Source organism: Canis lupus, chromosome 10 (genome assembly GCF_011100685.1).
Source record: "Canis lupus familiaris isolate Mischka breed German Shepherd chromosome 10, alternate assembly UU_Cfam_GSD_1.0, whole genome shotgun sequence".
Taxonomy (NCBI): Eukaryota; Metazoa; Chordata; class Mammalia; order Carnivora; family Canidae; genus Canis; species Canis lupus.
In genome coordinates this window covers 43,092,176-43,298,357 of record NC_049231.1, presented here as the reverse complement: position 1 = coordinate 43,298,357, position 206,182 = coordinate 43,092,176, and the positions used below count along the sequence as shown (strand labels likewise).

Genomic DNA, 206,182 nt, shown 5'->3' with positions numbered 1-206,182 from the left:
CCGAGCTCATCCTCACTCACTTTAAACCCATTCCACTTACACTTCTCTTCCCTTGGACAGCCTCTTCTCTCAAATTTCCACACCTTCCCTGTCTCTGAAAACTCAGCTCCAGTTCATTGATTTCCTTCTACTTTAAACCCACAGGGCAAGTTTTCACTCTGAGAACCGTAACAGTCCCTTTGCGCCATTATTTATCACTCACTGTTTGATTTTTCCTTCAGTGAAATCTCCCAGGGTAGGGACACACCTTCTGAAACTTCTGTATCCCCCATTGCACAAGCCCATTGTGGAGAGTGCTCCCTAACTTGCTTGTTGATTATCCAAAAACTTGTCTCTGGGAGCTCAGGATTAGGATGTGATGTGGATTTGATGAGCACACCTAGCTTCTCTCTATTCCTTTGATTTCTGATGTATAAATATCTGTCTTAACATCATGCAGTTTTAGTGAAAACTGCTGTCATTTATTTGTATCAACTATGCACTAGAATCATGCCAGGCACTCTACATTTATTGACTCTTGAGGACACACTGCTATTAAGCAGCTGAATCTGACCTGAACCCAGATGTACTTGCCCCGAAATCCATGATTTTAACTGTGAGGTGTAGTTGTAGTCATTATCACAGTGTGAAGAGATGAGTCTCTGTGATGCATCCTTTCTCCAAGCGTAGCTTTTGGGGTCCTAATAGATTTTTATGTGAAATCAAGTCTCCATGGCTAAATCAGTTTGGTATGCGCTGCACAGAACAAGAGTAGTTTCTTTTATTAAAGAAGGGCTTGGCCCCTTTAAAGGACTGAAATACATTATGAATAGTCAGAAAAGGAATTGGTCTACAGGGTTCTAAATGTATTTGACTTGGGATTTTTTTTTTTAACACAGCACCTCAAGCGACCAGTGCATTCTGGAATATGCTTTGAAAATGTGGCTTGACAATATGCTTATATTGTCAGCTTGTTTCCTACTTCTGCATTCACTTCATTTCTATGATGTTTCTCTGAAGGGGAATATCAGCACCCCATTAAGAATTTCTATTATTAAAGTTTCGGATCAAGGTAGGACGACAGTTATCTCTGATTTTTAATATCATTCTGGATGATAGACATAGTGTCAATTATTGGCCTGTTGGGAAAAATTGCACAGTTGGGATCAAGGTCATTGAACAACATGAATCTCCAGCTATTACTCCCAGTCATCCCTGGTGCCCTATACTTATTTGTTTCCTGAGTTCTATGTATTTAAGGGAGCTGGGGGCCAGGATGTGCAAGGGGACACAATGTCTGCTGCAGAGCAGCAGAAGACAACAGGTCAATCTGCCTGTGTTGCTTCCTTCCTGATTGACATTTTTGAATGAGCTTTGATGATTAGCTTTGGAATAGACTTACTCATGTATTTAGTCAATTATTCAAAATATTTACTGAACACCTATTCCATGCCAAGCTCTATGTTTTGTGTTTGAAGAATAAACAGAAGCCCAGTCTTGTCCCAAATTAATTCCCATTTCAGTGTGGGAGATAGATACATACTATATTACAATGATGCAGAAATGATGTGCACTCAAAGAGAACCACAGTATCAATTTCAGTAGAAGCTTCTGGAAGAGTGGACCAGTTGGATAGGAATTGGCCAACCAAAGGTGGGGAAGGTGAGTAGCAGGGGGTATGGGAGCTGAGGAAGGGATTCCTGATAGAAGTCAAACTGAGCCCAGTGTGGAGATGAAAAATAGAACAGAGTGCATACAGAATCATTCAGCTCTGATAAATCATTTACAGCTCCCACACACATAACACATTTTTAAGGAAAGGCTGGAAGTAGAGAGATAGTGCCCCAGCATTGCATTATCTTTTATTGCCCCTATCTTTTTTCTGGGTCGTAACTATCAAGAAATAATCACAGGGTCCCCGGTGATTTTGCAGTTTTCTTGGGTCCCATGATAGATTTTTCCCCTCCTCCACTCACAGATTAATGCAGCCTCAGAGCTGAGTTCAGACCACTTCTGTGGTTAACGCTGGGGAGAAGGTCTCATTTCAGCGGTTAGGAACAAGAGTATCATTTTTCAGGGCCATGTACTTGAGTTGAATCAAGGTGCCTCCATTAATAAAGTAAGTCCCAGCAGGATAAAAAGTGCTTCTACAACTTCAGGAAATGCTGAGCAATGAAATATGCCTGCTGGGGTAGTCAAGGCAGAGTTAATACATTTATTTCATCTTTTCTGATGTTAAATGGTAATCACTGGCCCTGTGTTTTTACCAGTCTTCTTAAGAAGGAGAAACTCTTCCACAGAAAGGCCAAGTCGCTTCTTGAAAAATCATATTCTTTCTGTGTGATGCTAATAGAATTACAGTTCTTACCGCAATCTGAGAAGTTGCTAGACACAATGTAGATCTGAGTATATGTGCTGCAAAAACAGAAATAAAACATAGACAATCATGGCCCCAGATCCTGTAATCTATCATTTTAAATGTATTAGAGGTGATGAGAAGTACTTTATGACAAATATGAATTAAATTAACATATTTCTGGACTCCTAGAATGTTTAGGTACTGAAGTAAAGGTAAGATGGTAGGATGTCAAGGGCCCATATTTTTTGTTTTATATTCCCAGCTTTATTGAGATATAATTGACATACAACACTGTGTAAGTTTAAGGTGTTCGATGTGATAATTTCATACAGGTATATATTGTGAAATGTTTACCACAATAAGGTTAAGTAGTAACATCCTTCACCTGATAGGATTGTTATTTTGTTTTTATTATAGTGAGAACATTAAAACAACTTTAAAAGCAACTTTAAGACATACAACACCATATTGTTAACTATAGTCACCATGCAGTACATTAGGTCCCTGGGACATACTCATTTTAAAGCTAAAAGTTTATACCCTTTGACCAGCATCTCCCTTTTCTTCCCACCCCAAAGCCCCCAGCAACCACCATTCTACTCTGCTTCTATCAGTATGCTTTTAGATTCCACATATAAGTGACATCATATAGTATTTGTCTTTCCTTATCAGACTTATTACACTTAGCATAATGCCCTCAAAGTCCATCCATATTGTTGCCAATGGCAGGATTCTGAATAATATTCCATTATATGTATCACATTTCCTTTAGCCATTCATTTGTTGATGGGCACGTAGGTTGTTTCCATGTCTTGGCAATTGTGAATAATGCTGCAATGAATATGAGGGGACAGATATCTCTTTCAGATAGTGATTTCATTAAGTGGGATTAATGAAGTGGGAGAAATGAACCCCTGTTTTAGCCACAGAAAACATTGACAGGAACACAGATCTGCTCAGCCATGGTGTGACCTAGGGTGTTTTTTTGACCTCTCTGTGCCTCAGTTTCTTCATAGGCAAAGGAAGGATAAGATCATCTGTTTTTGTACAATAACTTTGATGGTTTAAAGATATTTGTAAAACGTATAGAATGATACTTGCAGATATTCATTCTTAAATAAGGAGCAGCTCATTCCTAAATTAGGATTGCATCCCGAAGTATGTAACATATTTAATTCCTTGTGAAATAGCTCTGCCTCCTGCTCACTCCTGTGTTTTTAAGATATGAGCTCCGAATTTTTATTTTACCCGTAGCTGCATCTAATTCCCTATGGTGTCTTCAACAATAAATAAGTTGCTTTATATTAATTCCTAGAAGGTTTATACCCAGGTTCTGTGTACATTAAGACAAAATGAATCTTCATCCCTCATTCATTTTAGAGAATAAAATGACTTAATAAGTCTGTAGGATGGGAGGAAGATGAAAATAAGTGACATGTGAATTAGACCAGTCATTGAGCAACTTGCAGAAGCTGTCTCTCCAAGCATAATGCTGAGCAGCCCTTTCCAAGTTATGTCATGCTCTTTTGAGTTCATGAGTTTTATTTCTCTGGAGAAGGAGCAGAAGGAGCTCAACCATTGCTCCTTTAACATGATTTTCTAACTCCAGTTTATGTATCCCTGGGGCACCTCAGGCAGAGTTCTCCATGTGCCTCTTGGTGGATGGATATTTCTATGGTCTAATTTCTTCTAGAGATGGATGATATCTCAATCCCATTCCTAGGCTTGCTGGGGGCAGAGGGGCTCTTGGATTAAAGCTTTGCCCCTAAAAATGTAAATGCCTTTGGAAGATAATTAGCCTTATCCTCCACATACAATTTAGTAAGAGGGATTTTATTTGGGGCAGGTGTGCAAATATGAAAACATGAAGGCCCTGGGAGAAAGGTCATCATGAAGGGACTGAAAGGACATTCCAAAGTACCAGAATTAGAGGAAGTAAACTCATCCCACTGCAAATAATTACATGGCTGGAGAAAACATAATTATGTCTGATTCCCTGGTCTTCCAGCCAGCCATTACCGTAAAGAAGATTCTGAGTTAACTAGCTTAAGGAGGGTCCTGCCTTGCTCAACTTATTCTCTTGGTTTTTGAGATACAGAATTAGAATGAAATCAGAATGAAAATGATAAAAAGCTTAAAAGTGAGGTTGGGTGGGGGTGTTTCCCATGCTACTTTGAAAAAGAGTCTGTATGGGCAGCTACAAAAGTATAGCAGTTCATGGAGTAGAAAATGGGGTTGTTATAAGTCTTCCTGTGGTCAACAAGTTCCTGTCTAGTATGTGAGAAATACAAGAAAGGGCAAAGTCATTTTGGATTTTCTTTTCGGTATATGGACCCTGTTTCTTGAATTTTAACACTCCTCCAACAATGGACCATTTGGGTGATGACTTTATAAAAATTGCAATGAAATCATGTGACTAAGACCAAATGATTTTACTATTGAAGTAGTGGGATGCAGGACAGAAAGCTAGTCTTGACAGTGTCGCTCTTAGTTACATGAAGGAGGAAAGAATCTTCTCTCTCCACTCAGTCACTTTTGCAGCAGTGGCAGCCACCTCCTCTCTTTGTTCTACTGTTGGCTGAGAAACCAGCTAATCAATCAGTTGCCTCCTAGATCAAATTCAGAAAGTCTGGACTTTTGGTAAACATAGCAATGTGAGCATGTGTGCTTAGTGCCACTTCCACTAAGTACTGTGCTGGTAAGGGACTAATAAATGGGAATAAACTACAAGGAAAGAGGAAAGATTGAGCATCATATGTAGAGAAATAGAGTGACCTAGAAGGGATAAAAAGACTGAAGTCAAATTTCTGGAGATTCAATATCTAAGAAGAAAAATGCAGTGAATGAGGTTAATAGTAGATCAGCATGGCAGAATAAAAGATTAGAACTCTAAAGACATAGGGAGGGAAACTATCCAAATTGAAACAGGATTTTCCAAAAATTAATGACAGATCTCAGAGGCTCAGAGAACAGTATGCAGTTTACACACACACACACACACACACACACACACACGTACACACAGGTCTGATTATGTTGCAAAAAGCTGTGGTTTTCTCTAGCACAGTGAATAGATTTGTCAAATCACTATGTTGTACTCCTGAAACTAATGTAATACTGTGTGTCAACTATACTTCAATTAAAAAATAAAATTAAAAAACCTCTTGTGGTTTTCCCACAAAATGATCATCTCTACAAAGGGCATCATATATCTGTCATCATCAGCACCAAGAAAGTCAAGGATAAAGTCAGTACCTTACAAGATAGTAGTCAAGGTGTAACCTATTTGGGGGATTGGTGCTCGCACAGTAACATGGGTAGTTTATTTTAGGGCTCAGAGCCCTTTCTCTGTGTGACGCAGTTGTGTGAGCTGATGATGGGGATAGGTGACAGCTGCTTCCTCACCTACCTGGAGACCCCTTGCACAAAGACTCAGGCGCTTTCGTGGCCAGGGTCAGCCCCCAAAGCAGACAAGAGAAAAAGCAGGGAACCGTCCAAGAACTCTAGACATTGTTCTGCTGGTCCTCTCTCCTCACACCTATGACACTTGAACTAGTCCAGGGTAGACATCTGAGCCCTCTCTCAAGGGCATAGAGCAGTCTACAAAACCTTTCTTTCTTTTCCAAGTGCAGGTATGAGGAGGTGCCTTGAGAAAGGGGAGAAGGTGATCTGAGTCTGGGACACTACATCTTCCTCATTACTAGCACCCAACTACTTCTGGCATTGGGGTTTGGGAATGATAATGGGGGAAGGGTAAACATCTTTTTACCTAACAACCAGCAGTTGGTGTCCTCTGCTGCTTTTCCTGCCGATTTCTCTGGCACCCACAAGAGCTCCTTAGAGGTCTATGGTGAGCAGCCTTTCTGAACAACTGGCTGAGAGCTGGTTCAAATTCTATCCCTACTGGACTCTTGACCCCAGCAGAAGCCTCAGCACCTCATAAGTTCCAGAGATTCCTCACCATACACGCAGCCCTCTTTGACTGCATCAAGCACGGGGATTTAAGTACAGCTATTTCCATACTCCCAGAAACTTCTGTTTCCTTGGCAACAAGGGCTTCTCTAATTCCTTGCTCAGAATGGCACAGGGGCAAACATGCTTGTCCACAGTTTCAGGAGACATCTAGCTGGTTAATAAAATGCAAAGGCAGGTAACCAACACCTTAAAAAGTACAAGGGAGGTATCTGGATCCAACTGATCAGCTCTTTATTTTATTTTATTTTTTTTAAATTTATTTATGATAGTCACATAGAGAGAGAGAGAGAGAGAGAGAGAGAGAGAGGCACAGACACAGGCAGAGGGAGAAGCAGGCTCCATGCACCGGGAGCCTGACGTGGGATTTGATCCCGGATCTCCAGGATCGCGCCCTGGGCCAAAGGCAGGCGCCAAACCGCTGTGCCACCCAGGGATCCCCTGATCAGCTCTTTAAACCAAGAGGAGTTTATTTCCCTCTGGCCTTTGTCTGGACTTCAAGCACCAATCTCTAGATACCAGGAAAAGTCCCACTCCACTTCTCCTTGCACTGAAACCATCACTTCCAGGGGAAAAGTCAGAATCTAGCATGGCTTATCCTTGCTCTGAGGAAGTCTTCTGGGGAGTCTAGAGAAGTGGTTAACAAGGATCAGTGCTGGGGATGAGTTCAATATGGTAAGATCTGAACTATATTTTAAGACTGACTTACAGTAATAATCTCTGATTCTCTGCCTTCCTTCCGTCTATCCTGCCATGACTCATCTTGATATTTTAAGTTACAACAAAGCCTTTACACTCAATTCCCAGGGCTCAGTAATGGAATACTAAGCACTTGTGAGGCTTTGAGAATCATTTGACACAACAAAGGAGCTTGTGTTCATTATTATAAAATGGATTCTAGATTCTCAAAAAAGAAAAAAAAAAAAAAAACAGACAAGTCCTGCCACTGTTCTCATATAAATTTGAGCCAATAACAAATTTCACAGGGAACTTTAGTGACAGAATCACATGGTGAGAATATCCCTGGATTTAGTTTTGGAAGACCTTGATATTATGTGTCTCTCCCCTCTCCCTATCTTTTGTCCTCAGCTGAGAGACATTGACCAGTAACCCAATAAAATGACAATACCTACTATTTTACATGGTTCTATGATGATATTTCAGATCATATTTACAATTTTTTTCATATTTACAATTTATTGAAAAAGCTTTAAAAGCCAAATTCCATACAAAACTGAAAAATGGTCATACATCCTGTATCAGACAATTGTCAATGACCCAGAGATATCTGGCCTTCTGAGGCTTACAAAGTCCTTAAATTATCATATAATTTTTACCATGAAGCAGCTTGAATCCAGAAAGTGGGAAAGATCTCTTGTCTTCCAGTTCTGCCTGTTTTCCATCACACCACACATCCAGGTATGCACAAGCAATTATTCGGTTCATCACAGTGACTACACCAAAATGACATCTTCCTTGTTTTTATTTCACATAATAGTAATATATTTTCCTTTATGCTTTGCTACTCCATTGCTGATCTACCTGAAAGAAGGCCAGCATTCCAGAAATAGGTTCCTGTGCCTTTTGGCATGAGTCTTTTCAAGCAGCATGATTGCAGAAGAGAATCCTGTTATGCTATAGGAGGATGATGGGATCTGAGACAGTGGCTTCCAATCCTGGCTGCATATTAATCCCTCCTGTCACCAAAGCTTTAAAAATAATGCCAGTCTCTGTCACTACCCCCTCCCTGTCCTTGTCTAAGCCAATTAAAAGAATCCTTTGGGGTAGATGCCAGCCATTGCATATGTTCAATCTTTCCAGGTTCTTCTCACGGGCAGCCAATGTTGAGAAGTACTGACCTTGCCACTCCAAGTGTGATCTGGAGGCCAGAAGCATATCTCATCCGAGAGCTGGTTGGAAATGCAGTTTTAAGCTCCACCCCTGACCTGTTAATCAAAATCTGTCTCTGAACATGATCCCCAGTGGTTTACATGCACTTTAAAGCTTGAGAAGCCCTGCTAAAGAGAATAGAACTTGGCCTTAGAAGACAGAGGGTGAGGAAGAAGGGCAGTTTAACTCTGATGAGATACTTGGAGGTGCTTGGATTTAGAGGCATGTGCACCATGAGGCATGAGACCCTTACTTCCCTGTTCCTCCCATCTAGTCTCCCAGACCCCTCCTACATACCCTTCATTCCCAAACAGTCCCTTCCTGAAGTCAGAGGTGGGTCTGAAGGATGTAATGGATGATCTGATTCAGTACCAAGAAACCACAGAAATGTATTAAACAGGTGAAAAGCTGAGGCCATAATTTTATTTTTATTTTTGTTTTATTTTATTTTTTACATTTATTTTTAAGTTAGATTTGCTGACATATAGTATAACACCCAGTGCTCATCCCATCAAGTGCCCTCCTCAGTGCCCATCACCCAGTTACCCCAACTCCCCAACCACCTCCCCTTCCACAACCCTTTGTTTGTTTCCCAGAGTTAGCAGTCTCTCATGGTTTGTCTTCCTCTCTAATTTTTCCTACTCAATTCCCTTCCTTTCCCTTATAATCCCTTTCACTATTTCTTATATTCCACATATGAGCAAAACCATATGATGATTGCTCTTCTCGGATTGACTTACTTCACTCAGCATAATACCCTCCAGTTCCATCCACATCGAAGCAAATGGTGGGTATTTGTCCTTTCTGATGGCTGAGTAATATTCCATTGTTTATATAGACCACACCTTCTTTATCCATTCATCTGTCGAAGGACATTGTGGCTCATATTTTTATTCTAAATGTCAATGTGATCCCAAACTCTGAGCAGGTCTCAAAATTTAAATGAATCAGATTTTGGTTTTTTAAAACCTGAACTAAAAACAAAAAACCCTGAACTAATAGTATTACATATTTACAAGTAGTGGTATTTTGATGTAACCTATACAACACCTGATTAAACTTGTTCATGTACATGACTGCCAATTCAATAGTGAGTACCTTGAAAGTAGGGGTTGTGTTTTATTCATCTTTGGATTTTTAGCATCTGCCACTGGTTGTAGCACATGGTAGGTAGAAGCTTGATAAATGTTGAGTTCAGTAAAATATTCATTATGTTCCTAAATGAAGGAACATATATTCTAATCAATTAGCTATTGATGAGGGGATTTATTATACAAAGATGAAAGACAGCAGTTACTGCTTACTTTCTTTTTCCTAAATTTCCAGGTTTTGATTTCTACAAAAGAACTCAGAATTTGAAAGAGAATGGCCCCCAGTGAGTTTGGTTATATCTATCTATTCTGTTCAGCCACCCTTGTTCCTTGTCATTGGCCAGGGACATCACAGAAAAATCTGCAGCAGTCATTGGTGCATTTGACTCAGGAAGAACATTCCTCCATTTCTTCCAGATCTCTGGATCTTTCCTAGTATCAGCTTCCTTCAGTTCGCAAGTTCTTTGACCTTGGCTCAGACTCCACCATCCCATAGAGCGCTGCTGCAGTCCATTGTGCCACAGGGTAGATTTGATGCAACAATTTTCAAAACCCGTTCAAGGCCCTGCCATGCCTCTATTAGGCCTTCTGCTGCTCAATCCAGTAGTCAGATAGGAAAATTAACATCTTGGTTCTGACTCCCCTGATTTCACTCAAATAAAGAGAAGTCAGAAGTGACAAACTCCTGTTCTGAAAATGAACAAAATTTATTTTGTTGGAATAACTTTATTTTGAGTAGTATGGAAATTTGCTTTAAGAATATTGAGAAAAGCTTCAAATTTTGATGTGATTAGCTCAAGCAGTTTTATTCCTTCACAAAGGCAACTAAATACACTTCCTTATTGAGTTTGCACAAACGCTACAACAAATGAATAGGAAACATTTAAGTAATTTCCCCAGTAAAATGGAATTGCAAAGCAAAGCAGTGAACATAGCTTATTGTAAATTTTTGCAATAAGTATGAATTTCCATTGATTTAAAAGCCTTGTCTGAGACAACTGACACAACCTTCACTGATGCTGCTGGAGGTACTGCTGCCATCACTGAGTGGGAAACAGTGCCTCCAACACTGACAGAGAGGCACTACCAGAAGCAGAAGAGCTTCTCTGTGCCTCCCATTTTAGATTGGGAGTATCTCCTTAGAACCTAGCTAGCAAGGGAGTTTGGGATTTGTGAAATGTCCCAGTGGTATAGGTAAGATCATAAAAGGATCAATGGACAATCTGAGTATGAATACATAATATTTAGCACATCTGTGTTGTGTAATTTTACTACAGTATCTCTGTGTGTAGATTTATCTTCATTTTTCCTGCTCAGGACTCCCTGTGTTTCTGAAATCCAAGGATTCTTATCTTTAATTTGGACAAATTGCCAGTCTTACCTCTTGAACATTTCTTATCCCCTATAATAAAGAATCTGACTCCATTTCTTTATGTTTGACTGCTAAAAGACTTAAGCCACATCCATTCTTCTTCCACTTCTGCCTCTCACCTTTGCAAGTTGATGAGAAAACCTGAGTGTTCTCTTCTTAGGTACCAGCAGGCAGCTCAAACTACATAAGCCTTAGCCTGTTCACTGGAACACTCACTCCATCCCCTAGCCACCACAAAAAATAAAAATAAAAAAAAATAAAGTCAGCCAGATACACAGCCTTGATGTGAAAGGAAAGAAAGGATTTCATTGTTAAAACCAAGCTTGATAAAAAACAAAACCAAAAAAACCAAGCTTGAAAGCCACTGTCACTTTGAATCCCCATCTACCAACAGAGTGTGATGTGCCAACTATTGTTTTAGGCTGCAGAGACATGGTAAACAAGACAGACATGTGACACAGATAATCATTAGATCAATTACTCTAAATCATAGTGACCAGTAAGTTCTATGAAGTTGAGTAAAAGAGAGTCAGGCATGATGGGGAGAGAGGAGGCTGCAATTGTAGAAAGACTCCTACAGAAGTCTTCTCTACGTTGATATCTAAGCAGAGAACCAAAGCAAATGAGGAAGTGACCCACAGAGATCTGGAGCCAGGTTTTCAGGAAGAAGAAATGGCAAATACAAAAGTCCAGACAGAATCATGCTTGGCATGTACACAGACCAGTAAGAGGCCAGTGTGGCTGGAGCGTAAAGATGGGGGGAGTGGCAGGGAAGTCAGGGAGGGCCAGAGGCCTGAGCATATTGAGGCTCTGGACTTCATTCTAACTATGATATAGAGAAGGTTGACAAAAGTGATATGATCTGACCTTATAAGAGGACAGGTCCTTTTCTTCTCCAGGGACAATGGCCATGGACTAGGAAGTAGAGTGAAGGGAGGAGGAGGGAGATCCATTGGGACATTGCAGTGTCCAGTAGAGCATGAAAATGTCTTGGTAAGAGAGGTGTGATGGCAGAACTTAAGGCTGGATTACACGTGGGCTATGAGAGAAATTGAAGCACTGGGGCTGAGCCTAATGCTACCAGGATATGAACAGTGGAGGGAGAAAGTTGGGGGTTGGGTATCCCAAATTCTGGGGTTGACTTGTTAAATTTGAGACACCCAACAGACATCCAGGTAGGCCATGGGTCTATGAACGTGGGGTTCAGGGGAGAGACCAAGGGGGGAGTTTATTTCGGAAGCCTTCAGCATATAGATGGCATTTATATTCATAACCATTAACCAGTTGAGATCCCCCATCTCTTTAGATAGAGAAGAGAGCTGAGGACAGAGTCCTTGTAAAAATCTCAGCTTAGAGTTTAGGAAGAAAAGAGGACCCAGCAAGCCGAATAGTCAGTGAGGTAGGACACTCAAGAGAGCAGAGAGTTGGAGTAGCCAAGCAAAGAATAGGATTCATGAAGAAGAGAGTGAGCAACAGAGTCAAATCTACTGAGACCTGAGGAAGAAGTGCACAGAGAATGAGCTATTGGATTTTCCAACGTGGAGGTCAAGGGTGACCTCAACAAAAGCCTATTTAATGGCTGAACAAAAGCCTGACAGAAGTGAGCTGAATAGAATTGGAGGGAGGGGATGGACACAATGAACATAGTCTTTAAGGAGCTTTGCTGGGAGGCTCTGTAGCTGGAGGGGAATGTGGGGTCGAGGAAGGGTTTTTTGTTTTTAACATTAGAAATATTTCAGCACGTTCATGTGTTCATGTAATGAGACACTAGAGAGGATAAAATCCACTGTAGGCACAGGAGTGGGAGGGGGAATACTTGCTGGAACAAAGTCTAGCTGTGGACAAAAGATGGCAGGGGCTCCACCGCCCAAAGGGGTAGGTGTGGGGGGCTTCCCCTTTTCAATAGCACAGACAAGACAATCACAAGGAAGGATAGTAGAGTCCATGAATTCAAGTATTTGTAGATGGTAGAGCTGCCAATGGGAGCATGGGAGATTTCTTTTTTGATCTAGGTGTAATAGATTCAAGATCATCTTTTGAGACTCAGGAAAGGAACAAGGCAATGGGATTTTGAAAAAAAGGGAAGGTATAAAATAGTTCTCTAGGACAGGGCTTTTATTTTATTTTTTATTTTTTATTTTTTATTTTTTTTTGGACAGGGCCTTTAAAAAACAAAATTCAGGGCAGCCCCAGTGGCTCAGCGATTTAGCGCCACCTTCAGTCTGGGGCCTGATCCTGGAGTCCTGGGATAGAGTCCCATATGTCGGGCTCCCTGTGTGGAGCCTGCTTCTCCCTCTGCCTGTGTCTCTGCCTCTCTCTGTGTCTCTCATGAATAAATAAATACAATCTTTGAAAAACAAAACAGAAAAAAAAAAAAACAAACTCAACCAAGTAAACTTGAAGATCTAATCGGCTTTATTAAATGATTTATAAATTGGGCAGCATCCCAACTAGCAAGTGGAGCGGAGTTCCTCTGAGTCCAATAAAAGAAGGATTTTTGAAGGCAGACAGAGGGCACAAAAAAAAGGAAGAAAGGAATTTCTTAGCAAGGAATGCATTATTTTGTCAAGGTTGTTCTCCAAAGGAGAGCAGAAGGGGGTCCATCAGTAAGTTTCCTAGTATTGATCAGGAAATTCCAACTTAACTGGCTAAAGGTTACATTTTTGGGAGGTGGAGACTGCTGTGTGGTTATAAATCTAAAGCAAAGCAGGGGATCCCTGGGTGGCTCAGCAGTTTAGTGCCTGCCTTTGGCCCAGGGCACGATCCTGGAGGCCCCGGGATCGAGTCCCATGTCAGGCTCCCGGCATGGAGCCTGCTTCTCCCTCTGCCTGTGTCTCTGCCTCTCTCTCTCTCTCTCTCTCTGTCTCTGTGTCTATCATGAATAAATAAATAAAATCTTTAAAAAAAATAAAGCAAATTGGATTAGTGGTGTGTGTTTCTACAGCTATGTTTGGGCCCCAAGTGGACAAGAGGTGGGATGTAACTAGTACTAAGGGATGATATGCAAGTTTGATAAAAGAGCAAGGGAGTCTAGAGTGATCAGAATGAAGGGTGATAAAATATGAATCTTCACTTCCCTCCCTACAGCAAAAAGACCTGAGAAACAGCAAAAAGGTGACAAGTTAATGGACCCAAATGGCTGGAGTATAGATATCACAGTATTAAAAAGAAAACCACAGTCCCAAAATAGTGTCACTTAGGCTGAGTCCCCAAACTGGGGCTTAGTACATAATCTAATTGCAGTTTCAACCTCCCCACAAATGTAGTGTTAATAGCCCAATCAGGAATCTTTTGACAGGCCCTCTACATCCTCCAAAGAAAGATAAGCTAATCAGCCTGATAAGATCTATTCTTTCCCTTAAGAAAAGTGACTTTGCCAGGAATAATTCTTCTGCTAATAACTTTCTTGCTCCATCCTTCTTCTTGAAAGACCTTCCATTTTGTATGCCTCCTCAGAGCTCCCCTCTACTTGCCAGATGGGATGCTATTAATACACGAATTGGTTTTTGTTGTTGTTGTTTTGTTTTTTGTTTAGATTTTATTTATTTATTTGAGAGAGAGAGACAGCAAGGATGAGTGGAGGTAAGGAGGGGCTGAGGGAGAGGGAGTAGCGACTCCTTGCTGAGCAGGGAGCCCCGATGCGGGCTCAATCCCAGGACTCTGAGATCATGATCTGAGATCAGACACTTAACCAACGGAGTCATCCAGGTGCCCCACATGAATTGTTTAATAAAGCCAATTAGATTGTCAAATTTACTTGGTTGAATTTTATTATTTAACAAAGGGGAAAGATAAGTATTGATATTCAAGGAATAGAGCTCTGTGGGCCAGTTTAGGTCCTGCCTGAGATTGGGGTGAGGTATGGGTGAAGGGGGCCATCTTATAAGGAGCAGGTGAAGCTCTAAATGTGTCCTTCAATCCTGTCAGGCAATATAAAGCCAAGAGCATTCCACGAGATATTCCACTTCATGTTTAAGAAGATTCAATCTATTTTATTTTAAGTCTTGTAGCAAGGCTACAACTGTCTTACTATAATCAGTTAACACTGAGCACCTACCACATGCTGGGCATTTGTGTGAACCTGTCTGATGCCATCTTGGACAGATGCCATGGTGACCACTCTGTGAACTGAAGTGTTCTTGAACACACATCCCTCCCATCATTCTTTCTTTTTGTTTAATCACACCCTCAAGTACACTCTGGGAAGATAATGTCCCTGATCTGCTCTGGAGATATGTCTATGATTTTTTTCTTTTCTTTTCTTTTCTTTTCTTTTCTTTTCTTTTCTTTTCTTTTCTTTTCTTTTTTTTTTAAATATTTATTTATTTATTTATGATAGACATAGAGAGAAAGAGAGGCAGAGATACAGGAGGAGGGAGAAGCAGGCTCCATGCCAGGAGCCCGACACGGGACTCGATCCCGGGACCCCAGGATAGCGCCCTGGGCCAAAGGCAGGCACTAAACCGCTGAGCCACCCAGGGATCCCCCCTCTTTTCTCTTTTTCTTTTCTTTTCCTTTCTTTTCTTTTCTTTCCTTTCTTTTCTTTTCTTTATTTCTTTTCTTTCTTTTCTTCTTTCTTTCTTTTCTTTTCTTTCTTTCTTTCTTTCTTTCTTTCTTTCTTTCTTTCTTTCTTTCTTTCTTTCTTTCTTTCTTCTTTCTTTCTTTTTCATGAGACACAGAGAGAGAGAGAGGCAGAGACACAGGCAGAAGGAGAAGCAGGTTCCATGCAGGGAGCCTGATGTGGGACTTGATCCCGGAACACCAGGATCACCCCCTGAGCCAAAGGCAAACACTCAAATGACCACCCAGGCACCCCATGTCTATGATTTTCGAACATTTCTTCCCGGAAGTCTTTCATGACTATTTCCCAGCTTCTAGGGCTATAAAAGCAGGTGTTACAGGTGGTGATGTTATAGAGATCTACTAGTCTTCCAGCTGCCCAAGACATACTTCTCTTCATTGGTCCCCTTAAGAAACCTTTCTCATCAAACTGGGTGTGTCTTTTTCCTTCAGTTTTATGGCTCTTTTGGCCTTTGGAGGTCATTTTGCACATCCTTTCCAAGCAACACCTGTTCTCAGTATTTACATGTACTAAATCATTGGATCTTTAAAACAACCCCATAAGGTTGTTGTTTTTATTTTGCAGCTGAGAAAACTGATAAAAGAGATTAACTGGCTTTTTCCATTTGTGAATTCTTACATACAAGCCATGATCATTGCTTCCTGGATGTAGTTTCATAGTGTTGAGACTACACAAAACTATTTCCTTGTGTATAGTAGAAAAGGACTTATGGAAGGGGTAGGCTGTTCATTTTGGGGAAAATTATACCAATGAGATAAAGATCCTGAGCTCTGGAAAATACCATATCCTTCTTAGCATTTGGTTACATTTTAAGAAATTTAAGCCAGTACAAGGACATTCAGACCCTCCTCTGTCCCCCTGAAGGCAGGAAATAAAATTCCCATATGAAAAATACCCTCCCTATACTAAAAAGTAAAATGACATTTACATTTGGTTACTCTTTGTTGACCTTAGGATTAGTGAACTTGATTTGAAATACGTCAGCCTGACAAGTTTGGGTCTGGCAATGATTTTCAAGGAGGGCAGAGACAGCCCCTAAGGGACATCTCAGCAAATACTGAGAATTTTTTGGCCACTTCAATGACTGAATAGGGAGAAGGATACTGCTGACATCTCTAGGGTTCAGGAAAGCTAGATGTTCTACGAGGCATGGGACTTTCACGTAGCTGTGAAACTACTTAAATTTAAGCATATATTTTTGTCCAGTTTTAGCTGAATTTTTCTAGGAATACACCAAATTTACTAGGACAGCAATTCTTTTTTAAAACGAGGGAAGATTGTACTTTGTTTTCATTGGAATTTTACCAAGTTGTTCACTATTTTAGAAAATCCTCACTCTGCCTGTAGTATTTCAGTCACCAAGGCAACATACGGTATCAGTGTACATATGCACCAGTTGTATTCACAATGACATCTCTTTGTCAGACAGTTTAGAGCAGTCACACATATTTTTGGAATCTGGCTAAGGAAAAGTTGAACAGGGGATATAGTTACTGATATACATTTATGTGCCTGCAGTTATTTCCACCCATAGTTACAGCTGTCCATCCAGGGGACAAATAACTTGGAAGACTACTGGCTTCTCAACCAGTAACATGACATGAAGTTGCACGGCCAGTGAACATAATGTGATATAAAAGTAATCCATGGAGTCTATCTTTGAATGAGATATTTAGGTAGTTTTGGAAGAAACAGGATCTTATATTCCAGGAGCCATGGGCAGGCTACCCCAAAATGTGCCCTCTTGGCACATTGAGTATTTTAAGTAAAAGTTACTTAGGAGACAGCCAGTACAAGGACATTCAGACCCTCCTCTGTCCCCCTGAAAACAGGAAATAAAATTCCCATATGAAAAATACCCTCCCTATGCTAAGAAGTAAAATGACATCCTTATCATCAGATATGGGCACTTTAAAGCTAAGAAAACTGTGGAAATAAATCTTGTTGCTTTTTAAAATAAGATTATTTATTCATTTATTTATTTGAGAAAGAGAGCTCACTAAGCAGGTAGATAGGCAGAGGAGAGAATCTCAAGTAGACTCTGTGCTGAGCCTGTTGCTGGACTCCATGTGGGGCTCAATCTTATGACCCTGAGATCATGACCTGAGCTGAAATTAAGAGTCAGACACTTAACTGACTGAGCCACCCTGACACCCCAACCTTGCTACTTTTCATTTTAACTATCTCAGCCCAAATTCTGTTTAGAATTCCTTACGCTGTATTTTCTTTATCCTGTCAATTTCTTGCAAATTTATTTTTTGTTGGTCCAAAATATATAAAAACTGCCTGTTTGGGTCATCTCTTTAGGTCTCAATTTCAATATTGGGCCTCCAAGTACACTTAATACAACTTTGGTCTTTTTTCCTGTTGATCTGTCTCATGTCAGTTTAATTCTTAAACCAGGGAGAATAACACTGGGAAATGGGGTACAGAGGAAATGTCTCCCTCTCTAACAATATGCACAAGTCAGAAGTTAATCTATGTATCATTTAGATGGGTTAGAGAATAAATTAATAGAAATATTATGTTATTTCTCTGGATTTTGTGATGTTTATGGTATTCATCAGCTTTTAAAATTGGTAATTTGTTACTATTTCTCCATTCTAAATAAATTTCTACTTTCATGCCCACTTTTATATGCATAATTTTGTATTTTTTAAACTTTCTATTTTTATTTGGTCAAATGTCATCATAATGTTTATATAGGCCAATCTCTACTCAACACAGAGTATACTTATTTTTTTGTATGTTTATATTGTATCATTTAAATTATAAGGACAGGAAAGATAGCATAAAAAACTTACTGTTCTTGGGATGCCTGGGTGGCTCAGTCAGTTAAGCATCTGCCTTCAGCTCAGGTCATGATCCCAGGTTCCTGGGATGGAGCCCTACCTACATCGGGGGTGGGGAGGGGTCCCCTGCTCAGCAGGAAGTCTGCTTCTCCCTCTCCCTCTGACTACTTCCCCTGCTTGTGCTCTCTCTCTCTTTTCCTCTCTGTCAAATGAATAAATAAAATCCTTAGAAAAAAATAATAAACTTACTGTTCTTGCAATATCATAGTCAATGTCATTTTAAAAAACATTTGTTGAATGCCTATTCTGTGCAGGCATTATTCTAGGAGATATCTCATTTAATCACTAAACAAAAATTTTCAAAATCTCTCAAATAGGGTCTCAGGGCCCCTTTACACTCTTGTAAAGAGTGTAATATTTTTGTAGTCTTATTGAAAAATAATTTACATACTTTTCTGTATAAGTTTAAGGCATACAACATGTACCACAATAGATTCAGCTAACACCCTTCTTCTCATACAACAAAAAGAAAAAAGAAGAAAATACTTTTTTCCTTGTAAGAAAGATCATAATCTCTTTTTCTATGAATTTTAGTTTTCGTTTTTTTAGATTCCACTTATAAGTGACAGATTCTTAAAGAGATCCTCCAAGACTGAATGTGTTTCAGGCCCCACAAAACTTGCTTTCCCCTAAAATAAAGTTTACCAGAGGATTCTCATTCCTACTTTTCTGTTGCTACTACCTCATCTCCACCCCCACCCTGCCTCACTGCCACAGTTAACCATTTCATTCATTTCTGATTTCCTCTTTCTGTGATTCTTTTTGTAAAATAAGGCAAATTGGAATATATACACATATGTATTCCTTCTTTTTTTTCAAGAGAGAGCACGAGCAAGGGGCAAGGACAGAGGGAGAGAGAATCAAGCAGACTCCATATTCAGTGTGCAGCCCAACATGGGGCTCTATCTTACAACTCTGAGATGATGACTTGAGGCAAAATCAAGAGTCAGATGCTTAACTGACTAAACCACTAAGGCGCCCCCATATGTATTTTTACTTAACCTTTTATTTTACACCGAAGGTGGCATGCTGGTGTTCATTTTCTTATGCAGACATTTTTTTTTAAGTTATCAAATCTATCATTATTTTCATCTGATTTTCTGGATTTTAGTAATAGTCATCAAAGACTTTTTCTATTTTGGAGTTATAAAAATTATTTTCTTCTAGCACTTTTAGTTTTCAATTTTTAACCTGATATACACCATGAGGTATACATCCACTTTCATCTGTTTTCAAATGGCTGTCCAATTGCCCAAACACCACTTATTAAAAACTTCACCCTGTCCCCCAGCATATTGAGATGTTATCCTAAGTATACAGTAACGTTTGTATGTACTTGGCTCTATTTGTAGATTAATTCTGAACATGCTGCTCCATTGATCTATTTGTCTGTTCATCTACCATTGCCACATTGTTTTAATATTTGGTAGAGGCTGGCTGCCCCCGTAGTCTGCAATTCTTACTGTTTATTTCATCATAAAAACTTGAGAATCAACCTGCCTAGCCTCAGGAAATACTTGGGTTTTAAAATTAAGATTGTGTTAAATTTTACACGTAAACTTGGAGAAAACTGACATCTCTGTGATATCGAGTCATTCTATCCAAAAAGGAGGGATTTCTTTGTATTTGTTCAAATCTACTTCTATATCTTCAGAAATGTCTTATAATTTTCCTCATGTAGGTTTTTGTACACTTTTTGAGTTTATTCCTAAGTGCTTTTTTCTTTTCTGTTATTGCAATTAACATCTGTATCTTCTAGTTTGTCATTGTAAATTCAAAGGCTATTTTTTGTATGTTAATTTTATATCTTGCTCCTATATAGAATTCTCATATTGCATGGATTTAAGACTTGATTCTTTGGGTTTTCCAAGTATGCTACTATGTCATATGACCTACAAACAAATTTATTTTCCAATTATTTTCTTTTACAATTCCTTTGGCTCTGATTTTTTTTTCTCCTGAGCCCTAATTATTTTTTCCAGACCCAAGAGTGCTGAATGGAATGATGGACAGGGGTCTTTAGGGAGGTGGGAGAGACTGTGACTTAGAGCAAGGTAAGAGTCTTCGACAAAAGTGGGAGACACACATTTCCACAGAGGAGGTTGTGCAGTTTGAGCCTTTGGCTTGTCAATCTCTGGAGAGAGGAATCACCAGGTGGGGATGAGTCCTGTTCTGAGGAAATAGGGCTGGGAGTGAAGAAAGGCTATAACAGCACCCACTTTATTGCTGTGGAAGGTTGCAAAGCTTAGCATAGGGCCAAACTCACCCCAAACTAGTCTGGTTCCTGATTTTGGTAGTAAGACAAGGGACAATGCATTCACAGTTTGCTGCAGATAAATAAATAAACAAATATTTCAGGAGACCTGTAATTCTGCGGTAAGGAGTTAGGTAAATATTAAGAATCCTTATAAATTATAAAAACCAAAGCTCCTTGCCTTCAAGGAATCATTTTATTTTCACTCTGTATCCCTGGTTTTGCATGTTAGCAGCAAAGACCTGAGGATCTTCAAGAAAATACCAGTTCCAGTCAACTCTTTTGACTGGGGATGGTGCCCCAGCATAACTGCAGTGTTTGAAAGCTCCCAGGGGGTCGACGTTGGGAGTCGTGAGCCCACTCCCAGATGTGCGGATGTGTATCTTCTGTGTTTGCTTCATTGCTGAGGCCGCACGTCAGCCCAGCTGTCCCAGGAGTGAGATTACTTTCTTAACTCAAATTCGGAGCGCTGTGTAGCCAGAAGCCTGGAGCCCAGCACCTGCATTTTTACAATTTAGATTCTTCTGGTTTACTCGGTGCCTCCTGTGTGCCTGGGCAGGGCCGAACACTTGCAAAGATGGGCCGCCTGAGGCTTAACCAGGTGAAATGACTTTCACCTTTTTGTCTGTCGTAATCACCGCCGTATCCGCAGAGCCTAGACTAGTGCCTGGTGCACATAGGCTCCTGGTAAGTATGTGTCTGAATTAACTGCCTTATCTGACGCTGAAACGATAAGCGAGTGAATTCCGGACGACCCTGCATCATTTTCAATTGTAACACTGGCGCACTGAAACACCTTTCTACTTCTGACTTCGGGAGCCGAGCCCTCCTTACAACGGTAGGGTCTGAGGCAGCAGACGACACCTCGCAACGAGCACCTCCTCCATCTGGCCCCACCTTTCCAAGGACCGAGGCCTGCCCTAATAAGGTAGCAAAGAGAAGGGGCTCCGGGTCACGTGACGCCAGCGGACCGCCCCCCCGCACTGACAGGACCCCATGCGCATGCGCACAGCTTCCGCGCCGGTTTCTAGAGCAGCGGGCGCAGGCGCAGACGTCTCGCTGACTCCCTGGCTCCGCCCTGCTCTCTGCTAGGGGGCGGGGCCAAGGCCGGGCTGGAAGGGGGGGGTGGCGGCTGGGCGCATGCGCAGAGAGCTGAGGGGCGGGGACACGGCTTCCGCCTGGCGTGACCAACTTTGGGCACCATGCAGGTAAAGAACCTGGGGGGCCGAGGCCTGGGGGGGCCGCAGCGCGTCTGCCCCGCTGGGTCCGTGGCAGCGGCAGACCGTCTGGGCTGGGACCGTGGGGAGCGCCGGGCGCCACCGGCGCAAGAAAGGTCACGCGAGCCTAGGCGGAGCGCAGGCGCAGGCGCAGTGCGGGAGGGCGGGCGTGGTCCCGCCGGGCGCCGCGGGCTGGCTACCCGCACCCCGTGGGCCTCGCCCCTAAATCTCAGGCTTTTGGGGCCGTCCCGTGGCGTGTGTGAACAGCTCGCCCATCCCACCTGACAGGGTTACTTCCTGTTTGTTAATTCTCTTCGCACCTGAGCAAGTGTGTCAGGGGCCCGTTGTGTGGATGTGGAAGCTGAGGCGGATGAGGGAACGGTCCCGCCTGGAGATCCCATGACGTAATCGGTGTCGCAGCCCGTGTCCCCGACCCCACCCGGAGCGGGAGCCGGAGCCGGAGCCGGGTGAGGGATCTGTCCCATCCTCTCCCTCCCTCGCGCTGGTGTGCAGGTTGAGGTGCGCTCCCCTCTCCGATTCCCCGGTTCCCAGCTCAGCCCTAGGTCCTTCTCAGTTACTGTCTGAAAATAGATAAAACCAAACCCCCTAGTTTTGTCCTCTTTTTTTTTTTTTTTTTCGTATCAGAAATTTTCTAATGGAATTGGACAAACTTACAGCGAAAGAAAATGAAGACATCATGGAAATTAGCAAAAGTTTCGGACTAAATGCTGCCCCTTGTCGAAGGACCCTTTGCCAGAGGTCATCCTGCTGCTTCCTAGACCTCACTGTAGTTAGGGATTCTGATGAAATCCTCGCTGGCTAAGTGGCACATGACAAATGGAGTTAGTGTGGGTTTGCTTGGGAGCTGGGCAGGATAAGCGTCTACAAATAGAGTGTGTCTACCAGAAGCCAGACACTCGGGAGTGGGGAAGAGAGAGCTCCAGGGCTGCCCTGGCCTCCTTGGCGTTCTCTGTCCCTTAGAACCCTGCGTTGAAATGTCATTTCTTGAGCGCCTTCCCTGACCACCCCGTTGAAAGGATTCTGTTCATTTTCTTTTGATAGATCTCAGCAAGACAGTGACGTGGAGTTGGGGCTGCAGCCTGGCTGTTTTAGTGCTCTCTCCACAGTGCTCTTGGAGTTCCTATGCCAGACCAGGTCCATTAGCAGTGTTCTAGCCAAGCCAGGCAAAACCAGTGTTTGACTCGCTAGTTTGGGGAGCTAGAGCCCACTTTGACATGTATCCTTCTGACATTTGATCCTGGTAAATTTGACTCGTCCCAGTATGACAGTGTCTTCCTAAATGTCACATCTTTTCCTAGGCTTGTGAGGATTTACTAAGTAGGTCCAGGTAAAGGGCTTCAGAGAGTGCCCAGCACCTGGTACTCAGTAGGCGTTAGCCATTGTGAGCTATTCCAAGGGGTCTCCGTTCTTCCTCTCAGGTTGAGCTGTTTGAGAATTTGTCAGCCTAGGATCAGGCTCTCCTCCTCCTGACTCTACTGGAGCCACTTAGAACTTTACGATACTCCTATCTCCATTCTTGGGCCCTTTGCACATGCTGGTTCCTCTGCCTGGAAAGTAATTTCTTAAGTTATCATTCCTCACGTCTGCTTCCTTCTCACTTTTCAGTGATGGTTAAATATCTACTTCTGAGACAATATCCCTACCCATTCTGTGGAATGCAGACCTCTTACAACTCTCTAGATCGACAGCTTGTTGATCATTACACTTGCCACAAGCATTTAGTATATGTTGAATGAATCACTCTGAAGCATTAATAAAAATATCAAATAGAAGCCAGGTTAGAGTCCTGGTGTGAGAATTGATACTGATTTGCACATCATATCCTGATTTTTACCAAAGGCTATTTACTGGGTGTGTGTCTTGCATGGTGAGGGTGAAATTGAATGAACAGGAAAAGAACAGGGCTGGTGGATCTTTTGACACTTTCTCAGAAATAGGCCACAGAATAATTTGGTTTGAATTCCTCTTCCCGCCACCTTTCCCATTCAACCCTTTCCCCAACATGGCACCCTTTGTAGTGTACTTTGCACTCATAGTATTTTTGGTCCACTTCCCCCAGGACCCTAATGCAGACACTGAGTGGAATGACATCTTACGCAAAAAGGGCATCTTGCCCTCAAAGGAAAGTTTGAAAGATTTGGAAAAGGAGGCAGAAGAAGAAGAACAGCGAGTCCTTCAGCAGTCAGTTGGTGAGATTGCTTATATTCTTTATTTGTTCTGTCTGTGGATTAAGAAACAACTTTTTAAGCCTCTAACTGCTTTGGTAGAAGGATGTTCTGAGCAGGAATTGGGAACCAGGGATTGGAGTGCTGGGATAGACACTATTTCTGGGACCTTAAGTGTGTCACAGGCTGTCCTCTAACCTTCAACTTCCTGAGCTGTAGAATTTCCACATTTCCACAGCTTCTTGTCTGTATCAGATGAGCACCTGATAATCCTGAAGAAAATATTTCTGAGTCTTGACTTAATGCCCCATTGATCACAGGGGCCAATACTTTTGTCTTCTTCCATGTTAGAGCTAATTTAGAGATGAATTCACTAGAAAGCATTTATCCAGTGAATGTTTATTGAATAATGACTGTCTACCAGGTGTTATTCTAAGCACTGGGGCTCTTGCTGTATACAGACCAGACAAAACATCCCTGTTCTTATGGGGCTTACATTCTAGTGAGAGAGACAGACAATAAACAAGACATAAGTAAATATGGGAAAATAAGGCAGGGAAAGGGCCTGGAAAGGGTTGGAAGAAGGGTGAGTATAAATCTAGATAGGGTCAGAGAGAGCCTTACTGAGAGTGACATTTAAGTAGATGGGAGGGAGTTGAACTGAGCTACTTAAGTGAGTGAAGAGCATGTTGGAGAACCAGCCAGGAAGCCAGTATGACTAGGAAAGGGTTGTAAGTTCAGAGAGTCAAGTGGGGTCAAACCGCTGAGGACCTTGTATCTGTTATAACCAAGACTTTGGCTTTTATATCTAGTTGGGTGGAAGTTACTGGAGGTGTGAACAGAGGATTGACATGTTGACAGCACCCTCCTGTTGCTGCCCTTCCAAGTATGGAAGATGGGGAGCAAGTCAGGAAGTAGAGAGATGAGTCTGGAAACTACAGTAATTCAGGCAAGAGGCACCATTGGCTTAGACCAGTCCACTTAGTGTTGGTGGAAGTGGTGAGATGTGGTCAGATCTGGAAATAGTTTGAAGGTAGGGCCAATAGGATTTGCTGGTGGATCCTGTGAGAGCTGTGAGAAAAATGAAGTGAAGGATGCCTGTAAGGCTTTGGGCTTGAGCAGCCTGAAGGATGGCATATCCTCCAACCGAGATGAGGAAGGCTTGGTGAATAGCAGTTTGGAGCTAGGATCAGGCGCTCTGTTTGGAACATAGAAACATTGAGATTTTTATTAGTCAAATAGAGATGGCAAGTAGGCAGTTGTCTGTTTTTCTCCAAATCAGAGAAATATGGGCTGGAGGCATAAAGCCATGAGATGCAATCACCAAGGGAGTGGGTATAGATGTAAAAGGAGTCAAATCAGCCAAGGTCCAAAGGATGGGCAGTCATAGAAGTAGGAGAGAAAGCATCCTGGAGGCCAGAGGAGGACCAGCTTCAAAGAGGAAGCGGTGGTGGGTTGGATCAGTGCTATTACCCATCAGTCAGGAAGGTGAGGTCATTGTTGACCCTGGTAAGAACAGTATGTAGTGATAGAATTGGAATGGGGGAACAAAAATCTGATTTGATGTCAAGAAGCAAGAATGCTTATGGCAATAAAAATGAAATAAAGATTTTATAGCAGTTGGTTAAAAGAAAAGGGAGCTGCCTATCACTCTGGAGACCAAGACGTCCTGTGATGACCCCTTTAACTCTAGGAAGGGTGTGTGGGGGACACCCACTGTATCGTTCCATGTCCTCAAAGATAGAATTGTTAATACACTGGTCCATGGGTGTATGTACTTGAAGAGCAGACCAGGTGAGTTCAGGCAAATACAACTCTCTGGTTTTATGAACTTGGGAAACTTCTCATTCATATACTTACTATTGTGTGGAGGTAGGAGAGTTAGTCCTGCTGCATTTGTCAACATGGTTATATCTTTTTAAAACAATCTCAGGTTCTGATTTACTAGTGTAATACCTTCAGTATTTTTTATTTTAGCTTTGGTGAATGAGTTTTATTTTCGCTTGATGTTGCATGCACATCTTTAGGAGAAAAATAAAGGAGGAAAAACAAAATGCAGGTTTGTTCATCTTTTACATTTTTTGGTTTTTGCTAACTTAACTACGTTCAGTGAAAACGTATGAAGATATGACTTTGGAAGAGCTGGAGGATAATGAAGACGAATTTAATGAGGAAGATGAACGTGCTATTGAAATGTACAGGTTAGTGCCACCGAGAGGGACTGTTTGGTTTTTTGTGTGGCACTAAAATGTGTGTCTTTTGAAAAGTTAGATTTCTGCCTGAGATAGCTTTTGGGAAGGACTATAATTAAGTAGTAATATTGTGGACCTCAGTGAACTGGTCTTAGACTTTTGCCACATGGCAAATAAAGGATCTTTATAAAGGATCTGGATCTTTATAAAGGTCACTGTCTGAAAGGTGTGTGTATATGTGTAAGATGTCGCTCTTTCTCCTTGTGCTGTGCAGGCAGCAAAGGCTGGCTGAGTGGAAAGCAACACAACTGAAGAATAAATTTGGAGAAGTTTTAGAGATCTCAGGAAAGGATTATGTTCAAGAAGTTACCAAAGCCGGTGAGGGCTTGTGGGTAATCTTGCACCTTTACAAACAAGGGTGAGCTGATCTTACACACTGTCCTTAATGTTAATTTGAATTTATGTCTTGGACATCTCAGGCTTAATCCACATTGGAGGTTTGTTGTTTTTGTTTTATCATTTTTTTTTACTAGTGTGTTTTGTTGCTGATTTGCCCACACCTAATGTCTAAGTCTTCAGACTTTATTTATTTATTTTTTTAAAGATTTTTTTATTCATGAGAGACACACAGAGAGAGAGAGAGAGAGAGAGAGAGAGGCAGAGACACAGGCAGAGGGAGAAGCAGGCTCCATGCAGAGAGCCCAATGTGGGACTCGATCCCAGGTCTCCAGGATCACACCCTGGGCAGAAGGCAGACACTCAACCGCTGAGCCACCCAGGTGTCCCGTCTTCAGACTTTAAAATTAATATTTGTGACTAAAAATAATGCTTTTGTTACATTGTAGCAATGAAGATTGCTTTTATTGAAAAAGAATTCCGATTTACTCTTCTAGAGAAACTCTGGCATTTCAGAATCCCATGTAGTGAATCATTCTCATAGATGTCAGAGTTGACCTTTATAATAATTGTTCCAGGCCAAGTGTTGCAGTGGCCCTCCACTATTTCTCACCTCCAGCCGTATTCTCCTACTGTGCACTTGTGTGGAAGTTTTTTTTTTAAAAGCAGGAAATGCTTTCTGACCCTTTCACACCTTCTAAATCTTGAATGTTCTCTCATACAGATGGGCAAAACAATTATCTTTAACATTGAAGCCCTTTTTCTCACTTATTATTGAGTCAAATTAAATTGGATTTTGGATTTTGAGTTCTTCATTTTCCCCGAACATACTAGAAAGTTTTTTAAAAAGATGTTAATTCATCTAGGCTGGAGTACCAGAATCACTTATGAAGCTATGATGAGAGTTTACATAGGTAGAAAGGTAGTTGAGCTTTGCCCTATAGAAATGCAGAATTACAGTTGCTTCTGTTTCTTTTTTATAGAGTTCCTCTCTCATCATTGTTTCCCATTTCTCTTTTACAGGATTCCCCTCTGTGCCCTCATAAATCAACACTTCAGCAGACTTGCCAGGAAGTTTCCTGATGTCAAATTTATCAAAGCCATTTCAACAACCTGCATACCCAATTATCCTGATAGGAATCTGCCTACAATATTTGTTTACCTTGAAGGTGATATCAAGGCTCAATTTATTGGACCTCTAGTGTTTGGTGGCATGAATCTGACAATAGATGGTAAGAGTCTCTTTGTGAGATGGTCCAGGGCATATGAGGGATGACCAGTGCATGTTATAAATGATGAGAGGATGTTTCTGTTGAAGAGACATGTGTTATGATGATTTGTCAAAGTTACCTTTGACCCTGTGAGTGAGTGATAAAAAGGAGGAAGCAGATTTACTCTCTCATTAGATAAGTCATTGAGGGGATGCCTGGGTGGCTTAGCGGTTGAGCATCTGCCTTTGGCTCAGGGCGTGATCCTCTGGTCCGGGGATCAAGTCCCGCATCAGGCTCCCTGTGAGGAGCCTGCTTCTCCTTCGCCTGTGCCTCTGCCTCTCTCTCTGTGTCTCTCATAAATAAATAAATAAAATCTTTGGGGGAAAAAAAAAGATGATGAGTCATTGGGGGCAGTTATAACAGCTCTCTAAGAATTCTGTTAAAAGAGCACACTGGGTTTTAAAGTATGTATATTTAATATTAATGTCTAATATCTTTTGTTTGTCCCTATAGTTGCATATGTTTTAAGTTATAGATCAAGATCTCAACATTCATTTTTTGTTTAATTCACATGAATATATTATTAACAGATGCTTAAATATGTATATACGTAAGTTGTATACATATATTGGTTATGTACGTGTATAGGTTATATGTATATGTGTGTGAATACACACACATATACACACACACCCCATTCATATTTTCTCAGTTGAATATCTTAGTGATTATTAAGTTAAAATTTTATTGAGTTCTACCTCTTAACTCCTGAAGGGTGTATCCTTTTATTCCTGAAGGATGTATCTTTTTTATTCCTTTCTACCTGTTATACGAGGTGTCAAAATACGTATAGATTCAGGATGTCTGGGTGGCTCAGTGGTTGAGTGGCTTCCTTCGGCTCAAAGTGTGATCCTGGGGTCCTGGGATCAAGTCCTGCATCAGGCTCCCCTTAGGGAGCCTGCTTTTCCCTCTGCCTATGTCTCTGCCTCTCTCTCTGTCTCTCATGAATATATAAATAAAATCTTTAACCAAAAAAAAAAAATGTATATACTCATAACATGAAAGATAGAACTTAAGGCCTGAGGGCTTTCTCCTAAGTCACTCATTATTGAAATAACATGTCTACCTGTGCTTAAAAACATGTTACGGTATGACTCTATATACCATTTTATATAAATATATAAGGCGCTCAACTGGGATAAGTTTTAACATCTGTGCACATGTATATACAATGCGTGTTACAACAATTATGCATTATTCTAATGTTCAAAGGCATACTGCATTTCAAACTAAGTATATGTTTGCATCTTAGTCTGGTCTTTTGATATACCATGAGGGGAAAAGAGATGGGAATATAATAGTAGGTCAGTGTATTTCTAGAAAAAGTCTTACCTGAAGATTAGTGAACTTACACTGATTACTGTGTGTAAATGAACAGTAACATTAATACATACACCAATATATATGTATGTTTAGGTGGATCTAAATATATTCTTGAGTCAAGAATTGGAATCAAGGTTTTTCTTTTTTTTTTTTTTTTTTTTCTAAAGAAATTTTCTGAATTTTCATAACACTCAACTCAGGTACTGAGGACTTTTTTTTTTTTTCTTCTTTTTCTTTCTTTTTTTTTTTTTTCTGAGGACTTTAAATACTGGTATTATTGATCTCCATGGAGCATTTTAATTAATAGAACTTAAATAAAATTGATTGTCACATTTTAATAGAGGTGTCTAATTAACAGAGCATCACTGAAACCAGGCAGTTTGCTGTAGAGTGTCTCATGTAGTTCCTAACTCATGTAGTGTCTGGGGTCTTTTCTGCAGTGGAAAATATATCACTTGATTTCACTTCACAAGGTCTCACACCCATATGGAGTTTCATTGGATCCTAAGAGAGTGAAATAGGAATTGAGGCTTTGGTTGCTGGTTCTTTATTTTCTTGGTATTGTTTTTATTACTTGGAGCAAATTATAAGTTCTAGGATGTCATCATACATTTATCCTTTGACTCTAATAGATTGAGATACTGGAATGAGGCCTAAGAATTTCCTTTTGTTAACTAAAATTAGATGTAATGATTAGATTGCCAGCAGGACTGTGAAAAGTATTTCCTTTAAATGCTTCTTGCTGACTTCTTTCCTGGAAAATTGTGTGAGTTGAGAAACTAGTCATTAGAAGACAGGTTTAGTCTTTTTTCTTTTAATTACCGTAGATTCAAATATATATAGTATCTCATTTGATCTCCTTTTCTAAAAAAAGTACAACTGTTTTGTTTTCCTTCTTAAAGGTCTGATTTTTTTCTTTTCTAGGTGCCTTATAATTACAGCACTAAAATTATCATCAAATGTTGCTGCATAGTTCTGCTTAGATAAAAACTGGCTTGATGGGCTTGAGGGTGAGGGTCCTGTGCCGACTGTCTTAGGTAATTTGGTTTTTCTTTATCATGTAGAGTTGGAGTGGAAACTGTCAGAGTCTGGAGCCATCAAGACAGACTTGGAGGAAAACCCTAAGAAACCAATTGAAGACACTTTGCTATCCTCAGTGCGGTGCTCCATTCCCACAAGAAGGGACAGCGATTCTGAGGATGACTAAGACTGTGGCCTTGGTAATGTGCCAGACTTCCTTGATGTGACAAATCATTTGGATTTTTTTAAAAAGGAAAAAATAGAAATTCTTTTCAGCTTTTAATTTTTTTACAATTATATTTCAAATCTCACAGATCTCAAGAATCATTATTGCTGAGAATTGTGTTACATTTCTTAGAACTCTCTTTTTAAATGAATAACCTTTCCATAAATAAATAAACAAACAAAACCCCAGCTATTGGTATGGCAGATGTCTAAGTTTTCCTTACTTATATTTTAAGCTATGAAACTGTCTGTTCACCATTTATCCACATACAGCTACATAAGAGTGAATGTGAAGTGTTTTTTAATAATGTGACTAAATTATACAGTGGAAAAATTGCAAACTAAGCTTTATAGTTACATTATCATTTATTTTTGCTTTATAAGGATAGCAACAAAATTACTAAAAAAAAGATTGATAGGAAAAATTTTAGTGTTTGTCTTATTTAGAAGAAATAGGCAATCATTTTTATAAAACATTGTCTTAAAAAAATAAAAAAATAAAACATTGTCTTTTCAAAAGAGTAACTGAAAGATTCCAGTTTCTTGCCATTTTTGGTTAAATGTTTTTTTCTAGTTAAAATAATTTTTGTCTCAGCCTGAGATGTCAGTTAATCCCAATTACTGTAAAAGACCACCTTAAATTTTTTTGTAGACAGATAATAGCACATAAAATGATAAATTATATCTCCATCAGTAAAAAGCATCAAGTATTTTCTGAAGTAGAATCCTCTTAGCACTTAACACTTCTTGCCAAAATAACATTAATAGAAAAATTAGGGGAAGTGTTCTCTAATGTTTATGTTGAATGATGTAGTATTTAATCTGGGTTTGAATCTTAAAACTAAGAATTATGGAAGGCCTAGAGTTCCTTCAGATTACATTACAAAATTTATTTTTGCTGTAATTCAGAGTAACAAACAGCTGTGACCCATTTTTATCTGTCAGAAGTGTTTGTATTAGTGAATATTTGTTTTCCTACATATGAGAGCCAGTGCTGGTTTTAAAAATGTACTCATCTAACAAATTTACTTTGAAGGATCTTTCATGAAATTTTAATTGCAGGTTGATACAAGTGTGGTCAGTTCTTTCACTTGCCTGGTAGTACCATGGGTTTTGTGGGAGAGCTGCCTCCTCTGATTTTCTATTGTTAGCTGACATTAAAGTGAAATGTTGTGGGAAGAATAAAGGTGAAAATCTAGAGTGCTGCATTTGACTGAGAGCTGCAATGCATACAGCTCTTGAGAGAACACTGCTTGAGCGTGGTGGGGGGCAGTGTCCACCGTGATGGAAAACAGCAGGCTTTATTCCACTGTGGAGCTCATGCAGGATGTACTTCTAAATGTTCACTGTGCGAATTTGATCTCTGTAAGTTTGAGAACTGCCTCATCATCCTGCCTCTCTGCTGGGCTAAGGCTTATAGTGTGAGCTCAACACCAGCTCTGGGACCTCTGGATGTGGCTGGTGAGCCCTTTCTGGCCACATGGCACCTAGGCCCCAGGCAGCTATTTAATCATGCTGGCTGAACTTGATTTAAATAGAAACATCTCTCTTCTAAAATCAGTATTGTGATTTAGAACCTGAGCGGCAAATTTCTGTAAGTTAATTTTGGGAGACTTTGCTATTAGAACCTGAGCGGCAAATTTCTGTAAGTTAATTTTGGGAGACTTTGCTATTTACGACTAACTTTCTATTTCATGTGGAGCATTTGTGATGTGACAGTTGATACAATTTGATGCTTAAACATTGGGTTTATCTAATTCCACAGCAGAAACACACAGTGATTAGGGAAGGCAAACAAAAAGGATACCTAGAGTCTGTCTTCCAGTGTTCGGAGGAAAGGTTTATAGGAAGTACTAGGTAGCCCTTTTTTTTAAAAAAAAAAAGACTGTATTTACTTATTCATGAGAGAGAGAGAGGCAGAGACACAGGCAGAGGGAGAAGCAGGCTCCATGCAGGGAGCCCAATGTGGGACTTGATCCCTGGACTCCAGGATCACGCCCTGGGCTGAAGGCAGGTGCTAAACTGCTGAGCCACCCAGGGTTCCCCAGGTAGTCCTTTCTTAAGTGATTGGTAAGAAATGGTTCAGGAAAATTGGGATAATAATTGGGAGAAGTGAAATAGAACAAGAATAATCAAATAAAATTGATTCTTCCTTATTTGTAGAGGAAGGAAAGGCTGTAGATGAGTTGTATACTCCTATCTTATTGCAAACCTCAATTTATATCCTCACTCCCCAAGGTTGCTGACCATGGCTTCAGCAGATATCTACCACAGAGCTTCCAAGGTGGGTGGCTCAGAAATACTTCAGAAGAGTTCTACTGCATATGAAAGGCACTTTAGGAGAGTTATGAAAAGAATGTTAAGGGTGTTCTTTATCACCGATGTCTAAATTTTTTTTTTTTTTTTTTTGCCATTTGTTACCTCCAACTTTAGATTCAGTTTTCTTATGTAACGAGACCAGATTTTGACAAAGTGCTTTTCAAGTGTGACAGGCCAAATGTGTTGTGACGGTGTTGCCTACTTTAGAATCATGTTTCTATGAAATGATTTTCTCCTGCTTATGGAAACCAGTTTTTACTCATAAGTATAACCTTTTTGACAGGTGGCTTTCAACATGCATTTTTGGTACTGTTTACATTCACACAGCAGATGGTCTGTCTTCTGCACGCTGACCCCCTCCCACCACAACTCTGTGACCTCCATAGCAGACCTTGTCATGTGCACCCTATGAGGAAGCCCCTTGGCTTCCAGTCTTACCATCCCATACCGACAGAGTGGCCTGTCTTCTCCTTCTGTTCCATTTGGTCTCAAATGAGGATGTGTCTATTCTCCCAAGTTGAAACTCTCCTTCTATGCTTTTGACCTTACTCTCTCCCACATTCTTCAGGACTTTGTTCCAGCAAATTATCCTCTTGATTTCAGTCTCTCCCTTGATGGGGAACCTCAGACAAGTGAGAATGTTTAGGTTCTGTGGCAGAGACTACTACTTGCCTATCATGTATCCAGGATTCTCCAATTCTACCCCAAGAGCAATAGGATCAGCTAAAAGATTAAACTTCCAGCCTTCCTGGAGCTATGGATTGCCAGATGGACGGAGGTGGGCAGAAGTTGGCTACAACAGATGCTTCTTCAGAGGGACAGACAAATGGCATATGCCCTTTCTGGACTTAACCCCCTTCTGCTGTCTGACAGAAGTGTAGTTGTGGATGCAGCCTTCTTGGGCCAAGGGCTATCTTTATAGAGGCAAAGCTATAAGGATAATATTCCTGATGACACCGTGGAGCCACTGTAAGCCAGTTCTGGACTGCCTTCTCCAGATTTCTGTGACTGGGAAAGAAGTGACTTCCATCCTGGTCTCTCTTAGTAGCCACTGACACATTTCCTGATAGAGTCACTCACCTACCCATCACCAAAGGGAACCTCAGCCATTCTAGCTTTCTGCTCACCACTTCCACATGGCTTGAGAAAACTGAAGAGCAGTCTAGATTACCTACCTCTACTTCATCAGCATTGTCTTTCAGTAATGTCAGGAATTAGACTTTAGAGCTTTGCATTTCCAGTGTGTGAAGGACTAGATATTCTGAACAACTCATGTGATAATAACTCAAAATATTGGATAAAAGTATTTTTTAGTGTTCTAAATTGTTGCTGACAAGAAAGGAAGGCATTCTCAGAGGTCAAAAGCAGTTTAAATTCTCATGGTACATGCGGTTTCAAAACCTCTCCAACCAAGTTCTTAAAGTGGTCCTAAGATGGTAATGCCTCTGAGCTCATTGCTAAAGCAACTGCATGGAAGTTCTTCCTGAAAGAACACAACTTGAACTTAGTCCTTAAACACACTACAGATAAACCTTCAAAGGAACGTGAGTTCATAGTCCTAAATCACAAATCCACAAATAAGGTATCCTGAATGAAAGCCAGCAGAACACAGATAATACAGTCAGACCTGCAAAGACTTAGTGGAATTTTCAGATATACAATATAAGATGAATACATTTAATATGTAATAAGTAAAGAATAAGAGTTTCTGGGGTGCTGGGATGGCTCAGTCAGTTAAGCCTCTGACTCTTCGTTTAGCTCCGGTCACAATCTCAGGGTTGTGGGATGAGCCCCCTTGCATTGGGCTCTGCTAATGGGGAGTCTCCTTCCCCCCTCTCTTTCCCTTTGCCCCTCTTCTAAAACACACACACACACACACACACACACAACATTCTCAAATCTTAAATAGGAGTTGCTCATATGAAAATTAATCCCTTGTCAAATAACCAGTATTTATTGAGAAATAAACTGGAAGAGAAAATGAACTGGAAAGTAAAGCCAAATAATTACCCAGTAGGTAACACACAGAGAAAATTGGTAGAAATGTAAAACTTAGGAAAGATGTGGAGGAGAGACAGAAGATCTAACATATGTCTTAGAGTTTTGGAAGGAGGGAATTGGAAATTGACAATATTTGAAAAGATAAAGACAGGTTTTATAGACAAATGAAAGATACCAACCTTCAGAAAGCTATACAAATCCCAAACGAGTTACATATATCAACACCTCTGTGTGTGTGTGTGTGTGTCTGTGTGTATAAAACTGCAGAATGTCAGATTTGTACAAGCAGTCATTGAGAACAGTCCTGTTACCCACAATAGAGTAGTAGTAGGACTTAACTGACTTAGCAGCAAGGAAAGCCAGAAAGAAAAAACACAAACTATTAACCAAGAATTAATACCCAGCAATGCTGTATTTTAGGAATGAATATGAAATTTCCTACAGAATGAGTTTGTCACCAATAGACCCATCACTAAAGAAAGTTTAGAAGATGTACAGTGAAAGATAATGATCTGATGAAAGTTCAGAGAGGTTTCACCAAGAAAGGATGGTGACCAAAATGTAGGTAAATCTGAACAAACACTCAGTACAAATAATGCCTTATTTGTGATGTTAAGAGCAAGATGGAACTAAAAAACAGGACAAAATAGGGTACAAGTAGAGGGCTCAATTGTAGTTTAAATGTTCTTAGGCCCTTAAAAAGTATTGGGGAGGTTGGTGAAGATATGCACATAAAAATATTTCTGGGTAATAGTAAAAGAAAATGAGGATGTAAATTTTAAAGTAGTGGGGGCTTGGGGTGGGGAGGGGCCTCAGTTAATTTAAAAGACCAAAATAAAGAATAAAAAGGAAAGGGCAGAACCATAGGAAGTCCAAAATGCTGGAAATAAATCTTAACACAGTAGTCACAATACATTTAAGTGGATAATACTCTTACTAGTCTTACCATCTGATCCACAAGTCATGCATGTAGCTGTTTAACCAACTGATGGGAAACATACCCACACAAACATCTGCACACAAATGTTGCAGCAGCTTTATTTATAATCACCAAAACAACCAAAATGTCTGTGAATAGATGAATGGATAAACAAATTGTGATACATTAACAGAATGGAATGTTGTACAACGATAACAAGAAATGAGCTACCAAGCCGCAAAAAACATGGATGCTAGGTGAAATAAGACAGTCTGAAAAAGCTGTATACTCTACTATTCCCATTATATGGCATTCTGAAGAAAGTGAAATTATGGAAGGACTAAAAAGATCAGAGATTGCCAGAGGATTGGGGGAGGGTGGAAGGGTTGAACATGGAATTTTTAGGACAGGGAAACTATTCTGAATGATATGATAATAGTGGAGATATGACATGCATTTACCAAAGCCCATAAACCTTTATAGCACAAAGAGTGAGTCTTAATATATGCATAAAAATTAATTCATTTAGAGAGGAGGTTCCTGGATGGAATGCAGGATGTGACAAAACAATCTAACTATTACAAATGTGTGAAACCACCTAATGGAATGGGTTTTGGGGAAGGATTCTGACCTAACCTTGGAAATGAGTCTGTAAGATGAAAGGCAAAAGTATCTGTGTATAAGCACCATGTTCCAGTTGATAGTTATTTGTCATAGCAGTATGGGTTAACAATTCTGACACTGCTAGAATATGTAAAATTGAACAATTAAATACATGGATTGCAGATGGTGAGAACCAGGTTTCACTGTTAGCCTATGAGGTTATAAATAGCAAGAAGAGGACGTTAAAATGATCCATGGAGTAAAGGATTAGAGTTGGAGATGTCAGTATAAACTCCTGTTTAGCTTAATATAGATACAGATGATTATATATTTAGGTAGTGAACATACACAGGCTAGTAAATACACTTTTTACATTGTTCATCAGTTGAAGAGGCATAAAAGCAATGGCATCCCAGTAGCAAAGACCACATATGACGCTCAGATTACTGGTTTCTAATACCTTTCTCCAAAAAGGAACTAGGGCTCTTCAGAGAATGGCTGATTCTAAAACTGTAGCAGAAAATATGTAAGATTAGCCTGGAGCATCTTGTAGCACCAAAAAAGTAAAGTGTAAGTGTTAAAAGGGCCATCTGGGTGGCTCAGTCAGTTAAGTAGCTTGGGTTTGGATCATGATCCCAGAGGGTCCTGGGATAGAGCCCTGAGTTGGGTTCCCTACTCAGTGGGAAGTCTGCTTCTCCCTCTCCCTCTGACCTTCCCCCCTGTTTGTGCTTATGTTATCTTTCTTTCTCAAATGAATAAATAAAAAAAATTTCTTTTGGTAAATTTATTTTTTATTGGTGTTCAATTTGCCAACATCTAGAATATCACCCAGTGCTTAAAAAATCTTTAAAAAAAAACAAACAAACAAAAAACAAGCACTGCAATGAGAGGAATATGTCAAAAGAATGAAGGAGCCAATTAAAAGATCTGATGGCTAAAGCTGGAACCCTTTGAACAACAAAATAAACATTGGATTATAACCCAAAGTATAAAGTAATCCATGAGTCCATGCTGATAAATGATTGAATACATAAATGGGGAAGAAGAGACCATTTCTCATACAGAATACTAAGTAATTTACATAGATACTCTGGACTTAAGATATTCTACCTTTAAGCATGGGTTGCACATAGCGATTTCCTTCCAAAGTTTATAATATGGAAAGGCAGGTGGGAAGAGCAACCTTATAGAGACAAACACTATCTCGGGCAGGTGATCATGGTCAAAGTCAACAGTGATAAGTCATTTATTATTATGGACTCTGGATAGGATACCATGAAAATAATACTTCACTTCTTTGGTCTTCTTTACAAATAATCTGGCAAATCCCAACTGAGGAACATTCTACAAAATAGCTGACCAGAATTCTTCAAAACTATTAAGGTCATTACAGACAAAAATCTGAAAAACTGACAGCCAAGAGGAGCCTGAGAAGACAGAACTCCTAGATGTAATGTGGTGTCCCGGATTGGATTGTAAAACAGAAATAGAGTAGTAGCTAAAAACAAAAGAATTCTGAATAAAATACAGGCTTTATGAATGATTGTAAATGATTATCAGTATTGATTTGGTAATTGTAACAGATGTACCATACACACATAATATGGGGAAACTGGGTATGGGTTATTTGGGAAATCTGTACCATATTCTTAATTTCTCTGTAAATCTAAAACTGTACCCAAAAAATAAAGTTTATTTTAAAAATATGGTGGCAAATGAATTACAGCAAAATGGAAATTGAAACTACTGGAAGGAAGGTCGTGTTCAGTTCTTGACTGTCATATGTCTGTAATAAAAAGCACAAGTTTCTTAGTTTGGATCCACCCAAATGCAGAACCTGAGCCAAGGACTTGAGTGCAGAATTTGAGAGGAGATCCCAGGGTTCAGGAGGCAGGGACCTGGGAGAGAGAGAGAGAGGCAGGGAAGGGGAAAGACCAGTAAAATACTGAGTATCAGTTCAGTGCTGCAGGTAGGCAGTAGAAACTCAATCCCTTTAGGACCTCAAAGAAGCATCCAGTTGTCTACCCACTGACAGGAGCCTGAGTTGTTTATTTCCCAAGCCTGCTTGCCCTTGAAGGCTGCTTCCAGGAGTTAACTCCCCTGCACTTCTTGAGTGTGCACGCACAAGGACTGAGCAAGTGTCTGTGCCTGGGAGGCAAGCTGGGGCAGACAGACACAGTGGTGTGCCTTTTAGGAGGGATGTTGGTGGTCCAAGATGAATCAGATCTTGCATGGAAGTTGGTCCTATTTCATATATTTGGAAGAGCTTCCTTCAACATTCAGACATAGAGTCTTGGCACATAATAGTCTTGTACATAGATGAATAGGGAAATAGAAGCAAAATGCATTTAGGTGAAGGCATTCCTAAAATGGCCTGAGTCCAGCTCTGACATTCCGCCAGGTTTGAGTTGGCATTTCTTGATCCAGCCAGAAGGTGGCGAGCAATAATAGCGTGATCACTGAGGCCACTTGCCTGGCCAAGAGCACCTGCAAGATGCACCCTGACCCCAGAGATGTTAAAAATGAGGGGGAACATGTGCTTGGCATTGGTGAGATGAAGGTCGTTATATCTCACAGCAGATTATTTTAACTTGACCTTTCTAGCTTTTAGGTTTGAGAGCAGATTATTAACTCATTTTCTTTATTGACATTTATCATTTTTCTCTTTTTAAAAATTTTATTTGTTTGAGAGGAAGAGAGAGAGCATGAGCCAGGGGACAGAAGGAGAGGTAAGAGCAGGTTCCCCACTGAGCAGGGAGCCCAACACGGGGCTCGGTCCCAGGACCCAGGGACCATGACCTGAGCTGAAAGCAGTTGCTTAACTGAGTCACCCAGGTGCCTCTGACTTTTAAAATACTGAAAATATGAACTTCCTAATAGGAAAAATGTTGCTACTATTCCTTACACACTGATTAAAGCAAATACTGTTTTTCTTAATTAAAAACTAGTACTGTTTTTGAAAGTATCTTTCTTTTAGAGAATTCTTTCTCTAAGAATTCCCTTAGATGAAAAATTTTTAAAGAAACATTTAAAAATACATATATATTTCATTAGGCTTCTGGGTGGACTCAGTCAGTTAAATGTCCAACTCTTGATTTTGACTCAGGTCATGATCCCAGTGTCATGAGATAGAGCCCCAGTGCACAGCACAGTCAGTCCCCCTGCCTTTGCCCCTCCCCCTGCTCATGCTTTCTCTCTCTCTCTCTCTCTCTCTCTCTCAAATAAAATCTTAAAAAAATACATATGTATTTCATAAAAAGTTGTAGTTAGTTAACAAATCAAGCCTTTGCCTTTTAGCAGATGTTATATGAAAGAAAAAATAACTTGTGAGTTTTTGTTTGATCCTGGGATTTGAGTATTCAGGTGAAATAGTATAGTATGTGTGCGCGTGCACACACACACACACACACACACACTAACACAAGCTATACTGTTCTAGACTATACTATAACTGCAGTAACCAAATCAAAGATTGGTCAACCCCAGGTCATCCTCCATATCGACTCTCAGTCCCAAAGGTTTTCTGATTCTGTGTTGGTTTCCCAATGCTACTGGGGAAAATATGTGAGAAGTACAGTACGCTTGACAGTTATTTTTCATAGTGTAAATTAATGCAGTTACCCAACTGCACTGAGGCGCCTGGTTTCCCACAGCAAGTTCACAGGAATGGGATATTCTGTTTTCAAGGGAAGCACAGCAGTGCTGCAATTTATTGAACATCGCAGGAAATGCTAGCTCCAGGTAGTACACATGAAGCATTAGCTTGTACTGCATTCCTTTTGATGATGTCAGATCTTTGCAAAGCAGGGTTTTAGCAGTTGCTGTGATAAAAGCAGGTACAGCTCAAAAACCAACATGGAGCAGGGGATGAGGGTGACAGCATCTGATCAAATTTCAAGGTTGGAGAAAGTGCAGAGCCCAACAGTCACTCACATCACATTAATAAGAAAGTATATTATTTTTCATTCAATGCTCATATTTTTCTAAACAGCTAAAGTGTTTAGAACATAAATGCTTATTAAGTTGTTTGGCCTTAGATACTGAATAAAAGAAATGATTAGATATTTCCTTTATTAGGGGTGCAGTGAAAAAATGACTGAACCATGAACCAATGGAAATTTAGGAATCTCAATTAATAAATTGGTACTCTGGTTTGTAATTAAGTCTGAAATCATGTTGGTTGATTCAGCTCCATCCTTGACACTTGATTACCTTTGGGTCAACTCAACAAAGGATATTCTTGACTGTATCAGGATGAGTACCATACCCTGAAACTTGGGGTGACTCCAAATTACCCCAGAAGATCTGATCTTCATGGAGCAGATAGCTTTTTCTTTACTATCACCTGCAGCAGAGCTGGTGGCTTGTCATGGTGCTTTGGGTTTTCTCGTGTGTAGAAAGGATCCAAGTAATATGGTTACCATCTTACCATTAAGCCAAGATTTGTAAAGTACCTAGAACAGTTTGCTGATGTTTTCTTGTTGTTGATGTAGCAATAATAGTAGCCATGATTGACATCAATATGGTCATCCTCACCAACATCCTGTTGGGTTTTTTTAAGCGTTGAGGGTTTGGCATCCTGACAAGTTTGCTCACTTGAGATTGGTTGCTGGGTCCTAATACTTGCAATTATTTAAACGACCTAGAAACTCTTAAGGTAAAGCTTGTCAGTACAGTTTGAGAAGAATCTGAAATTATTATCTTTTAACTTTCTTATTTGGGGAATTTTGGTATTTTCTTTCCTTTTATATTTCCACCATTGAATAATACTCCTTCTATAATCTACTTATTTTTTCCTTTTTTCCTGTGCTCTTTTACATTTTCTTATCATGTTAGGAAATACCCATCTCTCTCTCTCTCTCTCTGTTATCCTTTATGTTTTTGGAGTCCTAGCAAGTAAGTCTTAGTATAAAGCATTGGAGAATTTTATATTCTTACTTACATTGTGGTATTTATCACTTTCCAAGACAGTCTCCTCCATGTGGATTAAATGCTGTGTCTTGGCATTGACTTTTGTCTCTCCTAAGTCTCTACTACATATTGGTCAGTGGGGCTATCTCAGACAATTTCTCAGCCTTCTTAATGGATATACCCTCTAAATTACATGAATGGTATTAAAATGGAAAGAGGGAGTTTAAACCACATCAGGCCATGTATTGGGCTGTGTAGCATTTGGGCCATACCTCTTCTCTCTTAGGATTCTAAAATGTGAGTTCTTTTAGAATAATGTATAGCTTGTAGCAGCACGTGATCACCTTCAGAGACAGTAGGACGATTGCTGCTGGGGTTCAAGGCACATTTTCCGTTTTTCATTGTGTTAGAATGAGTATGAGAGAGAAAATAGAATCAAACAGGAGCAGGACATGAAGCAGAATGAAAGCTCTGTGAACTTGAGAACTCCCTCCCAGGCTTCTTGTTTCATCTCTCCAGGCTTGCCATGGCAGATCTTGCTGCTAATATTCATGGCAGCAAGAGGTCTTGGGAGAATGAACTTACAGTGTTAGTGGACACGTTTGTATGCTTGTCAGTGAATAGTGGAGGGGGAGGGGTGGGGTCTCTTCAAAATGAATTGTAAATTGTATAGGATCTGCCTCTAATGAGTTTGTAACATGTGGCTTATGTCACGTAGGTGCTATTCCCACCTTTTCCCAGTGTCCACCTATATCTGTGACCTCCCGTAGTACTTACCCTAAACCCAGTAGGCATATAGTTTAAGGAAAGAAAAAAGGAAGAGAGAAGGTAAAGAGGGAGAGATTGAAGGAGGGAAGGAAAGATGGAAAAGGAGAGGGGTGGAATAGGAGGGAGGGGAGAGGAGGGAAGAGCCTGAGAAGTTGGTTGGCAATTACTTTTAAGTTTGCAAATAGGTGGGTAAGGGAAGCTATGCCCCTTTTATCCAGGGCTTTTATTTGTTTGAAAAGGTTCAACCAAAGGGAATGTTTTGTTCATTTTTGATTGATACCTAGAGCAGAGGAGACATCTGCACAGAATTTTTGCATGAGTTAATGGCACCACAATCAGTTTGACCCCATGGTCTTAGGAAAAACTCTTAAATGGCAGTAGAGTTTAGGAAAAGAGTTTCTGTTAAAACTACCACAAAGCATTATCCTTTATTGATCAGAATTTGCTAGCGGGTGGGTATAAATGTTTACAGAAGCAAAGAAATCCACTGCCTAAAAGCTCCAAAGGGCTCTTGAAGGCCATTGTCATGCAGTGTCCTCTTTTTGAGACAGCAGGCCTGCTGAGTAAGCACACAAGAATTCAAGGAACTCAATGTGTACCCAAATAAAATGACTGCTGAGCAAAGGCTTGCAGCCGGAGAAGTGATCTCTGGCTGCATGTGTGGCTGCAGCAATGTAAATTAGCCCCTGCCTGGAGCCTGAGAAAAATCAGGTCAGGACCAGGAGTCACCGTGAGGTCGGTCTGAAAGATGCATAATGAACTTCTCCTTTCCTCAAGACAAAGCATCGATTAGTGCTTTCTTGAGGTGTACAAAATAGATGGGTTTCCCTGGAGCAAAATAAGTGGGCTTCCCTGGAGCATCTGATGGTATCTTAGCAAGGTAAGGCATAAAGGAAGAAAGGATACTCAGTGGATGCTGGGGCCTATAGTGTAGGTAGAGTTGATGCATCAAGTCTCCAAAGATTTGTGCAGAACCTAAGCACCTACTAGGTAGTTTAAGAATACACATTCTGAGCTAGATCACCTCAGTTTGAATGGTACGTGGTAGCTGTGCAACTTTGGGTAGGGTTACTTAACTTTTCTGAGCTTTAGTTTCCTTAACTGTAAAATACAGACAATAATAGCATAGGCCTCCCAGGACTGCTATAAAGGTTAATATGATAATACAAATTAATATTTGTATCTTGCTTAGGACAGGGCCTCACATACAGTAGGCACTAGGTAAGTGTTTATTATATGAACTCATACCTCAGATAATGGAGTTCCAATTGCTGCTGCTTCCCACCAACCTACCACAAATCTAGTGACATAAACAACCACTCTTTTATTATGCTCACAAATTCTGTGAATCAATACCACGGTGGTGGTCACAGCTTGCCTTTGCTCCACGATGTTAGTCAATGAGGAAGACTCAAGATGCTGGGAGGGACTCAGGTGGCTGGAGCGTCTTTGCTCACATGTCTGGGGCCAGACAGGGATAGCTTGAAGTTTGGGCTCAGCTGGAGCACCTACACACATGTCTTGGTCATAGCCCAGCTTTGTACATCCTGATAGCTGGGTTCTGGTTCTGTGGGTTCCAGCATGTGAAGACAGCTAGAAGGAAGGGAGGTAGCTTTTTGTAACCTAACCCCAGACATCACAGGGATTCACTCTCATTACATTGTACTGGTTGAAACTAGCCAGCTAAGAATTAGGGGCAGGTGAGATAGACTCCACCTTTTCATGGTACATAATTGGACCATGGATGGAGAGCCCCAACAGCCCCATTAGCTTTGGTAGACCCAAGTGCATTGCTCAAGTGGGCAGAACTGTCACCTGGGATTCTTCCAGAAGAGCAAAAGCCCCGGGTTGACTTTCATCACTCCCACTGGGTGGGCCTCACTGAACGGAATCTAAGAATCAGTGCCCCTTTCTGTAGGGATTGTGGTGCAGGACTTTCAAGTGACTTTCAAAGCCACAAAGACAGGATCAGAAACTTGTTCTCCATTTCCTACCTTCTAGCACAGTGGCTGGCATATCCCATCACCTGGATTTAGTGCTGAGTTGCGATTCTTATTTCACTGAGGTTGCCTCTGCTCCGTTGTTTTAATTACAGGCTGTTATTTCATTTAAAAAATCAGCGATAGGATTAAGGGTACTGTCATTTTAAAAGCCAGACTCCTGGCCTGAAAACTCGTCAGTGAATCAGAGGACAAATGTTCCCATTGTGCTGGTTAAAAATAGGAGCTATGGAAAAAGTGACAGAATGAGATGAATGCCATTAAAGTGTAATTACATTTACTGTAAATGTGAGCCTTGGGAAGAGTCTATTCTAGTCAGAGAAGCTGTACCAGATCCTGGAACGTGGAAAACCCAAGGCCTCTGCTGATAACTGCTTTTATGTTTTGAATTTTTATAGTGTGTATAGTTACAGATTGATCTTACTGTCCGTTAGCCTTGTTAGGGGTATTAGAAAGAACTACGTCACTTCAAAGGAAAGTAAGAACCATATAGTTCACCTTGAATCTCAGAATGTGGGTTTCCCATTGTTCTCACAGGTGATGTTTCTATGTATCTATATTTCATATATCTATCAATCTGTATGCCTATGTGTTTCTGTATGTCTATCTCCTGCCTCAGCAGTCAAGTGTAGTAGCTGGATTTGACATATTTGAAACATAGGGTTTAATTGTTTGTTTGCTTATGAAGATAGCTCCTGTTTTTCTGATTTTAAAACAATGTATTCTTGCCATGTAAAAATATTAAAAATATACAAAAAAGTAAACTATCATAAACACGTAGGTAAGTTTTAATGAACATCCTTTCTAGTCACAGTGTTTGGATTTAGAGCTGGTTCTGACATTTTTGTTGCTGTTGTTAAAGCTTACTCGGGACATATTTTAGTGATAAGATAGCATTACATCTTGATGTCTGGTGGCTAACTGGTATTCCATAGGGTCAGTATACCATAGCTGATGTATTTAGTGATGACACTAGGTGTCATAATGAGCCAAGTATTATTTTGGTCCATAGCTAAAAATTATTCCTTCACGTAATTGAAAGACAAATGGTATCAAGTTTATATAAGCTTGATTGGAGAAGTAGAAGGGAAAAAATGGCTGAAGGAAACAGAGACTAAAAAGCAGGACTGGGTTCTCTTTCTCAGTCTCCTTCCCTAGCATCCTTCCTCCAGTAGGAGGAGGCATAAAGGAAGCCAGAGTGGCTTTAGGTACAGTGAACATTCCTTTCCAGGAATGTTGGCTGAAGCCAGAAATAATATTGGGACAATACCCTGAAACTTGGAACCCAAGTTAGCTTTAAAGAGAATGATAAACAGGATGATGTTACAACGTAGCTCAGGTAATAGGGTTTCCATTTCTCTCAGAAGCTGCTCTTCTTCACACTGGGTCCATGGCCATTGGAGCTTCAGTGTCCTTCATTTCTCCCTAGGATGGTGTAACGTTAATGACAATACTGACTCTCTGTGGTGGTGAGCAGCACTTGATGCCTCTGGCCTAAAACCCCTCAAGAGTAGGTACTGACCAGCTTCTAAATGTCCCCTGCACTCACATGGTCCCTGGCACATAGCTGGCACTCAGAAGGCCTTTGCTGGAACAAAAGGAAATGCATTTAGGGTAATTATGCAGATTCTGTTGGGTCTGCAATGGAGACTAGTCACCACTAGGTGTCATAATGAGTCAAGCAAATTTGGGCTCAAAGCTAAAAATTACGCTTTTCCTGTATTCATTCTTATGCATGCATGCATTTACTTTTTCAGCAACCATGTGTTGAGTGTTTACTGCATGCCATGCACTTTGTGGTATTGGAAATCATGCCATCACTGAGCTCCTGGACCTGGTTGGCAAGAAAACCACAGTAGGTGCTGAGACAGGGGTAGAAACCAAACCCTGTGAAGACACACAGCCTGATTTTGCTTGAGTAAGGTGAGTGGCTTCTGAGAGAGATGGCTTTGAAAATGAGTTTTGAAGGATAAGGACAGATAAGAAGTTCAATTCATTATTTCAAAAATACTTTCTTTTGGGGAATTCAGGGCAGAAGGGTGACCTCAAAGCTGGTCCAGGTTTTATTCTTGTTGAGGACTGAGCTTTTGAGCTTATCAGAAATTTTTGGCAGAGGTATGCTTTTAGTTCCTTTTTTACTGTCTAGATGTATGTTGCAGTTCAAAGTTAAGATTTCTAAGTTTTCACACTATCAGTAAGACTACATTGGGCCCTAATCATTATCAGGAAACAGTGAAAGTTGGTTGGTTTGGAGAGAGTTGTGTGGTCAGCCGGCTCAGGCTGGGACCTGGTGTCAGTACTGGGCTAGGCCAGGATCCCGGCCAGGGACCCGGTAACCTGCGGTGGGACTTATCTAAGGGCTTGGTCCTGCCAAAGATTGACACTGTGTTGGATGAAAACAGAAGGTGCTTGGTAACACTGAGGGCCTGGGGCTTAGGCCTAAACCCCAAAGCAGTTAAGTTCATTCCTGGGGACCCTGTGTCAGTGAGAGAGAGAAGTCTCCAGACCATCCCACCTTCCTTCAGGTGTATCTCAAGCCTGAGTGTCTGTGACAGGATATAGCTCAGTCTGCTGGTGAGACCCATCTACCTTTCCTAGATACAGGCTGACTCCTTTGTGATGTAGGGAGCCTGCTTATATTCCATTCCCAGCTCCTGAACCCCACACTGGGTTCCTGCAAGCAGAGCTTTTGGCCAGAGCCATGAGAGCTCCCAATCTAGATTGTTCCCAACAAGATGGTTGCCCAGGCTGTGTGTGAACCTTTTTGGTAACAAGGAACTTGCCAAGACAGCCCATTCTATTCAGTACACATGGTTCTTTTTTTAAGTTGTGGTAAGATACACATAACATAACATTTACTATTTTTTAAGTATACAGATCTGTGGATTAAGTACATTCACATTGTTGTGTAATCATCACCACCGGTCCATCTCCAGAACTTTTGTCTTCCTAAATTGGAATTCCATGTTCATTAAACACTGCCTCCCATACCCCCTCCACCTAGCCCCTGGCAACCACCATTCTGCTTTGTGTCTTTATGGCGTGACTATTCTAGTATCTCAGGTAAGTAGAATCATACATGTTCTTTTGTACCTGGCTTATTTCACCTAGCATAAGTTTCATCCATATTGTAGTACGGGTCAGAATTTCTTGCTTTCTAAGACTGAATAATATTCCATGGTATATATAGACCACATTTTCTTTATCCATTCCTTTGTCAGTAGATACTTGGGTTGCTTTCACTTTTGGCTACTGGGAATAATGCTGTTATGAACATTGGTGTACAGATATCTGTTTGAGTCTCTGTTTTCAGTTCTTTTTTTTTTAAGATTTTATTCATTTATTCATGAGAGACACAGAGAGGCAGAGATACAGGCAGAGGGAGAAGCAGACCCCTCGTGGGGAGCCTGACACAGGACTTGATCCAGGGACTCCAAGACCATGTGCTAAGCCTATGGCAGGTGCTCAACCACTGAGCCACCCAGGCATCCCTCTTTTCAGTTCTTTTGAATATATACCCAAAAGTGGAACTGCTGGGTTATATCATAATTATATATTTAATTTTAGGAGTAAATGCCATCCCATTTTCCACAGCGGCTGTACCATTTCACATTTCCCCCCAAGCAAGAAGCAAGGATTACATTTTCTTCACATCCTCACAACACTTGTTATTTTCAGTTGTGCAAATCGTTCTTTTAATTGAGCCCAGATCCAGTACCCTCCACCTTCTCCTACCATTGCTCCAGGTTGTGAGCTACCTAGGCTAAATCTGCTCTTCATGCTGTAAGAACGCCCATTCGTGTGTTACTGGAAAGTGCTCCAGATGGTCTGTGTTCCTGGAAGGTCCCTCAGGACTGGGGACAGATAGCTCGATGTAATCTGATCCTCACAGAGTGATGGAGGACTATAGCTTCCTTTGTCCTGGGCGTTTTGCTTATGTTTTTGCAACGTTTGCATTTGTTTTGCCAATAGCCTGGCACCTGCTGGCTCATATGGATCTGTATCAATTAAGATATCCAGGCCTTTTGAATAGGAGCAGTTGTTAGACCAGGTAACTCCCAAACCCACCTCATAAAATTTGATTCCTTGTACTTTATGAAGCAATTCTGACATGCACAGAGGTACATAGGTAACGAGTGTTACATTTGTGTAAACTTTGAGGCATGGTAATCAAATGAATGCTCGTGAAATTGCCATCAATACAAGAACTATAATATTACCAATACATTTGAAACTACTGTGTGCTTCTTCCCTGTCCTATATCCATTTCACTCTCAGAAGTAGCCTCTCTGAGTATTTTTTTTCATTATTTTGCTCATTTAAAAGTAGCTGCTCTATGTCTATATGTATCATTTAACAATATATCATACTGTTTTACTGGTTTTTAAGCTTTGTAAATATGTTGTCTATTGCAACTTCTTTTCCCACTCAAGTTTATGTTTCTGAGGTTCAGCCATGTAATTGTGTGTGGTTAGAATTCACTCATTTTTATTGCAGTGTCCTATTCATTTGTATGTTTCTACCACATTTTGCTTACTTATCCTATTTTATCAATGAGCATGTAGGTTATTTCCAGTTTGCAGCTGTTGCAAACAGTGCTGCAGCTAGGTACCTATCTATTTCTCCGCAACTCCAAATCCACGCATCTCTGCCTTGCTTTGAGATGCTGGAGCTGGACCCTGTAAACATTTTCTTGTTGTTGTTAGATTTGTCAGTAGACGGTTCTGGAAATACATTGGAGAAGGAAGAGGCTCTTACTTTTGTTGCAGGTGCTTTCTCCTTTCTAGCCCCTATGGCATAGTTGCCAGTGGCGTGTGTGACACCCTGGGGCTCTTACCTTCCACCAAGATATGCTCACACCCTGGGAGGCATCCTGCTTTCCAGCCTTGGCCCAGGCTGTGTACTAGAAGTGGCTCAGAAAACCCCATGAACACCATCTCCCTGAGGTCTGAGACCCAGCCAAGTTGGCTCCTTGCTTGGAGTTCTCGCTTAGCCCTACAGTATTCTTTAGAGCTCTTTTATCCCTTCTCAGTAGTAAATCTCTTGTTACTAGTTAATACACTTCTATGTTGCACTTTTCCTGTTCAAATTACTGATGTGCTTTCTGTCTCCTGTTTGTACCCTGAGTGATAGAATTCGCACATGGATTCTTTGGTGCCTGAGGACTAAGGGAGGGAGACCGTAGCTGGTGATGGTGGATGTGGGGTCCCAGTGTACATGGTGTCAGACTGGCTCATCTCACTGCCTCTGTGCCCTTGGAGCTGGTAGCTGGTACCATCAGGCTGGCTTTGAGCTTCAGCCTCAAGAAATACAGGCTTATTGTTGGTTTTAAACCTCAATCGCTACTATAAAATCATCCTCCAAAAATGATTGTTTTGAATTTCCAACTTTTACAAATACCCTCATCTGTTGCTAATATATGAGATTCACAACTCACTGAATTGTTGTGGTCAGTCGGTAGAATTCTGGAAGCATTAGCCTGGGTGGCCCAGCCATGCTCAGTTTTCATCATCATTTGAACAATACTCTACTCAGTCTCACTGCCTGCCACAGTCGAGAGAGGAGAGGATTTCCAAATAGTCTTTTCTTGTAGGAAACCCAGGGAAATGATCTCTTGGACAGAAATCTCCTCTCACTTTGCTTGGGGTTAGGAGCTCTGATGTCACCAGCTGCTCTTGAAAACTTTTTTCATCCAAATATTTGTTCCTTGTCAGCATAAGTACCCAGACAGCTTACATATAGCCCAAAATCCTTTTAGAAATTAGCTCCAGCACCCAGGCTCTGATGTCTGACAGATCTGAATTTGTATCTTAGCTTTGCCCTTTCTACCTGAACTGGTTGCTTTGCTTTCTGAGTCCTCATTTCCCTAGAGCAGAGATAATAACAGGGCCAACTTTCTAGATAAGGATGTGGATACAAGACAATGAATGTAAAATGCTTGTGGGGCATTGTGTCTGGTTTGACTATGGAGGTGTGGGGTGGGTGGGTAGGTGTTGAGTGCCCAGTGTCCAGCATCCAGGAACGGAATTTGACTAGTTGGGAAAACAGGCTTTTTTTTTTTTTTCCAAGTTATCTTTTATTTATACAAAAAGGGCATATTTAGCAAAAGACACTGAAAAAAAAGTCTCTATGGCCCAGGAGACAAGGCAGGGAGGTGACAGGCCTAGGGAGGCCTTGCTAGGGGAGGAGTCTGGGAAAGGTGGTGACAAATCCTGGGTAAGTGCTGAGTGGTGGGGGCCACAGAAAGGAGCAAGCTCCAGTTGGATCAACACTGTTGGCAGGTCATGGGTGGGACTCACAGTGACCTCACTGCTAACTCTTGAAAGAGTCCCAGTCAAGTGCTGTTGGCTGGAGTGAGAGCTGCCCCTTGGTTCCTGGAGGGCACCCACCAAGGGACACAGGACAGGAAGCCCAGGTTGGGAAGTGCAACTCGAGGTGAAGGCCAGGCAGAAGCAGGTGCTCTGCAGTGGCCAGGAAAGGCGCCAGGTATAGTTCTGTCAGTGAATTATTTTTTCATTAACATTTTCATTGAAAAAAAGAAAGAAAAACTTTTCAACCTAGGCACATGTCTAGATTTGTTCAAAGTGGACAGTAAGGGCATTTTATTGTTCATTCTGCTTTTCCATATGTTTGTAAGATTTTGCAATAATAGAATACAAAGTTATCTGCCCAATGTCCACAATAGCCAAACTGTGGAAGGAGCCTCGGTGTCCATCAAAAGATGAATGGATAAAAAAGATGTGGTTTATGTATACAATGGAATATTACTCAGCCATTAGAAACGACAAATACCCACCATTTGCTTCAACGTGGGTGGAACTGGAGGGTATTATGCTGAGTGAAGTAAGTCAATTGGAGAAGGACAAACAGTGTATGTTCTCATTCATTTGGGGAATATAAATAATAGTGAAAGGGAATATAAGGGAACGGAGAAGAAATGTGTGGGAAATATCAGAAAGGGAGACAGAACATGAAGACTCCTAACTCTGGGTAATGAACTAGGGGTGGTGGAAGGGGAAGAGGGTGGGGGGTGGGGTGAATGGGTGACAGGCACTGAGGGGGACACTTGACGGGATGAGCACTGGGTGTTATTCTGTATGTTGGTAAATTGAACACCAATAAAAAATTAATTTATTAAAAAAAACAAAGTTATCTGCCAAATAAAAGAAAGATTCTTTTGAAAATTTGTTAGTCATTTTCATCTTTCATGATAAATTCAATGAAACTGAATTTGTTAGTCATTTTCATTTTTTCATGATAAATTCAGTGAAACTGAATTTAATGCTTTTGCTTTTTAAAAAGCTATGTATTAAAATGCCATTTTACATGATTATTTCCAGAAATCTATTCTTCTGCATGTAGGTTTGGGTAACCTCTGGTATAACATTCACACACACACACACACACACACACACACTTTTTTTTTGTATATTTTTTATTGGAGTTTGATTGCCAACATATAGTATAACACCCAGTGTTCATCCCGTCAAGTGCCCCCCTCAGTGCCCATCACCCAGTCACCCCAACCCCCCACCCCCACCCACCTCCCCTTCTACCACCCCTTGTTCATTTCCCAGAGTTAGGAGTCTCTCTTGTTCTGTCATCCTCACTGATATTTTCACTCATTTTCTCTCCTTTCTCCTTTATTCCCTTTCACTATTTTTTATATTCCCCAAATGAATGAGTCCATATAATGTTTGTCCTTCTCCGATTGACTTACTTCACTCAGCCTAATACCCTCCAGGTCCATCCACGTTGAACCAAATGGTGGGCATTTGTCATTTCTAATGGCTGAGTAATATTCCGTTGTATACATAAACCACATCTTCTTTATCCATTCATCTTTCGATGGACACCGAGGCTCCTTCCACAGTTTGGCTATTGTGGAGATTGCTGCTACAAACATTGGGGTGCAGGTGTCCCGGTGTTTCACTGCATCTCTATCTTTGGGGGTAAATCCCCAGCAGTGCAATTGCTGGGTCGTAGGGTAGCTCTATGTTTAACTCTTTGAGGAACCTCCACACAGTTTTCCAGAGTGGCTGCACCAGTTCACATTCCCACGAACAGTGTAAGAGGGTTCCCCTTTCTCCACATCCTCTCCAACATTTGTTGTTTCCTGTCTTGTTAATTTTCCCCATTCTCACTGGTGTGAGTGGTATCCCATTGTGGTTTTGATTTGTATTTCCCTGATGACCAGTGATGCAGAGCATTTTCTCATGTGCTTGTTGGCCATGTCTATGTCTTCTTTGGTGAAATTTCTGTTCATGTCTTTTGCCCATTTCATGACTGGATTGTTTGTTTCTTTGCTGTTGAGTTTAATAAGTTCTTTTTTTTATCTTTTTATTTATTTTTATTTTTTTTAGGGTGGAAAACATGTCTTCTTATTTTGGCATTCTTTTTTTTTAATTAATGAATTAATTATTTTAAATAATAAATGTATTTTTTATTGGTGTTCAATTTGCCAACATACAGAATAACACCCAGTGCTCATCCTGTCAAGTGCTCCCCTCAGTGCCTGTCACCCACTCACCCCCACCCCCCGTCCTCCTCCCCTTCCACCATCCCTAGTTCGTTTCCCAGAGTTAGGAGTCTTCATGTTCTGTCTCCCTTTCTGATATTTCCTACCCATTTCTTCTCCCTTCCCTTCTATTCCCTTTCACTATTATTTATGAATGAGACCATATAATGTTTGTCCTTCTCCGATTGACTTATTTCACTCAGCATAATACCCTCCAGTTCCATCCACGTTGAAGCAAATGGTGGGTATTTGTCATTTCTAATGGCTGAGTAATATTCCATTGTATACATAAACCACATCTTCTTTATCCATTCATCTTTTGATGGACACTGAGGCTCCTTCCACAGTTTGGCTATTGTGGACATTGCTGTAATAAGTTCTTTACAGATCTTGGATACTAGCCCTTTATCGGATATGTCATTTGCTAATACCTTCTCCCATTCTGTAGGTTGCCTTTTAGTTTTTTTGACTGTTTCTTTTGCTGTGCAGAAGCTTTTTATCTTGATTAAGTCCCAATAATTCATTTTTGTTTTTGTTTCCCTTCATAGATGTATCTTGCAAGAAGTTGCTGTAGCCAAGTTCAAAAAGGGTGTCGCCCATGTTGTCCTCTAGGATTTTGATGGAATCTTGTCTCACATTTAGATCTTTCATCCATTTTGAGTTTATCTTTGTGTATGGTGTAAGAGAATGGTCTAGTTTCATTCTTCTGCATGTGGCTGTCCAATTTTCCCAGCCCCATTTACTGAAGAGACTGTTCTTTTTCCAGTGGATAGTCTTTCCTGCTTTGTCAAATATTAGTTGAACATAGAGTTGAGGGCCCATTTCTGGGTTCTCTATTCTGTTCCATTGATCTATGTGTCTGTTTTTGTGCCAGTACCATACTGTCTTGATGATCACAGCTTTGTAGTACAACATGAAATCTGGCATTGTGATGCCCCCAGATATGGTTTTCTTTTTTAAAATTCCCCTGGCTATTTGGGGTCTTTTCTGATTCCACACAAATCTTAAGATGATTTGTTCCAACACTCTGAAGAAAGTCCATGGTATTTTGATAGGGATTGCATTGAATGTGTACATTGCCCTGGGTAGCATTGACATTTTCACAATATTAATTCTTCCAATCCATGAGCATGGAATAGTTTTCCATCTCTTTGTGTCTTCCTCAATTTCTTTCAGAAGTGTTCTATAGTTTTTAGGGTATAGATCCTTTACCTCTTTGGTTAGGTTTATTCCTAGGTATCTTATGCTTTTGGGTGCAATTGTAAATGGAATTGACTCCTTAATTTCTCTTTCTTCAGTTTCATTGTTAGTGTATAGAAATGCCACTGATTTTTGGGCATTGATTTTGTATCTTGCCACACTGCCAAATTGCTCTATGAGTTCTAGCAATCTTGGGGTGGAGTCTTTTGGGTTTTCTATGTACAGCATCATGTCATTTGAAAAGAGGGAGAGTTTGACTTCTTTGCCAGTTTGAATGCCTTTTGTTTCTTTTATTGTCTGATTGCTGAGGATAGGACTTCTAGGACTATGTTGAATAGCAGTGGTGAGAGTGGACATTCCTGTCGTGTTCCTGGTCTTAGGGGAAAGGCTCCCAGGGTTTCCCCATTGAGAATGATATTTTCTGTTGGCTTTTCGTAGATGGCTTTTAAGATACAGAGGAATGTTCCCTATCCCTACACTCTGAAGAGTTTTGATCAGGAATGGATGCTGTATTTTGTCAAATGCTTTCTCTGCATCTATTGAGAGGATCATATGGTTCTTGTTTTTTCTCTTGCTGATATGATCAATCACATTGATTGCTTTACAAGTGTTGAACCAACCTTGCATCCCGGGGATAAATCCCACTTGGTCATGGTGAATAATCTTCTTAATGTATTTTTGGATCCTGTTGACTAGTATCTTGTTGAGAATTTTTCCATCTGTGATCATCAGGGATATTGATCTATAATTCTCCTTTTTGGTGGGGTCTTTGTCTGGTTTTGGAATTAAGGTGATGCTGGCCTCATAAAATGAGTTTGGAAGTATTCCATCCCTTTCTATCTTTTGGAACAGCTTTAGTAGAATAGGTATTGTTTTTCTTCTTTAAACGTTTGATAGAATTACCCTGGGAAGCCATCTCGCCCTGGACTTTTGACACACACACAATTTTTAAGTTTTTTTTAGGTGGTGGGCTGTGGGGTAATTGCACTTTTCTATTTTTTTCCTATTTTTTGAATAGTTTTACAGAAATAAGGTGAAATTTAGTAAATACATAGAAGTAGAAGTCAAAAAAAGCCTTTTCTTGTGGAGGCCAAGGCAGCTGGACTAGCAGAGTTTGAGAGACCTTGGAGTCCGTGGACAGGAGATTCTTGGGTAGGTGATTTGGAGGTGGCCATGAGGAGCAGGGACATTAGGCAGTGGCTTTGAGGACGTCAGGATCACCCACCATGTGTTTCCCTGGACCAATTCTCAAGTGCATTTTCTGCACTTAAAGCCCACAGCCTCGTGGTGCTGTCACACAGGGAAGTGGCCGGTGAGGGTGTGATCTACCAGGGAACTGTGCCGGCCCCCTCTGTGGGCATGTTTCCTCTTATAGCCACTCGCCCTGTAGAAGACGGGGGCAGTGGAGAGCTTCAGAGAAGCTTGGGAAATGGCAAGAGCAGGGAGCAGCATCACAAGAGGCTTCTACTTGCCTCCTTTCCTAACAAATCTTGATATACTGTGTCTTTTTTTTCACACGGGTTGCTTGTGCTTAACTTGGTAGTCACCTGTAAACTTAATCTATTTAACAACAGTGTCCTATACTTATTTGGTGCCTTGACCATCTGAAAGCACCTTCATGGCTGACACTACATTTAACACAGCATCCATACGACCCTGCAATATACCCCATCTTGCAAGAGAGGAATTAAATTTCAGAAAGATTAAGCATTCCACGGAGTTGAGCAGAAGCAAGTCTAGAGCATAAATTACTTGACTCAAACAAATGGCAAAATGTTTCTCATGTTGAATCTAATCCTTTAAATCTTTTCTTTGCTCTGTTTCCTTTGCTTGGAATATTCCTCTCCCAGTTGTCTGCTAAGTTCTGCTCACAGCCCAACTCTTTTAGGCCAGTCTCTTCTCTCCCATCTCTCATGGGTTTAGGAATCTGATGAACCAGCTTGTGAATGTGGGTTCTGCCCCTTAACTGTGGAGGTTGCCTGATTTCTCCAAGCTTCCATCTCCCTTGATGGAAAAGGGGAGTGATAAGCTGACCTGGGGATGGGTTATGTTCAACAGAGTAGGGTGGTCAGCTGGTGTGCTGTCTGGCCCCTATCAATCAGAACCTGCTGGGAGGTTTGGGAAGGCAACGTCAGCTCAAACCTGTCCCTGCACAGAGAATTAAACCACAGGTGTGCGCACCAAGAGGGCCTGGGACTCTTCATCCCTCTCTGAACTGCTAGGTCTTCATCTGCCACTTGGTGTTGAAATCTCTTTGTCATTGTCTCTTAAGCAGGTAACAAATGCCTGGATGTGAGGGGCTCTGGCTTTTCCCTCTCTGCTTCCTTGGAGCTTGGGAAAGTGATTTCACATGGTAGAGTATGGTTGTCAAGCACTAGGCTTTGTTTGTTTCTTATTCTCTCTCCTAAGTTCACAAATAAGCAGTAAACTCTCTGAGTCCTTAGAACCGAACTTGGAGCCAAGGCCACAATAAAACCTATTCAAGCGTCCAAGAGCCTTTCTTCCCTTATGCTGTTGAAGCAGAACAAAGCTTTATCCTATGCGCTCTACCGACCTTAGTATCACATCTGTCTAAATGCTGAAGTGTTTTCCAGCACCAGCTGGTTTGCTGACTCCCCTTTCCATGGCAACCTCTCTGCCCATCGCTGGCATGGGGGGCTTTATTACTCCTGCCTACCATCATGGACTGGTTACTCTGCATGTGGAATGAGGTGGGCAGCCCACCCCTGTGTGTGACACCTGCACCCCAAGGAAGAGAACCCAGGCTGAGGCTCACCAAGTCTTGGGGTCTTGCTTGGACAGGAATACAGGCTCATGAGTCTGGACAAAGGGTCTGGGGGATGCTCCTGTCAGCTTCATACAAGCTCCTGGAAGACGGAAACACTCAATGGGTTAGGAAAGGTGGCAAAGGGGAGGGCTTTGCCCACTCTCTAGGCATTTAGGAGTCCCTCTCTGGGCCAGCAAGGACTACAGGAAAGAGTGCTAGGGGTGGAGAGAGCCAGGGCCACCCCACCAGGCAAAGGGAGGGTCTGGCTGAAGCTGAGAGCAGTTGAGACTGCTCTCTCTGTTGGACTAGCTAGTTAGAAAAAGTGCAAGGCTGGTTAGGGGAGGAACTTTTCACCCCAGCCAGGAAGCTCTGAGTACACCATGCCATGAATGGGAGGACTCAGATATAGGTGTGAGAGCCAGTGAGTGCCCATGGCCTAGGCTCTCTGGATCCATGAGTTCCTAGACTTGCCATATACTAACACTGCAGGCCGCTGAGGAAATCAGTAGAACAGTCTAACTTCTAACAGTTGAGGACAGAGTTTCAGAAAGGGACTTGCCCAAGGTCACACAAGGCTAGCCAGTAATCACATCTCCTTGCCTTCCCATCTGCTCCCTTTCTTGCCTCCCACCTCCCCCCACCCTGCCCCCTTTCCCCTTTCTCACCCACCCTCCTCATGTTCCATTGCTTCTGTGGGTACTGAGCTGAGAGCCCAGTACTTTAGTCTGGGAACAGATAGCTGCAGAGAGCAGGCAGTAGGTGTGGGAGCTGAGGCCTGAGGTGCTGGGGCCAGGTATAGCCAGGTAGAGGGAGGGACTGCTGTCCTGTGGGCAGTAGCCTGCTGCTGTTTCCCAGTGGTCCTCAGAATCACAGACTTTGTCAAGGGGTTTCAGGAAGGCATTTTGGACAAAGTCTTCACAACATGGTAAAAAGCCAGCAACTCCTAGAGCATCCATTGGAGTATCCATTCTGGTTGCCTCTGGCAATAACAGGAACAGGTAGGCTTATCTAAACCACAGCCTTCCTTCACTTGAGGAAACTGCTTATCTCTGGCTTAGACTGCCAGGTTTCCACATGCCCACCAAAGCCTATCTAGGTGCTTCTCAAAATCAACACACTCCAGACCCAGCCACCCAACCTCCTCTCTGTGCCATTCCCAGGAGATCCACATCTTCCTGATAACCCAGGGGGTTTGAGCCACCTCACTCATCTCTGAGTTTAGAGATCTCACTTCATTGTCTCACGTTTGCTCGGTTCCTCTCTATCCCAGTGCCTCCACATTCATTCAGATTCACATCCTTCTGTCTTGGATTACTTCCATTTCCTTAAATGCCTCCTGCTTCCAGTTTTGTCTCCTTGCAATCAATCTCCGTAGCCAGAGGGTGAGTGTTTTGACACACAATCCCCATTATGTTGCTCTTACTCTCTGGCCTCCCCACACCTTTCCTCTCTGGGCTCCAGGGGCGCTTCTCTGGAAAACAGTCCTGCCTCTGCAGCTGGACCCACCTGACCATGGCATGACTCACTATGTGTGTCACACTGCTTTGTCATTGCCTGTTTGTTCCATGTCCCTTCCCATCAGGGAGGGCCTAGAAGGCAGAGGCAGGTCCTTGTCATCTTTGTGTCTGACTTGGAGTAGATGCTCAACAGTTTCAACCAGAGGAGTGATGGAGCCAGGATGAGGACCTGGAGGAAGGCCTGTTCTTGGAGGCTGGGGCAGTGTGTGAAGCCAGGCATCTTCCACTGGGTCCCATGGGCTTCTTTCTCACTTGATATGGGTAGTGTGGCTCCCTCTAAACATCTTCCCTGACAGATGCAGGCTCTCTGGCCACTGTTTCAGGCACACATTTTTTTTTTTCCTCTCGGGTGCATGGAAGGAAGGAAGGAGAGAAGGAAAAAGGAAGAGAGAAAAAAGAAAGGATTGAATGATTGAAAGAAGGAAGGAAAAAGGCATTTCTGTGCTCTGGCTTTCTAGTTTCCTAGCCTTCTTGTAGTCAGAAGATGTCAGGTGTTTAGGCCACATAGGGCTTTCAGGTGCCCTGAGTACTTTTGCCTTTGTGGGCTCTCTCCTATATAGAAGAAGTATTAAAAATTATATGTTATGACTGCATTATATGAAGGTAAATATAATCCAGGCTGGATTAATTATCTTATATTCATTATCATTGTACTCACTTTTTTTCTGACTTTAAATTAAAATTAAAATATTTCTGTGAGCTCCTCACAGGACTGTAGGCCCTAGACACCAAATTTCTTGTGCTGGTGGATGTGTCACTGCCCTGTTGGTTTTGGTATGGGGTAGTGTCTGAGCACCTTCAGAGTAACATGCCTCTTCACTGAGGGGTCCCCCTCCCTGGGAAGTGGAGTGGCAGACAGGAGCCCTCACACAGTTCTGAACACTAGAGTCAGAGAAAGCAAGGTGGGATGTGTGCACCTAACTGCTGTATATCCAGAAGCATGGAAACAAGCAGATGCCATGAGACCAGCTAGTGACTTGCTCACCATGTGTACACACTCCTGACCTCTGCTGGGAGAGTGGTCACCCAGGTCTCTCTCTACTGTTCCCCAGGCAGGTCATGCACACCTGGACTGCCAAACACTGTGCCTGCTCTCCTGCTCCTGCTCTCACATGCAGTTTGTGCCAAGCCACGGATCACTGCAGAGTTCAAACCATGTAGATTTGAGTGTGAGACAGAAAGGAACTAATGGTGGAAGCTCCTTTAAATACCTTTTGAGGGGTACCTGGGTGGCTCAGTCAGTTAAGTGTCTAACTCTTGGATTCAGCTCAGGTCATGATTCAGCTCAGGGTCATTAGATCAAGCCCCACTTCGGGCTCCACACTTAACACAGAATCTGCTAGAGATTCTCTTTCCATCTCCATGTCCCTCCATTTCTGTCTCTCCCATTCCCTGTGCATATTCTCTCTCTCTCTCTCTCTCTCTCTCTCTCTCTCTCTTTCTTAAATAAATAAGTAAAATCTTTAAAAAGAAATTTTTAAAAATCAATACTTTCTGAAAATAAAGCAGGGGGGAAACAAGAGTATAACGAAGGGTGCACACACACTGGAATTGATTAGTTCTTATGATTCCTTCGACTAAAATTGTAGTTTCAAGCTAGTAAATTCTGGTAGGGTCTCCTGAGCAGAGCATTGGACTTGTTAAAACGGCTTCATAGAAAAGGAATTCCTTTTGGAAAGGACGTTTTGGATGAATGGAGGGAGGATGTAATTCTGGAGCCACAGCCATAGTCATGCAACATTCAGACTTTTCTCTCTGGAAAGGGGATAGTCCTGTCATCATCTATGTGCTCAAATCTCTGCTGAGTACATGTAGTGTGTTCAGGAGGTGGGGATGGCTCAGAAGTCAAAATTCCTGTGAGCTCTGCTTCTTTGCTTTGTTGATAATTAAGCAAAGTGACTTTGGCACCCTTATCCCCCATTTTCAATTTAGAGATGACTAACATTAGTATTAAAACAAATGCAAAAAAATAAAAAATAAAATAAAATAAAACAAATGCAGGAGTGATAAAAGAAGAAAAAATATGCTGGGACAAATCTCCAATTATGTTATCTTTTGGTTTCAATAAATAGTGATGAATCCCAAGTTTGCAACCTTTTACCTGGAAATGAAGTTTGGTGAATCCAAAGGACTGGTTCTCCGATGAGAAGGATAGAAACTAATTCTGCTTCCATATTCATTTTTTAAACATTTCCAAGGAATGAGGATGACTTTTATTTTGTCTTCTGCTATCAGAAGCCCCTTGGTATGGAATCTTCTCTGTAGAGGCTCCACATTGGCAGACACTTTAGGGACCCTGTCCCTCCTGAGGTGCCCATAGCCTGAGACTGCACAGCTGAGACATTGGATCTTGGCCCAGAGTCAGGCTGCTGCCCTTCTCAAAACAGTAGTTATGTGAAGAGCCCATGTGATCTTTGGGTTGGCCTAATGAATCACATAAGCCGTTGTTGAAACCAAGGGTTGTTTTAGAAGATGATCCCATTGCCCCCTCACTCAGCCTAGTGAAGGAGCTACTCAAATGCCACTTGCCCTGGAACAAAAGTGACATTTAATAGACCTAACTGAGGTTTGGTGTCTGGCTTACTGCCCAGGAGTGGCCAACGTTGGCAAGTCCCATAGACAATTGCAGATGACGTCACCACCTCGTGGTCATTGATTAGGCCTTTCCTGACCATGGAGCCAACAGAGACCATATCCAGTTGGGAGGGAACTGAATTGAACTATTGATAGCACCCCAACCAAAAGCTTAGGACCTGGCCAGAAATGAAAAGATCACAGGTGATGAAATCACAGACTTTCAGAGACCCTCATTCCAAAGTCAACAAGTTGCCCAAGATGTAGATAAGGCTGCTTTTCTTTGTTTTGCATTAATATATGTGTTTGAAGAATAAGATCTTCAAAATGCATTATAAATTCCACCCTGATTCCTGTACAAACTGAAACACATCTCCGTGTAGCCGAGCTGGCTCTAACAATCAGATCAAGGGGTGCTTGTTCCTCTTGAAGTTTTATCGACATGAGATGGAACCTAATTTGTTCCCACTTACTCATTTGTATAAATGTTCTCTGATGCCTGAGGACAAGGTAACCTGTATCACTGCTATAATCATCTCATATTTTCAAGGTGAGAGACCAGGGCCATTGAAAGCAGTTTATTGTGAATATTGCCATCTGGATTTACTTGGATAAAATCATTTTCTAATGTAGGAGTCTTTTGCCTCAAAAAATTGAAATCGTTTATAAGTCATTCACTTGATTCTGTGATTTTCTGGGTTAGGTCACATGGCCACTGGAATCTAGGGTAGTCATGTTCACCCAAATCAGATTAATTAAATCAAGAATGAAGAAGAGATGGTATATCACTAGAAAACCAGCATGCTGTTTCCTGAAGAAGGTAGAGAGGTTGCTGGTCAGGCCAAAACAATAGAAGTCCACTGAAGTTGGCAAGAAGCAGAGTGGGACTTGTTGCCTCGGCCTTGCTCCTAATCCCATCCTTCAATAGGCAGATACTGTTATGCCAGACTCTGAGGACACAAACTTTGTTCCTTGCTCATTTATTCATTAACAACTGACTCTGGACAAGGTCCTGGGCTAAATACTGCTATAGATGCAAAATAAACCACATGTGGTCCTGGTTTTTAAAGATCTGGGTTCTTTGCATGGCTCATACTCATAGTAGTATCATGAGCCATGAGCCAAGGGTGAAATGATACCTTCCCCCTTGCTGGAATCCCCTCATTTCCTCTTTCAAGTAAAGAGGGATAAAGAAACCTGTCCATTATACAGGAGGCTTCAGATGTTCACTGAGATAATAAGTTGTTCTTGTGACTCATGCAGAAAAGGCAGTTTTAGTGACCGTGTGCACTCTGATCATTGTAAGTGGGAAGGGGCAGATGGTGGTAGCACAAGAACATGCTGGATCATCCAGTCATAGTCTCTATACCCAGAGCTTCACCTGTCCTACCTGTCCCTAGTGGGGCACAGCCATGACCACAGAGTAGGGTCAAACACTGGGTGAGTATTTGCTAGGCCACAACTAGGGTTTTCCCCAACTCCTTCAGTTTTTAGTTCCCTTCATGCCAAACATGTTTTGGATTTCAAAAAAGTCAATGTTTTTTTCTACTAGTGAACTTATTCATGCTCTTTGAACTTCAAGATGGAAAAATCAAAGTCAGAATCCATAAGTTTCCCAGGAGCTCTTGACCTACTTTTGGGGAAACCAATTCTTGTTGGAAGTACAAACAAGGGAACTGCTTCCAAAGATTTCACACAGTGTGCTGCCAGAAGCATACTGGAAGCTGGGCACTCTGGGGGCCCCTCTGAAAACTAATGCATGAGCAGTCATGTCCAGTCCTACTCTTTGCTGGGTTTTGCCTGCATGGTATCCAGACCAATATTGGAGATCTCATGTGGGACCTGCCAGGTCTCCCTTCTCCCAGCCCTGATCCCATGCCTCTCCATGACCTGTCCCTACAGCACAGCTGAGCTCTTCCATCCTGAGTCTGGGGACACTGGAGGAGCTCCTCATATAGAAACAGGGGATTCTGTGTCTGATTCACCTTGCTCTTCTCTTGGAGCTCAGTCCTAGCAACTGGGCTGCTCCTGCCTTTCTCCTGCTAAGTTCCTACCTTGCAGCCAAGTGGGTAACTGGGCCTTTGTACTTGAACTGCTACCTGGACAATCTCTGTTGCCCCAGACTTTCCTGGACCTGCCTGTTGCCTATGTCTCCTGCCCCAGGCCCCAGAAATTGGAGGCTCACTCCTGTACTTCTGCATTTGAGGCCTGCATTTGTCTTTCATCCCAGGAATACATTGAGGTTCTGACACAGTCTATTGGATGCCTATTGGGGCATATCTTTATTCTTACAGCTCCTTCCTATGTTCCAAGGCCAAAGCCAGCAATGTGACCCTCTTCCTGCATATTATACCATTAACGTACTTTGTAATCCCTGATGTTTCCCTGCTAGAGAGAAAAATTAATTTTCACATTTTGTAATTTTCTTTGATAGAATTGAGTGTTTATCACACATACACACACATACAATTTGAAATGGTGCCAGGAAACAACTGACCAGAAAGGTTCACACTTGCTCAGGACACACCTGCCACCACCCATGACCCATTGGCCTTTAGGTGGGAGCACGTTCCACTTCATACTCAGAGGGAGTTAAAATTGTTGCCCTGAGTTAGAATTTCTGGGCTCTAATTTCCAGAAGCTTCTGGGCACTGAGTTTCTGCCTCTGAGATGGAGCTAGCCAGGACTGGGGGTGGGGGTGGGGTTTGTACACATTTTCAGATACACCCACCTCATAGGGTTCCTGTGACATTAAAATAAATAACTCAAGTGGGGCATCAAACCTAGAGCTTGGCATGTAATATGTGCTCAGGTAATGTTGAGTATTGCTACTATCCTTAAGGTAGATACCCACTGCCCAGAGGGGACTTGGGTGAGACTCAGATTGACACTCTCACAAAGCTCCACGTGTTATGTGTCTCTCTGTGGGTGGTTCTTTGAAAGCAGGACTTCCCTCTGTGGGGCATTCCTGGTCTTTTCATATCTGACTCTCTGGCTTATTCCATGGTAGTGGGGACTGTCGGGGGCAGCAGCCTGGGCTGCAGGAAGCCTTCTCATTCTGACTGTGCCATGGCACATAACTCTAGATGTCCCAGGAGCCGGTGAAGCCCAAGAGCTAGAGAGACCCAGTTCAAATCCCAGTCCCACCCCTTCCAGTGGGAAGACCTTGGAGGAATGGCTTCATTCGCCAAGTTCCACCTCCCTGTCTTTAAATGGTACTAACAGCACTAGCCTTACTGATGGTTGAGGTAAAGGAATTACTGGTGACGTGTACAGTGCTTAATTCCAGCTCTGCAACTGAAGCTGCTGCTTGTGGATTATTAAATGGCTTTGCCCTACACATGCTTGTCATTGTCATCACCTGTGACGTCTCTGCAAAGCTCCTTGCTGAGGAGAAAACAAAGGGAAGTCTGTGAGAGAAACCAATATCAGGAAGAAAGTCGTGGAATTCTCTTCAGAAGGTTTTCCATAGCCCAGTCCCACCCTTAGCTCTTAAGGGTCTTTTCCTCATGTCTGTCCGTAGCACACTCCCTTCCCTCCCAGGGACTCGCCGCACTGTTCCGCTCACTGTCCTGCTCACAGTCCTGCTCACATATGCTCTTGGCTGCCTCACTTATTCCTCACAGTCATGCAATAGGGCTGGAAGCTCCTTGAGGACAGGATCCCTTTCAAACAGAACATCCCATACATAGTCTCTGATTTGATCTGCACTACATGTGATAACCTGCATCCCTTCGTTTATGCATGGTATGACTGAATGGTGCCAGGAGCAAAGGGGCCTTGGTTGTTGGCTCAAAGCCATGTAGCTCAAGCTTGTAGGCTAGGACCCCATCTGGTCTCTGACTAGCCTCCTGTCCCAATTAGTAGTTGTCATCATCATCATCTGTTGATAGGACCTCTCATTTACCACTCAATCTGGGACATTTTAAAATGTGAAAGTGGGGGATCCCTGGGTGGCTCAGCAGTTTGGCGCCTGCCTTTGGCCCAGGGCATGGTCCTGGGGTCCTGGGATCGAGTCCCGCGTCGGGCTCCCGACGTGGAGCCTGCTTCCCCCTCCTCCTGTGTCTCTGCCTCTCTCTCTCTCTCTCTCATGAATAAATAAATAAATAAATCTTAAAAAAAATAAAATGTGAAAGTGGGTGATGTTGATAATTACTCCAGGACAACAGATGCATCCAACTGAGGCTGTCACCTCGTTTATTGAGCAAATACTATTTGAAAGACTCTATGCTAAGCACTTTGCCTGCCTTATGTTGAATTTATTCAATGCTCTGTTAGGTAATTCTATCTATTCCCATTGTTTGGATCAAAATACTGAGGCTTGAGAGGGGAAAGGACTTAGGCCAAGCTTGTATCACCTGTGAGTGGCATAACCAAGATGTCTGTGCCCAGAGCCTGGGCCTGTGACCACACGCTGACCTGCCTTGTGCTCACTTAGTCTTTCACTCAGACATATCAAACACGTGTGGAGTAGCCACATTACACAAGCACTTAGCTAGGTATAGGGGCTTCACAGGTAGTGGAGAATTCTGGGATCCCTTGACAGGCTGGGCTCTTAGTCTGAGAACTTTTTCTTTGTTTAGCTAGCTCTACCTGGACTTCCAGAGCGAATTCAAAATGCTAGTGTGATGCAAGGAGGACTCTGGTCTTAGGCTGTAGGATGTGCTAGTGGCATGGCAGCTTTCACGCTGCCTTGGGTTCAGTCTGGGAGCTGTCCATCTCCAGTTAGTTCCAGGGCTAGGGCTGGGGAGGTCCTTGTCAACACTGTCATCCAGGGGAGCTGGAAATAGTTCAGGCATTTCTCATTCTTGTCCAAAATAGGGATCAACACAGTTGACACTCTGGCCCCCTGTGGGTGCTGTGTGTGTGTTAACCTGGACTGACAGCAGGGGGCAGCTCTCTCTGCCTGGGCCATCACACAATGAAGCTGCAGCAGCTCCATGCACTTACCAGAACAAAAGGCTCCTGGCAACCCCACGGTTCTGTAGTCTACCTGCTATTCCTCTGGACAAGCTTCTCCCAGCGCCTCTCTTATGCAGCTCTCTTCTCCTCCAGTAACCAAGCAACCAAGGGAGCATGCGTTGGGGCTGTGAGCTCTGCAGTGGTCATGAACACTGCATTTTCTTGAAATGCACTCACCTAAAGTGTCAATGTAAGAGCAGGCAAGCAGGAAAGAAGACACAAAGAAGTACCTACCGCAGTCACATTTAGAAAAAGGGTGGTGTATCAGTGTTCTTCACATTTATATTTCTAAGTAGCTGAAAGTCATCATGATAATTATCACTCCGTTCCTGTCTTCCTGGCACAAGTTTCTAATCACTCTTTGTAACTTTCTAAGACTGGTATACTATTTTAGTTATCATAAAGAACTTCTGTAATCAAAGACACAATCCAAAATGTCATGTGCTTTAGTATTTTGTATTACCAGCCAGTTGTGGGTAGTCTGGGCAATGGTGCTGAGCTACGAGCTGGACAGTAGAAAACTCTGCATCAGGCACGCCTCATTGATACAGAGCATTGAAATACACCACATGAGTTTTACATATGTTCCTCTTTCCTAACTACATGATGATGTGTTACTATGGTTTTCATCAGCAGCACTATAGCCAACATATACATAGCACTGACTCTGTGCCAGGCACTGTCCTAATTCCTTTGTATTTATTAACATATTGAATACTTCCAACACCTTTGTGAAGTAGGGCTTTAGTGAGGATAACAATAGCTGCTTTAAGAAAGAGAAACAAAAACGAAGCAGCTCTAACCGGATTGAAGATTATTTCTCTCTCTTGTGACCGTTTGTGTTCCAAGTTGGAAGGCAAGATGGTCAGGCTGATGGCTCCTCTACTCCTGTCTTCATGTGCCTTCTAAAGTTGCTCTGATCATGGCTACTCGAGCCATCATAGGCAGAGGATAAGAGTGTAGAGGCAGACACCTGCTCTTCCAAGGCCGAACCTAGAAACAACACGAGTCATTTCCACTTATTCAGTGGGAGATGAAGTCACATGGCCATGCTGCAGGGGAGGCTGGGAAATGTGGTAGAGCCCACCAGCACCTGCCACTCCACAAATCCTGTCACAGAGAAGGGAGAGCAGCCGGGGACTTCTGCCACGGAGAGCTATCTTGTTGACATTTTACAGAAGAGGAAACTGAAAGATAGAACAATGAAGAAACTCCTCTGAGAGCACAGATGATCAGTGTGGAGCTGTGATTTATACTCAGGTTGTCTGGCTTTTAGTCCATGCTTTTAATCATTATACGGTATTAGATTTATAATAAAATATTCTTTCAAAAAATACAGATTTTCAAATCTGACCACTCACTATGTTCTTCTACCCTAAAGCATCAGAGCCACTCATTTGTCAGTAAAGTACATTGAGATATTTGACATTGGATCAGAGAACTACATATCATCCATACTCTTTAATCTGGAGTGAGAGCCAGGACTCAGCATTCAGAGGCCCAAGGAGCTTGTAGGGAGTGGACAGATAAGGGTCTCCTGAGAGACTGGCCCGTGGGCAAAGCTTGCTCCTCAAGGGCTGGGAGGGGACCTGCTGCTCAAGGCTTGGTACAGAACATCACCTCCTTCTCCTTCAACTCTGGCCAGCAGCACTCCTTCCTGAAGCCATAAGTGACTCGATTGCCACAGCAGGAACTGCTGAGGGGCACAGAAGAACAGACAGCAGCCCAATGCTGCACAGTTGACACATACTTGAACAAGGCAGGGGTCTGGGGGCATCTGTTCTCCTCGGCAGAATTTTCAGAGATTCTTTGCATCTTAAAGAGCTCACGGTGCTCTCATCAACTTCATCTCATCATGGTCTTGTTTGATATTTCTCTTTTTAACCTTTGTATGCTGTCATCTGTATAGGACTAAGAGATGGAGAAACTTGGAAGTCAGAAAAGCAAAATAGCAATTTATAGATATAAAGGCATTTCCTACATGCTACCTGGAGTAGGAAGATCCCATTAGGCCCATGGTCAGAAGGAAAGGAGGCCAGAGGAGGTTTAAAGAGGCAGCCATAGATCATCAGGGAGCAGCAGCAGGTTTACCCTTCCCAATTTTGGTCCCTTCACCCAGAACACACTACCTCAAGGTCTCTGGACTAATGACAGTGTTCTTCTAAATTGGTTAGTTTTTCCTGCTAAGAGTTGTCAGGGCCAGCATAGTAGATGGCCTGGATTAGTTTAAGCAAACATACTAATCCAGTGATTTATAAGTTTTAGGAGGTTAAGAAACCAGTATTCCCACTGAGTCAAGGACTTACATATTCACACACCTAGGCACGTTGGAAGTTCCTAGACATGTTGAAACCCCATCCATGGGTTCCCTATGTAAGGACTGGGACTCCTCTCCTAAATCTCTCCACCTAGTTTATTTGTTAATTATAACTATGAAAATAGATCGACTCAAATTTTTATCAGTAAGAGAATAGTTAAGTAAGGGCAAATCATGGGATGGAATATTATGTCATAATCAGAATAAGAGATTGTTATTATATATAACAATATGAAAAAATCCCCAAGACAATAATGTTTGAAAAGGAAAATAAAAAATTAGTTCATTTAACTAAAATACATATATTGAGAATCTGTTATGTGCTGGGGCTGTAGTAAGGAATAAAACAGAAGTCCTTCTCCTTGGAGTCTGTGCCACTGGAGCCATGGTTGGAAATGGGGCCAAGAGATGTGGTGGGTCAGCCACACAGGATCATTTGGTTCAGTTCTGAGGCCAGTAACTGGTGGGTAGACTGGGACAGGAACAGGTTCAGGATGGACAAAATCAAGAGTTCTGCCTTGGACCAGTTTATAGGGCCTGTCAGAGTTCCTGACTGAGATGTCAGGTGGGCAGGGGGTGGTGGAGCTTCAGCCCAGAGGAACATATTGAAAGCCAAGATCTCCTAAGTGCTAAGCAGTGCCGTAGGACTGGGAAAGACCAAAGAGGTAGAGAAATGGTCCCAGACAGAGCCAAGGACTGTCCCTCATTCTGAGGTCACTCATGTAAGGAGGACCCAGAATGAGAGGTGGAGAAGGACCAGATAGTAAGCAGCAAGATAGGAGGAGAGCCCAAAGAGGTCAAGCCCTGGAAACCAAGGGCAGAAAGAGTCTCAAGAGGGAGGGAGTGACCAACAGTAAAGAATTCTGCTGATGCCACTTACATAAGATTATATCCATATAACCATATCTATATTATACCATATATCCATATCCATATATAGATATGTAAATTCATGGAGAGTTCCAGTGAAATACACATTAAGGGTTAACGATTGGGATTGGAGGAGGTAAAGAGAATGCCCTCTTCACGCCCCTGTATCAGGTGTCTGTTGATCACTCACATCATTCAAAAAGAACAAGTTTAAAAGGGGGGAATATCTCCCACGGAGTGGGTCTCTCCCTGCTTGGGCCTCCTGCCTTCTACATCTCCTTTATAAGGAGGGCTCACAGTGCCCAGCACCACCTTTTCATCTCACTGTGGGCAACCTTGCCCTGCACCATCAGGCAGCCACCTCTCCTCCTCTCGGACCTGGGGCTGATTCCCTGTTCCAGTACTTTCAGCACATCCCCATTCTGCATTGCATTGGGCCTTACTCCCCTGGCAGCTGTCTTCTTCCAAACTAGTTCAGACAGGCAGGAAAAAGTAATTCCACAATTGGTTGCAGTTCTTTGTGAAGGTATAAATAATATGTGATGCTGTGACATTTGCAACAGACTGCCACATTGATTTGGTTTCGTCTGTGGTGGTGGTTTTATCAATGAGCTTTTTCCTGAGCAATTTCAGACTCTGTTTTGTGCAGATGATTGAAGACATTCTGGAAATTTCTTTCTTTTTGAATGATCTATTCCATCCAACCCTTTGAGGCAAAACAATACAACACACACACACACTCACACACACACACTTTCAATCTCTGTCAAGCTGAGCATCTCAGAGTAAATGAGCCAATTTGTTTTCATTTAAATATGTAAGTAGGAGAAGCAAACCTAATGGCCATGCATGAGAGAACGCAGAGTTGTAAGCTGGAAAAAAATGCAGATGAATTTGTCACATGTCTCATGATAAATGATGTTTGTGCAATTAAACAGAGACAGCCTGGCGGCTGTGAACACCTCAGTGCATTACATTTTTATCTGTAGGGCCGTTACCCTCATGTTTCCTGTCGTAGAATCTAAACATCACAAATCCGTGGAGGAGGGGCACTTTGACTGCAAGGATGCTGAGTTATGCCAAGCAGGACAGAAAAGTAGGTCAGTGGGTCACCTGTGTAACTGAACAGAAGGAAAGTTTGCCTGACCCCTGTAAGGCCAGTGCTCCCAGAGCCCAGGCAGCAACTGGTGGAAACCCTGGATCAAGGGGTTTGGATGTAAAGACAGCTGCATCCTGGGGAGCAAGGAGACCCTTGGCAAAACCAGAGTAAAGCTAGTGTTTAGGTAGAGATGCTGAAAGAGCACAAGACAGGACTGACAGAAGCCAGACATCCATGGCACAGAAAGGCAAAGAGTGCCATGTATGTTTGGTGCCCAGAAGGGTGGGGTGCCCAAATTTGGAGGGCTTACTCCTGTACAGATCTAGACTACTAGATCTAGATTACTTGGAGCTTACTGAAAAACAAGTAGATAAATCATGGTTTAATGCAGCCTTGCAGAGCTATAAGGGTGATCGGGGGGTTATTTAACTCAACCCTGCCACCCAGAGCAGGAATTCATTCCCCAGAACCCCCAGCAGAAGGCCTGAACACCCAGCTCCACCAAACCCAAGGAATAGTGGGTGCTCAGGGATATGTGGGTTCCACTGCTGTCTATCTTGCTGAAGATGAAGTAGGGTGGAGCCTGCAGGGTTTGCCCACCCGCAGAATGGCTGGGGCTTCAGGCTGAACTGAAGAATGTCCCCATCCTTTCTCACATTCTGTGTTTGACCTTCCCATACAGACATCCCCTATGGAAACCAGCAACAGGGCTCAAGGCCCACTTAGGGACGAAGAATCTGTCCCCTACTCTCCAAATGGCCCCCTGTTGGTCCTGCCTCTGCCCTCGGAGCTACAAGAACTAGTGTCCTTCCTCTCCCACCTGACAAACCCTGAGTCTGAAAAAAAAAAAAAAAATCCCTGAGTCTGTCTGCCACATGCTCTTTGGTCTTCTCATTGCTCAACCACACTTCTCCTATACATGGCTTCTGGCACCTTCATCATCCTGGTAACCTTCTGGTCTGGCTGTGCCTCTTTTCAGTTCCCCACATGTGACTTGTATGCATCCAGAGAACCTAGAAGCATTGTCCTTATCTAATTATTACTTCTCCAACCCTAGGAGCATGGATTTTATTTTACAAAACAAACTGGGAACATTTAAAGCTCCAGAATGGGGTTTGGATCAAAACAATGTAAGAAGTTTTGGTGATTCTTCAAGACAGGTTGAGGAAGTCTGGCAGAGTCCCAGGAGCTAGAGAGTTGTGGTTCAGAAGAGGAGGATGGTCTCCCAGGAGCCAACACCAGTGGAGGGACACAGAAGGGCTGGAACTGCCCGACCTCAGAGGCTGTTCAGGGGCAGAGGGACCTTACGTCTGTGTAGGTTGTAACCTTGACCTCTGCTTTGATGCATCTCAGGGCCACTTTTTGATCAGCACCAGAGTCTCTAGGGACTTTGGCTAAAGGGACAAAGGAAGCTGTTCTCTCTAAACCAGGAGTCGGCCTTCACACCTGGAAAAAATATCTGGGTCTTGAATCCTGGGACCTCAGGAGAAGATACTCTCCATGGGGAGAGATGGGGCAGGATGGGATGGGCTCACCTCCTGCGTGCTCAGAGAAGAGAACCCCACAGTTCCTGCTCTACACCCGCTTGACCCCACCATCACATGCTGTGAGGATGCAGGAGTGCCCCCACTCGCTCACAGGACCATATACTCTGGGCTTCAGCTCCCACGGTGGTTACTCAGATTCTGATCTGAATGTTTATTTGGCAGGTTATCTCACAGATTCCTTTAATAAATAAAGATCCTCTTCCTTATGACTGCTTTCAGCTCTTTTCCTAGATTGAGCTCGCCAATCTTAAGCTGCAAGTTCCCTACAACTATTTCACCTGCAGCTCCTGCCCATTCCCCTGGGGGGACTGTGGGCTGTGTGGAGGCCCCAGATCCCGCCATGCTCCCTATATGCTGATATTAGTCAAGAAGGCAAACAAATGGTACACCTTTCCACTCTGTTATTATTCATTCTAAAATATAACTATCACTATGTTTAGACAAAATTAACTAGAACTTCAAACTAACAGTTCTAAGAGTTCCCACCTCAGATTGTAAACTATGACTGATTATATAGTTCTCTGTGCAGAAGATGAGAACTCAGTGTCTGGTGGACACTAAAAGTGAACACACCAAGCTCTGCCAAGCTCCAGGGTCCAAGATGGGGCTACTGGGCAGAGAGAGAATTTGTACCTTGGTTTGGACCACAGGACCAGTGAGTCCATAGAAGGCACTTTCTGCATCACAGTACCCCACAAAGCTGACTCAGAGCAAGAAGGAAAAAGATGCTTTGAGCTGCAAGATGCAATCTCTCTGCCACCCTGACCTACCACCCCCCTCAGGAAATGGGGACCCTTCCTCGAGATAAGAAACAGTAACTGCATCAGTCTTGTTCTTACACCAAAAGTGGTGAGCTATAAGCAAGCTGGATGTGCCTGTGCTTGGAGGGGGTGTGGTAATGATGGGTCCTCAGCAGGTCTCTCTCTGAGGCCACATCTGTACTGGGGAATCCAGGAGACAAATATCTGTTGGGACAGCTCACATAAAACACTTCCCCTTGTGTAGCTTTGCAAACAGCCAAGTGCAATGGTGAGCCAGAACAAGGAGATGAACACGGTAAGCAGGCAGTCAGTGTGCTCAGTCCACATTGTCTGTCCTTACTAAATGGTGAGCACAAAAGCTGGAGGCAGTGTAAATAAAACCTGCTTTAGGCAGCTGTGAATGGCACTGTGATGATCATGAGGCATCTGCTGCCCTTCTGAGTCAGATCCACATCCATCTCTTCTGGTCTGTAATAATATGGATCCCATTGCTCTGTAATCTCTCTGCATCCATGTCTAGCTCACCATTGGACAGAAGGCTACTCAGGAGGACTTCTGTCTTGTTCATCTTCTTCTCGCCCCTCCCCCCCAGCTAAATAATAATAGCCAGCATTTAGGAAGCACCTACTGTATGCCAGGCTCTGTGCTAAGTAGATCACATGTATTATCTTTTATTTCTCACACCAACTCTGGGTGGTTGCTAATATTTTCCTGATTCTAAAGATGGGGAATGGGCCTCATAATACCCGCTGTTAAGTGATGAAATGAGGATTCAAATTAGGCTGATTTGGCAAGCAGGCTCCTAACCATTATAGCCCACAGTTCTTTCAGTAAACCTGTGCCTCTCTCCAGGGCACCCATCACTGGCCTAGGAAGTCATCACTTCCCAGGTCCCAGGGCCTCCTATCAGTGCTGATTGACAGCTTATACCAAACCCAGTCTTCTCTGACAGCATTGGTAGAGACCCTCCATGTAACCTGTCAGCTGCCTACAAACAGGAACTATTGTTTATTCACTTGTGTTGCCCCTAGAGATCTCAGGTTAGTGCCTTGTATATAGAAAATGTTCAATTGTTTAACTTAATTGAATGTACTCACTTCTCATCTAAGGTTATAGATGGGACCCAATATGGAGCCCTTTGAGATAAAACAACATTGAGTATTAAATTTGTAACAATAATGTGCTTCATAATAAGCATAATAAAACATGAACCCGAGAAAGAAACATACTTCCAGCAGAAGCTGGATTGCAAGTCTGAGTCATGTCCAGTGATTTTATAAGTACACATGTGAAGTGGCTCTTTGCTGGTTGCTATGAGAACCATTGCTCGGAAGTCCTTATCCAACCATAGTCTTTGCAGTTGTGCATGTCATGTGTATGTGTAACAAATGCAGAGGAATGTACTAAAGGTATATGCCAGTGGCCTTCACGTGAGAGATTGTCCTTAGAAAAAGTAAATACCCACAATTGAAACTTTTCCGAGGATCTGTTGTTAAATATCCTGATGCCAACTTCATCAGATGATATAATCAATTATAAGGGAATTCTTAGGCTTCATTGAAAAGCTACTATGTGGTAGGCTCGGTGGTGAGTATTGTGTGAGAATATATATATGCCAGAGCACATATCCTTGACACTGAAAAAATTTTAGTCCTGTTGAGAACTCCTATCCAGGAAAAAGATCCTTTATATACTTTTCCCAGTTTCCCCAATAGTAGCGTTTTGTAAAACTATAATATAATAACACAACTGGGATATGGACACTGCTCCAATCCACTGGCATATTCAGATTTCCCAAATTTTCCTTTATTTGTATGTGTGTGTGTGTGTGTGTGTGTTAGGACCTATACAGTTTTATCACCTGAGTTCATGTATCCACAACACAGTCAATAGTTGAAACTATTCAACATCTAAGGATCCCTCTTGTTGTTCTTTTGTAATCATACCCATCTCTATCTACCCACGATTCCATCTTAATCTTTGGCAGGCACTAGTCATTTCAAAAATGTTATATAAGTGAAACCACACAGCACATCACCTTTTGAGATTAGCTTCTTTTTACTCATAATAATTCACTGGAGATTCACCAAAAGTTATTGAGTGTACTAATAGTTCATTTCTATATATTAATGAGTAGTAAGTATTCTGTGGTATGGATGTACCAGTCTGTTTAACCAATGAAAGGATATGGGGGTGAATTTCAGTTTGGGCTATAACAAAGTTGCTGTGAACAGTTATACATAGGTTTTTGTGCAAGTATAAGTTTTCATTTCTCAGGGATAAAAGATGAGAGAGTAATTGTTGAGTCATATGGAAGCTGCATGTTTAATTTTATAAGAAACTTGTAAAACTTTTCCAGAATTGCTGTGCCATTTAATATTACCACAAGCAATGAATGAGAGATCCAGTTTTTCCTCATCCTTTCCTGTTTTTGGTATTGTCACTATTTTTTTAAAAGATTTTAATAATTTACTTTAATGAGAGAGAGAGCAAAAGAGAAAGCACACATAGGGAGGCCAGGAGGGACAGAGGGAAAGAATCTCAACAGACTTCACACTGAGTGGGGAGCCCAACACAGAGCTCCATCTTATGACCCCGAGATCATGACCTGAGCTAAAATCCAGAGTCGGATGCTTAGCCAACTGAGGCACCCAGGCTCCCTTTTTTATAATTTTTTATTTCAGTCATTATGGTACATATGTAATGGTGTCTTATCCTGTTTTTAATTGGCATTTTCCAATGGCCAGGGATGTTACACATCTTTCCATGTGCCTGTTTACTATCTGTAAATCCTTTTTGGTGAAATGTCTGTATGTCTTTTGCCATTTTGTAATTGAGTTTTTTGGTATTTGCTTTTGAGTTTTGTGCCTTCTTTATATAGTCTAGATACTATATAAAGATACTATATAAAGATACTGTCAGATATGTGGTCTGTAAATATTTTCTTCCAGTCTATAATTTGGTTTTTAATCATTTGAACATTAGCTCTCACAGAGCAAAGGTATTTAATTTTGATGAGGATCCACTTGCCAACTTTTCCTTTTATGCATCATGCTTTTGGTGTCAAGTCTAAGAACTCTTTGCAAAGGTCTGGTTCTTGAAAACATTTTCCTACAGTTTTTTTTTTTCTAAAAGTTTATAGTTTTGCATTTTACCTTCTAAATCTGTAATTCATTTTGAATTAATTCTGTATAAGGTGTGAGGTTTATCTCATGGTTCATTTTTTGGGCCTACAAATGTCCAGTCACTCCAACAACATTTATTGAAAAGGTTATCCTTCCTCTATTGAGTTGCCTTTGCATCTTGTCAAAAATTATTGATCATATTTGTCTATCTCTGAGTTTGCTATTTTCTCTTTTTTTGTTTTTTTAATTTTATTTTTTATTGGAGTTCAATTTGCCAACATATAGTATAACACCCAGTGCTCATCCCGTCAAGTGCCCCCCTCAGTGCCTGTCACCCAGTCACCCCAACCCCCTGCCCACCTCCCCTTTCACTCATTTCCCAGAGTTAGGAGTCTTTCTTGTTCTGTCACCTTCACTGATACTTCCCACTCATTTTCTCTCCTTTCCCCTTTATTCCCTTTCAATATTTTTTATATTCCCCAAATGAATGAGAACATATAATGTTTGTCCTTCTCCAATTAACTTACTTCACTCAGCATAATACCCTCCAGTTCCATCCACGTTGAAGCAAATGGTGGGTATTCATCGTTTCTAATGGTTGAGTAATATTCCATTGTATATATAGACCACAGCTTCTTTATCCATTCATCTTTCAATGGACACCAAGGCTCCTTCCACAGTTTGGCTATTGTGGACATTGCTGCCGTGAACATCAGGGTGCAGGTGTCCCGGCGTTTCACTGCATCTGTATCTTTGGGGTAAATCCCCAGCAGTGCAATTGCTGGGTCGTAGGGTAGTTCTATGTTTAACTCTTTGAGGAACCTCCACACAGTTTTCCAGAGTGGCTGCACCAGTTCACATTCCCACCACCAGTGCAAGAGGGTTCCCTTTTCTCCACATCCTCTCCAACATTTGTTGTTTCCTGTCTTGTTAATTTTCCCCATTCTCACTGGTGTGAGTGGTATCTCATTGTGGTTTTTAATTGTATTTCCTTGATGGCCAATGATGCGGAGCATTTACTCATGTGCTTGTTGGCCTTGTCTATGTCTTCCTCTCTGAAATTTCTGTTCATATCTTTTGCCCATTTCATGATTGGATTGTTTGTTTCTTTGCTGTTGAGTTTAATAAGTTCTTTATAGAGTTTGCTATTTTCTCATTGATGTAAGTGTTTAGCCTTCTGTCACTACTACCATGCTATTTTGACTACTATAGTTATTGACAGGCCTTAATAGTGAGTAGAATGATTCCTCTTGCTTTATTCTTTTTTGTCAGGGTTATTGTAGCTGTTCTTACCTTGTGCTTTACCATATAAATTTTAGAATAAGATTGTCTATGTCTACAGAAAATCTTGCTTGGATTTTGTTAGCAATTGCATTAAACCTGTAGATCAATTCAGGAACAGTTGACATCTTTACTATGTTGAGTATTCCAATCCATGAACACAGTATGGCTTGTCATATATTTAGGTCTTTTTTAATTTCTTTCATCACATTTTATAATTTTCAGCATAGAGATCCTGTACATGTTTTGTTACATGTACGCCTAACTATTTCATTTTCTTTGGAGTGATTATAAATGGTATTATATTTTTAAATTTTGGTTTCCACATGTTCATTGCTTGTATATAGAAATGCTATTCATTTTCTTTGTTGATTTTGTATCTTGTGAGCTTACTGAGCTCACTTAATAGTTCTAGAAGGTTTTTCATAGATTCCTGGGGAAAGCAGTCTTTCCTTAGTAAGTGCAATATTAATTGTAATTTTTTTGTAGAAGTTATGTCAAGTTGAGGTGATTCCCTTCAATTTGCTGAGATTTTTATTATGAATTGTGTTGGATTTTATCAAATACTTTTTATGCCAATTGATATGATTATATGATATTTCTACATTAGCTTATTGATATAAAGCCTACTATTGAATGATTTTTTGAATGTTGAATCAAACTTGCATGACTGAAAGAAATCCATTTGTTTATGGTGTATAATTTTTTTATAGATTATTGGGTGAAGTTTGTGAATATTTTGTCTAGGGTTTTTTTTTAAATATTTTATTTATTTATTCATGGGAAACACACACACACACACACACACACACACACACACACACACAGAGGCAGAGACACAGGCAGAGGGAGAAGCAGGCTCCATGCAGGGAGCCCCACGTGGGACTTGATCCCGGGTCTCCAGGATCAGGCTCTGGGCTGAAGGTGGCGCTCCCTGGGCTACCCCTTGTCAAGGGTTTTAACATCTAATTTCACAAGAGTTTTTGACCTGTTGTTTTCTTTATACTGTTTTTTTTTTTTTTCCTGGTTTTAGCATTAGGGTAATATTGGCTTCATAAAAGTGAGTTGCGACATGTTCCTTTTTGTTCTTCTTACTGGAGGAGATAGTATAAGATTAGTGATAATTCTTTAAATGTTTGGAAGTTTTCAATTAGCAATAATCGCGCCTTGGATTTGGAAGAATTCTGGTGACCAGAGATTTCTTTTGTGGAAATTTTTCAGTTATTAACCTGATTTTATTTAATAGTTTAAGAGTCATTCTGGTTATCTACTTCATCTTGGTTGATGTGGTAGTTTGTGTTTTTTAAAGAATTAGTCCATTTCTTTGAAGTTGTCAAATACATGGGTTTAAGGTTATTCATAATATTCCCTTATTTTCTTTTTAAAGGATGCAGGATTTGTAGTGATATACTCCATTTCACTTATAATATTGATGATTTGTCTTTCATTTGTCTTTGTATTTATTTTTGCCAATCTTATTAGAGATTTATCAATTTTATTGATTATTTTTGAAAAACTGGCTTTTATTTTCTTATCAGTTTTCTCTATTCTTTTCCCATGTTAAATTTCATTCATCTCTACTTTCTTTTGCTTGGTTTGGGGTTATTTGCTCTTCTTCTTTAGTTTTTTAAGGTAGGAGCTTAGATTATTGATTTTAGAGCTTCCTCTTCTCCAATGTGAGCATTTAGGGCCATAAATTTCTTCATATTATTCCTTTAGCTGCATCCCATGAATTTTGATTTGCTGTATAAAATTGTTTTCATTCAGTTCTATGTATTTTTTTTAATTTTCCTTTAGATTCCTTTGTGTCATGAATTGTTTATAATTGTGTTGTTCAATTTCCACTTGCTTAATTATTTTTCTGTTGTTGATTTCTTATTTGATTCCATTGTGACCAGAGACCATACTATGATTTTAATTCTTTAACATTTGTTGAGGTTTGTTTTATGGCCCATAATAGAGTCTTGGTGAATGTTCCATGGGCACTGGAAACAAAATGTTTAGTTTAGTGCTATTTGATAGAGTATACTGTATATACCAAGTAGTTTTTATTATTTGTGTTATTTAGATCTTCTGTATCATTGTTGATTTTCCAACCAGCAGCTCTTTCAGTTGCTGAGAGAAGAGTGTTGAAGTCTTTAGCACTAATTGTGGATTTTTCTATTTTTCCTGTTAGCTCTATCAGTTTTTACTTCATGTATTTTGAGACTAAGTTGTTTGATGCATTCACATTTAGGACTGTTATATCATCTTCATGAATTGATGCCTTTACCTTTATGTAATGTTCCTCTTTATTTCTAGTGATTTTCTTTGCTCTATTTAATATTAAAATAAAAAACAGTCCTGATTTTTAAAATTGTTTTAATGGCTATTTTTCCCAAATTTTGCTTTTAACCTACCTGTGTCACTGAATTTGAGATGAGTTTTTGTGTAAACATTTGGATTACTTTTTAAAATCCAATCTTCCATTTGGAGTATTTAGACCATTTATATTTAAGGTAATTATTTATATCTTAGTTGCTTAAGTCTGCCATTTTATTATTTGGTTCCCATTTGTTTCTTTTGCTTCTCATTCCTCTGTTTCACATTTCTTGACTTCTTGCAGGTTACTTGAGTAATTTTAAGATTCCATAGTGATTTATTTATAGTGGTTTTTTAGAAAGATGTATTTATTTATTTGAGAGAGAGGCAGAGGGAGAAGGAGAGAGTAACCCAAGCAGATTCCCTGCTGAGAGTGGAGCCTGACACAGGACTCCATCTCATGACCCTGAGATCACCACCTATGCCGAAACAAAGAGTTGGACACACTGCACCACCCAGGCACCTCTATTTATAGTGTTTTTGAGAATATATCTTTGTATACTTTTTGTAGTGGTTACTCTGGGTATCACAGTATATACATGTGACTTACAGTCTACTGGTATCAATATTTTACCTTCAATTGAGGTATGGAAATCTCAGTTCCATTTGGTCCTTTTACCTCCCTCACTTTTAAATATTTTCTTGAACATCAGATGGTGCTATAACTCTGATTTCAATAATCAAATATGATTTCTAAAGCTTATAAGAAAAACTATAGCCTATATTATCCTTATTTATGCTCTTTTCATTATTCTCTTTTCCTTCTTTTATCATTCCCTTTTTGTTTACAGAACTTCTTTTAGCCAATCTGCTAAAGGTCTGCTAGCAATAAACTCTTAGTTTTCCTTTGTTTGAGGAGCTTTTTTATTTCCTCTTCAATTCCTGAAGAGAATTTTGCCAGATACAGAATGTGCAGTTGGCAGTTCTTCTCTCTCAGCACTTGAAAAGTGTGCCACTTTTTTCTGGCTCCCATGATTTCATATGAAGAATCAAATTCAAATTGTTTTCCCCCTATTGACAAGGTATTGCTTGTGTTTGACTGATTTCAAGATTTTTCTATGACTTTAGCTTTAGTTTAATTATGGTGTGTTTGATGTGGATTGCTTTGGGTTTATACTGTTTGGAGTTCGTTTAGTTTCTTGGATCTGTAGGTTTGTGTCTTTTGCCAAATTCAAGACATTTTTTAATCATTGTTTCTTCCAATACTCTTTCAATGCCCTCTTTCTTCTCTCCTTCTGGGACTCTAAGGATATATATGTTGGGTCTTTTCTTATCATTTCCCAGTTCTCTGAATCTCTGATCATTTTTTTCAGTCTATTTTCTCTCTTTTTCAAATGGGATGACTATCTGCAAGTCCACTGATTCTATCCTCATTCATCTCCATGCAACTATTGAGCCCATCCAGTAAGGTTTTTCTAATTTCTGTCATTGTATTTTCAGGTCTGTAATTTTCATTTGGTTCTTTTTTTTATAACTTCCATTTCTTTACTCAGATTTTTATTTATTTCAAGAGAATTTATTATTGACTATTGAAACATTTTTATAATGGCTACTTTAAAAATCTTATCAAAAATTCCAGTACCTGATTCATCTCAGTGTGAATACTAGTTCTTTTGTCTTTCCTCATTCAGTATGTGATTTTGTTTTGTTCTGTTTTTGGTCTGACAGGTGATTTTTAAAAATTCTATCTTGGAAACTTTGTCTATTATGTTAGGAGACTAAGTCCTATAATCTTTCATATTAGTAGTTGGATACCCTGTTTGGGTTTAGTATGTGTGTCTTGCCTTACTTTTGTAGGCTCTAGTTCCAATAACAGTTTAATTTTTTAGTCTTCAGTCTGCCTGTCTTATCTGGTGCTGTTGGGCTCCCCTTCAGGCAGCTATGGTTGCTGCCTGAAGGGGCAGGAAGTCTTTTGCCAGGTCTGGATGTTGGGTTTCTTTTAGTGGGGAGGGTTCTACCTACCACTACTTCCTAAATCCATGGTATTTCTAGCCGGGGCAGGCAATTCTCTTAAGAGAGTAAGAGAGCGGGAAAAGGGAAGATAACCCAGGACCAAGCATGAGGAACCCAACATGTAAACATTGTGTAGTGGAAGAATTTTTGGCAATGCAGAAGGAGGGACAGAATAATAGAAATGCCAGGAGTACAATATCCCAGAAACAAGAGAGAAAAGTGTTTCAAGGAGAGAGTGGCCCAGCTATGCCAAAGGCTGTTGAAAAGTCATATGGAATGAACACTGAAACGTTTTCATTAGATTGGTCTGTATAGTTATATGGTGATCATTGGCTAGGGCAATTTTGATGGATTGGTGAAGTGGAGGCTGGAATGAAGCAGTTTGAAGATTTTGATATTCTATCTAGTTAAGGCTGCCACAGTAGCAATGCAAGGCTTCCAGCATGGAAAGTGAGAAGAGAATGATGCCTAGACATCAAAGGTATCTCTTTGCATGAAGATAGAAAGAAGAGCTGATGAAACTGTAGCAGACAAAAGAGGAGTGATAAGAGACTGCAGTGATTTGCATTAAAATCAACATCCTTGTGCTCTCCAGTCCCCAGTGTCCTCTATAGTCATCTTTGAGGCCCTCTCCTGACTCCACCCTCCAGTTCTGAGTCGACCCCTCCTTCATCCTTCATATTTGTAGCATTCCCTCAGCCCTTAAATACTCTGCCTATGGATTTACCACTTTATCATATATTACTTCATGCCCTGGCTTGCCTTCCCTTGCTGAACTGTCAAGTTTCCGTTTTGCCAATCAGTTAATGCAGGGTTTAAAAGAATGTAATAGCTACTCTTAGAAAGGAATTCTCTCTAGAATGACTTTAAAGGTTACTGCCTATTACAGGAACTTTTTGAGAGGAAAAAAAAATCACCAATTAGGTGTCCCCTAGATAGCAATTTTAAGAGATGTTGGCTATCCAAATTGTCTCCCCAAAGCCCAAGTAAACTCTAAGAAAGAACAGCAGTCTTTGTTCTTACAATTAGTTAGCAGATTTTACAGTGAGTGTATTAACTTTAGGGAAAACATGAATAAGGTAGACTTTTATTTTATGTAGTCAGAAAATGTTATAGCCATTACCACAATCTTGGAGACAGTGTACGAATACCTCTTCTCAAGGATTTTCTTAAAGTGTGGTAAATGGAATGTGTTTATTTGGAAATGTAGGTTCTATTCTCAGATCTGCTCAATGAGATGGGTTGTAAGTACTATAAATATTTCACATAATTATCTGGATCTTGTTCTTCACTTGAAAAAATAGATTAAATCCTCCCTAATGGTACATTTTAGCTCTACTGTTATAAGGCTTCTCACACACTTTCACTATTTAAAATAATTAAAGATTTGGGGGTGTTTTTGCCTTTAACATCATGCTGTTATTTTATCAGATGCTTATTTCTTGATCAGAGTCACAACCCACAATTGCTAAATGCCATAGAGAATTATATTGTATGGAAGTTTCTAAAAAAGCAGGAATGCTGCTTTCTTAGCCAACCAGTTCAGTGATGGCCTACTACAGTGATGTGTTCCCAGTGAAATCACCCAGTTATAGAATGAAGGATGTGCAGGACACCGTGGGCTTCTTCCCAGGGAAGCATAACTAAACAAGAACTATTTAGCAGAGCTAAACGCTAGTCTAGCCTCTTGTTCCTTCCTTCCCTTCCTCTCTCCCTCCCTTACTTCCTTTATGAAAGAGAGAAAAATAAGATTGCATGAGATAATGCCTATAGACCTCTGGACACCATCATAATAACCCACCATGGCAAAGCAGCCCAACTTGGTTATGCCCTGGAAAGCAGGAGCAGCAAGCAGCCACAGCAGTCTGGGCATGTGAAGCACACACATCCCCCTTACCCAGGGCAGCCTAAGACCAAGTCTTATACTTGAGCCCAGATACCGTAGCTGTGCCACACTCCCTACTACATTCCTCCTCCATTAAGTTCTACAGCAAGGCCCTCTTCCTTCAGTGTATTAGTCAGGATTCTCCAGGAAAATGGAACCAATAGGATGTCTGTATGTCTGTTTCTTTCTCTCTCTCTCTCTCTGTCTCTCTCTTTCCCCAGAAATCTATATATTTTTATCTATCCATAGAGAGAGATTATTTATATCTACTATATTATATACGTGGTTATAGAGGATGGCAAGTCCAAAATCTGCAGGGTGGACTGGCAGGCTGGAGGACCAGGCAAGAACCAGTGCTGCAGTTCAGGTCTGGAGGTCATCTGTCTGTAGAATTCCATTTTCCTCAGGGGAAGTTAGGTTTCTATTTCATTTAGGCCCTCCATTGATTGGATGAAGCCCCTCTACATTATGGAGGGCAATCTGCTCTATTCAGAGTCCACTGATCTCATTTAAAACCACACTCACAGAACCAACCAGAATGTTTTATTACATAGCTAAGCACCATGGCCCAGCCAAATTAACGATCAAATTAACAAAATTAACCATCATAGCCAGGAAGCCTTGATTATAGACATCTTACAACCTGTCACCTTGATCCTAATATACCTTTTATTCCTCCTAAATATACTCATTTTAGCAGCAGAGCTTCCAGCATGGAGCGAGTGTATATTAGAGCAGAATGATATGGGATGTTTCCTTCCAAAGCTTCTGACTTTCTAAGGTTCCCCTTAGCACAGGGTGCCCAGTGGCCTTGCTCTAACTCTGGGAGGCATGTGTCTAGAAGGTCAGGCTCACATTTTTCTTTCTCATTCTTTGTGTCCATTTATGGGGAGTTCTCAGGATTCCCTTGTTCCTGTTCAGCTGGGGATCCTCAACGTGGCCTGTATTGTATAGAACCTAGACATAGAAGTTGCTTATCCCACTGGGCAGAATTATCTTTTAAAACTGGAATTCTGAGATCACGTGTTTAACATATAAAAGGCTCTGGATGGGCACTTACTCATAAGTCAGCAGCCACCCCGACACAAAGTATTTCCCCCTTTAAAAAAATCTCATGCAAGTTCAAAATAGCTTTACACAATATGAGTGCTTCTCCTGAAGGTGATTTTTTTTCTTTTTTTTTTTTAATCCTTGACCTACTTTTTCTCTGTGTGCAATATACGTAATGAGTAATAACGACTTCAGAGAAGGTAGCACCAGAGGAAACAAAGTTGAAGAATGCCTAAAGAGAATGGCTCTGGAGCCCTCCAACTCGACAAGCTTTGTTGTCAGGGCAGAAATGAAGGTGTTCGTGTGAATGGCAGGTTGGCTGCTACAGATTCTTATAGCTGTGCTGTGCCCCTGTTAAGTAGTCTGGATATAGCAGAGGTGGCTAATGGTGGAGCCAGGCAGAGGGGCTGATATACAAATGCATGAACTCACACAAATTTCACACACACTCCCACACATACCCAGTCACGACCCTCGCACCACCCTCACCCAAGCTATATGGTGCTATAAGGAGAATGCTTCAGGCTGTGAAATTGTCTAGAAATATTCTTCTGAAACAGATTCCATTCATAATGTGATCTATCCCTAAAGAATAAGGATACTTCCCCATCTCTGGAGCCATAAAGAAGAATCCCAGAAGGTTTCGAGTAAGAGAGAAGCCTCCACAGCATTCACTTGGCTCACACAGTGCCCTCCAGCCTGTGTGCAGTGAAAGTAGCCACTGCCTCTGGCCTTGACCGTGTGCCACTACCTTTGACCAGGACGTGCAAGGAGGTGTCAATTCAACAGGAGATGGCATTCTTGAAAATTATGTGAATAAGCTTCTTTTCTCCCCACACCATTTATTCCTTCCTTAGCAGGGTTTGTTAAGCTAAGCAGACCGAGGGAGGCACTGTGTGGGGCTGGTCCTGACTCCTGCCCTTCCCAGTGTTTTCTGCATGGAGGGGATGTATGGAGCTGCATCTGCTAAGCACCTTTCAGAAGCAGGCCTTGGGCTGGGCACTCAGAGAGGCAGAGCTACTCAGACATGGGTTCAAATCCATTCTGGCAACTCTCTGCCATGAAGTCTTTGGGATACCACCTGCCTGTGACTCAATGTCCCCATCTGTTAAAAGGTGATAATATAACATCTACTTTCAAATGCCATTAGGGTTCAAGATAAGTGATTAAAAAAAAAAAAAAAACCACTGAGCACTTGGAATGCCCTGAGTAAACAACAGCTATCATAATGAGCAAGACATGGTCCCTACATAGAGGGGGATGCAATTCAGTGGCCTTGAGTGTAGCTGCAAGGCTTCTGTGCCTGACTTGGATCCTAAGGCTCTCTCAACTCAAGACCAGGGCCAGGAAGCAAAGCTGTGTGTAATGGGAATAGTGAGATGATTGTTTAAGTGTGTATTTGCATTTTGTCCCCACTTTCTTACCCACTACCCACCTGCATGCTACCTTCCAGCAGGCAGCCTGCTTGACTTTACCTTATCCTCCTGGCTTTTGTTTTTCTGAAATCCTGAACTTCCCCTAGGGGGAGAGAAGGTGGAAGGAGGTGGGGAGACAGAGAGAGAGAGAGAGAGAGAGAGAGAGAGAGAGAGGCGGGAGGGAGGGAACACAGAGTGAGTGAGGGAGAATGTATGTGAACTAACTCCCAAGTGTGAGAAGGAAAGAGTTCAAGATTCTCATCAGTGGTGACCAGGTCCTGCTCCCTGGAATGCTCTGGCAAGAGGTCAGGACTTCTAAGGGGAAAGACTGTGGTATCCTGCAGGGGCTTGACCACAGACCCCACAGCTCCCAGCATTAACTCATCCTATGTGACCATTAAGCAGCAGAGCCCCTTCCAAGGGACCATGCATGGGAAATGTGGACAGTGGGGCAGTCCTGGGGCCTGAGAGGATGAGGGCTCCTCTCTATTCCCTAGCACTCTGCCAGGTTCCTGGTTCTTATGTAATCTTGGGGGGATGGAGGTGGGGAGTTCCCCTGAAGGCAGATTTTATTCCTGCTCAGCAAGATGGGGCCTCTGAACCAGATTTTACTTGCTTGAGAAGCATTGAAATAGAGCCTCCCCACGTCCCTACACCTGTCCTGTAGGCCTGAGCCTCTGCGAAGTGCCATGGTCTCTACCTGACCCAGGGCTCCTGCCTTGTCCACAGCAGTGAGGCTTATGTGGTCCTCAGCTTGTCACAGCTGGTTCAAGGAAAATGACTGCTTTCCAGGCTTCTACTATCAGAAAAGCCAATGAAGTTGTTGCCTCTCTTCTGGCACACCAAGCACAGCAGGTCTCATCCAAGCAGAGCAGGATATCATCATGGCCATGTGAATTCTGGGGGGACACAACTCAGCCCATAATAAGAACACTGATTGAAACCCCATGGGGCTCCATGATTTCATTTTCTACCTGGAGAAAGAATCCAGGGCAGCCCGGGTGGCTCAGCGGTTTGGCGCCGCCTTCAGCCCAGGGCCTGGTCCTGGAGACCTGGGATCGAGTCCCATGTCGGGCTCCCTGCGTGGAGCCTGCTTCTCCCTCTGCCTGTGTCTCTGCCTATCTCTCTCTCTCTCTCTCTGTCTGTCTCTCATGAATAAATAAAATCTTAAAAAAAAAATCCAGGCCTTCTAGAAAGCACTGCCTTTTTTCATTCCTTCTTCATCCTGTTATATCATTAAGGCAAACACTAGAAAAAGAGGGAGTGAATCATATATGTATGTGTTTAATAGACTTCAAAGAAACCAAGAGCTCCAACCATGCTGTTTTCCAACCACAGATAAGGATCATGCTCTGCTAACCCACACTTCTAGAAGGATTTATTTGACCCATAGATCAGTGTCACAACCCCTACCTGCCACCCCCCTCCCAGACACAGTTCCTATTTTTCACTCCTTTAGCCTTAAAGCATCCCTGCTACTCCCACCATCACCACCTTTTTTTGGACCGCCCCTTCCAGGGGAGGGTGCTCATCCCATTATGGGAATCAGCCCTTATAAGGACTTCTTGACCTCCCCATACCCAGCTGGGCTAGACCCTTTGCCTCCTTTTATCTCAGCATCAGAACAGTGATTTCATCAGAAGACATTCCTATTGTGTGCTCTACTTTGAAAATGCTCTCAAACCCATTTGATCTTTGTGTCTGGGGGTGGGGGAAGGAAACTAACGTTTATTGAGTTTGCTCCATGCTTTAGCTTATTGTTAGTGGTTTTACATCTGTGGTTTCTTTAATCATCACATCAACCTATGGCATAGTTGTTTATCAGGAAAACAATGTTATTATGATGTGTAATCCTGCCAACCCACCTCACCCCACTAATGTGCTGCACAGAGAGGGTGGAGTGGAGACCCAGGAAGGCCTGAATATCAGGTTGCACGAATCTGCAGACCAAAGGGCACAGCAATCTGAGGAAGAAGACAGTATTCTTGAAGGTAGGGGGAGGGTAGGTGGAGTGGAGAAGTGGGGAGTGGAGGGAAAGTGGGCACCATGAGGAGTACAACTTTGGGTGAGTTTTAGAAGTCTGTGCAGGATAGTGCTGGTGTATCCCACCCCACCGCACCGTTGCTATGCCAGAAAAGGCTCTCAGTGACATCTCTGATGAGTGTCAGCTGAGACTTGTTAAATTTGAATACAATTGCTACAAGCACCAATTATATTATTATAGGAAGCAGCAAAGCTCAGATTTGGACCCGAGGGGTTCAGGGCAAGAGCCCTCCTCACTCAGCTATGTGGCTCCCAGGCACGTCAGGAAGACCAGCACTAGGGAGCTGAGGCCTCTTCAGAATGAGAGAGGATGGGCCTTTTTTCAAAGCTGTGAAAATCTGCTTCCAAACAGGTTATCCAGTGTCTCTCTGATACCCACCATATAAATATAATCCTTTAAAAACCATTTTCCTAATGTGAAACATTCATGTCGTTCCTGAGCTTTCAGTATCATGGACAGGAACATGTCTGTGCTTAGGTCATGTTCTGCTGATCTCTCTCACTCCTCCGTAGTGGTTGATCACCCCCCTCCTTGATCATTCCTATGATGGAGGTGGCTTTCCCTCCTAACTTCATGTAGCCTTTCCAGGTCACCCCTGGGGGTAGGCCTACCACCTCTACATCCTCCTCCAAGTGGCCACCACCAGAAAACACTGTGGCCATTCAGTAGTGGCCTTTACCTCTCAGAGTTGCCAGGACACTCACTTAAATGTGAATTTCAGATAAATGAGCAATGATTTTTAGTATAAATGTATCCCAAATACTGCACAGGACATACATATACTAAAAAATTTCCTCATATATCTGAAATTCAAACTTAACTGGGTATCCTGTATTTTATTTGCTCAATCTGGCCACCCCTTCTCAGAGGGCTTCTCTCTGTTGTCTTTACCAGCAGAGCCCTTTATTTCATTTTTGTGAAAAGCAAGATGTGATTGGCTTTCCCTGTGCTGAAAGTAGGGCAATAGGGTGGTGGAGGGGGGTGGCTGATGCATTTCAAGAATTAAAAGGATTCATTGCTTGTGTCTTTCCCACACTGGTCTTCTTCAGCCTCACAATTACTACTATTCCCTTCCTCCCTCTCATGCTCAGCTCCAACTCTGGGCCTAGATTGGTGGTTCTCTATCCTTTAAAGGTGTGGAGCTAGTGTTTGCTTCCATCAGAGGTTTGTTTGTTGACCTCTCTGGATACATCTACCTCTCAGATCAGTGAGGTGGACAAGGTGAGACACAGTAACTCTCTGCCCCTGTGTATTCCATCTGGTGGCTTAAGAGCCACAGGTCCTACTAGGTGAAAGATCAGCCAGACTGGGACAGTCTTTTTGAAAATGGACTCTTTAACTACCAATGGCGTGCCAAGCCTTAAAGAATGGAGGAGTTAGCATGAATGAGGGAGGGAGAAGAGAAGACAGTGAGACCCACTAGGCAGCCTGTCATGGTTCACCAGAAGTGCAAAAGTGTCCAGAGGCCTCCCAAACCAGGTCAGGATACATCTGCTCCAGAGAAAGAGGGTTCAGGGCCCTCTCATTTATCTGCCCCCCTCTCACAGAGGGGATACCTGTCCCAAGGATCACCTGGCTTAGTGTGTGAGCAAGGTCTATGTAATCACATGATGTCTGAATAGCCAACCCACATCAGATCCATTCAAAGCAACTTTATGGAGCATCTGCCACGTGCCAAGTATAATACTAGGCACATGTGACAAGACTGAGAAAGATAGTTTCTGCCTTCAAAGAACCTATATTCTCTTGTGATACAGAGCCACATGAAGAAAACATCTCAAGCCCGTGTGTGGGTACTACCAGAGCAATCTGTGCAGGGCACTGTGGGAGCCCCAGCAGTGGGTGAGGGACACATACCTAGGCTTTCCTGACGGCCTCAGTGAGTGAGATCTCCCCTGACACAGACCCTAAGAAGCAGTCAGTACCCATCATTTTAAACCATGAGACTGAGGAAAAATACTTTTTTTTTTCAAAAGCCCACATTTTCAGGAAATAACAGCCCAGCCTACCCAGTGGTACCCCTTACCCATAGAAATCCAACACAGGAAGCTATTTGTTCAAATGTTCATTACATACAAACACCTACCTCCTCCCTAGGTACCCTCCCCATACCCATCCCTTCTCTTCATCAGCAGACTCCATCTGCCTGGGCTAGTTTGGGCTAATTAATTAGCAGTAAGGATCTGATTTTTACATATCAACTCTGCTTGAATCTGCCAAGAACATTCAAAGTACGGCCAAGGTGGGAGAGGAAACATGTTTTCTCATTATTTTACCTACAAGATTCATTTGAATGGGCGAAAATAGGACTATTACCCTAACTAACTAGTTGAATGAGAACAAATTCCTCATTTGTCTTAAATATGTCACCTGGAGAAGGTGATTAAAGTAAGGACCACTAACGAGTAGTGTTTCTGGAAATAGACAAAAGCACACACAGGAAATGGGATGGGTCCCTAGTAGGTCCTCTGCATAAACAGAGCCACCCTCTGCAAGGAAGGCAGGTCTGGAGGGCAGTGGATCAGGGGCACCATGATTCTCCCTTGAATGACAGGGTTGAGTAATGCCTGGTCAGCTGCCGATTACTATACAGTGATTAGGACTTTGCTCTGATGAAGCAGGAACTGCAGATGAAATACTAGACTCTTGGCATCACCTAAATGGCCTTATGAGGTGTAGATAACAGTAAGGGGAGCATGAGCCACTTAGTGATTACATACGGTCGTCTATAGGCAAGTTGCAAAGCTATTTGCCTTTATTAACTCATTTGTCTTCTCAGTATCCTTTAAAGCAGGCAAGGCTATGGTGTGTTTGGGAAAGGAATGCTAGTTGGCTTTCTAGGGCAGCTTAGAAGTTCAATTTGTTGAAAAGGTTGCTGAATTGCCTTTGCATCTTGTCAAAATTTAGTACCATCCTCAGATTGCTGTGTGGTTTAGAGAGAGCCATTTAGGCCCTATAAAAGTGGCAAGAAGGGTATGAGGAAGGAGTAGCAGCAGGAGACGAGGCCAGTGTCCAAAGGACATTGTGCTACTGTTCTATGCCTCTTCATCCAGCCCCTCTGTAGGAAGACTTCCAATTCACCCAGGAGAGTAAAGACCTAAGACTAACTGTGCTGTGGAGTCTATTATGGCATGCTTTCTGTTTGCTCAGTTTCCTCTTTCTTTATTTGAACAGAACAGTCAGATGGCAAGAGTCATGGTGCTCCTACTTGGAGGCCCTCTAGAACCTGGTTTCCTTGCAAAGCTAAAAAGGGCAGCTGTGTTTATAAGGAGCTGCTTGAGACCTATCCCATTTCCTGTGTGTGCTTTTGTCTGTTCCCAAGAACACCACTCATTAGTGGTTTTCACCTTAATTGCTTTCTCCAGGTGATGTATTTAAAATTAAATGTTTTTTTCATGTGTTTATTTGCCATCTGTATATTCTCTTCAGTAAAATGTCTGTGCATGTCTTTTGCCCATTTTATAACAGGATTGTTGAGTTTTGAGAGTTGTTATATATTCCAGAGTCTCATCCTTAGTCAAATTTGATTTGCAAATATTTTATCCCAGTCTGTACAAGCTTTCATGGAGCAAAGGTTTTTAATTTTGATAAAATCCAACTTGTCAAATTTTCTTTCTATGCATCACTCTTTTGGTGTCAAGTCTAAGAACTCTGCATAGTTCTGGTTCATGAAGACTTTTCCTACAGTTTTTTAAAAAGTTCAGTTTTGCGTTTTATTTTTACATCCATGATCCATTTTGAATTAATTTTATATAAAGTGTGAGGTTTATCTCATGTTTTTTTTTTTACTTACATTTGTCCAGTTGCTTCAATATAATTTGTTGAAAAGGTTATTGAATTGCCTTTGCATCTTGTCAAAAACTAGTTGGCATATTAATTAGGGTCTATTTCTGAGTTTGCTGTTGTTCCATTAATCCATATGCCTAGCCCTCTGTCACTAGCATGCTATCCTGACTGCTAAAGTTAACACAGGCCTTAATAAGGGGTAGAATGACTCCTCCCACTTTATTCTTCTTTGTCAAGATTTTTTTTCGCTATTCTACGCCCTGTGCATTACTATATCAATTTTAGAATAAGATTGTTTCCATGATATCTCATCCACCTTGCTAGAAAACCTTGTTTGGATTTTTGTAACAATTGCATGAAGCCTAGAGATCAATTTAGGGAGAGTTGACATCTTTGCTATGTTGAGTGTTACAGCCCATGAACACAATGTTTCTCTCCAGGTATTTAGGTCTTCCATGATTTCTTTCACCATCACTTTATAATTTTCAATATAGTGATCCTACACATGTTTTATTAGATTTTTAACTACTCAGACTAAGGGTTGTGTTGCATTTTTTATTTTTGTTTCCACGTGTTCATTATCAGTATATAGAAATGCAATTGGTGTTTTATGTTGATCTTATATCTTTACTGAACTCACTTATTCGTTCTAGAAGATCTTTTTGTAGATTACTTGGGATTTTCTCAGGAGACAATCATGTTTTCTGCAAATAAAGACACGTGTCTTTCTTTTTTTCTACTTGCAATGTCTTTTATTTCCTTTTCTTGCCTTATTTCAATGGGTAGAACTTCTAGTACTGTTTTGGGTAAGAGTGATAAGAGAAGACATCTTTGCTTTCTTATCAACCTTAGAGAGAAAGCATTCAGCCTTTCACCACTGAGTCTGATATAAGCTCTAGGTTTTTGGTAGATGCTTTTATGAGGTTGAAGAAATTCCTTTTATTCCTAATATACTGAGAGTTTTTTTCATGAATGGTTGTTGAAGTTTGTCAAATGTTTTCCTGTGTCAATTGATATAATCGTATTTTTCTTCTTTGGACTGTTGATGTGATATATTACATTGATTGATTATCAGATACTGAACCACCCTTGCTGTGGAATAAATTTGGAATAAAGCCCATGTGGTCATGGGATTCATGTATATGTATATATTGCAGTACATGATATACACACACATATCCTGTTGGTTTTGTTGCTCTGGAGAACTTTAACATATCTACCTACATCTATTTAATCTCCTAAGAGTTTATGAACCACAGAAGTCTCTCTTCATCCCCAGACTCCAAAGCACCATGAGAAAGGGTTCCAGGATCAGAGTGGGTACTCTTGTTTTGAAACCCAGGCCTCCTCTGGCACAGCCTCATGTTTGTTCCCCTGAAAGAAAGCCTTCTCTCCTTCAGCAGCATTATCCACAGACCTCTTATTTTGCAGGCATTTTCTCTCTAGGAAATGAGGGAGTTTTCTTTTGTAAAGCAGAGACATTTGTCTTCAGTAAGGAAGAGATTGATATGGCCCTTAGGGTTTCCTCACTCTAAAAAGTATAAGACAAATAATACTCTGGAAACTTCTTTCTCTAAGTTGAGAATGTCAGAAAGACCAAAGATCATGGGAAACAGGAAGAGCGTTTTGGTCTGATTCTACAGAATATGATGAGGAGTTTACCTGGAGTGAGTGAGAATGTGGGTCTTGATGTCACTGGGCTAGATGTAGAGAGTAAAGGCCTATGGTTAACTGTGTTGAGTGTAAGACCCCTTTAACAGGCAATCTGATGGAGATGTGGATTAGGTTTGATGAAATCTTGTCTGCAGAAATGTTTCCTTGGGAAATCCCAATAAGCCCTCACATATAACATTTCCAGAGAAGTCAGACTTTAGTTTAAACTGAAAAACAAAGACCCTGGATTTTCATAATATTCTATTTTAGGAATAGAATGATCACCATCATGCTGGGAAGTGAAACCCATCGTTTCCAGCTCAGGTTGTCCACATAAGTGGCCTTTTTCAACCCCTGTAAAAAAGAATTCTTAGTACCAGCTAACTCAAAGCTACTGAAGGAAATGACATATTGGTTGGTTGGGGTGGGGGGTGCTGTTCCCTTCCTGCCTAAAGGGAATTTCTTAGAATCATAGAATCTCAAATTTGGAAGTTACTTTAAAGACCAATCTAGTCTAGCGGTGCCACACTCCAGCTGCACATTAGAATCGTCTGGGGGAACTTGAGAAAAATATCATGCCTGCTCCCTACCCCAGAGATTCTGATTTTAAATGACCACAATTGGGGCCTGGGCATCTGTATGTTTGAAAAGCTCCTCAGGTGATTTCAATGGACAGCCATAATCAAAAAGCACTAATGGAATCCAACCTCTCCCCAATGCTACAATGAGCCTTAAAAGATTCAGGTTATAGATTTTCTGAGTTTGTTGCCTAGCATATAGGAATACCTCCTGTCCCAGGAAACTCACTAGCCCCCAAGATAGCACTGTTCTATTTTTTTGTTGCCTTCTCTATGTTAAGATGTACTCTGTTCTGCTACCCTCTGACATCCTACAGAACAATCTCTGTTCTTCCTCAGGCCAGTTCCTCAAATATGAAAACTCTGTGTATCCAGAGCCTTCCCCTGCAGCAGTCCTCCAGCTGGCAGATAGATTCAGGGCCTGGTGGTCTTCCGTTTATCAATATCCTTCCCATAGGTCTCTCTTGGGAGTGATATATTTGGAGGCTTGGAGACTTCTGGCCAGAGTTTCACGGCTTGGTCCTGTGACCCACATGTTTCTTTGGGCAAAGCAAATGCTCCCTCTGAACTTCCATTTCCTCATCTGTAGAAGAAAGTGATTGGGATATAGATGAATCCCCAGTTAATGTCATGAGTTTCTAACTGGCTATCTGCAGTCTGTGTTCAGGACCATGAAGAGAAAAACAAAGCCAATAAATAATACATAATATAGTATCATCTTATATGTATGCCATGCTTTGTATTTTTCACAAACATTTTCTCATTCTATACTCTCACCTTCCCTAAGAAGTGGTACAATGTGTTTCCAGTGCAGATCCAGGGAGCTCATGTGACCTGCTTTAAGTCACCCAGTTAATTGTGGGCACAAGAAAGGGCAACATTATCACTCTTTACTGTTAGTTCTTTGTTCTGTAATTGAACACCTAAATCACAAAGTTCTTAAAAGGACTGGAAGTATCTTCTATGCCTCTAAGACCCAGGAGAAAGCTGGCACTGCATAAATATAGTTGAATTAACCATTTTTTACCCTGCCCCCAACCCACCTTCCCTCTGGCAACCATCGGTTTGTTCTCTGTATTTAAGAGTGCTTTTTGTTTATCTCTTTTTTTATTCATTTGTTTTGTTTCTTAAATTCTACATATAACTGAAATCAAATGGTTTATGTCTTTTCTCTGACTTATTTCACTTAATATCATGCCCTCTAGGTTCATCCATGTTGTTGCACATGGCAAGATGTCGTTCTTTTTTATGGCTGAGTAATATTTCATTGTGTGTGTGTGTGTGTGTGTGTGTGTGTGTGTGTACCACATCTTGATCTATTCACCTATGGACAGACACTTGGGCTGCTTCTGTATCTTGGCTATTATAAAGAACACGGCAATAAACTTAGAGGTGCGTGTATCTTTTCAAATTGGTGTTTTTGTTTTCCTTGGTGTATACTCAGTAGTGGAATTACTGGATAATATTTTAATTCTATTTTTAACTTTTTGATAAACTTCCATACTGTCTTCCACAGTAGCTATACCAGTTTGCATTCCCACCAGCAGTCCACAAGGGTTCCTTTCCCCCCAACACTTTTACTTTTTGTTTTTTATTTTAGCCATTCTGACAGGTGTAATGTGATATATCATTGTGGTTTTGATTTGCATTTTCCTGATGATTAGTGATGTTGAGCATCTTCTGTGTTTGTTGGCTGTGTGTCTTCTTTGGAAAAATATCTATTCATATCCTCTACCTATTTTTAATTGGATTATTTGTGGGTTTTTTGGTGTTGAGTTGCATAAGTTCTTTTTATATTTTGGAGATTAACCCCTGATTGAATATATCATTTGCAAATATCTTCTCTCATTCAGGAGGTTGCCTTTTTATTTTGTTGATCAGTGGACTGCCTTTTTGTTTTGTTATGCAAAAGTTTTTTACTTTGGTCTAATCCTGATAGTTTAATTTTGCTTTTGTTTCTCTTGACTGGAAAGACATATTTGGAAAAATGTTTCTATGGTCAATGTCAAAGAAATTACTGCCTATGTGGTCTTCTAGGAGTTTTATGGCTTCAGGTCTCACATTTAGGTCTTGAATCCATTTTTAACTTATTTTTGTGAATAGTATAAGGAAGTGGTCCAATTTTATTCTTTTGCATGTAGCTGTCCAGTTTTCCCAGTACCATTTGTTGAAGAGAGTGTCTTTTCCCCATTGTATATTCTTTCTTCCTTTGTCACAGATTAACATTGTGATGGTGGGTTTATTTCTGAGCTCTCTGTTCTGTTCTTTTGATCTATATGTCTATTTTTGTGCTAGGACCATACTGTTTTGATCACTACAGCTTTGTAGTGTTTCTTGAAATCTGGAATTGTGATATCTCCAGCTTTGTTCTTCATTCTCAAGATTGCTTTGGCTATTTGGAGTCTTTCCCCCAAAATAGTTCCATACAAATTTTAGGATTATTTATTCTAGTTTTGTGAAAAATATTGTTGGTGTTTTGATAAGAATTGCATTAAATCTGTAGTTTGGCTTGGGTAGTATGGACATTTTAATAATATTTGTTCATGCTTCTAATCTACGAGCATGGAGTATCTTTGCATTTGTTTGTGTCACTTCAATTTTTTCATCATTTTATGTTTTCAGAGTACAGGTCTTTAACCTCCTTGGTTAAGTTTATTCTTAAGCATTTTATTGTTTTTGATGCAATTGTGAATGAGATTGTTTTATTAACTTTTCTTTCTGCTACATCATTATTAGTGTATATAAGTGCAACAGATTTCTGTATATTAATTTTGTATCCTGTGACTTTACTGAATTCATTTATCAGTTCTAGTAATTTTTTGGTAGAGTCTTTAGGATTTTCTCTATATAGTATCATGTCATCTGAAAATAGTAAAAGTTGTACTTCTTCCTTACATTTGGATGCCTCTTGGCTAGGATTTCTAGTACTATGTTGAATAAAAGTGGCAAGGGTAGACAACCTTCTGTTGTTCTTCATTTTAGAGGAAACCTTCTCAGTTTTCACCACTGAATATGATGTTAGCTGTGGATTTTTCATATATGGCCTTTATGATGTTAAAGTATATTCCCTCTAACCCTACTTTGTTGAGAATATTTATTGTGGATGTTGTATGTTGTCATATTTTTCTGCGTCTGTTAAAATGATTATGTGGCTTTTGTCCTTCCTCTTATTGATAGATGTATTGCATTGATTGATGTGTGAATATGGAACCATGCTTGCATCTCTGGAAAAAATCCTACTTGATCATGGTGAATGATTTTTTTTAATGTATTGTTGGATTTGGTTTTCTAATATTGAGGATTTTTACATCTATGTTCATCAGAGATAGGTGGCCTCTAATTTTTTGTGTGATGTCTTTGTCTGGCTTTGGTATCAGGGTAATGCTTGCCTCGTAGAATGAATTTGGAAGCTTCCCTTCCTCCTCTATTTTTTGGAATAGTTTTAGAAGAATAGATATTAACTCTTATTAAATATTGGTGTATTTCACTTATAAAGTTATCCAATTCTAGACCTTTTTTGTTGGGAGTTTTTTGATTACTGATTCAGTTTCATTGCTGGTAATATGTTTCTTCAAATTTTCTTTTTCTTCCTGATTCAATTTTGGAAGGTTATGTTTCCAGGAATTTATCCATGTCTTCTGTATTGTCCAATTGAGGGGCATATAGTTTTTCATAATGTGAATTAAACAGTTCCTGATTAAGATGTGGATGTCTGTCATCATAAGGAATTTCAAATGATCACAGAGTGATCAACCTCCAGGGATGGAAACAAATCCATTTCTACAGTAGGCAGTGGGACGGGTGGAGTGTTCAGGCCCAACTGTCTATGAATCACTGAGGGAGCTTTCAGAAATACCAACGCCTGAGTCCTTTCACAGACCAACTAAATGGGAATCACTGCATTTGGGGGCAGGCAGTAGCATAATCTTAAAGTACGTCAGATGATTCTAATGTGAAGCTAGTGTTAAGGAGATTGGGGCTGAAGCTGCGGTTTTCAGCTTACTTGGGTATCAGAATCATGTGGAAGGGCTTGTTAAAACCTAGATTGCTGGGTACCACCCCCAGAGTTTCTGGTTCATTAGGTCGGGATGGGGCCTGAGAATTTGCTTTTATAACAAGTTCCCAGGTGATACTGATACTGCTGTTCCAGAGCCTACCCTTTGAGAACTACCCCAGCTAAAGGATTATGTAAATGGTGAGGGTTTACTTGTCAGCTTAGAAGATGACAGCCACATCCTCCGCTTGGTATCCAGAGGTCACAGCAGTGAAGACAGTATGTGCCAGTCACAGAACAGTACATCTGACAAGCATCAGCTTACTTAATCTTCATGCCCCCACTCTGAGATGGTTTTAAGATTTCCATGTCATAGATAAGGAAACTGGGACAAAGAGAGGTTAAGTAAGCTGTATACCTCACTTAGTAGCTGGCCTAATTCATATTCAGACCTAAGGTTATATGACTCCCAAATTCACACACTCAACCATTTTCCAGAGAGGAGATCCAGATGCTCTGTGGTTACTTGGAGTCACCCAGCATGTAAAGATGGAGCTGGAACCCACATCCAGGTCTCCTAGCTCTTAAGCCAACTGTCCTTCCTTTCTGCATCACTTCTAATCTCACATGACTAATTGCTTAGGATTCTAAGGTTAGGATTTGGGCTACTGGATGTACAAGATTAATTCAAGATGAGGGTAGCTAGTCTTTCAGAATTAAAAATAAATCAAAGCTCAAGGAATTTTGATATCCTCTCTCACCTACCCATCTGTTCCATCTTCCTATGGCCCCCAGCGGCAAACCTAGGGGATGGCTTGAGCATGGACCACAGCCACGAGGGCTGCCCAGAGCCAGGCGGCACCTGCCAGCAAGGTGTGCTCACTGCTGGTTTCAGAAGTCTTCATTCCTATGCTGACTTGTTTGCAGATTCAGCAACGATTCATTGAGTGCTTACTCTCCAGGCCCCATTCTAACCCTAGAGTAAACAAGTGGGGCAAGGTCTTTGCTTCAGAGAGAGAAAGAAATATCAAAATCATTTTAGGTGGTGATTTTTTAAAAAGACTTTTTTTTATTTATTTGAGAAAGTGAGAGAGAGAGAGAGAGAGAGAGATCATGAGCAGGGGAAGGGGCAGAGGGAAAGGGAGAAACAGGCTTCCCGCTAAACAGGAAGCCCCATGTAGGGCTGGATCCTAGGACCCTGAGACCAGGGCATGAGCTGAAGGCAACCGCTTAACCACCTGAGCCACCCAGGCACCACCTAGAAGGTGGTGATTTTTAAGACTTCATGAAGAAGACTTAAAATGGTGATTAACCTCAGAGTATAACTTAAATTGGGAGGTGAGGGAAAAACTCTGAAGAGGTAATAGTTGACTTGAAACCTGAGCAACAAGAGGAATCAGCTGTTTGCAGAGGTAGAGGAATGGGGATATGGACAGAAGGAACACCAGTACAGAGTCTTGAGGCAGGAGCAAGCCTGAGGTTTCTCAGGCAGGTTAGAAGCCAGTGTAGTTAGTAAAAGTGGCAGGAGAAGTGGAAGGAGAAGTGGACAGTGTGGTCATAAAATGTGAATTCATACTGTGTGTGACAGAAGGTAGTGAGCAGACAAAAGCAGGATGTGATGTGGCCAAGCAGCGGGTGAGGAGTGGACATGGAAGCCAAAGCAGAGGCTCCTGGAGCCATGGATAATTAAGGTGCTTGCAGACTTGGACTGGGACTTAAGCCCTTCTGCAGAAGTACCTGTCTCTTCGTGGGCCTGGTGCCAGGTCCCTCTCACTTTTCTCACAAACAGCATCTTTGCAGCCCTTGGGGAAGTGTCACTTCCTTTCTTGCAGTTCTGAAACCAGTTTGTTTGCCACTCAGCGATTCTCTGATTTATGAACTTTCTAGCTCTGCATCTTGGCAAGGTACGTGATTTTAGAGGAAGCTAAGGTGAAAAGGGAGGTGGGAGGACTCAACTATGGAGTCTGGCAACATGAGCTCTATCCTTACCCTCTCCAGAGGCCCTCACCTGACACAGTGCCAGTTGTTATTGGTGGCGGGCAGGCACTGGCTTGTCCTTGGTGGCCTCAGGCCCTCCACTGCTGTCCAGGCCCAGTTCTGCCTCCACAGTGAAGCCCAGAGGCTTATAGAGGCAGTTATGATCATTCTTCCACTCTTTCACACTGAGGTGTTTTAAGAAAATTACTTCATTTCTCTGAGTCTCAACTTTCTTTCACAGGATGGGATATTAAGAGGAATAATTCCATGAATTCATAGAAGCAGCTCTATGTAGAATTATTATCCTTTTGGTCAGTAACTCCACTCTGTATGGTCAGATCCATGTTACAAACCACTTATAGGATTATATCTCACAGTGCTGTGTATCTCCTCCTTACCCAGCTGCCTCTCTCAGGAGCAGCTATAAGTTGTGTTAAAATAGCTAACAGTTATCAGGCAGTGGTGTCCCTGTTCATACTGGAGGCACTCTACACACCTTGTATCATTTAATCTTCACCCTGTGTCATGGAATCTTCCTAACAGCCCTGTTAATCCCATTCTGTCAATGAGCAAACTGAGTCCTGGAGAAATCCAACTTGTCCAAGCTTACTAACCGAGCCAGTAAGTGCCTTGAGTCTGAGGTCATCAGTTCTATGACTTTGAGCAGGACAGGTAAGTTCTCAGAGCCCCAGGCTCTTCCTGCAGACTTCACAACGTTGTCATATTCACTGAATAATTGAATGCATTCCACAGCTGCACAGAAGTAGACATCACTATTCCTGGCTCACTTCCAGGAACAGCTCAGCATTCATTCCTCAGTGCCCTGGGACCTTGATCAATTCATTAGACATGCGTTGCCAGGGCCTGTACTAAATGAGATGGAGGTCAGGACACTTAACATAAGTCATAAACCCAACAGTTTCTGTCAATGGGAGAGGCTATGTGAAGATCAAAGAACTTGCTAGAAAGGCTTCTATAGGCCCAGTGGGTTCAGGGCACAGTGGGCCCTCACTATTGCTCTGGCTTGCCTAAAACCCCTAATCCTGGATTTTCCACCCCAAGACTCTTTCAGGCTCTTCACCTGTTGGGGAATCTTGTGCCCCTATGCCCTGGCTCCCCAGAGGGAGGCAATTCTAATACTCCACAGGACTGTGCTTCCCCGCATTTCCACCTAAGGGCCTGTAAGAGCAGTGGTCCCCGCAGGTTGTGGGGATATAGGCCAAAGCAGCCCACAACTTCAGAGTTCTGGGAAGTCTGTTTTGTATTTGGTTCATTATTTTGCGTCTCATTCCATGATATTTACAAGTTCACTTTAATATGTTTTTTTGACATTTTCTATTGTTTACCATCAAATAGAAACAGTGCTCTAGGATGTTGTGCCAGGTATTGCCTGTGGCTTTTTTGTGCTTCTGCCTGGCACCCTGACTCCCCTACAGCATCCAGTTAGTGGGAGCTTCGGGTTTGTGGGTCATCATTCATTCATGTGTTTGCACATACTGCACACACATGTGGAGCATGGCATAGAAGTTAAGCCCTCGAACTCCGAGTCAGGTGGACTTGAGTTCAAATCTCTCATCACTAGCTGTGTATGCCTTTGGGCAAGTGCCTCACCCTGAGTTTCATTGCATTTTCTGTGGTTATACTCGCATCTATCGTATTCGACTTTTGTGAGAATTAATTGAAATGAAGCCCGTAAAGCTTTTAGTATCTTTTAGTACCATGTCCCATATAATAGTACAAGATGGCATCTTCTATAGAATTGGTCACTGAAGTGTTAATCAACAATGTTAAGTGGGAAATTGCAAGCAGTGATAAAGATATTAAAGCCTTTAATGTAAAGCACATCAGTGCATGCTGATTTGCCTGTAGGGTCAAGGGTCTTGTCCTTTTGATTGAACCTTCATATTCTTTCCCTTATATAAGTTACAAGTGTAATAAATGGCTGCACTCTCAGTTTGGGTTCTAAAAATGGAGCAAAGCTTTATATGCATATAAGAAGCAAAGTGCAGAATCCTTTCAATACTTAAATTTTTCCCAATCATGTACGCTTGTCTTGCCTGCACTTATTTCAATACCATTGTTTTTTTTTTTTTAGAAATTTGCCTTTTTTGTGCCAACAACAAAGCTCTTGATTTTCATACTCATGTGTCATTAATTTGTAAGTACTGAAAGAAATTATGTAAATGTGATAGCAAGTACATCCAGCCAGAGTAGAATTGGGAAGAATCCCTGTGGCTCTGGGTGAAGAGCACCCCCACTGGTGGGAACAGAAAGGAGTAGTCTAGGGACCCTCACCCCCACCGTTGCCTAAGTGACATTGAACCCCAGGGCATTAGCACAAATGGAGACCCCTGTTTAAAGTGTGCACAGCAAGCTAACTCTAACACAGAATATAGTCTTTCTGTCCTGACAAACCCAGGAGGACAAGTTTTAATATTGGATCCTGGAACACTGTATCCAGATGGGGCCAGTTGGAGGTCCCTACCCTCCACCTGCCAGTTTTATCTTCCCACACCCACTTCTTGCACAACAAGGCATCTGGCACAGATGGTGCTAAGCTCCATCTGTGCTCCCTGCAAAGTCACCCCTTGGCTACCCTGAGGAGGCCTGGTCCACCCCCAAGAAGAAAACCCAGAGAGGGCCCTAACCCCACTCCCTGCCCCTGTTTAGGGGGTTTAGGGCCTTGTGGGCAGGTAAGGTGGAGTCCCAGGTAAACTGAGGATGGTGTAGACCCAGGGTCTGAAAACTTTCTGTAAATGGGCACATCGTACACATTTTGGGCTTTGTGGATCATGCAGGTTTCTATCATAACTATTTAACTCCTGCCCCTGTGGTTATGGACAGTCACACCACTGTGTAGATGAAAGAACATTCTGTATTCTTATTAGAATAAGATGGACACTTTACCTATGGACACTGAAATGTGAATCTTAGGTGATTTTCATGTTATTCTTCTTTTGATTTTTCCAACCATTTAAAAATATGAAAACCATTCTTAACCTATGAGTTATATGAAAACAAGTGACTTGGTTCACAGTTTTAGCTTGTAAACCATTGTTTTTAGTCTTTTAGAGAACATTGTTTTCTATAGAAGATGAGGTGGGGCCTTTGGGTTTACATGTCCTGTTGATCTCCAGGCCTCTTACCTCCTGGGGTACAGAGTAGGGCCCTTGAGGACACAGAGCTAAGGGCAGGAGCCCTTCTTGCCCAGGCATCGGTGTGGTACCAGACAGCTTCCAGGCACAAGCAGTCACAGTGTTTTGAACAGGTTAATAAGGGGGTTGGTTCAGGGAAGCTTCCACAGTCCACAAGGGCTGTTTTGATCGCAATTCTGGACCAGACTCACACCATCACCCAGCTATTCCCTTTGCCCTCTCTGACCTGCTGTTTCTAATATTCCAGGCCTCTGCAGGGATGTGAAATGTATGGAAAGTCTCTTTCTGATAAATATAGCCACATCTCATAAACTGCCTAATTTCTAGAAAACTCACTGCAATGCCAACGTGGAAATGGACACTCACCCCAGCCCCCTAGCCCCCTAGCCCCTCCCAGGTGACAGCTCCAACTAGGAATTACCACCACAGCCAGAGCCAGTCTTGAGGGCATTACACACCATCCATATATTTCCTTCTTCCTGCTCAGGCGATGCAGCTGACAGGCCGTCTGAGGAAAGAGCATTACTTTTCATTTCACTTCAGTGGCTGGATTTAGGTTGTTGTCTCAAACGCTGGTTGATGTGGTTGCTGGATAATCTATTTTCCGTTTGCTCGCTTACAAGCGATTTCTAAGGCTCTTGTGGAAATCATTGTTAGTCATCCCTATATTTAGCCTTGAGCTGAATCAATTTGATGGCTTCAAAGCAGAGAGAAGAGAGAGTGAGGGAGAGAGGGAGGGAGAAACAGAGAGAATAGAAAGTGGGGGATATTTTCATAAGGATGCACTTTTCCACAGTTTTTCTCTTTAAAAAATAGCAATGTAAACTCCAGAGGTGGAAATGATTTTTGATAACAGATTCAGTCAAAGAAAGTTATCTAAAATCACATATTATGTCTAACTGACCATGCAGTGATGAGCTACTTCCCCCATGGTTTGACTCAAATTACCATGGGAACAGCCTGCGTCTTCAGAGAGGTGCTTCAGGAATAATACATCTGCAGCCTGTAGCTTCTGCCCAGCCCTGCCTTCCCCCAGGACTGAGCCCCTTTGTGTAGTTATTCATCCAGGATCTCCCCTGGCTCTCAACACCAGCCTCCTATTTCTAAGGGTCAGGACACTCTGGGGATCCTTGGGTAGCTTATAGGGGAGAGTCATTTGGTGCAGGATCCTTAGATCTGCAACTCTAGCTGAGCTCACAATAGAAGGATATCATCTGATTCTAGTCCTTCTTTTCCTGTTTTATGTAAGAGTTCAAAGGAAATATGTTCAAAATGGACAAGGCCACAAAAATAAGAGCTCTTCCTCCTGCCCCACACTCCGTCCTTAGGTGTCCTTTCCTCCCCGCCATAGCACTTAACACAGACCAGTGCCCGTCAGAAACCATCCCAGAAGCTAGAGGGGCTTGACCCTGTGCCCCTGGGTTTCTCCATAATAAGGACCCATTCTTAGGTCACTTGCCACACCCAGTCCTTCCATTGTTCAGGTCCTATACTAAGGATTTGAGCAGTTGTGAGTTTGGCTGCATGCAAGATGCACCTGGAGGACTCACCCTCAGACCAAATAGAATTGACCCTTGAACAACCTAGGGGTTAGGGGTATTGACACTCACCCTCCCCCACTCGCCCACCCCACACAGGTGGTCAAAAATCTATGTCTAACTTTTGACTTCCCTAAAATGTAACTACTAACAGCCTATTGTTGACTGGAAGCCTTACTGATAACATAAACAGTTAATGAACACATGATGCATGTTATGTGTATTATATACTGTATTCTTATGATAAAGTGAGCTAGAGAAAAGAAAATGTTATTCAGGAAATCATAAAGAAGAGAAAATACACTTATAGTACTGGATTGTATTGAAAAAAATCTGCATGTAAGTGGACCCCCATGCAGTTCAAACCCCTGTTGTTCAAGGGTCAGCCATAAAGCAGCAAGTCTTGGGGTAGGGATTGGACTGCAGATATTTGTAAAGGCTCCCAGGGGTTTTGCGTGCGTAGCCAAGGATGACAGCTATTATGTTAGATGCAAAGATGAATGACTCTGTACTTCACATCCCCACCCCCAAACACACCCTGCTACAAACCTGTGATTTGGCTTTGCTCCCTGTCTCAGCAAACACCATTGACACCATGTAAACAAGGTACCTCTACAGGACCTTCTTGTTTCCATCTCCACATCCCCCTGTAGACTGTGAAGCCCACACATCAATGAGTGAAGGACATAGCTCTCACCAAAGGAAATCACATCTAGTAAACTTGAAGATTTTGATCTTGGCCAGGGTCAGACCTAGGGTTTCTTGATTCCCAAATAAGGCAGGCCAGCTGGTTGGAACAGTACCTTTTTCCTTCCCCTGGAACACTAATGTTTGCATGAACCCTCTGAGCAGGGCCCTGCTCTCAGGGTGCCGAGCCTTTGATTGGAGTTTGTGATCACCACCAGTTGCTTCTTGGCTTGACACCCACTGGAGGTCCTTGAGGGGACCATATTCAGGACTCTCAGAGTTTTTTGCACCCCATCAGTCTGAGAATCACCCGGCTAGAACCACTGCCAGAAGTTCACAGCTCTGGCCACCCATTAAAATCACCTGGGAAGCTGTGAAATGTCCCAATGCCAAGGCGACTGACTACAGACTGTTTACATCAGTCTCTGGGGCAGGGCTCAGACATCTGTAGCTACTAAAGCTCCTCCAGGTGGTTTCAGAGCAGGCAAGGCTGAGGCCTAATGGGCCTTCAGATCTCAAACATGAGTATTTTAAAAGCTTTCTGATTTTAACAGCCAGCTGAGGTTGTGAGACTGACCACAAAATAAGGGTCCCTGTGTCTTACTGTTCTTTAAGTAATGTAACAACAAACATCTATTAAGCGTTTACTATGTGCCTATCACTGTTTATGTGTTAACCCATTTTGTTTTTTACAACGCCAAATGAGGTAATAATTATAATAAGAGATAATGCTTAATTAGCACTGGGTATGCTCTAGGCACTGTGCTAAGCATTTTACCTACATTATTTATAGAAAAGGCAAACTGAGGCACAGAGAGGTTAAGTAATCTGTGAGGGGTCAAAGAACGTGAAGGATTTGCAACACTCATTCAGGTAACCCTGCTCCAGAGCCTGAGGACTTTGCCTAGGTGAAATATGGGTGACCTAGAGTGTGTGAGGGACTAGAAGCAAGGTCCTCAATGCCGTTGGTGAGATCTGACTGTGTACCACGTAATTCATTTCCTCAGAGGAGGAGCTTGACCTGAACTCAGAGCCTCTGGGTCAGCAGTTGGACAAGGGCTTCATCTCAGAGTAAAAAGGGGAGAACTTCTGGAGCTCTCCCCTAGGCATGGAGGAAAAACAAGTCTGCTTTCCATTTTTACTACCTGATAACTCAGAAAGCTTAAGGATTTAGGGCAAAGAAAAGTTGTTTGAAGAGCGCCATCTTTCTCACCTTCTGAATGGAGTGACTGCCCAAGCCAGGACCATGCATCCCCCTTCAGGGAGGCCCAGGGGCAGACAGCTGTGGATATTGGGCTGAGCACCATTACATGTGTTGCTGCCTTTCCAGCATCTATTCCCCTTGAATTGAAAATAGCTCCCCTAACTTTACTTTGAAAATACACTTCTCCTCTTCAGGCCATGTGGTCAGATGTGTTTCCCACCCTCCTTCCTGAGCCCAGGAAAGTGAGAACTTCACCTACACATGGCCACAGAATTTGTCGAGGGATGAGCATGGCACCCAAGCCAGGCCAGTGAGATTCAGTTCTGGATCTTTGATGGATTAATTTAAAAACAGAAGTGTTAAAAAAAAAACAAACAGAAATGTTCTTCCTGCTGAGGTCGCTGAGAACATCAGGTGGAAAGGAAATGCTGACAGCCGTCTTGATTCCACAAGGTGAGGGCCAGATTGTTGGCTCCTGAATCAGAGCCAGGACAGTCCTAAGTACAGCATTTTGGGACCTACCTGAATCTACCCTGTGTCACTCAGTGGTGGGAATCAATAAGCCACTTCCTTGATAAGCCAGTCTGAATTGGGTTTCTGACACATAGAACTGAAAAGGTTCTAATAGAGATATTCATCCCATTGTTGCTTTGTGTTAGCTATTTAATCTCTCTGGACCTTACTTTTCTCACCCATCCAATGAGAACAAAACCGTCAACCTCACACAGCCTCTGAACTAATTAAATAAGATGACTTATGTGAAGTGTGGGCAAAGGGTAGGTCCATAAGAGTTGTTAGATCCCTTCCCCTGGTTCCAAGTATAAAACTAAAATCTGGATCTAAGACCTGATAAGAATTAAGATGTAAAAGTGTAACAGAGTGAACCTTGCCTCAGAAAATAGAATATACATTGGCCCAAAAAGATCAGTCAGTAAGAATCAGAAAAATCAAATCCTAGTTAGAAAATTAGCAGATATATGAGCTATCTTAAAGAAATGCCAGCAACTTAAAATCAGAGGTAGAATGCATTGACCTGTCAGTGACTCCATCTTTTAAAAAGAGACACCAGAGAACTTGGCCTGCAGCCTGAGGAATTGAGGCTGAGGGGTGGAGGGACCAGGGGTGAGTTCATGTCAGTCTTTTTCATGCAGGGTCTTTATTTACTAGTGTTGCTGTTGTTTTGTTGTTGTTGTTGCTATTGTTCCTATTACAGAAATGTTTCTTTCATTCCAAAGTATTTACTTTTCAGTCTCTCTGGAAACTTACACAGATACCAAGAACAAAATCGGTCAACTCTAGTTTAAAAAATAGCAATTTTAAAGGCAGCATTTTGAGTTCATGGAAACTTTGAAGTGGGGCTCACTAGAGATTTTAAGTTCAATCATTAATTGAATGAAGGCTCAAAATGTCATTTGACCTCAGAGTCACAGAGCTAGTATATGGTGTGGGAGAATTTCAGTCCAGTTGTGTGGAGCCAGAATCATTCTGGTTGGGTCTTCTGAAGGATGCCCTGAGAAGGTGTTGGTCCTGTGTGGAAGACCCCAAGGCCCGAGAAGTTTAAGTAGCTGGCCTGAGACAGCTGGTAGCAGTCATGTCCTGTGATGGCAGAGTGTGGTATTATTTATTAAAAAAGGCATTGTTGGGACACATGGGTGGCTTAGTGGATGAGCATCTGTCTTCGGCTGAGGGTGTCATCCCAGGGTTCTGGGATCGAGTCCCACATCGGGCTCCCTGCAAAGAGCCTGCTTCTCCCTCTGCCTATGTCTCTGCCTCCCTCTCTCTCTCTCTCTCTCTGTGTTTCTCCTGAATAAATAAATAAAATCTTTTTTAAAAAATAATTAATTAATTAAATTAAAGGGGCACCTGGGCGGCTCAGTCAATTAAGCATCTGACTCTTGGTTTCGGCTCAGGTCATGATCTCATGGGTCGTGGGATCAAGCCCAGTATCTGGCTCCACGGTCCATGGGGAGTCTGCTTAAAGATTCTCTCCCTCCGCCTCAACCCCTGCTCGAGTTCTTTCTCTTAAATAAGTAGGTAAGTAAGTGAGTGAGTGAGTGAGTAAGTAAGTAAATAAATAAATACATACATACATACATACATACATACATACATACATTGTCTCCCAGGCCCAAGGGGCTCTGAATCTGGACAGACTGCTGGAATGTGTGGTTGGTCCTTCTTAGGACAGACTGATGGAATGTGTGGTCCTTCTTAGGACAGATCTTCTTTTATGGGCAACGGGAGGGCCTAGGAGTCTTGTTAGCAGGATAATAGCCAAGGAAGTCCAGGAGAGTGTATAATGTCATGGTCTAGCACTTGGATTCTGGTGTCAGACCAGCTGAATTCACATCTTCCTTGCACCTCTTCACCCTTTCCAGTGGTGTGATTTTGAACAAATTGTTGGACCTTTCTGTGCCTCACACTGAGATAGGGAAACTGAAGAATCTGCTTTTTGCTCCTTTTCCTGCTTCCATCCTTGTTAGGGCCGGCACCCTCACCCCACTTTACTCATGCCTGTGCAAATAGAATATGCCCTCCTTGTAAGGGACAAGGAATTAGTTATTTTTCCAAAATAGATAACATTTAAGGAAAGACAGGGTAAGAATGACCAGAGGAAGCCATCATATGTGTATTCCAGACTACAGGTGCTAGGCATGTCAAAGCCAGGGCCCTCTGGCTCCAAGAAATAATACCTGGACCTTTGTCTGTGTTCTAACTGGTTCCTGAATGCCTGAGGAGACACATACACCATCCTCAATAAAAACATCAGACCCTGAACAAAGACTAGACTCATGCTTCTATCTTTTTCGAGTCTCCCAAACTACTCTGCCTGTATCTGCTCTGTCTATATCTTCAATAAATGCTTATCTTACTTCCTGCTGGTTCACATTTGATTTCCATCTTACATAAAGCCAAGAACCCCTTTGGCTAGTCCTGGGGGACTCCTTCTGGATCCTAGATCCTTCAGTATCAATACTCCCCACCTGTGACGTGGCGATAGTATTTAGTAGTGTTTGGCATAAAGTATGTGCCCAATGAGAGTAAGCTCATCTGATTAGTTGAAGTCCATTTAGCAATCATGTATGGTGCATCTACTATGTATCATGACCTGTATCAAGGCACAGGAGACTCAGAAAGGGTCAGGACAGACATGCTGTCTGCTCTCATGGAAAGCAGCTAGAAAGGCACGTGGGGAACACTAACATTAGATAAGCTGGACACAAATATGCTGAGTGTTATGAGAGGGAAAAAGTTGGATGCTGTGAAACCCTCTCCGAGGCTGGAGGCCAGGGCAGGCCTCCATGAGGCAGGGATGTTTGAGTGGAGGTCAGAAGGAAGAGTGCACTGGATCCTTGGAGGACAGGATATGAGAAGCATACAGCACCACGCAGGTAGAACCAGGCACTGGTTGTGTATTCAGCAGAGGGCAGGGAGGACTGGGCCCAGCTGGGATCTCTGGACAGACAGTCTCTCTCAATAGTCCCTCCCAGTGAGGTGTGCATTCCAGTCCTGGCAAAACTCTCAAGTGTCTGAGTTTTGTGTTTCCCACAAAGCAAAAGGTTTTATGATGTTCCACATGATATAACAGGCCCAGCTAGCACTTTCCTGAGTGGGCTTTATAGGTTAGGACTTCCCTCATTTGTGCATTTCTTGCAGGCAGGTTGTCTGCATTTTTATCTTTGAAAAGCATCTTCAGAGAGCTTATTGTCTAATAGGAGAGATGTGTGGGCATCCATTCAGGAGGCTCTCAGAGGGTATTCTAGTGTGTGTGTGTGTGTGTGTGTGTGTGCGTGTGTGTGTGTGTTGGAGAGAGAGAGAGAGAGAGAGAGAGAGAGAGAGAGAAACCATAGCAGATGTTGTGGGTCACCCAGCTTGGTGATGGGCCTGACCTACTTTAACTATTGGAGGATCTATCACCAGAGGGGATACCAGTGGCAAACGGCTCTCAAATGGTTGTTGCAGCTGAACAGCAAAGAAGTGTTGGGATCTGGCAGGGCCGTGCCTCCTGCGGGCATTTACAAGACAGCCAATTGAATGCAGCCCATTCCCTCTCTAGGCCTGGCTCTGAGGTTGCCTAACGACTCAGGACTGGGGTCTGATGAAGAAGGAATCCCCAAAGACCAAGGCTCTGAGATGGAACCCAGAATGAATGAGAAGATTCCTTTGGATTTTCCTCTGTGTGCTTTGGTTTCCTCATCTGTAGAGAAAGACATTATTAATACCTTTTGCAAAGAGTCGCTTTGAAGATGAAATTAATTGACACAGGGATCCCTGGGTGGCACAGCGGTTTAGCACCTGCCTTTGGCCCAGGGCGTGATCCTGGAGACCCGGGATCGGATCCCACGTCGGGCTCCCAGTGCATGGAGCCTGCTTCTCTCTCTGCCTGTATCTCTGCCTCTCTCTGTCTCTCTCTATCTCTCTGTGTGACTATCATAAATAAATAAAAAATTAAAAAAAAAAAAAAAGAAATGAATCGACACATGTGGAGTGCTTAGAAGAGGGCCAGGTACATAGTAAGGGCCTGATAAGTGCTATTGTTACTATTGCCACTGTTTTTCTTGTTATTATGGTTTTGCTGGAGTTGCTGCTGCCAACCTTCACTTTTCCCTGTCCTTGCCATTAACCCCCTCAAGCCCGAGCCTGGGGCAGGGGGTGGTCAGTGGACTTCACCTGAGAAGGTCCAGGCCTTGTAGCCTTGGATAGGAAAAGTCCTATAGATTGAGCCTTCTCTGAATCTGTAATGACAACACTATGTAGCCTCTATCTCCAAACCCAGAACATGTGCACCTTTGAAACAACCTAGAGCTCAGAGCTCAGTGACCCCATCAGGTCTTGGCAGGGATGTCTGTAGCACCTCAGAGGCCATCCCCAGAGCAATAGGGCCATGAAAAACATGAGCTTTGATGTTGGAGGAAATAGGGAATTAACTGAATTTATACTCGTGTTTCTAAATTTCTGACAGCAAAGTTTGTTATGATTTACACACTGCTGCTCTTAGCATCAGATTTAGCTCTTGTACCTGACCCAGAACATTTGTGATTTACAAATTGGAAAATAAATGCATCCTGAGATAATCTTACAACCACTCCAATAAATTCTTCATCAGTGGCTCTCAGCTCTTAGCCACTTCCCTTGCATTTGGCTGTTCTGTGAGTTATAGGTGAGTAAATCCTATTTTATAGAGCTCTGTTCCAGCAGATATATTCAGCTCATTTGCCTCTCCTGAAGATATGAGCTTGTGCATTTTGTTAGAATTACTGGAGGAGGGGATCCCTGGGTGGCACAACGGTTTGGCGCCTGCCTTTGGCCCGGGGCGCGATCCTGGAGACCGGGGATCGAATCCCACGTGGAGCCTGCTTCTCTCTCTGCCTGTGTCTCTGCCTCTCTCTCTCTCTCTCTGTGTGACTATCATAAATAAATAAGAATTTTTAAAAAGCCATATTTAAAAAAAAAATTACTGGAGGAGTGTGTGGACTATTTGGCAGGTCAGATTTTCTTGCTGAAATCCCTCCTTCCCCAGAATACCAAGTGCCTTCTTCCCCATCAGTCTGTATCTTGTCCCCCATGAGCCCCTTCCAGCCTGTCTTTTATCCTCTGGCAACTGATTACCTGTTGTGCTTGCTGCTCCAGCAGAAGCCTACTTTGCAGCATTTCCTGGGCTAAATTCCAGCCTGAAGGGGCTTTGCCTCTGCCTTTGAGATTAGCAGGTTCAGTGCATGGCCACCTGAATGCACACAGAATTCCTTTTTCTAAGTAACTCCCAAGACCTGAGCTTTCCAACATTTGTAACTTTAAACCTCAATCCACCTAGGGGAGAGGGGGAGTCTCAGAAGAGACTTTGAAAAGCACACCTTGGTCCTGACCAGAGTCTCCATTAGCCCACTGTCACTGGTTGCATTCACCGGGAGCTTAGCCTATTAGCCATGGACTCAGAATGGGAAAACAAAAATATTAAATTTTTTTTTTTTTTTATGATAGTCACACAGAGAGAGAGAGAGAGAGAGAGACAGGCAGAGGGAGAAGCAGGCTCCATGCACCGGGAGCCCGACGTGGGATTCGATCCCGGGTCTCCAGGATCGTGCCCTGGGCCAAAGGCAGGCACTATACCGCTGCGCCACCCAGGGATCCCGGGAAAACAAAAATATTAGCCATACTGGATTGAATAATGTCCTTCAAGAATTCTTGTCCTTTCCAGAACCTCATTGTTGATGATGTCATCATTGATGTTATTAGTTAGGGTAAGGTCATGCTGGAGTTGGAGGGTCCCTTAATGCAATATGACTGGTGTTCTTATAAGGAGAATAGAGAGACACAGAGATAAACACACACACACACACAAACACACACACAGAGGGAAGTTGATGTGAAGGCTTACAGGGAAAACGTCATCTGACTATAGAGGTAGGGATTGGAGCAATAAAGATACAAACCAAGGAGCACGAGGGATTGCCTGCAACCACTGGACACAAGGAGAGAAGCATGGAACTGATTCTCCCCCTGGATCCCAAGAAGGAGCTGGCCAGTGGACACCTTTATTGTGGACTGTGAGAGAATAGATTTCTGTTGGCTTAAGTGACCAGATTTTGGTACTTTGTTATGGCAGCCCTAGGAAATTAATACATTGGCACTTTTACATGAGTGAGAGATGAGCATCAGCCAGGGTGGCTGAGATTTTTTCATTGCAGATCTGAATGCAAAAACTCTGTTCTTCTTGTGCTCCTTGGTCTGGGAACCCCTGGGGCTGCTGAACAAGCTGGGGGCTGACAAGGCTGGGGTTTCTCAAATGGTGGGTCTTAATTCACTGGTGGATTGCAAGATGAATATAGACCTTCATTTTACCAAACCAAACAAAATAAAATAGAATCATGTAGCGGAGAAAGAAAACAATCCCAGTGTACTACACATAGTACATTTACTTCAAATATATGTATTTATGATGCTTTCTATACATGTTTAAAAACATATGGGTTGTGGTCAAAAAAGCTTGAAAAAACTTAGGCAGAGCTTTTGTCTTTCATCTTCACAACAAATTCTTTGAAATATGTTGTATTACCTCAAATTTTATGAATCAGAAGAATACAGCTCAGAGCTCACATAGCTTGTCTATATAGTAAGTGGTAAAGATGGGAAATGAATGCAGAACTGTCCCATATTTGCACTTTCCCCCCATCCCACCCTGCTGCTACCCAGATCGAAGAGCTGAATTGGAACTAAACAGGACTTTGGCCTTGGACTAACATGGTAATGAAGGTGTTATGCTGTGCTATTTTCCTAGTTCCCCCAAGGTAGATGGAGATGCCAATGGCCAAGGTGGCTCAGCAAGCTGCTGCCCCTTGGCCCTAGAACCAGGAAATCGGTCACTCGAGGCACAGCTGAATGGACTTAGCTTTACCCCAAGAGCTCAACTATGAAAGGGACTCAAAAGGAATTTAATAGTTTGCTTTAGGTCCAGGGGAGTGGACTGCTTCTCCTGGGTAGCCTCTCTTGAGCCCTAGAGCTTGGGATTGGTTAATTTTTGCCCTGGGTCACAAAGAGTTGGCAAGGAACATTTGCATCTTAAAAGAGAATTCCACAAGAGAGCCTGCTTACTCCAAATACTAAATAACAAATGCTTGGCTTTCAGGAATGATGTCTCCTTGAAGATTAAGTTATTCCAGCTATCAACAACATTTGGTCAACCTAGACTCCCTCCCAAAAAAGAACTGAATTTCATTTAGTGCCCCATATATGTTGCCTATGCGAGTGTGTCTAAGTGGAGTTTGGGTATAGAATGTTTGGAAGAGAGGAAGAGTGGGTCCATTTAGGAATGCATGTCCAAAAGTCTTTAATATTAACATCTGTTAGGCTCATCCTCACCCCAAGCATACCATTTTTGTGTTTCTGCTCATTCTGTTTCACTACTGCCTAGTGATAACATACGAAGATAGAAAGGAACATGAGATTACTTCAATATACCTGTATTTATTGGAGAGGGTCTTAGAAAGAGGAGACCATTAAATATTTACTTTAAGCGATGCCCAAGGATTTGGGCCTCAAGCACTGAGGAGAGCTCAAGCAGGATGTATAAGCTTTCTGATTGGAGGGCAAGAGCCACATAATCCAGGCACCCTCTAGTTCACTTCCTTTGCAAAGTCCCAATAAAATGATTTCCCATCTCCCCAGGCTTGGCAAATAAGATTGAATGGGGGTTGGGTGGTGATGTGGGGAGCCAGGGTCACCAACCTGGCAGGGTAAGATGAGGGTTGTTTCTAAAAGTGCCATCAAAATGGCCACCTCCACATGTAATCACTTTAAGACCTTAGTGCTCTTTTGCTGTTTCATCTTCTACCAGAATGATATGTTAAAGAGTCTCAGAAAGATCCAATAACTCTAAATGCTACATTGCTGTAAATAGCTCCAAAATCCTCTGAAAGCACTAACCTCTTCCTAGACACCAAAATTGCTTTGCAAGGAGATGCATTTATACCATACTTAATAACAACAAAATGTGTTCACATGTGTTCTCATGTGAGGTAGACAAAGATTACTATTTTTTTCTTTTATTTATTCAATTAGTGTTACTTTAATTTCACCTCCTGTGAAATGTACATATCTGAAGTGCCCAGTCAGATGACTTGAAGCATATAACTCATATTAAGTTAGGGAGCCGTTATACCACCCAGAAAGCAACCTTGCATTTCTCTTTGTAGTCCAGCAAGCATTTCCCCACCCGCAAGGAGCTTCATTTATCATTCCAGATTGATGTTGCCAGTTGTAGAACTTCATATAAGTGGAATCATACAAGATGTACTCTTTTGTGCCTGGCTTCTTTTGTTCAGGATAATGTTTTTGACTTTCATGCCTGTTGCTAACAACTAGTAAGTTGTTCTTTTCATTCCTGAGTCATATTCTTTGTATGGATATTCTATACTTTGTTTCCCCATTAGATAGATATCCTAATTGTTTCTAGTGTTTAGCTAGAAACACTAATGAATAAAACTATTATGAACATTCTGTCCAGTTATTTTTTGTGGACATATGTTTTTTATTTCTCTTGCCATAATACTTAGGAATGAAATATGCTGGGTTATAAGAGAAATACATGTTTAATTTTTATAAGAAACTGCCAAAAAGTTTTCCAGAGTGGTTTTATCATTTACACTCCCACCAGTTATGAATGAATGTTCTGGTTATTCCACATATCATATTTGCTACACATACTCTCACTATATATATGTGTTACTATGTTAATGTGGTTAAGTATGTTCTTGATAATTCTAAATTAACCTTGAATTTCTAAGTTAAAACCCACTTGCTCATGATGTGTTATTTTACATGTCACTGAATTCTATTTGCTTGTATTTTCTTAGGGATTTTGTTTCTGTGCATATAAATAATATTGTCTGAGATTTTTCTTTCATGCAGCATACTTGTCAGACTTCAGTATCTACATAATTTGAGCCAGGAAGTTATTTATTTCTTTATTTTCTGAAAAAAATTATGTAAGATTGGTATTATTGCATTCTCAGATGCTTGATATAGTTCACCAGTGTTTTCTTTAAGGAAATGTTTTTAGTTAAGTTCAATTTCTTTGGCAAATAAGAGAAAATTTAGATTTTCTATTTCTTCTAGGTTCAGTTTAATATATGTCTTTCAAGGAATTTATTCATCTTACACAAGATGTTGAATTTATTGGTATAAAATTTTCATGATCTGGGAAACGAACTAAGGGTGGTGGAAGGGGAGGTGGGCAGGGAGTGGAGGAGACTGGGTGACGGGCACTGAGGTGGACACTTGACGGGATGAGCACTGGGTGTTATTCTGTATGTTGACAAATTGAACACCAATAAAAAATAAATTTATAAAAAATAAAATAAAATTTTCATGATATTCCTGTATTATAATCTTTTTACTGTCTGTAATGTTTGTAGGGATGGTTGTAGTGATGGTTCCACTTATATTTCTGAGATTTGCAATTCCCCCCTTCTTCAGTAGCATGGTAATGGAGTTATCAATTGTATTAATATTTTTAAAAAATAACTTTTGATTTCATTGATTTCCTCTATTGTTTGTTTTCTCTTTTATTATTTTCTTTCATATTTCTTTCCTTCTATTTTTCAACTTTGTCAATTTGCTCTTTTCCCTCATAACTCCTTAGGATGGTATTTATATCATTAATTTTAAATCTTTCTTCTTTTCTTTTTTTTTTAAATTTTTTTTTATTTATTTATGATAGTCACACAGAGAGAGAGAGAGGCAGAGACACAGGCAGAGGGAGAAGCAGGCTCCATGCACCGGGAGCCCGACGTGGGATTCGATCCCGGGTCTCCAGGATCGCGCCCCGGGCCAAAGGCAGGCGCTAAACCGCTATGCCACCCAGGGATCCCTAAATCTTTCTTCTTTTCTTATGTAATCAGTTAAATCTATATATTTCCCTCTAACCACTCCTTTGATTCCATTTAACAAATGTTAAAATATGTAGTATTTTATATTGTCATTCACTTAAAATATTTATTTCTTTTGTGATTTCTTCTTTGGCTCCTAGCATATTTAGAAATATATAGTGCATTGCTAAATATTTAGAGATTTCTAAATATTACTATTGATTTCTAATTTAATTCCATTGTGGTCAAAGATGATACTCCTGTGATTTCAGTACTTTATCATCTATCTTGGTAAATGTTCCATTTGTGCCTGAAATGAGTATGCATTCCTGTTGGATATTGTGTTCTACAAGTGTCAATTAAGTTGATTGATATTGTTCTGTCAATGCTAAAAGGAGTATTAACATATCTAATTATAATTATGGATTCATCTATTTCTGTCTTTAGTTCTGTCACTTTTTCTCTTAATGTATTTTGAAGCTCTTTAATTAAAAGCACACACATTGTTATATCTTCTTGATGAATTGACCCTTTAATCATTATGAAATGTTCCTCTTTGTGGTAATATTCCTTAAAAACTCAAGCTTTCTTATTGTTCCTGTTTGCATATCTTTCCCTTTCTTTTAGCTTCTCTGTGTTTTTTCTTTTTAAAGTATGCATCCTATAAATAGTGTATAGTTGAATCTTGTATTTTGTATCTAGTTTGACAAGCTCTACTTATTAACTGAAATGTTTAACCAACTTTGCTATTTGGTTTCTATTTGTCACATCCATTCCCTGGTTATTTTTTCTTTATTCTCTCCTTTTGAATTATTGAACAATTGTTAGTGTACCAATATATTTCCTTCATTGACTTTGGGTTTTGTGGAGGTTACTCTAGAGATTAAAATATGCATTCTTTATTTGTTGTAGTCTATCTTCTTAATATTATATGACTTCACATAAAATTTAAAATCCTACAATAATATTCCCTTATTTCTATTACATCCTTGTGCTATTTTTACTAGATTTTAATTTTAAATATGTTATAGGCCCCCTAATATATTCTTAATATTTTTTGCCTTAAAAAGTCAATTATCTTCAAAGAAATTTAAAAGACAAAAAAAATTATATTTACCACTCCTTTTCATTCTTTTGCATAGATTTTGGATTCCCATCTGCTTTCACTTACCTTTAGTCAGATGAACTTCATTTAACATTTATGGTAGTGCATTGTGTTAATTCTTTCAGTCTCTGTTTACTTTGAAAATATTATAGTTTTACTTTTCTTAAAAGGATATATTTACTAGAAATAGGATTCTAGGTTGGTGGTTTTTCTTCAGCATTTTAAAGATGCCATTCCAAAAAAAAAAAAAAAAAAAAAGATGCCATTCCATCTGTAGTTATTCTTACTGTTCTATATCAATGAGTGTTTTTCATCTGCTTGGCTTTAATATTCTATCATTGATGTTTGGAAGTTTTACTAACTTATGGCAAGATGTAGTCTTTTTATTTATAAAACTCAGTATTTGTTAAGCTTGTTGAATCTGAAGTTTTTGGGTTGATATATTTCATCAAACTTGGTAAGTTTTCTACATTATGTTTTCCATTTTGGGGGGCACTAATATCTCTTGTCTCTCCTTCTCAGTCTATATTTATTCATATTGGAAATATATGTCATTTCTCTGTTGAAAGCTCCATCTGTTTGCTTATTATAGCCAGGTTTTCCTTATAAAACTTTGAACAAATATTTAACAGTTAAATTTCTTGTCTGCTAATTCCATTATCTGTGTCATCTCTTTGTCTGCTTCTAATGACTGTTATTCTCCTAGTGTTAGGACATATTTCTCTCTATTTTCCTAGTGAGTTTTGATCGTATGCTGTGCACTAAGTATATAAAGTATGTTAAGGGCCCAAATTATATTTTCTTCTTTAAAGAGTGTTACATTTTTTTGACAGGCAGTTAATTTATTGACAACATGGCTCCGTTTTAGGCTTTAGTATGAAAAACTAAGAGTTGGTAGGATAAGAAAGAGTAGTTCTTAATTTAGGGCATGGCTTTTCTGGGGTCCTAGCTGAATGCCTAGAATATTCAGTGCAGTTGCTCCCCTTTGGCAACTTCCAGCATTTACCAACATTGCGCCATCTCTGATATTTCCACTAAGTTCCCAGCTTCCAGTAGTTGTTCTCTGCCAGACCTTGTGGAGTCTGACCTGTGCATATGTAGCATTGGTCCATGGGTTCATGGACAAATGGGTGCAAGAAGTCTGTTATGCATATTTCTGGGATTTTTGTTTTCCCTGCAGAGCTTCCTCTTCTTGGTAACCTGCCTGTCAAATTCCACCTTCCTCATCAATACCAAACTCTCATCTTCTTTCTCCATCTAATGAGAGCACCACTCTCTATTTCAGTTCCACATCCATACCATGACTTTAAAAATGTTCTTTGGCATAAATATGAACTTATTCCATGTGTTCTTCTTTCAAGAGCCACAGCCTTGCAGTTTCTGTTGTCCAATGACTGAAAGCAGTTGTTTCAATTTTTTTCAGGTTTCATAGGACTTAGAGTAAGAAAATAAGTCTTATTCCCAATATTGCATCATGGTCTGAACTAGAAGCCTCTACTAGTCCCTGTTTTACAGATGGGAGCATAAAGACTTATAAACTCCATATGTTGCTACCCAGTGAAGGTCATTCAAGCTGCAAGTGTCATAATTCTGACCAGAGCCCTGATTCTACCTTAATTTTCAAATCTCTCTGTACCACATTTCACCTTATATCAGAGCATAGCAGTTCAGACAGTGGGAGCCTCCTGTTGTGCCTGGTATGTACTGTACTAGTACTTCAATCTCTCAGAGACTGGATGGCCAAGTGTACCAGGCAGGCTGAGGTCTTGTAGGCCTGGGTTGGAATCAGATCTTCCATGTACAAACTAATGCCAAGCATCTTCACATCCATCCCCTCATTTCCTTATCTATATAAAGAGGATAAAAACACTCACCTTTGTGAGGGATATACCATAATCAAATATTCAGAACTCAGGATTGTGTCTGGCATGGAGACATACTCCATAAATGTGAGCCAACCCCAATTAGATTCTGTAAATTGGGGGTTGGCAACTAACGAATGCTATTCTATCTCTTTCTATGCACATGGCAAGCCTGAGTTGTTTTGTTTATGAAAGCATTTTGAGGCAACAGCCCTTGGTGAGTCCCAGGTGTTATTAATATCTCTGAATCACTATGCAGTTCTATAAATACCTTTTCTTCCTCTAGCTATGTTATTTTTTCCCCTTATCTCACTAAAATGTAAGTCAGCAATGAAGTTATGAATTACCAGCTCCCTTATTCTCTGTTCTGTAATTAAGGAAGTGCTAGGTAAGAGTGCTTACTGAGGAAAGGGATGGGTGTGGGTTAGTGGTGAGGGTGGTGTGAATGCTAGAGGCTGCCTACTGATAGGCACTACCATGATGGAGTCCACTATGGAAGCAAGCAGCTTAGAGGAGCAGAGGTGGCTACCCAAGGACTAAAGGGTATAACCTGTGTCAGCCCATGAGGATACTCTTTGTGAGACTTTCAGTCTTGTCAAAAGCCAGTTTCCCAACCTGGCTAGCACTTTGTTTTAAGCCTTAACATTTCATTAGCGTCTCTTTTTGCTTATACATGCCTACTAAAATCAACCAGCCATCTCTTTCATTTTTCCCCTGAGCTCATTACTTTAAGTTGGGGAGGGGAGATCTTCAGCAGAATTTGATCCTTTACAGATATCCAAGTGCTTAGGACCAAGGCAGGAAATCTTGTAAAACTACTTTGCCTCCAATCCCATTGATTCTTCAAAACCCTACATCATGAAAAATGTTGTTAGGAAGTATAGTTAAAACATAAATATAGGAAAAAACATAGCTTCTGATTTAAAAAAAAAAAACCCTCTTTATTTTTTTTTCTTTGACCAACAATTCTTAGAAAGAGAGAATTGTATCCATTAAAGGAAATTGTGGAAAGAAGTTGTAAAATAATCTTCTATGGGGAGGTTTTTGAACATGGGGGATTTTAGAATTAAACAGACATGAGTTCCTATTCAAGTCTGCCCTTCTTACATGTTTATAGCAAGGACATGAAGACCTATAGAGCCTGTGGTAAACCCAGAGTTGGACCCTGTCAAACTGGCTTGAGTAGCTGCTCTTAACCACCTCACTATGCTGAGAATTTAAAAATAAATAAGAAACCTGTCTATAAAATCTGAGTCACACAGATCTTTCTTTTGTCTTATTAGCAAAGCAAGTGTAAGGAGACAGGACAATATGTGCCAGCTCTAGAATGTGACTTAATATGGCCCTTACAGAGGAGTTACTTGATTTATCCCAGTCCTGACACTAGGGAGGACCCTTTACATGGGAACAAGATTATATTCCAACTGGGAAGAAAGTGTGAATAAGAAAATAATGTAAAAATCATAAGCTGGGAATTTCCAAAATGACAGAATGAGGAGCTCAGTGGGCCCTCTTCCCAACAAAACCATCACTTAATTGGAGAAGTTTTTTTTTAAAGATTTTATTTATTTATTTATGGGGGGGGGAGTTGAGAGAGAGAGAGAGAGAGGCGAGACATAGGCAGAGAGAGAAGCAGGCTCCATGCAGTGACTCAATCTTAGGACTCCAGGGTCATGCCCTGAGCTGAAGGCAGACGCTTAACTACTGAGCCACCCAGGCATCCCAAGAGAAGATTTAAAAGCAGGAATTAAATTACCTAAAAGTCTCTGAAAACTGTCATAAGGACATACAGAAAATGAAAAAACATTCATTCAAAAAATCTACTAAATCCCAAGAATAACTAAGAGCCAATGGCATTTGAGCCATGACCTGCTCATCCCTCAACCTCTTTCCAGTTACTTCTTAGGTGCTCTATACAGGCAAGCCCAGCCAAGAATATGGAGGCTCCCTCTCTGCCCAGGTCCCCAATCCAGGGCTGCAGTCTCACCCTGAGCAGGAAGGAAGGCAGGTCACTCTCATTTCTCATCTCCTCCAGTCTCATGTTTGCAATAGCTCTATTCCTGTTAGCTGTGGCCAAGAGACCAACCAGTGTGCAGAAGCATAACAAGGAACTTAATCACAGCCTCTGACTAAACACTGACTGAACAGCAAACTTCTGTGATCTAGAGGCAACTTTTATAAAGCCAGACATAACAAAATACCATTTACACCCCTGGCAGTCTGGAAGACTTTATGCATGCCTAATGCTCTGCCCTCTCAGCTATGATTAGGAAGACACCATTCAAGCTGCTACTCTTTGGCTGAACAAGGGGCAAAATCACAAACTCCTTGAACTGTGATAGCAATCTTCCAAGCCACAAACATAATAAAGGATTAAAAAATATAACAGATAAAGAGAACTTAAGCACAACTTTTGACCGATAAATGTTTTGTAATGACACAGAGCAACCCATAGATAGGTAAACTAAAAGATAAAAACAAGGCAAAAAATTAGAGCAGGAACATTAGAGGCTTCCCAGTGCATAGAAAATAGATGTCACAGAATTAATTCAGCCAAGCCCCTAAACAAATGAAGAAATGACCAAACAAACAACAGTGACAACATCAGTCCCAGGGAGGGGGAGGCTACACTAGTTGGTATTCCAAGTCAGTACAATACATTACCTACAATGTCAAGTTTTTAAAAAGATTTTATTTATTTATTCATGAGAACACAGAGAGAAGGCAGAGGGAGAAGCAGGCTCCTTACAGGGAGCCTGATGTGGGACTCGATCCCAGAATTCTGGAATCATGCCCTGAGCCAAAAGCAGATGCTCAACCACTGAGCCACCCAGGCATGCCATAAAATATCAAGTTTTTAACAAAAAATTATGAAGCTTGAAAAAAGTTATGTCAGTAAAACTGAGGGGACCCAGATTTGAACTTACTAGACAAAGATTTTTAATTAGCTATCATAAATATGTTCTAAGAAAGAAAGGAAATCATGTCTAAGATATCAAAGGAGAATTTGGCAACAATGTCTCACCAAAAAGAGATTATCATAAAGAGATGGAAATTATTTTTTATGGAAATGCTGGAGTTGAGAAGTATAATAACTAAAATGAAAAAGTCAGTGTGGGGGCGCTCAGTAGTATTATGAGCTTGAAAGAAGATTCAGCAAATACAAAACAGATTAATAGAAATTATGCAATGTGAACAACAGATAGTAAAAACATCTCAAATTTAATTACGACTACTAATCTACACATGCACAAACTTCCACAAACCCCAAGTAGAATAAGCACAAATTTACACCCAGAAACATGATAGTCAATATATTGAAAGCCAAAGATAAAGATTATTCAAAGCAGCAAGAGAAAAATGACTCATCATATACAAGGGATCTTCAGTAAGCTTAACATCTGACTTCTTATCACAAACAATTGAGGTCTGGAAGGTAGAATACAAAAAAAGAAAAAGAAAAGTGTCAACTAAGAGTTTTATAACCATCAAAACTGTCTTTCAACAATGAAGGCATATTAAGACATTTCCCAGATAAAAACAGAAAATTCATTTCTAGCAAATCTATGCTACAAGAAATACTAAAGGAAGTTCCTTAGGCTGAAAGCAAGTGATGCCATACAGTAATTCAAATTCTCTCTCTCTCTCTCTCTCTCTCTCTCTCTCTCTCTCTGTATCTCTCTCTCTCTCACACACACACACACACTAAAGAATGCCAGTAAGGTGATTATGCGGTTAATGAAAAAATATAAAATGACGTAATGATGGCCAGGTGTCTTGTAACCCCATTCAGGCAGTCTCTCCTCTGCTGTCTTTTCTTCAACTGCCTCTTCTTCAAACCAGCCCGATTTTGGCATCCAGTCCCTTCCCAGTTTCATTCTCATTACTGAACAATCTCTAAGCCACTGTGTCATATTCCTTAAGGTTTTGGGCCCCTGATTCCAAGGCTTCCTCCTTATACAGTTAATGTCCATACCCATGGTCCCTCCAACACCCAAGATGATTGTGCCTTGAGACATTCAACCCCAAGATTCATTCCCCTGACTTCAGCTCCCACAGGTATGGTCACACCCTGAACCTCTCATCACTGGGAGCTTCTCCTCTTCTGGCATTTCCTCTCTTATACCTTTGGCATTCTTCCTCCCAGTCCCACTGAACCTGTCTATCTCACCACCTTTAGTCCTCCTAGATATTGGTAAACCATCTTAGGAGAAGGAGCTTCAAGACACTAAGGTCCATTTTACAAATCTGCATCCTACCTTCCTAGCCAGACATTATTTCTTATCCACCACTTCATCCTAATGTCCACTTGATCCCCAACCTTAGTCTTGGCTGCCCCTTAACCTTGAATAAGACACATACATTCTCCTTTTTTGTCTTGATCTTGATCCTTTGCTCTGTGGGGTTTTTTCATGCACCCTCAGGTTTTATTCATCTCCACATCTCACTCATTAGCCAGCCTTCCCATTTGGCCTAACCCAGCCATGTTGGTCTTCATAGCAGGCCTCACCTGCAGGGTGGAGTCAAGCAAAATCTACTCTTCTGTGTCCTACAGACCCCAATCCCTTGACCTCCCATCTTTCAGCTCTCTTAACAGGTTTTCTTATTTTATTTCCCATACCATACTTAATTGTCTTACTTTCCCCTTCCTCACAGCTACTGTTTCAACCCTTGACACACCCCTCTCTCACAAGAGATAGCCTCCCTTGCTATTTAACTCAGGGAAAGTGTATAGCTGTCTCATTTTATGTGAGAGTGGGAACCTGTGTATGTCTGTGGACAGAGACTTCTGAGCAGGTAAAAGGCATTACTGTGGAAAAGAATAGACCCTCTGACACTATAATTTCCAGCAAGGGTTTCCATTCCCAAGCAGCACTGGGGTGGGAGGGGGCTCCACTTTCATAGTCCCTGCTACAGGAAGAGGGAGCACAGAAGCCTTGAGCTTAAACTTGGCCTTAGGACTTTGGCCTAAGAATTTAAACCTTCATGAGAAGAACAAAACAGTAAAGCCTGGTAAGCAGATAAAAGGTGGGCTCAGAGGCCAGCAACAGGCATCTCTGAAGACCACAGTTTCTCAGGGAGGAATTTGGATGTGACAGACAAGCTCCTGCTATCAGGAGGTAGAAATGTGTGCATTTTTTTCACAGCGAGTATCAGAATTATTTTCAAAGAGGTCCAAGCCAGCAGATAAAGTAAGGTATGCATTTGGAGAAATGGTCAGTCTCCCTCCTTATTCCCTTATGCTGAGACCCCAGGTCCTCCTGGTACAGGAGACTCTGGGAGCATCAGGAGATATTATTGTCATCTCTGACACTGCATTCTCATGCAGGCAATGGCAGGCTTGGTATTGGCAAGGCTCTCCCAAGCAGCTGGAGAGATGCAAACACACCCACAGAAACTAGAGTCCAAAAGGAAGACAGCTGCTGCCAGCATTGCAGAGGCTTCATCACTTCATTTCCACCCAGCTCACTTTGCTTTCACCCATGCTTAAGACACACACACACACATACACACATTTACCCACATACCAACATATATGTATAAAAACCACACCTCACACATGCCCTGCACCGGTAGTTATTGACCTCCTCTTGTACCTCCAGACTTTTCCACCACATACTACATTGCCTCTCCTGCACACATAGTCCAGGCACTCCCATCCAGGGGCAATCAGCTGTCAATATTTTCTTTCCAAGAGACTATTCACCATCCTTCTCCTTCTCTTCACCAGCACATGTCTTGTAAGAATTTTCTGCACTTCATCACTCCTCATCTTTAACCACAACAGTCTGGATTTAACCTTAGACCACACCACACCCCCTGCAACACCCTGCAAAATCAGAGCAAGCTCCAACATTTTGGATACAGGGTTGTCTCCAGGATTCTTACTATAATCAAGCCACTGGCAGCATCTGACCAACCATTCCTAGCAATTCTGCTCTCCTTTGTTCCCCTAAGGCACCTCATTCTGGTTCTCTTTCTTTAACTGCTTTTTGTTTTCTCTGACTGATCTACAAATAGCATGTAAAACTTAGCCCCTTTCTCTACAACCTCTACTTGAGAGTGTTTCCTCTTTATTATGAAGTACAATCAGAATCTTCATTCTCAAATGCAGCTTTCCTCTGGTCACCAGATTTCCAACTACCCATTGGACAAGTCTCTGGGAGCAGGGAATCTTTCAGGCACCTTTAAACTCAACCTGTTTGAAATAGAATGTCCTTATAGGTCCCTCCAATAAAATATTGTGGTATAGAAGAAGGAACCTCACACCACCTGACCTGTCTCCAAAATGAGTGAGCAATTTGGGATTATGAGTACATTTAGTGAGAACCACAGATAAATTGAACCACAATGCAGATTAGCCAAAACGAGATGAGAATCCTGACCATAACTTTAACGGAAAAAAATTTACTATGGCTAAAGGCTTTCAAACCTTTCCATTCTTTTCTCTAGGTAATTACATGTTATATTACCACTAAATATCATCCCAATCATAAAACTGATGGCACCGATCAGGTGACATGTCTCTATTGCACGTCAACTCTGTGTTGTGCAACCCTCTTCTTCCATGTTCATCAACGACTTGCCCATCTAAACCCTTCGGGCACATGGCCTCTCCCTGTCTGATACTGTTGATGGCTAACACGCAGGAGAACTCAGTTACTCAATTTGGAGTTTACAAACCAGAGTGTCAGTCACAGCCACATTATGGGGAGCCTTCAGTATGGGTGACATTACTTTTCTGCATCCTTGTGAAGAAAGGAATGGTTGGGATTTGGTTCTTGTTTTCTTGTTGATGTCAGAGAGGGAAGGAAGGTAGAAATATATCTGTGTTACAAGTTACACTGCCTCCAGCAAGAATTGCTGTAACAACAAAGGAAATGCATTTTCTCACCCTACTTGTTGGTGCATGATTTGTTTATTCATGGAGAGACAAGCGCGCAGTAGAATATAAAAAGTGAAAGCCTGCAAAAGAATTTTAAAATGGTGTTTATACTCCTATTAAAGTTCATTCTTGATGTCACAGCAGGAAGACCAAATCATAAAAGTACATAATGTACTTTAGAAATAATAGAGCTGCTGCAGAGGGAAAGAAGGAGGGGTTAGGAGAGGGGGCAAGAAAGATGCTGGGACTGGCAAGGAGTCAGGGAGGGGAGAACTGAGAAAAGCAAGGATTGGGGCATAGAGGAACTCTCTCTAAATCTGCAGACCTTTGAATTTCTCACTTGATCTACTGCCTCTTTCCTTTTTGTGTGAAGTAGGGTTTGTAATGAAAAAAAATTGTTTTAAGCCCCCTATAACACGGGGTCCCTGGGTGGCTCAGCGGTTGAACGCCTGCCTTCGGCCCACAGTGTGATCCTGGAGTCCCAGGATCGAGTCCCACATCGGGCTCCTGCTTTTCCCTCTGACTGTGTCTCTGCCTCTCTCGCTGTATGTGTCTCTCATGAATAAATAAATAAAATATTTTTTAAAAGCCCCCTATAACAATTTTCCCAGAGATACTTCATCTGTGAGTGGACGTGGTAGTTCCTCCAGCCCTCCACAACCTTCAAGTCTATGAACAATCCAGTGCAGGGCCCTCAGCTGGCTAACAATGAGGATCTGCTAGAGAGGAGCCAAAGCACACTTCAGTGCAGAACTGCAGTTGGTTTGTCAAATTCATAAACTGCTAGAAGGTGTCAGTAGCACAATAATTGCCCTTCAGAATGCTTCAAAATGAGGAAGAGGGCATCATTTAAGCCAAAAGAATAAGAAAGGGGTAATGATCAGCCACGTTCCTATAGGTGAGCCAGGGGAGGAGGGGAAGCCATGTGCTCATGCTGGTCCTGTAGGCTGAGAGCCGTTCTGGTTACTGCTTGATTCTAGCATCAGACAGTCCTGAGTTGAATTTCAGTTTCTTCCAACAAACTTGGCAAGCCTGTGTAGGCACATAACCTCTCTAGGCCTTTGTCTTCTCCTCTAGGAAATGAGAATGACAAGGGACACCTCTTGTAAGATTTGTGATAAAATTTTAAAGCACAGAGTGTGTAAAGTGCTTATCGCAGTGTGCCTTATACACATGCATGATGCTCAGAAAAAAGTTGGTTATTAGCATGCTCTTTCGGGGCTCCAGTAGATACTACCACTTTTCAGTCTCTGCTTCTTTTCCTTTGCAGATCTTTTCATTTGAGTAAATGACTGTTACCCATCTAGATCTGATACCTGACCAGCCTAGCCAATCAGCCCATTCCTTACCCTGTAGCACAGGCATGGGGATGGGGGAGGTAGGCCAATGAGAGCCTTCTTTAGTGATGTCTATGTCTCTGGAATTATCCTCTGTAACATGATATTGAGAAGTCATCCCTGCCTCTTCCCAAAAACAGTTGGTCTGAGGATAAAGATAATAGGGAGAAACAAGAGCTTAAAGATAGAGAATATCTGGAAAGCCCCTCTAGAACCCTGGGATCCAGTCACCAGCACCACCCATTGAAACATTCCAATTATGGCAGCTACTGGACCCTTTTGGCATAAGCTACTTTAAGTTGGTTTTCTGTCTCTTGCCACTAACCTGGATAAATGCATACTGTCCTCCTACTCAAGATAGAGAATGTGAGTAAGGGCACCTGACAATGCCATGACTGGGTGCCAATACTGATTATGCACCAGAATCAACTGTAGATCTTTTAAAACAATACAAAATCTAGATCCCATCATCCCCAGAGATTCTAACTCAACATAACTGGAGGGGGTCCACAGTCCTTTTGGGTTTTTATAGAGGCTTTATCACACAGACATGATTGATTACATCATTAGCCATTGACGATTGAACTCAATCTCTGACCCCTCTCTCCTCCTGGGAGGTCCAGGGCTGGGACTGACAATTCTGACCCTCTAATCTCAGGTTTGGTTTCACTGGCAACCAGCCCCCAACCCTGAGATGCTTCTAAAAGTCCCCTTATATAACAAAAGGCATCTTTATGGCTCTTCTCAGGAAATTCCAAGTGTCTTAGGATCCTGATTCAGAAATGGGGACAAAGACCAAATACATATTTCTTATTATAAATCACAATATCACAATGGTCTTGCCCACACCATCTCTCATTCCCATCTAATTCTAGAGTCAGTGCCCTCTTCTGCACATCTCAGACTCCTTTAAGTTCATGAACCTATGCGTACAAAGGGAGGTTTCTCAAAATGGGGTTCAGGACTGTCCACACTCGGTCCCCTGGAAACACTCAGGGGGACAGATTCTGTTTGCTAGTCTTCGCCCAGAGCCATGGAAGCAGACCCTACTAGAGCTGGGGCCAGGAATCTGCACTTCTGGCAGCCCCCAGCAATTCTGAGCACAGAGTTGAAGAATCTCCATGGTGGGTGGGTCCCTGCTTCCTCTCTCCTCCTCCCTTGTTAAATAGTGGAAATCAGACAGCTGGGCCTGAACGGGACATAGGGAGGAAAAGAATGCTGCCTTGCCTCCCCCCGGAGCATCATCTATTAGGAGGCCTTGGATGAAAGGCAAGAAGGAAAAATGGTTCTTCTACCAAGGCTGGCATTTTAGAAAACCCTGTTTCAAATACCCTGAATTTTGAGGCCTGAAAATAGTTATTATTTTTGCCCTCATTACCTTCTTTCTCTATTTAAAATGTAATCATTGTCAGAAGAAAACTGCAGCTATGCACATCCCTGCCAAAGCCTCACACAATAGACACTAAAAATAGGGCTCTGCCTCCGAGCTCCGCAAAATTCTCCAAAATGAAATACACACACACACACACACACACACACACACACACCCCTATTACTGGAGGTCTGTCCTGTCATCTAGTGACATCCATTTTGCCTTTTATTTCCCCAAAATAGCCTTCCCTTCTTTTCTGAATGACCTCTTTTTCCTGATTTGCACTGGTCAGGGCAGTGCTGGCCTGGCCTGACCCCTTCAGCCACTCTTCTTGAGTTTTCTCTTTCAGTTCCTGATTCAGTCACCACTGGGGATAGAGCCGATCAATCTGGAACCTTCTTGGCAAACTTCAGATTTGCCTGCAGCTCTGATGATGCCACCCTAGTCCTGTCTTCCCCTCACAGTAGCCCATTAGGTAAAAGCACCTAGAGATTTGAATGTAGCCTGGCCAGGCAGGAGGCTGCCCCTAGGTCAGAGCACAAGTCCCTGTGTTGAAACGAGAATTGTAAGGAGAAAGGCCACAGAGTGACTTCACAGAGTGAGCTAGAACAATGTGAACGCCGGGACGAAGCCCAGTGTCTAAAGAGTGGGAATTTCACACAGGCAGACGTATTACTGCCTTGGCATTCTGGCAAATTATAATACCCAAAATAGCATGACTTCTTTTAAATTCCTCCTGGCATCTGCCCACAGCACCCACACCCAGGAAATGGTGGGTGGAGTCTGTTTTCATCCACTGCAGTGAGCTAGAACAATTTCACTCGCTTTGTAACAGAATATATATGGGAAGTGAATGCAATGCAGGCAAGGGCAAGGCCCTCACGCAATGATTTCATTCTCTTTGGTTTTTCCTTCTGTTGCACAGGTCCATGGGTTAGGGGTTTGTGGCCTCCACTATTGTGAAGCACCCCATCAGCCCTTGGCTCAATTTCCTAACCTGGTGTCTAGAAGCCAGTGTGTTCCAGAGCTGCTGCAGGCTTATTTCAGCACTAGGGGTTCCAACACCTCTGCAGCCTTTCTGGATCTGGGCCTGGTTTTCTTCTCTGCAGCATTGCCCCAAACAGCTCACAGTTGCTCTGTGAAATGGACTGAGCAGAGCAAGGCTGACTCCACCATGGTGTTTTATTATGCCAAGGAGCTGTGGTCAGTCACGTTAACCTGGAGTAATGCTCATTATCCACAGACCTTTCCAGCATCACCTTCTCTGGGCATTTCTGGGCATGCTTTTACTTGGGCGGCTACCACCACCCAATAGATATATTCCAGGAAAGGTATGTGTGAGAGGGATTTCCTAAATTTTATTTTGTGCTGAAAACAAGTAATTATCTTAGTAGTTGTAGAAATTTTGTTTTCATTGCTAATTCTCTTAACCTGTGGCTCACTTGTGCAAATATTCACTGACTTTCCAGAAACACACAGAGTCATGTATATACTAATTCTTTCACTTATTTAGTGCTGTGTTAGAAACCATTCAGATTTTCTGGCCTAAAATAACCATTTTATTATTTCTCATGATTCATTGGTTTGACCGGACATCCAGGATGGCTTTTTGCTTGTATGACTGGTACCTGGCTGGAGTTGGCTGAAAGGCTGGGCCCTCTCATTCAATCCACATGATCTTTCCTTGTGGCTAGCTTGAGCTTCATGACAGCATGGCAGCTGCCTCCAAGAGAGAGCATTCCAAGAGGATAAGCCCTGCTTTGCAAGCATGGATCAAACCTCTGCTTGCACCCCTTTTGCTAATGACCATTTGCCCAAACCCATCATATGGCCAAGCCCAGAGACACTGTGCTGGAAGGCAGGGCTCCTTGGGAGCTACAAATTTAACAGTCTACCACACCAGTCATTCCACAAATGCAACCCACTTAGAGATAACTGACTCTGACACACATTAAACACCATAAGCAAGTTGTGCTGCCTGCTTTTCTCAGACAGGAAAGTGGAGCAGACGTAGAGTCATTCAGTATAAGAGGAAGAGTGGCCAGCTCTCCTTAACAAGCAAATTCTCATTAACACCAGAGGAAGCTGGAGCACTGTTTTAGTCTGTTTCCTTTTGCCATTTTCATTTTACTAACTTTTAAAGATAATGCTTTAATTGAAAAAATAATGTGTACACATTATGGTTCATTATTTACATTGTTCATATGGTAGACTGTTTACATCGTTTATGTGGTTCATTGTTTATATGATTTGATTGATAATAACTAATTACATCATCTCTGGCCCACAGTCTTCACTCATGCTTTCCTTCCCCTGAGAAACAAGACCACCATGTTTGTTGGCAAATTCCCCAGTTCTGCAAATGTGTCTTCCCTCAGAGAAAACTTGGCCATCTGATGCCGATCTCACCTGCTGTGTCTTTAAGACACAAAACATTTAGTGGGCTCAAATGTTCCTTCCCTTGGACATGAGTATTCATGAAGTCTAGCAACCAGCACTTTAAAAACTCAACTCAAGTGGAGGATTTGTTTCATTCTGTTGTTAAGTAGAATTGGTCCACTGTTCTAGAGTCCTGAAGATATAAAGTTTGGATTTTAAAACCTCAAAAAGTAAATTCAAGGACAGTTATTTCGAATAACAGTAATAGACAAGAATTTAAGATATGCAGTAACATTAAATAGTACAAGAATAGTAAGGTGGAGCAGAAGTAATATTTTTTAATTTAATTTAATTTAAATTCAATTAATTAACATATAGTGTATTATTAGTTTCAGAAGTTGAGTTCAGTCATTCACCAGTTGTATATAGCACCCAGTGCTCATTATATCACGTGCCCTCCTTTATGCTCATCACCTTGTTACCCCATCCCCCAGAAGTAATTTTTAAGAACTTTTTCTTATGGAAAATTTGAAACATTTATATAAGTAGCCAGAATAGTAAAATGAACTTTCTGGTTTAGCTTTAGTAATTAACATTTATTGCTGATAAATGATAACATTTATTGTTCATTTCACCTCTACCTGTTCCCCCTACCCACTGCCAGGTAGTTTTGAGGCATATCCCAAGATATCATATCATTACATGTAAATATTTCAATAAATCTAAAAATAATTATGCTGAATGAAAGGAGCTACATAATACTTTATAATTTTATATTTTTGACTTCTAGAAGGTGCAAATGAATCTATATTTACAGAAATTAAATCAGTGATTGAGATGATGTGGGAGAGGCAAGGGAGGGGAATTACAAAAGAACGTCAGACATTTGAGGGGGTGGATATGCTCATGTGGTGATGGTTTCACAGGTGGATATGTATGTCACAACTTGCCAAACTATAGGGTTTAAATATGTGTGCAGGTGATTGTACATCAATTATGCCTCTGTAAGTCTACTTTAATATAACACATTAAAGTTGATGATTGGGTTTAAAAAGAGTGAGGGTCTTAAAACTTGAATTAGATGTTTAAATAATTGTTTTATCCTTTCTATTTTTATTGACTCAAACATTTAATGATGTGCACTGCTTCAGCTGTAAGTCACAGGTTGTGTTGTATCATTTTTTCTTTTTCTTTTTTTTAATTTTTATTTATTTATGATAGTCACACAGAGAGAGAGAGAGAGGCAGAGACACAGGCAGAGGGAGAAGCAAGCTCCATGCACCGGGAGCCCGACGTGGGATTCGATCCCTGGTCTCCAGGATCGCGCCCTGGGCCAAAGGCAGGCGCCAAACCGCTGCGCCACCCAGGGATCCCTGTATCATTTTTTCGATTGTCATTTCCTAAAATCTCTGCAATTTGACATGCATTTTTCTCTTTTGACCTAAGAGATATTTAGGAGAGATTTGTTTATCTTTTTAAAAATTTCAGATAGAAGAATCTTCTTCTGTTAGTTTCTATTTAGTTATTAGTGTCTAGGCTAACCATTTTATGATCAGAGTATTTTGCCTGTACTGTTTCTCCTTTTGGAAATTCATTAAGATGTTCCTTGTAGTCTATCATGTGGTCACTTTTCATGTGTGTTCCCTTGACCCTTGAAAAGAAGGTAGATCCTTCATTTTCAGCATGTAGATTTTGACATATATTAATCAGATCAACATTCTTAGTTTTGACTTCTTTTGTTATTTGACATTAATTCTGACATGAATTAACAGGATGGAAAAGTTTCCTTATGACAAGTGTGTTTCTGTTTCTCCTTATATCTTCTGTAATTTCTGCCTTGGGAATATTGCTGCCCTGTGATTTTATCCATAGATATTCATTCATTATTCTGTCTTCATTGTGCAATGCATTCTCTAACATTATAATACCCTCTTCTTTGTCTCATTTAATGGTTTTTGTCCTGAATTTACTCTTCTTTGAAGGTAAACTGACAGTACTTGCTTTCTTTCGGTTGTGCTTGTCTGGTACATGTTGGCCATCCTTTTCATTTTCAACCTTAATGATTTATTTACTACCTGAGACATGTTGCTTTTATTTTTTATTTTTTTTGAGATATGTTGCTTTTAAACAGCATAAGATTTGGCTGTGCTTTATGTTACAATGTGAATCATTTATTTTAATAATCCCATTTATGTTTCTTAGTAGGAGTTTGATCTTAGATCTGGCACATTGCAGATGGTCTTTGACTTACAATGGTTACACTTTAATGATTTTTTTGGCTTTAAGATGTTGCAAAAGTGATACACATTCAGTAGAAACCATGCTTCAGATTTTGAATTTGGACCTTGTCAGGGCTGGTGATTTGTGGCCTGATCCTCTCTCAGTGCTGGGCAGAGGCATGGAGCCACAGACCTGCCTTAGCCACATGATCACAAAGATCAACAACCAACATATTTACAACTGCTCTATCCCCATACAACCATTTTGCTTTTCACTTTCAGCATAGTATTCTCCAATCACTGGGATATTCAATACTTTCTTATAAAATAGGTTTTGTGAGAGATGATTTTGCCCAACTGTAGGTTAATGTAAGTGTTCTGAGCATGTTTAAGGTGTGCTGGGCTATAATCTGTGATGTTCGGGAGGTTAGGGTGCATTGAATGCATTTTCAACTTACATTGTTTTCAATTTATGATAGGTTTATTGGGATATAGCCCTATGTAAATTGAAGAAGATCTGTATTTTTTTTAAAGTTATTTAAGTTCCAGTTAGTTAACATACAGTGTAATTTTAGTTCCAGGTACACAATGTAGTGATTCAGCACTTCCATACATCACCAGGTACTCATCACAAGTGCCCTCCTTAATCCCCATCATCTCTTTGACCCATTCCCCCACCCACCTCCCTTCTGGTAACCATCTGTTTGTTCTCTATAACAGTCTGTATCTTGGTCTGCCTCTCTCTTTCCCCCCCTTTGCTTGTTTGTCTTGTTTCTTAAATTCCATAATGAGTGAAATCATACAGTATTTGTCTTTCTCTGACTGACTTACTCCACTTAGCATAATACTCTAGCTCTGTCCATGTTGTTGCAAATGGCAAGATTTCATTCTTTTTTATGGCTGAGTAATATTCCATTATATGTATCATATATTATATATATATATATATACACACACACACACACACATACACATGCATGCACACACACCTCACCTATTCTTTATTCATCTATCAGCCAATGAACATGTGAGCTGTTTCCATAATTTGGCTATTATAGATAATGCTGCTATAAACAGAGTGCATATATCCCTTTGAATTAGTAGTTTTGTATTTTGGGGGCAAATACATAGTAGTAGATTGCTGGATCATAGGGTAGTTCTATTTTTAACTTTTTGAAGAACCTCCATACTATTTTCCAGAAAGGCTGCATCAGTTTGCATTCCCACCAACAGTGGCAAGAGGGTTCCCCTTTCTCCACATCCTGACCAATACCTGTTATCAATTTTTGCCAATCTGACAAGTATGAGGTGATATCCCATTGTAATTTTGATTTGTATTTCCCTGATGATCAGTGATGCTGAACATCGTTTCATGTGTCCGTTGACCATCTGTATGTCTTCTTGGGAAAAATGCCTTTTCATGTCTTTTGCCCACTTTTTAATCAGATTTTTCATTTTTGGATTGTTGTGTTTTATAAGTTCTTTATATATTTTGGATATTAATCCTTTATTAGATATGTCATTTGCAGATATCTTCTGTGGATTGCCTTTTAGTTTTGTTGATTGTGCCCTTCACTGTGCAGATTTTATTTTGATGTAGTTCCAATAAGGTGTTTTTTAAATTTATTTTTTATATTTTATGTATTTTTTGGTTTTGTTTCCCATGTCTCAAGAGATATACCAAGAAAGACGTTGCTATTGCCAATGTCAAAGAAGTTACTACCTGTGTTCTTTTCTAGGATTTTTATAGTTTCAGGTCTCACATTTAGGTCTTTAATCCTTTAATCTATTTTTTATTTAATTTTATGTGTAGTGTAGGAAGTGGTCCAGTTTTATTCTTTTGCATGTTGCTGTCCAGTTTTCCCAATGCCATTGTTGAAGAGACATTAATTTTGCCATTGGAAATTCTTTTTTGCTTTATTGAAGATTAATTCACCGTATAATTGTGTGTTCATTTTTGGGTTTTCAATTCTGTCCCATTGATTTATGCGTCTAATTTTTTTAGATCTTATTTATTTTATTTGACAGAGAGAGTGAGAGAGTGAGCACACAAACAGAGGGAGCAGCATGTAAAGGGAGAGGGAGAAGCAGGCTTCCCACTGAACAAGGAGCCCAACCCCAGGACTATGGGATCATGACCTGAGCTGAAGGCAGATGCTTAACCGACTGATCCACCCACGTGCCCGTATGTGTCTATTTTTGTGTCAGTATTGTACTGTTTTGATCACTACAATTCTGTAATAGAACTTGAAGTCTGAAATTGTGATGCCTCAAGCTTTGTTTTTCTTTTTTAAGATTGCTTTGGCTATTTGGTGTCTTTCGTAGTTCCATTCAAATTTTAGGATTGTTCTAGCTCTGTGAAAAATGCTGTTGGTATTTTGATAGGGGTTGCATTAAATGTGTGGGTTGCTTTGGATAATATAGACATTATAACAGTATTTATTGGAAAATATAATTTTGTTCTCTGAGTACAGTATTTTAAATCTTTCAATATAAGGTCTGTTTGTTTTCTTGGGTGGGGGTACAGGCTGAGAAATAGAGGAGAGAGAAAAGGAGGGAAGGGGAAGAGAAGAGAAAAGTTTTCGAGAGAAGAGAAACAAGTTCTGATACTGAAGGGGAACTGTAATATTGTTTTAATGATTATCTTTATAATTGTCAGACAAAATCCTCAATCATCTGCTTTTTAAACTGTTTTGAGCAATAATAAAATTCATATGTATTTTCTTCCCTTTCTTCTATCTCTTGTCCACTTCCTACTTTAGTCAATAATATTATCTTGATTAGTTTTTACTTTGGACTCTTAAAAAGATATGTTCTGCTATTTGAGTCTTTAAATTCTTCCCTCTATGTCCCTGATTTTATAGATAAGGCCATCGCGAGCTTCCTGACATCTTTACCTTTTCCCATCCCAGTGTTTGCCAGTTGTATTATTTCTACATTGTCAGAGCATACGACACTTATATTCTATTTTGTTACTCCAATCCCCACTTCACATTTACTTTTAGATCCAAACCTAAATATAATCAAGGCTTACAGTCACACTCTTGGCTAAAGTTTCTGCAGTTGAGTCTCAGTTGGATGAAGTTCATTTTCTGGTTGTTTCCTCAAGAAAGGTTCATGGAAACAATACTTTCTGAGTTCCTACATATTTAAATGGTTTGCAATAGGCTTTATAATTGTCGAACAGCTTGGATGATAGAAAATTCTTGGTTTGCACTTTCCTTAAATATCTTCTAAGTGTTTCTCCATTCTCTCTTTTTTATATAGAGATTTTATTTATTTATTTTAGAGAGAGAGAGAGCTCACAAGCAAAGGGAGAAGCAGAGGGAGATCATCTCCAGCAGACTTCTCACTGAGCACGGAGCCAGATGTGGGGCTCAGTCTCAGCACCCTGAGATGATGACCTGAGCCAAAACCAAGAGCCAGATGCTTAACTGACTGAGCCCCCGAGGCAACCCTCTCCATTTTCTTCTAATGTTAAACGCTGTTGGGTGAAATTTGAGTTCAATCTGATTTTTTTTTTCTCTTTGTAAGTGACTTGATTTTTGTATGCTTTACTGCCCAGAGGATGCTCTCTTTACATCAATAATTAGACTAGACTATGTCTCATATGGTGACTGTCCTGGATCAGGTTTCTGTGGGAAGTGGTGTGAACATCCAACAAGTAGATTCAAGTCTTGTTTCATTTTGAGAAATGCTTTGTTTTATATTTTAAAATATTTGTTACTTTGTATTATTTGGTTTCTTCAGGGACCCCAATTTTGCATATGCTGGCTTTCTTTTGACTTTCTGCTATCACTGTCATGTCCCCTTTGATTGTTTTAAACTCCCATCTCTAGTTCATGTAGTTTGCATTTCATATTTCTGCCCTTGGCTTCCTGCACAGCATTTGCTGCAGTGACTTCACTGCTTTTTAGCTCCATCCAATTTTGTCTTCGCTCGTGTGATGATGGCTTTATTTTTTCTATCTTTCCTGAGTCTTCTAGTCCTATCTCATCACCTCTCATTGCCTTGTCATCTTGTATTTGAGTACTTGCATTTGTGCTTTGTGGTTTCCCTCTAGAGACCACATTATTTTGCTAAGGTTTTTTTGGTTGTGCTTTGTCTCTAATTCGCGGAGGGATGTTTGATCATAATTTCATTTCTTCCAGGTCACATTTTTCTGGTGCATGTTCTTCTGTGACATGATTTGCTGTTCTTTGTGTCTTACGGTATGCTTGCTTGGGAGCTATTCTGTTTTCTTTTTCATTACTTATAGAGTATATGAGTTGGACTTTCCTAAATAAAGCTTTCTGCGGGAGGCTGTAAGTAGGGGTGAGGCAAAAGCAGCCTTCTAGAATCCTTGATCCCAAAGGACCTCTCGTTCTCTATTTCCACAGGGACAGACTGCTTCTTGAAAATACTATGTGATTCTTTATGGAACTCTGCCTCCTTGGCTTCTCTGAATCAAACTGGTTCCACAAGAGCTTCTGTTTCCAGCCCTTAAACCTCTAGGTCTTTCACCAGCCAGTGCAACAGGGGGCAGGTAAGCAGCTCACCTGCAGGAAGTTTAATTTTGTTTGCACTTTCTAAGCCCTGCTGCTACTGGCTCCTAGACACTCCTGCACCTCTTCCTGCAAGGTTTCTCCTCCTGACAGCCCCTAAGCATGTTTTAGAGTCTATAGCAAATGGAACTCTTTGAAGCTGTGATTTCTATGAGGGGAGGGAAGCACCACTACCATGCTCATTTCCAAGTCTGACCATTTGGAGAAATTAATACAAAACTTCTGTGTTCTCCTTCGAAAAGCTTTCAGCAGAGTGCAGTTTGAGGCATGATGGAGGTACATTCTTCCTGTATCAATTTGCATGCCCCTCTCTGGCCCCTACATGACTGTTCCAGCAGGTAATATGGTAATATACATTAGTGAAGCAAAGTAGAGAGCATATGTGTTATCTAAAAGCATACTATGTCAACTTGGGGGAAAACACATACACACATGTACTTGTGCGCACACACACACATGCAAAATGCACATGTACACACACACTTCGTGGGTCAAGTAGAATATATCTGCAGGCTCCTAGTGCACCACCTTCAGTCTAGATCATCTCTAGGGTCCTTTTTTTTTTAAGATTTTGTTTATTTATTCATAGAGACACACAGAGAGAGAGAGGCAGAGACACAGACAGAGGGAGAAGCAGGCTCCATGCTGGGAGCCCGACATGGGACTCGATCCCGGGTCTCCAGGATCACACTCCAGGATCACACCCCAGGCTGCAGTGCAGGTGGCACTAAACCGCTGTGCCACCAGGGCTGCCCTCTAGGGTCCTTTTTTTGATGCCTCATAATAAGGATCCCCACCATGACTGCCTATTATCTTGGTGGACTTTCCACTCCTCCACCAATCCTTAAGGCTATTCTTGATGATGACTTCATCTGTGTCATGTGTTTATGAGGAAACCTTGTTTTTAGCCTGTATGCTACAACTTCACTGTTGGCCCTGTTCCAATCTTACCATCCACAGCTTAACCCAATGCAGCTCTGCACAGGCTGGAATTGTCCTGGGTTCTTGCAATACACCAGGGACTCTAGTTGGTTCCAGAATTAGATTTTGATCCCCACAATCTCCCAGTTCCCATGCTTGCACACAGAGTGTGGCAACAGCTGGGTGGGGCAACTCTATGTGGAGAGGTGGGCAGAACAGAGAAGACAGGAGAGCCATTGTGACTGAGCAGCTTGGGTGGGCCTAAAAGGAAGCTGAGAATAGGCCGGAGAGGGGAGACCTATGCCCCAGCATGTCACCTGGGGCTCTCTACAGAGATTTCTGGGCTGCTGTGAAACTCCAACTGCTCTGGAACAAAGTTGAAATGTTGTTGGAGAGCAGCCTTGGCAGGGGTAGGGGCCAAATGTTCTGGATACTTACCAGAAATAAACAGACTGCAATGAAATAGATCAAGAATCCTTTCCAATTAGGACAGTTGTGTGGGTTTTTTTTTTTTTAATTTCTGAAGTAAGAAAGGGAACAAAATGCAAAAATCTGTTCTTTTCTTCCAAAAGACTTTAAGTAGCAAATAAGCAAGGTGTCAGGACTGGGAAAGCCTTCTGTCTAGGCTCTGAGTAAATGAACTTGCTTTTTGGTAAAGAGCTTGAGTTAAAATTAAACAGATACATATGCATAGCTTGCAATAGAATGATCCTGCATGCATCGCCTTAAAAAGAAATCTGAACATTTTTCTGAGTAGGGCAAGCAAAGAGAATCAGGCAACAGTCCCTCCTCCAGAAATCCATAAACAGCCCCTCTCCTTCTACAGCAGAGGAAATTCGTCAGAGCAGCCCACCAAATGTCCTCGTGATCTGAAAATAGATGGCACAGGTCTTTCTCTGGGCACTTCAGGACAAGGGCACTTGGGGCATCCCCAGTGACAGAGGCAACATCCGTATTAAGGACTGCCACGCCCACCTCCACCTCCACTGCCACTGCCAGTGGGGTCTTCAAAGTCTGCAGAAGTATCTTCAGTCCCTACACCAATTATCTACGTTGGCCCGTTTTTATGTACATTTGAATCCAGTTTCAAATTCCAATTTAGATTCTGTAATCTCAAGACCTAGAATAGTGCTTGGCTCAAGTTGGTGCTCAATATATATCTGGAGGCTGGATGAATCTCATGCCTTGCTATTGCTTCCAGTCTTTAACTTCCTTCCGTCTCCTAATTTCAACTGTAATTGACTCTTTGAAAAGCTGACCCCAAAAGGTCATATTTTTTCCATATAGTTTCCATACACTTTTTCCCCCCATTTTTGCCACCCAGCAGAAGGCTCTCAGTGACCTTAGGGAGGGCTAATGGGAGCAACTAGATAACACTCCCAACTCTTCCCTTTGCTAGAAAAACAACTATACCAAGTTTACTCTAGGGACATAGGCAGATACTGAAACAGCCTGAACAATGTGGATTCAGGAAGATAAGTCACTTTTATAGTAAGTTCATCATAGAGGGAAACTGTCTAGAAGAGGGAGATTGTCTGTACCTGACCCCTGGCAAGACATTGAGAACGGATGACACCATGTGTTTTTTACTTTCACATGCTCACTTTTTTATGACCAAATTCTCATGCATAGTTTCTACAAATAGACCACTTGAACATCACTGTAGGCACTGTAGGGTGTGGTTTGATGGAGCCCAGGGAAAGGAGGTGCTGTGCACTGCCATGCACAGTGCTGAGGAAGAAGAGAGGGGCTCCAGGGTCATTGGTATGGAACATAGCTACTTTGTCCCTAGGCATTGCCACGGATTGGATTTTTCCCCTGAATATAGCAACACAGCCAGGCCCCAAGAACCCTACTACCCTAAGATCATCTAATTGATGCAAGAACCCTTAGTGCCAAGTGTGTATCTTCTGTCCTTCAGCAGCCCCATCTCTGCCCCCGTCCCCTCCCCCATCTAGCAAAATGGCTGCGTCCTCAGGCATCTGGCATTTGGTGGAAACACCTGCCAGGAATTTTAGGGGAGGGATATTTACCCTCCCAGCTCTCACCCTCTGGAGAGCAGTTTGACTCCTTTACACTTCCTTCTGTGCTCAGGCAATTAATTTCCCCTCCCCTGATATCATCTTCATCACCTCCTTGCTGCTTGTTCAGAAGTGGTTCATGGGATGGATTTCAACTGAAACCTTTGGTAAATCATGTGAAACTCTGCAGGTATAGGGAGTTGCTTCCCAACTGGTTTTGGAAAACCAGAGATGAACTTTTTCCTGGCTGAACCACTGCAGTCACCAGTGCAACAAACTTGGGAAGCAGTGTTAACTCCTGTCACCAAAGCCGAGTGAGATGCTACTAGATAACAGAAAACATACATTTGTCCTGCCCCTCATTCCCAACACAGAGCTCCCAAAACCTTTGTAAATTCCTAAGTGATAGGAATGTTAGGAGTATCTTTTGATTTACTGAGATGACTCTGGGTGGCTCCTGGATGGGGGCTAGTCACCAGAAAGGTCGAGCCATGATTAGAAGCTAGGACTTTTCAGCCCCACCCCCAACCTTTCATATAGGGGGTGAGGGGCTAGAAATATAGTTAATATTGATCATGCCTATATGAAGAAGCCTCTATAAAATCCTAATAGTAGGAGGTTCAGAAAGCATCCAGGTGGATGAACACATCCATACCAGGAGGATGACACACCCATATCCATGGGGACAGAAGCGCCTGCATTTGGGACACTTCCAGACCCGAACCTATATATCTCTTCATCTGGCTGTACATCTATATCCTTTACTATATTCTTTGATAAACTGGTAAATACAAGTAAGTGTTTCCCTGAGCTCAGTGGGCTGCTCTGGCTAATTAATCGAACCTTAAGGAGAGGCCACAGGAACCCCCAATTTGTAGCCAAATAGGATGGAAGTTGTGGGTAACCTAGGGACATATTGCTTGCAGTTGGCATCTGAAGTGGGGTGGGAGCAGGCTTGTGGGACTGAGCTCTCAACCTATGGGATGTGATGCTATCTCCATGTAAATGGCATTAGAATTGTGCCAGTTACATTGTAGGACACCCAGCTGGTGTCACAGAGAATCGCTTGATGTGCAGGAAACCCCACACACATCTGGTGTCAGAAGTATTATGAGTGTTTGAGTAGTAAAGGGGACACACAGGAAAGAGAAATGCAGAAGGAGGTGGAGGACTAGATTTTTCCCTACTTAGGAGACTGAACTGAGTTTTTCCTTTAAAGATGCATTTGTCATTTGCATGATGCATTCATTTCAGAGAGATGTGCCAATAATGTTCAGAGGACTTGATTAATTTTGACCAAGTTTGGTATTTGCTTTAATTTTTTTAAATCATCCTGTCTGAAATAAATGTTCTTAGTTAGGAATCTGCAGAAGGGATTTTTAATGGATTTCAGTGTATTTCAGGGATATTAATAAGGCAAGAGCTGTGGTTCACAGAAACCACATGCTACATATGAAGCGGTTATTTCCATTATTAAGATCTCACTGAGTATCCTTACTGGAAGACCACTTAACCCTTACTATGAAAGCACTATTATAGTGCACTATTTAGTCTTCTAAAAGAGAGTTTCAAGTTTTATTACCCAGGCCCCTTCTTGTGAATGCATAAATCTCACATTGTTCCCACCTCACCCTCAAATCTGGAAATGTTCCCAGCTGAAAATCACTGTATCTTTTACATATTTCCTTTGCCCACAAAATTTCTGTTGAATTTTGTTTTGGGTGGTCTGTACTGCAAAAACACTAATAGCTTTTTTTTATTTTATAACACTAAATGTTTCTGTAATGTCAAATATGCTTTTTGGGGGGTATTGCATGTGGCTCCTTACATGTTCCTGATTAGGGGTGAAATATGTGGGTAGACTCCACCTTCTAGACAGTCATAGGTCTAAAAAATAACTTCCTGAGAGCAAACTGCTTAGTGTTTTTATCATTGGTTTTGTAAACACTTAAGCCTAAACTAACTCCACTTTTTGCAGAGAGAAAGAGAGTAAGGAGACAGGAGGACCCCACATGGGGAAGTAACCATGACAGCTCCAGGCTGAATTGACTGGAACAATCAAGTTGGGAAAATTATTAGTAAATTAGTTGTATTAGAACAGAAGCAAGTTGCCCATGGCCAGTGGCCACTGCAGCCTGCCCCACTGCTTCCTGCTGCCTGAACTTCAATTTTGGAAAATATGCCCAAATATTAACATTTTAGTAGCCACCTTTTCATTGTCAGCGTTCCTCATTGGCATTTGTAGGAATCAGCTGTTGCTGCATCGCTAACTACTTCAAAACCCAATGGCTTAAAACAATATCTGTTTACTATTACTCACAGTTGAACTAACCTTGCCTTTTCTTTTCTGATACTTGGATATCTTAGAGAGACTGCTCATCCCAAGGTTAGCTGTTTCTTAGAGAGAGTAAATGACTCAGCTAGGGTCACACCTTTCACATGGACTACTCCAGAGCCCATACCTTAACTGCCTTCTTCACCTCCCTGGCTTTCACACTTGAGCCACTTTTCACTTTTCAGCCCTAATCACCCCAGCGCCAGGATCAGACACCTAGGGACAGCCCAGAGCCTGCTGAAATTACCAAATTTTAACCAACCCTTCTCTGAGCATGCTTACCCTGTGTCAGTCAAACGGAAACTACAATAAAAGCTCCTGTTCACTTTTCTCTCTTCTCCCTTTGTCTCCTGATTGACCCTGGTGCTTCCCCAAGAGGCCCTCTGTGTTGTGGTATGGTATGCACCCTTCTCTCGGGATCTGTAAGAATAACAAACTATCTTTTCAATGGCAGTCATCTTCTGATCTCTTGGTTTTACCATACCTGAGCCATAATAAAATCTATATTTTAAAACTACAGTCTACAGGTCAGCTAGGCAGCTCTTTTGGATTTCAGGCATCTGTGGTCATCTGTGGGTTCAGCAGGCAGCTCTGTTGCTCTTCACTTAGCTGCCTTATTTGGGGGCTATCTGCTTTAGGGCTGTAAACATCTAGGATGTCCATGTCTAGGCATCAGGGCTCTCCCTCCCATGGTCTCTCACCTCCCTGCAGGAGAGCCTGAGCTTGTCACAGGGCAGTGGTTGGAATCCAGGAAAGTAGAAGCAGGTGGAACCTTTTCAGACTTCCAGTGGAAAGGACATGCATCACTTTCCCTGCATCCTATTAGCTGAAGCAAAACACAGAGCAGCCCAGATTCATGGGGGAAAGAAATAGACTCTACCTTTTGATGGAAGATATGGCAATGTCACATTATAAGTGATGTGGATACAAAGAATAGTGGAGAAATGGAGACTTTTCCTAGTCCCTCTACCACAACACTGTTCTCCTCAAAAGAGTAAATTATCTAAAACATGTTTTTCCCCAAGGATGTTATAAAGATACATATTTTTTTTAATTTAAAAAGAAAAAGAGACGGTGGCCTGTGTGTGGACAGTTCATTATTCTAGTAAGACTAGAATTAGAATTCCATTCTCTCAGTGGAATAACATAAATGTGAATAATTGGGACAAAATATGACACTGGGAATTACCTGGTGCCCTTGTTAAAATGCAGATTCCTGGCCCCAGAAAATCTAATTCAGTAAAGACCAGGATAAGGTCCAGGAGTCTGCATGTTAGCAAGACCCTTGGGGACTTGGTGCAGGTGATTCTAACAATCTCAGCTTGAAAAATGCTGGTGCCCCAAGTTTGTATATATATATATATATATATATATATATATATATATATATAGTGGAATATGGAATATTATTCAGCCATTAAAAAAACAAACAAGGAAATCCTACCATTTGGGACAACATGGATAGACCTAGAGGGCATTTTGCTAAGCGAAATAAGTCAAACACAGAGACAAACACTGTATGATCTCACTTTTATGTGAATCTTTAAAACAAAACAACAAACACAAAAAAATCAAACACCTAGAAAAAGAGATCAGACTTGTGGTTACTAGAGATGAGGATCAGGGGGAGGGGGACTTGCAAGAAGGTGGTCAAAAGGTACACACTTCCAGTTATAAGATAAATAAATACTAGGGATACAGTGTACAACATGATGGCTATAGTGAACACTGCTGTACGATATATAGGAAAGTTGTTAACAGAATAGATCCTAAGAGTTCTCGTCACCATAGAAAAATATTTTCCTTTATTCTTCTCTTCTTTCTTTTCTTTTCATTGAATCTATGTGAGAAGATAGGTGTTAGCTAAACCTATTATGATAATCATTTGACAATATACTTAACTCAAACCATCATGCCATAGGCCCTAATTAAGTTTATATAGTGATATATGTCAATTATTTCTCAATAAAACTGGAAAAGATTTTTTAATGCTGATATCAAAAGATGTGTGTGTGTATGTGTATGTGCACACAGAGCAGTAATATCATCTCTATTTTACAAAAAGGAAGCTAAGGCTCTAAGCCTTAGTTCTGTTCAGTGGCCTGTGCAAGTTCACACAGAAGATTAATTGCAGATCTGGGGTTAGTACCCAAGTCTCTTGGCCTTTGACCTATGAGGTATGGTCTGAGAGGTACAGGGAGCCCCATTCCCCTTAAAACGACCCCCACCTCAGGCTTGCTGTAGTGCCTGAGCCTCCTGTCAGCCATCCTGGGTCTCCTCTGCAGTATCAGTAAAATCACTCTGCCCCTTCCATACCCAATAAAGGGGCTAGAATGGCTCAGGCATTGCAGAAGCTGGAGGTGAGGGGAATGGAGACAAACATCAAAACCTACTGACCTGAAAGCCTTACCTTTTAGCTTAGATTGATGTACTGTATTGGTTGCTAACTCCCAGCTTAGTTCTGGGGGAGCGTTATTCATCCCTTGAGAAGCAACCAATGAAAAGAGAGCAAGAAGGGATAAAGAATGAGGAGGAACGAGGACATTTCTATGATCATTTCTCTCTCTCCGTAGTAGTCCAGTGGGTGACAATGATGATGGTGATGATGGTGATGGCAGCCATCACTGTGCCCGTTTTATAGATAGAGAAACAAGGACTTACATGTGCCTCCTAGACCTGGATCCTGTCTCTTGGGCCTCCTCCTGCTATTTAACAAAGAGCAATCCCCAGATTGCATTGATTGGGTGTGATTCTTCAGAACCCCAGAACAGATATTGATGGTCTCCTCTGAAGAAATAGTAAAGTAAGAAATTATCTCACTTTTAAGATAAATTAAGTATTTAAACTTGATGTGAAAAAAATGACACCTAGGACATACACTCAGCTGGGAATTTATGAAAGTACAGTCCCACCCCTATATCCCTTAGATACAGCAAAAAGTTATTAGGACAACGGGGATGCACCTTGTGCCAGTCTGTCCAGAATTTTAACCACCAGTGTCCAGTCTCACCTCAGACAGATAAAGAGATCAATCCTCGTCAGTTTGCCATTGGTGTTGTCTCTGGGTTATTCCTCAGGACTCTGTGGTCACCTCAAATGGCATATCCATCAAGTTCTCAAGACAAACAGAACCAACAGGTGTTGTGTATATTATTATCTCTCTGTAGATAATGGATGGATGGATGGATGGATGGATGGATAGGTAGTAGAGGAGAGAGACAGACAGAGATTTCAGAAATTGGCTCACATGATTGTAGGAGTTGGCAAGTCCAAACTCTGCAGGGCAGGCTGGCTGGCTGGAGATCCAGGGAAGAGCTGGTATTGCCATTTAGATCTGAAGGAAGTCAGCTGACAGAGTTCCCTCTCCCTAGAGGACCTCCAGGACATCTAGGACTGGATGAGGTCCACACCCATTATGAAAGGTAATCTGCTTTACTCAAAGTCTACTGATGTGAATGTGTTAATCTCATCTAAAAATGCCTTCACAGCAGCATCTACTTTCATGTTTGTCCAGAAACTGAATACCATGGCCTAGCCAAGTTGACACATAAAATTAATAATCACAGCTGGGCAGGGAAGTACCCAGAAATGGGGGAGAGGATCCGTGTTTACAAACAGGCTTGTTGCTGATCTGCACTTGATGAGAGAAAAACAAGACAGAGATGTAGCCACAGTACCCCTGGTCTGGTCCTGGTCAGAATCAGGGTCAAGAGGTGATTCTTTCCAGTTGCATTTGAGCAAACTGGCTTCTTGCTACAGGTATGAGAAGAGGTGGCTCTGCTGACAGTTGTGTTACTCCATAAAGCACATCCTGCCCCAGACCCCACTTGTGTGTGCCATACACCCCATCCTGCCAATAGCACCACCAGCACACAGGGGTGAGTACACACACCAGCTCCCAAAGAGAACCACAAAGGGCCTTAGAGTGACCAGAGTTCTGGATTCATCTGTACCCATATACTCTGACAGTTGTGCCTTCAGCCAACTTGATCCCCCTGAGCCCTGGTCCTCCAAGTGTGAAGAATAGTTGAGGCAAGTCCAACAGGCAAGTCAAGCACTTTGAAACTGCGGGAAATATTAGAGTACTGCATAAAATAGGAAGTCTCTCTAATAGGCTTCCATCACAAAGACTCAAAGGCGAGTGGGGAACTATAGAGGAGGCAGGGGTTTGGGAGGAGACTTGTTGCCAGCAAGCCTGGGGAGAAGAAGAGAGAGAATGGGTGAGGAGGGAAGAAGAACTACAGAGGAAGAGGGGAGCTACTGACCCACAGCAGCAGTACATTCTGGTTCTGGTCTCTAGAACAGGAGAAAGAATGAGCTGGAGATGCGTCATCCAGAGCCCTGGTGATCAGGACAGCGTGAAGGTGGCTGCTTAACTGGGGCCAACACAGAGGCACTAGGCATCATTAGCTGGATATTCCTGGCCAAAGTCATATATTTTTAGCCTTGGTTATCTGAATAACTTGCTTGAATAGCTCTAACCTGAGGTAAAATTTGATTGGAAAAGAAAGAGTAAAATCCTAGAGTGGGAATTCTGGACAGCAGGGCTGGCCTGGGACAACATCCGAAATTGGCAGCTGGTCTCAGCCCCTGTCTGCAGCTGACCTTTCCACTTGGTGTCCCCATACCCTACTCATTGAGGACCTACTGCAGGCAGGCCACTGAATCCTCACCATGGCCCTGCAAAGTGGGGATGCTGTCTCACAGTCATTGTGCTCTTACCATTGCCTAGCACTCTCCTGACAGTTTAACAGCTCTCGTCTCATTTAGGAATTAAGAGTCGCACTTTTCAGGTCTGGAGATGTCACTTGAAAGCTAGTGATTCAAAAAATAAATTAATTAAAATTAAAAAAAAAAGAAAGCTAGTGATTCCAACCTCCCTCTACCTCAGAGGCCCATATTAATTCCCTTCTTCCTGTTTCCGACAAAATACTGAGCTATTAAATCCCAGAGGACCCTAGTGCCCACCTGACCTACCCCCTTCATCATAGATGAGAGGAAACTGAGGCCCAAGGAAACTATACAAACTATATAAGGTTGCACAGCCGGTTGGTGGCAGGGTCAGGATTAGAACTCAGATGACCTCACCCCTAGGGTCTCTAAGATTTCTCCATGTGGAGAAGAGCTGATCCATTCCCACTGGGTGTAGGGACTGATAGTGGCTTAATTCTGCCATCCTGGAGCATCTCAAGTTTTAGTGAGAAAGGAAACTGTCAACCACTAGCCAAGTAGGGCATAAGAGGGTGAGTTAAAGGAGGTTAAAATTAGGAATTAAAGGAAACCATTCTTGGTTCTCCTCAGTTAATACTACATAGGCTGTCAGCTCTGCTATTTACTTTACTTAATAGTCTTGATTTGCATAATAATTCAGCCACCATACCACCTTAGGGTCTGGCTGGAATGATACACTCTTATAATCCTTGACATGGAAGGGAACTTGGAGACCATCTTATTATGGAATGGCAAACACAGGGCACTCTGCCATGCATGTCCCTCCCACACCTCTGCAAGGCAGACTAATTCCTCCCAGATCCTTTGCTCCTCTTTTCTCTACCCCCATCACTGCTGAGAAGGGACTGGTTCTGAATCCTTTTCAGCCAAGACCTGTACCAATGGATTACAGTCGATTAAGGCATTGATAATCGAAGTGTGATTGGTGGACCTGCAGCAGTGGCATCACCCTGGAGCCACTTAGTGATGCAGAACATCAGCCTCACTCCACAGCTACCAAATCAGAGTTGCCCTTTTATAAGTTTCTATGCAATCCACATGCAGACTGAACTCTGAGAAGCATAGGGTTTCTTCCCCTACTAAAACAGAGAGAATGTACTTAGAGTGATGGAACAGATACTCTTTAGAGGTAGAAGTGTAAGGGACGGAAAAGTTATGAGACTGAGGCCAGATCTTCTGGGTTAACCCTTGTCACTAACTACTGTGTGACTTGGAGTAAGTCACATGAACTAGGCCATTAGACTGGAACCTCTGTGGCCAAGTTCATGTCTAAATCACCTCAAAAACCCTGGTACCTAGAATGCTAAGGAAGAGAATTACCAGTGGGCTTTGGCTTCTTCCCTCACAACTGAAGGTGTACTAAAGAATGGCTTCCAGCCCGACAGCCATGTGTCCACAACACACTGACTCATGTCCTGGCTTAACTAACATGAAACAAGTGGGTTAGCAGAGAGCTAGCAGGGAAGGTGAGTTTCTGCCCATGAAAACTTCTTGTGAGTGCTGACTCTGGGCTGGGAAACTGTGGGTTTGGGACACTGGCCTTTCTACTGCTCAGCCCCAGAAACCTTGGTCAGGCCCAGCCAGCTTCCTGTGACCCTCTCCTTCTTGCTCCAGGCCTCCATACCTTCTCTCAGCTTCTCCACCACACCCTGGGATCTCTGCCTCTCCCCAAGCCTAGATATGTGCAAGACATTTTCCCTAATACCTCACTTCCCTGACACCCATTCTGTCAGGCACAAGAAGACCTTTTGGGGGTTCATCACAGGCAAATTGAGACTGGGGGTTACACAAAGCCCATGGAATTCCCATAATGCCCCCAGGGGCCTATAATCTTCAACTCCCGCTTTGCACACCTCACTTCCCATCCCTTTCCAGACTAAAGAGTCCATCTTGCTGGAATAGCTTTCTTTTACTCAGATGATTTGTGGCACTTAGCTCACCAGCCCCCATCTAGAGCCTCAGTAGGCTGCCTCAGGTCTTTGAAAACTGCTTCTCAAGGGGAGCCAACAGAAGACGAAAGAAAAGAAAAGGCCAGAAAGAAAGAAAAAGAAATGGCCAGAAAAGAGACAAAAGCACCCTTAGCTATTTGAGGGTCTTGATGTTAGCCTGGTAGTACCTGACATCTCTATAACACCTCCTACCCTCTTTGAGAGACCACCATTGGGTCTCCTCCATGGGCCTGGAACTCAGCAGCCTCACCATCCCACCAGGATAAATTCTGCCTAATGTTTTGGTAAAATAAGGCTGCTGGCAAAAAAAAAAAAAAAAAAAAATAAGACTGCTGGCTTCTTGGAATTCTCATGCAAACCAGTCACAGATTGACTTGATAGAAGGATATTTTACCTTATGCATGAGTTGGATGCTTAAACCAAAATTTGGGAAGTGTTGTAAGGTCACTGGAAAAAAATGAGATATATAAGAATAGGCACACAAATACATGCCTGCAAAATTATTCCCCAAGTAACCTGTTAAACTCAAAACATTTAGCAAATAAAGCAACCCGATCAGAACAGTTTCCTGGCCATCAACTTGCAGGACTGGGAAGGCTGCCCTGGGTTCCTATCAGCCCTGCTTATAACCCTTTGGTGTGATTTACATGCTAATTATCTTGACTGCCAGTTCTAAAAATCAGCATTTCCAAGGCCTCTGAATGTGAAGTGACCAAGAATTCTGAGCTGACAGAAGGCATGTGTAGTTACCAGGTTGAGCCAAAGACCTGTCTCCAGGACAATATTCTCTAGTTGGCAATCCAGGGAATTGGGCTGTTCCAATGTAGCTGGATGGTTTATTGAGATATTCATTCAGTTTTATTACTGTTAGTGCCAATTGAGTTAATTTTCTCCTTTGACTCCCTTTTTGGAAGAACAGCCAGGCCTTTGAGTCCTGGAGGTCTTTGATGCTCTTGGCAAGGGAGAGAAGGATCCAGACTTTAATTTCTAAACCCTAGTCTCAGAGAGCTGTGAAGCTTGTTACCTGAAAAGGAGATATTTCCAGTGAATGAAGGACAGAGGGCAAAGGGAATGGTTCAACCTTGGAGGGTGGGATTAGGTAGGGAGTTGGTAAGGGGGGAGGGCAGGTGGCCTACATGTGCTGAAGACCAGAGCCGCAGTTATTCAGAGTGCTCATGAGGAAGGGTAGCTTCGTGGAAGGCTGGACTCTGGGTTCCTGCTACTCAACGTGTTGTTCATGACCAGCAATGTCAACATCACCTGGGAGCTCATCAGAAATACAGACCCACTGGATCTAAAGTTATATTTTAGCAGGATTGCCAAATGATCTGTGTGCACACTGGAGTTTGAGAACTACTTCTCTAGGTTCTACTGCTTGAGAGCCTCAGCCATGATGCCCAGAACAACTCAGCACAAAGGAAGAGAATGGGGTTGCAACACTAGAACACTCCCCACTGGCCTTGGACAAGAGATTCAGGAACAGCAGTCATAAGCCTTTCCCCAATTTTCTGGATGTTGTAAATGCCAATGTTTCTAAGCAACCCAAGAGAGGGCGAGGATCTCAAAATACAAGTGAGATGTAATTTCCCACCATCCGTAAAAGTGATGGCTTAAAGCAGAGTTGGTGAATTTACAAAATGTAAGGAACTCTGATGTGTCTTTCACCTGAGTGCTGTGGAGGAAATTTATAGCCTTTACTTAATTAAATGGATTTCCTGACAAGCTGTGTCTGAAATACCTACTCCCTATCATCACCACACACAATAGATTTTAATTCTTATTGTTGAAAATTCACCAAAACATATGTAATTAGTCAGTTTTTGCTGCATAACAAACTCAAGATCTTAGTGGCTTGTAACAACAAATGCTGCTTTTCCTTGTTGACCTCGGGCTCTCTGCAGGAATCAGTTGGACTTGACCCCAAGCCCCAGTTTGAGCTTACGTCTGTTCCACGTGCCTTCTCATTGCAGGACCAGCAGCTCCCCAAGGCACATTCCTGTCATGGCAGATGGCAGATGGCAGAAGCAAAGCATCCAAGCCAAACTACACAGGCATTTAAAGCCTCTGCTTAGCATCACATTTGCTCACAATTTATTGGCTGAAGGAAGTCACATGGCCAAATCCAGGTAGGTGTGGAAGTATATTCCATCTACTCTATTGAGAAGCAATGCAAGGTCACATGGCAAAAGAAGTCAGAGGGGGAGAAATGGGAACAGAAATCCTATTTTGCACAAAACATTAGCCCATTTTCCTGTCTTGGTAAACTTAATGAACCTGTGTAAGGCCATCTGGGATGATGATGGCTCTCACCAGCCAGGGACTCTCCAGGACCAAGAATGTAAGAAGGCACAGAGGTGGTTGTTTTTCCATAGAATACTGAGTCTGTTATTTTAAATATACCCTGTTCATTTCTTATGAACCTGATCTGAGGGCAGAAAAAAAAAAGAAACAGTTAACTTAAGGAATAATTTGTGTGGTCTGGTTAGTCAAGATTTCCTTAATTGAGTACAAATTAACTTTATTTTTTCAATTTAATGCTTATAAATTTTAAAGAATATTTAGTACAAATTCAGTAAAAGTTTCAAAGAAAATAGTATATTCTATAGTAATAACAGAAGGATAATGACAAAATTTACTGGATTCTTAGTATGTGCCAGACACATTTAATTCTCAACCAATCCTATGAATTAAGTAATATTATTATTACCATTTTACAGATCAAGAAACTGAGGCTTAATTACCAATTAAGTAATCTTTTCAGGGTCAGACAGCCAACCAGAAACATGAAACATTCTTGAACTGAACATCTCTTAGCTTTATTGTTCTTTTCTAAGAAATGAAAATAATAAACCCCACCCTGATATTATTACTGATAAAGATAATATCTATAACATCCAGGTATATTGTACAATTTCTATAAAAGATACTTATTTTAAAGGAACATAGCTTCTTGATCTGTAACAGGAAGACAATCATTCACTGTAAGAACAGTTCTGATAAACAACTCCAGAGAGGGAATAATAGCAGATAATGACCAAGTTATTAATTTATCCCAAGCTTCTTTCCAAATTACTAATTGAGGACTTGAAAACAATATTAAGGCAGGGTTGAAGATTTTCTAAGAAGGAAGTATTGTGCTTTCATCTCTTTCCTGTCATAGAAGGGGGAGATTTAAAACAGAGGGTGGAGGAAGAACTAAAAATTGGTGATTGAGCTTGTATCCATCTTTTCCTAGGAGCTAGCTGGTTGAAGGCTGAGGAATGGAGGCCTGACAGCAGCAAAAAGCCCACACACTAGATAAATCAATCATTACCTTATATTTTATATCTAAACTAAAGATGCCATTCCTGTTACAAACCCATTTTATAATCCCTAAAGATGTGCAGGATCCAAAGACCATAAAAGAATATTATTAGCAAATTGAGAAATTATATGAATCGATAGAATATGGTTCCTTGTGGAATGTGTTTTACAAAGAATCAACCACAGACCCCAAAGCCATTGAAAGGATAATAGAGAAATACTATGAAATTCCACGTACATAAATCCAACAAATTAGTTGGAATGGGCCAATTCCTTGAAATCCACAAAGAATCTAAACTCACTCACGATGAAATAGTTAACCTGAATAGTCCTGGAACTATAAAACCAGTTAAATGTATAATTAAAAACTTTCCACAAAAGAAATCTCCAAGGGCAGCCCAGGTGGCTCAGCGGTTTAGCACCGCCTTCCGTCCAGGGCCTGATCCTGGAGACCCAGGATTAAGTTCCCCGTCAGGCTCCCTGCATGGAGCCTGCTTCTCCCTCTGCCTGTGCCTCTGCCTCTCTCTCTCTCTCTCTGTGTCTCTCATGAATAAATAAATAAAATCTTAAAAAAAAAAGAAATCTCCAAAACAAGATAGTTTCACTGGCTAATTCTACCAAACCTATAATAAAAATATAGGTTTATATTATGCACTAATATGCACAAACTCTTCCAGGACATATAAAGGGAAGGAAAATGTCCCAACCAGTTTTATGAGGTCAGTTTTACCCTGATATCAAAATCAGACAAAGAGTGCAAAAAATTAAAACTACAGGTGAATATCTCTCATGAATTTAGATGCAGAAATATTCAACAAAATATCACCAAATTGGATCTATGAATATATAAAAGGAATCATACACCATGACCAAACAGGTATAAAAGCTAGGTATAAAAAGCTAGTTCATCATTCAAAAAATTATTTAAACTTATCTGCTATATCAATAAGCTAAGAAGAAATATATAATCATGCAATTTGAAATAGGAAAAGCATTTGACAAACTCCAAAGCCAACTCATGATAAAAACTCTCAACAGGTTAGGAATAGAAGGGAATCACTTCAACCTGATAAAGAGCATCAGCAAAATCTTTCAACTAACATCATAGTTAATGGGGAAAGACTGAATGCCTTCCCCCTAAAACTGGGAACAGGTCAAGCCAATGATGTCTTCTTTCACCACACTTACTCAAAATACTACTACTGGCAGTTCTAGGCTCTGCAATAAGACAAGAAATAAAAGTAAAAACCACATATATTAGAAAGGAAGACATAAAGCTTTCCCTATTTGCAGATTACATGATTATCTACATAGAAAGTCCCAAGTAATCTATCAAAAACTCCTGTAAATAAGTGAGTGCTTATTTATAAGTCTACTAGTACTTTCATAAAAAAAATATGACGGACTGGGTGACTTATACAACAGAATTTACTTTCTCAAAATTCTGGAGGCTAGAAGTCCAAGATCAAGATGTTGACAAGGTTGATTTCTGGCTTGCAGATTGTCGACCTTCTCACTATGTCCTCATGTGGCCTTTCCTCTGTGTGCAGGTTCCTGTATGCATTTCTCTTCCTCTTCTTATAAGGACATCACTCTTACTGTCTTAGGGCTCCACTCTTATGATCTCATTTAACCTTAATTACCTCCTAAAAGGCCCTGTCTCCTAATACACTCACATGGGGGATTAGGGCTTGAACATATGAATTTTGAAAGGAGAGAATTCAGTCCATAGCAATGAGTTTAGTCACATTCTAGGATACAAAGTCAAAACACAAAAATCTGTCATATTTCTAAATATTAGTATTGAATAATTTTTAAAAGGTACCATGTAAAAGAACTCCCCTTAGAAGGAAATATGTAGGTACAATTCTAACAAAATATACATAAAGCCTATGTGCTAAAACTCTGAAATACTGATGAAATAAACCAAAGAAGACCTAAATATATGTGGAACCAACGATGTTCATGGATTGGAAGATTCCACATAGGAAAAAAGCTGTTTTCCTCTGAATTGACCTATGGATTAAATGCAGTTTCAACCAAAATCCTAGCAGAATTTTTATAGATATTTGACAAGCTGATTCTAAAGTCAATATGAAAGGCAAAGAAACTAGAATACTCAAAAGAATATTGGCTTTTGAAGAATCCCACTATTCAATTTTAAGATTTATTTTAAAATAATCAAACAATATGGTATTGGCAGAGAGAGAGAGATACATATATCAGCAGAACACAATAGAGAGTACAGACATAGACACAAACAAATATGAATGGTTGATTTTTGCCAAACATACAAAAGAAATTCAGTGGAGATATGATAGTGTTTTCAACAAATGGTATTGGCATTCATACACACAAAAAAGTGAACCTCTATCTAAATCTCACACTTTATACAAAACTTAACTCAAAATGGATCATAGATCCTAAGGGAAAATATGCAACTATAAAACTTTTCAAGGAAAATGTAGAGCATCTTTGTGACCTGAGGTTAGGCAAAGAGTTCTTAGACATTATAGCAAAAGTCGAATTCATAAAAGAAAAAAATTGATAATTTGGACTTAATCAAAACTGAAAGCTTTGGTTCTGTGAAAGATATTCTTGAAGAATCAAAACACAAGCTGAAAACTGGGAGGAAACACTTGCAAATCACATATCTAACAAAGGGCTTGTGTCCAAGATATGTTAAAAACTGTCTTATTCAACAAACAACCCAGTGAAAAAATTGGCAAAAGACTTAAACAGACCCTTCACCGAAGAGAGTATATGGATGGCAAATAAGCACATGAAAGATGTCCAACATCATTAGACAGTAGAGATATGTAAATTCAAACTATAATGAAATATCATTATGTATGTATTAGAACGGCTAAAATTAAAAAAAAATACTAACAGTGCTAGGACCTGGTGAGGATTCAGTAGTATGGAACTCCTATGTACATTGCTAGTTGAAATGTAAATTGGTACAGTCACTCTAGAACAGTTTGGCAGTTTCTTATAAAAATAAATGTACACGTGTCATCTCACCCAGCAATCCTATTTTTAGGTATTTGCTCTGGAAAAATGAAAATTTATGTTCATTCAGAACCCTGTCCACATATGTTTAAAGCTGTTCTATGAATAATTACCAAAAACTGGAAACAATCTAATGTCTTTCAGTGGGTAGATGGGCAAATAAAGTGGTATATCAATACATTAGCAAGAAACCATTATACACATAACAATGGGATAAATCTCAAAGGCATTATGCTGAGTGAAAGGAACCAGTCTGGAAAGGTTACATACTATATGATTCTGTTTATATGAGATTCTCAAAAAGAAGTATAGTGAGAGATAACAAATAAATGTTCATCAGTAGGTGATGAAGAGGAGGAAGAGGGTGTGTTTAGGGTACAGCAGTATAAGAGAGCTTTTTTGGGTGATGGAACTGTTCTGTATCTTTTTTTAAAGATTTTATTTATTCATTAGAGAGAGAGAGGCAGAGATAAAGACAGAGGGAGAAGCAGGCTCCCTCTGGGGAGCCTGATGTGGGACTCGATCCCAGGAACCCGGGCTCACGACCTGAGCCAAAGGCAGATGCTCAACCACTGAGCCACCCAGGTGCCCCGGAATTGTTCTGTATCTTGATTCTGGTGGAGGTTACCCTAATCCATTGGTGTGCTTAAACCCATGGACCTGTCCATATTTTTTAAAAAGTCAATCTTGATGTATACTAATTTTAAAAAGTCATATTTCTTGGGGGGGCAGATTTTTTAATCAGAAGTAATAAATATACATTATGGCAGAAACTATTATCCCCCTAATATCCATTCTTCCTTTCTATCTTTTAATAATGGAATTCTCTCTGTGTGTGAGTGTTGGGAGGACACATGGTTGCCCAGCCAGAGACTGGTTTCCTAGCCTCCCTTGCAGCTAGATGTAGCCATGTAACTGGATTTTTGCCAAGATAGAAGTACCTCCTTGAAATAGAGGCATTTATGACCTCTTACTTCTTCCTCTTGTCCTAGAGGTGGTGCTGATGAGCTACTCTCAACAAGGACAACTGAAGCAGCAGACACCTTAGACCAGTGCAGGGCCAGCTAGGACCCTGGGTGATCTCAGACTGGTAGGTAAGAGAAAAAGAAACTTTGAATTTATGTAGGCTAATGCATTTTGCAGTCTCTTTGTTAGACCAGCTTAATCCTTACCGTAATTAATACACATATTCATTGTAGAAAAATGTAAAGGGTAAAATAAAAGTCATCCACAGTCTCACCATCAAAGAGAGACACACTTTGATCTCACCTTGGCCTTTTCAATATGCTGGTAGGGTAACAATAAAAAAAGAAATCTTCCAAAGAGTATGAGCATATCTGGTATTGTGTAGATTTCTTGAAGAATCCTGGATTTGGGAGGTGAGGTATAGGGATAGAACTCCCCCTTAGATTGCAATGCTGACTCTCCTTCCCAGGAAATACCATTGTCTGGACATTGTTCCACTAACACACTATTACTCTGGGTCAGAGTAAAACCAGTTTCATAAGTAAAACCAGTTTCATAAGCAGTTCTTGTGGAGGACATGTTCCTGTACTATCTTGAGTGTGAGGAATTAGTACAAAATCCTTAAAAGCTTGGTCTTTGGAACTGGAAAGTCATGGATCCAAGGCCTCATTCCACTTCTTATTTATGTGTGTAACTTTGAGCAGGTGTCTTAACTTCTCAGAATTTCAGTTTCCTCTGCTCTAAAATGGGAATGTATAATAGCACCTCCCATATGGAGTTGTTGTGTGAATTAAATGTGATGATAGACATAAAGGCATAACACTGGGTCTAGCACATAATAAGTTCTCAGAAATGGGAGGCCATTTGATTATTCATATACTACATGTTGAGGACCTATAATATACCAGGCACATTTCTAGGCACTGGGGAAATAGCGGTGAGTAACAAAAAAGATCCTTGCTTGCTTGTATCTTACCTTCAGTGGAAGAGATAGATAATAAAATTCTAAAATAATAGTAGATCTGATGAAAGAGTGACTTATTGTTAATAAGGCTAATATTAGCTTAGGCATGTGTGAGGATGTATGGCTTCAGTTTCCTCCCTCAATTCTGCAAGGTCTGTGCAGAGAGCTGTGCAGGGTGGGTATGGACAGTGAGGACATTAAAGGGCTTACACAGGAGAGCTCGTGCAATGCACAATTTTGTGGGCCATGGCAGGTGCCATGCTCTCTGTGTGAAGTGTTCTCCATTGCTGAGAATGGCTGAAGCCTTCACCTGTCAGAGTCAGGCAGGAGGATGAGCCTGGAGTTCTAAGGACATGGGCAGGAAGTCTCTGGTAAGGTTTCAGATCTTCTGGCCCTCTCCTGGGGCCACTAGCAAATAGAGTTAATTTTTCCAATCTAATGGATGGCAGGTTGTTTCTGTTGAGAAAAAATTTCTCTATCCATGGATCAAAAGCTAAACAGCAGCTCTCAACTTGTTGTTCAGCAGAATTACTTATAGATTTTGTTTAAAAATAGCACCATCCAAGCCACTGTATTCCCAGAAAGTCTGCTTCAGTGCAACTCAATGATGGAGATCAGGCATTCTTGTTCCATGCTGATTTAGAAGTGCCCCCAGTGGTCAGAGCCACTGGTTCCAGATACAACCTCCATCTTCAAATCAAATCAGAGACCACTTCTTGCCCCCAGGCAGGAATGGTCCAGATGCTGTGCCTTTGTAGAGCTAATTTGTCACTTCCATCCCTGGAGTTTAGATCACCCTGGATGGCTGTGATAGAGGAGGGACTAGAAACATTATTAGAGGAGAAGGAGGCTGCTTTCCAGTGGTGCAGAGTTCATCTCGGTCATGCTATCCCTCTAGCCTGGAACACTTGCTCTTCTATTCTTCATGGCTTCTGTAAGGTCTAACCGACCTTCAGACTTTCTACTTACAAACCTCCTGTCTGGTGACAGCAGCCCATAAGAGTCTCTGCTTTTTTTGAAATCTGGCCCATGAGTAGTGATAGGGTTTTACAACTTATAAAGTACCATTGCATATATTAATATTTTCAACACTTAGTGAGACAGATATTATTATAACCGTATTACAAAGGCAGAAGCCACAAATTTAGAATGTTGAATGATGTGCAAAGACCCCTGAACCTGTAACCAATAGGTCTGGAGCCCAGGTCTCCTTACTCCAGAGTGCTCTCAAGTCCCACCTTATACGGCAGATTCCCTTCAGCAGTGTCCTGCCACCTGTTCATTCATTTCTATAGATATCAGCATGATTGGTTTAATCTTCCCAAGTGCTTGATCATAAAAATTGCATTTTGTTTTCCTTTTCTGTTGTATTAAAATGGTTTATTCATGATAGTCCTAATTTGAATGAGTTTCTTAAACATATATTGTTCACCTAGCACCTAATTGAAAATTATACTATTTACAAAAACAAAATTGAAATTCATTATCATTTTTTAAGATTTTATTTATTCATGAGAAACATAGAGAGAGACAAAGACATAGGCAGAGGGAGAAGCAGGCTCCCTCCAAGGAACCTGATGTGGGACTCGATCCCAGGACTCCAGGGTCATACCCTGAGCCAAAGGCAGATGCTCAACTGAGCCACCCAGGTGCCCTGAAATTTGTTTTCTGGAAAAGATTGGTTGCATAAAATAAACACACTTTTCTAGCTTTAGCTCTAAGTTCTAATTTAGGGAGCCCATGTGGATGTGGGCTGGGCTGAGTTGCTCTTTCCCTGTTGGTTTGCTGTGAGCACAGAAAATTCAGGAATCATGAGGGTTTGGGTACTGTTGCTTCTTTAACAACACTCTTCATGGGATCACATTTTTCCCACACAAGTCTGTACATAGGCATTCATTTAATATAGGTACTGAAAGGTCTCAGGGTAGCAGCATGGCACTTTTCCTGGAAAGTCATCAGCTCCATCAATTCCACATTTTCTTAGAGGAGAATTACAAATGATTAATCAAAGGTACAGAGTCATCTGAAGATACATTCAGATGATTTGCATATTGAATAAAAAAAACACTGTCTTTTGCCTCATTCTAGATCCTATCATTTAAAGTGCATTGATCGAAATTACCAGAACTCAGTTAACTTCATTCAAATCCCAAAGACTTCAGCACAATAGTTTTGGCAAGGGACATTTCCGATTTTCCTCTCACATAGCTCAGATTTCTTCATCATTCACAGCAGTCAAGTTTAGCAGCTCTGCTGCATAGAGGGAACTGGTGGGCTGCCAGCTGCAGCATTGTGTGGATCTGGAGATATTTCCAATTAGACAAGAGTAGGAGGCACCTCCGAGAGAGATGGGAAGATGACTACTCCCTTTGCATTATGAAAGGGAGGAGAATTTGACCCTCTGGGGAGAGATTTCACAGTTGGAAAATAGCTACATCCTTATTCAGTTTCCTGCAAAGGATCCATGCAGTGGACCAAAACATAGGCCTTCCTTTCTCCATAGGCTGAGCTTGAAGTGAGCATGGCAAGACCACACTGGACTCCTGCAGTTCCCAAAGCACCCCTGGCTGCCTTACATCTCTGGCCTTTGCTCAATCCCTCCCCTACACCAGATAGGAATAGCCATGGACTAGGCACTACAGAAGAAAGATGCATGAACTGGAAGATGAAGACATAGCAAAATAAACCACCCAAATGGAGAACAGAGAGGGGAGAACTTTAAAAAAACTTTAAAAAGTGAACCAGATGGGGATCCCTGGGTGGCTCAGCAGTTTAGCGCCTGCCTTTGGCCCAGGACGTGATCCTGGAGTCCTGGGATCGAGTCCTCTGTCCGGGTTCCCAGCATGGAGCCTGCTTCTCTCTCTGCCTGTGTCTCTGTCTCTGTCTCTGTCTCTCTCACTCTCTCTATCATGAATAAATAAATAAAATTTTTTAAAAAAGTGAACCAGATAGCAGTGACTTGTAGGACAAATCAGGCAGTCTAACTTACATGCAATTAGAACTCCCAGAAAAGGGGGAAGAGGAAGAGGGGAAAAAAACATATATAGGAATAATTTTTTCCAAATTTTATAAAAAATTTATAAACCCAGAGATCCATGAAGATCAGAAATCCTAAGAAAGATAAGCACAAAGTAAACCACACCAAATCACACCAAATATAAATTCCTGAGCCTTAACAGAAAAGATGGACGATAAACAAACGTGGAGAAATTGGAACCCTTACACATTGCTGGTAGGAATGTGAAATGGTACAGCTGCTATGAACAGTTTAGCAATTTCTCAAAAATATAAAATAGATTTACCATATGATCCAGCAATTTCATTCCAAAGTACATACCTAGGGGCTCCTGGGTGGCTCAGTAGTTGAGCGCGTCTGCCTTCAGCTCAGGGTGTGATCCCAGGATCCGGGATTTAGTCCCTTATTGGGCTCCCCATGGGGAGTCTGCTTCTCCCTCTGCCCATGTCTCTTCCTCTCTCTGTGTGTGTCTCTCATGAATAAATAAATAAATCTTAAAAAAAAGTATATACCTAAGATAACTGAAAATTTCAACACAAATGTTCATTGTAGCATGATTCATAGTAGCCAACAAGTAAAAGCAACCCAAGTGTCCATTAAATGATGAATGGGTAAACAATATGTGGTATATCTATACAATGGAATATTATTTGTCCATAAAAAATAAAATTCAGATTGTATTATGCCATTTACATGCAATGTCCAGATAGGTGCAAATCAATAGAAACAAACAGTAGATGAGTGGTTTCCAGGGCCAAGAGGGATAAGGGAATGGGAATGACTGCCAATGGGAATGGGATTTCATTTTAGAGTATTGAAATTGTTCTGGAATCCAATAGTGATTGATGCACAACTCTGGATATACTACAATCTATGGAATGTGAATTTTATGGCATGTGAATTAGATCTCAATAAAGGTGCTATTAAAGAAAAAAACAAGCTAAAAAAATAAATTCCTGAGCCTAAGTCATAAAAAGATCATCTTAAGAGCCAGAGTGCATGGACTTAAGCCCTGGATGTTATACTCATAAATCATTGCACACTACATCTGAAACTACATATGTACTTTATGTTGGCCAATTGAATTTAAATAAAAAGAGCGAGCCAGACTAAAAATGTTGCTTTAAGTACAAAGAAACAAAGAGTGGCAATAAATTTCTAGTAAGAAATTGTAAAAGGCATGGAACAAAATGTCTAACATGATGAAGTATAAAAAGGGTCATCCTAGAATTATATACCTAGTAAATACCATTAAGAGGAAGAAAAGCTGAAGTCTTTTCAGATAAATAAAAGCTAAGATAATTCTTCACAAGCAGACCTGTACCATGACAGAAGTGTTAATGATGAAGGAGCATGATCCTAGATGGAAACTTGGATCTACACAAAGAAATGAGAAGCAACAGATTTTTAAATATCTGTGTAACTATAAAATACTTTTTATTATTTTAAAAAACAAACTCCTTAAAAGATAGTTAATTGTTTAAGGCAAACATAATGACAATATATACCAGAATTTGTAATATGAGTCGAAATAAAATACATAACAGTAGCACAAAAGATGGAAGGAAAAAAATGGAGGTATATTTATATTTTTCTTATGAGTGAGAAAATATGATATCATCTAAAGGTACATTTTGATTATTAGAGATGAATATGATAAATTTCAGAACAAACTAACACACTAAAACAAAAGATATAGCTAATAAGTGAATGGTGGAGATACTAAGGAATAATAAAATATATTCAATATAAAATAGGGAGGAAAAGAAAAAAAGGAACAGAGGAGAAATGAAAAAAAAAACAAAATATAGAAAACGAATAATGAGATGGTAAGCTTAGGTATCAGTAATTACCTTAAATGTAAGTGGCCTAATCCTTACTGTCCAATACACTAACCACTAGCCACATGGAGCTCTTCAAATTAGCTTAAAATTTACTAAAATAAACTATTTAGCTCTTCAGTCACACCAGCAATGTTTCAAGTGCTCAGTAGCCACCTAATTAGTGGCTAGCATATTAAACAGATAATTTGTAACATTTGCACCATCAGAGAAAGATCTATTGGAAAAGGCTGGTCTAAATATTACAATTAAAAGCAAAATTATGAAACTGAATAGGAAAGCAAGAGCTGTTTCCAAAATAAAACACAGGCACACACACACACACACACACACACACACACATGTGCACACATGTGTGGAAATAGAGAGGATCAAAAGGATGGAAAAAGATATACCATGCAAACACTAATTATAAGAAATCTGGAGTGGTTCTATTAATGTCATACAAAGCAGACTTCTGAATAAGGCACACAATCAATGATGAAAGGGAATATTTCAAAAGGATAAATGACTCATTTTACCTAATAACCTTTAATACTAAAGAAGATTTAACAACACTAAACATGTTTGTACTCAGAGATTTGGAACTGTACTGGACATATCTTCCTGCATGAGACAACATGAAAAGTTGGGGTAAAATATATGAAACAGTGGTCTTCAAGGCATTAGACAGCAGGCAACAAAGGACAATAGTTTCCTGAGAGACAGGAAACAAATAGGGTAAACCCCATAACTGCCTCATCTACAGACCTTTGTGCAGGGATAGGGAGGACAGGTGGAGCCTGGTGGCTCACTGAATGGTGGACACAGAGCTGATGGTCCAGAGCTGATGGTCCAGCAGCTGGAGATTACAGGACAGAATGCCAGAGAAGAGAGATTGTATGAAGAGAGAACTCCAGAGATCACAGAGCTATACATATGTCAAAACTTTAAAAACTGTACCTTTGGGAGCCTTGTGGCACCCCACCCTGCTCGGCAGGGAGTCTACTTCTCTCTCTCTCCCTCTGCCTCTCACCCCACTCATGTTTTCTCTTTCTCTCTCTCTCAAATAAATATTTAAAAAAATAAAAAACTGTACACTTAATATGCACAATTACTTCATGTTAATTGTAGCTCAATAAAGCCCTTTCTTAAAAAAAGATAAGGACATATGTGAGCAATTTCATGCCAATAAATTCAAACAGCATAGATGAAATGGACAAATTTCTTGAAAAATACAAATATCAAAACTGTCTCCAGAAGAGACAACTGAACAATTGTATATGTATTTAAGTAATTACAATTGCATAATTGCTGCATTTGCTTCAAAGAAAATTATAGGCACAGATGACTTCACTGGAAAATTTTCTGAAACTTTTAAGGAAGAAATACCCCAATTCTACCCAATTTTTTTTCCAGAAATTAGAGGAAGACACACTTCCCAACTCATTCATGAGCCCAGCATTACCCTGATACCAAAACCATACAAAGGCATTACAAGAAAAGAAAATGCGGACAAACATCATTCATGAATATGGATTCAAAAATTCTTAAGGAATCTTAGAAAATCAATTCCAGCAAAATATAAAAATAATAACACATCATGCATGACCAATTGGGTTTATCCCAGGAATGCATGTTTCATTTAACATTGGAAAATCCATTAATGTAACTCACTATATCAACAAACTAAAAAATTAATGAAACCAAATAGATTTAGGAAAATCAGTTGACAAAATTTAAAACCCACTTATGAAAAGTCTCTCAGCAAGGTAGAAATAGAAGAGAACTTCCTCAACCTTATAAAATGCACCTATGAAAAACTTGAAACAACTAATACCATCTTGAGAGTAATGATGGGTAAAGAGTATGCTTTTCTCCTAAGTTCAGAAATCTGATAGTGTACCCTTGTGCACTGCTTTTATTCAACATCATACTGGAGGTCATAGTCAACGTAATAAGGCAAAGCAAAAAAAGATACAAAAGGCATATCAGATTGGAAAGGAGGAAATATAACTCATTTTTTGGAGACAATATATTTGTGTACAAAGAAAATCACTAGAATCTGTCAAAGGAAAAAAGCTATTAGAACTGAATAACTGATTTTAGCAAAAGCAAAGGATGAAATTCACAGGTCAATAAACAAAGTGAATTGTATTTCCATATACTAGCAACAAACAATTGAAAATTGAAATTTTAAAACAATACATTTAGAGTATCACCAAGAAACAGACATAGTTAGGGATAAATTTAAGTAAAACATGTTAAAGAAATATATAGTGTACACTATAAAACGTTGCTGACAGAAATTAAAGAACACCCAAATGAATGGATAGTTGTGCCATATCCATGGGAAAAGATTCAGTATTATTAAGATGTCAATTCTTAAATTGATCTATAGACTCAAAACAATCCAATCAAATTCTCAACAGACTTCTTTTGTAAAAATTAGGTAATGTTGAAATTCGTATAGAAAATGCAAAGAATCTAGATTATCCCAAGAATTTTGAAAAAGAATACAAAAGTTAGAGTACTTAATATTACCCAATTTAAAGACTTACAAAATGTACAGTGATCAAGACAATGTGGGTATTGGTGCAAGAATAGTTATATGGGCCAGTAGAGCCAAAAAATGAGTAGATATAGACCCACATGTCAATGGATTTTTAACAAAGGGGCCAGGATAATTCAATAGGAAAAAGAGTTTTTTTTCAACATACAGTATTAGAACAACTGGATATTCATATTGGAGGGAGGGGAAAGCTCATCACCTTCCTCCCAGCATAAACATATAAACTCAAAATAAAACTCAAAATGTATTGCAAACCTAAATATAAAAACTAAAACCATAGAGCTTTTAGAAGAAAATATTGGAGCATATCTTACTCATTGGGAGAAGATAGTGATTTCATAGACAGAACAACATCTATAAAAGGGAAAAATTATACATTACACTTAATCAAAATCTAAAAATTTTAATCAAAAGTGACCAGTAAGAAAATAAATAGGCAAACTGCAGATTATGATAAAATCTTATCTGAACCTTTATCTGAAAAAAGGACTTATATCCAAAATAAATGAAAAACTGCAATTCAGAAATAAAAATAATTCAATTTTAAAGAGTGGGATTAAAAGATACAAATATACATTTTATAAAAAAGATACACAGAGGTGCCTAGGTGGCATAGTTGGTTAAGCACCTGACTCTTGGTTTCGGCTCAAGTCATGATCTTGTCATGAGATCAAGCCCCACACTGGGCTCTGTGCTCAGTGTGGAGTCAGCCTAAGACTCTCACTCCATCTTCCTCTGCCCCTACTTCCTGCATTCTCTGTCTCTCTCTCTCTCTCAAATAAATAAATAAATCTTTTTTAAAAATCCAAATAGCTAGTAAGCTTATGAAAAGATGTTCAACATATCAGTAATCAGGGAAATATATCACAGTGATAGAGCAGTACACATCCACTAGAAAGGCTAAAATAAAAAAAAAAAAGATTGATAATACCAAATGTTACAAGGATGTGGAGTGTGGCAGACAGACTCTAACATGGCCCTCAGTGATCCCTGGTTCCTGATGTTCATTCCCTTATATAATCCCCTCCCTTTAAATGTGGGTGAGACTTATGTGGGTGAGCAAGGGAACGTGGCAAGAGTGATGTGATATCACTTTTGTGTTTACTTTATAGATTATAGCTTCTATCTTGCTAGCCAATTATCTCTAATGGCTATCTCCCTTGCTATATTTGATGAAGTAAGCTGCTATATGAAGAGGCCGATGGGGCAAAGAACTGAATGTGGCCACTGGCCAACATCCAACAGTTGCTGAAGCCTGACAGCCCACAAGGAAATGATTCCTGCCAACAGCCACATGAATTTGGAAATGGATCCTTACCCAGTTGTTCCTCTGATGAACCACAGCTCTGGCAACACCTTGATTGCAGCCTCACAAGAGACCCTGAAACAAAGGACTCAGCTAAATGATGCCAAAATTCTTGAACTGCATCAACTGTATGATAATAAATATGCGTTGTTTTAACCCTCTACATTTGTAGTGAGTTTTTATGCATCAATAGATAACCAATAGATGGACTGGAATTGTCACACAGTATGGTGGGAGTGTAAAATGGCATAACCATCTTGTAAAATAGTTTGATAAATATGCACTATGCTTACCCCAAGACCCAGCAATTGCACTCTAGGTATTTCCCCATGAAAATAAAACTATGTGTCCAAACAAAGGCTTGTACCTGAATACTCATAGCAGCTTTACACATACTAGCCCACAACTAGAAACGATCCAAATGCCCATCCATAGATGAATGAACAAAATGTGGAATATCCATACAGTGGAATACTACTCAATAGTAAAGGGGGATGAACTAATACATGGAACAACATTGATGAATCTCAAAACATCATGTTGAGAGAAAGAGGCTAGACATAAAAGAATATATTATAAGGCTCACAAGACTGACTTAGAGGGGTGATTACCATATTCTATATCTTGGTTACAATGAGTTGTCAGAATTCATTGAGTTGTTCACTTAAAATTGGCATATTAATTGTATATAAATGATTCCCCTGTGAAATTGATTTTTTAAAAATAGAACTCAAAATGGATTAAAGACTTACACATCAGACCTAAAACTTTAAAACTCCTAGAAGAGGAGCAAAACTTCATGACATTGGCCTTGGCAATAATTTCTTGGATATGACACCAAAAGCACTGGCAAAAAAGGCAAATATAGACAAGTGATATGGCATCAGACTAAAAAGTTTCTGCACAGCAAAATGAATAATTAACAGTGGAAAAAACAACCTACAGAATGGGAGAAAATATGTGAGAACCATGTATCTGAAAAAGGATTAATATCCAGATTAAGGAATTCCTACAACTTGGTAGCAAAACAACCAAATAAACCAATTTTTTAAGTGAACAAAGGATTTAAATGGACATTTCCCTAAAGAAAACGTACAAATGGCAAATAAGTGTATGAAAAGATGCTCGACATCATTAATCTTCAAACACCTGTTAGGATGGCTCTTATTTGTTTAAAAAGTGATCATGAGGATGTGGAGAAACTGGAACCCTTGTGTACTGTTGGTCAGGATGTAGGATGGTGCAGCTACTATTGAAAACAGTATAAAGGTTTCCCAAAAAATTAAAAATTGAAATGCCATATGACCCAGCAATCCCACATCTGAGTGTTTATCCACAAGAATTGAAATCAGGAATCTTGAAGAGATATTTGCACTTGTATTCATTGCAGCCTTACAATAGCCAAGATATGGAAACAACTTGAATGTCCACAGATAGGTGAATGGACAAATAAAATATATTTTATATATATATATATATATATATATATATATATATATACACAATGGAGTATTATTCAACCTTTAAGGAAAAAGAAAAGGAAATCTAATAATCTGCTACAAAATGGATAAACCTTGAGGATATTGTGCTAAGTGAAATAAGCTGTTCACAGAAGGACAAGATACTGCATGATTCCACTTATAGGAGGTATCTAAAGTAGTTAGATTCATAGAAGCAGAAAATAAAATGGTGGTTGCCAGGGGCTTATGTAGGAGGGGGAAATGGAGAGTTGGCCAATAGGTTTAAAGTTTCAGTTATGCAAGATGAATAAATTCTAGAGATCTGCTGTACAACATCGTTCCTATCTTTAACAAAACTGTATTGTAGCCTCAAAGATTTTTAAGAGCATAGAATTTATATTAATTGTTTTTACCATAATTTTTAAAAAATAAGTTTTCAAACAGGCCATTTGCCCACACTATCACCATAGACTGATTAGATGTGCCTTGGCTGTGCAAGCCTGGGACCCTGGATTTCTTTCTCCACAGCACTTTTCACAGGTTTGTGTCATGGATTTTCAGTTGTGAGTCTTCTGGTCTATAACATAAGCTCTCTACACTCAGGGATCTCCTTGGTTGACTTACACAGTGCCTGGCCCAGAGCAGGGATTTGTGGAATAAATAGACAGATTTTTAAAAATTTTGTGGAGTTAATTGAAACTGTATGAAGTTCTACCATTGTGTGGGCTCAGTCTGAACCAAGTTATTATGTGGTCTTCATAAAATTCTCCATTGAAGACTATGCATTCTGCTCTAACTGAGTTGCCCACAGACATGTTTCTGTGCCAAGTTCACTTTGATGGACAAGTGTGACCAAAGTGTGATGCCAGAAGTGGCTTAAACTAAGTTAAGAAAACCATCTCCTCAGTTTACTTCTGTCTGGGCAGGCCACTCATTACACTTGATAAGTCCCAGCCCTGATTAAGAACAGCTGGACTGAGCTTCTTTTCACATTTCAATTTTAGGGAATTGAGGGAGGTTCTCACAGTTTTCCCAGGAAGAATTAGTAATCCCTTCTTCTGTGACCTCCCCCTGCTCCCCACCCTGAGCTTTTTGTTCTTTCTTCTATTCAAACATTCAGACTATTAGAGTGTCATTATTGCTTGTATATCTGACTCTGTAGTCAAGTCTGATCTCTGTAAAGGAAGAGTGAAATCATCTTTTTAGCACTCATTTTTTCATGCATTTCAACATTTCTGAGTGTCTGCTGGTTGGTTTGCATTGAATGGACATATGCCTAGTACAGTTTATTGATTGCATAGTGGACCTTCAATAAACACATGCTCTATTAGTCTCTGTGTCTCTGGTGTTAGTTTTCCCCAGTCCATTGGAAATCAAGGTCGGTAACTTTCAGAACAACAGTGTCTCCTGGCCTGCCCAAGGTGCCCGTACAACTAAATATAATGCAGTGATTTTTTAAAAAAGATTTATTTATCCATTTGAGAGAGAGAGAGTGTGTGAGTGAGGGGCAGGGAGGAGGGAGAGAATCTTCAAGCAGACTCCCTGCTGAGCATGGAGCCTGAGGCAGGGCTCAATCTCAAGACCCATGAGATCATGACCCATGAGAACATGACCTGAGCCAAAACCAAGAGTTGCACACCCAACTGACTGAGCTACCTGGGCGCCCCTGCAGTGATTTTTAAATGATGCAAAGGAAGACCCTGTAGCAGCAACAGCTAGCTGCTTTCTGAAAATCTTCCTCTCCTTCTTGTAATGGAACCCAGATTTTCACTAGGGCACATTACCACCTATCTGAAAGGCTATATTTTCCTCAGACTCCCTTGAAGCTACATTTAGCCATGTGATTAAATTTTGACAAATGAAATGTAAACAAAATTTTTATGCCAATTTCAAGATCTCTTTTTTCCTATTTATGTTAATTATATTTTAAGTCATTTTAATTCCAGTTAGTTAACATACAGTATAATATTAGTTTCAGCTGTACAACATAGTAATTCAACACTTCCATACATCACCTTGTGCTCATCACAAGTGCCCTCCTTAGTCCTCATCACCTATTTCACCCATCGTCCCACCCACCTCCTCTTTGGTAACCATCAGTTTGTTCTTTTTAGTCCAGAGTCTCATTCTTGATTTCTCTCTCTCTCTCTCTTATTTTTTTCTTTGTTGTATGTTTTGTTTCTTAAATTCTACATGTGAGTGAAATCATATATTTGTCTTTCTCTGACATTTCATTTAGCATAACACTCTCTAGCTCCATCCATGTCATTGTAAATGGCAAAGTTTCATTCTTTTTTCTGTCTGAATAATATTCCAGTGTGTGTGTGTGTGTGTGTGTGTGTGTGTGTGTGTGTGTATTCCTTATCCATTCATCAATTAATGGACACCTGGGTAGAAAATTTATTTTAGGAAATAATAGCTGAAAAATTACCTAATCTGGGGAAGAAAACAGATCCAGGAGGCACAAAGAACTCCCATCAAAATCAACGAAAGCAGACCCATACCAAGACATATTATTATTAAACTTGCAAAATATAGTGATAAAGGAAAAATTTCAAGATCTTCTTAAAGGAGAAATTTCAAAAAATTTCAAGAAATCATGAAATTTCAAGATTTCCTTAAAGGGAATGAGCATTCCCTTCTCCACTCTTGCCTAGCTGCTACCTGGAATAAAGATGTGATCATTGAAGTTTTAGCAGCCTTTCTAGACCATGAAGATAGACATCAAACTTTGAAAATAATTGACTGATGATCTGGAGGTAGCCTGGTTTCTGAGGACTTAGTGAAACTCTCATGCCAACCTTGGACATGCCATGTCCAGCCTTTTTTTCATATTAGATGACAATAAACTTCTGTAATTGTTGTAGCCATTATTATTTGATATTTCTAAAAGGACAGCACCCAGCCAGGAATGATGCCTATATTACACCTTTAGACCTTTTCTCTTTGACTTAAGAATCATGTTTTTAATAAATGCACTACAGAGGCTTGTGATCAAGTCTGGAAGGTTCCCTGCAACCTGAAGTATGTGTAAATGAGGGAAAAAAATTCTCAGATGGCAGAAGAAAGAGACATACATTATGACAGGCTGACATCTATTCTTTTTCTAACAACATGGTATTTCATTTATTTTCTTTTTTTACTTTCTTTTTTATTTTTATTTTAAATTCAATTAACCAACATATAGTTATATATTTAATATATTATAATATATATTGTATGTATATAACATTAGTTTCAGATATAGAGTTCAGTAATTCATCAGTTGCATATAACACTCAGTGCTTATCACATCATGTGCCCTCTTTAATGCCTGTCACCCAGTTACCCCCTCCCCCCCAATCCACCTCCCCTCCAGCAACCCTCAGTTTCTTTCCAAATAGTTAAGAGTCTTTCATGGTTTATCTCCCTCTCTGACTTCTTCTCATTCAGTTTTCCCTTCCCTTCCCCTATGATCCTCTGCACTGTTTCTTATTATCTTATATGAGTGAAATCATGTAATTGTCTTTCTCTGATTGACTTATTTCACTCAGCATAATATCCTCAGTTCCATCTGCATCGATATAAATGGTAAGATCTCATCCTTTCTGATGGCTGAATAATAGTCCATTAATATATATATATATATATATATATATATATATATATATATATGGTATATATATGTGTGTGTGTATTTATATTTATACACACCACATCTTCTTTATCCATTCATACATCATTGGACATCTCAGCTCCTTCCACAGTTTGGCTATTGTGGACATTGCTGCTATGAACATTGGGGTGCAGGTACCCCTTCAGAGCACTACATTTATATCTTTGGAGTAAATACCCAGTAGTGCAATAGCTGGGTCATAGGGTAGTTCTATTATCTAGCTTCTTGAGGAACCTCCACACTATTTTCCAGAGTACCTATACCAGCTTGCATTCCCACCACCAGTGTAAGAAGGTTCCCCTTTCTGCACATCTTCACCTACATTAGTTGTTTCCAGACTTGTTAATTTTAGCCATTCTGACCAGTGTGAGGTGGTATCTCATTGTGGTTTTGGTTTGTATTTCCCTGATGCTGAGTGATGTTGAACATTTTTTTATGTATCTATTGGCCACCTGTGACATCTAACTATTGCTGTAAATGTCATCCTGTTATGCTTAGGGCACAATCCTCCTTCACCAGAACCACAAAGCTCTACATGATCAGCTCCCTGCCTTTCTCCAGTATCCTCTTATTGTTCACATGACTCCTGCCACATTAGTTCCCTTGCACATGTTCCCTCTCTCTCTCTCTCTCTCACACACACACACACACACACACACACACACACACGCATAATGCTTCAAACCCAATCCCACCTCAGGACCTTTGCACTGGGTATCCCAAAGCCTGGAGTGCTCTTAGAGCCATCAGATCTTCACATGACTGGCTCCTCCTTGTCATTCAGACTTCAGCTTTACATGTCACCTTCTTAGAAAGGGCTTCCTTGATGTGTAAAATAGCCCTACATGATATTTTCTAATTTATGTACTTATTTATTGTTTACCCATCACACTAACTGAACAGAATTTTGACAAGTCACTTTATTTACAGTATTCACCATTGTATCCAAGAACCTCGAACAATGCACATGCCTATTTGTTGACCACTTGTTGACTGAGCAATACTGAACATGAAGGGCCTTCTCCCTGGAGCAGCTGCTGCTCTGCTTTTGCTCATCCCTACTTGGCTTTCTGTTTTAACACATCCTTTTCTACATCTCAAAAAAAGTACTTTGTGCCAAATGGAGCAATTTCTTTTAGGCCTAATTTGCATAAACCAATCATTCTGTAAAACCTGTATCTAGACACTAGCTTATATAGTACTTTGAACTGTCATAAATTATTTAAACGGCAATAATAATCCATTTATAAGATTCTTTCTTGAGACTAGTTTTTAAAGAGTGGGGGATAGATAGAATATGAGAGCCTTGGTTATCTAAGGGGAAGTAGCACCACCAAGGGGAGAAAATACACAGAAAGAGGAGACTGAGGTACGTAAAGTTTCACTTAGAACCTACGGCTTCACATAGTCTATTAGCTGAGGTAAAGTTTCAGGAGTATAGGACAGAGATCCCAAATATAGTGGCCTAAATAAATCTGATTTGATTGATAATTCTGCTTTGCCAAGGCATGGGCGACCCAGCCTCCTTCTACATTGTTGTTCTGCTATCCCTAGCACATTGCCCTCACTGCTAGGGTCCATGATGACTCATCACCAATTCAGCCCCTGGGAAGATGAAGAGGGTAGGCCAGAGGGCACTCCCTGCAAAATGCTCACACTACCTCCACTGACATCCCATTGGCCAGAACCTGGTCACGTGGCCATCCCCTGTTGCAAAGGAGGCTGGGAAGCTAATCTCTTTTTTTGAACAGCTGTAAGCCAGACACAAATCAGGGGTTCTACTAAAATAGAGGGAGGAAAGGAATACTGAGGGATTACTGGCAGCTCAGCCCCACACAGTATGTCTTGGTTGGAAGGATTTTTATGAACAGCCCACATAAGCAGGCTTATAAAAATGGCACATAAAATAAACCCATTCACATTTTTCTACCAGTCCATGCTTTCCTGGGAAATCCAAGTGTGGCAAAATAAAGAAAAGCTAACTGCTTTTCCACTCCCCCAGCTCCTTACTGTTCACATTGGCCAAGTAATGGAGCAGCACATTGTCAGGCTTTCCCCAGGTATTTCTGGATATAGATGACCAGGTATGGCAATTTGAATGTCCATTCATCCACAAATCCTAAAGTTATAGGTGAATGGAGAAGCATGAATTAATGATCTAATGTTTTATTTTCAATACAGTATGAAAGTTTAAAATTAATATAAATATTAATCACATGTGTGTTTTAAATGGTTAAATAAGATAGACATCTTCCCCGTTTTCATCTGATCCCGGAGCAGCAGCACCACATGGCTGGTTGGCCCCTTCCTCGTTCTAGGCTGGAATGTTAAGTTTCTTTCAGATACATCCATATATTTTCTTCTTCTCTGTTTTTAGAGCACAGTAAGGATAAAAGCTGCTTCAGGGGTGCCTCAGGTCTGTGTGGCTCCAGCCTGGGAGCAAAAAGGCAGCTAAGTGAGGATGTGAAGGTCGAGGGGGAGCCCAGGAACAAACACTGCCATCATGTTAAATGATCCTTCTTCCTTCCTTGGGTTGTCAGCTGGAACAGCCTTGGTGCCTGTAAGCAACCACACTGGATCCAGTCATGCCTCACACATTTTTAATAAATGCTGAAAATCTCTCCCAGAGCTTAATTCAGGTCAAAATGTGTTTGCTTCCATCTACCATAAGGGGACCAGACTGGGGCTCAGTTTCCTGGCCAAAAATGTATTTTTCTTTGAGTTGTTACTTGACTCCCTTAATCTGCAAGACACATTCCACCTTTGTAGAACTCAGGATAAAGAAGGGGATCACTTGAGGCTCCTGAAAACTGAAAACTGAAAAGCCTTTGCTGGGACTCACTAGACCCAACAAGCAGATGGTTAAGCAGCTGTCAAAATCAGCGTCAACTGGAACGCAATGATCTCTTTTTTCTTTTCATCCTCACATTCGTTAGGCAGCTATTCTGTGCCAGGCATTATGCCAAGCACTGCTGAGACCACAGAGCACTGACAGACCCAATCTTGCCCTCAAGAAGCTTAATAATAGGTTTTCAAAGTCAAACACTACCCACCTCCACTCCCATTCAATTCAAATTTGACTGAATTGAGACTAACCCCTTTGTTCTTGGTTATAACCCAGCCCCACAGGTCTGTGAAACTGGCTGCTCTGTTCCTTGACCCCCAAAATGGTTGTCCTCCAAATAGCCCAGAACTGAGAAGTTTCCCAAGATGCAAGGCTTTTAGCCCTCAAAGCAGAACGACCAGGCAAACCAGCTGTGTTGGTCACCCTAGTTCAAAATGAAACTTCACTTATAAGGAAGGAAAGTAGAACTATAGAAACTCAAAGCAGCTTCTTACCTGGCCTACCATACAATTCACACAAATATGACTTTCCTCCCACCATAGCTGTGTTCACACACAGACATAATAGAATGCAATTTTGTAAGCTGTAGTCCAGATAAAGTAGGCTTCTGGTGATGGCTCTAGACTGACCACTTTCCCACTACTGGTCTAGCACACAGTATGTCCTGGTGGCCTGACCCACATGCCCCTACCCCCAGTTCCCCTCAATGTTACTTCTGTCCACCCTCCACACCCACATTTTAGTCCCAGGGCTGTGAGATCATTCCAGACCTCCAGAGAGTTGTTTAAATGGTGTCCTCTGCCTGTCCTGCCAGCTTTTTTTCAGACATTTCATTTCTGTTCCTGCCTTTCCCACCTCATCTGCTTCCATCACTATATCCACTGCCCCTGGGAGACACTAGGGGGCAGTGGTTAAGAGCACAGGGTGTAGGAGTTAGATTCTTGGAGTTTTCTATATTGCTTCTTTCCAGTGGGCAGTTGGGCAAATTAGGTTCTTCAGGCCTCAATTTCCTCATCTGGAAAATGAGAATAATGACATCTATCTAACAGGTGAGAACGATCCATCTACATAGAGAGTGACACAGGTAATCAATCCCTTAACTGGTGTCAACACTCTAGTATATCCATCCATTCGTTTACAAGCCTTTATCCTTTTGTTCTTATATCCTTAGTGCCTGGCACTGAGATGTTTGTTGAATGAATGAAGTGTGCTAAAAAGATGAGGGTTTGAGTTCTTCTAGAATTGGCTATTGAGAACATTCTCTTGGTAACTTAGGGAATCTGTAGAAGTGAACAGGTTGTGCCCTTTTCAGCTCAGAGGGGTGAGTGACAAGGACATTCTCATGCTCTCTACATCTAAAAATGAAAAGCAGTTTGGAGCATGCATAACAAAGCTCTTCAAAATAGTCACTTCAGCAGTTGTACTTCTAGGAATTTACCCCAAGGAAATTATCAGAGATTTATACAAACATTTACACAAGTTTTAATCACAGGTTGTTAATAACAGTGTTGCTAATCAGAGTGAGAATTACAAATAGCCTAACTACCCATAGTGGTTGGTAGTTAAGTAAATACGCCCATGAAGAGGAGCTATATAGTAGAGTGATTGAGAACCCAGGTCCTGAAGCCAGACTGCTTGGGCTCCCTTCTGGTCCTGCTACTTACCAGCTTTGCTATCCTGAGTATGTAATTAACATTTCTGTGCCATACATCCTCATCTGTAAAGTGGGGCTAAAATGCGGAATATAGGTCTGGTATGTATTAGGTCTTTTTTTATTAAGATTTTATTTATTTATTCATGACACAGCTCTCTGTGTGAGAGAGGGAGAGGTAGAGACACAGGCAGAGGGAGAAGCAGGCTCCATGCAGGGAGCCCGACATGGGCCTCCATCCCGGGTCTCCAGGATCATGCCCTGGGCTGAAGGCAGCTCTAAACCACTGAGCCACCCAGGCTGTCCTGTATTAGGTCTTTGATTCAGGTTAACTCCATGATTATTTTTCTACTATGGAAATTCATATTTTAGAAGCTTCATGACGTAAGAAAATTTTCACAAATACACAATTTTTCTAAAACAGAATACAAAAGAAAATATTAAGCATAACCCAAATTTAAATTCTAGACTGTAGCTTTTAGAACCAGGATAATATATATGGTAACCAACAACAGTTATCTCTGGGCTACAGAGTTATAAGTAACTTTTTCTTTTCTTTTACTGCTTTTCTGTGTTTTCTGCTTTCTGCAATAAATAGTTTCTGGCCACATTCATACTAAAATTATGAGGTGGGTAGCATAGTGACCCTCAGGAAACCTTGAGCTAGGGAAGAGTACCTAAGTCCTAGTTCATGCTCCATCAGCCAAACCAAGCACCAGAGTATTACTGCAAATGCTCAGAAAATGTAACTCACTAGGAACACACCCTTTACAAGTAGGCCAATATCCATGCTAAATCTAAAGAGATGACTGCCTAGTAAAATGTAAGATGTAAATAGGAACCAGAGTCACCTAACATAAAAGACAAAATGTCCAGAATATGATAGAATTATCACCCATCATATCAAGAACCAGTAAAATCTCAACTTGAGAAAGAAAAGACAATGATCTGGTGCCAACCTCAAGATGAATCAGATGTTGGAATTATCTGACAAAAATGTTAAAGCAGCCTTCATAAAAATGCTTCAACAACCAATTACAAACTTTCTGGAAACAAATGGAAAAAACTTAAAAGCTCCAGGGAGAAAAAGCTGTTAAAAAATAACCAATGGAGATTATGCTACAGGAAAATACAGTAACAGATATAAAAAACTTTCTAGGTGGCCTCAAGAAGAGAGTGGAGGGGATGGCAGATTAAATCAGTGAACTTGAGGACCAATCAATAGAATTCATTAAGCTGAACAACAGAGACAACACTGAAGAAAACATACATGAAAGAGCCTAAGGGAGATGTAGAGTAGTAACAAAATATCCAACATTTGTATCACTGGACCCCCAGAAGGAAAAAAGAAATTGAATGGGAGAAAGAATGTTCAAAGGAGTAATAGCTAAAAACTTCCCAAATTTGTTGAAAGACATTAACTGACAGATTCAAGAAGCTGAGACATCTCAAAGTAGGATAAATCTAAAGAAATCCATGCCAAGACACATGACAATTTAATTGCTGAAAAGTAAAGAGAAATTAAAACATCTTGAAAGCAGCTAGAGAGAAATGACAGATTACTTACTGGAGAGCACCAGTTTGAATTTTGTATCGAACTGTGGAGGCCAGAAGGGAATGTCACAACATTTTCCAAGTGCTGAAAGGGAAAAGCTATCAGTCATGAATTTCATATCTGGTAAAACTATCCTTCAGTAAGTTTAGTAAGAAAGAGGAAATAAAGACGTTCTCAAAGGAAAACGAAGAGTATCTGTCATTAGCACTCCTACACTTTAAGATTGAATAAAGGAAGTTCTGCAAACAAAATGATAAAAGGAATCCTAGCACATTAAGATGGGGGAAAGAATGATGGAAATCACATAAATATGGGTATATGCTGGGGATCCCTGGCTGGCGCAGTGGTTTATCGCCTGCCTTTGGCCCAGGGCACGATCCTGGAGACCCGGGATCGAATCCCACGTCAGGCTCCCGGTGCATGGAGCCTGCTTCCCCCTCTGTCTGTCTCTGCCTCTCTCTCTCTCTCTCTCTCTCTCTCTCTCTCTCTGTGTGACTATCATAAAAAAAATATGGGTATATGCTATATGCAATAAGCTATCCTCCTTATGAGTTTATAAATCATATCTGATGATTGAAACAAAAATAACATTTGATGCTCAAGACAATGATATTTAAAAGTGCAGAAGGTAAAAAAAAAAAAAAAAAGTGCAGAAGGTGGGGCAGCCCTGGTGGTTCAGTGGTTTAGCTCCACCTTTGGCCCAGGGCATGATCCTGGAGACCCGGGATCGAGTCCCACTTCGGGTTCCCTGCGTGGAGCCTGCTTCTCCCTCTGCCTGTGTCTCTGTCTCTCTCTCTCTCTCTTTCTGTGTGTGTGTGTGTCTCTCAGAATAAATAATAAAATCTTAAAAAAAACTGCAAAAGGTAAAAGGAGTCTAAAAGGGAGTAAGATTTCCTCATTTCACCTGAAGTGGGTAAATGTTAGTACAATAACCACAGAGACCACTATGAAAACAATACAAAGAGATACACTAAAAAATGCAATAAACCCAAATCAACATAGAATCTGTAAAAAAACATTCAAGTGATCAAACATAGAATCCATTAAAAATCCTAGTGATGACAGGAAAGAAAGAAAAAACAGAGGAACAAGAACCAGAGAAAATAAATAGAAAACAAATAATAAAATGGCAGAGTTAAGTGCTAACATGTCAATGATTAGCTAAAATGTAAATAATCTAAATGTACTGATCAAGACAGATTGGCAAAGTGGACAAAAAGTCATGACTCAATTATGTACAGCTGATAAGAAATTCACTTTAAATTCAGCATAGGAGGAAACAAAGTTGAGAGTATGGAAGGAACTTGCTTTGAGTCACACAGCCAGTTGGTGGCAGAGTAGGGAGTAGGATCTGGGTCTCTTTGCCTCAACCCCCTACCCCAGCTCAAAGCCCCTGATCAGTTCACCCTTTTGTCTGTTTTGTTTTGTTTTGTTTTGTTTTGTTTTTGAGAGAGAGAGAGAGTGCATAAGCAGGAGCAGGGAACAGGCAGAAGGTGAGGGAGAGAGAGAATCTTAAGCAGACTCCACAACCATGTGGAGCTTGACTCAGGTCTCTTTCTCATGACCCTGAGATCATGACTGAGACAAAATCAAGAATCTGACACTTAACTGACTGAGCACTCAGGTGCCTCCACCTTGTCAATTCTTGAGGCACACTTCCCTGGAATATATAGCATGGGTGGGGCATGGGAGGTGGTCCTTTACCTTTAATGAGAATTGAAGTAGAGGAATGTCATGCATGAGTAACCTGACTGTAGCTCTCTGGGATCATCCTGGAGGTATCATATTGGTGTTGGATTCATACCCTCCTTTAGCCCCTAAGTCTGCCTCTATAATCCCTAGATCACTTTAAGGGTGATGCTCCTAAGGTGATAGTCTCCAAATCGAAGCAGATGGCCATCTTTCTGACTGCTAAAATTGCACCTCATTGTGTGATGTTGACAAGGTGTCACCACCACCTCTCATACAGGTTGCAGGGAAGATGTGGAATTCCAATTTCCTGGTCTTGCCCTCCCTGTATGGTTACAGGGAGAGTCTTGCCAAGGAGAAGAACTGGAGATGAAAGAGCTATTTTTAGGAGAAAGTTGTAGGCAGCCAGCAAGTATGAGGTTTACAGAAGCTTCCAGGTGAATAATCACATGCCTAAAAGTGTAGGCAGTGGACCTAGTAGGTGGCAGCTTCTTAAGATACTGCAGGCTAAGAAAGTGGAAAAGAACTTTCTGGAGTTTCTTGGAAACTTAGCAGCTTCCAGGTGATCTCCTAAGAAGCTCTGGCTCCAAAGCTGCAGTCTGAGACCTTTGAGAGTAGTTTTTCTGTCCTCTTCTAACTCTTCCACTGATTGTAAAAGCCCCAATTCTGTGCTAAAACTCTTCATTTTTGCATCTGTGACTTCTGCTTTTCTGAACTATGGACTACTGGTTCCATTCACTAAGTGTTTCTTTATTTCTTCCTTTTTGACTCAAGGAAGTATTCCATAGCCATGCAATATGTGTTGTTCATTCAAATGTAAGGAAAAGTGATATGGACCCTCTAAGAAGAAGCTTTAAGAAGCACTGCACCATTCACCATGTTCCTTTCCCTGTGCATGCCCTGATGGAGTCTGTGTCATCCACACCTCCACCACTGACAATCATTGGATATGCAGCACAAGTCAGAAGTAAATGTGATATATCACTGAGGTGTGACCACAACATAACCTTACCTCTCCTTATTGATATAGAAACAATAAAAATAGAGATAAGCTTAGACCATAGTGCAGACATTTCACTTCACTGTATGGCTATTTGAATATGGCATATCATTTCAAACTACAGCTTGAATGAAAAAATTAAAAGGGAGTCTACATCTGGTAAAAACAACAGCAACCGAAACAAAAACACAGTTTCTCAACTGTCTACATTTGAAAGATTGGAAGTTTCAGATTTGTGAACCTTTTTCCTCCATTCATTCAAAAAGTATTTCTTATGTGACACTTGTAAGTCAAGTAGAAGGGTAGATGCAAGGAATAGAAAGATGAATAAGATATAGCTCCTATTCTTAAAGGCCTTGTTATCCAGCTCTGCAGATGATGTACAATCAAGTCAAAGACAATTTGATTAACATGGAAGGAAAAATACTCATTCATTTCTCTGACATCTGTTATACACTAGCTCTATGTGAGCCATTTTATGTACTTTATCTCATTTAATCCTCACCATAGCCCCATTAGTTGGGGTTATGATCTCAGTATTAGACTTGAGGAAATCAAGGCTGAGAGAGGGTAAGCAACTCATCTAAAATTACCCAGTTAGTAAGTGTTAAATTCAAGCACAGATGCCTAAGCTCTTTTCAACACTCATGGCATGGTAAGTGTTAGAACAGAGACATGGCCGTGGTACCAAAGAAGCCAAGAATGGATATATTGCTATTCTCCTGTATTTTGGGGAATGTCAGATCAGAACGCTCTTCCCTCAAACTAGCTACAAATAGTCTTGGTACAAGAGAAAACCTTTTCTCCTTAGGATTCCCAGAGGTTCCCAACCCTTCAAGGATGAGTACCTGGGATACTAGTTCCTCCCCCAGGGCCATGTGTGTCTAGCAGGAAGGAAGGATGTAGAGAGTGGTCCATACTCCTGAGCAAGTACAAAGAACATCTTGTCTGCATTATGCTTACTAATGCTCCAAGGCAGTCAGGGCAGGGTTATCCTCATTTGCAGCCAAGGAGAGTTTGCATAAGTTCAGTTAAATGACTTGCCCCTGCACCTCTGCCCCCAGGCTTAAACCAGAAACTGCTAAAAATAAAGTTTCCATCGTGGTATATACAAAGTACAGAGGGTCCTTTGCTGGGCTTCTGTGTTTTCTTGGATCCTTCAGGCATTATCTGTTGGTATTTAGCTAAAGAATCAGAAATGGGCATCATTTTCACCAGAGAGAGGGCCACAAGACTCATGGCTTCCCATTTTCAAGTCCTTGGGATAAATTAGTGAGTTGTAATGCCCACGTGTTGCATGGTCCAGATGAACGATGGCAGCCTCCAAAACTCTTTTAAGGCCAAAAGGAGGGGGAAGCTTGTGCTGTGGAAAAACCTACTTATGCCTATATTGTAAGCAACTTTCAGGGTCCTTTGCAATGAAAATAGTCTTTCAGATATTTGGGATATGATTGTTGCAGCATGATTCCAATGTCAGTAGATTTGCTTAGCAATGCTATCATATTTGCTTTTCTTTTCTGTTTGTCAAGAAGCTGAAGAGGAGGAGAGTTCTCCTCTACTGACCTAGGGATTTCTCCAGAGATAGTTTGGCAGCCCCTTTTATTAAAGGTTGTTAACTGATTTTAAAACAAAACGAAACAAATAAAAAATAAAACCTAGGTTGTTAACATTTGGTAATCCCCAGTCTCCAATCCCAAGAGTAGCCTCCATTTATTTTTCTTGTTCTGGTCTTATGATTTTTCTATTTTTACTATGCCCTGTGAAAATAAAACACACTGGAGCTTTAACAAGACATCAGTTTCCAGTATATAGTAATGGTGTGAAGTTTTACTTCATGGTTCTTTGTATTTTCTCTTGGTTTTCCTAATATCTCTTACAGCACCATATGGGCTGCATTTATCACCTTTTCTATCTGTTGTCTCTGATATTTTAATTCATAATCAGCAAGCTCTGCAAAAAGAAAAAAAATGTCAATTTATAAAAGTTGTTTTATCCAAGTCTATTTTAATTTAGTTAAGTATCATCCTTTCCAGTTTTCTCAGATATTCTCATCTAGGAATTATAAGAAAGGGCTAAATGGAGTATAATTTTATATTTGTGAGTACATACCATGTGCTAGGCACTATAGCAATAAAGATGCTTTCAATTGCAATAATAGAAAACTCAACTCTAAATGGCATAAACAATAAAGAATGCTTACTATCTCCAATCATAGAAGTCCTAAAGTAGGATACTTGAAGTTAGCCAATTTAAGGATTCAATGACATCAAAGCTATCCTCCCTCTTTCCCATCCTCCCCACCCCCCTTGCAGTCATAATATAATGGGCTTGTTCTCAAGAGGGCAACACCCAATAGAAAAAGAGATTGACTCTTCCTTTGAAGCTGTTCTTATGAACAAGGAAGCCTCTCCAACAATATCCCAAGCAGATATTCCCTAATATCACATCAGCCACAATTCACTTCCAAGCCTACACCCATCACCAGCAAGAGTGGGACTAGCCACTTAGCCTGGGGTGGTCCTGGCCTCCTAAAGTCAAAAGATTAGCAGCTGAATCAGGAGAAAGAGAAATATATGTGAAGGAACAATCTGGAAGGACTGCTATACAACCTATTTCACTTTGTCCCCACAATAATCCTATGAGCTAGCTATCATCATCCCCAGTATACAGATGGGAAACTGAAGCCTAGGAATTTCAAATTCTTTGCCTGATTATCCATACATAGAATATAATGGACCCAGTGAGCAAGAATTTTCCTCCCAGTGAATTCAAACTCAGTTGGAACCATTTCACATTCCAATTTAGGGTGACAATGATTCTCTGTTTTGGATAAGACAAATTTAGGTTCTACAGGTAGAAAGCTTACAGTGCAAAACCCAAAACCTACAGAACTTTTGGGTTGAGAGGATTTTTCATATCCCATCTACAGGGTTCAAATAAGTGGTTTTGACCATCCACCCTGTGTGAACCACCACCTTGAAAGCTGCTAGATACGCCAAGATGAATAAGATGTTGCCTCCACCAGCAGGACTCACGGCCTAATAGGAAGGAGAAAAGTATACAAATAACAATGCCATATGATAGAATTATGGTGAGTGCCAAGAGAGAAGTACCCAAAGCATTAAGGGAGTGTTCAAAAAAATTGAAAAAGGAAAGAAGGAAGAAATATCAACCATAAAAGATTGTCATGAAAAAGGTTGGGTTCTAGCAAGGTGCCTTATAGAAAGTGTTCCAACAAGGGTAGGTGGAAGAGAAGTGGATCACAGGATGGCGCCCTGTGCTGGATCAGTAAACTGCAGGCCATGTGGACAAAACATCAGGAAGTTATATTTGATTGGAAGATAGGAAACAAGTTACTTTTTAAAGCAAGCTTGATCTTGAATCAAAGAGGTTTTTTGTTTGTTTACAGTGTTTTAAAAAATGATAGTTTTTGATCAGGTGTGGCATGATCAAAATTGCATTTTATAAAGACTAATTTGGCAATAGTGTACATAGGATGTTTTGTGTATCTGTAGGGATGCTTGGTGTGCAAGCAATAGAAAACCAAACTCAATATGACCTTTCAACAAGGAAATTTGTTATCTCATTTAAAAGATGCCTAGAAAGTTTGGCTGTTCCAGGATTGGTTATTTTAGCAGCTTTCCAGCCAGCTGCTCTCCCATTCTCAGGATACCAACACTGTACCCAGGCAGGGTAGCTCTCCTTGAGAAAGGGGCTGCACCCATTCACAATCATATATAATAACATCCAGAGGAAGAAGAGACAATCCCTTCTTGCTGTTCCTCTCAGGAAAGAAGGAACCACTCTCTGAAGTCTTTCTCTTTCATCTCCTGATATGGAAAATGGGACCACCATGACTGGTTTTACCCAATTATTAAATACTGCTGGGACATAAGGAAAGATATCTCCCCAACACAATTAGGAATTTGTAAATACGGATGAAGGGAGGAATGGATGCTAGGGAGACAATAAATAGGGCCTAAAACATGTTCCATAGGGAGGAATCTGAAGCAAAAGACCAGCTGGAAGGCTATGGCCCCATTCTAACTAGAAATAATAACTGCTTAAACTGAAAGTCCTTTTGTTCTTGTATGACATATGATCCCTGGATTTATCATATTCTCTGCTAGATCATCTTCAGAGATAGAGACCTCTCAACCTCCCAAGGCTATCACATTCCATTATTTAACAACCATTGGTGTTGAGCCAAAACTCCTGGCTCTTTTTCACAGGAATGGTTTCCAAGTCAAGAATTCCCCTTATTGTATTTATGCAACTGAGGTTTTTTTTTTTTTTTATCTTAAATGATCTTTACTTCTGTCTTCATAAAATGTAGTATCATTGGTTTCAGTACAACATTCCAGCCTGATCTTTCAACAACTACTCCATTGTGTATAGGAATTGCAGTAGGCACTAGGGATAGACAGATAACTAAGGAGCTCACAGCCTAGTGGGGAAGTGGGTATAGGACAAGTAATTACACACCTACTATGACAACGCAATGATATGAAGCAGGGTTACACAAACTGGAGACTCTAGGCCTCCTACCTCAGAATCCTATGGGCATTTGTTAAAATCACATATTCTTGCCTTTCCCAGTGTACTAGGCGTGGAATCTAGACAGGCAGTATTTAAAACAGCATTCTGATTGATTCTTATGCATGTTATGCTGGATACCTACTAAGAGATTGCTTGAACAAAGAGACACAAAGGGAGGATGTGAATGTCTGGGACTCTTTGAATAGTGAGTCTGTCCTCCAATCATGACTCATCTTTCCTGGCTTATGAAATTTGCAAAAAGAGTAAACAAACTTTCACACCATGTCTCAAGTCCCCAAGGAGAGCGTTGACTAGGACAGACCTGCAGTGAGCCCCTCAGGATGTCACAGAGCCATAAATCAACGCTCTAGTAGAGTGGTCCAAGCGGCAGCAAATGCACCTAACTGTATGATTATTCAGACTGCAGTTTACCATGTTATTGTGAAAGGAGCCACAGGAAAGAGTGTTAGCTATCTGAAGCCAAGACTGATGTCCCATCACTTTTTGTGCCTCAGACACTCTGCTTTTGATTCTATGAAAAAGAACCTTCTTTTGGATTTTCCCTGACCCTCCTTGACACTTCTTGGTTAAGTAGAGACTCTGACTAATACCAGAAAACTAATTTCTTTGGCCTTCACATTGGATATTGGGCTGGGGAGATGAAAATCCAGTATTTGGGCTAATAAAAAATCTACTGTTTGAACTAAAGAGAAACAATATTGCTACTATCCTGGTCCATCTGGCATCTGTCACCCGTACAGCCACGTCACCTCCTAACATCTGTCCACCCTCACCCCTATCATCAATTATCTGTCAGTGGTCAGAAATGGCTCAGTGTGAAGGCCCCCAATAACTTTCCATTGCAAGCATAAAAAAAGTCAGACCTATGAGATACCTTCAGGGTTCATCTGGCCTCTATTCATTCTCTCACCTCATTTCCAACCACTCTCCCCCTCAGTCACTAAGCTCTAGCCACACTGACCTCTCTACACTTTCATCTCAGGGCCTTTGCACTCTCTACTGCCCTACTCAGAACACACTCCCCCAGATCTTGGCATGGCTGGCTGCCTCCTTCTCATTGCTCATGGCTCAGTTCTCACCTCCTTGGCCTTCCCAGATCCCCTAGCTCTGACAGCACCTGGCATATAGGAAGCCTGCAGTATGCATGCTGAATAAATGAGTGTAAGAATTACTATATAAGCACAGGTATGTTTGGAGACATATGGTAATCCTTTCTAGAGTTTTTTAAAAAGATGACTTGCTGTTGATATATGAGTAGAGGAGCCATATACTTTCCTCTTCATACTAGTTATTCAAGAGTGAAAGGAAGATATCTTTATGCCAGGCCACAGCAATAAACCAGGACTGTCCCAAGCAAATGGAGATATATGGCCACCCTAAATTATAGATAATTATGAGTACAAACAGTGCCTTTCTTCCCTACTAGATGATAAACCACATGAGGGCCAGGGGTAAGCACAGTGTGTGGCACATGAAAAGTACACAAGAAATATGTTGAATGAATTGAATGAACAAATTAATGTATGAATGAATAGAGTATTATGCAATCTTAAAAGGAAGGAAATTCTGACACATGCTACAACTTGGATGAACATTGCAGATATTACATTAAGTGAAATACATCGAATACAAAAGGACAAATACTGTATGATTCCACTTACATGAGGAACCTAGAGTAGTCAAAACCATAGAGACAGAGAGTAGAAGAGCGGGGTTGGGGTAGGGTGGGGGGTAATTATTGTTTAATAGTTACAGAGCTTCATGTTAGAAGACAGAACAAGTTGTGGAAATGAATAGCCCTGATGGTTGTACAACAACGTGTGTGCATTTGCCACCACTGAATTGTATGCTCAAAAACAGGTTAAAGTGGTAAATTTCACATTAGGTACATTTTACTACAATTAAAAAAAAAAGAGGGAAAATGTACTTCGTGTTGGCTGCCTTCCCTAGTTCACTCCCTCCCCACAGAAAGTTTACACTTAAACCCTAGTCTCAGTGCCTGCTTTCCAGGGAAGCCAACCTATGACAAGGCTCATAAACTACAGAGCTTGGATGTGAATCCTAAACTTTAAACCCAAGTCTTCAGTCACCAAACTCCATGCTCTCCCCTGTACAGCATCAATAAAATAAGCTTTATCAACTACAAGTCAGCATTTGAAGATTTTTTTCCCTTGGCAGCCCTTATTGTTTGCAGCCCCCTTGACAAATTGTAAAATGTATCTCTTTGTGTAGTAGAAAATAAAGAAAAACATACACGTTTTATTACTAGAACCTAGTTTGCAACCACAGAGTTCCATGTGACCCTTTGTCTGTAGCTGGCTACTCTTCCTGAAATATGCTAGGAAGAAAAGGATGTTTATTTATTTATTTTATTGGAGTTCAATTCACCAACATATAGCATAACACCCAGTGCTCATCCCGTCAGGTGCCCCCCTCAGTGCCCGTCACCCAGTCACCCCCATCCCTTGCCCACCTCCCCTTCTACTACCCCTTGTTCGTTTCCCAGAGTTAGGAGTCTCTCATGTTCTGTCTCCCTTTCTGATATTTCCCACTCATTTTTTCTCCTTTCCCCCTTATTCCCTTTCACTTTTTTTTATATTCCCCAAATGAATGAGACCATATAATGTTTGTCCTTCTCCGATTGACTTATTTCACTCAGCATAATACCCTCCAGTTGCATCCACGTCAAAGCAAATGGTGGGTATTTGTCGTTTCTAATGGCTGAGTAATATTCCATTGTATACATAAACCACATCTTCTTTATCCATTCATCAAGAAAAGGATGTTTAAAAAGGTTCAGAGAGAAGAATTTTATCCAAGCTATATGTGGATTTTGAACTTTGTTTCTTAAATTTATTTCAGAAGCATTTAAATTCTAAGCATTGCAAAACTATCTCCAGGCTTCCTTGAGAGAAACATAATATCTGTTACTTTCTCCCCAGAGATGAGGCAGTCCCTTGGCCATTTCTACCTTTATACCTTCTGATATAAACCAAAAAAGCCTGGAGAAAAAATATCACTCATTCAGTCTCATGGGTTCTGACTGAGAACAGCAATGTGCAAGCACACCTTCTTTATTATCCTTGGAATCCTCTACAGATCACCTATTTTGAGATTTTAAATCTGTGGTCTTCAAATCACGAGTACCAACTCATGAGTAAATCATCATATCATTTTTTTTAGTGAAATGGAAGAAAATAGAATGGGAAGCATCAGGGTATACAGTGCTGTAACATGATGAAACTTGCCTCATTTACGTATGCATTGTAATTGGACCGTTATAAAATCTATTTCTTATTGTAGGTTTTGAGAGGGAAAGGAATTGAAAGTCACTGTTAAAAAGTAAAAAAGTAAAAGTAAAAGTAAAAAAATCTTTCTACATCATTTACTCTGAGTATCAAGTATTTTCACGTATCTCTGGATCCCCTCACTTTCTCTTCAGCTTGTTGGCCCTACATTGCCATCATTTCTTTCCAAAAAGAGTGTAACTGTGCTCCAGCTGCCCTTCCCAGCCTTCCTAGATTGTGTCCACTTCCAAAACAATGAGTCATTGACTCAAAAAGCAGCCTATTATTTCAGCCATGCATATAAACAAACACCACTACCAACACCCAGCTCACTGGTTCAGTGTTTTCATCTTTCAGGCATTTGTTTGGCAAGATGTTGATATAGCCACCAATCCCTGCCACCAAATAAATGAACTGAGAGGTCAAATTACATATGCCATCAACCATAATATATTAAATGAACCATCATATAGAGATGAGTCTCCTCACCTCTCAGAAAAAGTTCATTTCCATATAAGTGTGGAATAAAACACAAGCACTTAGGGAGCCATAACCCAGAGAATTGGGACAAATTTTGAGGTCAGCCTCTTGCAATGCCATTTCTTTGAAAGATGAGCTTTTGAGAATCATTCTTTCTACAAGGGGTCACGTGGCACTTAGCAACCCCCTTGGCCATCCTCTCCCATCTAACCCCTCAGCCCCTGCAAACCCCACTTCTTCTCTAGGTTAAAATAACCACTCGTACTGAGTGGTGTCTGCTCCCTACAAAGTAAAGTGAACATGAAGTTGCTCAGTGTCATTTCAGCAATTTGGGCCTGACTTCAGCCTAGCCTGTGTGTCAACACTGACTGAATCAACCAGCTAACAGGTGCATCTGTTTTAACTCCAGGCATTGTGGTCACAGTCATCAGTGCAGTATAATTCCAAAGAGAATTAGGGTGGCGATTGAGGGATGGGATGCTGTTCCATCATTCTTAAGACTACTATAGCACTCTTTGTAATGTTATCATTATTGGACATGTCACATTCCCTCTACTATCTTTGAACTCCTTGAAGTTTACTTTACTCCTTTTACTTTAGCAACTGGTACATTTAGCAGGTGAGCATTCTGCTTGGCAGTGAATATCCTATCATTCCCTTGATCCTGAGAAGATTGAGGCCCTCTACTATAGATTCTTGCAGCTTCCTTCCTTTCTACCTCAAAAGACATCCATATCTCTACCACTGTCACCTTGTCACCTTGACAACCACCTGCATTTAATGGCTTTAAGTGCCCATCTTTCCTTCCCTTGACTGCATTCTCAAAAATCAGACATATCCTACAAACTATTTCCAGTAGTCTCTGCGCAATGCTCTTCTGACTGAACCTCCTGATGTTATTTTAACATCACTGTACACTCCTCCCACTTAAAACTCCAGCTTCTTGTCTCTGAAGCACTTGGCTTTCTGGATTCTCTTCCTCCCTCTAGAAATGTTTCTTTTCCCTTCCCTGGCTCTTTCTCTGCCTTTGCCTAGGATATTGCCATTTCTCACATTCTCTTCTAGACACTGTTTACCCCCCATACTCATTTCATAATTTCATTCATTCCCATAGTCTAGAACAAAGGTCAAGAGACTATATCCCGAGGCACCTGGGAGGCTTAGTGATTGAGCATCTGCCTTTGGCTCAGGGCATGATCCCAGGATCCTGGAATTGAGTCCAACATCAGGCTCCCCACAGGGAGGCTGCTTTTCCCTCTGCCTATGTCTCTGCCTCTCCCTGTGTGTCTCTCATGAATAAATAAATAAAATCTTTAAAAAAAGAGAGAGAGAGAGAGAGAGAAAGACTACATCACTCTGGCCAAATTTTACCCTCTCTTAAATTCCCTCAACTCCTACTCCAACTCCAGTTTTTAAAATAAAGTCTTATTGGAACATAGCCACATCTTACCCATTTACATGTTGTCTAAGCTATTTCTGCATTACAATGGCAGAGCTGCTACAGTGACCCTATGGTCTACAAGCCTAAAATATTTACTCTCTGGCCCTTTAAAGTAAAACCTTGCCAGCCCTAGACGCTGAACCATGTCCAAATCCACTTTGTTCACTGGTCTTTACTCATGCTCTCCAGACTCCTATTTCAATTGCCTGCTGAACCCTTCCATGGTATTCCCACTAACATCTCTAATCCAAGTCCCACACTCTTCCTCATCAAACCCATTTCTGCACTAATTTGTTCCAATTGGTGGCCTCATCCAGGACTTACCTGTGGTGAAACTGAACCTTTGTAGCCGATTTATGGCCTTGGGGCTACGGAGCTATGAAGACCTCCCAAGTTAAGTTTCAATAGTATCGATCATGGGCATTGAATTGGTTTTACATTTAAAAATCAGTATGACACTCAGCATAATACACTCCAGTTCTATCCAAGTTGAAGCAAATGCTGGGTATTCGTCATTTCTAATGGCTGAGTAATATTCCATTGTATACATAGACCACGTCTTCTTTATCCATTCATCTTTCAATGGAGATAAGTCAATCAGAGAAGAACAATCATTATATGGACTCATTCATTCGGGGAATATAAAAAGTAGTGAAAGGGATTAAAGGGGAAAGGAGAAAAAATGAGTGGGAAATATCAGAGAGGGTGACGGAACTTGAGAGACTCCTAACTCTGGGAAACGAACAAGGGGTAGTGGAAGGGGGAGGTGGGCGGGGGGATGGAGTGACTGGGTGACGGGCACTGAGGGGGGGCACTTGATGGGATGAGCACTAGGTGTTATACTGTATGTTGGCAAATCGAACTCCAATAAAAAAATATACAAAAAAAAAAGAAAAAAAAGAAAAATCAGTATGACATTAGCAAAACAACCCCCCCAAGCAACAACAACAACAAAAACAACAAAAAACACTTGAATTCAGTTCCCTTTTCCTTTCAAATCTGGCTCTCAATTATAGTGCTGGCATACTCACTTTAATGTGGTGTCTCATCTCCATGACAATAGAGGAGGCAAAATTCCATAAACATGACACTCTGTTCTCTCCATTGACCCAAACGCAATCAGTCATTCTGCCAACATTTAAGTGCTACTTTCCTAACTTCTGTTTAAGTAGCTGTAAGACTGAATTAGATATTAGTGAAGAAAATATAAAGACCAATATGTAAACAGTATCACAGTCAATTTTGTTGTATATTTCACTTTTTCTATCCCCCAGCCCCCCACAAGAATACCCTTCTCAATTTATAACTGCTGAAGTTATTGGAACAGAATAGAAATGTTTGGCCTATTAAATTCTGCAAACATACCAAGTGAACCTACCAAGATCTCCTTGGCAGTGTTCGGAGTCCTCTGTAAAAACTCTTTGAACTTTGCTGGCTCTTTAGCAAAAAGGATGTAGAAGACTTTGTAAGCATTAGCAAAGACAAAGAGAAACAGTTGCTTGCTGTTTGATTTGTCCTTTCATCTGTCAGATTCCTGGGCATCTGCTATTTGTCAGACATGTGTGCTGGGTGCTGGGGATGCCAAACGAATGACACCATGGAGCCTCCCCACACCTTTAAAAGTGTGTTAGAGGGCTCAATGAGTCTGCTCACTTTGTCAAATGTATGGGGCCACAGAGCAAGTGATTCATAATATTTAAGGAATGTGTCAAGGTAGGAATGACATTCCCTGGATACAATCTCCCATCAGTTACAGAAGGAAGGAGGTGACTTTTTAAATGCGCGAGGTAGGACATATGCTACATTATTTCTCAGTCTATAGAGTATAGGCTGGATAAAATCCCAAGTCTTGTCAAAGAATGATAATATTCAAGAAAGGGGTTTAATAATCAGATTTCCACACACAGGGACTATATCATCTATATTATACTATGGCAACAGTCTTTAGCTCCAACAAGCTCTAGTTTATATTTGAATGGTTGTAGTTTCAAAAATGGTCATAGTTTCAAAGGCACTATAAAATATGTCATATCTTTTTTTGAGAGAGAGAGAGAGAGAGCATGTGAGCTGAGTGGGGACAGGCAGAGAGAAAAGGAAAAAGAGAATCTTTTTTTTTTTTTTTAAAGATTTTATTTGTTCATGAGAGACACAGAGAAGAGAGGCAGAGACAGGCAAAGAGAGAAAAGCAGACTCCCTGTAGGGAGCCTGACCTGGAAAGAGTCGTCCCAGGACCCCAGGATCATGACCTGAGCCAAAGGCAGACACTCAGCCACTGAGCCACCCAGGCATCCCAGAAAGAAAGAATCTTAAGGAGGCTCCACACCCAGCACAGAGCCTGACATGGGGCTCCATCTTACCACCCTGAGATCATGAGCTGAGCTGAAATCAAGAGCTGGATGCTTAACTGACTCAGCCACCCAGATGCCCCTGTCATATCTTTCTTCCATTCAGTAAAGCTGTGGACCATGTATTTTCATCTCCATTGTGTAGCTAACTAAACTAGCCACTGGGAATTTTAAATGAATAGGAGTATACCTCTGCCCCTGTGTCCATAAACCTTGTAACCTGAATTCTCCAAGGCGCCACAGAGTTTATGAGTGAGCAGGGAGCTGCAGTCCTCATTTCTGGCCCAAGGTGCTGCTGGATTATTCTAGAGTCAGCACTTTCTCTCTGACTTTTAAACTTTGAGAGAAGTACACTAAAAAGTAAACAAAAGAGACCTCTTGATCCTATAGGAAACTCATTCTCTGTTGCTGGTCAGCGGGTGCTAGAAGGCAGAAGAGAATGGAAAGGAAATAATAGAAGAGTTAAGCAGCCACCAAAGCTCCAGCATTGGGCTCCTTCAGGGAAGAGAGCTTCAGAAGAGGCTGATGTTTGCACCTCAGCACATCTTGGCCAGAGAACAATGGGCAGGAAGCCCTTCAGCTCATAACTCAGGCACAGGCTGGGGACCATGCAGGCAGCTCCCAACAGCCTTACTCTTGGCTTCCTAGTCCCTCTCTCCCCAAAGGCAGTCCATTCTTTGGCCTTTTTAACCTTACCCCAATTTAACATGCTGTCCCAGAATCCAACCCCCTACTTCCCTACATAGAACAATCGGAGGACCCTCCAACCACAAAGCTCAGTGAGGACCCAGCAGCCCTGCCTATCTGACTGCGGCCAATGTCCACCCAAGGTTGAACACACCAGGGTCAGTTGCCCAGCCATCTTTCTTGGCTAAATTGGCTGACCCACACACTAAACTGGGAACTTTCCTGAAAGTGGAAAACCACTTCATCAAAGATAAATGACAAAGAACCTTGTCTTTGTGGTGCAGACCTCTGCCAGAAGAGAAAGAGCAAGCAGTGATGAACGTCTCCCATGGGCAGCCTATTGGCCAGCACTGTGGATGGGTCTCTTGGATTTTCCATGCATACAAATAAGAAGCCTGCTCAATGAACTGGTCACTTAAGTAGGTTTTTCTGTCTGTGGGGTTCAGTTTAAAACACCAACAAAGCCATCTTCAGAAAAGGTTCTCTTGTATTTATCTTTTCCAATTCACTTAAATTAATTAATCTGCAATTGTCCTCACAGCTGTGTGATGGGGGAGAGTTTCTAAGAATTGAGTTTCTTCTAAGAACATGAGCTTGCTTGCTTATTTGACTTGCCAAATGCAGCAAGGGAGTATTTTCTCTACACTTTCCCAAGATATATTACAGGGCTAGTAATTTATTCTCTGTTAAATTAGGCATCTCTAACTTGAGAAAGTTGTTACAAAATGAATAGAAGAGAGAAGCTTGTGATCATACTCTGTGACCAGAGTTCATTTGAATTGTTTGAAACTTTTAACAAGATCCACCAGAATTTTAAAAATAGGAATAAGCGAATGATAGAGATGGAACAGGAGATGATTCTGCTCCCAAAAGAGTATTTTGTTTTTTTTTTCCCATTTTCAGGGACAATCAGTAAATGGATTCCACCTTACAACACTCCACCAGGCAGAGTCAAGTTCACTAATTCACATGGAAGGAGAAAATAAGAAGGTAAGGTCCTGGCTGAACCAATGCCAAGCCACATTATCAATGGTTCTGTAAGACTGGAGCTGTTGTGTCAAGTCCCCTCCACAGAGGAAAGTAGTTAAGAGCAGGGGCCCCAGAGCCAGGCTGACAGGATTCAAGTCCCAGTTCCACTATTTAACTCACCTCTTTGTAATTCAGTTTCCTCCTTGGAAAATTAAGATAGTAATGGTATCCCTCCCAAGATTATTGTAAAGACCTCTTGAGTTAATATATGTGAAGCTGTTAGAAAATGGCCAGTAAACCATGTATGTATTTGCTAGTAGTCTATGTACATAGTAACAGAATAAGATAATCAAGTATCTGCTAAGAAGGGGTATTCTGAGCCTCTTGTGCATGTCCATGCAGACATGACACTGCTATTTTAGAGTTTTAGTTATTTTCTTTTTAGTATTTAGAAACAATTTTATTTTTTAAAGAAGAATAGTCATTGAATTGGTTTGGGTATAAATTTACTTTATTAATTCTGTCCCTTCATAAAAAGTATGAGGAATTTTCAAAAGGTTTAAATCATCTGGGTCTAAATAATAGAAGATTTTTAGGTTCCTATTTTACCTAATTTTTCTATTTTATTTGGTTTACATGTGAGAAAATATTTTGAAGCATATACTCCACAAATTAGTATCAAATCTGGGATCTTTTTACACGGCATAGCTTATTGATTTTATTTTCATTAGAACAGCATATCGGTCCACTAAAGAAAATGTAGAAAACTCAGATAAGTAGGTAATAGAAAAGAAAAAAAATAAGCTTTAGTACCAGCTCCCAAAACAATTACCATAAATATTATATCTCCTGCCAATATTTTTCCATATATAGAATTGATAACTTTTATTGTTTTTACACAAGAATTATAGTAAATGTAAGATTTATCATCTTCCTCTTTTTCTTTAACCTTAGAGCATAGCATTTTTGCATACCAGTACCTTGCTTCAAATCCTGTCTCATAACTCAGGATTTAGTGGTGTCTGTTCTATTTCTGCACAGAGACCTCATCTTTCCTTTAGTCATGAACAGGCAGCCCAACTCCATCCTCTAGGTGTGTATAGGGGGAAACATGCAGCCTTAGGTATAATAAAACTAGCTTAATAAAATGTTATCTTTAGAGTTCTCAGCACCATAATGCATTTATTAACATCTCAATATATGAGTTCAATTATAAACACTCATGCTGTTTTTAACCAACTGTGATAGTACTAATGTCCCAAGTGGGTCAATCCCAATGGAGGATTATATTGATTAGCTCTGACTGCCATAGCAAAGTACCACAAACTAAATGACTTAAAACAATAGAAATTTATTTCCTCACAGTTCTGGAGGCTAGAAGTCCAAGACCAACATGTCAGCAGGTTTGATTTCTCCTGAGGCCTCTCTCTTTGGGCTTGTAGATGGCTATCTTCTCCCTGAGTCTTCACATGGTCTTTCTTCTGGGTGTGACTGTATCCTGATCTCCTTTCTTTATTAAAAACAAACAAAAACCAGTCATATTGAATTAGGGCCCATCTTATGATATTATTTTAACCTAATTACCTTTTTAAAGACCCTATCTCCAAATAGTCACATTCTAAAGTACTGGGGGTTAGAAGTTCACCATATGAATTTGCAGGAGGAACACAATTCCACCTATAACAAGGATCTATTAGATCACACTATTGCAACTATGTGTTTGTTTTAACAGAGGCATACATTGCTTTTTAGTGATATCAAGTGAGATCTAGAACAACTGAGAGCTGAGACTGTGTCTTAAGTAACTTTTGGCTGCTAAGATCTCACCACAGTGTTTGGCACTTAATAGGTAACAAAAGGGAGAAGTAAAGTGGGGAAGAAATTAAGTGCACAGACTAAACACTTTATCAGTCTGCTCAGGCCTTCAAAGAGGAGGGAAGCTAAAATTCCATTTATTTATTTTCTAATTCAGCACCTAACTTTATCCCCAGCTAGAAAATGAACAGTGACTTATTCATCCAGAGTTAGGGTGAACTAAAACATATTAGATCTTTTTTCAGTTTGAGAGACTATTTACTCTCTTTATATGTACATTCAAAGACATTTTCTTACATGAGCTTAGTTTTTACAAAAAGCAGGGAAGGAAGGAGGGAAGGAAGGAAGGAAGGAAGGAAGGAAGGAAGGAAGGAAGGAAGAAGGAAAAAACCCAAAAGAGTCATTTTCTTTTATAGGATTCCCCCCACACACTCTTGTGACTGTTAAGAGTGTAAGTATAAGGTTCACACATATTATTCCATTTAATTCCACCAATAGCCTAGTTGGATAAATGTTATTCTCAACATTTTGCCCTAGAGGAGCCAAGGTTCAAAGAGGTGAAGGTATTTGAACAAATCTCACAATTATTAGTGGCAGAATCAGATCTGAACTTTCATCTTCCAAACCCAAGTCCAATACTAATTCACCTCTATTCTTGGTACTCTACCCCAAGTAGAGATTCACATGTTGGGTTCCCTTACATCATACCTTGAAGAACAGTAGGAAGTTGGGGAAGAATACTAAAATACAGGATATGAGAATTGGGCCCTACATCAAATTAACTATGTTACTCTGAACACATTAATTTCCTGTTATCCCTGAGTTCTCATCTGAAAGAGGATGTGTTGCACAATGCTATTTTTAAAGTCGCATTAGTTATGTAAAATCATATGATGGGCAAAAAGGGATTTTGCATAGTGCTGGTGGAGTAGTACCCTGAAATATGCTTGATAATTCTTTCAATTAACTTCCAACAGATGTGTGGGCCTTTTGCTATCTTTGATGTGGCTATCACCACATCAAAGATAAGCTTTGCCTATTTCATATTTTTGCCTCCATTCTTATGGATCTTTGTGAAGGAACTTGATATAGACTTTGAATGGACCTGCCTGTAGTTTTAAAGAATTCTCTCCACTATTAATTTAACAAACACTTATTGCACACCTGCTATAGGCCCATACTGGACCAAATAGGGAATATAAAATCATAGTTGAAAAATTATTCTAGCCTTTAAACCTTGCCATTTAGTAGAGAAATAGAAACAGCTATGTAAAGAAATAACAGATAATCTTGACTTCTGGAATGTCAAACTGAGGAACTCAGTAAATGTGCATATCCATCAAAACAACTCAAATACTCTTCAAAGTGGTTAAAATAAACTATTTTAGAACTATAAACATAAACCAAAGGCTCAGGATGCCTGGGTGGCTCAGAGGTTAAGTGTCTGCCTTTGATCCTGGAGTCCCAGGACTGAGTCCCACATCAGGCTCCCTGCATAAAGCCTGCTTCTCCATCTGCCTCTGCCTCTGCCTCTCTCTGTGTTTTTCATGAATAAATGAATAAAATATTTAAAAAAATATTTTTAAAAACCCAAAGGCTTAGAACAACCTGGGAAGCATTCGTTCAGGAAAAAAAACCCTGATGAACTTCAGTAAGAACAGCACAGTGTGTTGTTGACCTATTCCCATTCTTTCCTTGACCTGCTCCCATCCTTCCTGCCCCAGCTCTGTGATGACCCTAAAAACTAGCAGCCTCACAACTTCAGGGGCTGTGAAAACCAGCAGCCTTGTAGCTACCAGAAGGAGCAGACTATGTTTGGAGCATGTCAAAAGTTTCATTCTTAGAGCATTGTCACTATTTGATCTCTTTCAGTGTTCTTGGAAGAAACTCATTTATAGTGGTTGTTTTTTCATTATCTGACATATTATACACTTTGGTCTGTGGTAAAAGCATTTGTTGAAAATAATCAGCAGCAATTGTTTAACATTGCAGCTGCCTGAGGCTTCTAAACCATTTGTAGCAAATAAGAGCTGGGTAAAAATTTAAAAGGAAGATCTGGAGCAGGATGTCTTAGAGGGGGTTGAAAAGTTGTGAGAGGTATGAGGCATTCTATCCTTGGAGATCTAGAAGCCTGCACACATACCTGGGTCTGTGTACATGACAAGGGAAGACCTGCATTGGTCCCATTCTCTCAGCACTGGGTGACCTATAGGTCTTACACAGAAGGAAGTAAAGAGTAAGGCAGTGTATTAAACAATATGAATATTAAAGGCATGCCCCATCGCACACACAGCCTCTTAGTAAAGTGTAGAAAACATAATAGTTCAAAGCACTTAAGGGAATTTCCCATCAATCTTTGGCTGACCATGAAGGTAAGCAAGCAGAGACTTCAGTGACCAGACACTAGAGAGAATACAGACTTTAAATAATTATTCTAAGAAAGTCACTACAAATATAAACAGTAACAACAACTGCAAACAATATCAACAACGATAATAAAACCTAGGAAGGGGAGTAACCTGATTTCCAGAGTCATCATGTTGTATTATCTAAAATGTCCAGTTTTTCAATGAAAGATTATAAAACATAAAAGGAGATAGAATATGGACTGTGCATGGGGTGGAGGGTAGGGGTGAAGAAGTCAATAGAAGTGGACCCTGAAGAGACCCAGATGTTGCATTTGCTAGTCAAAGACTTTAAATTAGCTATTATAAATATGTTCAAGAACTAAATGAAACATGTCTAAAGAATTAAGGGAAAGCAAGACAATTATGTTTTACCAAATAAAGAACAGCAATAAAGGGATAGAAATTATTCTAATTCTGGAGTTCAAAAGTACAATAATTGGAAATGTCAAATTCACTAGAGGGGTTCAACAACACATTTGAGTTGACAGAAGAAAGAATCAGTGAACTTGAATAAAGGTCAACTGAAATTATCCAGTCAGAAAGAAAAAATAATGAAGAAAAATTAGCACAGCCTCAAAAACATATGACGCCCCATTAAGTACTTTCATATATGTATAATGAGAGACCTAAAAGAGAGAGAGAAAAAAGAAACAGAATACTTGAAGAAATAATGGCCTAAAACTTCCTAAATATGATGAAGACACGAATCTGTTCAAGCAAGAAGCTCAATGAACTCCAACAAAACAAAGTCAAAAAGATCCACATCTAGACACATTATAATCATACCACTGAAAGACAGAGAATCTTGAAAATAGCAAGGAAAAAGTGATTAATCATGAGGACAAGAGATCCTCAATAAGATTAATAGCTAACTTCTCATTGGAGACCATGGAAGCCTAAAGCAGTTAGATGACATATTCAAAATGCTGAGGATGGGGAGGAAGGAGGAGAACTGTGAGTCAAGAATTCTGTATTTGGCAAAACTATCCTTTAAAAATAAAAAAGAAGCTAAGAAACTCCAAAATGAACAAAAGCAGAGAAATTCATTGCTAGCAGACCTGCCCTGTAAGAAATAGTAAAGAGAGTCCTTCAGGCTGAAATAAAGCATAGTAGCTGGTTATTTGAATCCACACAAAGATATAAGGAACTGCAAGGTAAATATAAAAGAGAGAATGAAGTATTTTGTATCTCTTTTCTCCTCTTATCTGATTTTAAAAACAGCTCCATAAAATAATAATTACAAAACTGTGTTGGTGGGGCACTTGGGTGGCTCAGTCAGTTAAGTGTCTGCTTTCAGCTCAGGTTATAATCCTGGACTCTGGGGATCAAGCCCCACATCGGGCTCCCTACTCGGTAGGGAGTCTGCTTCTCCCTCTCCCTGTGCTCCTTCTCTCTCTCTCTCTCTCTGTCTCTGCCTCTCTCTCTCTCTCTCTGTCTCCCACTCACTCTGTCTCTCAAATACATAAATGAAAGGTTTTAAAAATCTTTTATAAAATAAAAAAGCCAAAACTGTGTTGATGAGCTTAAAATACATAAACATGTAATGTGTATGGCAATAATACCACAGGAGATGAGGAATAGAATGGAGCAAAACTTCTGGATACTATTAAGATTAAGTTAATAGTAATATGAACTAGATTATTTTTTAAGTTAAGATGCTAATTCTAATGCTCTGGGCAACAATTAAGAAAATAACCTAACAAAGATTATCAGAAACAGTAAGTGAACTAAAATGGTATACTAGAAAATATATAACTATTTAACACAAAAGAAGGCAGAAATAGAATAATAGAGGAAACAAGGCATTAGAAATAAAACACATATCAAATGATAGCTGCAAATCCCTCTTATCAGTAATTACAGTACATTTAAATATCTTTTTAAAAAGGCAGATTGGGAGAATGGATAAAATAACAGGGTACAACTATGCCCTGTTTATAAGAGACACACTTTAGATTCAAAGACACAATTAGATTAAAGTAAATGGATAGAACACATGCAAATAGTAACCAAAAAGATATGAAAAAGGTGGGTTGGAAGCACTAATACTAGGTAAAATAGACCTTAAGACAAAAATTGTTATTAAAGACAAAGAGGGACATTATAAAATGATAAATTGTCAATTCATTAGGAAGATTATAAGTAATTATAAACGTATATACACCTAAGAACAGAAAGGAAGAGACTGCAACAAATGATAATTGAGAGAGACTCCACTTTCAGTCATGAATACAGCAATTAGCCAGAGGTACACAACAAAATAGAAGACATGAAGAACACAATAAACCTACTAGACCGAACAGATATCTATAGAGCAATTTAAAGTATACATGGGACATTCTCCAAAATGTACCATATTCTAGGCTGTAAAACAATCCCCAAAAACTTATAAAGACTGAAATGTATATTCTCCCATGGTGAATTTTATGCATCAACTTGACAGAGCTAAGTGATGCTCACCAATAGCCTATAAAACATTATTTCTGAATATGTCTGTAAAGGTGTTTCCAGAAGAGATCAGCATCAGCAGACTGAGTAAAGAAGATCACTTTCATCAATGTGGGTGGTATAATCTGACCCTAATCCATTGAGGGTCAGAATTAGAACAAAAAGGTGAAGGAAAGGCACATTCTCTCTTTTTTTCCTTCTTCAACAGGGGTTTGTCCATTTTCTCTTGCTTGCAGACATTGGAGCTCCTGGTTCTCAGGCCTTTAGACTTGAACTGAATCATATCACCAGCTTTCCTGGTTCTCCAGCTTGCAGATCACATATTGTGGCATATCTCAGCCTCCATAATTGCATGACCCAGCTCCCATAACAAATCTCTTATTTATCTATTATATCTATGTATTGATCTACCTATTTAGATATATCCTTCTCAGGAGAACCCTGACTAATGTGCACTGTAATGGAATTAAATTATAAATAAGTAACAAAAGGAAATTTGGGAAATTCACAAATAATGTGGAAATCAAGCATACTCCTATATATATTCCCAAGAGGAATGTAAACGTAAAGCCACACAAAAATTATATATGAATGTTCACAGCTATATTATTTATAATAGCTAAAAAGGTGAATCATCTTTAGCCAACAACAATAGCCTGATGTTCATCAACTAATAAATGGATAAGTAAAATACGTATATCCATACAATGGAATGTGATTCAACAATAGAAAAGAATGAAGTACTAATCCATGCTACAGCACATATGATCCTTGAAAACATCATGCTAGGTGAAAGAAACCAGACACAAAAGACCACATTAAAAGACTCCATACATATGAAATATCTAGAATAAGCAGACCTATAGGGAAAGAAAGCAAATCAGTGGCTGTCTAGGACTGGGGATGGGGAAACGGGGAATGACTGCTAATGGGTGTGAAGTTTTTTTGTTTGGGGGTGGATATAATAAATATATTCTATAATTGTGGTGATGGTTTCCCAGCTTTGTGACTATACTGAAAGCCATGGACTTATATTATACCTTAAATGGGTGAATTTATGACATAAAATTACATTTCAATAAAGCTGCTAATAAGAGAAGGAAACAAGACCAGCAGGCTCTGTGATAAGAATGAAAAGGTGAGGAGAAGCTAGAGACAATATTTGACTTTCTTCACAATTTTGCCTTGGGCCAGCCTGGCTTGGAATTCTATGTCAACTGTCTCTCTGCCCTCATATCTACATCATGTCATCCCCATCCTGGGTGGGGGTGGGGGGGAGACTTCTTTCCTTTTCCAGAGGAAAAAAAGGAACTTCTCTCCTTTTCCAGAGGAAAAGAGAAGTAGTTGAGGTTAGAGCTGGTTGGAAACCAGCAGGAAAGGCATTCCAGGCAAAGAAAGGAGCCATATTGATCAGTGGATGGAGCCAGGAGTAGAGTGTGTCTGAGAGAAGGAAGAAAGATGGAGGTATGGCCAGGAGCAGGAAGAGGAGAACTTGCAGAGAAAAGGAGCCCTGGAGGCCCCCTGAGATGTGCTGAGGAGACACCGTTGTATCCTGGTTTCCAGGCAGTCAGCACTGGGTCTTAACAAGAGCATCAGATCTGGTTTTTGAAAGCTCATCTGGGCTTCAGCATAGCTGACAGAGCAGAAGGGTGGAGGGGTGGAGAGACAGGAATAAGGGAGTCTTGCTAGAAGCCAGATGCAATGGCCCAGGAGGAGAGAAAGTGGCTGGTCTATCCTAACGAAAAGGCAGCATGAGAAAAATTCATTCTTTTAATACAGGCATCCATGTATAATCTAAAAGACTGGGGCTCTGGCTGTCAAAAGGTGGTGTTCAATCCTGTTACCCAAAGAGTGCATTATTCCTCTGATAAAAAGATTCGAGAGTGGAAGCTGTAATAGGAACATAACGAGCTGAGAGAGAATGCACTTCTCCAAATCCCCTGAGTCATATTTCACTGGATACATTTAAAAGTTCTATCATTAAAAGAAGTTTAAATTCTGTGATGGAAAGAAATGTCATTTTCATCACTGCTTTAATGGAAAGGCTCATCTTAGAGGTGGGGAGATGCTCAGACAAATGGAGGAAGGAGCCTTGGCATCTATAATTAGGGGGGTGGGGATGAATTCCTACAGGCCTGACAGCTCTAGAAGGCTATGGTGTGTGTTCCTGTGGAACTGCTTCATTTCTTTTGCATTTGCTACATGTTAAGTAGATCATGGACACTTGGCAGTGAATTAAGTAGCATTGTGAGAATTAATGAACTTCCGTTGGTCAAACAGATAGCATTGGGGTCAAAAAATAAAGACATTATCATCCTTTATGAAAGAGTTCCAGAGAAATTGTAAATTCACTCTCAAGGGCCTCAGTGGGAATTAACAGAAGCACTCCACCTGAAGTTAAACACAAAGATGGAGTTCTGATGACTTTGAAAAAAGGCAATCAGCTGTCAGGAAACAAATACTGCTAAATGGACTGTATGCTTTCTTTCCAGGTGATGTCGCAGGACACTGGAAGTTGAAGCATTGGGAACTATGATTTCCCTATAAGAATCCTTCCAAAGAGGATCATCCATCGTAACCACATTTTTATTTGTTATGGCCAGAAACAGAGAGCCATTAGAATGACTTGAAGAAATAGAGGAGTTATGAAAATATCATAATACCATCTAAACTATTTTAAGATGCTTGCCATGTGCCAGAAACTGTGTGAAGCCCTGTAGGACACCATTAAGGCCTTACAATGATGCCAAGAAGTTGACAGCATTACTCTATCCCACAGCTGGGGAGATTAAAGTTCAGAGAGGTTAAGGGGCTTGCCTCATCACTTTGACTCATCCCTGCGTGCCCTCACCCAGAATCACTACAGCCCCACTGCTAGCCCGCCCTGTCTCTTAGGGCCCAATTCCAAATTGCTATGAAGAGAATCTTCTAGGTCCAGCTCATCTCATCCTTTCAAGCCAGGATCACAGGTCAGAACCCCCTGGCCAGTCAGTGCTAATCTGCCCTTGTGGCAACTGCTCTAGTCCAGTCAGTGAGGCCAAAGTGGGGCCCCATGGAGCAGAACGTTGCCACCTAAGCAGCCACAGCAAGGCAGGGAGCCACAGTGGGGTAGGACAGACACCCCGTAAAGCAGAGAGTGGGCAGGGCAAGCAGAGATTAGCTTCTGGGGAGCACACCTGAAGGGCGGAGCATTCCTCATCAGGACCTACTTGGCAGATCCAGGCTCCTCCTCAAGAAGGCACAAGGACTGAGAAACCGCATGATCTGTTGATGAGCCAGTGGCCCAATGACCCAGGAACAGGGCTATTGAGGAGAATCATCACCAGTCCTTTAACCCAAACTCAGCAACTCCATTCTGTTACATCTTTTCATCCATTTACTCAGACCTACAACTGCAAGTCTCCTTCCTGGGCCTCCAAGGCTAATCATGTCTATTTTTCAATTCTTCCCAATAAGTATCTCTGGATTCCATACTTAATCACGAATCCAGGTCTGTATCTCAAGCTGCATCCCTTGAACGTAGAGTGTAGAATAGTACCACAGCCATCGCAACAAATACAGAGCTATGAGGAAGGACTATTAGAACCCCCTTATTGCAGATAAGGAAACTGAGACCATGAGAGGTGAGGGAGCTTGTCCAAGTCACAGTTCAGTAGCAGTAGACCAGCCCTCCCAGCAGATGCTCCTGTGCTCTCAAACACCCACCTGAGAGCTTACTGTGCACAAGTGCTTGGTAGAGTGAGGGACATGGTAGATGAGGCCCTGTCCCCATAGTAAGAGACACAGAGATAAAGTTCTAATTACAAATTGTATGGAACAGGGGTTCACCAAGCAGGCCTGAGGTTGCTCTGCATGGAAAGCCCACTTGCAAGCTTGGGCCTTGGCTGACCTTTGAGGTCTCGGCTCCAGGAGTATCCCTAGTCAACAGTTAGCTGCTAAGGGTGGCTCCCTATACATCCTCTGTTTGTGCAAACAATGCAGTTTATGCACCTGCTTTCCTCCTGGGGGTCTGGAATTTTAGTAGGTGCTAGGCAGAGGATGGACATGTGATCAGGCCTCAGAAAAAATCTTGGGTGCCGAGCCTGTAATGGATTTCCCTGGGCAGAAGCATTACACACATATTGCTGCATTTTTGCTGCTAGGGGAGGTTGTGCTCCGTGTGGCCCTCATCGGAGGGAGAGAGTGTGAGGAAGCCTACATAGAGGCTCCTCCAGATTGTGCTTGTGCCTTCTCCCCTATGACCCAGGTGTGTATCCTTACTCTGTCACTGTTATAAGTCTTAGCCATGGGCACAACTACGTGGTAGGTCCTGTGGGTTCTTTTAGCAAATCTCCAAATGTAGGGAGAGCCAACACACAATCTATGACACCTGCTATGAAGACAGAACACAGGTGACCTGGGAGACAGCACAGCCCAGTTGATATGGGGGCTCTGGAAAGACACCCCACCCCCACCCCATGGGTGTTCTCTTTCAGCAGGCAAAGAGCAGGAGGAACGAGCTCCAGACAGAGGAGGAGGGGCTGAACAAGGTCTACCACGGTGCAGCCCCGTGAACCAGGAGGGCTGGTGAGATCAGAGCCACAGAGACTGCTGGAGTGGCCCTTGGGTCCAGGTGCTAGACTCCATGCCAGGCCTGCTGGCAAGTGACTGACTGCCAGATGTTAGCAGGTGAGACACACAATCAAGTCCTTTTTTTCAAAGATCATTCTGGCTGCCACGTGGACAATAGATCATATAATTTAAGTGGTGGAAGCAGGGAGAGCAGCCAGGAGGCCACTCACCATCCTGGTGACACAGGATGACTCGTAGCCAGGGACTGAAGATGGGCTCAAGGAGCATTTTACAACAGTTGTGGCCCGCTCCCTGTCTCCCCAATACCCTGCACTTAGCCCAGGCCAGGTCCCTGCCTGCCTGAGACCTCGTGTTGAGTCCCCACCCCCCAACAATCCCCTCGGCTTTCGTAACCTGCCAGCACGTGATACAAGGTTACTGGCTGTTGCTTTTCAAAAGTATTGTCCTTTATTCTGACATTTTGTTCTTTCTATAGTTTTTTGAAGGGTGTTACAATATCTTTTCATTATAAAAGCACAAGAGTAATTGATGGGAATAGTGTGTGAGAGTGTGTGCACATGCACAGATACACATGCACATCCTTCCATGGCAAAATAAAGTTGGTAGCCTGCTTTCATTCCTTCCCATCTTAGCCATACTGTAAGAAAAGAAATGGTCTGTGAAATCCAGAGGTCTCTGGTGACCACTTCATTGGGGGCCAAGTCCAAACAGCCCTGCAGGGGGCTCTCCACAACCTATCCCAAACCCACATTTACCTTCCAGCTCCTGTCTTCCTGCTCCCTGCCCTCCATTCCAGCTCCCCAAGGCTGTC

The 206,182-nt window shown here is 41.0% G+C and overlaps 1 protein-coding gene and 7 long non-coding RNA genes across 13 annotated transcripts; 4 read left to right on the top strand and 4 right to left on the bottom strand.

The window, feature by feature from the left end:
• Positions 1-2,174: 2,174 nt before the first annotated feature.
• LOC100684050 lies at positions 2,175-6,386 on the bottom strand. Its single transcript, XR_005365775.1, has 2 exons — positions 6,108-6,386; positions 2,175-2,394 (listed from the first exon to the last, which is right to left on the bottom strand). It is a non-coding gene; the product is annotated as an uncharacterized LOC100684050 (long non-coding RNA).
• Positions 6,387-6,411: 25 nt separating this feature from the next.
• LOC119873657 lies at positions 6,412-10,645 on the top strand. The gene is made up of 4 exons (XR_005365776.1): positions 6,412-6,985; positions 8,132-8,364; positions 9,527-9,575; positions 9,709-10,645. It is a non-coding gene; the product is annotated as an uncharacterized LOC119873657 (long non-coding RNA).
• LOC111097708 lies at positions 7,268-8,104 on the top strand. Its single transcript, XR_005365777.1, has 2 exons — positions 7,268-7,729; positions 7,860-8,104. It is a non-coding gene; the product is annotated as an uncharacterized LOC111097708 (long non-coding RNA).
• Positions 10,646-21,428: 10,783 nt separating the features above from the next.
• PDCL3 (phosducin like 3) lies at positions 21,429-31,379 on the top strand. Its single transcript, XM_038550994.1, has 6 exons — positions 21,429-21,559; positions 23,649-23,778; positions 25,865-25,955; positions 26,221-26,364; positions 27,366-27,574; positions 30,001-31,379. Exons 1-6 carry the CDS (start codon positions 21,554-21,556, stop codon positions 30,141-30,143), a joined length of 723 nt encoding a protein of 240 aa, XP_038406922.1. The 5' UTR covers positions 21,429-21,553; the 3' UTR covers positions 30,144-31,379.
• An 11,712-nt stretch (positions 31,380-43,091) lies between these two features.
• On the bottom strand, positions 43,092-57,618 carry LOC119873656. The gene is made up of 3 exons (XR_005365774.1): positions 57,432-57,618; positions 56,197-56,287; positions 43,092-43,295 (listed from the first exon to the last, which is right to left on the bottom strand). It is a non-coding gene; the product is annotated as an uncharacterized LOC119873656 (long non-coding RNA).
• Positions 45,465-203,967, top strand: LOC111097706. 5 transcript variants are annotated; one of them, XR_005365766.1, is made up of 5 exons: positions 45,465-45,625; positions 151,516-151,671; positions 156,853-156,950; positions 194,063-194,149; positions 203,292-203,967. It is a non-coding gene; the product is annotated as an uncharacterized LOC111097706 (long non-coding RNA). The 5 variants fall into 5 exon arrangements; XR_005365770.1 differs by lacking the exon at positions 45,465-45,625 and adding an exon at positions 86,784-86,895; XR_005365767.1 differs by lacking the exon at positions 45,465-45,625 and adding an exon at positions 137,441-137,569.
• On the bottom strand, positions 106,848-109,602 carry LOC111097707. Its single transcript, XR_005365771.1, has 3 exons — positions 109,415-109,602; positions 107,635-108,034; positions 106,848-107,116 (listed from the first exon to the last, which is right to left on the bottom strand). It is a non-coding gene; the product is annotated as an uncharacterized LOC111097707 (long non-coding RNA).
• LOC111097705 lies at positions 176,332-191,181 on the bottom strand. 2 transcript variants are annotated; one of them, XR_005365773.1, is made up of 3 exons: positions 191,159-191,181; positions 181,208-182,309; positions 176,332-176,530 (listed from the first exon to the last, which is right to left on the bottom strand). It is a non-coding gene; the product is annotated as an uncharacterized LOC111097705 (long non-coding RNA). The 2 variants fall into 2 exon arrangements; XR_005365772.1 differs by lacking the exon at positions 191,159-191,181 and adding an exon at positions 190,452-190,644.
• Positions 203,968-206,182: the final 2,215 nt, after the last annotated feature.

What these genes read in the sequence shown, in the direction of transcription:
- PDCL3 (XM_038550994.1), top strand. An exon ending in TTGCACCTTTACAAACAAGG is followed by an intron (nt 26,365 to 27,365) that starts GTGAGCTGATCT and finishes TCTCTTTTACAG; the next exon opens with GATTCCCCTCTGTGCCCTCA. An exon ending in CATGAATCTGACAATAGATG is followed by an intron (nt 27,575 to 30,000) that starts GTAAGAGTCTCT and finishes TTTATCATGTAG; the next exon opens with AGTTGGAGTGGAAACTGTCA.